The 256,860-nt window shown below is 37.1% G+C and overlaps 3 protein-coding genes across 4 annotated transcripts; 2 read left to right on the top strand and 1 right to left on the bottom strand.

The window, feature by feature from the left end:
* The first annotated feature begins 65,681 nt into the window (after nucleotides 1-65,681).
* On the top strand, nucleotides 65,682-80,524 carry MS3_00004773 (uncharacterized protein). The gene is made up of 5 exons (XM_012940055.3): nucleotides 65,682-66,558; nucleotides 73,220-73,373; nucleotides 74,420-74,507; nucleotides 74,813-76,533; nucleotides 78,154-80,524. Exons 1-5 carry the CDS (start codon nucleotides 65,959-65,961, stop codon nucleotides 78,246-78,248), a joined length of 2,658 nt encoding a protein of 885 aa, XP_012795509.3. The 5' UTR covers nucleotides 65,682-65,958; the 3' UTR covers nucleotides 78,249-80,524.
* Nucleotides 80,525-107,042: 26,518 nt separating this feature from the next.
* Nucleotides 107,043-122,205, bottom strand: PTGES3_1 (Prostaglandin E synthase 3 (Cytosolic)). Of its 2 annotated transcripts, XM_051212743.1 has the most exons (7): nucleotides 122,110-122,205; nucleotides 121,961-122,074; nucleotides 121,851-121,923; nucleotides 121,558-121,816; nucleotides 120,624-120,842; nucleotides 113,637-115,261; nucleotides 107,043-107,826 (listed from the first exon to the last, which is right to left on the bottom strand). In XM_051212743.1, exons 1-5 carry the CDS (start codon nucleotides 122,130-122,132, stop codon nucleotides 120,730-120,732), a joined length of 582 nt encoding a protein of 193 aa, XP_051068653.1. In that variant the 5' UTR covers nucleotides 122,133-122,205; the 3' UTR covers nucleotides 107,043-107,826; nucleotides 113,637-115,261; nucleotides 120,624-120,729. The 2 variants fall into 2 exon arrangements, with proteins under 2 accessions (XP_051068653.1, XP_051068654.1); XM_051212744.1 differs by lacking the exons at nucleotides 107,043-107,826; nucleotides 113,637-115,261 and having other exon boundaries at nucleotides 120,486-120,842; nucleotides 121,558-121,923; nucleotides 122,110-122,169.
* A 13,654-nt stretch (nucleotides 122,206-135,859) lies between these two features.
* On the top strand, nucleotides 135,860-247,554 carry NBEAL1 (Neurobeachin-like protein 1; the record flags this gene model as incomplete). The annotated part of the gene is made up of 42 exons (XM_051218922.1): nucleotides 135,860-135,873; nucleotides 140,522-140,809; nucleotides 140,875-140,947; nucleotides 140,994-141,091; nucleotides 143,087-143,181; nucleotides 145,980-146,062; nucleotides 151,513-151,785; nucleotides 158,129-158,204; nucleotides 159,922-160,298; nucleotides 161,204-161,611; nucleotides 162,506-162,667; nucleotides 163,739-163,875; nucleotides 165,573-165,843; nucleotides 169,000-169,158; nucleotides 175,209-175,587; nucleotides 178,022-178,443; nucleotides 181,337-181,739; nucleotides 183,981-184,114; nucleotides 186,362-186,690; nucleotides 188,890-189,127; nucleotides 190,283-190,447; nucleotides 192,219-192,393; nucleotides 197,444-197,639; nucleotides 200,048-200,150; nucleotides 205,327-205,866; nucleotides 207,663-207,795; nucleotides 209,071-209,201; nucleotides 212,422-212,634; nucleotides 215,497-215,913; nucleotides 218,422-218,861; nucleotides 221,025-221,495; nucleotides 224,059-224,498; nucleotides 226,677-226,819; nucleotides 227,500-227,607; nucleotides 229,777-229,872; nucleotides 231,309-231,433; nucleotides 232,991-233,131; nucleotides 234,851-234,981; nucleotides 236,686-236,848; nucleotides 237,388-237,550; nucleotides 241,636-242,546; nucleotides 245,832-247,554. 42 exons carry the CDS (start codon nucleotides 135,860-135,862, stop codon nucleotides 247,552-247,554), a joined length of 11,547 nt encoding a protein of 3,848 aa, XP_051068652.1.
* Nucleotides 247,555-256,860: the final 9,306 nt, after the last annotated feature.

Below are 256,860 nucleotides of genomic sequence, written 5' to 3'. Positions count from 1 at the left end.
ACAATTTTGTTTAAAATTGCACAAATTCTAATAAACAAGGCATCAACATCTACAGATATTATTCGTTTCTCGTTTTGAATCATCTGACTAAATTTCAAAAACCCAACGACATTTTAGTATGAATATGAAAACGGTAACTACTGATGAATTGACTCAAGAAAAAAATGGAAACAGGAAGATAATTACTCCAACTATTCATGATTCACTTCAACCCTATGAGATCAGACACATCACGACTCTATGGCTTACTCAAAACCCACACGTCAGGACTTCCTCTTTGTGAATTTTTAGGTATGCATAACTCTCCATACCACAGAACTGCAAAGTGGCCAGTTAGAACCCTAGATCCCCCATGTGAAGTAGTCGTTGACAAAAGCGTCATAGATGTCCTCAACTTCATCTGCGAGGTGTAACATAAGATTTTTAATGAAAAGTAGATGATATTTCTAGGTGATGCTTCCTTGTCTACCAATATACCGTTAACTGAGATAATTGACTACTTGGAAACCAGATCTTCAATAAAAAATGACAGACAAATTGATGGCTTCACCTCTGGGTCCTATTCTAACTAACTTGTCCTTACAAATGTAGAGAACAAACCTCTATTTGTTACATGAGAAATCTAGGTAGATGCCTTTCAAGTAGAACTAGAAAGATATGCTCAAATGATACTATGAATAAGTATCATTTGTTGATTTTAATGGGTTACTCACAAGGTTTTCTGAAGAAATACTGGTATATAGTGAACAGGAAAGTAATTACATAGAGGTGTTGTAAGAAACCTCTCATCGTGAAGCTAAAATTCAACGTAGATAAAGCTATTGACTTACTACGAAATAGACTAAGTGGGTGAAGAGGACATTTAATGGACTTAACCCCTTTCTAGCTGACCTGTGGAGGTCCTTCTACTTAATGCTACGTTTTCCAGTTCTGCCACATCCATGTAGATCTACAAATTCACCTGCCTTTACATTGAAAGCGAAATAGGATGTACAATCAGACAACTGACCCAATGAGTTAGTGGACAGTTCCTTTAATATTTAGGAAAGGGTATGGTCAAAATAAAACGCAGTTCCATTCTATCACAATTGACTGATAATGGCCATATAGTAAGTAGTAATAAACTGTCTAGTATAATTTATTGTATACTTACTGTATTTCCTTGTGGGTAAGATTTCATCTCTTACATATATCAGAAACTATAACGATTCGAGATAACAACTAATATCTTTGCAAGCAAAGATGGATGGTGGCTGGCAATTAGATTCAGGACCCGCGTCTCGTCCTATTTGGGACTTGTCAGCTGGACGTACCTGCATCCTAGAGTTGATGTTCACTGTGGGACTTGAACCCAATGTCGTTCAGCTTCAAACACCATCGTGTTATCCACTTAACTACTGAGTTCAGATATTCACTTGCTTGTGTAATGGGGTGAAGCTTAAATTCACTTACTGTCGTCTTACTTTTATCTTCCCATTGTTATTTATAACTGCAATTGATCAGTCTCATGTTGGCATATGTGCATCCTGTATGTATTGACTCGAAATTGCCTTAATTCACAAGCTTTTTAAACAAAGATGGATAGTGGATAGCAGTGGAATCCAGGACGTGCATCACATAGTCCTATTTACAACTCATTAGCTACATATACCTACACCTCATAGTTAATGTTCACTCTAGTTTATGTATTTATTTTAACACATAGTTATTGGTAAAAGGAGGCACCAAATACATATGCGCCACACAAATCTCATTTGATTTGTGTGAGGGCTGTAATATTGCCCAGATGCCCAAACCGAGTTAGGTGGTTTTCTTAGGAGGCCACACACGGAGCCTTCAACCTAAAGGTCTGATCCACAAGGCAGTGGAGCATCGTAAGGAGATGCAGTCCCATGATAGCTGGTGACCAATAATTGATTTATACGCCATTTGTTCCCTCAGGATACTGGAGCCAGCCCATGTGCACCATTGGTTTGGAATCAGGATTTTCCAACTCCCCTAGGTGGACTCTCCATGTCCACTAACCCGGTTAAAGCGCCAGAGATTGGCTTTTCGTCCTCTCAATTGCGTAAACAACACTCCTGGTGTGAGAAGGCAGTGAGTAAAACTTCCCTGTCGGAGGCTATATACGCGTGTCCATGTGAGAGCATTTGGAGCGAGAGAGAGTTGACTCTCCCCAATCTCGGCCATACCAGGGCATTTGGGGGCTCGAACCCAATACTGTTCTCTTCAAACACTATCACATTATCACAATTGATTGATCACTGGGTGGTGATCAATGTCATGCTTGTCTAGTCCTTATTAGTGCAGATCGAAGGAGCACCAGTTCCCTCAAGATTACAGGTACACCTTGCTGACGAGTGCCAAGTAGCACGAAACCCGGGTCCAAGGTTTCCTGTTGACTACCTCCAACCACCATCTAACTATCACATTATCCATTTAGCTACTAAGTTCTGATAACCACTTGCTTACTATTACTAATCACTATCTATCTTCGCTTATAATACTTGTTTGTTTGTCTGTTTTGTTTTTTCTTAATCATAAGTATTTCCATTTGATTATTGATTGACGATATACATATCTCTCTTCTTAATAAATCAATACAATTTTCATTGGTGTCATTCTTTAAAGAAGAAGAACAACAATAAGAAAATCAATCATTTCTTACATTATACATTCATATTCAACAAAGAATACAATAGCACACATGATATATATACATAATGATTACCACACCTAATCTTTTAGGTTAATTGTCCTGAAAACATTCTATACTTTCTATACTGATATACATATAGCGACTCATTTATTGAATATAGAACAATATTATGATATTGAAGTAATAGATTTTCTAATGGAAATCATTCAGTAACTAATTCTTAATCCATAATTAGTTAACATCAATGTGAGGACAATCTATATATGAACTTGAGTAAGCTCTAATAAGTTCAGAAAGCGTTGAAGATATTCCATCCAGTTATCGTTTAGAAGAATATCCCAAAATCTCTACTTGTAGTTTCCCTATCGGATAAATGTTAAAACTTCCTGTATGCGGATTGACTGACTATATAATGATAATTTCGTTTTTACTGGATGGTTGTTTCATCCTATTATAGGATTCTTCAGCTCACTAGTGACTAGTTTCGTGAAGGAATTCTCGGAGTTCTATGCTGATAATTATTATGTGCTCACTAAGGACTAGCTTCGTGAGGAAATTCTAAGAGTTCTAGTGAGAATCTGTGACTAGTGGAGCTAATCCGTGTCGGGTAGAGACAGGTATCTACCTCAGTACAATGGAAGATAGTCGCGCAATTACGTGGATTGGTTGAAACTAGACATTAACACCGTTGCATGCCGGCAAACTCAGTGGTCTAGAGGTTAAGCGTTCGCACGCGATATTGAAGGCTCTGTGTTCGAATCCTGTGAGCAGGATGATGGATGCGCATTTCTGAGGAGTCCCACAATATGATGAAATGGTCATCTATTGCTTTCAGGTTTTCAATGGTGTTCTAACACTAATCGGTTCATGATTTCAGTCAAAAAAAATTATATAGAGGTCATATCGTGGTATGTGATACTGATGTCGACAGTTGGAAGTAGTATATATCACCAATCGAAAGTGGAATGACTGAAGGCAGAAAGTTCAGAAGATTAAAGAGAAGAGAACAGGAACAGAATATGGTCGCTGTGAAAATGAAGGAACAGTAAAATCTGAGACAATTGATTGACCTTTTTCAAATGAAGTATTCACTGTATATTTCTCAGATTTTACTAAGAGACTGTAATTTTGTATTCGAATACATTCAGTTGCCCCCATTGATGTTCTCATTCACTCAAATATGTCACATATTACAGGATAGGGTTACTGACGGTCCAAAGTTCAGATAAAGGAGAAGAGTTGGACATGGCGTCAACAACCTTATACTGTAGAAAACAACCTTTCAAAAAACACTAACCAGAATAAACAATTTAAACCATTCAAACTTTGACCTCCGAGTTGGAGGACCATCATTCAGAAGAATTATAACACCTCATGGTGAAAACCGATATTCTACAGAGATCACCAGACCAATGCCCCTTCTAACAACAAGAGCAACAATTTTCATAGGTACATGGAGTGTTTGAACAATGTGGGAGTCTAGAAAAACCAACCGAATAGCTGAGGAAATGAGAAGACACAACTTGACGGTGCAGGGAATAAGTGAATCTGATTGGAACCAACCTGGACAGAAAATATTAGATTCGAGATAGATGCTGCTGTACTCCGGTCACGAAGAAGAAAGTGCTACACATACTCAGGGAGTCTCTCTCATGCTGCCCAAAGAAGCACGTGAAGCACTTACAGAATGAAAATCTCATGGATCCAGGATCATCCAAGCATCCTTCAAAACAAAGAAGGAGGGGATCACAATGAATGTTATCTAGTGTTATGCACCCACCAACGATAATAACGACGACGATAAATATCAGTTTTACGAGAGGCTGCAATCGATCATAGCGAAGTGCTCAGGAAAGGACCTGACCATCCTGATGGCAGATCTAAACACCAAAGTCTGAATGGACAATACCGGATATGAAGATATCATGGGACGACATGAACTGACTGAGAGAAAGGAAAGAAAATGGTGAGAGATTAGCAAATTTATGTGTATTTAACAAATTGGTTATAGGTGGCACAATATTCCTCCACAAGTGTACACACAAAGCTACATGGGTCTCACCGGATCATACTACAGGGAATTAGATTGATCATATCTGCATCCGCAAAAAAAGTTTGGGTCAATGGAAGATGTGAAAACCAGGAGTGGAGCTGACATAGCTTCAGATCACCATCTGATTGTGGTTGTCAAGATGAAACTGAAGCTAAAGAAGCATTGGACAACTGGAGAAATTGCATTACAAAGGTCCAATGAAGCCTCCCTTCGAAATACTAACAAACTTAACGAACTCAAGATAGCTCTCAACAACTGGATCTCCATGGAAACCCTGAACAGGATACAAAAAAGGAAGAACAAGAAAACAGTAACTAACAACAGTCGAACAAGAACAGAGAAATCCAAGGTATAAACTGAAGCAAACAAGCATATGAAGAAGAGCATTAGAGCTGACAAGTAGAAATATGTGGGAGATCTACCAACGACAGAGGAAATAGCTGCAAGCGAAGGAAATATGAGACAACAATATAACACGACGAAGAAACTAACAGGGAAGTATAGTAAACCAGAGAGACCGATCAAGGACCAAGAATGCAAGCCAATCACTGAGATTCAGGAACAGCAGAATGAGTAGGCAGAACACTTGAATAGACCATCCACACTGGACCCGTTGGACATCGAAGCAGTACACACAGACCTTCCTATAACTGTCACTCCACGAAGGGTCGAAAAAACCTGGATTACCATCAGAAAAATCAAATGTGAGAGATCAGTAGGACCTGACAATACACTATCTAAAGCACTGAAGTCAGACACAGAAGCGACTGCAAACATGCTTCATCTTCTATTCAAAAAGATTTGGGAGGAGGAACAAGTGCCGACATAGAGATTGGAAACAAGGATATCTCATCAACATTACTAAAGAAAGGATATCTGGGCAAATGTGAGAACTCAGCTACAGAGGCATCACACAACTGTCAGTGTCAAGAAAAGTTTTCAACAGAGTGTTATTGAATCACATGAAAAATTCAGTAGATTTCCATCGTCGAGATCAACAGACCGGATTCCGTAAGGTTAGTTTGCGCACATACAAAATGCGACACTACAGATCATTGTTCAACAATCAGTTGAATGGAACCCGTCACAATACATCAAATTCATTGACTACAAGAAGACGTTTGACAGCGTGGACAGAATGACCTAATGGAACCTTCTTTGACACTAAGATGTTCATGAGCAGATTGTCAACATCATATGGAATTCATACGATGGACTACATGAAGCTGACGAAACAGTTGATAGGCGCATCCCAAATGAGGACCGCAGTCAGACAAGGCTGTTTACTCTCCCACTTTCTCTTTTGTCTGGTGGCTGACTGGATTATGAAGACCTTGACATCTGAGGGGAATTACGGAATACAATGGACAGGTTGGATGCAACTAGACGATTTGGACTTTGCATATGAACCAGCTCTTTTATTCTATATACACCAACAAACGCAGATGAAGACAGTCAGTGTAGCGGCAGCCTCTAAGGCAGTAAACTTCAATGTACGCAAGACAAAATCGTGATCCTTAAATACAATATGGCGAACACCAACAAAATCACACTTGGTGGAAAAACTATCGAACAGATGGAAAAACTTAAGTACATGAGTAGCATAATTGACAAACAAGGAGGATCCGATGCAGATGTTAGGACATCGATTGGTAAATCAAGGACAGCATTTCTACAATCGAAGAGCATATGGAACTCAATTCAACTCTCAGTCAACATCAAAGTCAGAATATTCAGTACGAATATCAACACAGTTAGTTCTATTGTACGGTGCTGAAATGTGGAGAACTACCACAAACATCATTAAGAATGTTCAGGTATTTCTAAACACTCGTCTACACAAGATGCTCCACATCCACTGTTGAAAGGCCATGAGGAATAATCGACTGTGGTAGAAAACGAATCAGATATTTGTTGAGGAGGAAGTTATGAAAAGATTTTGGAGGTGGACAGAACATACATTGAGGAACTAATCAGACCACATCACAAGGACAGCACTAATTTGTAACATCCAAGTCAAAAGTGGTAGGGGCAGACCAAGGATACACCTGGATGACAAGTGCCAAATAACAAGAAACCTAGGTCTAGGGCTTTCTATAGGCTACCTTCAACCGTCACCTTATATCTCAACGTAGTGTATGCTATATCAAGTTGCTTAGACAAGTAGCCAAATTACAACTTGATCGATAGAATTCGATCTACACTAAAAAATGACCTGACATATAACATAATATTAGTCAATAACCAATCATCGATCAACTGTTAATACATTATACAGTTGTTTGAAAATTCCTGGCTGCCGACGCATGCCCCAAGAAGCTTAGCAGACTTAACTGAATTGACTGGCTGACTTCGATCTGACAACTCATTCCTCTGACTTATGTTGATGAAGGGGCGTCCATAAAGTGTTTATTTTTGGCTAATGGTTTACCACATACTATAGAGATTTAGGAAAGCACCCAACTGCGTCACAAACCAAGCCCTCACATGGAATCCTGAATGCCAGAGGAAAAGAGGAAGACCAAAGAACATAATACGTCGAGAAATGGAGACAGACATGAGAAAAATGAACAAGAATTGGATGGAACTAGAAATGAAAGCCCAAGACAGAGTGGGTTGGAGAATGCTGGTCGGCGGCCTATTCTCCATTGGGAGTAACAGGCGTAAGTAAGTAAGTAATAAAGATTTAGCTCTAGGAGAAATCAGTTAGTAGGTCAGACTGTCTAAATTATATTCAGTTATATCATAGAATTCAGGATATTTATGTTATTCTTCTATGAAACTTCTCCATGAATTGGAATCTGGTGGTCTAAATTTTCAACATTATTTGGAGTTAAAGTGACATGGAATATATTCGTCGAATATCCGAATATTACTTATTAAATTAGCAGTAGTTCAACCATATTTTGAGAATTAACTAATTATGATTACTATCAGAAAAGGGTTTTGTGGAGATTGTAGTAATTTAATAGATGAGTTCATGAGTCAATTAAAGCTAGACCACCATAGAAAACCCGGAAGCACTGGATGGCCATTTAGTCTTAGTATGAGACTCGTGGATTAGTTGAAGTCAGACATTAACACCGTTGGATAGCGGTAGGTTCAGTTGTCTAGAGGTTAAGCGTTCGCGCGCGAAATCGATAGGTCCTGGGTTTGAATCCCGTAGGCGGGATTGTGAATATGTACTGCTTAGGAGTCCCATACAAGGACGAAACGGCCGTTCAAATGCTTCCAAGTTTTCCATCATCATCAATTCAACTAATAATGATTGTTCAATTAAGTCAATCAACATAAGTGTCACAATGCACAGTTATTTAAAATGTTGTTCTTTATCCACTTGATCAGAACTAGTTAGATCTTTTAGTTACAAATAGAAAGTATGCAACTTCAGATTATCTCAAATAACCAACTTCAGAATCTGATGATCAAAGCTCATTATACATAATACATACAATCAGTCATTGTTACTATTCTGAAGTCATTTTACCATGGAAAACATTTATGACATAAGAATGACTGTTAGTTGAAGGCATTTTAATTTAGTCCATGAATGGTAAGTTACTCTCTAGTAAGACCTGAACATCTTTAATTAGAATATCAAAATATGAAATAAATATGTTCTATGATTAACGACTGTTCCTTAGTTTACTCTGTGGTAGAGGATAAACCAGCATCCAGTTGAAGAGGAAATAAGAAAAGATACTGGAAGTAGATAAGACATACATCCCAGAAAATATCAGACTGCATCACGAAGCAAGCCCTAACACGGAATCCTGAAAGGAAGTGGAAAAGAGGAGCGCCAAAGAACACATTACTTCAGGAAATAGAAGCACATATGAAAAGGATGAATAACAACTGGAAACAGTTGGAAAGGATTACCAAGTACACGGTTGGATGGAGAGTACTGGTGAGTGGCATGTGCTCCTACATAAGGAGTAACAGGAGTAAGTAGGCCCATAGTTTATTCTATGGTCCGTTGTTGCTACATTGACGTGGTGGTCGGGCTCACCTATCGTGATTGGAACAACCGTTCCTCAAGGTCCTACCACGTCAGACAGGTCGGTTGAAGAGCGGTAAGACTAAAAGCAACAAACCCAAGGTCCGAAGGCGAAGTCGTACTGCTGACTGTACAGAGGTGTGACGCAGTAAGCTGTTTCCTCCAGACAACCAGCATGACAGCGATGCTGCCTTCCCACAAGAAGGAGTGGAGTTAGAAAAGGTCGACCCTAAAAATGCACACCTCGCCTTATCCCACATATGACTGTTTTAATAATCATATAGTTTGAAACAGAGGAATCAGCTGAGTACCTGGATAGATTCGTTTTATTTTGGATTTTATTCTGAATTCCATCTTTCCAGATGCTCCGATAGCTTACTCTATGACACATGACCACTGAACAGATAAATAAGAAGACAATTCTCAGTGAATACCAATGCTACTTATCGACTAGTAAAAATTCAACAATCAATCACGATTTCATTTTCAAATTACTTTGCTTAAATTGTCACATAATAGATTAGTATCAGAAAGGGTTTTGTGGAGATTGTAGTAATTTCAAGAGTTGAGATCATGAATCTAGTTGGTCAAGCGCCTGGCGCGAGACTGACAAGTCCTAAGTTCGAATCCCGCGAGGCGGGGTTGTGGATGCGCACTGCTGAGGAGTCCCACAATAGGATGGAACGGCCGTCCAGTGCTTCCAGGTTCTCCATGGTGGTCTAGCTTCAATTGACTCATGATCTCAACTGTTGAAACGTAATAGATTTTCGATTGTGAAAATAGTGTAATTCTGAGTTTCTGTTGTGGAACATTGAAAGTTTTTGTCTTCTTCACCTTCCTTTAGCTTATACCTATTTATTTACTTACTTACGCTTGTTACCCTTAATGGAAGATCATGAGGTCGCTCACATACATTCACCATCCAACTATGTACTGGACAAATCCTGACATTTACTTCCAGTTGATATTCATCCTTTTCAGGTCTACTTCCAATTCCCGACGAACAGTGTTTTTTTCAGTCTTCCACTTTTACATTTCACTTCACGATTCCAAGTTAGCACTCGTTTCATGATGCAGTTTCATCATTTCATCAGTCTACATCACATCCACTTACATCATCTTTCCCTAATTTCCTCTACAACTTCAAACTGGTTTAATCTCACACAGCTTATTCACATGCATTATGCATAACTTGAAACATTCCGAATAACATTTCAGTCTACAAACACTACTTCTGTTTCCAAACACTCATCCAATTATCATGTGTTGATGACTGTCTCGAGTTCTTCATTTCGTAATGAAAACACTTCGTTCGAATGCTACACATCAAACAGATCGCTAAATCATTGGGTGAATGAAACTGAGTATAATTTCCATCCACAATGTTTCCTAACTGAAAATTACATACTGAATTACACACACACACACCTTGTATTTGTCTATAGAGAATAATCTACTAACTATTATTAAGTAGTTTATATGAATATGGAGCATGGAGGAAATTCTCATCATCTGTTCAATCGTATATAGCATTATTACTTGGTGGAGAAGATTTATAGCTCAGGTGGATGATTTTGATGGAGTTTTGTTCTCTGAGCTGGATGGTTTGGTCGTGGAGCTTTCATCGTTCTTCTGAACGACATCATCAGCACAAACTTCAGATAGAAGTGAAGTGTTCGAATTTCTCCATATGTGTTTCACAGCTTGTTCTGTGCACCTTGATGTTGCTTGGTGCTTATTGACCTTAAATTTGTCATTGTTTACTTCTTTGTTTTGGTTGTGTCTCCCATTGGTTTGATTTTTGTTCCCATATTTATGCATGGTTTTCCTGATTGGTTGATAAATTGGATTGATTTCAATATGTTTGTTGATTGCTGATTGACCTGAGTGCCAGGCTTCTAGAAATTCTCTGGTGTTTTTGGAGTTTCCTCTGTCTAAGATTTCTACATTTTCCCAATCGAATGAGTGTCCGTAGTTATCCACGTGTATTGAAATAAGTGAAGAAATATCATGGCGTTTGACTGCTAATTGATGTTCATGTAGGCGTAGGTGGAGGGGACGTCCGCTTTGTCCGATGTAGTGTTTGTCGCAGTTGGTACAGTTTATTTTGTAGATAATGTTTGATTTGTTCTCCTTTGTTATTTCATCTTTTGGTTTGCATAAGATTGATTGTAGTGATTTTGTTGGTTTGTGTGCCACACCTATCCCGAAGGTTTTCAGCAGTCTCGTTGCAGTTTCTGATATTCCTTGTATGTACGGTAGGGTGATCCTTTTACTGATTTTTGTGCCTGACTTGGGTTGTGATGCTGTGTGCCGTTGGTGCTTTTTGATAAAGTTGATTGGGTAGCCGTTCTTTTGAAATATGTCCTTCAGGTATTTCTCTTCATTTCTTCGTGCTGCCAGTGTGCTGCAGTGTGTCCTCGCCCTCTTGAACAATGTGTGTACGCAGTTGATTTTGTGAGCCCTTGGGTTGTTGCTGTTGTAGTTGAGAATTTGATCTGTATGGGTTGGTTTCCTATATACTTGAGTTTCCAGTTTTCCTGTATCAGTTCTAGTGATCAATATATCCAAAAATGCTAGTTGGTTGTTTGACTCCTGTTCCATTGTGAACTTGATGTCATTGAAAACGTTGTTGATCAGTTTGTATGTGTTTTCCAGTTCATCCTTTTTGACGATGACGAAGGTGTCGTCTACGTAGCGAATCCAAATTTTTGGCTTGATCACTGGTAATATCGTGGCTTCTAGTCTTTGCATCACTGCTTCTGCGATCAGTCCTGATATTGGTGATCCCATTGGTGTCCCTTTTGTTTGTTTGTAGATTTTGTTGTTGAATTGAAAATATGTTGTTAGGCATAAATCGATGAGCTCCAGTAGACTTTGAATTTGAAGCGTCGTGTATTTGGTGAGATTTGTGTCGTTGTTGAGTAGTAGGGATATAGTTTCTTTTGCTAACTGTGGTTCAATTGAGGTGAACAGTGCAGTTACGTCGAAGGATATCATGAGTTCGTCGTTGTTGATTTGAATGTCCCTAATTTGGTCCAAGAATTGTGTTGGGGATTTGATGGAGTGTTTGGCTGAATCTACTAGATGTCTCAGTATTCGTGAAATTTCTTTTGACAAATTGTACGTTGGCGTTCCGGGGAGTGCTACTATTGGACGTAGTGGAATGTTCGGTTTGTGTATTTTGGGCCTGCCGTAGAATCGAGGGAGTACTGGTCCACTGGATTTCATTCTCCATTGGTCTTGTTTTGTTATTTCTCCTGCTTTGACTAGCTTGTTTAAAGTCTTTGAGATTTGGTTGTCTAATTTTTTGACGGGATTTGTGTCCATCAGTTTGTATGTGCTCTTATCTTCGAGTAGTTCTTCGGCTTTGTTGACGTATTCTTCTTTGTCCATGATTACTGTGGTGCGTCCTTTGTCCGCTGGTATTATGACAATATCCTTTCTATTTCTGAGTTCTTTCAAGGCCTTTTGTTCTTGTGGAGTTAGTTGGTTGTTTTCTTTCACCTGTTGAGTTATCGGTACTATAGTTTGCCTTATTTCCTGTTGTGTTTCTTCACTGATTCCGGAAGTTTTGAGTGATGACTCTAGTGCTGCGAAGAACTCCAGCTTTGAGGCGTCGCTTGTATTGTAGTTTAATCCTTTTTGGAGCAGGTGTTCTTCCGTATTTGTTAGTGGTTGTTTTGACAGATTGATCACGCAGTTGTTTGTGTTTTCTTCCATGGGTGGTTTGGAGATCTTGATTAGTTTTTTCTTTAAGGTGTTTCTTCTTTGTTCTCTATGTCGTTTGCATGATATCTCGATGGCTGTTGTCACGATGTCTAAATGTTCTGACGTGAGCATCCTTTGTAGCTTTATCTTTTGGTCCTCTATGACGTGCTGGTATTTGCGGATCCTGTAGTGTGCATCCGTTATCATTAGGTGTACCATTTTTCTTCCACTTTGCTCAGCTATTCTCCATCCTAATGGGCAGTTGATTGGAGGTCTATATCTTACACTTGTTGGTAGAACATGCTGGCGAAGACACTCATGGAGAAAATATAGTTGTTCTCGAGTGGAAGCCTGCCTCTTGGCGAAATTCTCCCATTTTCGAACAACGAGAAGCGTATTACGCTCATATGATTTTGAGATGGTGGAGAAGATTTGTAGCTCAGGTGGATGATTTTGATGGAGTTTTGTTCTCTGAGCTGGATGGTTTGGTCGTGGAGTAAAAGGATCACCCTACCGTACATACAAGGAATATCAGAAACTGCAACGAGACTGCTGAAAACCTTCGGGATAGGTGTGGCACACAAACCAACAAAATCACTACAATCAATCTTATGCAAACCAAAAGATGAAATAACAAAGGAGAACAAATCAAACATTATCTACAAAATAAACTGTACCAACTGCGACAAACACTACATCGGACAAAGCGGACGTCCCCTCCACCTACGCCTACATGAACATCAATTAGCAGTCAAACGCCATGATATTTCTTCACTTATTTCAATACACGTGGATAACTACGGACACTCATTCGATTGGGAAAATGTAGAAATCTTAGACAGAGGAAACTCCAAAAACACCAGAGAATTTCTAGAAGCCTGGCACTCAGGTCAATCAGCAATCAACAAACATATTGAAATCAATCCAATTTATCAACCAATCAGGAAAACCATGCATAAATATGGGAACAAAAATCAAACCAATGGGAGACACAACCAAAACAAAGAAGTAAACAATGATAAATTTAAGGTCAACAAGAACCAATCAACATCGAGGTGCACAGAACAAGCTGTGAAACACATATGGAGAAATTCGAACACTTCACTTCTATCTGAAGTTTGTGCTGATGATGTCGTTCAGAAGAACGATGAAAGCTCCACGACCAAACCATCCAGCTCAGAGAACAAAACTCCATCAAAAGCATTATTACTTAAACCAAATCACTTATAACAACAAGTTGCCTTTACTGACTAGTGGATCCGCGGTATTCCTCATTCCAATTAGGAATCGATTTGCATAGATGATCCCATCATCAAATGATACACAACAACTCAATGAAGAGTAGAATATTGTCAGTTGAACAACAATATTCAAAAGCTTGAGAGATACTCTTTCAACCACATACACAATCGAGAATTTCCTAATTATATCTCTAATGATCCATTGTGTTCAATGAATATTGAGTTAATGTCAGTAGGCAACAAATACTATCTGCAAGTTGAATCCATTTCTGAAAGTCAACCGATTCTACAATAATCCACAGATAATTCAGTAGAACCTCCTTCTACATATGGTTTCATGTTCATCTCTATCGTGTTGATAGCCGAATAGTTTAAAAATCCAAACAGTGTGTAAATATCACGTCGAACAGTCCATATTCTCTTAGAGACTGTTTCAGTTCAACTCTGAATACCAACATTAATGACATACAAGCTATTGTAGAGATTCTTCAGTTTCATAAATTACATCACCAACTGACCTTACACCAATATGGGAAAATAGATACCACCATACAGCTGTATGTTTATCCTATAATATTCCTCAACAATCCATACATAACATCAACAAGCATCAAAACCAGGAAATTCATAGCTCTCCAAAACCACATAACCTTCGAATCAATCAGTTCACCATATTAGACAATCTACAATACACAGTGAATACCATACGATGGTGTAAATGGGTAACCGCCTCGTTCCTAACATACTTACACTTCACTGATCACTTAATCTCCTGCAATTACATAGTGAGCAATAATGGAAAGGATGTATGATGATTAAGCAATCAGCCTTTAATCAACCCCTCTCGAGGTCGGAAATGTACTCTATTACACTAAGACTAAAATACGTGTAACTAGTGTTTACTGGTTTTCACAATTTGTATAATGATCATCTTAATTGAACATATTTATGCCCAATATCATTCAACAAACGACATGATATAGCATAATGTTTCAATGAATCACTATTGAGAACAATTCTCAATATGAACATTAGCAACATAAACAAGTATATCCAACTATCGAATCCCACATACAACAAAACCAATCATCTGTCGTTCGACAATTTCCAATTGAGAGTTTTCTTGGCTTAATAGTTTCACACGAACAACTCAATGTTTCTCTTTCAGTCATTTCAATCAAACTCAAATAGATCACTCGATTTCATTCTATTCTATTCGTCATTGATCTTCACATGTAAACAAGTTGTGCAGAATTATTCACACACACACACAAACAAACAGTTGTCATGTTACACATACAAAATGATATATATGTTGTGTGTGTGTTGAATAGTTTCACATTAAATTACTCTCTTCTTCATCATCATCATCATCATCATCATTCACAAATGGTGTATCACTTCATCGATTCTCATGAAACATCAATATCACAATCAATCACAACAACAACAACAACAACACTGAGTCAATCAAAATACTTCTGCTTTGATTACATGTTAACCAATTTCACACTACATGTAATTCAAGTGTATAATTACACTTGAATGTTGATAATAATTATGATTATAGATTTAGGTGTATTACACTTATCATTCATTATCGATAGATAGATAGATCAGATATGTAACTGACCTCAAGTTAATTACCTTCTAGATTGCTACCGCATTATGTGAATCTTACATGTCATAGATTGAATAGATTAATAATGATGATGAAAACATGTTTATAAACATGAATTAGTTTATATCATGAATTTGACACCAAATTGGAATTGAATATTAGAAGATAAGAAATTAAAAAAGTATCCATTCAAAAGATAAGAATCTTATATAAGTAATTGTGTAAATCATCTAAATTATGAAGAGAAATAAAGAAAGAATCCATTTGTCAACTGTTTTTCATGTACGACTTTATAGTGTAGTCTATTGTATGAATTCTCGTTGATGTTGATGATCTTTTCAGGTACATCATACTGTTGAAAAACGTTCCATAAAGTTCTCCTATGCACACTATCAATCACTTTCTCATAGTCAAATACACCGGATTCAGTAAGGATCGGTAGTGTACAAACAAACTGCGAAACTACGAATCATCGTTGAATAATCAATCGAATGGTACTCGTCACTATATATCATAATCTATACAATCATGATTGTTTATGCTTTATATTAGCCAATGAATAAACATACAAGTGTATATAGTGGCTTTACGTTATAAGATTTGTAGTCCAATTACTTTGTCTAAAAACATATTATTTCTGCTAAAAAGACTTATTCACTTGAGATTAGTTCAACCTTTGTATTTGACTCTTTATCCGGTGACAAACATTTGTAAGATCAATTTCTGATGTCTTTAGTAACACTTGTGTAAAAACTCCGAAAGATTAACTAAGTAATCCTTTGATATCACACTCTAGGAGACATAACAATCAACATTTTGGTAACTTCAAGTACCTATGTGACACAAACATACTTATTCACTTACGCCTGTTACTCTTAATGGAGCATAAGCCGCCGACCAGCATTCTCCAACACACTCCGGCTCCGTTTCTCGGCGTAATGTATTCTTTGGTCTACCTATTCTCCTTTGGCATTGAGAATTCCAAGTGATGAGTGATTACCTTGTGATGCAGCTCGGTGATTTTCCTTAATGTGTATCCTATCCACTACCAGAACTTCTTCCTGATTTATTCCTCCACTGGTTTATTCTGGTTTGTTCTCTCACACAGTAAGTTGTTACTGACAGTGAAGTTTCTGGTCTCAACGGATCCGACGTATTTTGCGTAGACAACTGTGAATAAACACCTGTATGTTGTGAATGATGGTTTTCGTAGTTCTTCAAGTTTCCACTCCATACAGTAGAACTGTGTTGACATTTGTATTGAAGATTGTGAGTTTGGTGTTGGTTAACAGACATTTGTTTTGAGTTGTAGATATTGTTCACTTGTAGATATGCTTCTCTTGCTTCACCGATTTGCGCCTTCACATGTGTATCAGATCCACCGTGTTCATCAATGATGGTGTCCAGATATGTAAATGTTTTTACATCTTTGAAAGCTTCTCCTTCCAATGTGATTGGATTGGTGAATGCTGCGTTGTATAGGAGAATCTTACTTTTCCCTTTCTGTATGCTGAGACCTACTACTGAATAGGCTGCTGCTACACTAGTCGTCTTCTCCTGTATTTGTTGTTGCGTTTGCGATAGAAGAGCCAGATCATCTGCGAAGTCTAGATCGTCTAGCTTCATCCTAGCTATCCACTGTATCCCATGCTTCCCTCCTGATGTTGACGTTCTCGTGATCCAATCAATCACAAGGAGAAATAGAAAGGGTTGGATGTGTCACTCAATCTTCTGGTTCAGTTGAATTTACACATTAACACCATTGGATGGCTACCAGATCAGTGGTCTAGAGGTTAAGGGTTCGCTCGCGAGATTGATATGTCCTGGATCCAAGTCCCTTGTGCAGGACCGTGGATACGCACTACTGAAAAGTTCTACAACAGGACGAAACAGTCATCCAGTGCATCCAAGTTTTTGATGATGGTCTAACTTTAATTGACTCATGAATTCAACTATTGAAATGACTATAATATCCACAAAAATCTCTTTCTGATAATGATTGATTAATCGAATTTATATATAACTTAAATTATGTAAATGAACTACTTACTTTCTATAATCCAATTGACAGTTTACTTGTTACTGTATATTATTATCTAAACAATATCATCTTAACTGTATACTACAAATCATTATGACATAATTGATTCATAATTGATAAAATACAACCCCCTGTCTTAACAACAACAACAACAACGAAAAATGAGCGTATTTCAGGTATAAAATCTTGAAATGTTGACTTAGCTGAGGGGGGGGATGGAGAAGGTGGTTTCTTTCTTCTTTGTAATTTAGAAAAAAAACAAACAAACAAACAATATGATCTTGAGAAAAATGAGTAGTATCTAATGTCGTAACTAAATAATACCAGAATCATTTACATAAATCAAATATAGTCATAGAGATTAAGTAATTACAGTATGTGTGTGTGTGTGTGTGAAATTTGATTTTGATTTTTCATAATGATAAAATTAACAATTAATGATAATAGTGAAGTTCATGAGTTAATGTAAGTTAGATCACCATTGAAAATCTGAAAGGATTGAGTGGACGTCACATCCTAATATGGGATTCTTTAGCAGCGTTTATTAACAGCTTTCTACGTAAAAATACTCTGGATTCGTTGGCTAAATACTACACTATCAGAAACAACCTACTATGGGAGAGAATAAACCAGAACAAACCAGTTGAGGAATAAATCAGGAAGAAGCTCTGGTAGTGGATAGGATACACACACATTGAGGAAATCACCCAACTACATCACAAGGCAATCCCTCATCACTTGGAATCCTCAATGCCAAAGGAGAGGAGGAAGACCAAAGAACACATTTCGCCGACAAATGAAAACAGACAAGAGAAGAATGAACAACGAGTTGATAGAACAAGAAGGGAAGGCCCAAGACAGATTGGGTTGGAGAATGCTGGTCGGCGGCCTATGCTCCACTGGGAGTAACAGGAGTAAGTAACTAACTAACTAAGTAAGTAACAGTGCGCACCCACGATCTCTCATCAAACGAATTAGAAACCAGAACCTTCGTTCTCGAGCGCGAATGCCTAACCTCTAGTCCACTTAGCCGGCATGCGACGGAGTTAATCTCTAATTTCAATTAATCCATTATCTTAAGCAACCGTTCATACTGATAATAATCATGTGCTCACTAGTGACTAGTTTCAAAATGGATTTCTTAGAATTCTATTGAGAAGCCGTCACCAGTGGAGTCAAATCCGTGTCGTATGTGAGAATGTTATCTACCTCAGACAATAGATGACAGGTTGAGCAAGATCATGGATCGACGGAAGTTAGACATTAACACTGATGTATACCGGTTGACTCAATAGTCTAGAGATTAAGAATTCGCGCGTGAGAACGAAGGTCCTGGTTTCGAGTCTATTTGGTGCGAGATTATGGATGTGCGCCACTGACAAGTACGATACTGGGACGAAACAACAGTTCAATGTTACCAGGCCCCAATGATGGTCTAGTTTAGACTGATTCGTGAACTCAATTGTTAAAATACTACAATCTCCACAAATCCCCATAATTAAGAATAAGTAAATAAATAAGTAAGAAGATAATTGGTTAACAGTTGACCACCCTAGAGTAGTAGTTGAAGGAAAGAGTCAATTACTCATAGGCTAAAGTGGTGTACATCTTGAATTTCAACGAGTTTTATTGAAGCTTTGGTAAACACTTTCATATACAGAGTTCAATTCATAGTTCTTTTTCTCCATAACCTGGAATCGTTTAGGAAACAAATTGTACTGGACAGTTCATAATCTTCAAAACTACAAACACACGATTCCATAGAGAAGCCATTCTATGATATTCATTTCTTAGAGTGATAGCGACACATTTATATCACTTATACACAATACAGTGATCTAAATTTTCAGGTTCATGATATGGTGACACGATTGTCCGATTATACTCATATCACACAGGTTCTAGATATATGGCGTGAATTCTACAACCATGCAGAAATCGGGTTAATAAAAACAATACGTCTGGATCTTTTGGTTTTGTTAATTAAATAACTGGCGCCAATGTATTTAGAAAGAGGATGACATCACTAATTGTTACTTCTCCCTTTAGAACTGTCTCTCTCATCGAGACTATGTACTACATATATGAAAATTTCACAGAATGAAATCATGAGTCAATTGAAGCTAGACCACCATAGAAAACCTGGGAGCCACTGGACGGCCGTTCCGCCCTAGTATGAGACTCCTCCACGATCCCGCACCCCACGAGACTCGAACCCACGACCTATCACTCTCGTACCAGTCGCTTAACCAACTAGACCACTGAGCCGGCATCCGACGGTGTTCATGTCTAACTTCAACCAATCCACGAAGTTGTGCCACCGTACACCATTGTCTTCAGTGAGCTGATATCTCACAACAGACCTGATTGAACTCCACTGGTAACGGCTTCTCACTAGAACTGCAGGAGTATCTGATGAAGTCAGCCACTAGTGAGCAGATGATTATTATCAGAAGGGGTTTGTGGAGATTTTTAGAAATTTCACTGATTGAAATCATGAGTCCATTGAAGCTAGACCACCATGGAAAACCTGGAAGCACTGGACGGCCGTTTCGTCCTAGTATGGGACTCCTCAGCAGTGCCCACCCACGATCCCGCACCCCGCGAGATTCGAACCCAGGACCTATCAGTCCCATACTAGGACGAAATGGCCGTCCAGTGCTTCCAGGTTTTTCATGGTGACCTAGCTTCAATGGACTCATGATTTCAATCTGTGAAATTTCTAAAATCTCCACAAACCGCTTCTGATATATGAAAATGTCAAAAATAAAAACTACAATATTGATTTTTGAGTAGTCCCATACTAGAATGAAATAGTTGTACAGTGCTTAGAGGTTTCCACTGATAGTCTAGTTAAGGTGAAGTCACATTCTTTCCTTATAATCTATCTATCTATCAACTATCTTGAATCATTGTTTCCTGTGAGATTTGAACCAACGATCAAAGATTTATATGAGGACCTCTAATCATTTCACATTAAACCAAATGAACTGCAAATGTTGAATCCTTTAGACTATAATGACCATAATACAATTCGATCGATAGAATTTAGTTAATAAGACCTAAAGAGTAAGTAGTATGATACACATTACATTTAAGTATTATAACTAGGTCATAAACTAAGACAAATCTATGGTATATGAAGTGAATGATTTATATCATATTACAGTATGTTAATCTGTCTGAATTGATAAACAAATGATATATTACATCATATACATTGAAAAAATACATTAGTCGTAACTTTACTTATATATAGATATAGACAAATTGTGACTTCGAAATATGACAAACACGGTTAACTAATTTCTTAATAGTTGAATTCATGAGTCGATGTAAGCTAGATTACTATTGTAAACCTGAAAGTATTACGTGGTCGTTTCGTCTTACTATGAAATTCCTCAGCAAAGCGCAACCACAGTCCCGGGATTCGAATCCAGGACCTTCGGTCTTGCACGCGAACGCTTTAACTCTAATCCACTGAGCTGGCATCCAACGATGTTAATGTTTAATTTCAATCGATCCATGAATGACTGTGCAGCCATTCATTACTTTTCTGAGATGACTAGCTTCAAGATAGATTTTCTGAATTTCTAATGAGAAATCATGACCATCGGAGTCAAGTCCGTGTTGGGTGTGAGACAGTTATCTATCTCAGACAATGGATGAAGGGTTGAGCAAGGTCATGGATCGATGGAAGTCGGTTGGCACAGTGGTCTACTAGTGGCCCTGAATCTGAATCCAGTTTGATTGTTTCTCATTACTTGTTATTGGATAATATACATATCACCAATTCTTGTATACAATTATCGACTTAACTGGCGTTGGTCAATAACAGAATTGAGTAAGTCAAATACGAGGATGGATTTCGAATTCGTGTGTTTCATATAATCATTGATCCAGACAAACGATCAAAGAAATTAAGTGAATGAAGCGAAGAGAAGAGAACGAAGCGAAATGGCGCGCGGTGGAAAAGGCATGTGAGCCAACGCCATTTAATTCACAGTTAATCGATATTTATAGTCCCATAAAAATAAGCTACAGATATGTTATGAGTAGGACAAGATGTACACACACCTACGTGCTCATATAAAAACAGTCAGGATTGATAAGTGAATAATTAACAAGATCAAAATGTGAATCAAGAAGAGTGGATAAATTGGCCTGTCCCGAAGTTAGAATAAATTATATGGGCTTAACATAGTAATCAACACCATAGTCTAGAAATTAAGAGTTCGCACGAGATCGATACTGGGAATAAACGGTCTTGCAATACTTCCAGGTTTTTACTGGTGGTTTAACTTACATAGACTCATGAATCCAACTATTAAAATTAGTATAATATCCACAAAACCCTTCTCTGATTACAATCATCATATGCACATTAGCGACTGGCTTCAATAGGTATTTCCTGGAGTTCTAGTGAGAAGCAGTGACCAATGGAGTTCATCCGGGTCCATTGTGTGACAGTAAGTCACTGGAGACAATGGTGGATGTGTCACTCAATTTCGCGGATTAGTTGGAGTTATACATTAACAACGTTGAATACTGGCAGGTTCAATGATCTAGAGGTTTAAGCTCTCGCTCTTGAGACTAATAGATCCTGGATTCGAATCTCGCGAGACGGAATCGTGAATGCGCACTACTAAGGAATCCCACAATAGGACGAAACAGTCGTCCAATGCTTCCAACTATTAAAATTACTACAATCTTCACAAAACTTCATTCTGATTAGAATAATTCATTCATATGGTGAATGAAATGAAATGAACTGTCATGTTCATCAATGAGGTTACACATGTTAATCTGTAGCTCAAGTATACAAACATGATACAGAACGATTGGCCGATATTGATTATTATTGCCTTATTAACCAATCAAAATCTATAGTAAGGTCATGATTGATCTCTTTTACATTGACCTTAAAAACTTATTTGGATAGATATCCGTTATTAGATCTATAATAATCATATTGTACCAGAATAATGTTTGATTAATGTAAATGAACTCAACTTATAAAGTATAATTTGTGCAATTATTGATTAGATTGATTGATTAATAAATAGGGTCAAAGCATCACAATTGATTGATCACTGGGTGGTGATCAATGTCATGTGTGTCAAGTCCTTATTTAGTGCAGATCGAATGCTATCGACCATGTTGCAATGTGGCCACCAGTCTAGGTGACTCGACACTGCATGCACTATATATTGAGATTAGATGGTGGTTGGAGGTAGTCGATAGGAAACCCTAGACCCGGTTTTCGTGCTACTTGGCACTCGTCAGCAAGGTGTACCTGTAATCTTGAGGGAACTGGTGCTCTCTGGAAGATTCGATCCCGTGTCACTCAGTTTCACTGTCAGAGACGTTACCACTGAGCTATCCGAGCCACGTCAAAGCATCCTAAAAATTGTGTTGTAACTTATGGAGCACCTCTGGGGCTACTGCCGGTCCCAAACTCGGATGAAGGAGGAGGGTTGGGCATGGGGTTAACGACCCTATCCCGTAGAAAACTAACTCACTAAAAAAACACTAACCAGAAGAAAAAAAATAATTCATTTAGTATTGAGATTCATCTCACCTATACTGATTTTGGGCTATTAAACATTAGTCCTAGTTTATAAAAGGTAATACCCTACTTGTAGTCTATTCGAAAATTGAGAAAGTGAACTATATAAGGTTTTGGTAATAAAATTCTGATATATTAATGAGTTCATTCAATTTTGTCGTTGAATTATTTCATTAAGATCCACACTACTGATTCAATGATCCTGAGTGCTGTTAGAGATAGATACCGACTGTTTGGTTACTGTCCGGGTGACTATTGTAACCGATGGTTGGAGACTCTGTATGACATGGCTCGGAATCGATCACAATGTCTAGGTGTATACACTCTCTGTCTTCCCTTAAACTATGAGATTAAAATTACTTCATATCTTTCTACGAACTAATTCTTTCTTCCTATACTCTATCCTTATATGCAATCTTTCTTTTATACATTATTACCATTGAAGCGACTACTTCTATGAATCCAGTGTTCATCTTGTTGTGCTAATAAGGTATGGCAACTTGTCATCTTACTTCATTAAACCAAGTTTCATACTAAATCGGTCTACGTCTATAAACACTGTTACTCGGAATGATATTCAGTGGCACCGTGTTTCCTTACGAACTACAGTGAGGTCAGTTGTTAAGTGACTTTACAACGGATTGTATTTATAAACATGTGGGCAGTTCATCCAGTGTACGGCATCCATCGACTACAAATTACTTAGTCACTATGTCATATGGATATCCTTTAGTATATGTTTGAAGTAGCTGCCAAACTGTGCTCATTTCTGACTCATAAAATATGCCTCTTGAATTGTACTATTAATCGATCACTGAAAGAGTCATGTTATTTTATCACAGTCAAAATCTACAAAAATACTATTTATTATTTGAACAGATAAACATTAGTACAATGTGGCACCGAATACATATGCACCACACAAGTCACTTGATTTATGTATGGGCTGTGTTACCGCCCGGGTGCCCAGACCGAAGCGGGTGCGTTTCCTAGAGGGCCACTCCCCGAACCTATGACCTAAAGGTCTAATCCATAAGGCAGTGGAGCAACGTCAGGAGATGAAGTTCGATGGTAGCCGGTGACCAACAATAGGTTTATACCCCATTTGTTTCCTTAGGATCCTGGAGCCCATATGCATCATTGATTTGGATTCAGGGTTTTCTAACTCTAGATAGATGCCCCGTATCCGCCAAGCCGGTTAATGCTCCGGGCATTGGCCTTTCGTCCTCTAAATTTGGTAAACGACACCCTCACCACAAGAAGGCAGTGAGTAGTACTTCCCTGGCAGTGGTTGTATGCACATGACCGTTTGACAGCATTTCGAGAGGGTAAGCTGATTTTACCCACTCTTGGCCGTACCAGGTCATACGGGGCACCAGAATACTACATCAAACTATCAAAACTGAAGTAGATATTATGAGGTTGATGTGATTTATTCAATAGATGAATAATGAAAGAATCTAACTCTATCTTACATTACAAGATTAATTACCATGTCCTTCGTTGTTAAGGACTACAAAATGGCTAGTGACTAGCAGTGGCAAGCAGGTAGATATCAGGACTTAGTAGCTAAGTGGATAACCTGATGGCGTTTGAACCGAGTGACACTGAGTTCGAGTCCCTAAATAAACACCAACTCTGGGATGCAGGTACATCCAGTTGATGAGTCCCAAATAGGACGAGACGTGAGTTATGGGTTTTACTGCTAGCCACTATCTATCTTTACTTAATTATCGTGTATTCGTAAAGAAAATTTCCAGATTTGAGATCCTTTATTAAGTATGATTCCCATTACTGTTAGACTAGTTTATCAATCTAAAAGAATTAATTCAGTAATAAGAAATCTTCAAAATGAATAAAATGGTCAGTATGGGGTCATGAAGATTGTTGAGTTTTGATTGAGATCATGAATCAATCAATATTAAACCATCAGTGAAAACCTGAAATCACTGAATGACCGTTTTGTCCTCGTATAGGACTCTTTAACAGTGCGCACCCACTATCCCTTATCAAAATGACTGAAAACCTGAACTTCCAGTCTCACGGGCTAATGCTTAATCTCTAAACCACTAAGCTTGAATAATTCAATCAGTTCACGAAACTATCCAACCATCTTGTAGTGATTTTGAATACTGTTTTAAATAATTATTAATTCAATAATTAAGATCATGAGTTGATTGAAGCCAGACCACCATGGAAAACCTAGAAGCAATGGACGGACGTTTCGTCCTATTACGGGACTCCACGGTAGTACGCACTCATGATGCCGCCTCGCAGTATCATCCACCATTTAAAAATATCTTATCAGATATTTTTCAACCAACATTAAGTTCAGAAATTTCAATACAAATGTCAGAACAGTTATACTCTATAGAACAGAAACTTGGAGAACTACAAATACCATCATCCACAACATACAAGTGTTTATGAACAGTTGTCTACGCAAAATACGTCGGATTCGTTGACCAGACACTACATTGTTAGCAACAACCTACTGTGTGAGAGAATAAACCACAACAAACCAGTGGAGGAATAAATCAGGAAGAAGTGTTGGAAGTGGATAGGACACATAATGAGGAAAGCACCCAACTACGTCACAAGGCAATCCCTCATCACTAGGAATCCTCAATGCCAAAGGGGAAGAGGCAGATCAAAGAACACATTTTGCCGAGAAATAAAGACAGACAAGAGAAGAATGAACAACGAGTGGATAGAACAGGAAAGGAATGCCCAAGACAGATTGGGTTGGAGAATACTGATCGGTGGCCTATGCTCCATTAGGAATAACAGGCGTAAGTAAGTAAGTATCAAATATTGTATATCTATGATACTTGTGTTTATCATTTACTTTCCACAACAGAATTAACTGAGTAATTTATACAAAGTTACAAAAATCTACATTTAAGGTTGAAAACTGTCAAAATGATCGTAGTGATTGTCTGTTACGACAATTTTGTCTAGACTTTATAAATAATTCATTTTGATCAATAAACTTTACTTTGTTTTCTACCCTACCTTCCCCCCTCCCTACCTCGTCTCTCTCTTTCTTTGTTGTGAACGAACAAACAAACAAACAAAAGTACATATAAAGAAATAAAATAGAAAAAAAAGAAAGAAAGTTCTAACCCATAAAGAAGAACATTTTTTGATCGATATGACCTTGTTAACACTCCAAATAACACATATTTATGATACCCTTCATTATGTATGATCTATGGTTATAACGTTACTTTATGCTGAACACTTAATATATGTGAATAGACTTATGAATAAACTTAAATGTTTAGTCATTTGTTTACCTTGACAATATTAAGTTTGAATTGAATTATTTAAATATCAGAAGGGGTTTTGTGGAGATTTTTTTAGAAATTTCACTGATTGAAATCATGAGTCAATTGAAGTTAGATCACCATAGAAAACCTGAGAGCCACTGGACAGCCGTTTCATCCTAGTAGAGGACTCCTCGGTAGTGAGCCTCCCGCGACATTCGAACCCAGGACCTGTCAGTCTCGCACCAGTCGCTTAACCAAATAGACTATTGAGCCGGTATCAGACGGTGTTAATGTCTAACTTCAACCAATCCACGAAGTTGTGCCACCGTACACCATTGTCTTCAGTGAGTTGATATCTCACAATAGACCTGGTTATTTAAATATAATGGGTTACTATATATAATATCAGTATGGGGTTGTGGAAATTGTTGAATGTGATAGATGAACACTGATGAGGTGTCCGACACTAGGACGAAACATAGAACTCGTGTTTTTAGATCTTCAGTGGTCTGTCAGTCGCTTAGTCAGTCAGACAGTCAGCAACAATGTAGAACTTCGTACGTACATACATCAGTTCAAGTTGCCACACCACATTAGCACAGAGATACAATTGTCGATTCTAATCCCATAGTGGTAAAGGTAGTAAAAGTATAAGCAGTAATCGGAAAGATTCAGGTTTGAAGATGTTATTTAGGAAGTATAATTCAATGGAATAAATTTGGAAAGAGAAAAAATAAAGGGATATGAAGAATTCAGAAGATTAGAATGTGGAAGAACACAAAGAGTGAATGTATCTGCGTCACTGTAAACGATTTTGAGCCATGTCATCCAATGTCTCTAACCATCGGTTGCTATCGTTTGACGAATCCGGACCAAGTAGTCTTTACCTACCAACATGACTCAGTTCACTTGTCAATGACTTCATGTATTTGTGCCATGTTTTGGTCTGGCCGTCCCTAGATTTCTTCCAACTTACTCATACACCATAAAACATCGCTCGTCAGGGCAGTCGGTGGTTTGGTATACGTAACACATGTGCTGTTCATCTTAACTGACGAAGATTCACTTCATGGTGTTCTAACTTTTATCGTTATATGTAGCATATATGCAATATTTATGTAGATTAAGAAGATTTGTCTGGAGCACAGAGTCCACCCTAGAATAAATCTTATTTAATATATCTAAAACCATCATTTCATTGGCTAACTAAATGAGCTTTAATTTACTACTTATGTAATGGTCAACTCACATTAGCTTTTCTGTAGTTATATATCAGATAACAGTATTCAATTGAACGATGTCGAGAGTGAAGACTGATAGAATATAAATGACAATGATTGATGACGAAATGGATAGATGTTAAATTTCAGTTCATCAGTTGGATGATACCATTCTTACTGTGAATTATGATTGCTTTGATTTTGAGCCATTGTGTTGTAAAATTTACACTTCAATAAGTAGTCACTAACTGAGATGAAATAACTGTTTATTGTTCTTTGATCTTCTATAGTTCTTCAGATAATCTTAATCCATAATGGGAAATAATTTTGAATAGAGCAAGAACAACGAGCATAAAAGAGTAAGGTGGAATCATTTATTTCTCAGTTTTTCATCAGCTGCTTACAATGAAACAAATGAGTTCATGTTAATTCTGCTAAACATGATTTTCTTGCTTTATTCAAGCAGTGATCAGTGAAGTTCAACCGAGTAACTCACTGATGACAATAGTGGATGTGGTTGTGGATAAGTTGAAGTTAGACTCTGCACCACTGAATGTCGGCTCAGTGGTCTATAAGTTAAGAATTCATGTGCGAGACTGATTCGTCCTGGATTCGAATCTCGCGAAGTGGAATCATGAATGCTCACTACTAAGGAGTTCCACAAAAGGAAGAAACGGCTACCCAATGCTTCAAGGTTTTCCATGGTCGTCATTTATTACGAAAACCTAATCACCGTCTAAATAGACGTCTAATGATGAATAGTGTAAAAGCCTCAACCTAGATGTTTAGTTTTAAAATAATCGTATACTTGCTAATGTACAAATTCATATGTTTTACTCGAATAACATTATTTCTACAACAATGTTATTTCTCTTGATAAATAAAATGACTATGTTGTTGTGCTACTCCTCATAGAACACATCTTATGTTACGGTCAGTTCCAAGATCCAGAAAAGTAGAAAGGCTTCAAGTAGAGTTGAGAACACAACCTCAAAGAAACACCTCAATAGAAAACACTAATGAGAGCAAACTGTTTAAACAATTTTGAATTCTGAACTGGAAGTCAAAGAGTCTTCTAACAAAAGTCATGGCCATTCATGAGATTCATTAGACCATACTTAGGAAAGTCAGATAACAATTTCAGAAGATGTGAGATCAAAGAGAGGAGCTTATATAACTTCGGATCATTAAATAGTAGTGGCCAAACTAAAGCAAGTGAAAACAGTCAGTGTAGCGGTAACATCTGCATCAGTAGACTTCAGTATATACAAGGAAAAGACGAGATCCTGAAATACAACGTGGAGAACACTAACAAAATCACACTTGATGAAGAAACTATGGAACAGATAGTCAGCATTATTGATAAACAAGGATGATCTGATGCATATATGAGGACACTGGTTAGCAAATCAAGGACACTATTCCTACAATTAAACAACACATGGAATTCAAATCAACTGTCAGTCAACATCAAAGTCAGAATATTCAGTACGAATATCAACACAGTTAGTTCTATTGTACGGTGCTGAAATGTGGAGAACTACCACAAACATCATTAAGAATGTTCAGGCATTTCTAAACACTCGTCTACACAAGATGCTCCATATCCGCTGTTGAAAGGCCATGAGGAATAATCGACTGTGGTAGGAAACGAATCAAATATCTGTTGAGGAGAAAGTTATGGAAAAATTTTGGAGGTGGATAGAACACACACTGAGAAACTAATCAGACCACATCACAATGACAGCTCTAATTTGTAATGTTCAAATTAAAAGGGGTAGAAGCAGGCTAAGAGATTTCCCCACACCGCATATTGGAAGGAGATATTAAAGAAATTAGTTTTACTTGCCAACTGCTAGAAAAGTTAGCTTAGTACATATTTGTTTGGAGATTCCCGGTAGTAGGTCAATCCGTCATGAGGAATAAAAGGCTTATGTATGTAAGTTCAGTCAAATAGAAATAGACGAAATGAGATTCAAACCTCAAACTACTTAGTTAAAGTACTAGTAGTTTAACCAGTAAAGCGCCGTTACAGTGACTTCTGACTTATTATCTCAGATAAATCGTGCTCTGATGGACATTGTGACATTCTAGACTCGATAATCATTTGAATTAATGAGCGGGTACTGCTGACGAATTATAAACCCAAATACAAATGATGGGTTTGATGTTAATCCATTTTTTTTTGGATTACTCCAGCTGACTTCTATCGATCATGAAAATAAATGTCCACCCAATGATCAATCAATTGTGAATACATCTCAGTCCTACAGGATGTCAGTCACGGCCCGGATAGCTCATTGGTAATGTCTCTGACAGTGAAGTTTGTTCCCATGGGATCGAGTCCGTCAGAGAGCACTAGTTCCCCCAAGATTACAGGTACACCTTGCTGACGAGTAACAAATAGCTCGGAACCCGGGTCCTATTGACTATCTCCAACCATCATCTTATCACACTGTAGATCACTAACGTAGATGATCTATGTCGAAATGATTGGAGGCCTACTCGAGTTAGACGTGAATGGTGTGACGAACCAACTAACGTCGAAGTCACACCTCGTGGTCAGCACCTTACGTGGACTACCTCCATTGACGTATCAAGGTACTATAGATGCTTTGAAGACTGTACAACACAAAGGACGTTATTACAGAAATATATTAGTTAAAGTAGATACAAGCGAAAGTAAGACCACTGACGCATGGGCCAGTCCATGGCATACGATTAACTGATGCGCGTTGGTTGTACATGACCTTGGCAGGGAGCGATGATCTGTTCGACATTCAGTGATCCAACTGCCGGATGATTTGGCTAGGGCTCAGTGAAATTTCACTGGCCCTACAACACCATTTAATACTGATACTAATGTGATGAATTAATTTTATCCTCTCAAGAAGTTAGTTATCTAGTCGATAGCCGTTACTTACTTACTTACTTACTTACTTACTTACACCTGTTACTCCTCGTGAAGGAGCATAGGTCGCTCACCAGCATTCTCCATCCAACCCTGTCCTGAGCAATCCTTTCCAGCTCCTTCCAGTTGTAATTCATCCTTTTCATATCTGCTTCTATTATCCGACGTAATGTGTTCTTTGGCCTTCCTCTTTTCCGCTTCCCTTCAGGATTCTAAGTTAGAGCTTGCCTCGTGATGCAGTTTGACGATTTGCGTAATGTATGTCCTATCCATTTCCATCGTCTTTTCCTAATTTCCTCTTCAGCTGGAAGTTGGTTTGTTCTCTCCCACACAAGGCTATTGCTGATGGTATCCGGCCAATGGATGTTGAGTATCTTGCGTAGACAGCTATTTATAAATACTTGTACTTTCTTGATTGTGGTTGTTGTAGTTCTCCAAGTTTCAGCTCCATACAGTAGAATTGCCTTGACGTTCGTATTGAAGATTCTCACTTTGATATTGGTTGAAAGTTGTTTTGAGTTCCATATGTTCTTCAATTGTAGGAATGCGGCCCTTGCTTTGCCAATCCTCGCCTTTACGTCTGCATCTGAACCTCCATGTCTATCGACGATGCTTCCCAGATATGTGAAGGATTCTACATCTTCCAGAGTTTCGCCATCAAGGGTGATTGGATTGCTGTTCTCCGCTTTGAATTTGAGGACCTTGGTTTTCCCTTTGTGTATGCTGAGGCCTACTGATGCAGAGACTGCTGCTACATTGGCTGTCTTTATCTGAATCTGTTCACGTGTACGTGATAGGAGGGCTAGGTCATCTGCGAAGTCCAGATCGTCTAATTGGTTCTGAGCTGTCCATTGTATTCCGTGTTTTCCTTCAGATGTCGAGGTCTTCATAATCCAGTCGACCACCAGAAGAAAGAGGAAGGGAGAGAGTAAGCGTTTTTTTAGCGAGTTAGTTTTCTACGGGATGGGGACGCTAACCCCATGCCCAACCCTCCTCCTTTACCCGGGCTTGGGACCGGCAGTAACTCTAGAAGAGCTACAGGCGGAGTTAGTCGATAGCCGTAAACATCATTAATTTCTTAATTGATTGTATCTATTTTATTTTTGCGTCTCAACGATCAACATTTAATTAGATTGTTAAGGGTATATATGATTGGTTTATGAATTAAATAATCGATAATTTTACACATAGAAACTGCAATTTCTCCCTCCCCCTCTCTCTCTCTGTCTACATATACATATATTGTATTTCATGAACTGTATTGCTTGAATCTTCTATCATTGGTTGGTCTTATTTATAGTGTAGTGTGTGCTAATTATATCGACAGATGTAATTAGTATGTATCATCAATCGAAAGTGAAATACCTGGCGGCATAAGGTTCAAAAGATCAAAGAAAAGAGAATGAGAACTAAGAATGATGAAGTCTGAGACGATTGATTGACATTTTGTAAATGAAATATTTACTTCATGGATCTTAGATATTCGATTGTCTTCACTTGTATTCTCATTCATTACAATAGTAGTGTATGTATGGTTTCAGAGTTATTTTTTAATCGAATACAGACAATTAATTCAGAGAAGTGTGAATCAAACAAACACAATTCATATCCACTACATACAGTTTTTGACTAGAAAACTCTATAGAATCTGACTTAATACTACTTAGCCATAATCATATATAGATGTCTTCACTGAAACAAAACTGATAATAGTCATTGAACCAGTTATCGTATAGTTTTTCTGTTTCAGTTAAATGATTATTATTGATAAGCAACGATAGATAGTAGTTAGCAGTAGAATCCAGGACGTCGAACACTTCGTCCTATTTTGGGACTCGTCAACTGAATGAACCTGCATTTCAGAATTGATGGTTATTCTGAGAGTCGAACTCCAAGACTCCAACTCAATACCGTTCGCTTCAAATACCATCACGTTATACACTTAGCTACTGAGTCCTGATAGCCGCCTGCTTATGCAATGGGCTGAAGTTTTAAATTCATTTGATGTTGTTTACTTGCATCTTCCGGTTGTTGTTTAGGACTGCAATTGATTAGTCTCTTATTGGCATATATGTATCCTGTGCAGACTGCCTCGATATTGTCTTAATTCACAAGCTTTATAAGCAAAGATGGATAATGGTTAGCAGTGGACGAATATCGCAATCTCGTCTCTATGATTACAGACTTACTTCAGTACGTTTCTGAAATTATTCAATAAATACTTCTATAATAAAGTAGAGTAGGAGGTTCTATCTCATTAACTTTGAGGCAAGTTTTTGAATTACCTTTGAATCAAACATCTTGGTGTTATTGAATTTGTATCATTAGTAACCCTTTCAATATTCATTTTCATGTGATTTTCTGATAACTAATTCAATGAAAATGTGTGATGTCATGATGTATGTTATGGTTAGCGCTTTATTTAGAAAGGTTGTTTTCTGCGAGTGGGGGATGCTGACTCAATGCCGAACCATCCTCCTTTACCCGGTCTTCGGACCTTCAGTAGCCGTAGAAGAGCTATAGGTGGAGTTTAATGTTATGACAAGCACGTTATTTTTAGTAAGGGTTAAGTATTCAGAGTTATAGTTTTCATCGCGAACTAGTAACGGCTATAAAGTAAAAACGATTTATAGTCATATAGATAAGTGAATGTCATACTAAAACCAATGAGTTGTTAGAGAATTAGGTTATCATCAAGATTTTTAGGGCCAATAAAATAACACCGAACCCTAGACAAATTATCCGGTAGTTGGGTCACTGAATATCAAACAGATCATCGATCCTCGTCGCGGTCAAGGATAACTAACGCGCATCAGTCTATCGTATGCCATGAACTGGCCCATACCGTGGTGATCCCACTATCTTCTCTGTACTGATTCTTACTAATATATTTCCATCCTTTGTGTGTGACGGTCTTCACAGCATCCATAGTACCTTAATACAACAAAGGAATATTCCATGTTAGGTGCTAACCGTGAGGTGTGACTTCGAAGTGAACTGGTTCGTTACAGTATTCTCGTTACGCTTGATATTTGAATTTCACACGTATATCAAAAACATCACGTCCTCAACTCTGATTGGCGACTATACTTTTACCCGGTTTATAATGAAAACTTGTAAACAATACTAATACAATATGTTCTATATTGACCTTAAATTCATTCATTTTCATATATACTACTGTTCATACTTATTTTAAACCCAAATCACATTATAAAAATGTATCATTTTTAATAAACAATACATGAATATAAGTAATTGATTGAACATTCGGTCAAAACCTTTGCATAGTTTAATATAATAAACCATGTGTTGTACTGGTTAGTAGTTATGGTATTCAGTCAGTATGTGTATTTCGATTCTGTTACAAAGCCAATAGTTTGTTACTGACGTTTTCGATACAAATTTAAACAACCATTTATGATTAGAACCCCAAGATATTTGGTACATTTATTTATTAGGTGTATGTGTGTGTGTGTGTGTGTGAATTTCACTAAATACAAGGTTCTGTTATTATTGTACCATGTACACAGATATAAGAAAAGTACCAACTGGAATCAATCGAAGATGGTCAACCAATCTGAAATATCGTACGACCATTTTGATGGAGTTTTGTTCTTTGAGTTGGATGGTTTGATAGTGGAGATTTCATCATTCTTCTGAACGACGTCATCAGAACAAACTTCGAACACTTCACTTCTACCTGAAGTTTGTGCTGATGATGTCGTTCAGAAGAACGATGAAAGCTCCACTATCAAACCATCCAGCTCAAAGAACAGAACTCAATTAAAATGATCGTACGATATTTCAGATTGGTTAAAGTGATCTAGAGGTTTAGAATTCAAGCATGAAGCCGAATATCTTGGGTTCACTCCGCAACCACGCGAATTATGTACATATGTTACTGAATAGTCTCAAACTAGGATGAAACAGATACTTACTTTTTAAAGATGTTCAGTGGTTATCTGAATTTTATTAGTTCGTGATCTCGATAAAATCTAACAATCTCTACCACCTTCATACTCATAGAAGGAACTAGATGAGTTCTGAAGTTATTTTTCTTACTAAAGGCCGTGATTTACCATAAACCTAATCAAAATAAGTGAGAACTGGCCAACCATTTTGTTATTTTTCAAGATAACTCATCAATACATACTGAACACCTCGTCAAAGTTCAAAGCTGAGTGATTCAATTCTCACGGGTAGCATACAACCACTTGTATATGAATACAAGTAGATAATATTCAGATTAACGAGTGATATGTATAAGGAGGATCAGATTATATAATTGAATGCCTTAACTAACAAATCACTGTTCCATATTGAATTTATCTAGAAGAGGAAATCCACACCTATTTTTTATTGATTACAATTTAAACTATAGTAAATTGAACAGATTGCATAGAATTGAGTAATGACTTATGGGCGATAAATAGTTGTATATTCATTAGGCTGATTGACACCGAAAATCAGATAGGTCTAAAGGAGTCTTTTCAAGTTATCTATCGGTTTCAATGCGATATGGCCTATAGTTAACTAGTCCAAAAGACATGTGTACAACCCTTCTTCCTAGCTTGGTCACTGATTGTTATAACTCAGATTAATATAGACTTATTATACCATTCATTTTCCGGATCTATTTTAACTTTCCTATTCTTCAAACACACCCACTTAATCATAAGTATTGCTTGACTTCCTACTAAAAATGTTTTGGATAGAGCAATGAGAAGATGGAGTTGCTCTGAAAAAAAATGTGATGTACTTACGCCATACATTTCGAACAATCTGCTCACATATCCGTCTGGAACCCCTGTGGAGCTATTGCCGGTCCCAAGCAACAATAAAGGAGGACGGTTGAGCATGGAGTTAGCGACCACATCCCATAGAAAATTAACTCGATTAAAAAATCGCTAACCATAAAAAATAATTCAAACCATTTGAACTCTGTCAGACACTATCATCATCAACCTACTATAGGAGAGAACAAACCAGGTCCCAGTGGACGAAGAAATCAGGAAGAAGCGTTAGAAGTGGATAAGACACACATTGAGGAAAGCACCCAACTACGTCACAAGGCAAGTCCTCAGTTGGGATCCTCAATGCCAAAGGAGAAGAAGCAGACCAAAGAACACATTACGTCGAGAAATGAAGAGAGATATGAGAGAAATGAACAAAGACTGGACAGAAATGGAAGGGAAGACCCATGACAGAGTGGGTTGGAGAATGCTAGTCGGCGTTCTATGTTCCATTGGGAGTAACAGGAGTAAGTAAGTAAGTAAGCTCATATATCTAGTCATATAAAATGCCCTGACAAGTATATGTATGAGTAGATTGTTCGAAATATATGGCGTAAATACATCACATTTTATCAGATCAACTTCGTCTTCTCATTTTTCTATCGTAATTTATTTTTTTTAAATGCGTTCCCACTTCTCTAATTAGACATGATGTAGTCTGTTAACCCTATTGACTGTATATTTCAATTAACTCAGTTTGTTCTTCTGGTGATATCAATTACTCATTTCATCATTCAACTTAATTCACGTAATCTCTCATGACATATTATTATTGTTATCGTATAGCATAAAGATTAGCTTAGAACTATGATATAAAACTAACTGGATACTGTTTTCTATATCGAGAATCATAGCCCAATATTGTTAGAATGTCCTAAACTAAAATAACACTACTTTCTAGTAACCTTAGGATTATTGATTATAGTGGCTAGCAGTGGAATCTAGGACACTTGTCACTTCATCCTATTTTAGGGCTCGTCAACTGGATGAACCTCCACTTTAGAGTTGATGTTCATTCTGGGAGTTGAACTCAGTACTGTTCACTTCAAACACTAGCATGTTATTCACTTAGCTACTGAGTCCTGATAGTCACTTGCTTGTGAAATGAGGTGAAGTTTTTTTAATTCATTTGATGTTGTTTGCTTGTATCTTCCCATTGTTGTTTAGGACTATAATTGATCAACAACAATGGGAAGATACAAGCAAACAACATCAAATGAATGTTATAAATTTCCCTAAGCTCTAATATAATTCATTTTAATCAATATGTAAAACTATCAACCGAATCACTTATTTGGCTAACAATGCTAACTAGTAATAACTATTGATAGAAAATCAATATGACTTGACCTTTAGCTGATGACCTTTCAAAGTATTGATTATTTATTTGGATATTTGTAAACTTCCTTTGCTATTGTGAAATGATAGAAAAACAGATTGAACGAGTAATCCATTCATTTGGTATTGTTTACTTAAATCTTCCCATTGATGTTTAGGATTGCAATTGATCAGTCTGTTACTGGTATATGTGCATACTGTGTGTATTGCCTCGACATAGCCTTAATTCATAATTATTATATACAAAGATGGATAGTGGCTAGCACTGGAATCTAGGGCACGCGTCACTTCATCCTCTTTGAGACTCGTCAGCTGGATGTACCTGAGTCTCAGAGTTGATATTCACCCCGGGACTCGAACTCAGTACCATTCGCTTCAAACGCTATCGCGTTATCCACTTAGTGAGTGTTTATGATCTACAAATTCATTGTAATAGATTGTAGGATAAGAAAATAACAATTAAAGATTTAATTATGTTGATATTTGTAAAAGTGGGGTTTAAAGAGACGTACAACCGCTTGAATAAAATTTATCTAAATCATACCATTTGTATGATCGTTTACAGTGGATTTTTATCATAAAACAGTTTGAACATGAAGAATGTTACTATTCACTGAGAAAAGAAAGGTTTGTTCATCATCAATAACTAGCAAATGCTTAATAATCAGAGTGAGCTTACTAGTTTGAACTCTACTGATCACGGCTTCTCACTAAAACTCCAGGAAACACCTCTTGGATGCAATCACTTGTGAGTATATGATGATTATCATCAGAAAGGGGTTTTGTGGTTATTTATAATAATTTGATAGTTGAATGCATGAGTCAATTGAAGTTAGATAATCATGGCAACCCTGGAAGCACTAGACGGCTGTTTCGCCACATTGTAAGACTCCTCAGCAATGCGTATCTCGCAGGGGGCGAGGTCGTGGATGCGCACTGCTGAGGAGTCCCACAATATGGCGAAACGGCCGTCCAGTGCTTCCAGGTTTTCCATGGTGGTCTAACTTCAACTGACTCATGATCTTAATTATTGAAATTACTAAAATTTATCTTCAATTCTGATAAATATTAGCCATTTGAATTCACTTGGTATAGTTTACTTGAATCTTCCCATTGATCTTTACGACTACAATTGATCAGTTATTAGTTATTTGTATACTAAGGTTTATTGAAGCATTAGCAATACGAAAATTCAAACCCCCTTTGTGTATTCACCCATAAACATACTCTGGTGATATTTGCTGATTATCCAGAGTGATGAGGTTTCAAATTGTTTTCACATTACTATTTTCTTTATTATCCTTGTCTCCTCTTACCTTATATTTCTAGTCTAGTTGACCTTTTAACATGTATATGCGTGATCAAATTGTATTGCACTAATATATCATCACATAGTACTGATAATCTTTGTCTTCTTATTACATTATCGAAATTAGTCATTCAATTGTGATATGGTAAGGTAATACTAATATTCTAGTATGTTTGATGATTGGTAGCAATCTACAAAAAAGAGTTTATCACAATTTCTTAACGGAACAAATACTTCACTTAGGGTTTAGATATCTGTCCTAGTCTAAGTTACTAGTATAGGGGTTGTGGAGATTATTAAGTTTTTCTTGATTGAAATCATGAACCGACTGATGTTAGACCACCTTTGGAAACCTAGAAGCACTGGACCAGTAGGTTAAGCGTTCGCGCACGAGACCGAAGGCCCTGGGTTTGAACTCCGCGAGCGGGATCGTGGATGCGCACTGCTGAGGAGCTCCACAATAGGACGAAACGGTCGTCCAGTGCTTCCGGGTTTCCAAAGATAGTCTAAGTTATTCGGCCTCAAATAGAATCTCTTTAAGATTGAAACATTTATACAACTCAGTCATTGGTTAATGGTCAATGTCGAGGCAGTTTAATATTTCGATCACTTCCCATCTATTAAGTTATAATTTGGTCTTTAAGTTAAATCTTGAGATTGTCATGTACTCTGTTTTACTCAAAGTTCAAGGTATCCTATCGACTATTTTCAATGATATTTGTTTATTAATATGTTTATAGGTATTATTGTTAAGTCTGGACATGATAGTTTCAAATAAATTGAGTATCGGATAGAAAGTTAATAATCAATATATCCCATTGTTATATCCAATTAATATCCATGATTTGACAACAACACAATGATTACAATTCAGTGTTCATTTAGTGAATAAATGAATCAATATTATACGCAACATTGAATATAATTGTCATTAAATTGATGAACCGACATAAGTTTGATTACGACGTATGGAGTCATGTGTGCTCACTGTTGAAGAGTTCTATACTAGGAACAGATGGCTGTCAAGTGCTTTCACGTTTCCCATGGTGGTCCAACCTAGACTGGTTCATGATTTAAATGAAATTCAACAGTCTCGTCTTCACAACCCCATAATGATAATTATAATTGTAGTTAAACATACTGGAAAACCGAACAACCAATGTTGAAATCACAGAAAAATAATTACTTACGCTTGTTAACCTTCATGGAGGAGTATAAGTCGTCAAACAACACTCTCCATCCAACACTGTCCTAAAAATTCCTTTCCAGTTCTTTCCACTTGTTATTCATCATTTTCATTTCTCCTTCCATTTCCAAACGTTATATGTTTTTCAGCCTTCCTATTTTTCTTGCTTCCTTGCATTCAGGATTCCAAGTTAGCGCTTGCCTCATGATGCAGTTTGATGATTTCCGTAATCTATGTACTATCGAACTCTAATGTCTTTCCCTAATCTCCTCCTCAGATGGAAACTGATTTGTTCTCTCCCACATTAAGCTGTTGCTGATGGTATCTGACCAACGGATCTGAAGTATTTCGCGTAGATAACTCTTTATAAATACTTGTACCTCCTTGATGTTGATTGTGGTAATTCTCGACGTTTCAGCTCCGTACAGTAGGACTGTTTTGATATTCGTATAGAAGATTTCGACATTGATATTGATTGAAAAAAGTCGCTTTTAGTTCCATATATTCTTCAACTGTAAGAATGTTGTCCTTGCTTTGCTAATCCTCGCCTTCACATCTGCGTCTGATCCACTGTTATATGATGTAATTATGTTTTCTTACTTATTACTAGTCCAACATAACTTACATTCTGGTCAATATTAAAATGTTATCAGAGATGGTTTGTGGAGATTTTAGAAATTTCACAGATTGCAATTGCTTAGAATGCTTGTGACTTAAGACAATATCGAGATAATCTGTACAGTATGCATATATGTCAATAAGAAACTGATTAATTACAGTCTTAAACATCAATGGGAATATTCAAGTAAACAATATCAATATCTTCCAGGTTTTCCATGGTGGTCTACCTTCAACTGACTCATGATTTCAACCAGTGAAATTTCTAAAATTTTCACAAAACCCCTCTCTGATTATAATCATCATCTGCTCATTAGTGACGGTCTCCAAGACGTATTTCCTGGAATTCTAGTGAGAAGCAGTGACCAGTGGAGTTCAACTAGGTCTGTTGTGAGATATTAGCTCACTGAAGACAATGGTGTACGGTGTAGCAACTTTGTGGGTTGGTTGAAGTTAGACATTAACACCGTTGGATGCCGGCTCAATGGTCTAGTTGGTTAACCGCCTGGCGCGGTACTGATAGATCCCGAGTTCGAGTCTGGCGGGGTGCGGGATCATGGATGCGCACTGCCGAGGAGTCTCATACTAGGATGAAACGGCCGTCCAGTGCTCCCATGTTTTCGATGGTGGTCTAATTTGTATTGACTAATGATTTCATTCTGTGAAAATAGTAAAATGATATATCAGTTAATCAATTCTAAACTGTAATGATATGTAAATTATAATGTTCATATTCAACAATCTCAACAACAACAACAACAACAAAAACACACACATAATCATCATAAATATTAGTGAAGGCACATGTTTGTACTATTAACTGTTAAATCGAGTTGCTAACTTGATTATCTTCATCAAACTTGTTTATCAATCTTATTGATTAGTTTAGCTTTGACTAAATCACAAAACTTTATTTTTGTGTAATAATTATGGATCTTATTATTTCCTTTAATAGTTGAGATCATGAGTCAATTGTAGTTAGATCACCATGGAAAACCTGGAAGAACTAGACGATCGTTTTGCCCTATTGTGGGACATGTTAGCAATGCGCATCTACGATCCCATCTCACGAGATTCGAACTAAGGACTAGAGGTTAAGCGATCGCGCGTGAAACTGAAGAATCTAGTGATAGGACGAAACGACCATTTAGTGCTTCCAGGATTTCCATAGTTGTCTAGTTTCAATTGACTCATGATCTCAACTATTGAAATTGATATAATATCCACAGAAACCTTTTCTGATAGTTAAGTTAATATTGAATCTGTTAAACAATAAGCAATCAATCAGATCTCGAGATTTTAACACTTACGCCATACATTTCGAACAATCTGCTCACATATCCGTCTGGAACCCCTGTGGAGCTATTGCCGGTCCCAAGCAACAATAAAGGAGGACGGTTGAGCATGGAGTTAGCGACCACATCCCATAGAAAATTAACTCGATTAAAAAATCGCTAACCATAAAAAATAATTCAAACCATTTGAACTCTGTCAGACACTATCATCATCAACCTACTATAGGAGAGAACAAACCAGGTCCCAGTGGACGAAGAAATCAGGAAGAAGCGTTAGAAGTGGATAAGACACACATTGAGGAAAGCACCCAACTACGTCACAAGGCAAGTCCTCAGTTGGGATCCTCAATGCCAAAGGAGAAGAAGAAGACCAAAGAACACATTACGTCGAGAAATGAAGAGAGATATGAGAGAAATGAACAAAGACTGGACAGAAATCGAAGGGAAGACTCTAGACAGAGTGGGTTGGTTGCAGAATGCTGGTCAGCTGCCTATGCTCCATTGGGAGTAACAGGCGTAAGTATGTCAGTGAGAAAGATTGAATTTGTTAAACAATAAACACTCAATCAGATCTCGAAACTTTAACACGTTCCCTTACTGATTATTTATCTAAGCATAAAGTTCCACGTTTATTCTGTGTCGTTATTTAGCTGTTCGTCTGAATTGTCCGTGTTTGTACATACATCAGTATATGTTTGTGTTTGCATAGAAGTGGTTATATGATCGAATGAGGAAACGGTTTGTTCAGACAAACAAACAATCAGAAAACAGCTTAATTTGAAATATTATCGATCCCATGGGTGTGTTCAATAAAATCCGTTTCATTACATTAATATACCCTATTGTTGATCTACTGTTCTGTTAAATAATTTTATTATCACTATTAACATAAAGGAAAAAGCAAGATCCTCAAACATAACACGGACAACATCAACCCAGTCGCATTTGATGCAAAAACTCTGGAAGATGTAGAATCTTTCATATACCTAGGAAGCATCATCAATGATGAACAAGGACGATCGGATGCAGATGTGAAGGCGAGGATTAGCAAAGCAAGGACAACATTCTTACAGTTGAAGAATATATGGAACTAAAAGCGACTTTTTTCAATCAATATCAATGTCGAAATCTTCTATACGAATATCAAAACAGTCCTACTGTACGGAGCTGAAACGTCGAGAATTACCACAATCAACATCAAGGAGGTACAAGTATTTATAAAGAGTTATCTACGCGAAATACTTCAGATCCGTTGGTCAGATACCATCAGCAACAGCTTAATGTGGGAGAGAACAAATCAGTTTCCATCTGAGGAGGAGATTAGGGAAAGACATTAGAGTTCGATAGTACATAGATTACGGAAATCATCAAACTGCATCATGAGGCAAGCGCTAACTTGGAATCCTGAATGCAAGGAAGCAAGAAAAATAGGAAGGCTGAAAAACATATAACGTTTGGAAATGGAAGGAGAAATGAAAATGATGAATAACAAGTGGAAAGAACTGGAAAGGAATTTTTAGGACAGTGTTGGATGGAGAGTGTTGTTTGACGACTTATACTGCTCCACGAGGGTTAACAGGTGCAATTAAGAAAGAAAGTATATCAGTTTCTATGTAGGAATGACAGTTTATATATGCTCGATTACTTACTCAATTCTTTCCTTCCTTCCTTCCTTCCTTACTTCTTGCTTGCTTGCTTGCTTGCTTGCCTTGCCTTGCTTGCTTGCCTTGCCTTGCTTGCCTTGCCCTTGCCTTGCTTGCTTGCTTGCTTGCTTGCTTGCTTGCTTGCTTGCTTGCGCTTGCCCTTGCCTTGCCTTGCTTGCCTTGCCTTGCGCGCGCTTGCGCGCGCTTGCTGCTTGCCTTGCTTGCTTGCTTGCCTTGCCTTGCTTGCTTGCTTGCTGCTTGCTTGCGCGCGCGCGCGCGCGCGCGCGCGCGCGCGCGCGCGCGCGCGCGCGCGCGCGCGCGCTTGCGCTTGCTTGCTTGCCTTGCCTTGCGCCCGCCTTGCCGCTTGCTTGCGCTTGCTTGCTTGCTTGCGCTTGCCCTTGCGCGCGCTTGCCTTGCGCGCCTTGCGCGCTTGCGCTTGCGCGCGCGCGCGCTTGCGCGCGCTTGCTTGCTTGCGCGCGCGCTTGCTTGCTTGCGCGCCGCTTGCTTGCTTGCCTTGCTTGCTTGCTTGCTTGCTTGCTTGCTTGCCGCGCGCGCTTGCGCTTGCTTGCTTGCTTGCGCTTGCTTGCGCGCGCGCGCGCGCTTGCTTGCTTGCCTTGCTTGCCTTGCCTTGCGCTTGCTTGCTTGCCGCGCGCTTGCTTGCCGCTTGCTACTTGCACTTGCTTCTTACTTACTCACTCAGCTACGCCTCGTACCCCTCATGAAGGAATATAGACCATTCACCAGTAATCTCTATCCAACTCTATCCTACGCAAGCAAATCAATATATCAATAAATAATAGATCATTTGTTGTAATTAAATAATCGATTGATATTGATTATTTGAATATTTGATTTATATTATTTATAGATGATTTACTAAAAATAATTAATGATCATATTAATCAAGGAAAGATTTTTTTGTTTTTGTTTACATACCAAACCATTCAATATTATTAATTATATTTAATTATGTAGTAAAAAACCTAGTTGTGTTTCCATGAATAGAAAATTAAAAGTGACGGTTAAATGAATTATGATTAGAATAAACGAATTAGTTCCATAAGAATTTTGTCATAAACAGAGGGCTTTTGATAGCGCCTGGCGCGAGACTGATAGATCTTGGGTTCGAACCTCGCCGGGGGGCGGGATCGTGGATGCACACTGCTGAGGAGTCCCATGCTAGGACGAAACGGCTGTCCAATTCTTCCAGGTTTTCTATGGTGGTCTAGTTTCAACTGACTCATGATTTCAACCAGTGAGATGTCTAATGCTCATATATAATCTTTAGAAATATGCCTCACATAGGATCAAATTAATGGATGATAAAGAGTATGATATCAACGATATCACTGAGATGAGAATCAGTGGTTGCACTATATTGTGAATTGACTGAATAATAGAATAAAAAAACTTTAGATAACTTTTATTAGAGTTCAGATGAACAGGTTTTGGTGAGATTATTTTAATACTATAGACAATGTTCATCACAAATCCGTCTTGTTTAATGTTTACCAGTCATTATTGATGGCATTGGGAATCGAGAATTGATCAAAGCTAAAATCATGTACCAGCGAGAGGATCCAAAGTTCAAGGGCTCTCTGCAATTCCTGGAGGTCCTATGTCCTGTCTCTGTAAACGTCATAGGTACATGCTGCCGAAGTATCCTTTACAGGGCCGAAACTATCCATGGGTCTTTGGGTTTCAGAGTTCAACCATTGATGAATCACACCTTTCAAATCTTTAGTTGCTAATCTTATAGAATGGTGAAATACTGTTTGTTCTTAATTGCTTCATGTTTTATCTGATATCTGACGTTACCAATGGGCTATCTTGGCAGCGACCGACGTCCTGTAGGATTGAGATGTATTCACAATTGATCGATCACTGGGTGGTGATTAATATCATGGATTTCATGTCCTTCTTAGTGTAAATTGAATCCTATTGATGAAATTGTAGTGAACATGTTTTTGATGAAGTTTTGTTCTCTGGGTTGAATTATTTGGTCGTGGAGCTTTCAACGTTCTTTTGAACGACTGGGAAGCTGAGTGACACCGGATCGAATCCGTTAGGGAGCACCTTGCTAACCAGTGCCTAATAGCACGAAACCCGGGTTCAGGGTTTCCTATCGACTACCTCCAACCACCATCTTAAAAAAAAACATATTTAGCACAAATGAATCTGAGTGGTTATTTTGTATATGTAGTGGGGGGGGAAGGAATTTGAATATGAATTAAAAGTAAAACTTGGATACCGGCTTGATACAACTTCTTAGATCAATTTCAAAAGAATATAGGATCAATGAATTGGATCTTTATTGATCAGTTGATTATCCCCTACCCAGTTTAATGATAAATTAGCTGAAAAGATTGTAAATGTATAATATATTGATGGTCTTGAATTAACCATTAAGATATAAGATAACTTCGTATATATTCTATGCTAAATTTAAAGTGTACTGTTAGATACCTATTATGTTATTGCTATTTAGATGAAGATTAAAAATAATTGATTATTAAAATGTTTAAAATCAATAAAAAAATATCTATTATGTAACCAAGATGTGAATTGAAGACAGCACTTAAGCGAAATCACAAAGCATGCTTGTTGCTAAGGCAAACTATACGAGTCAATGTTTAGTACAGCTAGATAATATTCTCATTTCTTTAACTCGTACTTAACAATTTAACCTTAAGTTTATTGAATCATCTTTATCTTACGAGTACCACAATTGGACGAAACGTCCGTACAATGCTACCAGATTTTCCATGGTGGTCTAGCTTCAATGGACTCATGATCTCAACTATTGAAATTACTACAATCTCTACAAAACCCCTTCTGATAATTATTTTATCACTTTGTACTGTTAAATGTTTTTCTTTGTAACCATGGAATGTTTCCTCATTGGTTGATATGTCACTCAAGGTTGTTACTGTATCGTACTTTTATCCGAAGAAAATCTTATTAGATGGTATCTCTTGAACTGCTATTTCTGCATAGTACACATTTGATAGAGTAACATATTAGTATGAATACAAGATTATGAAATGAATTTTGTAATGATAGTTAATTTAGTGACTTTTCCAACTGGTAGGAATATATGGTTACCCTAGTTGATACACATTATGTTGAACCTTAGAATTGGACAATAGCACAAAACCCCGTGACCTTGAAATATCATTCTTTGAATAGATCTATTACATATTGAATAGAAATTCTTGTACTTCATTATTCATAAAGATTACTTACTTACTTCCATGCACCTCCAGGTTGTATCTTTTAATTTCTGCAGCGATTTGGATGACTCTCCCGGTCTCCCACATTGTACGAGCATTCCATGCACATAAATTAATGATTACTCTGGTTGTCACAAGGAGCATCAGCTTCGTGACTTCCGAAGGAACTCGACTTTCACCATGAGGCGTCATAGTTCTTCTAAATGAAGACCTTCTGACTCCTAGGGCAGAGATTAAATGGTTTGAATTATCTTTTCTGGTTAACGTTTCTTAGCGAGTCAGTTTTCTACAGGATGGGGTCGCTAACCCCATGCCAAACCCAACTCCTTTATCCGGGCTTAGGACCGGCAGTAGCCTCAGAGATGCTCTAGGCGGAGTTTCTTCATAAAGATACAGCCGATCAAATTAAATACAGGTTGAAGTAAAGACCGGTGTCAGACAAGGTTGCTTACTCTCACGCTTCCTCTTTCTCCTGGTGATCGACTGGATCTGAAGGGAAGCATGGGATACAGTGGATAGCTAGGATGAAGCTGGACGATCTAGACTTCGCAGATGATCTGGCTCTTCTATCGCAAACTCAACAACAAATACAGGAGAAGACGACTAGTGTAGCAACAGCCTATTCAGTAGTAGGTCTCAAAATACACAAAGGGAAAAGTAAGATTCTCCTATACAACGCAGCATTCACCAATCCAATCACATTGGAAGGAGAAGCTTTCAAAGATGTAATAACATTTACATATCTGGACACCATCATTGATGAACACGGTGGATCTGATACAAATGTGAAAGCGCAAATCGGCAAAGCAAGAGAAGCATCTCTACAAGTGAACAACATCTGCAACTCAAAACAACTGTCTGTCAACCAACACCAAACTCACAATCTTCAATACAAATGTCAACACAGTTCTACTGTATGGAGTGGAAACTTGAAGAACTACGAAAACCATCAATCAGAAGATACAAGTGTTTATTAACAGTTGTCTATGCAAAATACTTCGAATCCGTTGGCAAGACACTATTAGCAACAACCAACTGTGTGAGAGAACAAACCAGATCCCACCAGAGGAATAAATCAGGAAGAATTGTTGGAAGTGGACAGGACACACATTGAGGAAAGCACCCAACTACGACACAAGACAAGCCCCCACATGGAATCCTCAAGGTCAAAGGAAAAGAGGAAGACCAAAGAGCAAATTACGCCGGGAAATGGAGATAGACATGAGAGGAATGAACAAGAATTGGATAGAACTAGAAAAGAAGGCTCAGGATAGAGTGGGTTTGAGAATGCTGGTCGGCAGCCTATTCCGGAGATAAATAATGAGTCAATCTTTAATGAGAACGCCTTCGAATATCTGAGATCATCAGTTCCTTTTTCCCCTTAACTGGATAACCCTTAAATGATAGGATTAAGAGGTACTTCTCGGTTCTGTGATGTATAATAATAAATCCTCATACCATTCAATAACCAAATGGTTGATGGGAATTCCGTGACAATTTAGATACTAGATCAACAAGCATAGTATTTCTGATCTATATGATTTCGTGGATTCAATAACCGAAGTATGTGTATTAGGAATGAAACCGAAATCATTAAAAGTTGTATCTCTCCTTACAAGTTTCCCGTTCACCAAAATAATTTGTTGCATATGTGGTTATGTTGACAATAATAAAGTCGACAACACTACCTAAAGGAACTACTCTAATGTCCAATTAAAATGTAATGGTGATTCTTATAAACAAATGGACGGAGTTTCAGTGGGATCTCAACTGGATCCTGTACTAAGAGTTTATTTTATGACCAGCTTGAAGAATACTGTCCTACAAACGCCGATCGACAGATTCCAATTCTGTTATGTAATAAGTAAAGGGAAACAAAGATTGTAATAACGTATTGTGAGAGTTCAGTAATTCTCACCTATCGATTACATTCTTAATAGAATCACGATTGAAATCGAATCCTCATTTAATACATATACTGCTGAAACTAAAACCGAATGAATCTCTAAAACGATCAATTTACAATAAGGCAATGTGAAACAGGTAGTATACGGACTTCTAGAGTTGAGAGTCACTGAATAGGAGGAGAAACTTAATCCGTTATCTATTCTTAAGAGACAGAAAAATACACATAGACAATACGATTGTCAGTGAATCAAATAAAATCCAACGAATACTTATGCAGTATGGTTTCCTTCTCAGTTCCAGTGATGATATCCATAAACCATACTAAACTTTAAGTTGAAAATATTCCTACAGTTACAAAGGAAGTCCGACTCATAAACACTGAATTTCAAAGGCATATGGTAATGAAAATAGTAAGGGGAAGACTATCAAGATTTATGAGAAAGAACCTTCATTCAGCAAAGCTCTAAATTGTCTTCTATAATAAGTACTTTATTCAGAGAAGTGTCTAGGATAAACTGCAGCTTTGGGCCGCTTTAATGTGCATTGATCAGTTAACTTGTTCTTAAGGGGTAGATAATATATTTTCTTTACAATTAGTGCATTTAACAAATGAATATCAGAACACTACTTTGTATAGCTATACAAAGATGAATGTAATTCAATCAGTTGCTCAATCTTTGAACGTAAGTTCAATTCTGATTACCTGTTACCTTTAGAATAATCATTCACTGTTATCTATAAAGTCGGCAGAAGTAGTTCAAATTAGATTGGGTAAAAGAATTATGTAAAAAAAAGTCATGTTAAATCCCTTATTCTTTCATGGATTTAGCATCCTATCTAGTTTTAAAAGTTGAGAATACTATATGTCATCTTACTCTTTATCTTCATTATCTTTTTTCGTAGAGTAAACACTTATTGTTTCACATTTCTTCTCTAATTTCTTATTTCTTATTAACCTTACGATTGTTACTTAACTTAACCACGAGTCGACCTAAACTAGACCACCTTTGAAAACCTAGAAGTACTGGAAGGTCGTCTCGTCCTATTATGGGACTCCTTAGCAGTGCGTATCCATGATCTCGCACTAAACAGACTCGAAACAAGAACCTTCGGCCTCGTGTGTGGACGCTTCACCTTTAAACCAAATGAGCCGGCCGGTAACCAACGATGTTAATATCTAACTTCAAACAATCCACAATATTTCGCAAACATCCTCCATTGTATTTGGTGGGTAATTGACTCATATCCAACGTTGTTCAACTCCACTGGTGACTGATACTGAAAGTCGTTAGTGAACATCAGTAGAAGTTGCTTGAATTGATCTTTCATTTAATAGGGCATTTCAATATGCTGACATTTGATTTGTCTAGTTTCCTTTGATGGGATTGAAGTAAATAGTTATAAAATATTAAATAAATCCATCAATTTGTCAAAAGAATCTGAGTAAATTGAAAGATGTCTTTCATACTATGAACAGTTGACTTCAACCAAGTAGCCTCTAATTGATTCTCTAACCATCTTACGAGTGTATGAGATGGGAATATCAAACTTGTGTATTTTTGGTAGTATATATCATTAAGGTAATCTAAAACCCCAAATATTCAGTTCAGTCCAACTTTGTTTTTCTTCATCAGTTGTTTTCAGTCCTTATAACCGCTGATACAAGTTCTCAAACTGTGTTTCTATATCTATTCTTTTAGTGTGTATTCTTGGAATATGAAATTCAGACCGGAATGAAAGTGTCTAATTTCCAATCATATTCAGTTGTTTACCTAACAAGTTACAAATAAATTTTCTAGGATTTTCCGAACTAACTTCAAACAGTTGTTGTTCTTCTAAGATATTTGTTTTTTCTTTATAAACAACTGTCCCAGTAAACCTAAGTAGTATATCACTAGTTGATATAAGTTCAAATGGAAATCAGATAGAAAAATTCTATAAAATCATAATACCGTTGAATGCCGCCAGGTTCAGTGGTTTAGAGGTTAAGCGCTTGCGCCGCGATACCGATATGTCCTGGGTTCGAATCTCACGAGGTAGGATCGTAGATGCGCACTACTGAGGAGTCCTACAATAGGACGAAACGATCGTCCAGTGCTTCCAGGTTTTCCATGGTGGTTTAGCTTCAATTAACTCTTGATCTCAACTATTGAAAATCATTATAATTGAGCCTATTTTCTCGCTAAAATCTGAACCATATTTTCACGATTAACCATAAAACAATCAAGAAATACTGGGACAGTACTGAACTCATCGGAACTTCATCATTTGGACATTAGAAATTATTTCGAATTCAATCATGATTTCAATAAAGAAAGGAGTGTTTTTATTCTAATCAAAAGCCACTAATCAAAATAGATTTTAACTGTGAATAGAAAACAAATGAGACGTATGAGGTCAAAGGTCAAATGAGATAAGAACCATAAGAAACTTGTTGATAAAAGAATAAAACTCATAAAATCGATTACATACCCAGAAAAATATTGATTTTGTTAGCGATAACACAAATTCACACTTGTGAAATAATAAATCACTAAAATATTAGTTCAAGTATTCCAACTTAATGCTGCACTGAAAACTTAACTAATTGGAAACTTACAGGATTCTCTAACTTCACTTTGTACGTTAAGGACTGGAATTGATCTATCTTTTATTGGCTTATATGTGCATACTGGATGCATTACCTCGATATTACCTTAAGTTACAAGCATTATAAGCATAGATGAATAGTGGCTAGCAGTGATTTCCATGAAGGCCGTCCTGGATTTTCTATTTAAAGGATGAATATATGTTTCAATACAATTTACTTACTTTTTTTTCGGTTACTTACGCTTGTTAAACCTTGTGGAGGAGCATAGGCTACAGTATCTATAATAATGGTTGCTCTGGTTGTTAGACGGGGCATCAGCTAAGTATCTCGGCATTCATGATGAGGCGTCATAATTCTTGATTCAACTCGGAGGTTAGAGTTTAAATGGTTTAATTTGTTTAATGTGGTTAGCGATTTAAAAAAAAAGGTTTGTATCTACAGGATGGGGCTGCATACCCCATACCCTCCCCTCCTTATTTACACGGGCTTGGAATCAGCAGTAACACTAGAAGAACTACAGGCGGAGTTTTCAATACAATATTCAATAAATATTTTGTAATATGCTTTATCGAAAAACTATGTTAGAGTTTGGAAAAGCATAGAATCGACTAAAAAATTATCATATTGAGTTTCAAAGTTGATCGGAGTCAATTAGTGATTTGTTAACTCTAAAATACATTTTTATTTCATGAACTTTGAATCTACATTTGAGAATTTTGGCTGAGATATAACAACATATCATAACTAAGTTTCGGTTATATAATAAACTCAATTCATAAAAGTGAATATATCATGGAAAACCTGGATACACTGGACGGTCATTTCGTCCTAGTGTGGGACTCCTGAGCAGCGCACATCCATGATCCGGCCTCGCGAGATTCATACCCAGGACCTATCAGTCTCATGAGTGCGCTTAACCTGTAGTTCAGTGAACCTGCCGGCATCCAACGGTGTTAATGTATAACTTCAACTAATCCACGAAATTGAGTGACACATCCACCATTGTCATCAGTAAGTTATTAACTCACAACAGACGCGGATGAACGCCACTGGTCACTGCTTCCAGGAAATACCTCTTGAAGCCAGTCACTAGTGAGCACATGTTGATTCATATCAGAAGGGGTTTTTGTGGATATTATAGTAATTTCACAATAGTTGAGATCATGAATCAATTGAAGCTAGACCACCTATATATGACAGAAAATAAATCTTTATTGTCAAACAGTATGAATCTTTGAAACAAACTACAAATTACTATATAATTGAAAGAATTCAATGAAAATAAAGGACTAGACGATGTAATATCTGTTACTATTGAGTGTATGACTAACTCCAAATTACTGACAAAAAACGGTTGAATTACTTACTATCTTTGTATATGTACAGAAATTTACACACTCATATAGCAGAGACTTAGATCGAAACACCCTAATAGGGTTATGGAGACTGTTGAGTTATATAGGTCAAATCGTGAACTGACTTCGGTTAAACAATCAGAATAAATAAGGAAGCACTAGATTGCTGTTTTGTCTCAGCGTTAGAATCCTCATCAATGTGCGTTCTCGATCCCTCCGGAGATCGAACAACATAATGACTAGTTGCAATTTGCAGAAAAAAATGTAACGAAATATTTTCCATTTTTAGAAACATTGAAAAAATTATGAGCGGAAATTGATAGCTGGTCACAGTGGAATCTACAATACGCGTTTCGTCCTACCCGGGGCTCGTCAGTTAGATGTACCTACATCCCAGAATTGATATCCACCCTGGGACTCAGACCCTATACCGTTCACCTCAAACGCCACCTAATTATCCACTTAGCTACTGAGTCCTGATAGTTACTAGTAATATTATTAATAACGATTAAGGTAGAATAATATAAATTTAATTGCTTTTGTAGTTTCTCATCACCTGCTTAAAACCAACGATTTGCATTATGTGTAACAACGTTGAGGTATGATATAATGTGAATTAGTTGATACAAATGATGGAGAGAATTGGAATAACAAGGGTTGTCATAAATAACTGGATAGATATATCTGTACAAGAACAATTGTGAGGTCACTTATAGATAGAATTGAGAAAACGTAATGAGGAACGTGAGACAGTAATGAAAAGAATTTTGAAAACGGATAAGATACTACTAATTACTTATTTACTACTAAGTAAGTAGTTTAAGTTTTTAATGTTTTTACTGCTTCGGTAAGCCAAAGAGACTATGTTTTTTGTTTATTGATTATTTTGAAGGATTGAGTAAATGTTAATGATATCCAAAGATAAATTAAATATCGAGCTTTTGTAGTGTTTAAAACCATTGAGCCTCTGAGTCTCAAATTCTTTTGAATGTGCTCGGAAATCTGAACATGTACTCCTCGCTCCATTTTTCCAATATATGTACTTTGGAACAGGCATGTATAGTTATAGCAACTGAGAGGAGAGGACCTGTCAATTTTTGTTTGAGTAAGTGAGCAGTTCTGTTTGCATAATGTCGTCAGTCCTGTGGTTAATTATTCCAGTAACTTCGTCTTCTTTGAAGCACAGATACAAGAAGCAGGTTTTCTTTTCCGCTGTACCGTACTTAACATATACGTTGGGTTTGGATTCCTTCTCGATAAATTTCAATGGGTATGCATTTTCACGTAAACAGATTGTAATAGAAGCAAATTTCTCCTTCAGGTTCTCCTGCAAATAATGTTTATGAGAGCTCTAGACAAACGTGCATAGGATTAGTTGTGCCCCGAATACATCAGGTCTTAAAGCTGTAAGGTGACGCTATTTAAAACCCACCAAAGAGCATCATTAACCACATGATTGTACGTATGTCTGAATGACGAGTGATAACTAGATTGAAACTACTATCTAGAGTTTACTGTCGACTTTCTGCAACTAACTAGCATCTGAATATGTAATAAGTTAAAGCTGTCATATTTGCATAGTAAATGTTCGGACAACTATGAGTTATTTGTCAGTTGACAGATGAATAATCAAGATTAGAAATAACAATCACACAATAAGTAATGTTCTGTCCTCATAATAGCTTAAAACAATCCATGATCTCCTATTCCTTTAATAATATGATCAATATTTAGTTATTTCAATTGTGAAAAAAACTAAAGATAATGTTTTACTTCATGAGGTAACAAACACCTAACTATTCAGATCACGTGCACATGTTCTCTATTAAGTTACCATAGAAAAAACACCGTGTCCTTATTTAAATCCGTGTTTACTGTAATAAAGGAATTTAAACTTGAATTCTCTGAATTTTTAACAATAGGCTATTTATATCAGAAGGGGTTTTGTGTGGATATTATAGTAATTTCAATAGTTGAGATTATGAGTTAATTGAAGCTAGACCACCGTGGAAAATCTGGAAGCACTGGACGGCCATTTCGTTCTATTGTGATACTCATAAGCTAAAGATAAACCAAGAATGTATTTGAGAATATTAACAATAACTTACTTACTTACTTACTTACGCCTGTTACTCCTAATGGAGCATAGGCCGCAGACCAGCATTCTCCAACCCACTCTGTTCTGGGCCTTATTTTCTAGTTCCATCAAATTCTTGTTCATTCTTCTCATGTCTATCTCCATTTCCCGGCGTAATGTGTTCTTTTGTCTTCCTCTTTTCCTTTGGCATTAAGGATTCCATGTGAGGGCTTGTCTTGTGACGCAGTCAGGTGCTTCTCTCAATGTATATCCTATCCACTTCCAGCACTTCTTCCTGATTTCTTTCTCTGCCAGAATCTGGTTTGCTCTCTCCCACAGTAGATTGTTTCTGATAGTGTCTTGCCAACGGATCCGAAGTATTTTGCATAGACAACTGTTAATAAACACCTGTATGTTCTGGATGATGGCTTTCGTAGTTCTCCAGGTTTCCGCCCCATACAGTAGAACTGTGTTGACATTTGTATTGAAAATTGTGACTTTGGTGTTGGTTGACAGACAGTTGTTTTGAGTTCCAGATGTCCTTCAGTTGTAAATATACTGCTCTCGCTCTACCGACCCGCGCTTTCACATCTGCATCCGACTCAACCTACAGTCCCTCCGGGGGCTACTGCCGGTCCCAAGCCCGGATAAAGGAGAAGGGTTGGGCATGAGGTTAGTGACCCCATCCCATAGAAAACTAACTCCCTAAAGAACTAACCAGAAAAATTATTAACAATAAACTTGTAATGAAATCAGCTTGATAGGGACTAATGTAATTGGAAAGCTGTATAAGGTAATCTTGGTAATTAAATCGGACTGATGAATAATTCTATACGAAAACAAAATACCCTCCTAGATCTTCTTGATTTCAATTAATTCTATAACTGAGATCAATCAATAACAAATATCTATTAGTAATCAATAATTACACAGAATACATAGAATAAGAATGATTTATGAATGATGTCTTAAGTGATTTCCTGCTGTTTTCCTATGTAATATATTAGATTTATAGCCACATAATCTATTATTGACATGTTAACATTAAAATACCTAATCTGTTTGACATTTCTAATAACAGATTGGGTTTTGTTTCTTTTTTTACAAATTTAGTATATTGTGTATAATTGAATAGGTAAGCCTTAACTATCGTAATAAACCTGTTTGTACTTTTCATCCTTTGCTGATCTTCATTGTTAGAGAGGTGAGTTTATATGATAAAAATTTCTGTAATGGACAAATGGATCAAACTTATAAATTTAATCATTGAATCTAACCTGAACAACTCCAAATGAATAAGTTTTCAAAGACAAAACTATCGATCAACTGATTGAAAATGAGGATATATATAGCAAGAAATTACAAATTTGTTATGAATGAAATGAACGGATGAACCAAACAAAGAAACAAATGTTTACTTATTTCAAACGGTCAAAATTAGTAGTAGTAGTAGTAGTAGTAGTAGTAGTAGTAGTAGTAGTAGTAGTAGTAGTAGTAGTAGTAGTAGTAGTAGTAGTAGTAGTAGTAGTAGTAGTAGTAGTAGTAGTAGTAGTAGTAGTAGTAGTAGTAGTAGTAGTAGTAGTAGTAGTAGTAGTAGTAGTAGTAGTAGTAGTAGTAGTAGTAGTAGTAGTAGTAGTAGTAGTAGTAGTAGTAGTAGTAGTAGTAGTAGTAGTAGTAGTAGTAGTAGTAGTAGTAGTAGTAGTAGTAGTAGTAGTAGTAGTAGTAGTAGTAGTAGTAGTAGTAGTAGTAGTAGTAGTAGTAGTAGTAGTAGTAGTAGTAGTAGTAGTAGTAGTAGTAGTAGTAGTAGTAGTAGTAGTAGTAGTAGTAGTAGTAGTAGTAGTAGTAGTAGTAGTAGTAGTAGTAGTAGTAGTAGTAGTAGTAGTAGTAGTAGTAGTAGTAGTAGTAGTAGTAGTAGTAGTAGTAGTAGTAGTAGTAGTAGTAGTAGTAGTAGTAGTAGTAGTAGTAGTAGTAGTAGTAGTAGTAGTAGTAGTAGTAGTAGTAGTAGTAGTAGTAGTAGTAGTAGTAGTAGTAGTAGTAGTAGTAGTAGTAGTAGTAGTAGTAGTAGTAGTAGTAGTAGTAGTAGTAGTAGTAGTAGTAGTAGTAGTAGTAGTAGTAGTAGTAGTAGTAGTAGTAGTAGTAGTAGTAGTAGTAGTAGTAGTAGTAGTAGTAGTAGTAGTAGTAGTAGTAGTAGTAGTAGTAGTAGTAGTAGTAGTAGTAGTAGTAGTAGTAGTAGTAGTAGTAGTAGTAGTAGTAGTAGTAGTAGTAGTAGTAGTAGTAGTAGTAGTAGTAGTAGTAGTAGTAGTAGTAGTAGTAGTAGTAGTAGTAGTAGTAGTAGTAGTAGTAGTAGTAGTAGTAGTAGTAGTAGTAGTAGTAGTAGTAGTAGTAGTAGTAGTAGTAGTAGTAGTAGTAGTAGTAGTAGTAGTAGTAGTAGTAGTAGTAGTAGTAGTAGTAGTAGTAGTAGTAGTAGTAGTAGTAGTAGTAGTAGTAGTAGTAGTAGTAGTAGTAGTAGTAGTAGTAGTAGTAGTAGTAGTAGTAGTAGTAGTAGTAGTAGTAGTAGTAGTAGTAGTAGTAGTAGTAGTAGTAGTAGTAGTAGTAGTAGTAGTAGTAGTAGTAGTAGTAGTAGTAGTAGTAGTAGTAGTAGTAGTAGTAGTAGTAGTAGTAGTAGTAGTAGTAGTAGTAGTAGTAGTAGTAGTAGTAGTAGTAGTAGTAGTAGTAGTAGTAGTAGTAGTAGTAGTAGTAGTAGTAGTAGTAGTAGTAGTAGTAGTAGTAGTAGTAGTAGTAGTAGTAGTAGTAGTAGTAGTAGTAGTAGAGTAGTAGTAGTAGTAGTAGTAGTAGTAGTAGTAGTAGTAGTAGTAGTAGTAGTAGTAGTAGTAGTAGTAGTAGTAGTAGTAGTAGTAGTAGTAGTAGTAGTAGTAGTAGTAGTAGTAGTAGTAGTAGTAGTAGTAGTAGTAGTAGTAGTAGTAGTAATATATACAGATATACCTTTAAGGATGACCATTAATATTCGATGTCACTATATCTTTTAAAATTAATTTTCATGTTCTATTATTTCAAAGATTTTGAATGAATGAATGTTTGTTGTTATGGTTATTATGGACCGATAAATTTTATTCCATACTTGATGACCAGTATTTTCGATAAATTAATATTGTAACTACGGTTACTGGTAAACTTCGTGTTTTTGTTACAGCTATCTAAATGAATTGCTTCATTCATACTCTACAATTGAACAATTATCTTTTTTTACATCTATTTTACCCCAATTTCTTTTTCCTTTAACCTCAAAATGATTGAGCAACTGTGTTGTGACACTTGATATCTCCAAACATCACTGAATGGTTTTAATTAGACAACTGGTAATAACCAGGTTGTTGTAGAAAGCTGTTTCGTCCTAGTACGAGATTCTTTAGCAATCTGCACTTACTAACTCATTTATAGTGTAGCTAACTTTCTATTTTTCAGAAGATTACTCTATATGTTAAACCAACGCTAGATACAATTGTACGGTTACAGCAAATGATGAAAAGAAAGAAATTTTTCCTCTATATTATTTGTTCTTTAATGACCCAATTAGTTTATTTATTGATCTTATTTGGGTATTATTTTTCTCAGTTTAATTCCCCTATAGCTTTTGAAAAATTTAAAAGAAGACTGATAACCACTGTATAAATATAATGATGGAATATACTAGGTGAAATCCGATACAGGAGAAATCAAAGTGCAAAGTGAGTGAAGTCATCATTTCCAAACCACAAAGTGAGAATTCGAAGGACAAGTTAGTTGAGTGACCTAACAGTATGGTTTCGAAACATGCATTGACACAGAAGTAGCTAAATTGTAAATTAACGTTGATATTGTAAACCTGAATAACTTATCATCTAAATGAATTATTATTACCGGTCAGCTAGCCGATGTCAAACTATGGTTAGCTTCTTGAAATAACCGCTCACACCTCTCAGTGGTCGTTCATGTAATACACGAAGAGTCTCTGTATTTCATTTCCTACTTCATTTCCCCATAGGCGTCTTGAATACAAACTGTTTGTCAGTCAACTGATAATGAATAGATACTGATATCATTTGTGTAACATGTTAAAACCACCTGAAATCTGACGAAGCGGGATTTGTCGCTATCGATTTTATAATATCATAGATAGACAATCAAATTAGTCATCTCCTAAATGGTGAAGTGCTCTTTAAACACTGGATCATACAGAAATGAATATTTTTTATTCATTCAAACTCCAATACCATCCTTCCTTTAACTGTTTGACTATAAACAGACTATTATCTTCCCAGTAGATGCATAGTGATATTTGTTTGGGGAATCTTTCTAGAATCGGCCACATTATTTATACTATTGATAATTATTAATTAATATAGTTCCAAACTAGTTATTCTTATAAACCCCGCCCTTTGTCAAATATGTTACTTCAATGATCAATTGTTTAATTGTTTTTAATATCACAATGAGTTTCTATGGATATTATAGTAATTTCAATAGTTGAGATCATGAGTCAATTGAAACTAAACCATCATGGAAAATCTAGAAGTACTGGACAGCTGTTTCGTCTTATTGTGGAACTCCTCAGCAGTACGCATCCACGATCCCGCCCCCAGCGAGATTCGAACTCAGAACCTATCAGTCTCGCGCTCAAGCATTTAACCACTAAACCATTTTGTTTTTAATTTAGAAATCATGGATAATATACTTGACTGAAGTCTACTTAGTATAGTTCAAAAATTTCCATGAAACTATAATTTATGAACTACCTTAAAAAAGACTCTAAAATCACTTTGAGAAGATTCATCTACTAACTAGAACCAATATGAGGATATAGAATGATAATTTATAATTGATGGTTAAGATGATGAATTAGATTTGGAGGGAGGGGATGTTTCATCACGAATTGACATCAGCTTTCATGCCAAAATGCTATTTAGCCAAATGAATGAATGAATATCGCGCCAAAATCTAAAATCTATTATCTTAAATCTGATTGGTTCATTTATCATTTATCATTTTATTGATAAATTGTTACAAAATTTAATTGATATTTTTTTTCCTTTTTTTCCTTTATATTTTTCTTTTTTTTTCTTGCTTAATTATTTCTTTTAAGCGCCATTTTTTGAAATTTAAAATTGATCTAAGATCATTAGTTTTACTGAATAAATGAATTTTATTGATTTTTTTTCTTAGATCATTTATAATCACTATAGAAATAGATTTAACTCCGCCTGTTAGTCTCGCGCGCAAGCGCTTAACCATTAGACTACTGAACTTGCTAACATCCAACGGTTTTAATGTTTAACTTTAACTAATTCACGAAATTGCACCACCGTACACCATTGTCTTCAGTGAGTTGATATCTCACAACAGACCTAGTGTTGAACTCCACTGATCACAGCTTCTCACTAGAACTCCAGGAAATACCTGTTGGAGACCGTCAGTAATGAGCATATGATGATTATAATCAGAAAGGGGTTTTGTGAAAATTTTAGAAATTTCACTAGTTGAAATCATGAGTCAATTTATGATTGCTTACCAATAGGGAAATGGGTAACATTAGTTTCCTTGAATTAGTTTATAGGTCAAATGAAATAACAAGGGAACAGGGAATATGAGTAATAGAAATAATTATAATGATTAATAATCGAATCGAGTGTTTGATTAAGCACTTAGTAATGAATGAACTTCTTTTTAGACTAGTAGACTATATAAATGAAGTGGTGATTAGATATGTGAAGATTATGTAAACAATTCACTATAACTTTATGATTGGCAAACAGACATGATTAACATAAAGCCTGGTATAGATATGAGTGAGTCGAAGATGGGAACTTTGACTAACATATAGATATAACAAGATGAAATAGTAAAAGCTTTGGAAACAGTATAGTATCAATGATAACGAGTACTACTGAACATAGAGAATATAGTTCTAAAAGATAGAGTTGAAACGTGTGTATGAAGGAATACTAGGATCCAATATCGCTGGAAGAGTGAATGCTCATTTCGTATTGTACACGATTCCGAGACACTCTATTTAAAGCCGCCTGGAGCCCTTCTGGGGCTACTGCCAGTCCCAAGCCAGGATAAAGGAGTAGGGTTTGGCATGGGGTTAACAACCCCATCCTGTAGAAAACTAACTCACTAAAAAAACCCGCTAACCAGAAAAAATCATTAAAACCACATAAACTCTGCCCTAGGAGTTAGAACGTCTTCATTTAGAAGAACTATGACACCTCATGGTGAAAGTCGAGTTCCTTCAGAAGCTACGAGGCTGATGCTCCTTGTGATAACCAGAGCAACCATTAATTTATGTACATGGAATTCTTATACAATGTGGGAGACCGGGAGAGTCATCCAAATTGCTGCAGAAAATAGAAATAGATTTGGAATAATCAAGATGTAATACATTTTCTTTTTCTTTATTCATAATTGACTGTTTACTATATTTTATGAAAAAGATGACAATCAACTAATATGATTTGATTGAAAGATATTTGTAAAAAGATTGATTTGATGAAACTGTGATAAGATGGTGGTTGGACGTAGCCAATAGGAAACCTTATTCAACCTAGCTTTCGTGCTGTTTAGCACTTGTCATCAAGGTGTAGCTATAATCTTGAGCTAACTGATGCTCTCTAATCGATTCGATCTCGTATCACTCAGCTTCACAGTCAGAGACGTTAGTATTGCGCTATCCAGGCCGCGACTGACCTCCTATACTTTTGAGATGTATTCATGATTGATTGATCACTGGATGGTGATCACTGTCATGTGTGTCAGGTCCTTCTTTCATGAAGATCGAATCCTATTGATGAAACTGAAATGAACATGTTTTTGATAGAGTTTTGTTCTCTGGGTTGGATTTTTTGATCGTGGAGCTTTCACCATTCTTCTGGACGAAATCATCAGTACAAACTTCAGGTAGAAGTGAATATGTTTATCACTCTGAAGAACTAATCTTGGTTAAATATACAATATACCGATATTTTAGTTTATGGTATTACAGAATAAAAGAAGTTTGAAAACACTGTGAATGGTCTCTAATCAATAGGACAGTGATGAGACGTTTTCTAGGTTCTGTTTTGTGAGTCATCGTTTGAATAGATCCTAGATCTTATATGATGTGGATTTTTTCTCTTGATTTGGATTTTATGAAAAGTATATCTCTAATGAATTTGACGATTAAACTGAATGAATTGCCAAGAATAATGACAGAATGAGTACGATTGTTGGCATTAGTTTTGTAGGGCCAGTGAAGTGTCACTAAGCCCTAACCAAATCATCTGACATTTGGGTCATTGAATAGCGAACAGATCATCGATCCCTGTCAAGGTCAAGAACAACCAACGCGCATCAGTAAATCGTATGCCATGGACTGACCCATGCAGCGGTTGTCTTACTTTCGCTTGTATCTACTTTAACTAATATATTTCTGTAATGACGTCCTTTGTGTTGTACAGTCTTCAAAGTATCTACAGTACCTTGATACATTAATGGGGTAGTCCACATAAGGTGCTGACCATGCTGTGTGAATTCGACGTTATCTGGTTCGTCACACCATTCACGTCTATCTCAAATAGGCCTACAATCATTCGACATAGATCATCTACTTTGGTGATCTACAGTTTGATATATAGACCATTGACTGAAACTGAAGTTCACGTCAATAGCTGAGAAAAAGGAGATCTGTATATCATTAAAATCTCTTTTAAACAATCTGAGCTCGTTAATTTAATTTTTAAGATGAATCGTACTGATGCAGTTACTGAAAATTGAGATTAATGACTTTTTTATTATTACAGATTGATACATTATGTTATAAACACGTTTCTGTCATAGAAGATTCGACCCTAAAATTATAGAAAATCTTTTACACTTAAGTGTGTCTACGATTAATTCTGTCGAGACCTTTAATTGACTTATTTAACAGACAGTGTTATTCGGACAGTAATAATTTGCATGTCTCAGTATTACCATACTATATGAACATGTATGCTTGATCACAAGTGACCACTTACGAATATATCCCTCATTCTAGCTTAAATGTTAGTTGCCTAAATGATGAATTATTCAATTTCTTTATATATATGTGCTTGAAATCATTGATTCACTCGATTATCCATTAGATTGTTTGAACGACTTTAACTCACCTCTGTATTCGCTCACTCGGCATCAGCATTTTTCACTTGAATTCGTTTGGTATGCTTATGGTTTAGTGAACTATGCTATTCAATAATAAACTGTAGTCGGCACTTTTTGTTGTCTTCTAAATTTATAATCCGTTAGTATTTATTTAATAATGGTTATCAGAGCCGGTTTTAGGAATATTCATCTCTCTCTCTCTCTCGGAATGGCCACGCGTATACAAACAATGTCAGGGAAGTCCTACTCACTGACTTTTCGTGTTAGGGCTGTTGTTTGAGAAATTGAGAGAAGGAAAAACGAATGTCTGGCGCTTTAGCCGGGTTGATGGATATGTAAGAGTTAAAAAACCCTGATTCAAATCAATGATGCACACGGGCTCCACGATCCTAAAGGAACAAATGGCGTATCAACCAATGGTTAGTCACCGGCTACCATGGGACTGCATCTCCTGACGTTGCTCCACTGCCTTGTGGATCAGACCTTTAGGTCGAAGGCTCCAAGTATGACCTCCTTAGAAAACCACCTTCTTCGGTGTGGGCACTGGGGTGGTATCGCAGCCCACACACAAATCACTTGATTTGTGTGGCTCATATATATTCGGTGCCCCTTTGTATCAATATTTATGTGTTCACTGTTGAATCAATGTCATTCTTAGACTTTTCATCTATTATGCTTTTCACAAGTTCAACTTAAGAATATTTCAGAGATTAGTTACTTTGTTTGATTGTAAGTATTTTTACTAAATCAATGATGATGACATGTCCTTCTGAACTGATCGATATATGGGATGAAAATCAAAAGTACACAAAGGTATGATAACAAAATGAGATCTTGTCTTAATAAACTTTAGGATTGTACACATTACAATACAATAAAATGTATTTCAATGGGAAGTACCAATAAGTAACCAAGTGCATACATGACCTTTGTCTAACATAAAAATCAGTAATTTTGTCAATTCAAATAGCGTATTCAGTATTTTCAGTTTAGGGAACTTTTCTATCATGTATTTAATGTCAAAGATAATTTGTAAGTTTTTAATACAACAAATAGAACAAACATTCATTGTTATACTTGTTAGGACAGCAGAATGATGTAGATGACCGAACAGATAATTCGATTACGGTGTAGATCACCAACGTAGATGATCTATGTCAAATGATTGGAGGCCTATTCGAATTAGACGGGAATGATGTAACGAACCAAATAACTTTGAAATCACATCTCGCAGTCAGCATCTAATATGAATTACCCCTTCGATGTATCAAAGTACTATGGTTGCTTTGAAGATCGTATAACACAAAGGATGTTATTATGGAAGTATATTAGTAAGAATGAGTAAAGAGAAGAATTCGAGACCACCACCGCATAGCATACGACTAACTGACGAGCTTTGTTTGTCCTTGACTTACGTAGAAACCGATGATCTGTTCGCTATTCAGTGACTCAACTACCGGATGATTTGGTTAGGGATCAGTGACATTTCAGTGGCCCTACAACGGTAGCAGAAGTAATGTTGAAATTCATGTATAAAATCAATGATAAAGTACATTCGAATTGTATAACTGGTCAACCTAGATATACTTATGTAGAAATTTCACAATTCGATTGACTTATAACTTGGTCACTCCTAACATGATAGAAAGAAACAAGAAACTGATTGACTGGAATGTGACCAAGTTGATCCAAACACCCGTTTGAAGTTCAGTTGTAGATTCTATGAGCGCTAATTATTGTTGAACTTTAGAGATCAAGACAAATTATTCAATGTTTGATAATCAATGTTTATGAATATGATTATATATTGATTGTCATGATGATATAACTATGAATCAATGGTATTTTATTGACCCTATACTTTCAGTTGATTAACTTCTGACCAACGATAGTCACAGAGATCGCATAGTGATGTTTTGTTTCAATCCATGATGATGTGGAATCCAGAATAATAGAAAGTTTCTAAATGGCTACGATAGCGCTACTCAGCAACTAATCGAATTCACTGTATTTACTTAAACTACATATTAACATGTTCACATTCTACACAAATAGATCAACTAATGGAATCCACAGTAAAGATGGAAGAATACATTAGTGCATCCCACTAGATCAACGGAAACTATGGCAATTTTATTGATATCCATCTTAAGAATGTAATAAACAAATGTGATTTTGCTAATATTATTGCCTAGCGGAAATCTAGACTTCTAGAAGATCAAATGTTATGTGAATTACTTAGTCTGATTTCCAATTTTTGAGAATAATTATAACATGGAAGCAAATGAATGACTTTTTGAATTACATTCGGACCTTATAACGTGTGAAAATATCTACATAGATAGTCAGTCAGCTACAGTGTAGGACCAGGTACATATATACATCGGTCCAAGTTGCCATACCTCATTAGCACAACAAAATGAACACCACATTCATAGAAGTAGTTAATTCAGAGGTGGTAATATATAAAAGAAGGATTGTGTATAAGGACATAGTAGAGGGAGAAAGAATTAGTTCGTAGAAAGGAAGATATGATACGATTTTAATCTCTTAGTTTAAAGGAAGAGAGAGAGTGTATACACCTACACCATTGTGATCGATTCTGAGTCATGTCACCTAGAGTCTCCAACCATTGGTTACGATAGTTACGTGGACCCAAAACAAGTAGTCTGCATCTACCAACATGGCTCAGACTAGAAGTTAGTGACTTCATTGATTGATGCCACGTTTTGGTTTGGCCATCCCTAACTTTCTTCCAACCATCCGCAACACTACTCAGCACTGCGGGTCGTACATAGATAATAAACCAACAGTAACTATAATCTGTCTGGTAATATCATCGTATGATAATAAAGTCGAAAAAAAATCCAGTTTAGTGAGTAAATTACACGAACCCCAACTTCTAATTTCAACTAAAGATAACGTTTCGGCTAATAATGTTTATGTTATGAATTAAGTTGGGTATATAGGCCTTATCATCTAGTTGATGAACTAAAATTAAGAACCAATGTTATTTCAACAGCCGAGATCATGAGTCACTTAAGGCTAGACCACCATGGAAAATCTGGAAGCACTAGACGACCGTTTCGTCCTATTGTGGGACTCTTAAGCAATGCGCATCCACGAACCCGCACCCCGCGGGATTCGCACCCCGGACCTATCAGTCTCGCGCGCGTGCGCATAACCTCTAGACCACTGAACATGGCGTCATCCAACGGTATTAATCTTTAACTTCAACTAATCCATGAATTTAGCGACACATCTACCATTATCTTCAGTGAGTTACTATCTCACAACAGATCCAGTTGAACTCCACTGGTCACTGCTTCTTACTAGAACTCCAGGAAATACCTATTGAAGCCAGTCACTAGTGTGTATATGTTGATTAGTATCAGAAGGGTTTTTTGGGGATTTGTAGTAATTCCAATAGTTGAGATCATGAGTCAATTGAAACTAGATCATCATGAAAAACCTGGAAATACTGGACAGCCGTTTCGATCTATTGTGGAACTTCCACTGGTCTAATGCTCTATCAACCCTCTTAAGAGCTACAACAAATGTCATACGCTATATACACTATACCAATCAGACATAGAAACATAGATGATTATTATAGGGCTGACAATTTGAATGAGACATCATCATCATTTTGTAAAGGTAATTTGTTAAGATGAATCATAGTTACAATTTTGTTTGTGACAATTCATCACCACCACCACCACCACCCTTCCTATAATAATAGCTTTGTTATTAGAATTAATTTATGCACAGCCTTGTCGAAATAACCAATCAGAAGAGAGTATTGATTAATTTCAAGGTTGTTGATTGGACGATATGTCTGTTTACTATTCATATATACAATTCATTTTAATTATGAGGATAGACAGACTGATCACAACTATACAGAAGACCTGCGTTGGTTACACTTTTTGTAATTTAACACACAGAGAACTTAGTCAACTTAGGCTTTCTCAAAAGATCAATAAACAGTGGATCTTTTTTTTTCTTTTTTTTTTCAAGAGACAAACTATCAGCAATGCATCTGTGATATGGATTTTATGCCTGCTAGAATTCTAACTATTCACAATTACGCATTTATCTTGTCTATACTTGTTTCAATTTATTGATTTCAATGATCAATTTAATTGGGATTTTGTTTCTATGATTGAAAGTATGCGACATCGTGGTCCTACTGACGAACTTTCACCTAGTGTCTATTTAGATAAACATTGTTCTGATGCTACAATGTTATCAAATGATTCAACAAAATCTGATCAACAACAAGGAATATATTGTACACCTGTAACTTCAAAGTCAACTGGATTATCTCCTGTCTTAACACGTATACATCCATCGAATGTATCTAGTTGTTTTTCTCAATCGAATCGTGTTCAACGTCATGATTTTAAATCGAAATATTCCGGTCAATTAAATAATCTTAATTCATCTCAGGAGATAAATAAAACTGGAAGATACATTAATCATCGAAAAATTCGTAAAAAATCTAAACGAGAAACAAGATTTCAAATGAATGGAAATATGGATCCAAATTTTCATTCTCTTAAAGTGACTATTAGAAGGACATATAAATCTAATAAATTAGAAAATGGTATTTGTTCAATTGTAAATACACCAAATGATGAAAGTATGAATCATGATGTTTCACATCAATCACTCAATCATATTAGTGATAATAATTCAATAAAACAATGTGAGACTCAGTTATATGATGAAAAATTAGACCAGGATATGTATAAACCAGTAAGTTATGTTAAACATACAATTCTGTTACTGGCTTGGTAACCAAGTATATTTATTGATTGCTTATGTGAACGTTTGATCCTTGGATCTTATTAATGGAAATCATGGTGAGACTATAATTTATGGACAGACCAATAACGTATAAGTTAACGGGTTTTTGGTTTTGGCGCGAAATTCACTCATCCCTTTGGCGAAATAGAATCTTGACATTATAACTGATTTCAGTTCATGATGAAAACCCTATATCTGATTCCTAATACTAACCATCGACTGTAAATATTAATCCTAATTCTTCACGTTGGTTTATAATATTCATTTAGCCATAGTTAGTATGTAGGTGAACATTCTCAAAGTCTGTTTAGCGTCGCTCAAAGGTTTTCCATAAATTATAGTCTCACCGAAATTGTTATAAACAAATTACAATATTGTGGTCGCTTAGTGGTAATGTTTCCGATTACTGCTTATACTCTTACCGCCTCTACCACTACGGGATTTGAATCGACAACTGCATCTCTGTGCTAATGTGGTGTGGCAATTCGAACTGATGTACGTACGTACGAAGTTCTACGTTGTTACTGACTGACTGGTCGCGTAATCTCGTGTAGAAAATAGCCAAACAACTAGGACAGTTTTTAATTAAATCTCTCAAATAACAAAAATTACGGAATAACTGGATTGTTGTTTAAAAAATATCTAGGCATAAGTGATACGTCTGACGCATTTTCTTTACATTGGAAACAATAAGGTGGCCTTCATGTTATACAGGGTACCCACCACCTTACTGCTGTTACATAACAATATGAAGTTGCAATTTACATTTTATATAAATACATGTAATATTGTTTAATTTGTGGTGTTTGTTTTATACAACAAAGAAAGTTCAGTACGTACCACATGATTGAACTCCTAAAGCACTAAATTACTGTATACAACTAACAATTTAATGTCAGTCAGTCAGCTACAACGTAGGACCAGGCACATATATGCATCGGTCCAGGTTGCCATACCTCATCAGCACAGCTAGATGAACACCGGATTCATAGGAGTGGTTAAGTCAAAGGTGATAATATATAGGAGAAAGTTGCATATAAGGATACAGGAAGAAAGAATTAGTTAGTAGAAAGAAAGATATGAAGTGAAATAGATGTATGTAGAAATCAATAATTTGTGCATTACCGCATCTTTAAAATTCGGTCATAAACAAAGTAAGGGGTGTAAGTTCGCATCCACTGCATTATAAGTGTTGCAATCTAGAGAAAAAATGATTGATTACATGAAGAGAGATCAACATTAATTATGAAGATAATGTATACAGGTAACATTATTATTAAGTAAATTCATGAGTACACCTACACTATGGGGACTGGTTTTTAAGCCATGATATTTAATAGTTGTGAAATACAAATTTCCGTCTTGTGGATCCGTACTAAATCATACATTATTTGCACCTTACATCAATAACTTCACAAAATAATAGTCCTACTTTGTTTGGGTGACATGGCTCAAAATCGTTGGCAATCGTGCAGGTACATCCACTCTTTGTGTTCCTTCAAACTCTAATCTAACAAACTTGGTCTCGTGTGCTGTTACGGATACGAAGGCTGATGGAAGAAAGCTAAGGGTGGCCAGACAAAAACATGGCACTAATCTATGAAGTCACTGATAAGTGGACTGAGCCTTGTTGGTAGGTGTAGACTACGTGGTTGGGATCTGCGAGACGATAACAACCGATGGTTAGAGACCTAGAATGACACAGGTGCATCCAATCTGTGTTCTCTCACATTTTAGTCTTCTGAATTCTTCATGTCCCTTTTATATTTTCTCTTTCCAAATTTGTTTCACTGGATTATATTCCTTGAATGACATCTTCAAACCTGAGTCTTTCCGATTACTGGTTATACTTTTACTATCTCTACCAGTATGGGATTTGAATCGACAATTGTATCTGTGTTCTAATGTGGTATGGCAACTCGAACTGATGTATGTATGTTCGATGTTCCACGTTGTTACTGGATGGCGTCACCCCCTTTTCGTTTAGCAATATCCCAACCAGGATGAATGCTCAATAATGTTGCTCACTTTCAATTTTTTCGAATGTCATAGATATTATCTTAGACATAACTTTCACGTCTGATTTTTCAGGGATTGAAAAGAAATTTATCGATTTGAGGTTCTCAAATAACAGTCTTATTTAGTCAAGGGAAAACATTTGAGGCGTTACTCTTGTTCTCATTATAAGATATTTCAAAACTGGCGCACATCATTGCCTAGTTCCGTAACTTAGTCGAGCACACTGACCTCTTCGCATATCTTGTATGTTTCATTGGATGTCGTGATCGTTGTTTTTAGCTAGTCTATAGTTTGGACAAGAGATATTGCTTAATGAGTCAAGTATTTAAATGGTTACCGTTTAGTTTCAGGTCGTAATCATGGCTATATTCACTAACTGAGCATACAAAGTTTTCAATTGTCTCTGGTTATCGGTGAAATCAAAATACTTTTAATTCCTAAAAATAAGTTATTCAGGAAAAGTTTGACCACCCTGCTTTTACAATTTTGAACATCAAAGTGCTTATACAGTGCCGATTCTTAGGTTATATACCATATCCATGTAACGTTACGAGAAATTTACTGCATACCATGTCCCTAATAGTTTACATAGATTTGGGTACCAAGACTAAAACTGGGTTTATTTTACAATTTGATTTTCACAATATTATTGTAACAATTTAAGTTACTTTCTGTACGTATTTCGTTTTGGTCAGCCGAGTAGAATCGTTAACCATTACACTTCAAGTGTTGCTCATACTCAAGTACTCGGATAATTTTTTGATATGTGCGTAGTAAGGCTTATGTTATTCCTTTCCTAGTATGCTTCTGTGAGTGTCTAGTTTCTTGAATGTGTCAATAAAAGGTGCGAACACCACTGCTTCGGGCAACAGGTTCCTAGAACTGATGACTCGATGTAAAAACCTGTATGTCACGGGTATTTTGTTCGTCCCTTCTTTATTTATTTATTTAGACATAAACATAGGTACAAGAAGGCACCAAAAAGGATTGCACGGGTAGCTGCCCTCTTTACTTTTTCCAGGATATCCGAGTCACCTTTTAAACAAGGGTTTGTAGCCTGAAATCAGTTTTCAAGCTTAGTCCTCACTAAGGTTGTGTATGCTGTGGTGAACATAGCAGTATCTAACTTGGAGAATGTCCGTCTTAGAGCCCGTAAGGTTCTAAACCCCTTAACTGCTACCTCCCGGCAGTGGGCTGTGGTCTTAAGATCATGACTCACTGTTGCCCCAAGATCCGTGTAAAACCGGACCACGGGTACAGGCACTTCCCCTATATTGTACCTATTTACCTTAGTATCCCCAAAGTGTATGTAGACACATTTTACCGCGTTGATAGGCATCAGCCACTCTTTAGACCAGCTAATCACAATCACAATATGTAAGTCTGCCTGGAGTGTGCATGCATCTGCTTCTTCCATTATTTTTTGCCAGATATTTACATCATCAGCGTATGATTACATTGGGGACTCAACTATACATTTACACAGAGTATGAAAAGTAAAGGACCTTGAGCAGAACCTTGCGGCACTCCACTATGTACTGATCTCCAGGTGGAGCACTTCGAATTTACTCTTACTTTCTGTATGCGACTTACTAGGAAATCCTTAAGCCATTTTAGGAAAGGTCCGGTAATGCCAAGATTCTCTAGCTTCAGTAGCAGTCTATTTTTTGCCACCTTGTCAAATGCTTTGCTGAAGTCTGTTTAGACATCCACTGATTTTCCATTATTTACAGCCTTTATCCATTGCTCCCTTTCTATAAGGAGGTTTGTTGTACAACATAAATCTTTTCTGAAACTATGTTCTCTTTTTAACAAGTTGTTGTTTTCCATGAATGTCATTATGGTCTTTTTGACTATTCTTTCCAGTATTTTAACTATGACACTGGTGAGGCTGACATGTCCATAGTTTGATGGAAGTTGTCTTGGGCCTGTTTTATGTATTGGAGTGACGATTGCATCCTTCCAGTCCGTAGGTAACACACGTTGATCGAGTGACGTATTAAATATCACAGTTAGCGGGGCTACAGTATATTGTGCAATTTGTCTCAGGATTTTGGGGTGTAGTCCATTCGGTCCTGTTGACTTTTTCATGTCTGAAGTGCTAAAAGCCTTAAGTACATCGTCTTGATCAAAGCCCACGGTGGCCATACGATTTGTTGACTTTGTATTTGGGTCTAGTTCTTTGCCTAGGAGAGGCTCCTGAGTGAAAAATACCCCGAAATAGTTTGCCATAGCCTCTGCTTTTTCCTGACCATCCTCTATAATTTCAGATTCACTCCCTTAATTAGGTTGGGAATCCAATTCTGCATCCTTGTTCTGTAATTTATGTACGAGTTTCTAAATTTTTACTATCTGTTCAGGGACTAGTATATCACGAGGCTGCCCGAGTTGAAAATGTGTGACTACGGTTAGCTTCTTACATCGCCATTGGTAACCTGGACTTTATAATATTAACTTGTTATTTGTAACGAGCTCTATGTGTGTTTTGAGTTTGTGTATACGGAACCAGTAGAGATAGATTTATGCTTATTCTGTAATCTAGATTTTTATCAGCTTTCATCAAGAACAAGTACAGTTTATGTTATAATAATTTCCAAATGTAGGCTATTTAAATTTATTAAACCTCCGGTCGGCCATTAAATAAAGGACATTTTAGTCGGCAAAACTATAGACCATTGATAAGTAGCCATGTTGTGTGTCACTCATGATGTCTCTAGATCTCTGATAGTATCAAGTGTGCGTAGTCAGTGAATATTGATGTTATGTGAGTAAAGTGGAACTCCTAAGTGGTGTTTTCAAACTACCAAAAATAATCGGTCCTAGACTTGGTGACGTAGTTTGAAATTAATCCGAATAAAGCGAATGTATTCCCATTTTATCCGTCTTTAAATTTCAAACATCGCTCGTTTCTTATCCCTTTATCACTACATCTTTATTTAGTTAGTCATAATTTTACTCTTGATTTGCTGTGTTGGTACATTATGGCTATTTGAACGTATCTCTGTTACACTATAGTAACCAGTCATTTAGTTGCATTTAGTTGATAAGTACGCATCATTATTCAGTCTGTAGAGTGAATCAAGTGTTTATAGGAGTACCAGTTGTCTAGGGGTCTCCGAGTTATAGTCGTCGACATATGTGATCAAATGAACAGTATTTAAGGAAAATGTAGGGAGAAAATTTTGTATCCTGTTTATATGGCGAACTAATTTTCATAAGAAGTTTGTTTCAGGCATTCGTTTTATCCTATCGAAATAGACGAAAACAAACTAACATGGGTTACCAAACATAAGTTTTGATCATATTTGTAAAAGCTCGTGACTGATTATAGTGAAATAATTAGATTTATTACTTCTATCTGAGAACACTACTAAACTACTTTCATTACATTTCTTTTTCATTTCTTATTAATCTTCAGTATTATTCCTCTTAATTTCTGTTTACTTCTGTATACTGTCAAGACAAGTTAACCTGAAGAGAAGCAGCATTGGTGTTTGATACCTGTATCAAGTGGGCATGAATGGTACCCGTGCAGTATCACAGCCCTCACACGAAGCAATGATTACTACTGGCTCCATTATTATTGTGTTTCATATGTATTTAGTGCTCCTTTTTACTATGTTTGTGTGTTCAAATAAATAAATAAAACCAAATATGAGGATTAGTGATACTACCCGATTGCCCAAACAGAAATGAAGGGGGTTTCAAACCAGCAAATTAGTGGCTGAAAGTCGATTGTTTTAACCATTGGGTCGCCGCTTCGCTTGAGTCTTTTAGACAGAAACTTATCATTTAGTGTCATAAAGGTAACCAGAGTAAATACTATAGTCTCAAATGATATGGTTGAAAATCAATCTCATTAGCCTATGTTTAGTCTTCTTGCATCATCATCTAGCTCTTAAAATACCCATTTCTTGATTTCATTTATTCTCTCCGGTTTTTCAGCGTTCCTCTACTGTCAGTACTATTTTCACTACCCTACTTTTCTTTCTGGTTTCTTCATTGTGTTTAGTGTGGCCTGTGATGAGAAACTGTGTTTTCTGGTCTCAATAGATTTCTATCTGTCTATCAATTCATACTTGAATTTTGTTCCGTCGGTATGGTTTGATGTCTGTTGTTGGTCATTAACAAAGATATAGAACAAAAATATAACTTATTCTGATAAATATGGGTTTATTTGCTGAGTTAAATGTAGAGTCTATTGTGTTGTTAATCGACTATTCAGACTGAAGTAAGTAAGGTGTGTTTGGTCCTTTCATTTGTTCCACCTAATCAAGTGTCATAATCAGTTAACAATCTAACAGTTGTTACTGTATTTATTCAGACTTCGGTTCTTGTTCGGTGTTAGAGAGATTCATTATTATAGCTATCGAGTTGTTGACCCGATTCCAGTTATGGCATCATACATTTTTCTTCATAGAATTGATATTTTGCATGATATGAACTTTTTACAGTTACAGAATTGGAATTATCATGTTGTTCATATATGACGCTCCCTAAAATGTCATTTTCATTAGATACTTAATCTCCCACTTCATATTTGATCTATCAACGATGATACATCTGTTTATTGTACTATTTCATATTTTAGGAGCTTTTATCAGTATTCGAAAAGCCTTGTCATTTTGTTGATTCCTCAACTTCTACAGTTGATAGTGCTACCTTAACTGAACCAGACCTCCTTGGACCTTGTGAACCAGGCACAAAAGTTGTTGTAGAAGGTGTGGTATGGTTAGAAGCTACAGGTGGGTGTTCAGTGTTAGTTTTTGTGTTTCCAGTCTTGATACTTAGACGCGAATTAGTATTGCAAAATTCATTTATTCGTTGTGTTTTATTGTCCTGTTAAGAACATGGATAAACAATAAATAATGAATAAAGATTATGAAATTCTATCAACTTTAAACTTCACTGAGGAAGTAGTTAAAAGACAAGAACAGTTTTAGTCTCTTTAGTTCCCTGATAAAAATTTGTCATTGTGTCGGATTATTTAGCTTTTGGCATCGTTTCGTTATCTTAGATGAAATATCTGATTGTTACGTGAACATAACAGTTAGCGAAGATTCACGGATACATAGAGTTAATGAAACCTACGAAACTGATTGATCTCAACCACGATCAACAAAACGTATTGATTTGATATTTGTGCAGTTTTTTTAGTAGCTCACTTCTATTTCACACTGCTCAAGATGACAATGAAAGTCCCATTATTAAACTATGAAAATCATAGAACCGCATTCATCTAATCTGTAAATTGTGTTCATTATACAATAAACTTGATTTCAACATAGTTTACTATTTATTAAATTGAGTTAGTTATTCTAATTTTCGTAGTGTTTCACTTAACTGAATTATGACATGATGAAATTATATAAATGTAATATAGTACACCAGTTTCATATCAGGACCCAGTAGCTAAGTAGATAACGCGATGGCGTTTGAAGCGAATGGTACTGAGTTCGAGTCCCTAAATGAACATCAACTCTGGGACGCAGGTGCATCCAGCTGACGAGTCCCAAACAGGACGAAACGCGCTTCTTGGGTTCCACTGCTAGTCACTATCCATCTTTGCTTACAAGTTTCATATGGTTTAGTATCTGTGAGTTGCATCTATTTACAACAATCTATTCCATATAACAATCAGAATTATCACCTATCAAATTATTACGTAATGTTTGGTCAATTGAATAACAGATATAATTAATAAATGAGGGGAGCTGTATTATGTAATTTGTAATGTTTTATTTCATGTTTATTTATTTTGGAAGTGAAATATTCTACCTTCTATTAATAGGGATGCTTGTTCTTAGTCTTCACTGGCGTGGACGAAACTATATGGGCACTTTGTTAGATTCATCAAAACAAACATTTGCACCTACTTGGTAAGTTTTAAATTATTTATCAGTTTAATTCCTGTCTTCAAATTTATGGTATAGGCACAACTTTTCTCTATTGTTATTAATTAATACTACTGAAGCTTCCTACTGTAGCTACTAGCTTGTTGTCATGATTGAACTTGTCTATTGTGGTGACTTATCCGAGAAATGTTGGACCGAACATTCGTTTCCTTACGCCAGTAGCACTGAAAATTACATTGATCAAGTTGATAATTATTTATCGTGTAATAATGTGTCGACTTTGATAGCTGAATTAATGTTCATAAATGTTATTTTGTCTTTCTTCGCAGCATGGATAAAGGTGTCGCTAGTGCACTGAATCTCTTACGTGGTCGAAAATCTTGGTGTGATCCACACAGAGGTTATCAAGCTCGTGGCCTTCATCATTTTCACCATCTGCGTCATCATCGTCGTGGCGGCGGCAGTACCACTGGCATATCAATGACTACTCGATCAGCTTCGGCAGCAGCAGCCGCTGCATCACAAGACTCAAGAGAGGGGAGTGTAGATTCGAAAGACCAGTCTGTTGTTAATGATCCTTATTCAACTGAGTGTATTGACCAACCGTATGTACCTGTAGAGACAAGTTATAGCAAGAAGTCTGGTAATGTTGCATCACATGATATTCCCCAACGTGGAGCTAAAGGACGTAGACGTCGTGGCACTGGTCGAAGACCAGTTCGTCCTATTGGTGTAGTCTCTCCATCTCTTGAATGTTCTATGAACACATCTTTGCCCGAAACTAAACAAACCCTCAACGATTATGCAGATAACCAAGTAAACGTTTTGTCAGATGTTTCATCTTCAAAATCCGATTGTAAATTACCACTCAGTTGTCCATTCAATGGCTGTGAAAAGCGTTTTGCCGATATTCTTAGTATGCGTTTTCATTTCACAATGGGACATCATAATATTCAAACCGTAGAAATGAAAAATAGGAGAGAATCTCTTGCTGAGCCTGTTATTGATCAGGTTAGATGGATAAAAAGTGAAGATTTTGATAATAATCTTGAAATATCTGTTTGTGATATCTCTGCTAATTCATCTCCTCCACCGAAACTAGCAAGAGCACATTGTACCAAAGATAGAAGTAGTGACAGTAACGAAACAAGTTTAGTTTTAACAAATGGTGATGATATTGATGATAATATTGATCCACCGAAACTACATCGTGTTGTATCAATATCTGATTCTTTTTCTAATGCAAATCCACTTATTGATCCAGGTGACTCAAACTCATCGAAGTTTGATAATAATCACCATACAACAGATGTTCTTGACGAACCTCCTACTGCTAGTCCTGCATATTCTGATATCTCTGATGACGGTACTGTATCATCTACAACTAATAATTTCCCAGTTTTAAACTTGGGAATGGCAGCAATTGATGTTCAGAATTCCAGAGAAGGAATATTGAATTCTTCATCAATTTTATCAAATCTTTCTAATCAACCACCCTTACCTCAAGGATACATTGATGTTTCCAGACGCCTAAATCTATCTCCACTTATATTGTCTTCATGTTCTACTGTTACTGGATCTAGTGAACCGACTAAATTATATTTTCCTGCTAATTTGTTTTCTCCAACTCTAAAAGGTGTAAGCAATATCTTCTATCAAACTGCATCTCCAACTATTAAATTCATGGACAAACAGAGTGCAGAAAGTGGATTAAAACCGATTAGAAATAATAATTCCCCTACAACTTATCCTTTTCAGAAAGAATCGCCTTCCAGATCCCTGATAACCAACAATAACAATCATAATACTAGTTGTAGCAGTAATCCATCAGTATTACATGATTTATCAAGTTCTCAGTCGTCCCCTTCTAATAGTGCTCCGCTAATTCCACCATCAAATCATGATAATTCCCGACAGCTGACTTTTCTCTCCGTTTCTCCCGGATTAGTTATGACTGAGCAAAATTCACGTCCATCGTCCACAGGATCATTTGTATCAAATCCTCTTACTTTTTGTGTTTCACGAAATTCTCCAGTTCCACCACGACCCGGTAAGTTAAACTCATTTGGTCAGGTTACTCATTTTAATTAATTTAAACATTGTAGGACTACAATTTCAACTGACTAACTAATCAATCAAAAATGTTCAGTTATTTATGGGATTTATTCCTACTGGTTTTGCGATGTTGAAAGCTTTTATTTGGATGTAGTTGTTTGATCCTTAAACATACTTATTATCCGATCATAGACAACATAGGGTCTGACATGAATGTAATCTGATCCAAACCAGGTCATCTCACAATAGCAGAGTGAGAAATAAACTCAAATATAAAGAGAGTAACAACTGTACTTTCATTGGAGAGCTAAACATAGAAACACATAAAGGGCTCAAAATAACATCAAAATTCATGGTAAAATATATTGATACTAATTAGATTCATGGTACTTGATATGGAATCATCAATTGTAATTGTCGTATAAGAGACCAACCTACTTCTGTACTGACACATATTGTTTATTAGAGTAGGCGTCGGTTGACTACTCCTAATTTGTGTCCTAATCATCTCGATCAATGAAAGTTTAAAGCTGTGTCAATTTATTTACCACACAACACTATGCCCAACTCCATCAATACTCTTAATGGTTTGACAAAAAGTAGGGGATCATTCGTATGGTTGGTTTCACTAGTTGCCGACTTTCCAAGGTCATGTTTCATGGCCATTAAGTAAGACAGGATTGTTTACTATTTCTATGGAGAAGATGATAATGCATGATAACTACATTTTGCCATCATAACTTGGTACAGCTGGTAATACTGCATCACCCTCCAACCTTTAATCTGATCGTTTTTGTTTTAGTTCTTTGTATCTAACCTGTTCGATGTGGTATCATAAGATCACTTGAAACAAGTATTCCCACCAATATTGCCCGATCACGTTGTCTTAATGAAAGGTCCAGTTCAACCATCCCATCAAAGGTACGGTTGGGATCATTGTTTATTTTTATCAGGCGAGGTGGTGTTTTAGTATCTGCAAAAAATTGGGTTATAGGTTTTTGATTCGTATGAAGTGTTTTTCGGTTTGTTCACTTTCCCCCTTATGACCTGGTTGGTACGGCCGAGAGTGGGTAGAGTTCCATTCTTTCTCTCAAAGTGCTCTCATATGGCCACACCTATATAGCCACTGCCAGTGAATTCCTGCTCACTGCCTTCACGCGTTGGGGTATTGTTAAGAGGACGGAAAACAAACGTCTGGCATTTAATCCGGGTCGGAGTGTATTGAGGATCCACCTAGAGAAGTTGGAAAACCCTGATTCCAAACCAATGGTGCACATGGGCTACATGATCCTAACGGAATAAATGGCGTATGAAGCAGTCGTTGGTCACCGGCTACCATGGGACTGCATCTCCTGACGTTGCTCCACTGCCTTGTGAATCAAACCTTAAGGTCAAAGGTTCGAGGAATGACCCCCCAAGAAAAAAATCTGCTTCGGTTTGGTCACTTGGACAGTATTCTAGCTCATATATAAATTAAATGATGAGTGTAGTGCATATATATTTTGGTGCCCTTTCGTACTAATGTTTATGTGTTTCAATAAATAAATAACATTGTATCCATTTATGGTCATTATCATCAATCTGAATTTAATTCTATTCTTTTCACACAATATAGGTTTATCCGATCAAGGATTACTATCATCGCATAATAATCACCATCCATTTTATCAGCATCATCAACCTTCTGCACTGTCTAAATCTTATGAATAAACAATTAGACACATATATATGTCTATTATTCAATACATAAATGTATATTTCAACATTGTACAAATGAATGAGCCATATACACAACTTACTACTGGCGTTTACAGTACTTGTGTACGAGGCGATAGCTTGATCTTATCCGATGGAGAATCATTAGAGTTGTTATTTCTCTATGTGTATCTAATTTATATTTTATTATTCACCCTATTTCTCATCACATATTTTTTACTATCCTGACAAGAAACAACCAAATCCCATCATTAATCAATTGATGATAGCAATATTCTCGTTCTTCCATTGTCCATATTTCTCTTTAATCTTCATCCGTACTTTGTTTTTCTCTGTCTCTCTATGCATTGAGAAGAAAGAATGATATTCAATCTCAAGAAATCATGTGGTTGTTATTGTTATCATCTCATTGTCATGTTCCTTCTCTCTTTCCTTTCTCTTCTGGAATCTTTGTTTTTCCATTGTAATTTTGTTCTGTTTCTCTTCTCTGTATTCCTGTTCCAATTGACTACTACTTATCAATGCTCGCTCACCAAGGGTCTTTCACACAAAATCCAAATTACCATTATCCTTATTTGCTACTATTTAGTCAATTTTGTAATTTCTCCTTACATATATACAAGATAAAAAACTATGCATTATTATTACTATTACTATTATTATGATTATGATATTTGACCTCCGCCTTGCTGACAATATATCTCCAGTTGAATAACTGTGAAACTCAAGAATAAATGGATACTATCTTGTGTTTTTGTTGTCTTCATCAAAAGTCAAACAACACTCTTGATAGTAACACTCCTTAAAGTTTCCAGTTTAGGATATGGTTTATATGATTATTCATTGTAGAAGTACCTTGTTATTTTTAGTATTGTTGTAAAAGTGCTTTCTCGTTTTTATGGATGAATGAATGACTTTTTTTTAAAAATTGTATTCCAATCTTATCTTTCCCCTTTGTCCAGGGTTATTTGGATACTGAAACAATATTGAACCCCAAAGTGATGGTCACTGTGTTCTCATTTTTTGTACTATGTTCCATTTTTTCTTTCGCTTAATTTTCTCATATTATACCACAAGAATCATTCAACAACAATCTTCTTTTACATGGCTCCGAGTTTTCTTTTATTTAAAGTTTTCTTATTGACACCACCATCCTGTGTGTACCCATGTTTATATGTGGGAAGGAAAAAAGAGAGTTTCACTTAAACCACATACACGGTACATGTTACTATCATCAAATTATCAAGATAGACCATTTAAATATTTACATTAGTAGTAGTGATTAATTATGTCTACCTATTTTGATTATTATTATTATTATTGTTATTACTGGAATTGTTGTACTTTTGGTTTTTATGTCATGTGTGTATGTGAAGCACACTAGTTCGGTTTGTACAGGAAGAAATAAAAACGTCCGTTACTGTTTGTGACGATGGTCTCCATTGGTTTGTGTAGTAATACTAATACAAAACATTGTCGTGTTGAAATTCATACGATAAACCCTATCGGGTGTGAGGCACTTATTCGCCGAAGACAGTGGAAGATTGGCAATACCGTGGATTAATTGAAGTTAGTCATTAACAGCGTTGCATCCCAGATTAAGTGTCCGCGCGCGAGACCGGAGGTGCTGGGTTCGATTGGTGGGGCTCGCGGATAGGCACGTCTGAGCAGTCTTGTACCATTAGGAAGCCCGCCCAGTGTTTCCAGATTTTTATTGATGTTCGAAAACATTATCTCGATGACATTGGATAGTACGGATGCGCTAGACAAATACCTTGTTAGCCAATTTGAAATTCTTTCAATATTCAACTATTTTTATAATATCTGGTTTCTCAGTCGTTAGGCGGTAGTAAGTTTAAATCCCACTACACCACCTACTTCAATTTAGATGAATAGGTAGTAGTATTAGGTCTCACTCAAACATTATAACGCAAAGCATAGTACATTGAAATGTGTATCTGACCTTAGGCAACATGACACATGTGCATTTTAACAAGTTACCCTACCATAGCGAAATGGAATTATCAAGAAAAATATCAAAATGGTAAGAGTCCTGATGGTAGTAGAAAGCATTAGATATAAACAGAACGATTCAAGATGAAGTGTAAGGTAATTTAAGGCTAGACAAAGGGTGAATATATCTGCACCCTTTCGACGGTGTGTGGGCCCTGTTACCTAAAGTCTTCAAACAATGGTCACGATAAATCCACGGACCCACCCAGGTACTCTGAACCTTCCAAAATCCCTCAATCAGACAGTCAATTATTCCATGCATTGATACTACGTTTTAGTTTAATTCCCCCTATTTCTCTTCCAACCTACTCTTACACGAGTTATGATCGCTTGTTGAAGTAACAGTTGTTCGTAGGTATCTAATGCATGTCCAGGCTAAGTTATTCGATAGCGTTCAAGATCCGTACTTGGTAAATGAGCTGCATTCACAGCAACCTTAACTATCACTTCTAAGTGTACTCATCAGATGATGAATTCAACTCATGAAGAATTATTTTTATAGATTTGAGTTCAGTAAATTAAATTCTGGCAAATAAAGAAGACATTTGGTTTTCTTAAAAAATTAGATAATTGGAAACTCCCGGTTTATATTTTAAGTTCTGTGGGTGTACTGTCTGTTACTAAAAGTAAATCAAGTACCTGCATTTAAAAGTTGTTTGATTGTTCACTTGTGATTTAATAAACTTTATAGTTTAACACATTGTGTTGAGTATAATTCTCGTACGGGCGGGCCGTTTTCTGTTGTAGCGGTAAATAAATCCCCAAAATAAATATCTCTGTAAGTTTTCGACATTGGATGCTGACCAGATTAGTTTTAGTGGACTGACCTAGCTAAAGGCGCTCGGTCATGCATCCGCACCAGACCATGTGTGGGAACGCCGTGCTCAACATCTACTGCAATCGCTAGCCAGACTAGATCAGACAATTCCGATATATTGGCAATCGTCAAATACAACTTCTGATCTCCTGGATTCTGTCTTTTGATTTCTCTTGATGGGTACGAGTTATATTAGATGTTACCGGTAAAAGCGTTGTCAAATACTGAATACCTGTGCCATTTTCACTGTTATCCCATGGCCCATCAAATATCACGTGACAAAATTGCTAATATTTTATTTATTTGAACACAAATGTTGGTACAAAGGGGCACTGAATACATATGCGCCACATAAACCGCTTGATTCGTGTGTGGGCTGTGATACTGCCTCGGTGCCCAGACCAAAGAAGGTGTTTTCCTAAGGGTGCCACTCCCCAAACCTTCCACCTAAAGGTCTGATCCACAAGTCAGTGGAGCAACGTAAGGAGATGCAGTTTAATAGTAGCCGGAGACTAACATTTGGTTCATACGCCATTTTTTCCTGCAGCCATATGCATTATTGATTTGGAATGAGGGTTTTCCAACTTCCCCAGGTATATTCTCCGTGCCCACCAACCCGGTTGAAGTGTCGGACATTCGCTTTTCATCCTCTCAATTTCCTCAAAAACACCCCTGGTGTGAGAAGGCAGTCAGTAGGACTTCCCTGTCAGTAGTTGTATATGCGTGGCCATATGAGTGCATTTGTAGATGGAGGTCTGAATCTCCTCACCCTCAGCTGTACCAGGGCTTTTGGGGGCAATCGCTGATCAGAATACCAACTTATACTATCTTGACCTTGTACCAAACCAACGGTGCATCATTCAGTACTAGCAGCATTGAGTTAACTCTGAACCCTTATTGGTCCTCGATGTGGCTAAAAGCTTCTCGCCCAGCGCAGGCCGTCCAGGCTAGAACACAAATATCAGCACCCATTCTATGAGTCATATATTTTAGACATACGTAGTTTATATACAAGCAGGCCAGACCACATCACTCCACGAAAAGAAATATAATCATTATACAAGATCAAGCCAAAAGTAGTTGTGAGTATAGGAGACTGTAACTAACAAATTAGGAATAAATCAAGAATGGTATATTGTATAACAGCAGTTACTTGATAATTATACGGTACGAATATGTATATATAAACATTCTATAAATAACTCCTAGCAGTTGCCATTAATTTATTCTTCAGATATAACGTTTTCTATATGAAAGGATCTACATTTATGAATCCTTTTTGTTTTACATTTCTTGACTAAACCGTATGAAACCTGAGTTTGTCAGATCTTTTCAAACCATAAGGTATATCGTGTCAACGCAACTACATTCATGTATCAGTCTGTTTTCAGAAATACCTTATATGATGTTTGTCAGTTGCTTCAATTCTGTATAAATACCTAAGTTAACGCCACTATATTCTCACAATGTTTTTTGATGATAGTTGAGAGCTATACTTTTCTAGTCGATTCAAATCCCATAGTGGTAGATGTAGTAAAAGTATAAGCAGTAATCGGACACATTAGGGTTTAAGGATATTATTCAAGGAGTATAATCCAGTGAAATAAATTTGGAAAGAGAAAAAAACCACTTGTTTCGGTATGGGCACCCGGGCAATATCACAGCCCACACACGAATCAAGTGATTTGTGTGGTGCATATGTATTCAGTACCCCTCTGCACCAATATTTGTGTGTTCAAATAAATAAAATAATAGCATATTCTAAGTAGAAGTGAGCTTATTCCAGTAGAATTTTAACATCATTTATGAAATAATTTATATCTAATGAGAGGAGCATTCAATTAGAAGACGTAGTAGTTACCACCTGTCCATCTATTGATATTAGGAGTATAGTCAGACAACTAAAAGGTGTGATTGGTAAAATTTCAAAATCCTTTTTATTTCAATCCAGATCATCTCAGAATCTTTAGTAACAGTCAATTTTGATCAATCTACGGTCAATAACCATATCTACATACATTCAATTTATCAGATCATAGAAACTCAGTCAGTCAATCAATCAGTCATATGGTCATGGGTCATTAGAACAAATTATTAATCAATAAGAATGAAAAAAAAACATGAATTCACTGAAATCTGTTTCATTTAACCATTGATTATATTGTGCAGAATGATACTGAAAACTTCTCAAACAAACTGTCTAGGTTAGAGAATGTTACATCATAAAACATGTAACATATCGTTGACCTTTTTCGTCATGATAGTAGTGGTAGCTTTGGGAATATGTATTTCTTTTAAGAAAGATTGATTACATAGTCCATTCGATGTTATGGTTCTAATGAATTTCTATAAATAACAAAATTATATTCTAATAGTTGAGATCATGAGTCAATTGAAGTTAGACCACCATGGAAAACCTGAAAGCACTTGACGACTGTTTCGTCCTATTGTAGGACTCCTCACTAGTGTGCATTCATGATCCCGCCTCGTGAGATTCAAACCCATGATCTATCAGTCTCGCAGGCGAACGTTCGAGGCAGAATCGTGGATGTGCACTGCTGAGGAGTCTTACAATAGGACGAAACGGCTGTATGGTGCTTCCAGGTTTTCCATGATGACCTAGCTTCAATTGACTCATGATCTCAACTATTGAAATATTACATTGATTGAATGAACATGAATTATGCAGTTGGTCTTTTGAAAAAAGTGAGTAGTATCTCTAAGTGATGAATTATGAATCCCCCCAAATGGATATAATAAAGCAAAACAAATGGTAGTGTATACTAAGTTATTTAATATACTTATTTATTTTTATTTAAACACATAAATATTGGTACATGGAGGCACCGAATAGATATGCGCCACATAAATCATACGATTTATGTGAGAGCTGGGATACTGACCAGGTGCTCAGACCGAAACAGGTGGTTTTCTTATGGGACCACATCCGGTGACTTCGATATAAAGGACTGGTCCACAAGACGGTGGAACAACGTCAAGAGATACAGTCCCATGATAGCCGGTGGCCAATAATTGATTTATACGCCATTTTTTCCATCAGGATCCTGGAGCCCATGTGCACCATTGGTTTGGAATCAGGGTTTTCCAACTCCCCTAGGTGGACTGTCCGTGTCCACCAACCCTGTTAAACTGTCGGACATTCGCTTTTCTTCCTCACAATTTTGTAAACAGCACTCGTGGTGTGAGAAGGCAGTGAATAGGACTTCCCTGACAGTTGTATACGCGTGGCCATATGAGGGGATTTATAGAGGGAGAGTTAACTCTCCCCACTCTCAGCCGTACTAAAGCATTCAGAATTCTTAGACCATTCACTAATTCGTAGGACTGAAGGCTTGACTTGTAAACTCTTCTTTATTGTTTGTGACCATATTTGTTTGATGAAGCAACATACAACACTATATGTGTTATATCCGAAGAAGATAAAGTATGGGTAACTTCTGAGAACTATTTAGGGACTAATATTATACAATATTGTATTCAATACAGTTACTATTGAGTAACTAGGTTATATATATTTATATTTCCTTTATAATAAGCTTTTATTTGACCTATTGCCTACTATTATACGATTTACTATCCACCCTTTCTCTTTCTTTTGGTGATCGACTGGATCAAGAAAATGTCAACATTTGGGGGAAGCACAGGATACAGTGGACAGCTAGGATGCAGCTAGACGATCTAGACTTAGCAGATGATCTGGCTCTTCTATCGCACACGCAACGACAAATACAGGAGAAGGCGACTAGTGTAGCAGCAGCCTCTTCAGTAGTAGGTCTCAACATACACAAAGGGAAAAATAAGATTCTCCGATACAACACAACATACATCAATCGAATCACATTGGAAGGAGAAGCTTTCAAAGATGAAAAATCCTTTACGTATCTGGGCAGCATCATTGATGAACACGGTGGATCTGATACAAATGTGAAAGCGCAAATCGGCAAAGCAAGAGAAGCATCTCTACAAGTGAACAACATCTGCAACTCAAAACAAATGTCTGTCAACCAACACCAAACTCACAATCTTCAATACAAATGTCAACACAGTTCTACTGTATGGAGTGGAAACTTGAAGAACTACGAATACCATCATCCACAACATACAGGTGTTTATTCACAGTTGTCTACATAAAATACTTAGGATCCGTTGACCAAACATTACACTATCAGCATTAACCTACTATGTGAGAGAACAAACAAGAACAAACCAGTGGAGGAATAAATCAGGAAGAAGTGTTGGAAGTGGATAGGATACACATTGAGGAAATCACCGAACTGTGTCACAAGGCGATCCCTCATCACTTGAAATCCTCAATGCGAAAGGAGAAGAGTATGGTCAAAGAAGAACACATTTCGCCGATAAATGGAGATAGACAGACAGACAGACAGCCAAACAGACATGATAGGAATGAACAAGAATTGGATAGAAGTGGAAAGGAAGATCCAGTACAGATTGAGTGGTTTTGAGAATTCTGGTTGGTGGCCTATGCTCCATTGGGAATGATAGGCGTAGGTAAGTAATTCTTAAGTTATTCCCAATTTATTAATTACAGTTTCTTATAATCACAGTCACTTTTTGACTTGATCCTGTGTAATTATTATTTTTTATTTCATGATATGATTTAATCTGATTTACTTATATGCAAACCACCTAATATGATCTACATAGTGGAAGTAGATATTGGTATTTTGGACTGAACAGGCAGAGCTAAACGAGAAGGACCGATAAGAATTCTAGGCTGTTCGTACCTGTCAAACATCATTGGTTTGGCACAATACTAAGATTTTATAAGTCGTGTTCTGTTTGATGATCATAGCAAATGATCCAATTAACGGGCCACAAGTCATAACAATATGAATTATGAATTATTATTGACATAAATATAGAATGATTGAGACTGATATTTATATGGTTATATATTGTTATTCAAGATGATCAATTTTATGCACTTAAACACTTGTATAGATATTAATTTAATAATCTGATCAAAATTATCGTGATTATTATCAGTTAACAGACAAAGTATCATCTTCGTACTCAGTGAGTTGCATTGGCGATTCTTGACCGCATCCCACCTACTTCTATTCGGACAGCGTGTGAGTAATTCATAAATTCTCAGTTTAGAGTTGGAAGTTGTCTGTTTGCTGAGCTGTTCTCTGTTCTGGCTATTAGATGGGCAAACATAGGAAATTACACTATGAACCAATGGTCATTGAGTCTTATTCTCACCTAGCATCCTACATTTCGTGTACTTTTGTTTAGCAAAAGTTCATTGGTACTATATAGCTAGTCTATGCGAGCTAATCAATATTCGAACTAGGTCAATCCAACTGCTCTCCTGTCTTACGGTCTAATCTCATGGATCCAAATAACCGAACAAGAAAATCTGTTTATTTTCACCGACACATCACGAACAGACCTTAGGTAAATAACCACTGAAAACCGGGGAGTACAGTGTATCTTTTGGACTTTATTATGATACTTCTCGTCTGTGAGCATTCATCACTTCACTGCGGGTCAAACTCGGGAGATTAAGGGCTTATGGAGAGAGTCCAACTTTCTGACTACTGAGCCAGAACTTAATTATTTACAGGTTCAACTTTACTCAATTCACGATATTACGCGACCATCTTCCATTGTCTTTGATCGGTAACTATTTAACACTAGACACTGTTGAAATTTATTAGTCTGGAGTTCTAGTGAGAAGCCGTGGAAAGTGGATTTCAACGATGCCAGCACCGAGGCAGTTACCCGCTAGTTAAATTGTATGATTCTCATGGAATATCATGAACTGTCTGAAGTCAGACATATAAACCACTGAATGATGACTCAATGGCCTAAAGATCGAACATTCTCAAAGAGACTAAAATGTCTTTAGTTCGATTCCTGAGAAGTTTAAGGACGTACACAGTTGAAAAGCTTCATAATAAAATGAAACAGTTGCCCTGTGCTCCCTATCTTTCAATGGTTATCCAATAAAGGCAAACTCGTAATGTAAACTGTAACTGACTGTTTGTTCTATCCATTCTTAATTGACTCTTTGAATAGAGGTAAATTTATTGTTCATATGTATACCAATCATCTTCAACACAATTCCAGATGATGTGATCGGTTGTATCTAATATATTTAGTTGCCAGTCAGCCTAGAGTCCTTATTGATCATTTGTTCGCCTATCCCATCATCTAGTCGAGTCCAGAACACTAATAACAGCATACTTGATTTATATACCAGCTAAATACACTACATCACATCATAAAATAGGAAATAACATTTACACAAGATCAAGCCAAAGTGACAGTGAATGTGGGAGACTGTTATCAATAAACTGGGTATCCTTAAGAATAGTAAATCGTACCATAATAGTTTATGGATCAAAATGAAGCTTATAATAAGAGGAATATATATATATAATATTGGTACATGAATAGGTCACAGAGGTTACCCATAACTTAATCTTCACTAGGATATAACAGTTTTTGGTGGGGTTTTGTTCTCTGAGCTGGACGGTTTGGTCGTGGAGCTTTCATCGTTCTTCTGAACGACATCATCAGCTCAAACTTCAGATAGACGTGATGTTCGAAGTTTTTCTTTGTTCTCTGTGTCGTTTGCATGGTACCTTGATGGCTGTTGTCAAGATTTCCAAATGTTCTGACGTGAGCATCCTTTGTAGCTTGCTCTTTTGGTCCTCTATGATATGTTGGTATTTGTAGTGTGCATCAGTTATCATTAGGTGTACCATTTTTCTTTCACTTTGCTCAGCTATTCTCCATCCCATTGGGCAGTTGATTGGAGGTCCATATCTTACACTTGTTGGTAGAATATGCTGGCGAAGACACTCATGGAGAAAATATAGTTGTTCTCTAGTGGAAGCCTGCCTTTTGGCGAAATTCTCCCATCTTCGAACAACGAGAAGCGTATTACGCTCATATGATTTTGAGATGGTGGAGAAGATTTGTAGCTCAGGTGGATAACAGTTTCTATAAGAAAACTTTAAAAAAACTAATTTATTTTCACTACTGAAATACATCTAAGTGGTATGACTTATTTAAATCCGTATAATTATTTTTTTGGATCGACATTAACCTAGTTGCTTCATTATAACTTGATTAGTGGAAATCAATTAGACTAAATGAATAAATACATAAGTATTTCCACTATCACTTGAATTATATAGTTTATGCCTTAATTATTAATGTATCTGTCTAAATAGCTTAGGTTTGTGTTATTTGTATGGTGACTATGTTGTGTTGGGATCCGTGAGACGATAGCAACCGATGGTTAGAGACTTTGAATGTGACATGGCTCAAAATAGTTTGCAATAGTGTGCACAGGTGCATCCAATCTTTGTGTTCTCCCACATTCTAATCCTCTGAATTCTTCATATCCCTTTTGTTTTTTCTCTTTCCAAATTTATTTCACTGGATTATACTCCTTGAATAACATCTTCAAACCCTAATGTATCCGATTACTGGTTATACTTTTACTACCACTACCCTTACGGAATTTGAATCGACAACTGTATCTGTGTGCTAATGTGGTATGGCAGATAGAACTGATGTACGTACGTACGAGGTTCTACGTTGTTGCTGACTGACTGACTGTGTTTAAAAATATTCTAGGACTTATGACGGATAATTCCCATGTGCACCATTGGTTTTGAATTAGGGTTTTCCAACTCCCCTAGATGGACTGTCCGTGTCCACCAACCCGGTTAAAGCACAGGACATTCACTTTTCGTCCTCTTTTTAGTTTAGATACAAAAAATTCTATTATTAAAGTGTCAACTTTTTTCAGAAGATCGAGTACTTTCTATTCATAAATTACACTGGTAGAAATACTCGACTAAAATTGTATGCATATTGATTTATATTCCTTTATATTAATTGAATATCTCAGTATTCCGTTTAAAGAAAATTCAATCCAACAATGTTCATAATGAAAAGATATGGGATCAAGTTACATATAGGTTCTTTCAATGAATATGAGAAAGGTATGCAACTTGTATCTGACTGGATATTTTTATCGTTTTCATATACCATTTTGACAGAGAGTAGTTCTGTTAGTATTAAATTAATCCAAATCTTGTTGTTTCTCTCGATATCCTGCAACGAATTGTCACCAACTGGTTGAGTGACTTGAAAATGTGGACAGGGAGACATCTCCCTAATCCAAATCTGTTTGTATATTTATGCAAAAGTCTAGATTTCACTTATTTTATATTTACTTACTCACGTCTATGATTCCCAATGGAGCATAGGCCACCAACCAGAATTCTCAAAACCACTCAATCTGTACTGGATCTTCCTTTCCACTTCTATCCAATTCTTGTTCATTCCTATCATGTCTGTTTGGCTGTCTGTCTGTCTGTCTATCTCCATTTATCGGCGAAATGTGTTCTTCTTTGACCATACTCTTCTCCTTTCGCATTGAGGATTTCAAGTGATGAGGGATTGCTTTGTGACACAGTTCGGTGATTTCCTCAATGTGTATCCTATCCACTTCCAACACTTCTTCCTGATTTATTCCTCCACTGGTTTGTTCTTGTTTGTTCTCTCACATAGTAGGTTAATGCTGATAGTGTAATGTTTGGTCAACGGATCCTAAGTATTTTATGTAGACAACTGTGAATAAACACTTGTATGTTGTGGATGATGGTATTCGTAGTTCTTCAAGTTTCCACTCCATACAGTAGAACTGTGTTGACATTTGTATTGAAGATTGTGAGTTTGGTGTTGGTTGACAGACATTTGTTTTGAGTTGCAGATGTTGTTCACTTGTAGAGATGCTTCTCTTGCTTTGCCGATTTGCGCTTTCACATTTGTATCAGATCCACCGTGTTCATCAATGATGCTGCCCAGATACGTAAAGGATTTTTCATCTTTGAAAGCTTCTCCTTCCAGTATGATTGGATTGATGTATGTTGTGTCGCATCGGAGAATCTATATTTACTGATATACATAAATATCGAATGAAAGGTAAAACCTTCAATGAAACATGAAACAAATTTTTTGTTCTCTCTGTCACTTGATGGACACGACATAATCGACTGACTTGAATAAAGTTTTTAAGGTTATTCGTTATATTTTATGAAGTTTACTACATGATTTACCAGTTCATCTGTTACATATTACTAAAGCTATCAATGGATTTCAAAAGATGTTTATACAACCATTCTTGCTACCTTGCGATGAACTTTGATTAAACTCTTACTTACTTACTTACTCACTCCACTTTTGTATTTTTATGATTACGTAATTGCTATGATATTGATTTTTCATCATTATTTTGTAAGCTCTTTGTATATATTATACCATGTGGCAACTGTTCGGTGTTCTTAATCATATAATTCATTTTATCAATATCGGGTTATGGAGATTGAGATCATCAATCAGTTGACGTTAGGCTACCATAGAAAACCTGAAAATACAGGACGGCCGTTTCGTCCTAGTATCGGACTCCTTACCAAACAAACTTGAAACCAAGACTGTCGGTCTTGCATGCAAACACTTAACCTCTAGACCACTAATCTAACAGGCGTCCAACGGTTTAACTTTAACCAATTCATGAAATTGTGCGATCATTTTCCATTGTTTAAGATAAATACTTATCTCTACCTAACACAGATTTGACTTCATTGATCATGGCTTCTCATTAGAACTCTGATAATTCCTTCACAAGTCTAGTCACTAATGTACACATACTAATTATGAATATAGAGTTATAATGATCACTAACTTTTTGATTACGGTCATCAATTCAATGATACAATATATTACGTAACACAACTACTCATTATTGTAAACCATGCATATAGATATATCTGAAGGGGTTTTGCGGAGATTTTAGTAATTTCAATAGTTGAAATCATGAGTCTAATGATTAAACGTTCGCGTGTGAGACTGATAGGTCCTGGGTTCGAATTACGCGGTGGGGGCGAGATCATGGATGCGCACTGCTGATTAGTCCCATACTAGGATGAAATGACCGTCCAGTACGTCCAAGTTTTCCATGGTGGTCTAGCTTCAATTGAATCATCATTTCAAATATAGATATATATTCATTGATATACGTAAAATAATTGATTTAAATGATTTGTACAGGTAGTTTTACACATAGTTTTTTCACAGATTGAAATCATGAGTCCATTGAAGCGAGACCACTGTGGAAAACCTGGAAGTACTGGACGGCCGTTTCATCCTAGTATGGGACTCGTTGGAAGTGCGCATCCACGATCCCGCCTCCCGCGACATTCGAACCCAGGACCTATCAGTCTCGCGCCAAGTGTTTAGCCAACTAGTTTTTTTCTTTTTTTTTCAAAGAAAAAGGAAATTTACAAATTTTTTCAAATTGTATTACAGGGAAATCGATCGCTTTCTTCTTCTTCTTCTTCTTTTCTTAGTTCTCTTAGTTGAACATTGAACTGTTTAAAAGTACACTAATCACTTTTCTTTTTTCTTTTCTCTTTCTTTTCTTTTTTTCTTTTTTATTACAAACTTTAAAGGTATAAATTTTATTCTTATGGTAACAATTTTAATTTGTAGTTAAGCATTTAATCAATAATTTTTTTTCTATTTATTTATTTATTTATTATTAACCAATCATCAAATCGAAATAATTCGATATCAATTGAGGAAATAATTGTACTAATGTAATAATTGATAAACATTATAAATATAGTAACTGGTGTTACTAAATTGGTATATACTTATATATAGAAACAGACATATAGAGATAGACAGACATATACAGATAGACAGACAAACAGGCATAGATAGACAGACAGACACGATAGATAGATAGATAGATAGATAGATAGATAGATAGATAGATAGATAGATAGATAGATAGATAGATAGATAGATAGATAGATAGATAGATAGATAGATAGATAGATAGATAGATAGATAGATAGATAGATAGATAGATAGATAGATAGATAGATAGATAGATAGATAGATAGATAGATAGATAGATAGATAGATAGATAGATAGATAGATAGATAGATAGATAGATAGATAGATAGATAGATAGATAGATAGATAGATAGATAGATAGATAGATAGATAGATAGATAGATAGATAGATAGATAGATAGATAGATAGATAGATAGATAGATAGATAGATAGATAGATAGATAGATAGATAGATAGATAGATAGATAGATAGATAGATAGATAGATAGATAGATAGATAGATAGATAGATAGATAGATAGATAGATAGATAGATAGATAGATAGATAGATAGATAGATAGAAACTGAAAAGTCGTATTTCAAGTTTCTGATTGAATGATTACTATATTTAGTAGTATTCTTAAATTTTCGGGAAACCTAAGGCTATCTTTAAATATTATAAAAACTCTAAATTATCTATATATAAACGAACTTTTTGAGTAAAGCATTTTCTTACATATTTCGATCCTTTTCTCTTGTTTTGAAGTCACTGTGTAGATCTAGTCTGAGGTGGGGGGGGTTACTAGAATAGCTTAGGAACCGAATTTAGCGTTCAATTAGAAGACTTATCAGGGTGTTTATTTAACTGTTGAAAGATTAAGATTCTGATTACATTTGAGAAAAATTACTTCTCATATTGTAGATCACTTAAAAAAAACACTAATCAATGTTAACTTAATGATTTGCTTAGTTTAAATAGATTTTAGATAGAACTATGTTGACAGTATTGAATTTATAGATTCCTGTATCAAAAGATCTTTCCCATAAATAAACTTTCCCTTTTCAATAATTAATATATACTTATATTTAATATCGAGCTTAACTCCATCTGGAGCCCCTCCCCCTGTGGCTACTGCCAGTCTCAAGCCCGGACAAAAGAGGAGGGTTGAGCATGAGATTAGCGACCCCATTCCATAGATCTGAAAAAGTTCAAATGAAACGTATAAAGGAATATAAAATATTTTTAAAGTGAGAACATTTGTCTTACAGAAATGTGATAATGTTTAAGTTATGATGAAGAGAGATAGAGAAAAAGAGAGACTTAACAAACGATATTTGTTAAACTGTGGATAACTAACTCCGCTTGGGGCCGTTCTAGGGTTACTGTCGGTCTCAAGCTTATATAAAGAAGGAGGAGGAGGAGGAGTGGGTATAGAGTTATCAACCTCATCCAGTAGAATGGAACTTTAAGCGTTTATGAGAGAGATTGAATGTTATGTGTTTGAGTTCGTTCAGTGTAGAATCGTGAATGAACACTGTTGTCGATTCCTATACTAGAGCGAAACAATCTTCCAGTGCTATTAGGTTTTCAATAGTGGTCTAACATTATCCATTCATGATGTCGATTTAAACTCAACAATCTCTACAACTCTATACTGATAGTTAATTTATTGTTAGAGCAGAGTGGTACGACTTCTTTTTATAGTAATGTGAGGATATCAGTGAAATTATTGTACGTCTTTATTTACAAATGCACATTTTCATCTTATTGGTCAATTCCTAATGGACGATTACATCAAACCATAATCTCCTATTCATTAGTGGTTTTTTGTTAGATGGATGGTCTAAAATGGGCTTTTTTTTCTAAATTTATTTTAAAGTTACGACGTGTGAGATTACGCAATATGTGAGCGAAAATTTATATTTATTTACTTACGCCTGATACTTCCAATCGAGCATAGGTCACCGATCAGCATTCTCAAAACCATTCAATCTGTACTGGATCTTCCTTTCCACTTCTATCCAATTCTTGTTCATTCCTATCATGTCTGTTTGGCTGTCTGTCTGTCTGTCTATCTCCATTTATCGGCGAAATGTGTTCTTCTTTGACCATACTCTTCTCCTTTCGCATTGAGGATTTCAAGTGATGAGGGATTGCTTTGTGACACAGTTCGGTGATTTCCTCAATGTGTATCCTATCCACTTCCAACACTTCTTCCTGATTTATTCCTCCACTGGTTTGTTCTTGTTTGTTCTCTGACGCAGTAGGTTGTTACTGACAGTGTAGTGTGTGGTCTCAACGGATCCTAAGTATTTTATGTAGACAACTGTTCGTAAACACATATCTTTTGGTTATATTTACTAATGACACTAATTTATGATGGTGATGAAATACAAACTGAATTACGTTGATAAGTGATACTCTTTAGAGTTTTATCTGATGTTAACTTTTAACTAAACATATAATTTCTTCAGTTTGATCTCCTTCAATGTTGGAGGTGTGTATTATTGTGGAGTTATAAGTATAATTAATAATTTTAGAACGAGTTTTGTGGAAATTGTAGTAATTTCAATAGTTGAGATCGTGATTCAATTGAAGCTAGATCACTATGGAGAACCTGGAGGCACTAGACGGCCGTTTCGTCCTATTGTGGGACTCCCCAATGGTGCTCATCCACGACCCACCTCACGGGATTCGAACCCAGGACCTACCGGTCAAGTGATATACAAATGATAACTACTTAACATTACCTTGGGATGAGTATCCTCTAATTTAACAATCATGAATATATTTCACTTACAGGATGGATCGATTGATCAATGTAATACATAATCATATCGAGCCAATTAAACTGTTAATTATATTGGGACTTAAACCATATGATTCGATGTACATCAAGGAGTGTATAATATGATGTTGGTTAGCAGTCAATGTCCATTGGTCGGATAAAATATCAGTTTTATAGGACATCGGTATTGGCTTGAATGATTCAGTAGTATTAGTATCCACCTAAAGATCAATAACAATTTATTATCGATAAATAACATTGTAAATCACTAGCGTAGATAATCTATGTCGAATGATTGGCTGCCTACTAGAGTTAGACGGGAATAGTATGACGAACCAGATAACGTCGAAGTCACACCTCGTGGTCACCACCTTACCCCATCGAATTATCAAAGTACTATAGGTGCTTTGAAGACTATAAAACACAGAGGACGTTATTACAGAAATATATTAGTTAAAGTAGATGCAAGCGAAATTAAGACAACCGCTGCATGGGTCAGTCCATGACGAATGATTAACTGATGCTCGTTAGTTGTCCTTGACCTTGAGGAGGATCGATATTGAGTGACTCAACTGCCGAATGATTTGACTAGGATTCAGTAACATTTCACTGACCCTACAATATCCAGCCTAAATCATTAAACAACTTGAATGTTCATGAGTCGGAATCAAATTGTGGTTCTATTGGTTCGATGGTTTTCGATGATTCTCTCATTATCTATTTATTCACATAAACATTAGTACAAGAGGCACCAAATAGATATGAGCCACACAAATCTCATTAGATTTGTGTGAGGGCTTGGATACTGATCGGGTGCACAGACCGTAGCGGGTTTTTGTCTTAGAGGACCACATCCGGAGACTTCAACCTGAAGGTATGATCCACAAGACAGTGGAGAAAAGTCAGGAAATTCAGTCCCATGATGGCCAGTCACCAATTATTGGTTCATACTCCATTTGTTCCCTCAGGATACAGGATCCCATGTACACCATTGGTTTTGAATTAGGGTTTTCCAACTCCCCTAGGTGGACTGTCCGTGTCCACCAACCCGGTTAAAGCGCCGGACACTCACTTTTCGTCCTCTCAATTTCGTAAACAACAATAATGCCGCGAGGAGTTATTGAGTCGAACTTCTCTGACAGTGGTTGTATGCACGTGGTCATATGAGAGCATTTGGAGAGGGAGAGTTCACTCTCCCCACTCTTGGCCGTTCCAGGCCATTCGGGGGGCATTAATGTTAGTCTATAATGTCGAATCATACTGATTTGATGAGTTACACCAAGAATACAGATATATCTTGAAGACCACTGTCAAAGAGCACAAAATCTAAGTCCAGAGTATCCTACCAGCTCCTTATAATGATCTCATAATACTGTAAATCATATTCAAATTCAACAAACTAGCAAGAAATCTAGCTTGCTAAGCAATTCATATCATCAATATGGATAAACAAATGGTCTTAATGAAACTATTCAATATAGGTATTCACAATTAGGAATAAATTCTAGATTGGAATTCTAAGTTCAATCACTTAGATGTCCATAAAATCAATCACATCACTTTATTACTTACGCCTTTTACCCCTAATAGAGCATAGGCCACTGACCAGCATTCACCAACCCAATCTATCCTCGATCACATTGAAAATCTATAATCTTACCAAAATCATATCTTTATAAATTGATAAATTTGGCTTTGTCCATTGTGATTGTCATTACTTGAAAAGAAAAAAAAATTGGAAATGAATAAATTGGCATAAGTATCCTTCATCATTTTTGTATATGCACACACACACACACACACACACTCCCTCTCTCACACACACACACACTCACACACATTTAAACCATGTTTTTATGTTTTCACATGGTGTTTTGTTTATCAAATCATCATCATCATAATCTATAATAAAGTTCACATTTCGAATTCGGTAATTCATGTGTTTCTCTAAAATTTTAATCTGTTAAGATTATCTTGGTATTTAGCAACAAAAAAATATTTTATTTTCTAGCCAACAAAGAATATGGTCTTTTGTTACTTTGATTAGATAATACTAAATTCATTTGATATTCCACTGATTGAAATCATGAGTCAATTGAAGTTAGACCACCATGGGAAACTTGGAAGTACTGGACGGCCGTTTCATCCTAGTATGGGACTCCTCAGTAGTGCGCACCCATGATCCCGCCTCTCGAGATTTGAACTCAGGTCTTATCGGTCTCGCACCAGGTGCTTAACAAACTAGACCACTGAGCCGGCATCAGATGGTGTTAATGTCTAACTTCAACTAATCCACGAAATTGCACCACCGTACACCATTGTCTTCAGTGAGTTGATATCTCACAACAGACCTGGTTGAACTCCACTGATCACTGCTTCTCACTAGAACTTCAGGAAGTACCTCTTGGATACCGCCACTAGTGAGCAGATGGTTATTACGAGAAGGGGTTTTTTGTGAAGATTTTAGAGATTTCACTGATTGAAATCATGAATCAACTGAAGCTAGACCATCATGGAAAACCTGGAAGATATTGATTACTTGAATATTCTCATTGATGTTTAGGACTGTATTTGATCAGTTTCTTAATGGCATATATGCATACTGTACAGATTATCTCGATATTGTCTTAAGTCAAAAGCATTCTAAACAAAGATGGATAATGGCTAACAGTGGGTTTCAGAACGCGCGTCATTCCGTCCTATTTAGGACTGATCAGATGGATGTACCAGAGTTCATGTTCATTTAGGGACTCGAACCTAGTACTGTTCACTTCAAACTTCATCGTGTTGTCCACTTAGCTACTGTGTTCTGATATCCACTTGCTTGTGCAATGGGGTAAATTTAAAATTCACTGCTAGCCATTATCTATCTTTGTTTATCGAGATAATCTGTATAGTATGCATATATGCCAATAATATACTGATCAATTACAGTCATAAACATCTATGGGAAGATTGAAACAAACAATACCAAGTGAATTTAAACTTCACCCGCATTGCACAATCAAGTGGCTATCAGGACTTAGTAGCTAAGTGGATAACGCGATGACGTTTGAAACAAACGGTAGTGGGTTGGAGTCCCAGAGTGAACATCAACTATGAGATGGAAGTGCACACAGATGACGAGTCCCAAATAAGATGAAACTCACATCCTGGATTCCACTGCTAGACACTGTCCATCTTTGCTTACATAATACTAAGTAGAAAATACTGTCTGTAATATTCTATCATAAACTAATTTTATGATTATAACGTTACAGAATATATACTACTATCTAATCGGTGGAAGGCGTTTGACAACGTAAATAGGAGAACATTATGGAAACTTCCTTGACTACGGAGTTCCTGAGAAGATTGTCAACATTATCCGGAACTCATACGACGGACTACAGTGCAAGGTCGTGCATGGAAGGCAGCTGACAGATTCATTCTAAGTAAGGATCGGAGTCAGACAAAGCTACTTACTCTCTCTCGTTTTTTTCTGGTGGTCGACTGGATTATGAAGACCTCGACATCTGAGGGAAAACACGGAATACAATGGACAGCTCAGAATCAATTAGAAGATTTGGACTTCGCAGATGACCTAGCCCTCCTATCTCATACACACAAACAAATGCAGATAAAGACAGCCAGTGTAGCAGCACTTTCTGCATCAGTAGGTCTCAACATACACGAGGGGAAAACCAAGGTCCTCAAGTACAACACGGAGAACAGCAATCCAATCACTCTTGATGGCGAAACTGTGGAAGATGTAGAATCCTTCACATACATGGGAAGCATCATCAATGAACAAGGAGGATCGGATGCAGATGTAAAGGGGAGGACTGAAAAAGCGATAACAGCATTCCTACAGTTGAAGGACATATGGAACTGAAAACAACTTTCAACCAATATCAAAGTCACAATCTTCAATATAAACGTCAAGACAGTTCTACTGTATGGAGCTGAAACTTGGAGAACTACTACAACCATCATGAAGAATGTACAAGTACTTATGAATAGTTGTCTACGCAAGATACCCAACATCCATTGGCCGGATACCATCAGCAATAGCCTTCTGTGGGAGAGAACAAACCAGATTCTAACTGAAGAGGAAATTAGGAAAAGACGATGGGAATGGATAGGACATACATTACGCAAATAGTCAAACTGCATCACGAGGCAAGCTCTAACTTAGAATCCTGAAGGGAAGCGGTAAAGTGGGAGCCCAAAGAATACATTACGTCGGGAAATAGAAGCAGATATGAAAAGGATGAATTACAACTGGAAGGAGCTGGAAAGTATTGCCCAGGACAGGGTTGGATGGAGAATGCTGGTGAGCGGCCTATGCTCCTTCACGAGGAGTAACAGGCGTAAGTAAGTAATCGGTGGAATAGTTCCATTCAATACAACTTTGTCTCTGTTAGGATTCAGCAGGTTATTATAAACAAACTACTCAAATTTATTTCTTCATCAATAATAATTGATCATCTCTCTCATTAGTTAAAAGTCAATTAGTGTTTATGGATGATATCCGTTAATAATAATGATGTTCATTAGATGGAAATATGTTGAATACGGATCTTTGTCTATTATGATTCAGATTCTTGAACTTTAAATCACCCTTGCCAATCTGTCAAGAAGTAAACAAAGATATAATTTAGTGATGAACTATATTTCTTTCATAGTGTAATGAACAAGAACAGAAAATGAGGACAACTAGATGTAATTGAATACAAAATTACTGAATCTTTTAGTAAATATCTGAGAATCATACACTAAATTCTTCATTAAAAAAATGTCAATCAATCGTCTCAGACCTCGTTGTTCTTTCGTTTCTATTCTTTGTTCTCATTCTCTTTTCTTTGATCTTCTTAACGTTGTGACGCCAGGTATTTCACTTTCGATTGATGATACACACTATTTATATATGCGGAGGTCAGTAGCACACACTACAATGTCAGTTAGTTTATATACTTGATAAGTTATATACACACATCAGATGATCAGCTTATGACTAGTTTGATTTATTCAAACTTATCAGTTGGCCATTTATTTAATAATGATATATTATCCCTTCCAGCCAGACAAGTTGGTGAAGCCTAGTAGGCCCTTATGGAAAGAAACAGGCCACATCAAAGTACAGCACAATTACTGGGGTTAGAATAGCTGTTTTTGCAACCAGTTGGATTTTGCCCCGTAAGGAGATACCCAGTACATTACATGCGCCATTTTCTTGTCGTTTATCCATCGAAAAGTAATCATGCTGTTTACTTTTTGTGGAGTTCGTAATCGGTTTGAGGGTATCGGTCGGGTGGGTGATTAGCTCGATCTCTACCATTCAGGTTACCACTCACGTTAGTTCATGAGTCATTCGTCCCACTATTCAGGAGGCACGACGCGGACGTGTGAGTTGGATTTTACCTCACTAATATGATATGTAAGTTATTATTATTATTATGGGAATAATTTAATTAGTTATTATTAAATAAATCAATTTCCTTCAACAGTTTTTTCTTCCTTTTAACGGTATATCAATCTCGTTCTGTTGTAATAAGTAACCAGTAACAGTTATCCTTCATTCATATTTAAAAGTTGTACCACTATCAATTATCATCATTTTGTCAGAACATTAACTTATCAGTCTAATTTCAAGTCATTACACCTCCTATCATACAAAAATATGTATGGTGTGGTGTCCTAGTGATAAATTGGTATGGCTACTTGTTATTATCTATGGATATGAGTAATTACTTCCCCCATGTATATGGCTAGACGTAAGAAGGAGGAGGAGGAGAAAATTGTAGATGAAGGTTTTCATTTTATACACAAAATATACATTCATTACAGCTTCAACCATTGATTTGAAAAAAAAAATGATTAGTGGTGTTTGTTATAAATCAATCAATATCTGAGTTTCATATTTGCTCCTTCTCGATATTCAATGAATGACATTTTTAGACCTAATCGATTTGTGACACAGAATAACTTCTTCTTAGTGTTTGATAGGTAATTAGAAGTTGAATTAACATTCAACTATTTAGCCTCATGTTTGAAGCTTACTACAACTAATTCGGTATCGGTAGCCGTTATATTAAGGTATGACTTAATGTTAAAGTATTTAACTTGCGTATCAGTAAACGAAATCAATGATTATTACTGATTTGTATCTTTATGAGTTATTTATGCGATTAAGAGCTTGGTTAAATGCCTTGGTACGGCCGAGAGTGGGGAGAGTAAGCTCTCGCTCTCTCTCTCTCGAAATCCGAATGTCCTGTGCTTTAACTGTGTTGGTAGATATGGGGGGGGTCCACCAAAGGGAGTTGGAAAACCCTAATTCAAAACCAACGGTGTACATGGGCTCCAGTATCCTGAGGGAACAAATGGAGTATGAACCAATAATTGGTAACTGGCCATCATGGGACTGAATCTCCTGACTTTGCTCCACTGTCTTGTGGATCATACCTTCAGGTTGAAGTCTCCGGATGTGGTCCTCTAAGACAAAAACCCGCTACGGTCTGTGCACCCGATCAGTATCCAAGCCCTCACACAAATCTCATTAGATTTGTGTGGCGCATATGTATCTCGTGCCCTGTACCAATACCTATGTGTTCAAAAATAAAGACAGGGGAGTTCTTGTTTATTTGTAGTATAGACTAAGAAAAACTGATCATTCTTTGATGCAGTTTCGATGAAATTTGAAATCATCTATAAGTATATAAACTAAGATTAATGAAGCACATACTTTGAGTTATGTACACATAACATTATTTGCTGGGAAATATCGATAGGATAACAGACTAACCTCATTTAGACAATCATTGAAAACCAAGAAACACTTGATCATGATTTTGTCCAAGGAGTGGGACTCCTCAACAGTGACCATCCACGATTACACAGTAGATTTTAACACAAAACTATAATTTATGGATGAATTAATCAGATTTAGGATAACATGTCTTGGATTTTAACTCGAAATTCACTCACCTATTTGACCAATGTAACATTTTGTCATTTTTAGCTGATGTTAGTTCCTGTTGAAAAACCTTAAATCTAATTCTTAACCCCAACCATCAACTGTAAATCATAACCCTTATTCTTCAAACTCCTTTATAATCCTCCTTTAGCTCTAATAAGTAGGTAGACACTTTTAAGGTCACTTTGGCGTCCTTAAATTATAATCTCACCGGGATCGAAGGCGTCAGGGAGCACCAGTTTCCTCAAGATTACAAATACACCTTGCTGACAAGTGCTAAATAACACGAAACCTAGGTCGGGAAGGGTTTCCTATTGACTATCTCTAACCACCATCTTATCTCAACATAATGCATGCAATATCGAATCACTTTGACTACTGGCTACATTGTAATTTCGTCGATATGATTTGATCTGCACTAAGAAGGACTTGACACACATGACATTGATCACCACCCACTGATCTATCAATTGTTAATACATCTCAGTCCTACAGGAGGTCAATCGTGACCCGGATAAACCAATAGTAGAGTCTCTGACTGTGAAGCTGGGTGACATGGGATCGAATCCATCAGGGAGTACCAGTTCGCTCAAAATTACAGGTAAACCTTGCTGACCAGTGCCAAATAGCACGAAATCTAGGTCGGGCAAGGTTTCCTGTTGACTACCTTCAACCATCATTTTATTTCATTAGCAATAATCTACTATTCAACAGAAACGTATAGGCTACAGTTATTCCATACTGTAAAATGTAAGGTGTCAGAAAAGAATATGCTTTATTTATCTCTACTAATTCAATAGTAAATGAATTTGTTTTTGGACAAATGAAGTAAAATCATGTTAAACATTATTTCCCTCTCCCCCCCCCAAAAAAACAGTCTCCATCGCTAAGCTCCTTAGAATGTAAACTGTACATTTCAATAATCATCATAAAGTGAAGAATATAGGTCAAATCAATAATGTTCGTTTATTTCATAAATGAAGATTATATTTTTGGAATTGTTTAAATTAACTATTCAATGTCGGCTAATTGGAAGTTCGGTAATTGAACGTAACCATTTGAATGTTTTAACTGACTAGTTTCATTTTTATAGGTATTCGTCTGATAGATTTACATATATGAATGATATATAGTAGTATAAGCAATTATAGGTTAGTGTATTCAACTTCAAGACTAGTGTAGCAGCAGCCTCTTCAGTAGTAGGTCTCAAAATACACAAAGGGAAAAATAAGATTCTCCGATACAACACAACATACATCAATCGAATCACATTGGAAGGAGAAGCTTTCAAAGATGAAAAATCCTTTACGTATCTGGGCAGCATCATTGATGAACACGGTGGATCTGATACAAATGTGAAGGCGCAAATCAGCAAAGCAAGAGAAGCATCTCTACAAGTGAACAACATCTGCAACTCAAAACAAATGTCTGTCAACCAACACCAAACTCACAATCTTCAATACAAATGTCAACACAGTTCTACTGTATGGAGTGGAAACTTGAAGAACTACGAATACCATCATCCACAACATACAAGTGTTTATTCACAGTTGTCTACATAAAATACTTAGGATCCGTTGACCAAACATTACACTATCAGCATTAACCTACTATGTGAGAGAACAAACAAGAACAAACCAGTGGAGGAATAAATCAGGAAGAAGTGTTGGAAGTGGATAGGATACACATTGAGGAAATCACCGAACTGTGTCACAAGGCGATCCCTCATCATTTGAAATCCTCAATGCGAAAGGAGAAGAGTATGGTCAAAGAAGAACATATTACGCCGATAAATGGAGATAGATAAACAGACAGACAGACAGACAGACAGACAGACAGACAGACAGACAGACAGACAGACAGACAGACAGACAGACAGACAGACATGATAGGAATGAACAAGAATTGTATAGAAGTGGAAAGGAAGTTCCAGGACAGATTAAGTGATTTTGAGAATGCTGGTCGGTGGCTTATGCTGGATTGGGAGTAACTGGCGTCAGTAAGTAATATTGAGCTTCCAAATGGACTTTTAATGTAAGGGCTAGTAATACTACAAAACCGCCCATACTATATATATATGGAGAGAGAGATAAAGAGAAACAGGTAGATAACGGCTGTGAAGTGCTGAATCCTGTCCATCAATGCCTTATTTCAAACTTTGTATAAATTATGTTGGAATGTTCTTCCACAATCAGTGTTCCTTCATTTTTACAGCAATCATTCAATGTTCTCCTTCTCTTTTCTTTGATCTTCCTAACCTTCTGATGCCAGGTGTTTCACTTTTGATTGATGATACATACTACTTATATCTGTTGAGATCATTAGCACACACCATAAGATGATTACATAATATAAAAATTTTGTTTGTTTACTGAAAATCCATGAATAAAACTAAGTACCATTTGATCATCAAGAGGACAATATTACTAACTTACTTAGTTCATAGTTTATAAAGTTTCCTTGTGGTTAATTTATATGGATAAATCCATAGGTGTTGAGTTCATCTAGATCACGATAAGCTATGGATCTACACTAGAAAGTAAGAAAGAGTTTGACTTTTAACTGTATTTCAATAACTTAGGAACAGGTCAGACAATCAGACTCCACTTGTATTGACCAGTAATTGATATAACATCAAACATATATATTGATTTTAATAGCTGAATTCATGATTCAATTGAAACTAGACCATCATGGAAAACCTGGAAACACTGAATGACCATTTCATCCTAGTATGGGACTCTTTAGCAGTGAGCATCCACGATCCCATCTCGCGAGATTTGTACCCAGGACCTATCAGTTTCGTAAGCGGACGCTCAACCTCTAGACCTCTGAAGTTGCCGGAATTCAACGGTGTTAATGTTCAACTTCGACTAATCCACGAAATCGCGCCATCGTCCACCTGCGTCCGAATCTCGCGAGGCGGGATCGTGGATGCGCACTATTGAGGAGTACCAGAATAGGACGAATCGGCCGTCCAGTGCTTCCAGGTTTTCCATGATGGTCTAGCTTCAATTGACTCGTGAATTCAACTATTAAAATTACTACAATATCCACAAAACCCCTCTCTGATCATAATACAGTTATCTTTCTTTTTTTGTGACCATCCTACTGATGTTTGACATTACAATTTATCAGTCTTTTTTGGTACATGTGCATCCTGTGAGAATCACTTCGATATTGCTATTAAATCATAAGTATTCTACGTCTCAGTAGCTAAATGAATAAAGTGACGGTGATTGCAGTAAACCGTAGTGGGTTCGAATCCCGCAGATGCATTCAGCTGACGAATCTCAAATAGGACAAAGCGCGCGTCTTGGATTCTGTTGTTAGCCATTATCCATCTGTCCTTAAAATGAATTTCTAAAGTGCTTTCAATTCACTGATTTTGTATTTCAAGATAGCAACATTAACCGAATCATCACTTTCACCAAATCATACATTTTCCAATTTCAGCATTACTTACGATGTGTTGCTATTGAATGTAAGAAATCCTCAGAAAGTGAGGATGATCGGGTATAGCGAGTAGCTTAGCTTCCCCAACCAAGAAAGATTGAACTTCACTAACTTGAAGCAGATTTTCTCCCATCGACTGACTGAATATCTAGTCTGTTACAGTCAAACTAATGTCTCTAGCATGTCAACGACAGTAGACATTGGTATAAGCTGCCCTTTATATCACGCACTGTTCGTAGATTGATTCCATTTGCCACAATAAATTTGTTAATCACTGAAAAAGAAAACGCCTTTGAAGCATACTACACTATGATCAGAATCTACTTAGGTTACCCATGAGATAGGTAGTCAATGATATTTTTATCAATCTGAGTGCAGAGTTGAGTTTTAGAGAGGGCCCCAAGTATCCCTATTCAAAAATAGCTGTACGGCAAACAAATATAAGCCATAAAGTGATTATGACTTACTCAATGTTAGAGAAAATTGATAGGGTTATCAAGCATTTTATCAGTCAAACGACTTTATGAGGAGCTTGTTCCATACGTTCAAGTCACTTGGCACCATTAAATGGTCAGTTAAACATTAGATGTTGAGATCCGTTTAAACAAAAGTTAGAATACTGAATATACACTATTTTCCATACAAGTTACTTTTTACTCTGACTAGTATAGCGACCCATACACAACCATTGAGATGGATACGGTGAATCAGTATTGTATCTAGTCTGCAATTGTTTTCTGAAACTTCATCCATAGAGGCCAAATGACACCTAATAGGACCATCGAATCAATGTAATGTTTATATAAATTCGTAAAACTGATCTAATTTTAAAATACCGTATAAATTTAAGGCATTATTGAACATGTGACCTTGAACCATATCATATTGAATGTGTAGTGCCACCGAAATGTCACTGAGCCCTAACCAAATCATCCGGTAGTTGAGTCACTGAATAACGAACAGATCATCGATTTCTACGTAAGTCAAGGACAAACAAAGCTCGTCAGTTAGCCGTATGCTATGCGGTGGTGGTCTCGATATCTTCTCTTTACTCATTCTTACTAATATACTTCCATGATAACATCCTTTGTGTTATACGATCTTCAAAGCAACCATAGTACTTTGATACATCGAAGGGGTAATTCATATTAGATGCTGACTGCGAGATGTGATTTCAAAGTTATTTGGTTCGTTACATCATTCCCGTCTAATTCGAATAGGCCTCCAATCATTTGACATAGATCATCTACATTGGTGATCTACACCGTAATCGAATTATCTGTTCGGTCATCTACATCATTCTGCTGTCCTAACAAGTATAACAATGAATGTTTGTTCTATTTGTTGTATTAAAAACTTACAAATTATCTTTGACATTAAATACATGATAGAAAAGTTCCCTAAACTGAAAATACTGAATACATTATTTGAATTATCAGAATGAGTTTTGTGGAGATTTTTAGGAAATTTCACAGGTTGAAATCATGAGTCATTAACACCGTTGGATGCCGGCTCAGTGGTCTAATGGTTAAGTGCTCGCGCGCGAGACTGATAGGTCCGGGGTGCGAATCCCGCGGGGTGCGGGTTCGTGGATGCGCATTGCTCAAGAGTCCCACAATAGGACGAAACGGTCGTCTAGTGCTTCCAGATTTTCCATGGTGGTCTAGCCTTAAGTGACTCATGATCTCGGCTGTTGAAATAACATTGGTTCTTAATTTTAGTTCATCAACTAGATGATAAGGCCTATATACCCAACTTAATTCATAACATAAACATTATTAGCCGAAACGTTATCTTTAGTTGAAATTAGAAGTTGGGGTTCGTGTAATTTACTCACTAAACTGGATTTTTTTTTGACTTTATTATCATACGATGATATTACCAGACAGATTATAATTACTGTTGGTTTATTATCTATGTACGACCCACAGTGCTGAGTAGTGTTGCGGATGGTTGGAAGAAAGTTAGGGATGGCCAAACCAAAACGTGGCATCAATCAATGAAGTCACTAACTTCTAGTCTGAGCCATGTTGGTAGATGCAGACTACTTGGTTGAGGTCCGCATGACTATCGTAACCAATGGTTGGAGACTCTAGGTGACATGACTCAGAATCGATCACAATGGTGTAGGTGTATACACTCTCTCTCTTCCTTTAAACTAAGAGATTAAAATCGTATCATATCTTCCTTTCTACGAACTAATTCTTTCTCCCTCTACTATGTCCTTATACACAATCCTTCTTTTATATATTACCACCTCTGAATTAACTACTTCTATGAATGTGGTGTTCATTTTGTTGTGCTAATGAGGTATGGCAACTTGGACCGATGTATATATGTACCTGGTCCTACACTGTAGCTGACTGACTATCTATGTAGATATTTTCACACGTTATAAGGTCCGAATGTAATTCAAAAAGTCATTCATTTGCTTCCATGTTATAATTATTCTCAAAAATTGGAAATCAGACTAAGTAATTCACATAACATTTGATCTTCTAGAAGTCTAGATTTCCGCTAGGCAATAATATTAGCAAAATCACATTTGTTTATTACATTCTTAAGATGGATATCAATAAAATTGCCATAGTTTCCGTTGATCTAGTGGGATGCACTAATGTATTCTTCCATCTTTACTGTGGATTCCATTAGTTGATCTATTTGTGTAGAATGTGAACATGTTAATATGTAGTTTAAGTAAATACAATGAATTCGATTAGTTGCTGAGTAGCGCTATCGTAGCCATTTAGAAACTTTCTATTATTCTGGATTCCACATCATCATGGATTGAAACAAAACATCACTATGCGATCTCTGTGACTATCGTTGGTCAGAAGTTAATCAACTGAAAGTATAGGGTCAATAAAATACCATTGATTCATAGTTATATCATCATGACAATCAATATATAATCATATTCATAAACATTGATTATCAAACATTGAATAATTTGTCTTGATCTCTAAAGTTCAACAATAATTAGCGCTCATAGAATCTACAACTGAACTTCAAACGGGTGTTTGGATCAACTTGGTCACATTCCAGTCAATCAGTTTCTTGTTTCTTTCTATCATGTTAGGAGTGACCAAGTTATAAGTCAATCGAATTGTGAAATTTCTACATAAGTATATCTAGGTTGACCAGTTATACAATTCGAATGTACTTTATCATTGATTTTATACATGAATTTCAACATTACTTCTGCTACCGTTGTAGGGCCACTGAAATGTCACTGATCCCTAACCAAATCATCCGGTAGTTGAGTCACTGAATAACGAACAGATCATCGATTTCTACGTAAGTCAAGGACAAACAAAGCTCGTCAGTTAGTCGTATGCTATGCGGTGGTGGTCTCGAATTCTTCTCTGTACTGATTTTTACTAATATACTTCCATGATAACATCCTTTGTGTTATACGATCTTCAAAGCAACCATAGTACTTTGATACATCGAAGGGGTAATTCATATTAGATGCTGACTGCGAGATGTGATTTCAAAGTTATTTGGTTCGTTACATCATTCCCGTCTAATTCGAATAGGCCTCCAATCATTTGACATAGATCATCTACATTGGTGATCTACACATGTAGCCAATAAATATCTGTGAAAAGTAGTTAGTATTATAAATTCAATACTATTTGTAGTAATACAGAATAGAAAGTGATAACCTCATTTGAAATTCACTAATAGATAAAGCTGTAATCATGAAATGTAAATCATAAACAGACACATATAATCAATATAATCACTCATTTATACACAGATACATATACCCATGTACCAATGAATATGATGTTCTTTAGGCTTTAGTGTGAATTGAATTATATCGATCATTTTGTAATGTAAACTATGATCTAAGCAGCTCAGTATTGAAGAGTTCAGTAAGTCATATTATTCAGTATAAATTATAGTAATTTTAATAGTTGAATTCATGAGTCAATTGAAGCTAGACCATCATGGAAGAACTGGAAACACTGAATGACTGTTTCATCCTAGTATGGGACTCTTTAGCAGTGAGTATCTACGATCCCATCTCGCGAGATTTGTACCTAGAACCTATCAGTCTCGCGCACATGACTAGATGCTAGCTCTATGGTCTAGAGTTTAAGCGTTCGCACGTGAGATCAGAGGTACTGGGTTCGAATCCCGTGAGCAGGATCATGGGTGGGCATTTCTGAGGAAACATCAAATTAGGATGAAACGGCCATCCAATCTTTCCAGGTATTGATTCATGAATTCAACTATTAAGAACTAACTGTATTTTATGTATAGTGAGAATGAATATGAGAATTAATATGATTTATGAAGTTGAATTATGAATCCAACAAAATCCAAAAACTAAGTTTATTCATATTAGATTATATGTAATCAGTATTAAATACTGTGACATTTACAAATCGTAAATTATTGATTTCAGCTAGTTAAGTAAGTACAGATCACAAAGACAACAAATGAATAAACATCTTAATTAGAACACGTTTTATGAACTAAAGAAAATGGAACGATCTTATATAGATATCGGTCAAACACATACATACATAAATAATAACCATGATACTATAATATATATTCTCTTGACTTAGTTTGAGTAATCGATTAGAGATAAAACGGACTATTCAGATCATTAAGACGTTGTGACTAACCAATAGGTTAGACTATATCTAAACTTCTATGTGAAGATTATTATGTATGATACTAAAAAATGACGAAAAATAATCAGTAGGAAAGTTTTCAGGACCAATATATCAAGTTAAATATCATTTTCAAAAGGGGTTTGTGGAGATTTTAGAAATTTTCACAGATTGAAATCATGAGTCAGTTGAAGCTAGACCACCATTGAGAACCTGGAAGCATTGAACTCCTCAGCAGTACACATCCACAACCCCGTACCCCGCGGGACTCGAACCCAGGACTTACTGGCCTCGCGCGTGAGCACTTAACCATTAGACCACTGAGCCGGCATCTAACGGTGTTAATGTCTAACTTCAACCATGATTTTAATCTGTGAAAATATCATTTTATTCAAGTGGTTTGTAAGGATTTTCCTCTTCTTACTAATCGTCATCAGTGGTTGGCATCAGATAAGAAACGATGTGAAAATGATGTAGGATTAAATCATCGTTTCTTCCTGTTATGCCCGGATAAACAAATTGAATGGTAATCATTTGGGATCCATTTATGAATCAATACTATACGTATATTTTTATCATATAGTTGTTATGTAACTAAACTATTCATATTCATATTCCTCTTATCACAAGCTTTATTTTGACCTATGAACTATTATTATACGATTTACCATTCTTGAGTTATACCCTGTCTATTAATTAATGCCTCCTACATTCACATTTGGCTAAGTCCTGTACAAATGTTGTTTCCTATTTTATGGTACGATGTGGTCTGTTTGGTTGGTGTATATAAAATCTAGTGTGTTTGAAATAAACGATTCATATCGCAGAGGTTGAGATTGGTGTTCTGGACTTAACTGGCTGGGCTAGGCAGAAAGCAGGACCAATAAGAACTCTAGACTGTTTTTACGTGTCATTGGTTCGATCGGTAATTCACTGTAATCTAATTGGCGGTATCATTACGTATACATTAACAGGGAATTCAGGCCACAAGTTATAACACTTCCCCACTTAAGCCTTTTACGCAGAAAAAAGCTATTACTTAATTCATGATAAAATTTACTTCACTGATTATGAATCCAAAGATCATTGTTGACTTCTGTTAGATGTTGGTATTGGAATTTCAACAGAATGATATGACTTATAGAATTGGTCCAGTTGTGAATGAACTGTATGCATACCAGTTATGCTAAGTTACTCTCATATTGTATCGCGAATTCACTACGAGACCGATAGGTCCATGGTTCAAATCCCACGAGGAGAGATGCGCACTGCTGATGAGTCCCATACTAGGAAGAAACGGCCATCCAGTGCTTCAAGGTTTTCCATGGTGGTCTAACTTCAAATGACTCATAATTTCAATCAGTGAAATTTCTAAAATCTCCACAAAACCCCTTCTGATAATAAAATATTTGTCACTAATGAAATTAAAGATCTTCACACTATATAAAAAGTTGATTGAAGTTGGAATTTCATGATTGGATGCTCTAAAAGTTAGAAATTCATGACAAAACCTGAAGGTGCTCGGTTCGACGGTCTACTTGGTCATGTTTATCACCGCCACGATGAACTACCATAATGCAAGGAAACATCTGTCCATTCCTCTATGGTTTGCATTAGCACCCTAATTATGATCAATCTGTGACGAATAGAGTCTATAAATCAAATCAATCTCCACAAAAGCCTTTCAATTAAAACTAAGATGTAAGATAGATTTATTTAGCCCAACATACTTTATATTACTGTTTACAGTATAATCAATGTTTTGTAAAGCACATCATGATTTTCAGGTATTTTTCGTGTCCTACTGTATATTTGATACTTTGTGATCAGTAATAGTTGGATGTTATATAATTAGTGTAATTGATTCACGATTGATTGATCACTGGGTGGTGATCAATGTCATGTGTGTCAAGTCCTTCTTAATACAGATCAAATCATACCGACTAAATTACAATGTAGCCAGTAGTCAAAGTGATTCGATATTGCATGCATTATATTGAGATAAGATGGTGGTTAGAGATAGTCAATAGGAAACCCTGCCGGACCTAGGTTTCGTGCTATTTAGCACTTGTCAGCAAGGTGTATTTGTAATCTTGAGGGAACTGGTATTCACTGATGCATTCGATCTCGTGTCACCAAGTTTCACAGCTAGGGACGTTATCACTGAACTATCCGGGCTGTGACTGACCTCCTGTAAGATTGAGATGTATTTACAATTGATTGATTACTGGATAGTGATCATTGTCATGTATGTCAGGTTCTCTCTAATGCAGCGTAGTGTAATTTATCTAGTTTATTCAATTTAGCCCACTCTATCTGATTTTATATGATTATGATTCTATACTTTAATTCTTAAAGGAATATGACACAATCTCAATGAGATTTACGTTACTTATTTATGTACAATGATGTTTTAAAGTCAAATTATCTGGTTAATTATATAATACAAAATGTAACGGATATTACTATATCTGGTAATGACCTTGCAAGTTATCCATCATTGATTTCTTTGGTTGTTGAATGATACCATTAGTGATAGAAAACATTAAAGCATATTGTTGACAAGCTTATCTTATCAGATTACTTGCATATATCATTGTTTTGTTCTTTTTATAGGAAAATTTCTTCTATTGATTATTGGTTAAAGATAATCAATAATTTACACCATTACAAATTGATTGAAATCGATATATATAGATAATATGATTCTGTCTTTTTCTTTATTGATCAAGAAGATAACAGATTCAATTTGAGACCTGAATTTGTTAACTTCATTCTCATATGATGAATAGTGAAGATTAAAGGAAAGTGTTTTGAAGTAGGATGAAATATATATTTATTAGTCTTTGGTTTTCATTGGTTCTTTAGAGAATGTCATTCGCTAGTGAAATTTAAGTACAAATAACAAGGTGATCAATAGTTGGTTCATACGCCATTTGTTCCTTCAGGATACTGGAGCCCATGTGCACCATTGGTTTGGAATCAGTGTTTTCCAACTCCCCTAGATGGACCTCCCCATATCTACCAATACATTTAAAGCGCCGGTCATTAGCTTTTCGTCCTCTCGACTTCGTAATCAACATCCCTGCCATGAGGAGGCAGTGATTAAGACTTTCCTGTCAGTGATTGCATACGCGTGTCCATGTGAGAGCATTTGGAGAGCGGACTCTTCCCACTCTCGGCCGTACTAGGGCATTTGGGGACATGTGTTTATGAACTTTCAGGTAAATATCAAAATTTCAGTATTTAGTCGACAATAACACTGTTCGTGAAGGACACTAAACATTTCCTTATTTTCAAAGTTAAACAGTATAAGACTGTATAGTTTAAGTCAAAAGGGGATTTCTGATATTGACCATACTGTGGTGAATTATGTTTCGTTTATCAAACTAGAAGAGATTTATAACTAGTTTCCGTTCTATGGTCCAGCTGCGGAGTGATACTACCAATTTTTTATAGTAGGGTAGTCAGATAATTTTACTGTTACATGCATATAAATTGTGGGTCAAACCCAATAACATAAACCTGTATTGTACTTAGTAAATGAATGGTGATTCACTTTCATGCATTCTAAACACTCTACTCATAAGTAGTGAAAATGCACAATGATAATTTATTTGAGGAAAATAACAAGTCTGGAATTTATACGGAAAAGTATTTTTTTAAGGTTGAGCTAGTAAATCCCAACCTTAGCTGTAACTATTACGTGATTGAGTGAATAGTTATGAAAGAAGAGTTTCAGTTGTTGAAAGATTTAGTCTCAGTATTGAAAGTGAAGTGATAAAACTTGATTGACTACGCCTGTTAATTGAAGAGAGAGGGAGTTTCACTGTAGATAACTACAGTTTATCATTATTACCTGAGTTGCCCGTTATATCGTGTATCAAATAGAACCAAGTAATAATAATGGGGTAAAATTCATCCTTAGTATAGTTAGTACTTGCAGACCTTGAAATGTACACTAAAATTTAAGAGCATTCAGTTAGAATAAAAAGTTCACATTTCCCTGACATAACGTACCTACCAGTAAATGCTATCGATGATATATCTCACTTCAGGTATGATTGAACTCCAGTGGAGGTTTGATCTTTGAGCTGAATGGTTTGGTCGTGGAGCTTTCATCATTCTTCTGAACATCATAATCTTCGCCTGTATAAACATCAATTAACGGTAAAACGTCATGACATATCCTCGCCTATATCAATGCTTGTGGACAAACGTTCGACTGGGAAAATCTTGAGATTTTGGAGAGAGAGAGAGAATTCTAGACGTATCAGAGAATTTCTAGAAGTTTGGCACTCAGGTCAGTCACCGATCAATAAACATATTGAAATCGATCCAATTTATCAACTAACCAGAAAAGTTATGGACAAATATAGGATCATGAATCAAATCATTGGGAGATACAATCATAATAAAGAAGTGAACAATGACTGGTTAAAGGTTAAAAAAATAATCGATCAAGTCCGAGGTCTACAGGACAAGTTGTGAGTCATATGTAGAGAAGTTCAAACACTTCACCTCTACTTGAAGTTGGTGCTGATGATGTCGTACAGAAGAACGAAAGTTCTACGACTAAACCATCCAGCTTAGAGTACAAAACTCCACCAAAATCATCCATCTGAACTACAAATCTTCTCTGCCACCTCATAGTTAAATTTCACTAGTTACTTATCAGGAGACCTTAAAGAATCTCTTTAATTTGAAACTGATCGAAGACATGATCGCTGCTTAGTTGGTTGATTTACACAGGATACTTCAACTCAAGAATATTCTCATCACAGATTGACATCAACTAGAGAACTTAGTGACTAAGTTTTTAGTTTGAATTATAAATTAAGAAACTTAATGCTGTAGTGTGGTATTGTTGTGGACGCTATTTACTAGAGGTGTGTAGCGGAACGTGATGTTGAAGTTTTTACAGTTGTCAGATGGAGTGAAGAGTTTCAGTGCATCGAAAGCATGGTGTTGTCAGAACATCTAGAGATCAGACGAGTAGACAATTCAGATAGCAGAACTGATCGAAAGATGCAAATGAACAATTGAAAGATGTGTATAATGTATCATATAAATACTTTATAACTTTGCGCAATCAACACCTTCCTCCTGCCCGTTGTCGTGTTTTACAGTATATTTACTGTTAAGTGTTTAACGGTATGTAGTGACCTACTTTTATGAAGAGAACCCGATTGGCATAATGGAAATTATAATTATTGTAACCAACTGTACTCGTGATTGTCTTACTGTACCTGTTTTTTTAAGTGTACCAAAAAGACACACTCTTCCGTTGTTTATGACCTTACACGAACTCTCTTACGCTCAGTAGTCTCGCTTGTGGATTTTAGCACGATCTTGGTATTATAACGTTACCCCTAGATCGCCAACAAATACATCTCGACTGAAACCATCAACTGCCTTCTGATATTTAGCCTGCGGGGGGATCTAACCTGGTAACTGGCACGTAGTCTTCCTGTAGTGGTGATCATAGTCAACCGCGACTTGATGCCTACTACAGGTAATTGACAGAACGCTTTGAACCACAATGCTTTGCCTATTCATCACAGTCACTACCAAAAGATTATTCATGCTTTTGAAGTATTATCAACCTTTTCTCGCAACATATAAGCAATAGACTGATCCTAGTTACTGCTGCTGAAATAGGTACAAATATAAATAGATATATCATTAAATAAATTTATTGATTAAGGTTATCTTGACCTATGTTGTCTATTTGCATAGATCAAAATGAATTATTCATCTATCTAATTATTGGAAACATTTCAACTTTAGGTCAGGGGTCAAATTAACCTCAAAACCAAAAAAAAATAAGAAAATAATCAACCTATTCATTATTATTTTATCAACTGAATGATACAGACAATGAAATCAAATAACTATTGAATAACAATCCCGTTTCTGTTTACATATATATGAAATGGACTAGAATATTTTGTAAACAAATAAACTAGTGTGATAGTAACAAATATTATGCTATATTTACTATATTTTTCAACTACTTAATTGATTGGTAAAAATAAGTGGGATCGTGGATACGTACTGCTGAGGAGTCCCAAAATAGGACGAAACGGCCGTCCAGTGTTTCCAGGTTCTCAATGGTGGTTTAACATCAACCGGTTCATGATCTTAATTAAAAGAACTTATATACTAGTGAATAAAGTGAGGAAGTTATTATTTTTTTATTATTTATTTAAACACATAAGCATTGGTACAAGGAGGCACCGAATAGATATGCGCCATATAAATCATTCGATTTGTGTGAGGGCTGGGATACTGCCCTGGTGCCCAGACCGAACCAGGTGGTTTTCTTAGGGGGCCACACCCCGAGCTTTGGACCTAAAGGTCTGACCTACAAGGAAGTATTTGAAAGAAACCAGTAAAGTGCAACGATTTTGGATGAGGGATGAAATTAACATCTATAAACATAACTAATAAATATCCATTTCAAGTGTTATAATAAAGTTTATCTGGAAAGTTGTGAAGTTATTTCCACTAACAGTTATCAAGCTTATTAAACACAAATGTTTAGAAACTTTGAAAGTAGTCAGATACTGTTACTCAAGTTTGGACTGATTGAATGGAGACTGAATTACATGCTGTTTGTCCAGTTGTTTGAATTTCTTTTTTGACTATTAGAAATAAAGTAGAATCATCACTTTGATAGTTGAAACTCAATTTTATGAATTATTCAACAGAATTCTTACAAAAAGAAATTTATTGTTGTCTGAAATAAATCCAGATAGTACTGGACAGATTTTAGTATTTTCGCGTTTTGCGATGGATGAATAAAATCAACACTAGCAGAGGTGTATCTCAGTCTTATGCTGAATTTAACTGAGAACTTAGCTCTTGAATTATCGTTTTCTCATCAAACAAATTAGATTGAGAGTAAAAAAAGTTTAGAATATTTAAATGGTGTTACCAACTCAAAACACTGGCTTCAACATCTGTTACAAATGTTGAAGTTGGCATGGGCGACTAACCGGTTGATGAATTCTCATCGAACGAGATTGGGGCATATGTTACGTGTCTAACCATTGCCTTTATGAGTGCTGTTAGAGGTATGAGGGCGGTTATCACTTCCCGGTTGCCCACACCGAGGAAGGGTTCTTCTGGAGGTACCTGAAAAGGAAATTGGATTAGAGGTGGTCTCAGTGACCTGAGAGCGTGACCGCAGTGCCCAAGGGACAACTGCTTGAGGCCGGTCACGCACGGCCTTTTCGTGGGAGGTTTTTGACGTGTTAGCTCCGTTCTTCAAAGGGCCTTACCGCCGGAGACGGAAATCCGTGAGGCAAGGTGTGCATTATTAGGGTCGACCTTTTCTAACCCCACCCCTCCTTGTGGGAAGGCAGCATCGCTGTCATGCTGGTTGTCTGAAGGAAACACCTTACTGCTGTCACACCTCTGTACAGTCAGCAGTACGACTTCGCTTTCGGACCTTGGGTTTGTTGCTTTTAGTCTTACCGCTCTTCAACCGACCTGTCTGACATGGTAGGACCTTGAGGAACGGTTGTTCCAGCCAGTATAGCTCGGTTGCTTCATCACGATAGGCAAGCCCGACCACCACGTCCGGGTAGCAACAACGGTCGGGACCATTGCCTTTAGTTTAGTAGGATCCAAACCAGAAAATGGTGTCAGTTCACGAAGCCAGTGACTGTTGATATGATCTATGTAGGCAGGTTCAGACTATCTGATCGGAGTGTGTGTGATGATCCCAACTAATGGTCGAAGACTTTGACAAACAACGTGCATCAGTTAATTGCACGCCACGGAATGACCCTTGTGGCAGTGTTTGCACTCTGTTCGTTGTATCTACTTTTATTAACACATTTCTGCAATAACGTCGTTTGCGTTGTACGGTCACTAAAGCAAACATAGTACCCGGTTACGACGATACCGTGATCAGCGTTAAGTATTAACCATAAGGTGTGACTTCGACGTTAGCTGATTGGTCACACCATTCCTGTCCCGGCCTCCAATTACTCGACATAGATCGTCTGCGCTAATGGTCTATACACCTTTTATAAAATAAGTCTACATCTCTGTAACGTTCCTGATTTATCCTAATGTCAACACATTGCGAAAATATAATCACTTTTCCACAAGCATGAGAACATGATACTTAGAGCTGGTCGGAATTCACGGACCCTACCCATCTCTTTTATTATTTAAATTAATGTTCATTTGAAAAGGTTATTATTATGAGAGAGTATCTGAGATGAATTTATGAAACACAATAGATCTATTCTGTTCACTGACATTTTACAAATATGTATATAACTTCTACCATAGACTGATGTCAGCCGGAAATCGACTAACATTTTAGAAGTATTGAACAACTACTTCGTTGTAGATTAGGATTGATCATTGGTGAGAACACATAGCCTTACACTAAATAAGTCAGGACCTCTAGGTTTCATGTTGAGGAAGAATTATTTATAGAAGATAGAGTTCGAATATAGCAGATTTTATGACAAAAATCCTTTTTAAATCAAACTAATCTTACTATTACAAACATGACCATTTCCATTATTAAAAATGTTTTGAGTGTCCATAATAGTAAAATGAAGTAAAACTATCTAATCCCCTAAACTTGTAACCATACTGCCGGATTATCAACAGAATTGTTGTTTGTTTGAATGTAATCTATTATGTTCTTTACAGATTGTTAACATTTCATTATTAAATAGTTTAATGCTTCAATCTTGGTGGTATATAATGAACCTAGATTATTTTTCCTGAACTGATAAATCCTCACATCTGAGGTTTATTTCATTACCATTTTTGGCACTCATGCTTTGATTTTTCTGGACAGTTCCAAATATTTGATGACATTCATACAATACCTAAACTACAATAGTTCTGTTTCCTTTGACAGGCCATTGGGGGTTGGTATAGTTCATAGATGTATTTGTCTAAGGGAGACGGGGGAATTGTCATATTACCAGATTGTTGCAGTGGTATTCGAATGAAACTACTCAAAGCTCAAAAACAAATCTTAGCTGTTTTTCGAATAGAAAAACTTCGCAGAGTATTGCAGAATAGAAACAGAAATTAAAGAGGAATTTATCAGACCCATTGCGAACCCCATATTATGTTTGATATGTATAATTATCTTAGAATGCCACAGGCTAATATGATTCAGATTTGAATTGAGTAAAAGGTGTATCCCAAGTTCATTTACGAAACAATCCCACAGTGAAAATACCAGTTATCAAAGAATGGCAGACAACTGCTTAGAAAGATTCAGATCTATGTAATTATTCAGAAAATACTTCACGAAAATGTGCTAACGAAGCTAGTGTCAACCATGTACTGGCAAAAGTAACTTGTCTCAACGACTTGGTAGTATTAAATGTGGCTAGGCAGAGTGTGGAAGAGCAGAAAAAAAGCTTTACAACAACCAAAGCTTACTATCGGACTTCGACTGATGATTGGGATACCCCGGATCATTTTATCATAAAACCATCGCATTTCACGAGCCAACCCATTGAACTGCTCGGAAACAAGTATCGCAAAAACTTTCTGAACCACTCCCAAGGTTTTAGCAAAGGACTTATGGCTAGAAGTTACTTCCGGTGGATCAATTCCGATCCAGTTTTAGGGACTACCTACTTGTTTGGTTATAGAAACGTAAAACAAGTTAGGGATAGAATAAGGCACTTATTACATGAATAAGTCATAGGCTATTCCCATATGAGGTCCGAAATCCTTTACGCAGCCTCACTGACACCGTGGCTATGCAGTCTGATCAAATTCCCTAAGTGAAACTCAGTAGATTAAACTGGAGATTCTCCCCAGTTAGGTCAGTCCATTATGAAATTTCCCAGAGTGATCGCCACAAACAATGACCTTATAAAAGTTTAGTAAATCATGCGTTAGATGCTGTACATACAAGTACTTGGTACACAAACCGACCACGCGAAATGCCAGATTAGAGGAGCAAATGAATTGCCACACTACTGTGATTTGCGAGATACACCGCATATTCACAGACCTCAACAATTCCAGTGAGACGCGCCCTTTGGCTTGCTAGGCTTGGGGGGCGATGACAGCAATGATGATGACGCAACTTTCTAACTTCGGGAGAATACCCCTGAGGAGCAACGCAAGGTCGAGATTAGGATGCTGACAACTACCCCACTGAATATCCTTTAGTTAGCGTCCAGCCCCTAACCCGTGTCCTAGCTCAGAAGCAATTCGTTAACACAATAACAAGCGTGCCCACACAGCCTTAAAGAAACAACCCACTGATTAGCAGACACCCACAGTTACGCCAACCCAACTGCATTTTTTAAACCAAGTAATAAACGCCTCAGTGATGAAAGGTCGTCCGGCTACCTACTTACTATGGGTGACAGCCCGTTGCCAGCAAGAAATAGTCCTATGGCTTTGCTCTCACCAACGAGCAAATCTAGAGCCACTGAAGCAGAGACAAACGCACTACACACTGGCGACGTCCAGCCAACCACAAATTAGAACTCGGACTTCCGAAACATTAATGCAATTGCGGAGTACGGTACCATTAAAGACATCTCTCGAACCAACTTGCAGAATGGTTCACCACCAACACCATCTTGACAGTACAAGTAGTGACCTACAGTTTCTAATTCGACTCAAAAGTGATCTGTATTGTTACTAACTACCACTAGAAGTCCACTCATTACGGGACACTGAACCAAGTGACTTGTTACATTACTCAATTACTTTAACGAGTAACTTGACTAGGGGAATGCTGTTTGTTGTTACAACACTACTGCGTCCACAACCCAAGTTATTTCAAAGCTCTATGCTATGACGAGTAGTTAGTTCCACATATCGCTGTCAAGAATGGAATTTACAGAGAACTTTAAGATTTAAACTCATTAGAATTGTATGCGCAGCCACTAACATCGAAAAGTTATGGACATTTGAGTCAAAAACTGACCCCAAGTAAACAATGAACATAGCTGAATTAAGATGAAATTAAAGCTGTAACAAACAACAAGATTACTTCGTAAAAGGCTGTAATAAGAACATAGTCAATGGTGAAAGTGTAAAATGCGCATATACAGGCGGTTCATAGACAAACAACCACCGGGTGAATGATGGATCACTTCTCAATTAACTGGCAAAGCTTCCTCTTCAGGTGTCTTTTTCTCCGTTTCTTCTTCGGTTCCATTTTCTTCAGACTTCTTAGCATCTGCATTTGGCATTTCCAAATCAGGGAGGTCTACAAAACAAAGAAATGAATTTATCAGAGGTTTGAACCATGTAATTTATTGTGTCACTATAAGATGCTGATTAGTACTTTACGACAAGGATATGTCACGAAGCAAATAAGGAGGAAAAGTTGCAGTTAATGAATGTTAACTATCGAGGGATAAACAGTATGCATACACAAGTTTGAGCACTAACTGGATTCTGAAAGCAGAAATATGCCACTAGTGACGTGTCAAGCATGTGCATCAAACGAGACTGTCAGAGTATCAAAAACGCAAGTGGTAAAAGTACCAACGGCAATAAGAAGGACTGTGCACATACAATACGTAGTGATTTAGAAAACACGACAAAGTACATAAAATACCTAATAAGGAAATGCTAGGACTAAACAACTTAAAGGATGAAAGAAATACAACACGTGCACATAATACGAAGAAAAATTTCGACTATTGCTTTTACAACTACTTATTCACATTTCTACGACCGACTTGTACTAGTTATGAAAAAACCACACGTATTGAGACCTGATTTCTCCATAGACAACCCCTCTTAACGCCAGTTTATAAGCGGATCTTTACATATATGAGATAAAGGACTAGACAGTGTATTTATACACCTATTATATGAAGTGTGGGCGTGACTAACATAGTACGCTACACTAGTTTGACAGCCCAACTACTTTTTTGGCTTAGACCAGGAGTCAGCATAACTAGGGAGTAACCTACCTTCATCGTCAGAATCGAGATCACCGTCTATACCATCATCGCCTCCATAGTCACCAAAATTGGACATCTGAGACAACATATTAGAAAAGTTATTTCCATCCATATCAGGTTCTGAGTCATCCTCGTCCTTCCAGCGATTAAAGTCTGTTTTCAACCATGGGCATTTTGTTTTCTGTGAAAGTAGACGTGGCCATGAACCATTTTCTTTCTTTTTTATGCAAATAAAAACTTCTCGACCGGAAGTAGTAATTTTTGGTTCCTTGAAATGGGTGGTTTTTAGCACAACAACATACCTCTGTACAAACATTTCCATAAAAGTCAAGTTTAACTTCATATTCAATAGGTTTATCCTTGCCTGCTTCCGCTCTAAAAAAAGGATTTGAAGTGGAATACAACAAATTACCTAAACTCTAGGGAATTATCTTTAACATTAACAGTCTTATTTACTACATCACTAACAACGACAGTGATGTAGAGGCAATCATTCCTTTGGGCCCAGAGTACTGGTAGGTGAACACTAGAAAAAGACTATGCATTACTAAACACACATACGCTGCTTGACGATCACCAGACATGTTCGCAACCTAATAGCACGCAAGATTATTCTAGAGTAACTATATAGACAAACACGTGATTCAACGCTCAATATCCACCAAGGTGGATTATTTTTGTCACCTGTCGATTTATGAGAATAACTTATTGAATATGCCAGTGGATGTGATAGCATCTTTATTTTAGGGACCAAACCGTATTAACTAGAAGATTTCAGTTTTCAGTCCTCAGTAGTAAGTTATAGGTCAATCGACATCTATTAATCCATGAAATATGTAGTGCTGTCGAGATCCCATCTCGCTTTGAATGTATCAACAGAATGTTCTAATAGTTCAGTAATTCCCTACTTGGTGCGAGAGATAAAAAACCGGAAGAAAACCATTTGTTCTCAATTTTCGAACTTTCTTAGAATGTTCTCTTTGATTAACAGTCCCAGATAGAAAGAAAAGATAAGACATACCGGCGTGCGGTAACTCAGTGTTAGATCACTCTTTGCCATGTGGTAAAAGAACGGAAATAGGTTGCGGCGTTCCAGTTTGTCTTCACAAGACAGGCCGGAAAGCCCTTTAACCATTTCGATCCTCTGTCGTTGAGCATGTCCCAGCATATCACCTGCATACTCAAAGCAAGGACTCAGTGCTTGATTTCAGCATTATGAATGCGGCCTCGCAAGTTCGAGTATAATACCTTAAACATTTCCTCGTCTAAGTAGTGAAATGATATGTGAATAACTCGCAACAACCTGGAGCCATTGGCAGCGATAGCCCTGCAGTTGCTCGTAGTTCTGAGGTTGATGCTTATTATGACTCCTAGATATCTATGACACATTGCTTCGGGTAACACAACTCCACCTATTTTGCAGTGATGTGAACCGTTGCAGTCATTTATTTGCGTCATCACACTAGTATTGGAGTCAACTTCTAATGACTATCTACCCATCCGTTCAACCAGTGAATCCAGATCGTCTTACAACATTACCTTGTTTGACATACTTTGTGTGGGTCTCCAAATCTTTATGTCATTAGCAAATAATAAAATCAATGAGTTTTCTACAGTTGGTAAGTCATTTACATAAAGTAAAAAGAGAAGGGTACCTAGAATTGTGTCTGGATGAACTCCACTTTTTACAGTTTTGTACGTTGATAGAGTCCCATTAACTGTACCCATTGATTCCTATGATTAATAAAGTCACTTATTCAGTTTATGATTTTATTATGGATCCCCAAACTTTCCAGTTTTAATTTAGGACCCGAATGAGAGACTTTGTCAAAGACTTTTCATAGATCTATGTAAATTACATCTACAGGAATATTTCTATATTTAACTGCAGCCAAAATTACTCTTAACGAGCAGATTGACAGTACGATAGGCCTTCCCTAAAACCATGTTGTTCCCTGGATAAAAGACCATACCCTCCCATATAGTTTAGAATAGCTATCCGAATAATATTTTCCATTAGTTTGACAACTACATTGGTCAGACCAGCGGGTCGACAGATACCAACTAAGTCCATGCTCTCCGCTTTATTGGGTCTTTCCAGTTTCTTGGCAGTTTAGACTGCCGCAAAGACATACCAAACAGTTCTGCCTAAGGTTCGGAAATTACACCTTCCACTGCTTTCATAATCTTGGGGAAAAACATTGCCAGAACTACTAGACTCGTGTGGTTCGAGATGTCGGGGCGACCGTAAGACAGTTCCTATCTCAACAACCACAAGATCTGTCGACAAGCTGCCGCTGTCACGAGTAATTGTTGGTCTTGCTCAGTCGTCAGCAGGAAACACTTTACTAAAATATTCTGATAAGCCTTCAGCTTTTGGAACATCATTTATTCCCAATACAAAAGGATGTTCCTGCACCAAAAGTGGTGGGATTCCATCGCCCCTCTGAGTTCCTCTATTTGCATACGAAAACAAACTTTTCAAACTATTTTCATAATTCCTAACCAATTGTTTTTCTAATGAATGTCTAGTATTAATTATCAACGCTTTGCAAGTGTACCTAGTCTTACAATTAATGGATCTGTTCTGTTCAGATCATGTAGAAATAAACATACTCAAATACCTTTTCCAACGTCTAAGAAGTCCCTTGATCTGTTTATTTTTCTATGGTAGACATCTATTTGGTTTATATGATACTAAGTACAGCATAGAAGGGGACGTAATTAAGTTAGGTGCACCTTTAAATATGGACCGTGCTTCTCCAGTTGACGAAATATTATTTACTGAGCAATCTGTTATTGCAGGGCACTACTGAATGTGTGATAGATTTGATCTCCATATATTTCGGCAGGGTTTAACTCGATCGCATATTATGTCATTAACTCCAGACGTGGATAAAAATACAGTTAAAACTTTGTTGGATAAGAATGTCAGACTGATGGATCCAAGAAACCTGTGTCTGAATTATGAGAGGTGATACGTAGTTAAAGAAAGCTATAAATCCATGTACCGATCTTTGGTGAAACTGATATACTAGTGTTGGGACAGCTTCCGAGAATTATGACGGACCCTTCAGAGGCCCTAAAGGAGCCGAAGAGTTTCCATCCAATCAGAATGTGATGGAACCTTCTAGAATGTTAACATGTCTCCTTGCAGATTGGCTGAATTATTATGCTGATATAACAAAACTCTAATATCTATAGAGACCCATGATGTTCTGTAGATTTTGATCCTTACCCAACAAGCACTTCATTATTATTCTTTCTTCTTATTTGTGACTATGTTCTATAAGCTCGAGTTTCGTAGTTGTACACCGTATTCTGCGTTAATCAATTAGCGAACTTAACAAGTGGATTTTATTTTATAAGAACTCCTTAAGAAATGCCTTCAGCGAAAGTGACGTCCAAGGCATGTGTTCCAAATTGAATGACAAACAGGCTTTTTAAGGAGTTCGCTGTAGCTGAAATCAAGATGTGATCTGGAATACGATGGGACAACCTACATAACGGTATATCGTTATAGGTCTCGGTTAGAGTCAAGTCATGGGTTTCACTGCCTAGATTGGTAAACCGATATAATAATCACGATAAAGCATAATTGCGTAGACTACTATGTTTAACATCTTGGGATTTCAGTATTACCAGAGAGGGTAATTCAGATATGTTTTCGTTTCTAAGTACCCTTGTAGTGGCATTAGACCATAACCACACAATCCTGAAAGCTGAACACGAGAAAATTGGGAAAATAGATATTCGGTATTGAACGCGGAGAAAAACCCAACGATGAAGAAGGCGGAAACAAGGAATTGAATTAATTCGAGTTGATCGAATGGCATTGCTCGGCCCTGCAGGTGTGGTCATCGTTTAATGTTGTTATATACTTTTAATTCATATTAAATATATTGTTCTGTCTCTAGCCTAAGCTTGTTCTCCATCATGTATCGGCGATTGTTACGATGCAATGAGTTGGTGTAGACGATGATATGACTTCCACGTAATATCTTATAGATTAGGCAGTTTTATCATGACAAAACTACAATTTTATGATTAGGTCTATTATTAGAGCAGTACTAATGTCAAAGATGACAACAGTTTTACACTCTCAGCTTTTTGAAATAGTAACTGGTGTTGTCTAGAAACTATGAAGTGTTGGGCAGAAACATAGACTTTCTGGAGTTCTTATGTTTCCCCACTGAAGATAATGATAATATGTATATCTACAAACATCGTATTTATTCTCTTGATTGCTCTTGTTATCTGTGTTAGTTTTATATTGATACCATCGATAACCTTTTAAGTTTGAGAAATTTAATTTCTTCCTTTGAGGAGCCATAATTCTGTTGTGTCTTATCGTGGCCGCTACCTGATGATGGTGAACCGGAATAGTTGATAAGCGTCAATTCAGTAGAACTTCTACAGGACATTTTATGTGTTTCCGTCTACTGTCCTTACAGTATCGGAAGGCTTTTGTACAGGTGACTCACCTTACTAAAGTAAGACTCTAGTATGTGTGAGTTTACAGATATGGACCTGTGAACTTCACTTGAATACTACGAAAAGTCAGCGTGATCTTGTCGCTCAAACAACTTTTGAAATAGTAACTGGTGTTGTCTAGAAACTATGAAGTGTTGGGCAGAAACATAGACTTTCTGGAGTTCTTATGTTTCCCCACTGAAGATAATGATAATATGTATATCTACAAACATCGTATTTATTCTCTTGATTGCTCTTGTTATCTGTTGATGATGTCACAGGTATTCAGTGTTTGACAACGCTTCTACCAGTAACACCTTCTAATATATTTCGTTCCCACCAAGAGAAATCAAAAGACAGAGTCGAGGAGATTGGAAGAGTATATTTGGCGATGACCAATATACCGGAATTCTCTGATCTAATCTGGCTAGCGATTGCGGTTGATGTTGAGCACGGCGTTACCACACGTGATCTGGTGCGGATGCCTGACCGAGCGCCTTCAGCTAGGTGAGTCCACTAAAACATATGGTCAGCATCCAATGTCGAAAACTTAGTGCTATTTATTTTGGGGATTTATTTACCGCTACAGATCACTCCCCCCTAGTGGGGCAGTGACGACCCTAAGACGTGGCCAGCCAGAAGTTTAAACCCAAGGAGTTTGTCGTTGGTAAACACTCTTCTAATAGCTTACTAAATTTAGCAGCGTCTGGTCGTCTTTCCTTACTATATGGGACGGAGGTACAACATAGTAAGAAAAGAAAATGTACAATGAAAATTTCGGATCCTCATAAACGTCATCGTTCTTTTCCAGCCGTCCTGGAAAAGAAAAAAGAAAATGTAAGTGCATGTCGAAATACACTCGTATGTGCGTAAAAACACAATGTCGGCGGAAAAAAAAATGGAAAATAAACTCATGAACACGTAATAGCGTTAAAAAAAATTGTTTTTTTTGTTTTGTTTTTTTTTAAATAGAAATAAAAATATATAAGCATATTAAAATTGTTTTTTTTTAAAAAATAATATAAAATGTCGAGAAGTGCCTTACGTGCAATAGTCGTTTAAATGTTCTGGAAATCTCACCCTTCTTCCAGAACGCATCGTTTTAAGTTTATTTTCGGATACTGTCGAAGTATCATCGTGTGTGTTGGTTGTCGGATGAGGTATTGTAAGTGTCGGAGTCGTGTCGTTCGATTGTGCCGAAGGAAAATCCACGTAGATAGGATTTCCTTCTAAATACGCTGCTTTTAAGCGATCGATGCTGATGCTATCGTTGGTTCCGTTCTTATCGACTATATAGTACTTAGATTCACGTTGAAGAACTTTGAAGGGTCCTTCGTATGCTGATTCGAATGGTCGTCGATGTGAGTCTCGACGAACGAAAACGTGTGTACCATATCGTAAGTCAGGTTGAACGAAAACATCAGTTGATTGAGGTCGAGTGAAAGCAGGTTTAACTGAACGCATTGCGTTTGTAAGCCTGTTCGTGTAGGAGGTTAGATCCATGCTCATTGAAGAGGATGAAGGATCCACGAATTCTCCTGGAAGTCGAAGTGTCGTTCCATAAACGAGTTGAGCCGCAGTGTATCCAATGTCAGCTTTCACTGCATTGCGGATACCTAGTAAGACGAGTGGAAGAGCGTCGGTCCACTGTGAAACGTTTGCTGCTGATAGCGAAGCTTTCAGTTGTCGGTGAAAACGTTCTACCAACCCGTTTGCTTGTGGATGGTAGGCGGTCGTTCGGAAGCGAGTGATTCCTAAAAGTGTGGTCAGACGACGGAAAAGATCGGATTCAAACTGACGTCCGCGGTCTGTAGTGATGGTTGAAGGGCAGCCAAAGTTTGCTACCCATCGTTCGACGAAGGTGCGAGCCACTGTTTCAGCAGTGATGTCCTTGATAGGTACTGCTTCTGGCCATCGAGTGAAACGGTCTACGCAGGTTAAGAGATAAGAGTATCCATTTGAATCTGGTAAAGGTCCTACCAAATCCAGATGGACATGGTCGAAACGGGCATCGGGAGTTTTAAATGAGCCTAATGGACATTTATTGTGTCTGATAACCTTAGATTTTTGGCAGCTTACACAGGAGCGTGCCCACTCCCTCACGTCTTTATTCATTCCAGGCCAGCAAAACCTTTCTGCTATAAGCTTGATGGTTGCACGAACACCTGGATGCGAAAGTTTGTGCAATGTGTTGAAGACATTGCGTCGATAATGTTTCGGCACGATTGGGCGATCCCTACCTGTAGATGTGTCACAAAGTAAGGTTTCTTTACCTGTTCTCATCTGTTTGATGCGTAGTTTAAGTGTTGTGGACGATAACTCGTGCTGAAGATCACTGTCTTCTTTTTGAAGCTCGGCGAGTTTAAGAAGGTCGATTCCTTGGAAACTGTTCAAGGAAGTTATGCGAGATAAGGCGTCTGCAACTACATTGTTTGCTCCAGAGATGTGTTGAATATCTGAAGTAAACTGCGAAATGTAGTCCAGTTGTCGAGACTCACGGGGAGAGTATTTGTCAGAAGGAGAGCTTAACGAGAAAGTGAGCGGTTTATGGTCCGTGAAAAGAGTGAATTCACGACCTTCGATGTAGTGTTGGAAATGCCGTACAGCACAATACATAGCTAGGAGTTCCCTACCGAATGTGCTGTACCTCGATTCGGTGTCTAGCAACCTTCTAGAGAAAAATGCCAAGGGTTGCCAGGAGTTGTTAACCCATTGTTGTAAGACTCCTCCGATTGCTGAGTCGGATGCGTCTACTGCGATGCTAATGGGTGCTCGGGTGTCCTGATGTGCGAGCATTGTTGCTTTAGCAATCAGTTCCTTAACTGTGGAGAATGCTTTTCGTGCGGTGTCGTCCAAATTAATGGATTTCGCATTTCCACGAAGTTGGTCGGTCAGAGGTTTCATAAGTGATGAGCATTTGGGTATGAAACGTCTATAGAAACTTACGAGGCCGTTGAACGTGCGTAATTGCTTGACGGTGGTCGGTTCTGGGTAATCCAGAATGGCCGCCACTTTGGTCCTAAGAGGTCGAATGCCTTGAGCATCGATAGTGTGTCCCAGAAAGTCTAACGAGTCGGTTCCGAATTGGCATTTCTGAACGTTTACAGTAATGCCATGTTTTTGAAGTCGTTCGAAAACAAGATCCAGATGCTTGAGATGTGTTTCTCTGTCCGGACTTGCAATTAGACAGTCATCAACATACGCGTGTACGAAGTTGAGACCTCGAAAAACGTCGTCTATGAATCTTTGGAATGTTTGGGCAGCGTTCCTTAGACCGAAAGGCATTCGCAAGAATTCATAGAGTCCGAAGGGAGTTATGATAGCTGTTTTCGGTATGTCGTCAGTAGTCATAGGGATTTGGTTATACGCTTTAACCAAGTCGATTTTCGAAAAGACAGTTGTACCTTTCAAGGTAGCTGTCAAATCGTGAATGTGAGGCAACGGGTAACGATCGGGAATGGTTTTCGCGTTCAATCGCCGATAGTCACCAGTTGGACGCCAATCGTTGCTGTCCTTTTTAGGGACCATGTGCAACGGAGATGCATATGGGCTACTTGACGGTCGTATGATTCCTAAGTCCATCATGTGATCGAATTCGTTTTTCGCTAACCTTAGCTTTTCAGGAGCTAGTCGTCGTGCTTTAGAGAATACAGATGGTCCTGTAGTCGTGATGTGATGTGTAACATTGCTGGTTACACACGGTAATCTCGGTTGCGTTTGTTGTATCCCAGGGTACTTATCGAGTAGTGGTTGATAGAGTGGGTCTATCATATGTTTAACTGTGACTGGGGATACTCTACAACCAGTAAAAGAAGTTACGCAAACGGACAAATTAGTGTTCCCGTCTACTAGCCTCCGTTTGCGCGTATCGATGATCAGATTGTGGTGTTGTAGAAGGTCCATACCAATGATTGGTATAGAAACATCTGCAACAACGAAAATCCAGTGTATGGGTTTGCGTAAACCCACGTTAAGGTAAACGTACCTTTTGCCATACGTAGCGATCGGTTTTCCGTTTGCCGCCTGTAAGTTTAGGGTCGATTCGTGAAGCCGGTCGTTAGGATTTGCTGGGAGAACGCTAACTTCTGCGCCAGTGTCGACGAGGTAGCGAACTCTCGTTGTCACATCTGTGACGAATAACAGACGGCTTTGTTCGCCGGCTACGGTTGCCGTTAACGCGTGCCGGCTTGGAAGTTTCCCGAATTGTTTTTCGAATCAGTCGGTTTCGTGTTGGGAAAATTGCAGGGTTTTCTGCAATTTCTGGAAGACTTTTCATACTGGTTATGATACCAACACCAGTCGGGGTTATCTGTCTCTCGTGGTCTAGAGACAGATCGCTTACGAGAAATGCTTCTACGTGGTGTGCGCGATCTCTTACGGTCGGTACGAAGACTAAGATAACGCGTGAGTGTGTGACATAAGTCGGTTATATCATTCTGAGTCGTGTGAGGCTTTTCTTTGACTGAAAATACCTCGGTAGTAGATTTCGTAATTTCTAGAATGCGGTCGGCAGATGCAGCTAGCTCGTCTAAGCCGTTGTTCTGGAACGAGACCAGAACTGCTTGCACCTGTTGGGGAAGTTTTGACAAGAAGAGTTGTTTGAATAGACCTTCGTCGAAAGTTCTTAGGCCTATAACCTCTCTCATCCGTTGCAACATGTCTGTCGCAGAACCGTGTTGCAGGTCGATGTTATTGAAAAGTTGATCTAACCTTTGTCGATCGGTTAGATCTCCTCGTTTAAGAATCGAGCGTTTTAAGATTTCGTAAGGATCGGAAACATCACTAGTAAACATACTAGGTGTTACGTACCTGTTGAATTCGCGCGGTAGTGCCTTGACTACTGCGAGGAATTGTGCACGTGTGTCGATCACGCCGTGCTCGGAGAAGTCGGCTTCTGCGTAGCAAAACCAGGCTTCGATGTTGTCGGGCCAGAAAGGCATCAGTTGAAACGAAGGTGGGGACAAGGTCTTAAGCTTGAGTACTTTAGGTTTCTGTTCAGTCATGATGAAATATGAAGTACGATAATGAACGAGGGGAAAATATATATATATCCAAGAAAAACACGAAAAAAAATCACAATGCTTAAAAAAAAAAGAAAAAAAAGGCAATGATATATAAAAATCCCAAAAAGGAACAGACTCACAGTTGCAATTAGGTGTACCAGATCACGTCGGGCTCACCAATGATGATGTCACAGGTATTCAGTGTTTGACAACGCTTCTACCAGTAACACCTTCTAATATATTTCGTTCCCACCAAGAGAAATCAAAAGACAGAGTCGAGGAGATCGGAAGAGTATATTTGGCGATGACCAATATACCGGAATTCTCTGATCTAATCTGGCTAGCGATTGCGGTTGATGTTGAGCACGGCGTTACCACACGTGATCTGGTGCGGATGCCTGACCGAGCGCCTTCAGCTAGGTGAGTCCACTAAAACATATGGTCAGCATCCAATGTCGAAAACTTAGTGCTATTTATTTTGGGGATTTATTTACCGCTACACTGTGTTAGTTTTATATTGATACCATCGATAACCTTTTAAGTTTGAGAAATTGAATTTCTTCCTTTGAGGAGCCATAATTCTGTTGTCTCTTATCGTGGTGGTCACCTGCGCCATCATTAGTGCTCCAGCTGTTCCATAATGATATAAGGTTGAGGTTTCTAGGAGCTCTAAACTGTACGTAGATTTATTCTCGACCAACTGTTGTACGTCACAAGGCAACATCCATAAAGCGCATCAATTGTCATATTTACAATATGAGTCTTTGTAACGGAAAGAGAACGATGAAAATCTCTCTTCAGCTTTTTTGTTGAACAATACTGTCATTTATCTGTTTCTTTTCCCTGTCGTGTATTTTAACCTTTGTTCAGATCTCGTTTAACCACACCTTTTGTTCTTTAGTCTTCCTCGTCTGGGCCTTTATTATGTGATTTTGATTACAGACCTATCTTTTGCCAGCTAATTTTCTATTGCATGTTGCCGGACTTTTGACAGTGAGGTCGTGGTTGACTAAGCTCAAGGTCACGGCGTGGTTCGGTGTGTGACTGTCAACCATTTGACTGTGCTTGGGAGGATTGCTGAAATTCCTGCAGATAGATATTTGATTCCATCTTGTTCGGAATATTTTTATTGATTTTCAGGTATCGAACCCTTTGGTAGTAACTATTTCTTTTATTGTTTAGCGCGCTACATTGCGTTAGAGAAACCTTTGGCTGTACAGCTCAGGCTGTACCGTTTGAGGTATTTTGTATGTTTGATATAATTTGTTCTGTTTCCTAGGTTAGAACTGTTTGAATTGAGCACACAATTTGTGTTTTCATATGATTTGATTCGAGTATCTCAAAAACGCTTGGTACGCTATACAGAAGAACGTAGTCTGGCCTATTCGAATAAATTTTAGTTCGTCAGTTCTGCCTTCAAACCGAATACTAGCAGCTCGTTGGTTACAGTTTTACTAACATTATTTACATTCCTATATGAGAAGAGTTATTCCCCGTAATTCTATGGCCAATGTAGCTTATTAAATATCAACCTCACTGGGTGACCTGATACAGTGTATCCTATAAAACAGTTTGATCTTGAGTGTAAAATGGAATGCTTCATGTAAAAGATTGTTATTTGAGAAAAAATTATTATTCCTACTGTCATAAGATTATCGGTGATCAATATATGTAGATCAGTCGTGTTGTACTCAGCGAGATTACGGAAGATACAAGGCTCCATGAAAAACCGAGCAGAGAAACACACAGGAACAAGTAAAATCGTCACCAAAGCATAAGGGAACTTGTGGCTTCCTAACCTCATCTTACGATGAAACTGTACGACAGGCTGTTGAAATAAAACATTTGTGGTGCTCACAATGTGTCCTGATCCTTCTGAGACCTTCAGTACATTGTCATGAAGTCCTTATTATGGGGAAAAATGGAGATTGGTTTTGACAATCCGTTCTAAATACATTGGAAGGCAAAACGTCCTGTAACCATGGCCAGGAAACTGTGTTCAAACTGGCAGACGCTGAAGTTCAGGTTTTCTCGAGAAACCACAGAATGCTCACTTATGTTTGCTGTTGAACTCCCAGGATTTTTTAGCTTACCAATGATGAACTTAGCCATTTATTATAATGTGGCTTCAGGTAAGCTTTAAAGTAATCATATGACAATTGAGAGGTGAAGTGGGAAAAGTGGTTTGAAATCCAATATTCTCAAATGCCGTACTATCCGAATCTACATCCTGAAATATGAAATGCAACTTGTGTCCTCTGGGTCGTGGTGGAGAGTAACTTTGCTCTTTGCTAACGGAAAAGTGAAAGATCAATGTCAGTGACTTGCGAGATGAAAGTGAATTCTGCATCGTTTTAACCTGTTTACGGGTGAGTGGGCGCCTCATTCTCAATCTACTTTTAATGTTATTGCAACGTACACTGGGTAGCATGCTAAAAACCACACTGTTGTGAGAAGAAATGAGTAGTTCTTGAGCAATGCAGAACCTCGTGACGAACGGAGTGACGAGATTATTCCCGTTTTATACTATAGATTGCCTCTAGCCTTCGAATTCAATGTCTAAGTACAAAGAAATTATTTGGTTTATGTTATGTAATCACTAAGTTATCAAATTAATCCGTAAGAATAGAATAAAAATGAGTGAAATGAAATTTATTCGTACGTTTTATACTTTTCATGCTTTAATATCAAACAAGCAACTCAGAATTTTGATATTTGTTTTTCTGTTTAACTGTTTATTATAAGTTCACTATATCAAGGTCATAGTTGCTTTTGAGATACTTCAAATGACTGTGTTCGGCACATGATAATGGGAGAGCTAGATGCTACTTCAAGCTGGGAAGAATTCACGAAAACAGTATGAATATGAAGTAAAATGACTTGTTTTTAGGGAAGATATGAATCTTTGAATCAATTCAGTCAAATTTTGTGTAAGAAATTTAATGTTTCTTATGACTCCAAAACACCTGAGTAAGTCTTTTTCATTCAGTAAATGACTTGAAATTTGTTTATCCACGTAATCATGTCTATAAAAAGTACTTTCAGATTTCGTTGTTACTTTTGGTGGCTTACTCTTCTACGTAGGTCTTTGAACCAATTGCCCGTTTAGCACACTGACATTTGTACAAATCATAAGTAATAACCATTTTTCATCGGTATGATATTACTTGTAATGTAGTTATCTGTAACGGATGAGTGTCAGTGATAAGTGACGACTATAGCCTGTTTATTTCTTTATTCCTTAAATTTTAGTTTCTACGTCCATAGTTTTCTCTTTTGAGTTTCCTTTGTACTATTTGTTGCTGTATGGTTAAAACAGACATCATTCAACAAAATATTGAGGGGAAGAACAAAACAGTTGCTGAAAGACAGTTGGGTCTCGGTCAAACAATTCGAATATTTTGTAAGATGAACCTTACCAATTTGAGTGTGGTTACAACAACTGAGCTATCGTCATGGTTGTTGTTCTTGAATATTTAGATACTCATCATTTGTCATACGCAGTATTTGCGTAGTTTTAAATTATTCCTTGTGCTGCTTATCATACAGGATCTTTCGTCACAATAATATATGATTCGTCGAAACGTCATATGGAACATTTTTATCTACGAACTTCCCTTTGATTTTATCTTAAGAACTACAACGTTGGTCATGATATATGTAGGAAAACTGAAAATCTAAAATACTCAAGAATTTGAATAAGTGTTCAGCAATATGCAAAAATGTTATTGAAACCACACTTTTGGCGGTTCTTTACTGTCCATATTTAACTTTTTCTTAGTTTGTACATTATATTGGTTTCTATCAAAAGACTGGTTACTCGATACTTTGTAAACAGTAAAACAAAATATTCCATTGTTTCAATTGAAAGTATACTGTTCTTCGAAATCTTACGTAAGGTTTTTAAGGCTAATAAATATTTCTCCGGTGAAACATTTGGAACTTTTCACGTAGCAGTTACAAGTTTACTATCTAACAGTCATTGTTTCTAAAATTCAGTATTCGTCAGAAAACCAGAGATTTGCATATATAAAAATCTACCTTAATAGTTTGATTTATTTTACTTCTTCGGGTTATTTGTGAATCATTTGCATCATTTGACTTAGATGAATAAACAGCATTACGCGCAATTCAGTGAAGTATTAGTCACTGAAAAATGGTGTCTGGTTTCTTATAAAACAAAAACCTTGTCTCCCTAATTTTTCTTATAAGTAGGTTTGCTTATTCTCAATATATCATGAACAACTTGACACTTCCTCAATAAGTAATAAACTAACAAACTGAACAAAACCAAGATTAAGTTCTGAATGGAAATATAACACAATTTTGTGAAATAATAAATATTTGAGCATATGTAAGCTAAATAGCAAGCCAAAACGTCTTCGAGGTAAGGGATGCTTTGTGAACATAAAAGTGAGGAGATATCTGCCAAGAGTTTTGTCTAGAACGAGAGATAAACATGCATTTTCATAATGGTATATCAATACCAAATAAATGATGAAAGTTTTCTAACAGACAGAACAACAGACTTGCATTTAAATTATTTTTACTCAGTAAGATGAAAGACATCTAAAATATGCGACCACATAAACATGACAATAATCTACCCGTGGTGGGTCTTATTGAGGTGTAATGATGTCCAAAAATCACTGACATTTGATGAATTTGATATTTTAAATACCAGTCTGACACGTTTAAAACAATCATGAGTTCCATTAAGGTATTTTAAGGAGGTAACACTACAATGTATAAGTTTACTCAACTAGCGTTTAATAGTTTTATTAAAGAAAATCAGCATATGTAATAATTTGACAAACAGTTATCTCTCGACACACATGCCAACTCACAGGTTTTTCACAAAATTGATTTCCATCACGTATTTCGACAGACAAAAACAGACAACACTGATAGGATACAGTGAATCTGCCATATTTCGTTGGGTTTTTACTGGCAACGCATTACTTAATAATTCATATCACTTCCAAATGTGAACATACTTGAAAACGACGAAATCCTATGTCTGTCAGAAAAAAATCATATTGCCTAAAACGTCGGGTTATGTTGTAGTTTTATTTAATTTTTTGGAGAGTTTGCCTAGTTAATTTTAGTAACAGATCTTGGATATTGGCGGGGGGAGGGTCATAATTTTATTGCTCAATTTACTAAGTCCAGGTCATTTTAAAAGTATGGAAAATTTTAATCTGAGTTGAAAAGAAACATTATTTGCATTATTCATATACAAAGGTGGGCATTCGTTTACTACTTACTTCTTTGCTTTATATACTGGGATTTCAATAGTTCCATAGGGGTTAATAACAGTCCGTTCTCGTTTCTAAGTACCCCATCGAGTGTTGTCTGTAGCCTTTCATAGGCAGCAATATATATTGTTTTGTAAAGAGGGATATTGCATCCACTGAATTCTTGGACTTTAATGTATGACCAGTGACATCCAGTACTAAGACATCCCTAGTCAAATTCTGCCCTCGATGAAGTTGATAAGGTGTCTATTTTGGCATAACCTGCGATTCATAGCAACGTTTGGTCAATTCAGTAAAACTTCTACAGGACATTTTATGTGTTTCCGTCTACTGTCCTTACAGTATCGGAAGGCTTTTGTACAGGTGACTCACCTTACTAAAGTAAGACTCTAGTATGTGTGAGTTTACAGATATGGACCTGTGAACTTCACTTGAATACTACGAAAAGTCAGCGTGATCTTGTCGCTCAAACAACTTTTTGAAATAGTAACTGGTGTTGTCTAGAAACTATGAAGTGTTGGGCAGAAACATAGACTTTCTGGAGTTCTTATGTTTCCCCACTGAAGATAATGATAATATGTATATCTACAAACATCGTATTTATTCTCTTGATTGCTCTTGTTATCTGTGTTAGTTTTATATTGATACCATCGATAACCTTTTAAGTTTGAGAAATTTAATTTCTTCCTTTGAGGAGCCATAATTCTGTTGTGTCTTATCGTGGCCGCTACCTGATGATGGTGAACCGGAATAGTTGATAAGCGTCAAAGACTTACCTCATATATATATATATATATATATATATATATATATATATATATAGAGGGAGAGAGAGAGACATTTCAGACTTTTGGTTACTTGGTGATTATACTTCATTCCCGTGAAACATTTTGCTGTTCTATCAGATATTTGAACCAACACAGCTTTTCTTGTGATTTTCGTCCGTTTTATCGTTATTCAAGGCTAGGCAACTTTCAGTATTTTCAGAACTTTGTCAACAGCTGGACAATCAGTTTTGAGTAGTTGGTGATTCGAAAATTGCGTATAATATCGAGACTTAAGAAACCCAATGTGAGTAGTGGTTCGGACATACATATTTCAAACATGCTTGTAATGGAAAGAAAATGTTGATAATTCCTCCACAGCATTTCGTTGGGAAGTATTGTCATTTATTTGTTTCTTCTCTCCGTCTTATATTTTAACCTTTATTTAGGTCTCCTTTTAACCAAACTTTATGTTTTCCAGTATTCCTTTTCGGGGTTTTTGTTATCTTAATTACTTACGCCTATTACTCCCAATGGAACATAAACGGCCGACCAGCATTCTGGTCTTGGTTAAAGATCCACTTTTTATTACTAAATTTACTGTTACATGCTGCCGGACCATTGACAATATATTCATGCGTGACTAAACTCAGGGTCACGGCGTGGTTCAGTGTATGACTGTTAATCTTTGATTGTCCGCTTATAAAAGTTGATGGAACCCTTGCAGATAGATATTTGTTATCATGTTTTTGGGTATATTTTTGTTGGTTCTCGGGTATCCAATTCTTTTTTGTTAACTATTCCTTTTGTTGTTTATTACGTTAGTCTATGTTAGGACTGCACCGCTTGAGATATTTTGTGCTTTCAATATAATATATTCTTTTAAGTTAGAACCGTTTAAATTGAACATAGGGTGTTTGGTTTGATATAATTTAATACAAGTCATTCAAAAACGCTTCACAAGCTATACAGAAGAATGTAGTCTGGTCTGATTGAGTAAATTTTGATACGTCAGTTCTGTGTTCAAGCTGAATATTGTCATTTCGGTTGTTACGCACTTCTTCAGAGTAAATAAATAATCGAATCCAGTTAACAAAAATTTAACTAGTACAAAGGAAACAATGCAGAATATGTTGGTACAATGAAAATCATAATAGATCTGAATGGGTCAATGTTAGGTTATTCTTTGTCAAGATGAATTTTTATGACTTGCCCCTGTATTAATTTGTGTATGAGCAGTTGTAAAATTAAGTAGTGGGGTTTAATTTAGGTGTGTGTGTGTGTGTAGATTGTGTGGGAAATGATTGAGGTTGTTTATATAAATAGTCCAGGTTGAATGAACTTCCAGGCCTTCTTTCCTATTGAAGGCATATTGATTTAGCATGATGTGAGACGCTTCGGTTACTCTCATCACTTTATAGTTGGAAAAGTCTTCCTGAATTATTCTGATATTTTTAATATCAAATAAAATGGCCTGTAAATTTTTTAATTCTACAGGATTATTAGGAGGTCTTTCTGTGTAATTTAGGTGTTCCTTAGCTCGAGTTCATTATCTTTTAATGCATACCAGACTTAATCTGTTAACTGAATAGGAAATTAGAATCATTCTGTTATCTAGTTGTAATATAGATTCACTATCAATTATGATTGATTTCATTAAGGTCTATGGATAAGCCATAATAGAATATCTTACAGCATTAGAACCTGTGTACTTTTTTTTTTTTACAGAGAAACGATGATTGAATTTAAAGTATAAAATAGCCTATAACCTTATTTTAAATGATTTCATGCAAAAGTCTGAATCACACAGTAAATAATTCATTTACAAAATGTCAATCAATTGTCTCAGACTTGACAGTTCCTTTGTTTCCACATCAATTATTCACTATTGTCGTTCTCTTTTCTTCGACTTTCTTAACCTTCTATCGCCAGACATTTCACTTTTGATTGATGATCTATACTACTCATATCTGTCGATATCAGTAGTATACATCACAAATTAAGTAAGCGTGTATATGTGAGTTTTCGACTAAACTGGATGAATGAACTTTGATTTCTTAAGTGTAACTGAGTATGTTATTGTATACATTCAAGGGAATTCAATGATTGTTACCTGTTCAAATGTAATGATATCGTCAACTTTATTCATCTTTAAATTAATTGTGAATGACAAGAAATATAAAGGTGAGACTATAATTTATGGCCGACCTTTGAGTGACGCTAAACTGTCCTTGAGAATGTCCGCCTAATAACTAGGACCAAGTGAGGAATTCGAATTATGATTTACAGTTGATGATTAAGGTTAGAAATTAGATTTAGTGTTTTCATCACGAACTGACATCAGCTATAGTGCCAAAACTCTATTTAGCCAAATGGATGATTGAATTTCGCGACAAAATCCGAGATCTGTTATCTTACACCTGATTGCATTCGTCCATAAATTATAATCTTGCCATTGATTCTGTCTTGAAGAAAGAAAATCATTTTCTGAAAAATAATTTTTTTGTTTTCTACAATTTTACTTATCTTGGAAGTCTGGTCAACCCTAATGGGTTGCTGTCTGACGAAATCTCTAGGCGAATTTAGAAAGCTCGTTTGGCTTTTGTCAACTTACGTCACCTGTGGAGAAGGTGAGATATCCATCTATCAATTAAGGGATGAGTATACTGTGCAGCAGTTCGTTATGTTCTATTTTATGGATGTAAAATGATACTCGTAAGCTACTAGTATTTGAGCATAGACGTCTTAGAAATGTTGCTTGCATCTGCTGGGATCACTAGGTAAGTAATAGTGAGTTTAGATGTCAGGGTATTAGGGAATGATGGTAAGTCAGTTGATGAGGTTGTAAATCTTCATCGGCTGAGATGGTTTGGCCACGTGTTGCATATGCCTGGACACCGTTCGCCACGACACGCAATGCTGAGTAGTGTTGCGGATGGTTGGAAGAAAGTTAGGGACAGCCAAACCAAAACGTGACATCAGTGCTTGAAGTCACTAACGTCTTGTCTGAGCCATGTTGGTAGATGTAGACTACTTGGTTGGGGTCCGCGTGACTATCCTAACCAATGGTTGGAGACTCTTGGTCACATGACTCAGAATCGATCACAATGGCGTCGGGGTATACACTCTCTGTCTTCCTTTAAACTATGAGATTAAAATTGCTTCATATCTTTCTTTCTACGAACTAATTCTTTCTTCCTGTACTATATCCTTATTGCAATCTTTCTTTTATATATTATCACCTCTGAATTAACTACTTTTATGAATCCGGTGTCCATCTTGTAGTGCTAATGCGGTATGGCAAGTTGGACCGATGCATATATATGTGCCTGGTCCTACATTATAGCTGACTAACTGACTGACTTTACATGTTTTCTTATTAAAAGGATCATCTATTCTATGAACTGATTCTATCTTAAACAAAATCATTTTCTAAAAATAATTCCTTTTCCCGTTTTTTTTCCATTTTAAACAGTCAACTAAGAAATTTTCTTACATTCAATGATTTACCAAATGGATGTATTGAATATCTACTTAACAAATTATACATACAATCTAATTCACTTCTTATTCAATTGAATCTAATCCGAATTAATAATGATCAAATGAATATAGATTCAGCATATACTACTGAAATCACTTCTAAACATCATCATCATCAGAATGATGATGTTGATGATGATGACGATGACGATGACGATAGATCGTTAATGACATTTGATAAGTTACATTGTCTCCTTAAATTATTATGTTTATTTGGAAGGTAAGTTATATTGAATTGTTCTTTTGAATATAGATGTATATTATTATCATCATTATCATCAATAGAAATGATCCTATTCAACAATTCATTATTGAAGATCATTCTATTCATCAAATTATATTAAATCTATTGAAATTGGTAATTAAATTCTTACTTGATCTTTCTGATCTCTTCACTTTGATAGATTTATCATTCAAAAGTTTTTGATCTATTGAATCTTATAGTTTACTTCATAGAAACATTCTATGATCCTTATGGAATGTGGAATAAATGGAAATCTATGTAAGTTATGGTGATATTCATTATTTGTCAATTGAATGACTTGTAATACTGTGATGTGTGCTACTGATGTTGATAGATATAAGTAGTATGTATCATCAATTGAAAGTGAAGTGTTTGGCAGTAGAGAAGGTTAAAAAGATTGATGAAAAGAGAATGAAATGAAAGAGTGATTGGTGTGAAAACGAAGGAATAGTTAAATCGGAGACAATGAAGTTCTCAAATTTTACTAAGAGATTCTGCAATTTTGTATTCAAATACACTTGGTTGTAATTTTATTAGTTGAAATGGTGAGTCAATTGAAGCTAGACCACCATGGATAACCTGGAAGTAGTGAACGGCCGTTTCGTCCCATTGTAGGACTCCTCAGTAATTCGCATTCACGATCACGCCTCACGAGATTCGAACCGAAGACCTATCAGACTTGCACGTGAGAGCTTAATCACTAGAACTCGAAACCTGCCGGCATCGAACGGTGTTAATGACTAACTTTAACTAATCCGCGAAATCGAGCGACATATTTACGTTTGGTTGTTCACATTTGGGTTCTTGTTCACTACACACACACAACATATATTTATATACCAGTAGGATACTCAAATTCTGCGTAAGTATAAAACGCAAAGTTAGTAAGTAGTATGCATAGTTTGAGATTCAGAATGTTTTCGGTTTTTGTGATCTCTTAATTATGTTAATTCATTTTGGGAGCTCACTTAAGAAAAGAACTCCAATCAGAACAGTCAATCACAGAATTTCTCAGTAAAATCTGAGAACCATAGAGTAAATACTTCATTTGCGAAATGTCGATCAAATGTCCCATACTTCATTGTTTGCGTTCGCACTCGAGACCGATAGATCCTGGGTTAGAATTTCGCCAGGCGGGATCGTGGACGCACACTACTGAAGAGTCCTACAATAGGACGGAACGGCCGTCCAGTGTTACCAAGTTTTCTATGGTGGTTTAACTTCAAATGACTCATCATCTCAACTAATAAAATTACAACCAAATGTATTTGAATACAAAATTACAGAATCTCAGTAAAATCTGAAAACCATACAGTAAATACTTCATTTACAAAATGTCAATCAGTCGCTTCAGATTTCATTGTTCTTTCGTTTTCACACCAATCACTCTCTGTTCCCGTTCTTTCCTTCTCGATCTTCTTGACCTTCTGCTGCCAGATATTCTATTCCTAACTAGCGTTATATACTACTTATATCGATATAAGTAATACACATCACAATACTGGTATCATAGTGAATTTTTATTCCTGCTAAGATGTATCATATGCATGCGACCAATATTTCTGTCGATAATAATAATGATACAATAATAAGTTGGTTAATCCAATACTAATTGTGAATAGCATAATATATCAGTAAGTATACTTTCAGTACGTAATAGATTGATTGGTAATGAATTTATTAATTAGGTGATTTATTGACGGTTAAAATTTATCTACTATTTTGACAGAAGAAACAATCATTTCTGGTAAAAAACTAATGACCAGTAGAGTTCAACCGGATCTGCTATGAGATAGTATCTCACTGATGACAATGGTGGACGGTGGTGCAACTTCGTGGATTGGTCGAAATTAGACATTAACACTTTTGGATCCCGGCAGGTTCAGTGGTCTAGAGGTTAAGCACTCGCGCACGAGAGGGATACATCTTGGGTTCCGGATTCCGCAAGGCGGGCTGGTGCATACGTATTGCTGAGTAGTCACACAGTAGGACGAAACGGCCATCTAGTGATTCCAGGTTTTTCATGGTGGTCTAACTTCAATTGATTCATAAATTCAACTATTGTGAAATTACTATAATATCCACACCCCCCCTTCTTTGATTAAAATCATTAATTGTTACTTAAAAGTGTTTACGTGTCTTCGTATCTAAGTGTGTATGTGTGTATGTGTGTTCTAGTTGATTCCCATTTGTTATAATGTTTTCCTATGATTTAAAATCTAAAATCTTTGTTTCTATGTGTAAACTATTTAGTTACTATGATCAAAAATATGAAAATTTAAGATTTTTCACTTCTATATCTACATTATCAAAAGAATCACTTGATAATGTTCATTTAAGTATATTCGGTAAGTAACCTGTTTACTCATTCAAATATATACTTTTATAATTTGTTTTAAATAAACGTGAGAATTTTGTAGATTAGATACATATTTAAGTAAACAATACAAAACAAAATCTTAAATCAATAATCTTAGTGACAACTGAATGTTGTGTTTCTTGTACTCACTTAGTAACTAGGTTATAGGACATCACTTGGGTGCCTGTAAGTTTTAGAAGTAACTTCTTTGATTATGATACTTGGTGAGATGGATTTGAATTCTATAGTTTTTGTTTCTTCGAATTGTAGTTACACACTCTTTATTGATGCCAATTGGTATGGTGGAGAAGATTTGTAGCTCAGGTGGATGATTTTGGTGGAGTTTTGTTCTATGAGCTGGATGGTTTGGTCGTGGACTGCGTCAACTGCGTACACACTTTGTTCAAGAGGGCGAGGACACACTGCAGCACACGGGCAGCACGAAAAAATGAAGAGAAATACCTGAAGGACGTATTTCAAAAGAACGGCTACCCAATCAACTTCATCAAAAAGCACCAACCGCACGCAGCATCCGAACCCAAGTCGAGCAGAGAAATCAACAAAAGGATCAACCTACCATACATACAAGGAATATCAGAAACCGCAACGAGACTGCTGAAAACCTTCGGGATAGGTGTGACACACAAACCGACAAAATCGCTACAATCAATCCTTTGCAAACCAAAGGATGAAATAACAAAGGAGAACAAATCAAACATCATCTACAAAATAAATTGTGCCAACTGCGAGAAACACTACATCGGACAAGGCGGACGCTCCCTTCACCTTCGCCTACACGAACATCAGTTAGCAGTCCAACGCCATGATATCTCCTCACTTATATCAATACACGTGGACAACTGCGGACACTCATTCGATTGGAAAAATGTGGAAATCTTAGACAGAGGAAACTCCAAAAACATCAGAGAATTTTTAGAAGCCTGGCACTCAGATCAATCAGCAATCAACAAGCATATTGAAATCAATCCAATTTACCAACCAATCAGGAAAATCATGCACAAATCTAGGAACAAAAATCAAACCAATGGGAGACACAACCAAAACAAAGAAGTAAACAATGACAAATTTAAGGTCAATAAGCACCAAGCAACATCAAGGTGCACAGAACAAGCTGTGAAACACATATGGAGAAATTCGAACACTTCACTTCTATCTGAAGTCTGTGCTGATGATGTCGTTCAGAAGAACGATGAAAGCTCCACGACCAAACCATCCAGCTCAGAGAACAAAACTCCACCAAAGCCAGTTGGTATAGAACCTATTTCGAATGGTGTTTGTACGTTGTCTTTAATCATATACACAATATTTTATATACGGTAAGTGTAGAGTTAAATGTTAGGATGATAGAGTTATAGACTAATAATTAAGTAGTTGGAGATAATTTACTACTTACTTATACCTGTTAACCGTCGTGGTAGAGCATAGGCCTCCCACTAGCATTCTTTATCCAACTCTGTCATGGGAAATCCTTTCCAGTTCTTTTCAGTTGCTACTCATCCTTTTCATGTCAGCTTCCAATTTCCGACGCAATGTGTTTCTTAGTCTTCCTCTTTTCTATTTTCTTCAGGATTCCAAGTTAGCGCTTGCCTCATGATTCAGCTTGGTAATTTCTTGAATGTACATGTTATCCACTTCCACTGTATTTTCCTAATTTCCTCTTTAACTGGAAACTGGTTTGTTTTCCTCCACAGTAGGCTGTTGCCGATGGTATCCAGCCGACGGACATTACGTATCTTATGTAGACAAGTGTTCATAAATACATGTATTTTTTGATGATCCTTGTGGTAGTTCTCGAAGTTTTAGGTCCGTAAAGTAGAACTATGTTGACGTTCGTATTGAAGGTTCTAACTTTGATGTTGACTGACAGTTGTTTTGGGCTCCATATGTTCAATTGTAGGAGTGCCACTTTTGCTTTGCTAATCCTTATCTTTACGTCTGCATCACGTCCTCCTCGTTCATCGATGATGCTGCCTATGTACGTAAAGCCTTTCAACCCTTCCATAGTTTCGTCATCAAGTGTGATCGGGTTGGTGTTCTCTATGTTGCATTTGAGGATCTTGGTTTTTCCCTTATCTATGCTGAGGCTTATTGATGCAGAGGCCGCTACTACACAAGTTGTCTTCATCTGCATTTGTTAATGGGATAGAAGAGCTAGATCATCTACGAAGTTCAAATCGTCTAGTTTCATTTAAATTGTCCATTGTATTCTGTACTTTCTCTGATATAATCCAGTTGACTACCATAAGAAAAAGGAAGGATGAGAGTATGCAACGTTATCTGACACCATTCCTTACTTGGAATGAATCTGTCATTTGTCCTTCATGTGCGACTTTGCAGTGTACTCCGTTGTATGAATTCTGTATGATGTTGACAATCAGCTCATGTACAGTCTCTCACATTCACAGTCACTTCTGGCTAGATCTTGTATAAATGTTATTTTCTATTTTATGGGTGTGATGTGGTCTGTTTAACTAGTATATAAACCAGTTATGTTTGAAATACATGATTCATACTGTGTAGGCTGAGATCGGTGTTCTGGACTCAACAGCCAGGTCTAGGCAGGAAGAAGGACTGATAAGGACTCTAGACTACTCGAATAGGTTTATACATCATTAGTCCAGTCGATTATTCACTATTGTCTAATTGGCGGTATCATTACGCCATATATTTACAAGGCTACAAGTTATAACATATTTATAAGCACAACTTTGATGCATCTTGAATGATTGAATACAAGTATTTGATCATTTCATAATTTTTTTATAGATTTAATTAAACAAAACAATGACAATGCAACAATACGAACTTTACTGATCACCGCTTATTGTTATATATCCGTTGGATGTTATGTAAGTTCAAAGAATGTGAAATCTATTCCAGAAGTTATGTTATATTCAAATAATATCAAGTACTTAGTTTGTAATGTTAATGTAGTTGATCAAATCTGTTAGAATAAATTCCTTAATAAATGCTCATAGACACTGATATCGTTCGCTTCAAACACCATCATGTTATCCACTTAACTGATGAGTTTAGGAAAGGTTCGAATCCCACAGTGAACATCAACTCTGAGATTCAGGCACATTCAACTGATGAGTCCCGATTGGGACGAAACGCGCGTCCACTGCTATCCACTATCCATCTTTGTTTACAATGTTTGTGACTTAAGGCAATATCGAGGCAATCTTCACAGGATGCATAAATATCTATAAGATATTTTGTGGATATTATGGTAAGTTAATAGTTGAGTTTATAAGTCATTTGAAGCTATACCACCATGGAAATCCCAAAAGCATTGAACGGCTGTTTTGTCCTAGTGGTCTAGAGGTTAAGCGTTCTCACACGAGACCAACAGGTTCTGGGTTCGAATCCCGTGAGGCGGGATGGTGGATGCGCACTATTGAGGAGTCCCACACAAGCTTTTCATGATGATCTAGCTTTAATTGAATCATGAAGTCAACTATTAAATCTATAAGAGAGATTGATCGATTGCAGTCCTAAACATCATTGGGTTGATTCTAGAAATTTCTCATCGAATTTCTCAACAATTGCTTATAGAAGTTGATACTTCTGATAAAAAGTAGGAAATAATTCAAGAACGAATAGTTATATTGAGATTGTGAACTGATTGATGTTAGACCACCATTGAAAACTTGGAAGCATGGAATGGCCGTCTCATCCTATTGCGAGACTCCTCAGCAGTACGCATCCACGATCCAGCCCGCTGGATTCGAACTCAGGGCCTTCAGTCTCGTGCTGGTACACTTAATCTCTACATAACTGAGCCAACACCTAGCGGTGTTTGTACTGATTAGATTCTGTTTTAAGAGATCAAATGACTAGATATTCTTGTATATCTTATTTTCTCTTGGATTATTTGTTTTAACACATAGATAGTGGTACAAGGAGGCACCAAATACATATGCGCCACACAGATCTCATTTGATATGTGTGAGGGCTGTGATACTGCCCAGGTGCCCAAACCGAAGAAGGTGGTTTTCTTAGAGGGCCACACCCGGAGCAATCGAAATGAAGATTTGATCTACAAGGCAGTGGAGATGTATTCCCATGGTAGCCGGTGACTAACAGTAGGTTCATACGCCATTTGTTCCTTCAGGATACTGGATCTCATGTGCACCATTGGTTTGGAATCAGGGTTTTCCAACTTCCCTAGGTGGACTCTCCGTGTACACCAACCCAGTTAAAGCGCCGGACATTCGCTTTTTGTCCTCTCAATTTCGTAAACAACACCCCCGCCACGAGAAGGCAATGAGTAGGACTTCTCTGTCAGAGGCTATGTAGGCGTGGTCATGTGAGAGCATTTCGAGAAGGAGAACGAACTCTCCCCACTCTTGGCCGTACCAGGGCATTTGGGGGTCAAATATTCTTGTATATCTTATTTTCTCTTAGATAGTTACATTAAAACATGAAGAAATGATGTTAAGAGAGAATCAATTCCATCAATATCCAGTATTTCTCACTGATTGGTTCCAGCCTCTCATCTTCATTCATGTTTTTTTTCATTTCTCTTTTACTTTTTCTACTCTTTTCTCAAGTGAAGTTTGACATCATTGAAGTCACTTTATTGATTATCAAAGAATTTATGGAATATGAATATGTTGTCTGATATTGTTCCATGGTGTATTCATTATAGTATGAACCGTAATTATCTTACAAACTGACTTTGAATGTTAAATGTCAAGCAAAAAGTGGAACACAATCTGACAAACGTTATCCTTAAATCATTTAAATCTCTTTACAAAACACCATTATCAATTATTGGGTAGCTTCAAAAGGCTTTCATAAACATACTAATAGGTAATTGTAACATTTAATGTAAACAATATCTATAGTTTTAGATGAAGATTGTATTAAATTACAAGTTGATGAGTTCAAAATGTAGATCATTTTGGAGCTGAGTTGATTAAATTCGAGATCCTTTGAGGCAGTCAGGACTGCAGTTGATCAGTCTATTGTTGGCATATGTGCATACTATGCGGATTGCCTCGATATTGTCTAGAGTCACAAGGATTATAAGCAAATATGGATAGTGGCTAGCAGTGGAATCCAGGACGTGCGTTTCGTCTTATTTGGGACTCATCAGCTGGATGTATCCGCATCCCAGAGTTGATGTTCACTTTAAGACTCGAACCCAGTACCGTTTGCTTCAAACGTTTATAAAGTTTGTGACTCAAGGCGATATCTAGGTAGTCCGAATAGGATGTACATATGCCAAGAAGAGACTGATCAATTGCAATCGTACACAACAATGAGAAAATACAAGTAAATAATACTAAGTGAATTTAGACTTCATCACATTGCACAAGCAGGTGGCTCTCAGGACTCAGTAGCTAAGTAAATAACATGATGGCATTTAAAGCAAACGGTACTGGATTGGAGTGCCACAGTGAATATCAACTCTGAGATGCAGGTACATCCATCAGACGAATCTCAAATACTTTTGTAAGAACCGACTACAGATTTTCAGTTGATAAAATATTAGCTTCTAGATTTGATTATTTATTTATTTATTTATTTATTTGAACACATAAATATTGGTACAAGAGAGCGCCAATATATATGCGCCACACAAAACAATGAAAATTCGAAGAGAAATAGAAAGAAAAAAAAAACTAAGGAACGCAAAAGAAAAGGAGAACAATGACGAAGAGATTGGAGTAAGGTAGTGTGGTAGTAACGACGGAACGAAAAGGTACAATCAGAAGAAATCTTTCAGGTAAAGGAGACACAACCACTTTTTAGAAAGAAAGTAAAAGAAGGTTACAGCAGGATCGCCACTGGCTTCTATTCTGAGCCATATCTGATAACGTCTCTAGCCACTGTGTAGCACCATCTCTCGGACCCCAACCAGGGAGTCGTGAAGGACCAACACAAGCCAGTCCTTTGCAGCTTTCTTTCATACCACGACACCATGTCATGCACTGACCACCTCTCCGCCTCTTCCAACCAGTCCCAGAGTCGGCAAATAATGCACGACGTGGAATTCTCTGGGACGACATTCGGAGAACATGTCCAAGCCACCGAAGTCGGTGTTTCAAGATGGTGACACCAATTGAGTTATCATCTCTGTGCCCGAACACACGATGCCGAACCTCTGCATTACTAACATGGTGTTGCCACTGAATGTCAGCAATCCTTCGGAGACAGCGATGATCGAACACAGAGAGTCGTCTAACGTCCTCAACTCGGAGAGGCCAGGTTTCACAAGCATAGAGCAAAACTGCTCTCACCGACGCGTTGTAGATCCGACCTTTTACAGCCAGACTAACATCACGAAGGCGCCAAAGGTGGCCCAGATTGGCATAAGCCGCTCTGGCTTTCACTATTCGTGCATTGATCTCATCACTCACACCCCCACCAGCACTTATGCAGCTACCCAGATACACGAACTTCTCAACTACGTCTATCTGCTCACCGTCCAGGGTGAGTACAGGATTAGAATCCTGCCAGTCTTGTAGAAGTACTTTGCACTTCGAAGGTGCAAAGCACATACCATACCTACGGACACTGATTGCCAACTGATTAAGTGCGGATTGCATGCCTTGGGCATTATCGCACAGTAAGACAATATCGTCCGCATACTCAAGGTCGAGAAGTCTTTCTCCAGGCAACAGATCCACACCACCATCACTTACATTCATCAGAGCTGTTTCCAGAATGTCATCGATGGCAAAGTTGAAGAGGAATGGTGAGATTGGGCAACCCTGCCTAACCCCACTGCTCGAATGGAACAATGGAGAGAGGTGGTTGTATGCCCTCACTCTGCCTGAGGTGTTTTTATACAGGGCTTTCAGGATGTTAATAAACTTCTCAGGCACACCCTTCTTCAATAGACAATCCCAGAGAACAGTCCTATCCAACGAATCGAAGGCAGCCCTGATGTCAAGAAACACTACGATTGTTGGCCTTTGAAAAGTATGGCGGTGTTCTAACATTTGGCGGAGGGTGAAGATATGATCGATACATCCTCGACCAGAACGAAACCCAGCCTGCTCCTCGCGAGTCAATCTTTCTCGGGTTTTGAACAACCTACGAAGAATGATGGAAGCCAATAGCTTAGACGCAATCGGAAGTAGACTTATCCCCGATAGTTGTTACAAGAACGACGTGAACCCTTTTTAAAGATAGGGACAACTATCGACTCATTCCATGACGTTGGTACACACTCTAGTTCCCAAACCTTTGTAAACAACGTCGTCAATTCCTTAGTCAAAAAGTCACCACCATCTTTAAAAAGAGCCGGAGGTAAGTCATCTGGGCCAGGTGATTTGTAACGCTTTAAGAGTTGGAGTTCCTTGCGGACTTCCTCCTCATTAGGTGGATCAGTCGTCACCGGCCATGTAGGGCAGGACAGTCTGACCGATGTTGCCGGAGCAGCAGGCCAGTTGAACTGCCCTTCAAAAAATTCTGCCCATCGTCCAAGACGTCGATGGATGTTAGTGATTGGCATCCCATCATCCTCGCAGATTGTTTCACTCACACCAGACTTCTTGCTGCCAGTGGCTCGGATGAGCTGGAAGAGCTTCCGGTAGTTACCAGATGCAGCTGCTGCTTCCAGCTCATTAGCACGCATCGACCACCAGGCTTCTCGGTCCTTACGCAAGCTTTGCCCAATCTCCTTACGTAACATCCTTCGTTTATGGTCAAACTCAAACATGCCGTAAAATATTCAGTAACATTCAAATTTTATTTGTTAAATTTATTTATTGATTTGAACATATAAATATTGGTATAAAGGGGCACCATATACATATGCGCCACACAAATCTTATTTGATTTGTGTGAGGGCTGTGATACTGCCCAGGTGCCCAAACCGAAGCAGATGGTTTCCTTAGGGGTCCACACTCAGAGCCTTTGACCTAAATATCTGATCCACAAGGCTGTGGAGCAACGTCAGGAGATATAGTCCTATGGTACCTGGCTGCCAACGATTGGTTCACACTCCATTTGTTCCTTTAGGATACTGGAGCCCATGTTCATCACTGATTTGGAATCAGGGTTTTTCAACTCCTCTAGATGAACTCTCCATGTCCACCAACTCGGTTAATGCGCCAGACATTCGCTTTTCGTCCTCTTAATTTCGTAAACAACTTCGCCGTCTCGAGAAGTCAGTGAGTAGGACTTCCATAACAGTGGCTGTATACGCGTGGTCATGTGAGAGAATTTGGAGAGGGAGAGTTGGCTCTCCCCACCCTCGGCCATACCAGATCATTCGGGTGCTATTAGTTAAATATTAAATCCTAATGAAATCTTTTCTTTTTCTTTTTTCGTTTACAAGGGTTTTTTAAAATACAATCATGTACACGATTTGTTTTGTTTAATCAATCAATCAAATCGACCACTTACGGAATTATCATCAGCATCATCATCGTCATCAGAACCTCAGGGAATTTATTATAATGTAAATGAACAGTATTCTTTTGGAAATGATTTCTCACAGAATACCAAGACGAATATTGACCAATCAACTCAATCTCAACAATATAATGAAGAGTTTGTTGTTATATCAAGTTTTTTAATTTATGGATTAAGTCTTCAAGAACCAAACATGGTGAGTTAATCTTTTAAATTATGTCATTTATTGTAATTATTGAAGGCCCATAAATGCCCTGGTACGGCCAAGAGTGGGGAGAGTTCGTTCTCCTTCTCGAAATGCTCTCACATGACCACGCCCACATAGCCTCTGACAGAGAAGTCCTACTCATTGCCTTCTCGTGGCGGGGGTGTTGTTTACGAAATTGAGAGGACAAAAAGCGAATGTCCGGCGCTTTAACTGGGTTGGTGTACACGGAGAGTCCACCTAGGGAAGTTGGAAAACCCTGATTCCAAACCAATGGTGCACATGAGATCCAGTATCCTGAAGGAACAAATGGCGTATGAACCTACTGTTGGTCACCGGCTACCATGAGATTGCATCTTCTTACGATGCTTCACAACCTTGTGGATCAGACTTTAGGTCGAAGGCTCCGGGTGGATTAACTCAATAATAATGTCTTATACTGTTGTAGTGACCTCCAAATGACCTAGTACGGCTGAGAGTAGGGAGAGTCAGTTATCCCTATAGAAATATTTTCAAATGGCCACTTAATTATATCCACTGCTAGAGAAGTCCTACTCACGGCCTTCTCGTAGCATTATTGTTATTTACGAAATTGAATGAACGAAAAGCGAATCTTATTAGATATATGTAATAATCAAAGATAGAAAACGAATTATTAGTTAGTCAGTCAGTGGTCTTGCGTGCTGTCTGAGGTATAAGGGTGGTTTTCACTTCCCGGTTGCCCATACCGTGGAAGGGTTATACTAGGGGTATCTGAAAAGGAAATCGGGTTAGGGGTAGTCTCAGTGACCTGAGAGTGTGACCGCAGTGCCCAAAGTACAACCACTTGAGGTCGGTCACACACGACCTTTCTGTGAGTAATTTTCGTGTCAGCTCAGTACTTGTTGAAATCTTATCGCCGGAAACGGAACTCCGTGGGACAAGGTGAGGTGTGCATTTTTAGGACCGATCTATTCTAACCCAACCCTTCCTTGTGGGAATGCATCATCGCTGTTATGTTGGTTGTCTGAAGGAAACATCTTAATGCTGTCACACCTCTTTACAGTCAGCAGTACAACTTCGCATTCGGACCTCGGATTTGCTGCTTTATTCTTACCGCTCTTCAACCGACCTGTTTAGCACTGCAGGATCTTTAAGAATGATTGTTCTAGCCAGAATAACTTGATTGGTCCATAACGATAGTCAAGCTGGACTACCACACCAAGGTAGCAGCTACAGTTGATGGAAGCATCAGTGGAAAAGTGTAGATAAATTTTTCTTGGAAATCTAAGTCTTACATATTTATAACTGTGTAATTAGTTACATAGACATCTTGGAAAATAAACATAATTAAAATATACACAACTGGGCTTCTTGATGTTAAGACTAATTAAAGGTCTACTAACCTTGATAGATTCCTTTAATCAAGAAGTTATTTTACGGTAACAAAATGTTTACTCTATGTTAGTACACGTGGTTGAACTAATTGAATACTAAATATTTCTATGACATGATAAAACACAAATGTAAACTATCTTAAGTGGAACATCTAGTCACTATGTTAGTTATCCAACTATTATCACCACTGTCACAAATGAGCAAAGTAGAATTTAAAATTCATCTCACTGCTGAAGAGTCCCACAATAGGACGAAACGGCCGTCCAATGCTTCTAGGTTTTCCATGGTGGTCTAACTTCAATTGACTCATGATCTCAACTATTAAAAGTAGATTTATCCGTACATTGAGTAGACATCAAAAGTTTTACTTCAGCGATCATTGTTATGCATTTTTATTATTGTTTGCTCATATGGAAATCATATGGAAGTCCTATAGTTTAATAAAATCAGCGCCCTAAACTAACAGGTTGAAGATATAACAAAAATACATGGTAGCAAATACTAGGAAGATGTGACCATCAATCATCCCTGAGAGAGTGCTTGTGCTTATGTGTATGTCATGAGGTGTATGGGTGAAAGTTTATCTACCAGTGGTGTGCATGTAATGCATAAGAGATAGTCAGTTGTAACAAATACGTTTGAAGGGAGTAATGATCATCTACTCTCCCAATTAAATGAATATACCTATACATATCCCATATAATGCATGAGTGGAAACGTATGTGCTACCGGTGTGCGTGTAACTTATAATTGCCACTGATGTGATGTCCGCGTGTCAAGACAAGGGGTTGCCGATTTCCTTACGAACTCATATGCACGCGTTGAGTTTATGAACCTTGAATACTCGGAAACTAATTCCAGAAAACTCACACCGATTTCACTAAACAACGTCACTATCGCCATCACCAATGGAAACCAACATGCCGATTATTAGAAATATTCATATCTTTTACTGAACCATCAACATGTATCACGTGTTTTACGTTGGTCACTTTAACAAACTACATTGAATTATGAATAAAATGGCAATTTAACTAATTAAGTGGGCAGAAACATAGTGACTATGGTTTATATAGTCAAGAACAATCTTATTTATCATAATGAATACACTTTATTTAAATGAATGTATTGAACATTTCTTTTATTATCAGTTTAGGGTTGTGGAGATTGTTGAATTTTAGTTGAGATAATGAATGGATCAATGTTAGACCACCATTGAAAACCTTAAAGCACTGGAAGGCCGTTTTGTCCTTGTATGGGACTCAACAGCAATATGCGTCTACGGCCCCACACCAAACGGATTCAAACCCAGTACCTTTGGTCTCGCTCCGGTACGCTTAACTTCTAAACCATTGAGCTGGCATCCTGGAGTTCTACTAAGAAGCCTTGACTAATGTAGTCCGATCCCTGTCGGATGTGAGACAGTTATCCACCTCAGACAATGGATGTAGGGTTGAGCAAGATCATGGATCGAATTGAAGTTAGATATTAACACCATTGGATGTCAGATCAGTGGTCTGGAGGTTAAGCGAGACCGTGGGTTCTGGATTTGGGTCCCGTGTACGTTATCGTAGATGCAGACTACTGAGGCGTTCCATACTGTAACGGAACGGCCATCCAATCCTTTCAGGTTTTCAGTGGGGGTCTAGCTTAGATCAATTCGTGGATTATTATACACTTTTTATTATGACCTTTATGTTTGTGATTTTTCTTCATATCTGTCAACTGGACAATTATGCGACCAGTAAATTATTTTCATTCTTCTATTCTTCTCTAATCCCCTTGATTATTACGCAACCTTATTTGATAATTAGAATTTCGTACTACTTTATAATGCAATCTTTTCTATCCTTCTATGGAGATATATTTTCCATATAACTATTAGTTTTAGATCATATTATAACTGTAAGCATCTTTATAACAAGGATCTAGATTTATCTAATTATTTGTTGCTTTGTCATATATCTTTCTATTTCAATAATATTCAATTCATGATATGATAAATCCACTTGGTATAGTTTGTTTGGATCTTCCCATTGATGCTTAGGACTGTAATTGATCAGTCTCTTATTGGTATATGTGAATACTGTATTTATTGCCTTGATATTGCCTTGATTCACAAGCATTCTAAACAAAGATGGATAGTGGCTAGCAGTGGAATCCAGCATGCGGGTTTTGTCTTATTTGGGACTCGTCGGCCGGATGTATCTGCATCCCCGAGTTGATGTTCACTCTGGGACTCGAACCCAGTACCATTCGCTTCAAACGTTTATAAAGTTTGTCACTTAAGGCGATATCTAGGTAGTCCGCATAGAATGCACATATGCCAAGAAGAGACTGATCAATTGCAATCGTACACAACAATGGGAAAATACAAGTAAATAATACCAAGTGAATTTAGACTTCATCCGATTGCACAAGCAGGTGGCTCTCAGGCCACAGTAGCTAAGTAGATAACGCGATGGCGTTTGAAGCAAACGGTACTGGGTTGGAGTGTCACAGTGATTATCAACTCTGAGATGCAGGTACATCCATCTGACGAATCCCAAACAGGACAAAACACGTGTCCTGGATTCCACTACTAACCGCTAACCATCTTTGTTCATGACAAGACAAGTTTCATAAAACGATTACCCCCCCCTACCGTGAAACATTAATCTAACAACAATAATAATGTACTTTAAAGTGTTTATTTCTATTCTATTTCTTTAACAAATTATTAAGAATAAATAAATAAACATGTAAATAAAATCTGGTTTATTTAAACTGAATTATTACAAGTACAAATATTCATTTGTTTATTACAAAACAGTTGTCTTTCACACACACACACACACACGCACACACCTACACGCACGCACATCCACAAACATGCACACACACACACACACACTGAACCATTTTTTTCCAGAGATGCTTGTTGATCTGTTTTCTTTGTGAGAAGAGAACTTGTTTCTAAGTATGAATTATAGCACTAATTCCTGTGTACTGTACTATAGTTTATCACAATAAACATTGATCAGAATACATCTATCTAATTAAGGTCATCTTCAGTTTAATAGAGAATATGTGCTTAATACAGTATATTAATTAGTATGAGTAAACTATGATCATTTTTATGATCAAAGATAGATCGTGGTTAGCAGTGGAATTCAGGATGAATGTTTTGTCCCATATAGGATTCATTAGATGAATGTGTTTGCATCCAAGAGTTGATGTTCACTTCAGGACTCGAACACAGTATTGTTCTCTTGAAACTTCATGGATTTATTGACTTAGTTATTGAGTATATCCAACTGACGAGTCTTAAATAGGACAAAACATACGTCCTGGATTCGATTGCTAACCACTATCTATCTTTGCTTATAATACTTGTAAATTAAGGCAATATCGAGGCAATACACACAAGATACTTACTTTGCAATTTCGTAGATTGGTTGAAGTTAGACATTAACACCGTTGGATACCGGCAGGTTCAGTAGTCTACAGGTTAGGCGTTCGAGCGTGAAACTGATAGGTCCTGAATTGGAATCTTGCGAGGCGGGATCGTACATGTGCACTTCTGATGAGTCCCATACTAGAACGAAACGGCATCCAGTGATTCTAGGTTTCTAGTGGTGGTCTACCTTCAATTTACTCATGATCTCAACTATTGGAATTACTATCATAGCCACAAAAATCTCTTCTGATACTTAAAAATGTCCGAAAAGTTTATCACTCCAATAGATGATCTGTCATTTCAAAGCTAATGGTATAAACTTAATCGAAAATCAATTGCTTGAATATTACAGTTTTTGTCTGATAAAACTACCAATAGAGCAGTTGATCCAATGGTTTAAGCAGTTTATCTTTTTCAGGTGAGGTCAATAGTTGAGATAATGAGGCGTATTGTACAGGTGTTAACTGTTAGTTTTCTAAGAATTTCACATTTGAAGGTGTCTCATACATTCTAGTTTTGAATAGGATATCATTTTGTTTTTTTACACTACTAATAAGTAATATGAGATAACTTGATCACTTTCATGACTTTTTTTATTTATTTGAACACATAAATATTAGTTCAAAGGGGTACCGAATACATATGCGCCACACAAGTCACTTGATTTGTGTGTGGGCTGTGAAACTGTCTCGGTGCCTAGACCGAAGCAGGTGGTTTTCTTAGGGAGCCACACCCGGAGTTTTCGACCTAATGGTCTCTGATACATAAGGGAGTGGAGCAACGTCAGGAGATATGGTCCCATGGTAGCCAGTGATCAATGATTGGTTCATACGTCATTTGTTCCTTCAGCATCCTGCAGTCAAGTGCACCATTAGTTTGGAATCAGTGTTTTTCAACTTCGCTGGATGTATCCTCCGTATCCACTAACCCAGTTAAAGCGCCGGACATTTGCCTTTCGTCCTCTCAGTTTCATAAACAACACCAGTGGTATGAGAAGGCAGTGAGTAGGACTTCCATGTCACAGGCTATATACGCGTGGTCATGTGAGAGCATTTAGAGAAGGAGAGCGGATGTTAGCTATAAGTGGAATTTAGGACTCAAGTTTCGTTCTATTTGGAACTCATCAGCTGAATTTATTTGCATACTTGTAACTTAAGGCAATAACGAAGTAATTCGAACAAGATGAACATATGTCAATAAGTTTCAAATAACCGAATAAGAAATGAATTAAACTTCACTTCCTTGATTAAACTAGTGATTATTTGAACTAAATAGCTAAGTAGATAACGTTATGGGGTTTGAAATGAATGGTACTGAATCTGAGTCTTGGAGTGAACATCAACTCTAGGATGCAGGTAAATTCATCTGACGAGTTGCAAATAGGATGAAGTGTCGCGTGTCTTAGGTCCCATTGCTAACCACTATCGATCTTCGTTTGAAATTTACATAGTAAGTTCTTATAAACATACATCAGTATAGTGATAATAACTTTTCTATTTATTGTTTCTATCCATTTAGATTACATTAAAATTAGCGGTAGATCAATTTCGTTCTGATATTGGTAATAAAAGAACTCTTTCCACTATTGATTATTGTAAGTTTATAAATGGAATATATATTGAATAAGTGATTTCAGTCTTTCTGATTACTATCATTCTTCTCTGTTGGGGACGTTAGATCCCCCCACCAGAACTCACTTGGGAAAGGACCTAATTTTGTAATTTTATTAAGAAAATCTGAGCTTTTTCGTTTTCGCGCCAAAGGCGCTCTTATCACATTCATGTCGTATTTCCCACTGGGAAATATCTTAAATGCTATTGGTCCGTTGTGCCTTTTAGTATGCTATTTTGTAGCTCTCCACAAGGACTGTTTTGCACTGCATATATATGTTTTGGATTGTGTTTGTTGTTATCGCTCGTTTCTGGCTGATTTACAGAATATACTTCCCATTCCAAGCTTGGACTTCTCCCTCTAGTTAGCGGGGCTGGGACACACCAATAGCTAGCTTACTGGTCTTTGGTCACCGAGTCTTGTTCCTGTTCGCCAGTCAAGTGAACTCGTGATAGCCTTAAACCTAGCAAGCCTATCGAGTCTCTGAATCCTTGATTCTTCATTCCGTTCCGAGTAGGACGAATCAGTAGTAGAATTCAAGTTAACGAACATAACATTCTCATTTAAGTGACCAGTTTTATTTGCGTATAGAAAGCTTGTATACCAGTATTAGAATTGAATACTTCTTATTACAACCGTCTTATATAGTTATATCTTCAATTATACGAGGGAAATGAGCTTTAACAATGTTAACTTCACTAGTGGAATTAAAATCTGTTTTGTAGCAACAGTAGCAACGTCAAAGAACCTAATTCAAGGTATGATCAAAAGTTTGTGTAGTTTACTATACAAACGTTTAATTCCTGATATGATAAGCCTAAGATTTTAGCCTTGTTGATATCATTATATTCAAGTAAAACAGAGGAAGAAAACTAGTGTAGCAACAGCCTTTGCATCAGTAGGCCTAGGCATACACAAAGGAAAAAGCAAGATCCTCAAATACAACACGGAAAACACCAACCCAATCACACTTGATGGCGAAACTCTGGAAGATGTAGAATCCTTCACATACCTGGGAAGCATTATGGATGAACACGGAGGATCAGATGCAGACGTAATGGCGAGAATTGGCAAAGCAAGTGTCGCATTCCTACAATTGAAGAACATATGGAACTCAAAACAACTGTCAACCAATTTCAAAGTCAAAATCTTCAATAGGAACGTTAAGACAGTTCTACTGTATGGAGCTGAAACTTGGAGAGCTATAACAACCATCATCAAACATGTACAAGTATTTATAAATAGTTGTCTACTAAAGATACTCAACATCCATTGGTCGGATACGATCAGCAACACCATTTTATGGAAGAGGAAAAACTAGCTTTTATCTGAAGACAAAATTAGAAAAAGACATTGAAAGTGGATAGGTCCTACATTGAGGAAATCATCAAACTACATTACGAGGCAAGCCTTGTCTTGAACTCCTGAAGGGAAGCAAAAAACAGAAAGGTTAAAGAACACATTACGTCGGGAAATAGAATCAGATATGAAAAGGATGAATAACAACTGATAAAAAGTGGGAAGAATTTCCCAGTACAGAGTTGAATGGACTGTGCTGTTGGGCGGCCTATGCTCCTTCACAAGGAGTAACAGGCGTAAGTAAGTAAGTAAGTAAAGCATACATCTTGTATCATAGTTATAAAATTAGTGTACAAAGACTATCATTACTTTATATTGTTTTCTTATTATATCACTTATAGATTATCAAATTCTACTTATACAATTATCCAGTCGTATAAGACTATGTTATCAAAATCAACCAGAGATGCTTCTATCAAATATACAACCAGTAACATTCAACGACTCGTCGTCATCGACTTCTTCTTCTTCCTTTAAGAGATATTATCAATACTTTTTAACATTTCTAGCCTCAATTGATATGAATCAATCATATTCTAATATATTTATTACATCACAATTAAAAAGTGATACAACATTGATACCTTCTCCTTTATCTATAAAAAGATTACCGAATTCTTTTTATGATCAATTAACAGAATATCTATGTCATTTATATGATCCCAAATCAGAAATGAATCATATTCTCAATGTGATTGGTAAAAGTCTTTTATGTTGGGTAAGTAAAATCATGAAATAAGTTACTTCTTTTATAATAACATTGAAGTTAATGAGCAATTTCATCTTGAAAGGAATCAAGTTCCAGTTAGTCAATCAGTTACAATGTAGGACCGGATACATATATGCATCGGTCCAAGATGCCGTATCTCATTAGCAAAACAAGATGAACACCAGATTCATGGAAGTAATGAATTCAATGGTGGTGAACAGAACACGAGTGGGAACAATTGAATTTATGTAACACAACATTACAGGACTTGTGAATAAAATCTAACAATCATAAAGCAAAATGCTTAATTTACAAAATGTCCACCAATTGTCTGCTGCCAGACCTTCTGTTGACGACTAACATCATATACTACTTATATCAATATAAGTAACACACACCACAGTAATATGGAAAACAAAGATTGCATATAAGGATATAGTACAGGAACAAAGAAGTAGTTCATAGAAATAAAGGTATAAAGCAATTTCAATGTTCACTGCAAAGAGGTGTGACAGCATTAGGGTGTTTCCTTCAGACAACTAACATAACAGGGATGCTGCATTCCCACACGGAAAGGTGGGGTTAGAAAAGGTCGACCATAAAATGCACATCTCGCCTTATCTCAAGGATTTCCGTTTCCGACGATTAGGTCTCAACAAGTATGAAGCTAGCACAAAGATCTCTCACAGAAAGATCGTGTGTGACCGACCTCAATTAGTTGTCCTTTGGACACTGAGGTCACGCTCTCAGATCACTAAAACCACCTTTAATCCAATTTCATTTTCACATACATCTAGAAGAACCCTTCCATGGTGTGGGCAACCGGGAATTGATAACTGCCTTCTTACCTCTAACAGCACTCAAGACCACTGATTGACTGTCATTTGTTTTTCTATGTGATCCTCTTTCTTTAGGCTTTTGGAATACTACCAATGTGTATTGATCCACAATTAAATCATTTGATAGACAATCCTTGTAATGAAAATAATTCAAAATCGTATACCCATGTTATTATTCATGGTGATATTTTGATTGTTTTATTAAATTGGATCGTTTATTTATGGAATGTAATGAATTCATCACAATGTTCATCATACAACAAATCAATAAATGTAACCATTTTTCATATCATTCATCAAATATTGAAAATAATTATTGATTGTTTATTGGATCGGGATACAATTGGACAATTGAGTAAAGCATATTGTTGTCAAGTTGGATTAATTCGATATGCAATAATTCCAAATATTGTTAAATTATGTGAATTATTAAAACATAAACTTGGCATATTGAGTACTGAACAAGAAAAAGTTGATTATAAGGTTAGTTCAAATAATTTTCTTCTTTTTGTTTTAAACTACTTGTGAGTAGTTAAAAATGTCATGCAAAATATAGTGCGATTACAATTTCGGTAGTGGTTAGTCAATGTAAAGAAATAACATATGTATATGACCTTGATAAGTGAATAGAAAGATTTCCATGCTCATTAAGTGTATCTATGGTCTACTACCATACAACTATTCTTGTTATCGTTACATTTAATATTCAAATTATGGCACCTACTGATAGTTATATGTTACTGAGTTCCTTCAGGTGTCCGCGATTTGATTTTTGTCCTAATATGATTATACTCGGTAGAAACAATCGGATTCCTTTGAAATGATGTTTGTCAGCTATTCGCTAAATCATAGCTATTGGACTTCATTCCAATTATTAGATGGCTAATGATTTTCAATGCAAATATTTCAAAGTTGTATCAGACGTACTAAATTAAGATCTCATATCACTCATGATGAAAGAGGCTATAAATTCTAGCGCTACATATAGACAATAATATGCAATGGAAGGGCCACCATTGAAAATCTGGAAGTACTAGGGAGTCGTTTCTTCCTAGTATAGGACTCGTCCGTAGGGCGTATCCACGATCCCACACCAAAAGAAATCGAGGCTGTTCATCCATTGTATGAAGTCGACAGCTGTCTCTATCCGATGCGGATTGGAGTTGACTAGTCATGGCTTCTCACTAGAAATCCAGGATGCTGGCTCAATGCTCTAGAGGTTAAACGTTTGCACACGAGACCGAACGTCATGGGTTCGAATCCTGTGTGCATGATCGTAGATGCGCACTTCTGAGGAGTTCCATACTAGAACGAAATAATCATTGAATAAAGCTTTTTCAAGTTTATAATACTATAATTTTCTAATTTCGTTTGTAGGTAGTGAAATATCAATATTTCCAAACACTTAAAATCTTCAATATGTTTTTAACCATACTTCAATGTTTAGGAGAATTTTCAATGTCTGCTCCAGATCTTGCAAATTTCCTAAGAATGTTTCGTTCAGAATCTGTTAGATTATTTTGTAATAGAATACTACAAGTAAGCTCATATTATCAAAATAGATTTTATTTTATTGCAAATAATAAAAATTATAATTTAAGTAACCGATGATTAATGTGTGCTACTTATATTAACATAAGTAGTATACAACTCTAATTAGGAATAGCATATGTGGCGGCAGAAGATCGAGAAGGAAAGAACAGGGATAGAAAGTAATTGATGTGGAAATGCAGGAGCAGTCAATTTTGAGATGATTAATTGACAGTTTACAAGTGATTCTCAGATTTTAACAAGATGCATCAATATTGCCTTAATTCACAAGGATTCTAAGCAGAGATTGATAGTGGCTAGCAGTGGAATCCAGGACGAGCGTTTCGTCCCGTTTGGGACTTGTCAACTTGATGTACCTGCGTCTGAGTTGATGTTCACTTTGGGACTCGAACCCAGTACTGTTCCCTTCAAACGCTACCGCGTTATCCACTCGTTTGTGCAATAGGGGTTAAGTTTAAATTCATTTTGTATAGCTTGTTTGAATCTTTCTATTATTGTTTAGGATTGCATTTGATTAACCTCTTATTGGCATATGTGTATCTTGTGCGGATAACCACGATATTCACTTGAGTCACAAGTATTATAAACAATGATGGATGATGGCGTGTCCTGGATTCCACTGCTAACCACCATCCATCTTTGCTTATAACTATTTACCATATCTAACAATTTATTAATATCAGAAGGGATTTTGTGGAGATTGTAGTAATTTCGACAGTTGAGATCATGAGTCAGTTGAAGCTAGACCGGGTCAGTTGTGAGATAGTAACTCGTTGATGACAATGGTGGATGTGTCGCTCAAGTTCGTGAATTAGTTGAAGTTAGACATTAACACCGTTGGATGCCGGCAAGTTCAGTGGTCTAGTTGGTTAAGCTGCCTGTCGCGAGACTGATAGGTCTTGAGTCCGGGTCCCGTGAGCGGGGTCGTGGATGCTCACTGCTGAGGAGTCCCACAATGGTGGTTTAGTTTCTAATGACTCATGATCTCGACTGTTGAAATTTAATTATACTATACAACTCCTATAGACGTTTTTTTCTTCAAAATTTCCTACTATCTAGATACTTGTAAAAATTACACAAAAAACTCAGCTGAATTTAACTGCATTACCAAGTTCTGGCTATTGGTTTCAATTTAGTCAACCACAAGACAGTCTTCTTGTTTTACCAGTTGGACCGGAATTAGGAGATTTAAAATAGTAAGTGGAATGTTTTCGAAACATATATATTAGAGAAAATGAATGTTTGATACTAATCCTTTTTTTACCGCCTGTAGCCCTTTTAGAGCTACTGCCAATCCCAAGCCTGGGTAAAGGAGGAGGGTTCAGAATTAAAGGGTTTGCGACCCCATCCCATAGAAAACTAACTCGCTAAAACAACATTAACCAGAAAAAATAATTCAAACCTTTTTTCCCGCGTCCACCAATACAATATTTCCAAGCAATTGTTCATATCTTCGATTTAATATCACTTCGCTTAGTATTTGTTCACGAAATTGCGCGACCATCTTCCATTATATTGAGGTAGATACCTGTCTCTACCCGACACGGATTGAATCCCGTTGGTCATGGCTTCTCACTAGAACTCCGAGAATTCCCTCAGGAAGCTAGTCACTAGTGAGCACATAGTAATTATCAGTATAGGGTTGTGGAGATTATTAAGTTATCGATTGAGATCTTGAACCGATCGATGTTAAACCACCATTGAAAACCTGGAAGCACTGGACGCCCGTTTCGTCCGACTGTGTGACTCCTCAGCATCGCTACTCGGTGTAGGTTAGAGAAAGGTATCTACCTCAGTACAATGAAAGATGGTCGCGCAGGTTTTGTGGATTGGTTGAGGTTAGACATTAACACCGTTAGATGCCGGCTCAGTGGTCTAGTACGTTAGGCGTTCGAAGGGCGTAGTCTCGAATCCCTTTGGCGCGGGATAATGGATAGGCATTGCTGAAGAGTCCCACAATATTACGGAATGGCCGTCCAGTACTTCCAGTTGACCAATGGTGGTGGTTCAAGATCTCAATGGATAACTCAATAATCTCCTTAACCCTATACTAGTATTTGTTCAGTTTGATCATTTCAACTACTTAACAGCCTTAAAGAAGGATAAGCATGTAAATTGTTTGTTGTTTGTAGAAATCATATGATATATTGAATGTAGTAATGTAGAATTCAACACCTCTCAGCAGTGCATGTTCACGATCCCACACTAAAGGGACGCAAACATATGAATTTTAGTCCCACGAGTGAACGCCTAACCTCTAGACCATTGAGCTGGCATCCAACGATGTTAATGTCTAACTTCAATCGATCCGTGACATTACGTAACATTCCATCTATTGTCTGATGTGGATAACTGTCACACATCCAACACGGATTGAATTCCATTGGTCACGGCTTCTCACTAGAGCTCCAGGATTACTATCAGAATGGGGATTTGTGGACATCGTAATAATTTTAATAGTTGAATTCATACTAGGATGAAACGACCGTCCAGTGCTTCCAGTTTTTCAATGATGGTCAAGCTTAAACAAACTCATGAATTCAAATATTAAAATAACTACAATCTTCACAAATCTCCCATTTTGATAAAAACATTTTAATCATCTTACTTCATTCACATTATAATCTATTACTAGCTTATTAATTTTACAAGTCACTTTCTATTTACACACACATACATACACAAACCATCATGGAAAACCAGGACGCATTGTATAGCATTTTCGTCCTAGTGTGGTACTCCTCAGCAATGCACATCCACAACCCCACACCTTGAGATTATAACCTAGCACATATCAGTCTCGTGCGTCAACGTTTAATCTCTGTTCTATTCTATTCTATATCAATTATTAACCTTGAACCAATATTATTTTCTTGTATATTATATCCCCTAGTGATCAAGATATCACTATTACTTTTGAAAACTCATTTACATCAATCAATCCATTATCAACTGATATGAGTTTACATTTTTGGTTATCGATTAATAATCAATCAACTGATAATGATAATTCACTTAGTGATCAATTTCAAACAATCGATTCAAAACGATACTGCCTTTTCAGATTATTATGTACAAATGGAAATGGTTTAGAGATATTTTTGACAAAATATGGTTATTTAGTTGTTGCTGTATCAACACAAGAAGGTTTCAATTATGTTGTTGTAAGTTATCTCAAATGATGTATTGATTTAATGTCATTATCCTTGATTCGAATCCTGATTCTAATTTGGTTGATTAGCTTTATATATCTAACTTGACCGATTATACGCTTACTCAGCTGTATTGATACTGAGCTGATATCTAAGTCCATATTAGGCAGCTGTACTCTAAATCTTCTTTATGCTAAGCTTTTGAGTCCAGAAGTAGTAATCAGCATCTATAATATTTATATTTCAAACAGATGTGGCTTATATACAGACGAACTAAACCAGATCACACTATTAAATGAAGATTAGTGGTTATACATGAACAAGTCAAATGTGTTTATGAGTAGGAGAGACTGTAACTTATTGACTGACAATAAAATAGTAACAGTAAGACGTATAATTTCCTGGTTAGTTTTCTACGGAATGGGGTCGCTAACCGCATGCCTAAACTTCCTCTTTTATCCGGGCTTGGGACCGGCAGTAACTCTAGAAGAGCTACGAGCGGAGGTGGAATCCTGAAGGGAAGAGGAAAAGAGGAAGGGCAAATAACACATTACGTCGGGAAATAGAGGCAGAAAGAACTGGAAGGGATTGCCAAGAACAGGGTTGGATGGAGAGTGCCGGTGGGCAACCTATGCTCCTCCGCAAGGAGTATCAAGCGTAGGTAAGTAAGTAAGTAAGACGTATTTATCGTAGTTAGTGCATTAATGGAAAGCTCATGATAAAAGGAATACATACACAAAGTATTCTAACCACTCAGTAACTATACAACAAATTAAAATGAACAATAATTTGGAAACTAGTTCCAACTTCTACAATATTCATTCCGCTATAAAATGAATAATTTCGTAATCACCTATTGTCTATATTTTGTCATTATGAAGAGCATCTAATTGGTAAGAGTTCAGGGGTGATTTGAATAATTTCTGGATGACTTACTTGGATCACCTTTGATCAAATATATTATCAAATAGCTTATCTTGTCTCATCCTTTCAGTGTATTCAATTGTTCAGTTGTTTGCTAACTTTTATTTATTATTGAAACCATTAACTGATCAATTTTAGAACCCGATTGAAAACCTGGGAGTACTGGATGTCTATGTCATCCCAGTATGGGACTCCTGACCAAGGCGAATCTATACTCCTCTAACAAAGGTAATCGAATTCAGGACTTTCAATCTCACATACGAATGCTTAAGCAGCATCCAAAAGTATTGATGCCTAACTTCAATCAATCTATTTAGTCCTATACTAGGACAAAACAACTGTTCAGTGCTTCCAGGTTTTCAATGGTGATCTAACATTGATCGGTTCATGATTTCAAGGAAATTCATCAATCTTCAAAACCCTAAATTGATTTTTGTAATTTTGTAGTAGTCTTACATTCATTTCTTTGGATAACAACAATACATAATGTAATATAGTCTCATTAACACTCTGTTGAGCTTTTTAAATCGACTATTGAATTGACAGACTTTAAATAGTCAACTGTTTCTCCGTTATGTCTCTTTAAAGACGAATATGAATTACAGTTGTAATTTGTATGTAAAGTTATTTTTTGTACCCTGTTATAACAAGAGCTTATACTCTTGATATGACACGTATAACTTTAGCACTTGAACGCTAGAATCCTTCCAAGTCTCAAATGAGAAGACAGTCAGTCAGTCAGCTACAACATAGGATCAGACACATATATGCATCGGTCCAAGTTGCCATACCTCATTAACACAACAAGATGAACACCGAATTCATAAAAGTAGTTAATTCAGTAGTGGTAATATATAAAAGAAAGATTGCAGACAGAAGACAAGTGAAAGAAACGTTATTCTAAACAGTGTCAAATTATAGTACAAAAACTGTCAGGTATTTATAGTTTTTAGTAAAAACGAAATCATCATTATAGCTATCCAATTTGCACACAGAGGGTTATTAGCAATGTCTTATCAGGAAGCTACATGTAGATATTCTTGAGTATTTTTCCAAAAGATGATTTGATGAAATATCTTTGGCTCTTTCTGAGCTTCTTACAGCTTTCTCGAGTTCACTCGTGGACCGCCCTCACATACCCAATGGTCAAGAGTACTGTCTTATGATATATCTACAATTCAGTATGATGGATAATATCATTGGGGTAGGGTGGATTCTCACGATCCAATAAGATCCATTCTTAATATCGTATTAATCATTTTGATTTATCAATTTGATATTTCTTTGCATATCACTGAGGTTCTTATCCAGTGAACTAATTTCATGTTGTCTTACGTAGATGTATTTCATATCGTTAATTTCTATCATTCACGTATTAGTATGTCGGTAATTAGACATACTAAACTATTTATTGAATCATATACAGACAAATGAATATTGTTTATAGTCAATCATATTATTTGAATCGGGGTATTGTATCATCAAGGCAAATATAAAAGGTTTAGACTAGCTTAGACCAACCACGGTGGTTATGAATACAGTGATCTTTAGTGCTGTTAGAGGTAACAGGGCAGTTATCACTTCCCGGTTTCCCACATCATGGAAGGGTTCTTCTGGAGGTACCTGAAAAGGAAATTGGGTTAGGGGTAGTCTTAGTGACTTGAGAGCTTGACCGCACTGCCCAAAGTACAACTACTTGAGATCAGTCACACACGACCTTTCTGTGGATAATTTTCGTGTTAGCTCCATACTTATTGGAAGCTTACCCCCGGAGACGGAAATCCGTGGGATAAGATGAGGTGTGCATTTTTAGGATCGACCTTGTTTAACCTCACCCTTCCGTGTGGGAATGCAGCATCGCTGTTATGCTGGTTGTCTGAAGGAAACACCTTACTGCTGTCACACCTCTCTACAGTCAGCAGTACAACTCCGCCTTCAGACATCGAATTTGCTGCTTTTAGTCTAACTGTTGTTCAACCGACCTGTGTGGCATGGTAGGACTTTTAGGAACAATTGTTCCAGCCAGTATATCTTGACTGGACCATCGTGATAGTCAAACCAGACCACAACGTCCAAGTAGCAGCAACGGTCGAGAACGACGACGATATCTTGGACATATCACGGACGTAAACTCATTAAATCCAACCAACCCTTATATTACTGAATTAACATCTTATATCAGACACATGATTTTTTTCCAATACTACTTTTCAATTTCATATATTTTAACTATCCCAATTGTAGACATGTGGGCCAGATAAATTAACACCGTGTGAATGGCATTCTGTTGCAGTTGTCTTTTGTCATACCCGTCGTCTTTTAGTTACCAAAGCTATACTCAAAGTCTTTATAGATGGTAATATTTGTTATTCTGGGGATTTTCCTCATCCACAAATAAACGGAGTAAGTGTTGCTTTCAATTTATTTCATTTTGAAAGTTCTGTTGATCAAGTAGGAGAGATTTTTAAAGTGTTCGTAACCCAAGTTTTATGCTTTTTAGAATTCATTTGTTTATCTCGCATGCAATTTTGAGAACACACTTTTATGAAGTTCCTCTTCACAGCTCCGCCTGGACCCCCTTTCGGGCAACTGCCGGTCTCGAGTCCGGATAAAGGAGGAGGGTCGGGCATGTGGTTAACGAACTTATTCCGTAGAAATCTAACCAAAAAAGTTATTCTTCGTCACAGCTACACTGATATAGTGACCGGACTCGGATATCGTAATAATCAAATCGAACTATATCATTCGAAATATCTGTTCCCTTGGGACCTACCACACCAGATAAGCTTTTTTTGGGATCAGTAAGACTAAAAGAATCAAGTTTTTAGTTTGAGGGCAAGTCACATTGCAGACTGTTTGATGGCAATTAAATGTTTCCTTTGGACAATCAGGAAAGGTCAGGATACACTGTTTACAACTGTCCCATTGTTTATTTACTTTATTCTCAAATCCAAATACTAGAATTGTTTTCGGCATTCATATTTAGCTACTGAGTCCTAAAAATCGATGGGAAAACTTCATCCCATTGCACAAATAAATGGCTGTCAGGACTCAGTAGCTAAGTGAATAACATGATAACGTTTGAAGTGAACGATACTGACTTCGAATCCCAGAGTGAACATCAACTCTGGAATATAGGTACATCTAGCTGATGAATCCCGAAAGGACGAAACGCGCACCCTATATTCTACTGCTAACCACTATTCATCTTTGTTCATAATCTTTTCATTATTCATATTATAAAAACTGAAACTGATATTTTTGAAAACTGAAACATAATCGAGAATATTACTGAATTTCGTAAAAGTAGCTTAAATTTTGTCATTTTAAATATTATAGAATCAATATCAGATGGGTTTTGTGGATACTATGGTAACTCCAACAGTTAAGATCATGAGTCAGTTGAAGCTAGGCCACCATGGAAAGCCTGGAATTACTGGGGATCAGCTTCGTCCCATCGTGGGACCCCCCAGCAATGCTCATCCGTGATCCCGCCTCACAGGACTCGAACCCAGGGCCTAATGGTTTCGCTCACGAGCACTCAACCACTAGACCACTGAGCTGGTATTCAACAGTGTTGATGTCTAACTTCAACTAATCCACGAAACTGAGCGACACATCCACCAATGTCTTCACTGAGTTACTATCTCATAACAGACCTGGTTGAACTCCACTGGTCACTACTTCTCACAAGAACTCCAGAATATACCTCTTGAGGCCAGTCACTAGTGGAGCATATGTTGATTAATATCAAATGAGTTTTGTGCCAGCTCAGTGGTCTAGTGGTTAAGTGCTCACGCGTGGAACCAGTAGGTCCTCGGTTCGAATCTCGCAGGGAGTGGGGTCGTGGATGTGCACTGCTGAGGGGTCCCACATTAGGACGAAACGGCATATTATAGAATTATTTTAACGATTATGATTACAAATTAGTCTTTTGGGTTAATTATGAACTAGTTGAATATATTCATTTCAATGCCTATAGATTCTATTGATTCTATGTTATTTTATAATGTTTTGGGTAAGACTATAATTTATGAATGACCTTTGAGTGACGCCAGATTGACCTTGAGAGTGTCCACCTAATAACCAGTATCAAACGAAGCTTTTAAACCTGTGTGAGAAAGGAATTAGATTTCGAGTTTACATCACGAACTGATATCACTTATAATACTAAAACTCTATTTAGTCAAATAGATAAGTGAATATCGTGCCAAAATCCGAGATCTGTTATCTTATACGTGATTGATTTGTTGATAAATTATAGTCACGCCATATTTTGTTCTTTAAAAAAATAAATTTTGATATGTAAGAAATAGTTCCACAGTAGTCAAACTTTGATGGCCTTCATGAATATCTAGGCTATCTGTTTCTGTCATCCAGATATTTCAACAAGTTATCTGTTGTTTTTGTTTGTTTGAACACATCATTATGTTTATTAACCATATAACCTATTCAAGTGAGTTTATAAGAAAAGTTTACGATCTTTCTTTGTACAACTTACAATAAAGTACAATCATCATCATCAGAGACATCGTGGTGTCTGACAGACAATATCGTATGGAAAACAATGTACATTATTCAAATGTTGATTCCTGAACTGCTAACATGTAACTGACGATCGCTTAATATTCATCGTCAGGATCGATCAAGAAATAAGAAACGGACTATTATTATATATATTCGTACTGTATGATTATTATATAACTTTTAATGGCACAGGATCTGACTCCAGTTTGACCGTTTCTGATTGCTATTGAAATGTACATATCGTCATTCCTCGTATCTAGTTATCGAATTAGATAGCGTTAGTGAATACATATATTTTGTACAATCGTTGATCGGAACAGACATTCAGAGAGATGTAGCGAAGGAATAGAAGAAGAGAGCTAGACGACACGCAGTGGAGAAGGCATGTGAGCCAACTCCCTTTAACTAACAAACTTACTTACTTACACCTGTTACTCCCAATGGAGCATAGGCCGCCGACCAGCATTCTCCAACCCACTCACTCTGTCCTCAATCTCCCTTTCTACTTATATCCAACTGTTATTCATTCTTCTCATATATGTCTCCATTTCTCGGTGCAATGTGTTCTTATTTAGTCTTCCTCTTTCCCTTTGGACTTGAGGATTTCATGTGAGGGATCGCCTTGTGACACAGTTGGGTGCTTTCCTCAATATGTGTCCTATCCACTTCCAATGCTTCTTCCTGATTTCTTCCTCCGCTTGAACCTGATTTGTTCTCTCCCACAGTAGGTTGTTGCTGATATTGTCTGGTCAATGTATCCTAATTATTTTGCTTAGATAGCTGTTCTTAAACACTTCTATATTCTGATTGATGGCTTTGTAGTTCTCCAGGTTTTCGGTCTCTTTAACTAAGGGTTAATCAATATTTATAGTCACACAGAAAAAATGGTCTGGTCTGCTTGTATATAAACTTCGTATGTCTAAAATATATGCTTCATACAGTAGAGATTGATATTTGTATTCTACGCTGAACGGGCAGGGTTAAGTGACAAACTGCTTGCTATATCGAGTACCAATAAGAATTCAGAGTTGACTCAAGGCTTCTAATGCTGGTTGATGCATCGTTGGTTTACCACTGGGATAATGTCATAGAAGTTGATATTCTGACTGGCGATTTTATTACATGATATTTGACAGGCCATGCGACATATGAGAGTTATTTAATCAAGTTGATCTGATTACAAATGCTTCATGTTACTCTAAAAAGCATCATTGACACCTGGTTCAAACATAAAAATAGGTCTCTTACAACTATTCCAATGATATCGTGCTGTTCGGTTCTTAATGCTTATTAGATTCAATTTAAGGTGGCTGTCAACTGGTTATCATGATATACAAGTAACACTATCTCAATTGTGATGAGTGATAATTCGTATGGAACCTTGTTTCAGAGGTTGTTTTCCTGGATGGCCGTTTCGTCCTATTATGGGACTTGTCAGCAGTGCGCATTCACGATCCCGTCTCGCGAGATTCGAATCCGGGACCTATCCGTCTCTCACGCGAACGCTTAACCTGTATATCACTGAAATTGCCGGAATCCAACGGTGTTAATGTTTAACTCCAATTAATCCACAAAATTGAGCGACACATGCACCCTTGTCTTCAGTGGGTGACTATTTCACAACAAGCTTGGTTGAACTCCACTGGTCACTGATTATCACTGAAACTTCTGGAAATACCTCTTGAAGCCAGTCACTAGTTGGATCTAGTTTCAACTTTGTGCTTTAATTCGATTGATTATTCATTATTCTCGGTATTTCTATATTTTTTAAATTCAGATTATTCAATAATCTTTCTGTATCTCAGTGATAAACGTCTAAGGAGAAGCATCAATTCCGTAGGGTCTGCAAGTACATCATTCAGAGGAAAATAAAAGGGGGGGGGGTAATTTAGCTTCAGATTTTTCATTCTGTTTGAGGATTATCATTCAATGTTGTTTCTTTTCATCCTCTTTTTGTGTATGTTTTACAATACTACTCGTTATAATTGAACACCTTGTGTTGCTATTAGTACGTGAGGTTGTAGAGACTGTTAAATTTTATTAAAACCAGTGAGAACCTTAAAACTCTAGATCGCCATTTTTTCCTAGTACGGGACACTTCATCAGTGTATCAGCAACTCGATAGGTAATCGAACCCAAGACCTTCAGTTTTGTGCGCGAGTGCTTATCTCTGCATCACTGAAGCGACATACAATGATGCATAAGCCTAACTTCAATCAGTTCACAATAGTACAAGGGTAACTGCCTCACTAGCTTCTTAAATTCATTCCATTGAGTTTTGGCTCATTAGTTTAGAGGTTAAGTGGTCGTTCACGAAATCTAAGACCCTAGGTCGAATTTCTTGTGGAATCTTGAGTGCGTACTGGTGAGGAGGAATTCCAAGGTAGAACAGGATAACTGTACAGTGCTTCTAGGTTTCCAGTATTTGTCTAACATAGGTCATTTCATGATACAAATAACAATCAATAATTCTGACAAACCTCTCTGCTATATTTCTTATTATGTCATTAGCAAATGTATCGTTTAGTAGACAACAGATAAATCGTTTAATTACCGACCGAATCACAACACAACGGATAATTGTGGAACAATCGATTGAATGGAATTCATCACTCTACATCAACTTCATTGATTACGAGGAAGCATTTGATATAGTGGACAGGACAACACTGCGGAGGCTTCTTCGACACCACGGCGTGCTTGAGAAGATAGTCAATATCATACGGAATTTTTATGATGGATTAATCTACAAAATCGTGAATGAAGGACAGCTCATAGACTCGTTTGAATTAAGGTCCGGTGTCAGACAAGGTTGCCTACTCTCACCCTTTCTCTTTCACCTGTTAATCGACTGATTCATGAAGACGTCAACATCTGATGGGAAGCATGGGATACAGTGGACAGATAGGATGCAGCTGGACAATCTAGACCTCGTAGATGACATGTCACTTTTATCGCACACGCAACAACAAATGCAGAAGACGACTAGTGTAGCAGCAGCCTCAGCAGCAGTAGGTCTCAATATACACAAAGGGAAAGGCTAGGTTCTCCGACACAACACAGCATGAACCAATACAATCACAATTGACGGAGAAGATTTGGAAGAGGTAAAAGCCTTTACATATCTGGGCAGCATCATTGATGAACAGGGTGGATCTGATGCAGATGTGAAGGCACGGATCGGCAAAGCAAGAGCAGCATATTTACAACTGGGGAACATCTGGAACTCAAAGCAACTGTCAACCAACACCAAGGTCAGGATTTTCAATACAAATGTCAAGACAGTTCTACTGTATGGGGCAGGGTCCTGGAGAACTACGAAAGCCATCATCCAGAAAATACAGGTGTTTATTAACAGTTGTCTACACAAAATACTTTAGATCCGTTGGCCGGACACTATTAGCAACAACGTACTGTGGGAGAGAACAAACCAGATCCCAGTGGAGGAAGAAATCAGGAAGAATCGTTCGAAGTGGATAGGACACACATTGAGGAAAGCACCCAACTGCGTCACAAGGCCAGCCCTCGATTGGAATCCTCAAGGCTAAAGGAGAACACATTACACCGATAAATGGAGACAGACAGATAGACATGAGAAGAATGAACAACAATTGAATAGAACTAGGAAGGTAGTCCCAGGACAGAGTGAGTGGTTTGGAGAATGCTGATTGGCGGCCTCTGCTCCATTGTGGCTAACAGGCATAAGTGAGTAATTAAGTAAGGAAATCATTCAATTAGAATCACCTAATAGATTCAATACAGATAAGTTTCTGTTCAATTTTGATCCTTTATTTTGCCAATCGATTGTTCATTTGTATAATGTGCTAGTTACCGGTTGTTTTTTTAGTTGAATTTTTCAAAACTACTGATTAATGTTTCAGTAGTTTCCTTTTTCATCTCACTGTCTCCGTATTTTTCCCAAATAGAATATATTCATTCTACATATTGGTGGTTGTCCAAATTGGGTTGATCAAATTGCTTACACTAAATTATTATGTAATATCAATTCTAGAACTGGTCGACGTAATGCTGTTATATCTAAACAACAAACGATGAATAAACGTTCATATATCAATCGTGAAACTTTATCTGTTTCATCAATTTCATCAATATATCAAGAAAATTTAAAGAATTCCTTTAATCTTTTCTCTCAACAACTTGAAATTGGTAAAATACATAAAGTGGATCTAGGTAATGAACGTTTATTATGGGGAAAATTATGTTCATTTCAAGGGAAATTAATTTCATGTTCTATGTTTAATGAAGCATTATCGGATATTATATGGCAAGAAGTTTATTCACATGGTAATTAAATTGATTCATTTTAATTAGTTTCTATGCTATTTTGTATCAATTATCTTAATATGTTTTGTAAGCAATGATGAATATTGGCTAGCGGTTCGTCCTATTTGAGACTCGTCAGCTGGATGTACCTGCACCTCAGAGTTGATGTTCACTCTGGGACTCCAACCCAGTACCATTGGCTTCAAGCACCATCACGTTATCCACTCAGATACAAGCCAAACAACACAAAGTGTATCTTAATATAGTTATTATATAATCTGTTTATTTGGATTAGATAGTATATGGTGGTTATAAACTGGAGTCTAGAAAGAATATGCATTAAGTCTTATTTGTGATTCGTCAGTTGGATGGGTCTGTATCTTAGATCTGATTCAATCAATCAATCAATCAATCAATCAATCAATCAATCAATCAATCAATCAATCAATCAATCAATCAATCAATCAATCAGTCAAACTATTACTAAATCCATAAAAGTATGCGATGTATGGGGAAAAAGTATGCAAATACTCTGATAATTACATGAACTCATACAGTAGGGGGGGGTGATTTGTGGAGATTGTAGTATTTCGATAGCTTCTCGGTAGAACTCTAGGAATGCCATCTTCAAGCTTGTCATTAGTGGGTGGTCTAGAGGTTAAGTGTTCGTGTTATGAAATTCGTATTTCGTTTATTATTATTATTATTATTATTATTGGATAATCGTTTAGAAAGAGGAAACTCAAAGGAAGGTTCTTCATTTTTCTTGACTACTTAGTTATATTCAGTCTTGAAGCTTAATGGAGAGTCAATCAGGGTCATTCATTTTTTTTTCAAAAATGATATTGTTTTTCATTTATTAAATTGGAGTCATTACATTTTACTCTGTGAAGCTATTGTCTTCAAAGTCACAAGGGTAAACCTCAATAATCATACTGTCCCTTTTTGTTAAAATCTCATTTAATTCACAATGATACACGATGATTATAGTGTACCATTGGTAATCCCGACCGCTGTTGCTACCCTGACGTGGTGGTCGGACTTGCCTATCGTGGTGAAGCAACCGAGCTATACTGGCTGGAACAACCGTTCCTCAAGGTCCTACCATGTCAGACAGGTCGGTTGAAGAGCGGTAAGACTAAAAGCAACGAACCTAAGGTCCGAAGGCGAAGTCGTACTGCTGACTGTACAGAGGTGTGACGGCAGTAAGGTGTTTCCTTCAGACAACCAGCATCTGCAGCGATGCTGCTTTCACAAAAGGAGGGGTGGGGTTAGAAAAGGTCGACCCTAAAAATGCACACCTCGCCTTATTCCACGGATATCCGTCTCCGCAGATAAGGTCTCAACAAGTACGGAGCTAACTCAAAAATTACTCATATAAAGGTCGTATGTGACCGACCTCAAGCAGTTGTCCCTTGGGCACTGCGGTCACGCTCTCAGGTCACTAAGACTACCGCTAACCCAATTTCCTTTTCAGCTACCTCTTGAAGAATCCTTCCATGGTGTGGGCAACCGGGAAGTGATAACTGCTCTCATACCTCTAAAAGCACTCAAGACCGCTATAAGACCATTGGTAATATCCATCTGAATTTTAGGAATTACAACTTGAAACCAGTCACTTAAGATGGTAGTTGAAGGTCGTCAACAGGAAACCTTAGATCTAAGTTTGGTACTACAAAGCATTCGTCAGTAAAGTGTACCTGTAATCTTTAGGGACCCGATGCTTTCTAAGAAGGACTTGTTGGCTACCTCAAACCACCATCTTATCTTAACATAGTGCACACAATATTGAAGTCACCTAAACTAGTGGCCACATTACAACTTGTTCGATACGATTCGATCTTTACGAAAGAAGGATCTGACATACATGATATTGATCACCACTTAGTGATCAATCAATCGTAACTACATCTCAGTTCTACAGGAGGTCAGTTGCAGCTAGGATATCTCAGTGTTAACCTCTCTGACTGTGAAACTGGGTGGTATGAGATAGAATCCGTCAGGGAGCATCAGTTCCCTCAAATTAAAGGTACACCTTGCTACCGAGTACCACGTAGTATGAAACCTAGGTTCAGGGTTTTCTGTCAACTGCATTCAACAACCATCTTATCTCAACATAGTGCATTGAATGTCGAGTCACCTAGACTAGTGGCCACATTACAAATTGGTCTAAAGGATTCGATTTTCACGAAAGAAGGACCTGACATACATAACATTGATCACTATCCAGTGATCAATCAATTGTAAACTTGTTACTTTTTAGTATATGATAGTTTCTAACAAAGTATGTTCACTATCTACCATATTCAAGTTGTTCAATTTGTACTAGTTGTAAGTTCGAATCCAGGACATTGTTTCTTTAATGAATATCAACTTACAATAATCATAATAACTAAATTCATAAAGATATTCATACCGCTTTTATTCCCCTATCTAACTGTTTTCTTTCTACTAGGACCTTGTAATTTAACATATCTATTGGACAATGGATGTTATAATATAAACAATACTACTACCAATACTACTACTACTACTGCTACTAATACTACTTATACCAATATCAGTAGTATTAATACTGATGATTCTACTGGGAATATAAATCATTTCACAAAAATTATATTTCATTATCATGCTAAAGCAGTAAATTTATATAATTCTATATGTTTAGAATTAAATAGTGAAAATCTTGGTTTAATTAGTGCATTTGAATGTATCCATTTGTTACCATGTCAACAAGAAAATCAATATTTATTAATTAATGAAAATTTTTATCATAAATATTTATGGTTTAAACATATTTATTATAAATGTAAAAATTATGGTGGTTTACCAGCAACCATATTAGGACCTAAACGATTTGAAACATTCCGAATAACTGTAAGTTCGTTTTGTTTTTGTTTTGAACCGGGCGCCTTTCCCCCCTCAAGGTCATTCTACCCTGTTACAATATTCAATTTTTTTTTAGAATTTTTCTGAAAATTCCTTGTCATAAAAGTTATCAGTGAAGTATAATGGATTAGGAAATTAAATCATTAACATGTGGGTGGATGACACGGGATTAATACCTTCAAGGAGCACCAGTTCCTTGAAGCCTACCATTTACACCTTACTGACGAGTGCCAAATAGTATGAAGCCCACAAATGCCCTGGTACGGCCGAGAGTGGGGAGAGTCCGCTCTCTCTCGAAATTCTCTCACATGGCTACGCGTATATAGCCTCTGCCAAGGAAATCCTACTCACTGCCTTCTCGTGGTGTGAGTGTTGTTTACGAAATCGAGGGGACGAAAAGCGAATGTCCGGCGCTCTAACCGGTTTGGTGGACATGAAGAGTCCACCTAGGGGAGTTGGAAAACCTTGATTCCAAACCAGTGGTGCACATGGACTCCAGTATCCCGAAGGAACAAATGGCGTATGAACCAATAGTTGATCACCGGCTACCATGGGAATGCATCTCCTGACGTTGCTCCACTGTCTTGTGGATCAGACCTTCAGGTCGAAGGCTCCAGGTGTGGCCCTCTAAGAAAACCACCTGCTTTGGTTCGGGCACCCGGGAAGTATCACAGCCCTCACACATATCAAATGAGATCTGTGTGGCACATATGTATTTGGTGCCTCTTTGTACCAATATCTATGTGTTAAAATAATTAAAAAAAACACCTTACTGACGAGTGCCAAATAGTATGAAACCCCGGTCTAGAGTTTCCTGTTGATTATCTTTAACTACTATCTTATCTCAACATAGTGGTTGCAATGTCAAGTTATCTAGACGAGTGGCCATCTACAACTTGGTTGATAGGATCCGATCTTCACGAAAGAATTACCTCACATACATGATATTGATCACTACCCAGTGATCAATCAACATCCAAAGTTTAGTAATCTTAGCTATAGGCACTATAAAGTTCTTTTAACAAGATTTTTAAATATCATGTGACTAAATCATCAATTAGAACACCGACTTATATGACCTTTTCTATGTGTTGAACTAATGACGCGTTAACCGGGATGATCAGTCTTGAGTTAACTTTGAATCCTTAGTGGTACTCGATATAGCAAGCAGCTTGTCAATTAGACTTGAATGTTCATTCCAGAATACGAATATCAGCCCCCAATATATGAATCATATATTTTAGACATACTTAGTTTATATATAAGCAGACTAGATCTCATTACACAATAAAATGAAATATAATCATTATACAAGATCAAGCCAAAAGTGGTTGTGTGTATAGGAGACTGTAGCTAACAGAATAAGAACAAAATTAAGAATATTAAATCGTATAACAGTAGTTGGTGGGTCAAATGGGAGCTTATAATGAAAGGAATATAATAATAGTCTATAAATAGTTCCCAGACTTACTTAATTACGCCTGTAACCCTCAATAGTGCATAGGCCGCCGACCAGCGTTCTACAACCCACTCACTCTGTCTTGGACCTTCCTTTCTAGTTCTATCCAACTGTTGTTCATTCTTCTCATGTCTGTCTGTCTCCATTTCTCGGCGTAACCTGTTATTTCGTCTCCCTGTTATTATTCACTCTTGATAATTCCAAGTGAAGGTTTGTCTTGTAACGCAGTTGAATGCTTTCCTTAATTTGTGTCCTATCCAATTCCAGCACTTCTTCCTGATTTCTTCCTCCGCTTGAATCTGATATATTCTCTCCTGCAGTAGGTTATTGCTGATAGTGTCTGGTCAACGGGCCCGAAGTATTTTGTGTAGACAACTGTTAATAAATACTTGTATTTTCTGGATGATGGCTTTCATAATTCTCCAAGTTTCCGCCCTATACAGTACATAAAAAAGTTACCCATAACTTGAACTTTTCCGGATACAACAAGAAGGTGTAATTCGCATGAACCTATACATACATTAATGAATATTGTCATGAACCACTTATCTAGGAAATGGTTCACCATTTTATTCTTGTGTATGATTTATTACAGTATCATGACTGTAGCTAAATTGTTCAGATATTCATAGATAAATATATATTTGTTTCTCTAGTAATATTCACTATACTGTAGTGTCAGTTGCTATGTCAAGTCCACATAACTTATTCTAAGCTTTCTGACAGATTGATTTATTCATTTTTCTTGTGTCACTTTTGACCTTTTTAATTATTCATCTTACCTCACTTCGCCTCGATTCAATTCTACTATGAATATTGAGTAATGCTTGATTAAAGTGAGTTGGCTTACTTGGCTTCTCCATCGCGAGTTCTTTTGTTTTGCTTCGTTTACCGATCATCCATTCTACGAAATAGACGTATTCAAGAATTCATTCTTGTATTTGAGTTACTGATTCACCGTTATTCACTAATGCGATTCAAGTCGATAAAATATACGAAGATTAATCACATGTATATATCGATAACAATCATAATATGATTTAAATGGAGTCAGATATCTGGTTACTAAACTACTTGTCAACTAGTATCAAAGAGGGGTTTTGTAGATATTATAGTAATTTGAATAATTGAGATCATGAGTCCATTGAAGCTAGACCACTATAGAAAACCTGGAAGCATGCGAGACTGATAAGTCCTGGGTTCGAATCTCGTGAGGTGGAATCATGGATGCGTACTGTTGAAGAGTGCCACAATAGGACGAAACGCCCGTCCAATACTTATCAACTGTTAAAATCTTTCATTTCGAATAGTAAACTTCTAAACATTTCAAATGGTTCTCTATCTTGTTTTGACCTATATCACAGTAAACTAATCATTTATATGATTTCTCTCATCTTTTTGTGTTGTATATGGGCATTGAAGGATTCAATCAATCAAATTGGAGGTATGGGTGTACTGTTACCAATTCTTAAATTACTTCGATATTTTCCAACAAATGACTATGATAATTCATTGAAGAAATTGTATCCTATAGATGCTACATATTTATCAACAGATGATATAGGTTTAACTGATCTATTCATCTTTGCATATCAACGTTATATTCATGATATGAATATTGTGTTCAATGATGAGATGACAAAAACTGATAATCTACCTCATGATATGGTCTCCATGAAGACATCTTATAATGTTTCATTGAATGAGTCAAGTGAATTACGTCCACGTTCTACATCTCTTTCGTTAATTGGCACTGATGGTACTAGTAATAGTACACCAAATTCAAAAGATGAACGAAGTAGTTCTTTTTGTTCAATTATATCTAGTGAGTTTGAAGTTTTAGGAATGATATTTTTAGAGACTGTTTACATACTACTAAACCTTTTGATCAGTACACTTGGTATTGTTTTGCTTGTATCTTCCCATTGAGGTTTAAGACTGCAATTGACTAAGTGAATTTCAATTCACCTCATTGCACAAGCAAGTGGCTAACAAGACTCAGTAGCTGAGTGGATAACGAGGTGGCGTTTGAAGCGAATGGTACTGGGTTTGAGTCCCAGAGTGAACATCAACTCTGAGATGCAGGTACATCCAGCTAACGGGTCCGAAATAGGACAAAGTGTCTCGCGTCCTGGATTTCACTGGTAGCTACTATCCATCTTTGCTTATAAAAGCTTTGGATCATTAGTTAGATATTTTCATGAAAATATAATTTTACGTATAACTTTTAATTAATGTTTGAATGTAGATGCATCTCGGTGATTAGTTACCTAATTTAATAGTTGAATACATGAGTCAATTGAAGTTAGACCACCATAGAAACACCTGAAACTACTGGATGACTGTTTCGTCCTAGTATGGGACTGACTCCTCAGAAGTTATCTTTTAAATTTCGCCTTTTTATGCTAATAGGATAACTTGTATCAAGATGTAGGTGTCATTACCAAGGTTTGATTTGATAATTTCGAATAAATTGAGCATTGGGTTGATTGTTATAAATAAAAATAATATATTTTTAATATCCCAATGAGTAGAAAATTGGATTTTTCTGACGTTTCGTGGCTTAGTGTAAGTCACTTCTTCAGAGAATAAATAACCAAATTAAATTAATCCAAGTTTAAATAGTACAACGGAACAATGCATTGTTCCGTTATTTTTATTTGTATCAAGATGATTAGAACTGATCAATTCGAATAAACGTTTGACATCCACTCAGTTAGTACGACAGTTAGAATTCAGCTAATGAATAATCTTGGAACATTATCCTGATGAAATCTAAAGGTTGAATGTCTTATTATGATAACGTTATGGACCATTCCAAGTGATTAAATGAAAAATAAATTGTGGTAGTTATATAACGCATTTATTTATTATTTAAACATATGAACATTGGTACAAGGAGGCACCAAATACATATGCACCGCACAATAACAATGAAGCTAGTGGTAGTTATCATTTCTTCATGTAAGGGCCAGAATGCCGCCCGGGCTCCAAAACCAAAACAGGTGGATTTCTTAAAGGGTCACTCTCCGAGCATCTGACCGAGAAATAAAATCCACGAGGCAATGGAGAAACGTTAGGAGATACAGTTCTATGGTAGCCGGTGACTATCCATAGGTTCATAATTCATTTGTTACCTCAGGAACTTGTAGCCCACGCTCACCATTGATTTGGAATCAGGGTTTTCGAACTTCATTAAGTTGATTCTCCATATCAACCAACCCAGTAAAAGCTCCAAAAATTCGCTTTTTATCCTCTCAAATTCGCAAATATCACCGCTGCCTCGGGAAAGCGATGAGCTGAACTTTCTTGCCAGTGGGTGTATACACGTGGCCACGTGAGAGCATTTGGAGAGGAAGAGCTAACTCTCCCTACTCTCGACTTTACCAGGGCAATTGGGGGCAAAATATTGTTGAGAAAAGGATGAAAAATATCATTTTCGGGTTCTTAATAACATTTAAATTAATTAAACACTAGACATTTTTAATGGATACATAACTAAAAGCCTACGAATCAGTCATTGCAAATTAACACTTATATGTACAACAACCTAAAATAATTACTATAATATCCACACAACCCTTCTGATATGAATCAACATATGCTCACTAGTGACTGTTTTAAAGAGGTATTTCCTGGAGCTCTAGTGATAATCAGTGGAGTTCAACCGGGTCAGTTGTGAGATAGTAACTCACTGAAGACAATGATGGATGGTGGCTCAATTTCATGAATTAGTTGAAGTCAGACATTAATACCATTGGATGCCGAGAATTTCAGTGGTCTAGTGGTTAAGCGCTCACATGTGAGACCGATAGGTCTTGGGTTCGAATCTCGCGAGACGAGATCGTGGATGCTCACTGCTGAGGAGTCTCACAATTGGACGAAACGGCCGTTCAGTGCTTCCAGGTTTTCAATGGTAGTCTAACATCATTCGGTTCAAGATCTCAATGAATAACTTAATAATCTCCACAACCTTATACAAACATTTGACTCAATTATAAACATGAATCGGATACATATCCATCTATATATACAATGCATTGTATTTTCTCTTTTTTTCTTATAGATAGTACATTGAGTAATAGTAGTGTGGCTAATCTACTCTTAATTCTTCGTAATTTAATATTGTCAAAACCGGAAAATCGTGTACAAGTTTTATCTCCTGATTTTATATTACCCCTTTTATACCTTTTAAAAAAGGTGGGCAAATTACCTTACTGGTTTGTATCAAATGAGGATGTTTTGTTATACTTAAGTGTTGTTTATTATTTTCTTTATTAATATTTATAAAGTATAGGAATAGTTCCTTGATGTAATCTGGTTGAAGGATCAATAAAGAACTGATTATGAATACAATTATCTTAAGCGATTTTAGAGGTAAGAGGTTAGTTATCACTTATTGGTCGTCCATACCATGGAAGGGTTCTTCAAGAGGTAGCTGAAAAGGAAATTGGGTTAGGGGTAGTCTTAGTGACTAGAGAGCTTGACCGCAATGCCCAACGAACAACTACTTGAGGTCAGTCACACACGACCTTTCTGTGAATAATTTTCGTGTTAGCTCCATACTTATTGGAACCTTACCTCCGGAGAGGGGAATCTGTGGGATAAGGTGAGGTGTGTGTTTTTGGGGTCGAACTCATCTAACCTCACCCTTCCTTGTGGGAATGCAGCATCGCTGTTATGCTGGTTGTCTGAAGGAAACACCTTATTTCTGTCACACCTCTTAACAGTGGGCAGTACGACTTCACCTTACACCTTGCAGTCTCATGTTAGCCGGTGACCAACAATAGGTCCATACTCCATCTCTTCCCCCAAGACCCTGGAGCCCATGTGCATCACTGCATGCTATCACTGTTATCGGTCCGTGCAGACAACTGTGAACATAAATTCCATTAAAGGAACAACAAGGTTTCGGATTGGGAAAATAGCGAAAATGCCGTAGAATTTCTTGAAGCGTGACATTCGAATCAATTGTCACTCAACAGCCACTTGGACATAGACTTCATCAATGAACCCATATGGAAGAGGTCGATCAATCACAAGACCAGAGATCAACTGGCAAGGAGAGTCAAAGGCGAGACTATAATTTATGGACGACCATTGAACAAATCTTAAGTGACCCTGATAAATATTAACCAATCATAAGACAGTATAGAGTAAAAATATACTATACTAAACCAAAGAATTAAAGTGGATACACTTCTTTTACATGGTTCAAAAACTTGTCAAAGTCAGGAAAAGGCTCTACAGTCCTGAAATCGTAATGCCTACGGTAGAAGGACTCATCCATATGGTTCCATAATAGTCGGCTTCTAGATCCATGATAAGGTCACAAAAACTCTTTCAGTCTCGATCACATAGCTTAGATATTGTTTGTGTGGGCTCCGGTTGTTGGGTCCGCAAAACGCCTTATGTGAACCAATACACGATGCACACAATCAAGTCTATGTAGGAGTCTGTACGTTCTTCAATCATCCGAATATTGTAGTACCCGGATGCAGCCAGTGATAGTGGTGCTTTTATTATCCAGTTCGCAATCTACCTTAGTCTCAATCTGGATCGAGTGAAAAAACCCTATTCTTGCGGACTTCTTCCTGTAACACATATTACATCGAAAGACAACATCACAAATCATGTGATTATCACAATCACAAATAAAGGAATTTCTTAGTAATCCCATTTATTGTAGTCGCTCAGTTACCTCGTTTACTCTACAATTCTCTGTGAACCGATCATACGTAAACGTCAGGTACTGAAATCGGCTCTGTGACTTTGAAATCCCTCAAACGCTTATGATTGGCCTATTCGTAGATTATAATCTTGCCATTTGTAAAATAACCGGAAAGTTCACTTCTACATGATGTAGGCACTAAAAATATTGTTCGAAATAACAATGACAATACTACAAGTATGCCATCTAACTTAGAGGACACCACAGTCAATGCTAACAACCGAAGTTGCAAATCTTCTCCATTACAATATTTATTTATTTAATTATTTGAATACATTAATATTGGTACAAAGGGACACCGAATACATATGCACCACACACAAGTCACTTGATTTGTGTATGGGCTGTGATACTGCCTGGATGCCCAAACCAAAGCAGGGCACATTATACATATAATCTATCTTAAAGTAAGTACTGATTTTATTAATTTACTGAAGTTATTTTTTTTTATTGAGATCATGGATCGATTGATGTTAAACCACCACTGAAAACCTAGAAGCACTGGACGGTCGTTTCGTCCTATTGTTGAGCTCCTCAGCAATGCACATCCACGATCTCGCCCCACGAGTTTCGAACCCAAGACCGATGAGTCTCGCGTGCAAACGCTTAATGGTGGTCTAACATCAATCAATTCATGATCTTATTCAAAAACCTAATAATCTTCACAACCGTATACTGATAATGTTTTTTTTGTCTTTTTTCTTTCTATTTAACAGCTTCATCCATTACGTTTCGATTCATTTGTAGTATCTACAATTCATGATCTCTTCCGTGTTCTTATCTATTTACCTAGTAAAAGACAATCTTTATTCAATATGAATACAATACAAAATTGGTTTGATAATCAAACTAATCAAATATTATCTGGAAATGTTTTATATCTTGCTTGTCAATTATTATTAGACTGGGATTTATGGTCAAAACCTAATTCCATAGCAATTATGTTACATTTACAGAAATTAAATCAATTGGTTATTGATTATAATAGTTTATTAAAGGAACTATCAGTTGATTCATTATTAGGATCACTTGTACAGTATCATAAGTAAATCATATTTTTAATGATAATAAGTTTGTATATATTGGATGTTAAGAGATTCCTTAGTAACTAAACGATTCTTTAGTTTGTCAATATCGGGTTGTGGAGATTGGTACGTTTTCGATCGAGATCATGAATCGATTGATGTTAGATCACCATTGAAAACCTAGACGACCGTTTCACCCTGTTGTGAGACTCACCAACAATGCGCATCCACAATCCCGCTCGTAGGATCAGCGATCAGGGAAGCTAACCCATGTCGGGTAGAGACAGGTATCTACCTCAGTACAATGGAAGATGGTCGCGCAATTGAGGTTATACATTAAAAACGTTGGATACCGACTGAGTGGTCTAGTAGGTCAAGTGTTCGCGCAAGGCTGAAGGCCCTGAGTTCGAATTCTGCGAGCGTGATCGTGGATATGCACTCTTGAGGAGTCCCACAATAGGACAAAACGTCCGTCCGATGCTTCGAGATTTCCAATGGTGGTCTAACATCAGTCGGTTCATGATCTCTTTGGTTTGTTTTGGACTACTGTCATAGTCGACTTTATGATGTATGGGACAGTGCAACTAGCGTAATAATCTTAATCGATATGTGGTGATATACAATTTAATCTTATTATGTAGTTTTTAATTGTACCTAAATTAATGGTTGCTCTGATTGTCAAAAGGGGCATCAGATTCGTGACTTCCAAAGGAACTCAGCTTTCACCATAAGGTGTCACAACTCTTCTAACTCCAATTGCAGAGTTTCAATGGTTTGAATTATTTTTTCTGGTTAGTGTTGCTTTAGCGACTTAGATTTCTACGGGATGTGGTCGCTAACTCTATGCCTAACTCTCCTCCTTTATCCGGAACTGGTATCGGCAGTAGCTACAGAGGGGGTCCTGGAGCAGTTCCTTATAGGACGATGATATTTATTTCAAATCTGCCTCATGTCCGTCTGTCTTCATAAGTTGTAATGTGATCCAATTTCTATTGTTATGAATGCATATTAAAGATGAGTTCTTAGCTGAAAATCAAAAGCTATTGAGTGTTCTCTATTTTACAATAATTTCCCAATTGACCTCTATTTATTATAAAATCTGAGTTATTATAGGACTGAGTGTATTACAAACGAAAATCTGTAGTGATAGTAGCAGTATATATATATATATATATATATATATATATATATATATATATATATATATATATGATACGATTTTAATTTCATAGTTTAAAGGAAGAGATAGTGTATACACCGAGGCCATTTTGATCGATTCTCAGCCATATCACCCAGAGTCTCCAACCATTGGTTACGACAGTCACACAGATCCCAACCAAGCAGTCTTCATCTACCAACATGGCTAAGACTAAGAGTTAGTAACCTTAATGACTGATGCCACGTTTTGACTTGACCGTCCCTAACTTTCATCCAACCGTCTCCAACACTACTCAGCAATGAGCGCCGTGGTAATCGGTGTTCAGGCATACACAACACGTGATAAAGATTCACAACCTCACCAACTGACTAACCATCGTCCCCTAATACCTTAGCATCTAACCACACTATTACTTACCTGATGATCACAGCAGATGAGAGCGATATATCTAAGATATCTATGATTAAATACTAGTAACTTACGAATATCTTCTACTCTTAATAGCCGCATTTCACATCCATAAAATAGAACAGAACGAACTTGATAAGTGTTGCTAATTTGAACAATTTATTCGGTTCCTAAGCTATTCTGGTAACCCGCAAGCTAGAACTACACAGTGACCTGAACTCGAGATAAAAGGCGCAAAATGAGCGAAAAACACTTTACTCCAAAAGTTCATTTTTGTACAGAAAACAAGGGTATTAATAGATGGTAACATTTGTTAAATCAACATCATATTTTGGCCAATCCGCTAAAAGACATATTATGCTACTGATCAATAGTATCACGCCACGTTGACATTCTAGAAAGCTCCATCATGCTCTGATTGGCTAGGATTCTTCGACTCCTTTAGGGCCTCTGGAGGCTCCGTTGCAGTTCTTGGAAAGCCGACTCAACAGAACTGCTGCACAGTATACTCATCTCTTAACTGATAGACAGATATCTCGCCTTCATAGGTGGTAACATAAGTTGACAAGATCCAAACGAGATTTCTTTCGTCTTTTTTATTCTTTTTCTTCATTATTAATCTATTATTATTATTATTTTCGTTCTTTTCTAGTCATTTAGATTCATGGTTAAATGATCTGCCCACAACATATACTACTGATATCTTATTCAAACTACCTATATTAACTACTAATATAAGAAATAATAATGATAAATATGAATTATTAATATCAAATCAAATAAGAATAGAAATGTGTAAATTAATTGAAGTGAAACTGTTGCCAAGGACACAAAGTAAAGATTTAATGAAATTAATTAATTTTATTATCACTTGTCCAATTATGATATTGGTAAGTTGGATTAATCAGTAATAATAGTAATAATAATAATATTAATATGGTTGAGATCATGAGTCATCTGAAGCTAGATCACCATGAAAAACCTGTAAGTACTGGATGACTGTTTCGTCCTGTTGTTGGACTCCTCAGATGTGTGCATCCATGAGCCCGCCTTGCGAGATTCGAACCCAAGACCTATCAGTCTAGCGGGTGAACGCTCGTGGGATTCGAACCCAGGGTCTTCAGTCTCGCGCGTGGATTGGTTGAGATTAGAAATTATTATTATTATTATCCATTCGTACGTTTTATTTTGATTAATAAACATCTACTTCAAATTGATATCTTTATGAAACATTTTTCATCTATTAAATCTTGATGAAGCCTTATTTGGTGAAGCCATTTTAGCTTTTCTGTGATTAGATTTCGTGTTTTTAAGTCTCAAAAACTCCACTCGTGAAGTTGATTGAGTAGGGGAATCTTTACCCTTAGGTTTTAGCAAGAGGACATCACACAAGAGGGAAATTATAGTCTTCATGCATACCAATGACACATAAGTTTTAACCCAGCTCCCCTTGGCTTACACATAGATATACTCACCCGAGGTAAGTATAGTCTACATGCACATCAGTAACATACACGTTTTTCACGCATGCATTCCATAGCATACTTATAGGTATATTCACCCACCTGGGAGGGTAGATGATCACCACACTCTTTGAACGTATTCGCTACAACTGATTGTCTCTTAAATATTATATACATACCACCGGTACTGGTACTTTAATCTATGCACTTCATAACATATACATTAGCGTAAATGATCTCAAGAAAGATTGATGGTCACCTCATCCCCTAGTATTTGCTACTGTATCTTCAACATTTGATCTAGGTCCTGTTGCGAGCCTGCACTCGTACTCTTTCCATATACCTATATACACCAACTATACAAAGCGACACTCACACAATTCATATATAAAAATATACACATCGAGTAGCTCGCAAGATTTATTGAACCCTGAGTTGTCATGAGGAAGTTTAGTGACTGATTTTGTTACCATCTATATCTGTATCAAGTTGTTCCTTTTTTACTCGGGCGAGGGGGGTCTTTACAGATGGATTAGGATTTTTTGGGGGATCAAACCTTTAATATTTATTTCTTAATTTTAGGTAAAGGATGTAATAACTATGTTACATAATTGTTTTGATCGAACTCATACCAATGATCCATTTACATTATTCATTTATGAATCAGATTTAATTGTAAAATTGTATAGTTTATTACTTAGATCAAATTATCAAGTGGATATTGAAACTAAGAAATTAGTATTAAAGGTAAGTGATATACATAGAAAGTTATTGTGATTTTGATATTCCTTATGAAGCTATGAGAAGTATTCATTAGTAATTAGTTGTTATTCTATCATTAAGTGATTAAGAGTTGTGAAAGTATCAGTCTGATGTTATGATGGTTGAGTGACACTATCGTGATGCCCTGGTACGGTCAAGAGCGAGACAAGTCAGTTCTCTCTCTCTTCCGCGCGCGCAAAACACTCTCATATGACCATGGGTCTATAGCTACTGTCATGGAAGTCCTACTCACTGACTTCTCGCGGCGGGAGTGTTGTTTACAAAACTGAGAGGATGGAAAGCGAATGCTCCTCACTTTAACTGGGTTGGTGGACACGGAGGATCCTTTTGGGGAAGTTGGAAAACCATGATTCCGAATAAATGGTGCTAATTGGCTCCAGGATCCTAAGGGAACAAACGGAGTATGAATCTGATGTGTGGGCGAAGATGATAATGATTGGTTGTTTGCTTAGTTAGACTTGTATATAGTCTGACAGGCGTTAGATGAGTTATATATTTTCTTATCTTTATTATTATTGATTGTTGTTGAATTGTTGTCGGTTTTTGGTGTGTAAATGTATTTATGCTCTAGTCAGGCTAATCACATGTTCTTGATCTGACTTGTGTTAAAATCCTGTAGAATAGACACTGGGATTGGATCTAGTGTAGATATTCGTCTAAGGTAAATTAACGTCCATTATTGAGCATTATATCAAGATTTAATGTTAGTCGCCGACTACCATAGGACTGCATATCCTAACATTACTCCACTTCCTTGTAGATTAGACTACTTGGTTAAAGGCTCGAAGAGTAGCCCTCTAAGAAAAAAATCTGCTTCGGTTTGGGGGGGCTCTCGAGCAGTATTCCAGCACATTGCACTGAAAGTATCAATCAGAAAATAATAGTTAGAATAGCTGTTTCGTTTAAAACTCAAGTTTATTTATCAGGTATGTGAAAAGAGCATGTTCGTCTTAGAACTTGGGAGATATATATATACACTAATGAAGGGATTGAACTAACGTGACGATTGAGAATCTGGTTCAAAAAGACAAAGCTCAGTCAGTCAGCTACAGCATAGGACTAGGCACATATATGCATCAGTCCAAATGACCATACCTCATTATCACAACAAGATGAACACCAAATTCATAGAAGTGGTCACTTCAATGGTATTAATGCATAAAAAAAAGATTACATATAAAGACAGAGTATAGGAAGAAATAATCAGTTTGTAGGAAGAAAGATATAAAGCAATTTCAATCTCATAGTTTAAGAGAGGACAGAGAGTGTATACACCGACGCTATTGTAATCGATTCTGATCCATGTCACTCAGAGATCAAGGAGCACGTACCAACTGAATATATATTCATTCCATTATGAATATTCCGAAATTATATCACCAACATTGACTAAATAGAAGACAATAGTGTACGGTGACGCAGCTTCGTGGCTTGGTTGAAGTTAGACATCAACACCGTCGGATGACGGCCGGCTCAGTGGTCTAGTTGGTTAAGCGCCTGGCGCGGGACTGATAGGTCCTGGGTTCGAACCCCGTGTGATAAGGGATCGTGGATGCGCACTGCTGAGGAGTCCCATGTCAGGACGAAACTGCCGTCCAGTGCTTCCATGTTTTCTATGGTGGTCTAGTTTTAATCGACTCATTATTTCAACCAGTGAAATTTCTAGAATCTCCACAAAACAGTTCTAATCACTATATAACTTCTATTATCTTTATTTATTCATCTTCATTTCTAGTTTATTCATAAATTAGCTTTATCTGATCGAGTCACGGATAAATACAAGTCACAATTATTTCTTAAAGATTGGAATGGTTTCAGTTCATTATTGAATGATAATAATAATTCAAATATATTAATATTATTACAAGATTATGATATTGTTAAAATATTCTTGGATCTAATGAAACGTGGTATGTATCTTCTTTATTCATTGTTTTGTTAACCTTGCTAGAGATCGAACCAAACTAGTGAAGTACTGATCAAAGTACCTAAGATTTACGGATCAGGTTTCAAACTCATAACTGAATAAGCAAAGATAGATGGTGGCTAGCAGCAGTGAAATCCAGGACGTGAGTTTCTTCCCATTTTTCGGGACTCGTCAACTGGATGTACCTGCATTTCAGGGTTGATGTTTACTTTGGTACTCGAATCTGGTACCGTTCACATTAAACGTCATCGTGTTATTCACTTGGGTACTGAGTCCTGATACTCATCTGGTGGTGCAATGAAGTGAAATTTAAATTCACTTGGTGTTGTTTTACTTGTATCTTCCCATTTTTGTGTATGACTGTAATTGATCAGTCTGTTGTTAGCATATGTACATCTTGTACGGACTGCTTCAATATTGCCTCAGGTCACGAGCTTTATAAGTAAAGATGGATGGTGTTTGAAGTGAACAGGGTATTGAGTTCGAGTCCCAGAGTGGACATGAACTCTGAGATGCAGGTACATCTAGTTGACGACTTCCAAAACAGAATGAAACGCACGTCCTTGATTCCACTTCTAGCCACCATCCATTATTGTTTATTCAGTTATAAGTTTGAAACCCGTTTTGTGAATCTTAATTTTGGTTTCATGATGTTTACGCAATAAATAAGAATTATATTGGGATAAAAACAACTACTTGATTTTATTTAATTAATACACGAATGTTTCTGGTGATTTATAAAACCGTCGTGTTATTAAGTCTTGAATATTAAAAAAATTGCGAGACTGAAGTTCCTCGGTTCCATTCCCGTATACGTGATAGTGAATGCGCCCTGTTGAGAGGTCTCATACTAGGACGAAACAGTCTTACAGTGATCTAAAGTTTTCAATGATGATCTGACTTGTATCTATTCATGATTTCAAAGGAATAAAAGCTGTTGATGTAGCTTAAATTCCTTGTTCTTTAACATAATCTATGAAATCAGCTCATTTGAGCCATTGGTTTGTGTGGTTTTTCCGAACAACTCAGATTGTATTGACTAAAAAGATTGTTTGATAATCTCTTATCCAGGTTGGTTGGATTGTCATATACTATGCTTAAGGGAGATTTTGTTCTGTTGTTAGTACAGACTTGTATGGATAGAAATAACAATTGTGGTTGAATCATTTAATTTGAATTATTTTAAGTATATACTTCAGCATCCTACGACCTAGAACTTACATAAGCATGTTAATCCTCATGAAAGAAGATATCCCGCCCACCAGCATTCTTCATCCAACTCTGTCATAGGAAATCCTTTCCAGTTGTCTCTAGTTGCTATTCATCCTTTTCATCTCTACTTTGAACCCTCAACATATTGTGTTCCTCTATCTTCCTCCTTTTCGTATCCCTTCAAGATTCCAAGTTAGCGCTTTCCTCGTGATGCAGTTTGGTAATTTCCGTAATGTATGTTCTTTCTATTTTCATCATCTTTTCCTAATTTCCTCTTCATCTGGAAGCTGGTTTGTTCTCTCACACAGTAGGCCGTTGCTGATGGTATCCAGTCAACGGACATTCAGTTTCATGTGTAGACAATTGTTTATAAATACTTGTACCTTTTTGATGGTGGTTGTGGTAGTCATATACTTTTCAGCTCCGTACAGTAGAATTATGTTTTCGTTTGTATTGAAAATTGCGACTTTGATATTGGTTGACAGTTGTTTTGAGTTCCAGATGTTTTTAAACCATAGGAATACTGTCCTTACTTCGCCAATCCTCACATTTACGTCTGCATCAAATCCTCCTTGTTAATTTTTGGTGGAGTTTTGTTCTCTGAGCTGGATGGTTTGGTCGTGGGGATTTCATCATTCTTCATTTCTATCTGAAGTTTGTGCTGATGATGTCGTTCGGAAGAACGATGAAAGCTCCACGACCAAACCATCCAGCTCAGAGAAGAAAACTCCACCAAAATCATCCACCTGAGCTACAAATCTTCTCCACCATCCCTCCTTGTTCATCGATGATGTTGTAGGGACATGTTGAACTTTCCATCTCTTCTAGAGTTTCTCTATCAAGTGTGATTGGGCTAATGTTCTCTGTGTTGTATTTGAGGATCTTGTACTTTTTCTTGTGTGTTTTGGGGCCTACTGTTGCAGAGGCTGCTGCTACACTGACTTTCTTCATCTGAATTTGTTGGTACAACCAAGAAAGAGCAGTATATTAATTATGTAAGGAAAGTTGTTCGTCCTTTGTATCATACCAACAGGAAGGTCGTTATCTATGCATGTTAAGTACTTACAACTACGAAAACAAGAACCATTAGAGTGATAAAACTTGAAATACGACGTTGAAATGAAGAGAATGAGTTTATAGTTTTGTTCACAAATAAGATGTTATGGAACCGGTTGCATTAAGTAAAGTTGAACTCATAGATAAATATGTTTAGTGTGTATTTGGATAAGAAGTAATTCAAGATGTGTTCAGGAGAAATGGAAGCTTTTATGCCAGGGTAATCTGAGTCTCTCTGGGGGCTACTGTCGGTCCCAAGACCGGGTAAAGAAGGAGCGTTGGGCATGGGGTTAGCGACCCTGTCCCGTAGAGAACTAACTCGCTAAAGAAAAATGCTAAACCGCCAATCTGAGATAATTTCCAATTCATTGTAAAAGGATTAGTAACGTTCATTATGAAAAATACAGAATATCAGTGACTAGAAAATAATGTAGTGAAACAGTCAGACAATCGCCAAACGATAAGTCTATGTGATTGGTTAAGGTGTGACTTCATTTTCTTAAGAATGAGAGATATCCTGTTGATGGAAAATCATGGCTTAAATTTCTTAGTGTACAGTTATTACTCGATTCGTCTCAGCTGTTTAGAGTGTGGGGAAGGTACCCATCCAAGACAGTATTAAATAGTCGCATAATATCATGGGTTGGTTGAAGTTAAACATATACACCACTGGATCTCGAGTCAGTAGTGTGTAATAGAAGGTTCTGAGTTTGATTTGCAATAGCAGAGTCGTGAGTGTACAGTACTGGAACAAACCATTCGTTCAGTACTCTTAAGTTTCCAATGATTGTCCAACCACAATTATTTTATGATAAAAATCTATCTTCTCACTATCAGTCTTTTCATTCAAATAGCTGGTTAAGTTTGGAGCATAGGAAGTTTCTTTATCATTATCAGAATGGGATACCTTCCAAAAAACAACAGGAAAGTACTTCCGAAGTAATAAATTTATGTAAATTCGTCCCAACTGAATCAGGAATTGGGTTTACATAGTATCAAATGCATAATTTTCCAATTCAGCTTCAAGTACATATTAACGAAGCATACAATAGGAATCAAGCTTGAATATAACATTCTTCAAATATCCTCTGCTTTTTCTATGCTTATTCATGTGATGTTAGTTTATAATATCACTTTTCAACCAGTTAATGATAAATCATTATCTTTTTATCTAAATAGGACTGTTTCAACTTTTATAGGCTATTCATTAGTGATTCTAAATCCTCTTCTGTAATCTTCTAAAAATTGAAGATCCATTATCATTGTACACACCACTCGTCGCTACTACTAATTGAATGGTCTACTGAAGTCGTTGGATTAGTGTCGTTGTAGTGGCCTTGTCGCTCGACTGATTCTGAGATGACCTAATTTGATTAGTTAGAGGTAGTAAAAGTCGTAACAAGGTTTCTGTAGGTGAACCTGTGGAAGGATCATTTTCATAACGCAAAAATATACATTGAAGCATGCACCTAGCTTCGTACTGGACTGCATGTACCCTGGCTTAGTGGTATTTATCCTAGGCTTCAGCATTGAAGCATCCATTGTACTCTGGAAATTGTGAAACTTCTGTGTAATGTCATTTGATGAAATTAAGAGCTAATGTAGATCATATTCCTCTAAAACATGTCTTAAAAAAATATACACACTTTAAAAACAAACAAACAGAATTCTTAAGTGAATTGTACAGACTGCAATGGAGTCTCATACTAGACCAAAACTGTCGTTCAGTACTTCTTGAATTTCAATGATTCTCTAACATTGATTAATTCATAATCTTCATCAAAATAGTTATCAAATTCACTTGGTATTGTTTACTTGAATCTTCCTATTGATATTTAAGACTGCAATTGATCAGTCTCTTAATGGTATATGTGCATCCTGTGCGTATCACCTTAATTTTCAAGCTTTATAAACAAAGATGGATAGTGACTAGCAGTGATTTCTAGGATACGAAACTTCATCATTTGAGATGGCTGGGACACGTGTTACGTATACCTAACCACCGACTGCCTCGACATGCGATGCTCAATGGTATAGGAGTAGGTTGGAAGAAAGTTAGGGGCGGCCATATAAAAACATGGCACAAGTCCTTGACGTCACTGACAAATGGACTGAGTCATGTTGGTAGGTGTAAACTACCTGGTTGGGATCCGCGAGATGATAGCAACCGATGGTTAGAGACTTTGAATGACATGGCTCAAAATTGTTTGCAATAGCATAGGTTCCCTAACCTTTTGTGTCCTTCCAAATTCTAATCTTCTGAATTCCTCATATTCCTTTCTTTTTCTCTTTCCAAATTTATTTCACTGGATTATACTCTTTAAATAACATCTTTAAACCCTAATGTTTTTGATTACTGTTTATATTCTTACCGCCTCTATCAGTACGGGATTTATATCTCTGTGCTAATGTGATGTGGCAACTCGAACTGATGTACCTACGTACGTATGAATTTCTACGTTGTTACTGACTGATTGACTTATTTGGAACTCATCAGTTGGATGTACATGGATCTCAGAGTTGATGTTCACAAGTGAGTGACTATCAGGACTCAGTAGCTAAGTGGATAACATTATAGCGTGTTCGAAGCAAACGGTACTGAGTTCGAGTCTCAGAGTGAACATCAACAAGTCTAAGATACAGGTACATCAAGCTTGAGGATGAGTCCGAAATAGGACGAAGTGACGCACATCCTAGATTTCACTACTCACTCAAAATAATTAATTCTTAATCATTTACTAAGTTTTATTTCTAAATACTTTTAGGTCCTTCATATGATATTTTGGGATTGTTACGTTTAATGGATCTATTATATCAAAGTCCATTGAAATTTCGTATTTTAGCAGTAAATACCTTTATGGATATATTTAATAAATCATCAAGATATGTTATTGAAATTTTAAATCAATTCCCAGTATTCTTGGATTCATTTTTCCGTTTATTGATTAAATGTCCTAAAGAGTAAGTGTTTATAGCATGTGTAATGTCTTTATGACTTGTTTAATTATCAAGTGTTATGTTCACCAATTCTGAACATTGACTTATTGAGCAGGCCAATGAAGTATAAACAAAATACGAGCAGCCTAGAGTCAACTCTGAGTTCTTATCGAATCTCCGAGATAGTAGCTTCTCGTCTAACCCAATTGATTCAGACTAGAACAGTGATATTTATTTATTCGAACACATAAACATTGGTACAAGGAAGTATCATATACATATGCGCCACACAATAACAATGGGGACAGTAGAAGTTATCATTGATTTGTGTGAGGGCTATGATACTGCCCGCGTGCCCAGACCGAAGCAGGTGGTTTTCTTAGGAGTCCACACCCGGAGCCTTCGACTTAGAGGCCTTTTCCACAAGTCAGTGGAGTAACGTCAAAGGATGCAGTCCCATGATAAACCGGCGAACAACAATTGATTCATACGCCATTTATTTTCCTCAGGCTCCTGGAGCCCATGTTCACCATTGGTTTGGAATGAGGGTTTTCCAACTCCCCTAGATGGATCCTTCGTATTTACTAACCCGGAAATTCGCTTTTTCCCCCTCAATTTCGTGAACAATACCACCGGAACGAGAAGATAGTGAGTAGGACTTTCCTGTCAGTGGTTGTATGCACGTGTTCACGTGAGAGCATTTGAAGAAGAAGAGCTGACTCTCCACCAGGGCATTTGGGGACAACAAGAATACATATAATAATAATAATCCATAAATAGATCCTAGCGGTTATCATTCACTTATTCTTCGTCCGAATATAACAATATGTTATCTATAAGTCAACGATATAAAAAAACAGTATCTTGTGCCTACACTGCATTTTAATAGAATTATATGATGAGATGTTGGAGAAGATTTATAGCTGAGGTGGATGATTTTGGTGGAGTTTTGTTCGAACACATCACTTCTACTTGAAGTTTGTGCTGATGATGTCGTTCAGAAGAATGACAAAAGCTCCACAACCAAACCGTCCAGCTTATATTATTATATTATATTATATAGAGTGCTATGTTCATTCTGTTTAGATGTGTAGTTGATGTATGGTGTTTATATATTTTTCGTAAATCAAGGAAAATATCAAGGAATTTTACCATATTTGCTTCTAACAATGATTCCTTGACTATAAGCAAAGATGAATAGTGGCTAGCAGTGGAATCCAGGACGCGCGTCACTTCGTCCAATTTTGGACTCATCAGCTGGATGTACCTGCATCTAAAATTTGGTGCTCACTTTGGGACTCGAACCCAGTACCGTTCGGTTCAAAAGCTATCGCGTTATTCACTTAGTTACTGAGTCCTGATAGTCACCTGGTTGTGCAATCGGGTGAAGTTTAAATTCACTTGGTATTGTTTACCTGAATCTTCTAATTGATGTGAATTTAAAGCAATATTGAGGCGATGCGCACAGTATGCACATATACCAATAAGAGGCTGATCAGTTGCAGTTCTGTACATCAGTGGGAAGATTCAAGTAAGCAAATACTTAATGAACTCGTAGGCTAGTTTAAAAATCTTGGGAGCACAGAATCGAAAGTACTGGGTTCGAATCCCACAAGCGGGACCGTGGATACACACTGCTGAGAACTTCCATACTAAAACGAAACAGCCGTTCAGTACTTTCAAGTTTTTCAAGACGGTCTAGTTTTAATTGACTTATGAATTCAACTATTAAATTACCATAATCTCCACAAAACCCCTTTCTGATAATACTTCCAAAAAGTTGATTTTTGAAATATTGTCTATGATATACTTGAGCTCTAACATGTTTAAACCACAAACATATTGGTGTATTATCAATCAGTAAGGGGAATTTATAAAGATTGTTATGCTTTAATTATTGAATTCATGAATTGATCTGAGCTAGACTACCACTGAATACCTGGAAGAGATGGACGGTCGTTTCGTCCTAGTATGGGACTCCTCAGCAGTGCGCATCCACGATCCCGCACCTCGCGAGATTCGAATCCAGGGCCTATCGGTCTCGCGCCAGGCGCCTAAGATACTCCTGAAATTTCTAGTGAGAAGCCGTTACCAGTGGAGTTCAACCAGGCCTGTTGTGAGATATCAGCTCACTCAAGACAATGGTGAACGGTGGCGCATTTTCGTGGATTGGTTGAAGTTAGACCTTAACACCATTGGATGCCAGCTCAGTGGTGTAGTTGGTTAAGCGCCTGGTGCGAGACTGGTAGGTCCTGGGTTCGGATTTCTCGGGGGGTGGGATCGTGGATGCGCAATGCTGAGGAGTCCCATGTCAGGACGAAACGGCTGTCCAGTGCTTCCAGGTTTTCCACGGTGGTTTAGCTTCAAATGACTCATGATTTCAATCTGTGTACATATTATATTTATATATCATTTTTGTATTTATTACAAAGGAATACTCATCAACTTGACCGAATATCAATATCTCGATTTGGATTAAGTGGGATTCGCTTACCACAAAAACATTTAAGTGACGTTCATTCAAAACGTCTAGGAGTAAGTTCTCTAATTGTTTTTAATTACTTTTCACAAGAAATACAATTATCAACAGTTCTGTTGTAGTAAACGAGAACACAAATGGGGACAATTGGATACATGAATACAACATTACAGAATCATCGTATTAAAGATGATTGACTCATTCTGGCTCTATGACTATACCTTTGTTTATTCATGTTGGAAATTGTTGTTAAGCATGAAAGTGGATATCTTTCTAGAAGCTGACAGAAATCTGGATACAAGATTTAATGTGTCCATCGATCACCATCAAACTGTAGAGATCATGTTATGAAAGCAGTAACATGTGTACAAGTAGTGACAGGTTAATCAACGGTTGTGGAGAACACAGTGTGAACAATCGAATGTATTTAAACACCATAGTATAGAATCTCTCAATAAAATCTGAGAACCATTCAATAAATACTTCATTTACAAAATGTCAACCAATCGTCTCAGACTTCATTGTTCCTGGACTTCCACAATAATCATTCTTTGCTCTTGATCTAGAAGGCATTTCCAGTTTGATTGATGATACATACTACTTATATCTATCGAAATTAGTAGTTAGTTGAATGACAAATTGAAAGTTGAAATCAGTCATTATTTCAATCTTTGGCGGTCTGCTTGAATATCTGGTCTATCTGTTCCTGTCATTTATATATTTCAACAAGTTATCTATCCTTTTTGTTTGTTTAAACATATTATTATGTCTATTAATTGGATGACATACTCATGCGCGTTTATGAGAAACGTTTACAACCTTGTTCTGTACAACCATCAAAGATTAAAACCATCATCAAAGACATCGTAGTTGCTGAGAGACAATATGTATTGGAAAAGATAAAAATTATTCAGATGTCGATTCTTAAATTGCTTACATCTTATCAGGGATCATTCAATATCTGTCGTCAGGATCGATCAAGAAACAAGAAAAGGAAACTTATTGAAATATTACTTAGCATAGGCTACCTACCAGCACTCTCCATCTAACCCTATCCTAAGCAATCCTTTTCAGCTCTTTCGAGTTGTTATTCATCTTTTTCATATCTGCTTCTATTTCCCGACGTAATATGTTCTTTGGTCTTCCATTTTTCCGAACCCCTTCAGGATTCCAAGTTATGGCTTGCCTCGTGATGCATTTCGATGATTTCCATAATGTGTGTCCGATCCATTTTCATAGTCTTTTCCTAATTTCTTTTTCATCTGGAAGTTGGTTTGTTTTTTCCCACATTAGGGTGTTATAGGCTGCTGTCGTTGAAATATTATGTGCTGAGAATTCTATATTGTACCAAAAATATAATATTGAATAAAGACATTAATAATAATAATAATTGTCAATATAGGGTTGTGAAGATTGATAAGTTTTGATTGAGATCATGAATCGATCAATGTTAGACCACCATTGAAAACCTAAAAACACTGGACTACCGTTTCACCCCAGTATGAAACTCCTCAGCAGTGCGCGTCAACAATATCACACCAGAAGAACTTGAATTCAAAACCTTCAGTCTTGCTCGTGAACACTCCATCTCTAGACCACTGAGATGGCATTCAACGGTGTTATTTCCTAAGTTCAACTAATCCACGATATTGCGCAACGAATAATCATAATGATAATAAGTTGCATTACTTTGAAAACAACATATAAAAGAGGGTTGTGGGAACTTTTAAATTTTAATAAGATCACAAACCGGTCTAAGTGAGATAACCTTTGAGAGCATAGAAGCTATGGACATCTGTTTCGTCCTAGTACGGGACTCTTCAGAGGTGCTCATTCATATCTCCACCATTGTAAATCGAATACTTACTTACTTACTTTCGCCTGTTACTCCCAATGGAGCATAGGCCACCGACCAGCATTCTCCAACCCACTCTGTCCTGGGCCTTCTTTTCTAGTTCCATCCAATTCTTGTTCATTCTTCTCATGTCTATCTCCATTTTCCGGCGTAATGTGTTCTTTGGTCTTCCTCTTTTCCTTTGACCTTCAGGATTCCATGTGAGGGCTTGTCTTGTGACGCAGTTGGGTGCTTTCCTCAATGTGTGTCCTATCCACTTCCAGCGCTTCTTCCTGATTTCTTCCTCCACTGGGATCTGGTTTGTTCTCTCCCACAGTACGTTGTTGCTAATAGTGTCCGGCCAATGGATCTGAAGTATTTTGCGTAGACAGTTGTTAATAAACACCTGTATTTTCTGGATGATGGCTTTCGTAGTTCTCCAGGACCCTGCCCCATACAGTAGAACTGTCTTGACATTTGTATTAAAATCCTGACCTTGGTGTTGGTTGACAGTTGTTTTGAGTTCCAGATGTTCCCCAGTTGTAAATATGCTGCTCTTGCTTTACCGATCCGCGCCTTCACATCTGCATCAGATCCACCCTGTTCATCAATGATGCTGCCCAAATACGTAAAGTTTTTTACATCTTCCAAATCTTCTCCGTCAATTTTGATTGTATTGGTTCATGCTGTGTTGTATCGGAGAATCTTGCTTTTCCGTTTGTGTATATTGAGACCTATTGCTGCTGAGGCTGCTGCCACACTGTTCGTCTTCTCCTGCATCTGTTGTTGCGTTTGGGATAGAAGGGCCAGATCGTCTGCGAAGTCTAGATCATCCAACTGCATCTTAGATGTCCATTGTATCCCGCGCTTCCCTTCAGGCGTTGACGTCTTCATGATCCAGTCGATCACCAGGTGAAAGAGAAAAGGTGAGAGTAAGCAACCTTGCCTGACACCGGTCTTTACTTCGAACGAGTCTGTGACCTGTCCTCCATGCAGGATTTGGCAGTTCAATCCATCATAGGAATTCTGTATGATATTGACAATCTTCTGAGGCACGCCGTATTATCTAAGAAGCTTCCATACTGTTGTCCTATTCACGCTATCAAATGCTTTATCGTAGTCAATGAAGTTGATGTAGAGTGGTGGATTCCATTCAATTAATTGTTTCACAATGATCCTTAGTGTTGCAATTTGGTTTGTACACGATCTATCCTTACGGAATCCTGCCTGTTGGTCACGAAGTTGGGCGTCTACGCAGTCCTTCATCCTGTTTAACAATACCCTGTTGAAGACTTTTCCCGGTATTGAGAGAAGAGTGATGCCCCTGTAGTTATCACACTTGCTGAGATCGCCTTTCTTCGGTATTTTGATCAGAAGTCCTTCTTTCCAGTCTTTTGGTACTTGTTCCTCATCCCAAATCTTATTGAAGAGAATGTGGAGTATCCTTGCAGTTGCCGCTACGTCTGCTTTTAGTGCCTCTGCTGGAATGTTGTCCGGTCCTGCTGCTTTGCCACTCTTGATTTGTCTGATGGCCATGCTTATCTCTTCAATTGTTGGTGAGCCAGAATTGATTGGGAGGTCCGTGGGTGCTGCTTCGATATTGGGTGGGTTCAGTGGGGCTGGTCGATTCAAGAGTTCTTTGAAGTGTTCTGCTCACCTGTTTTGTTGCTCTTCAATGTTGGTGATTACCTCGCCTTTCTTGCTTTTCACTGGTCGTTCTGGTTTGCGGCGATTTCCAGAGAGTTTCTTTGTTATGTCATACAGTTCTCTCATGTTTCCTTCTCTTGCAGCCTTTTCCGGGGTCGTTGCTAAATCTTCCACATATTTACGTTTGTCGGTTCTGATGCTCCTCTTCACTTGTTTGTTTATTTCCGTGCATTCAGCTTGTGCCTTGGCTTTTTCTGCTCTTGTTCGACTGGTATTGATTGCTGCCTTCTTGTTCCTCCTTTCTTGAATATTATCCAGTGTATCAACAGTGGTCCATTCCTTGTGATGGTGCTTCTTGTGACCCAGGACCTGATGACATGTTGAAATGATTGCCTCTTTGATCCCCTTCCAGTTGCTCTCCACAGTAGTTCCTTCTCCATTGAGTAGATCATGAAAGGCCTGGAACTTGTTGCTGAGGACTATCTTGAATTTGTTGAGTTTGTTAGTATCCTGAAGAAAGGCCGTATTGAACTTTTGTGATATTGTCCGCCCCGTTGTCCAGTGCTTCTTGAGTTTCAATTTCATCTTGGCGACCAGTAAGTGATGATCTGATGCTATATCAGCTCCTCTCTTGGTTCTCACGTCCTCTATAGTCCTCCTGAACGTTTTGTTGATGCAAATATGGTCGATTTGGTTTTGTGTAGAGTGATCCGGTGAAGTCCATGTGATTTTGTGTATGCGTTTATGTGGGAATATGGTGCCGCCTATGACCAGCTTATTGAAGGCACATAGATTTGCAAATCTCTCACCATTTTCGTTTCTTTCTCCCAGTCCGTGTCGTCCCATGATGTCTTCATATCCAGTGTTGTCCGTTCCAACCTTGGCGTTGAAATCTCCCATCAGAGTGGTCAGGTCCTTTGTTGGGCACTTCTCGACGATTAACTGCAGCCTATTGTAGAATTTATCTTTAGCGTCTTCATTGTAGTCGTTGGTAGGCGCATAGCATTGGATGATGTTAATTGAAATACCCTCTTTCTTTGTTTTGAACGAGACTTTGATGATCCTTGGTCCATGAGATTCCCATCCTATAAGCGCATTTTGTGCTTGTTTGGACAGCATCAATGCAACTCCTTGTGTATGTGGTGCATTTTCTTCTTCATGGCCGGAGTATAACAGAAGCTCTCCTGAAGTTAGTCGTTGTTGTCCAACTTGTGTCCAATGTGTTTCACTGATCCCAAGCACCTCTAGGTTGTATCTTCTCATTTCTGCAGCAATTTGGAAGGCTCTTCCGGTGTCCCACCTTGTACGAACATTCTATGTACCTAAATAAATGGTCGCTCTGGTTGCCAGAAGGGGCATCGGCCTCGTAACTTCCGAAGGAATTCGTCTTTCATCATGAGGCGTCATAATTCTTCTAAATGAAGACCTTCTGACTCCCGGGGCAGAGTTTAAAAGATTTGAATAATTTTTTCTGGTTAGCGTTTTTTTAGCGAGTTAGTTTTCTACGGGATGGAGACGCTAACCCCATGCCCAACCCTCCTCCTTTATCCGGGCTTGGGACCGGCAGTAGCCCCCGGAGGGACTCCAGGCGGAGTTGTAAATCGAATACTAGATCTTTAAACCACTAAACTACGATAAAATGATGTGCTTGCAGGTCATCTTTTGACACACACATACACACAGCTACAAAGTTACCAAGGAGCATTGATTCACATTTACACTCCTATCATCATGTTTTTCTTTTTTTTAAGTCAACGAATGATTCTGGTCATGGTAGTTCAATTAATTCACAAACTGATGACTTATACTCACCAACTCTATCTATTCCACAGAATAAAACATCAATAACATCATCTTTATCAAATAATGAAGTAGAATCTGTCTTCAATAGTCCAACCAATACACATATCCCTGATACAATGGATGATATGAAAGATATCAACCTATTGAATTCATTCCCCATTTCAAGTATGAAACAAGAACCTATTACTATTTCAGATCATATTAGAACAAATCAACGTTCAGTTTCAATATCCAATAATTATAATCTAAAAAAAACTTTACCTATTCAATCTCCAGTTTCATCTTCTAACACTTCTCAACATTATACTACTTATAACAATATACATAGTAGTATAAGTAATTCATATAAATTATCATTAAAAAATGATAACATTTTAGATAATTTAACTCAATTAATTATTAAATGTTTACATGAAATTCTATGGATGTCTAGTCAGTTAGAACGTTGGCATTTGAGTACAACCATTACAAATGATGATCCATGGGTGGTAAGTATTCAAAACGTTTTTTTCTTTCTATGCAGCAATTTGGAAGACACTCCCGGTGTCCCACATTGTACGAGCATTCCAGGTACCTAAATAAATGGTTGCTCTGGTTGTCAGAAGGAGCATCGGCTTCGTGACTTCCGAAGGAACTCGACTTTCATCATGAGGGGTCATAAATCCTCTAAATGAAGAACTTCTGACTCCCAGGGCAGAGTTTAAGTGGTTTGAATGATTTTTTTCTGGTAAGCGTTTTTTTACCGAGTTAGTTTTCTATGGGATGGGGTCGCTAACCCCATGCTCAACCCTCCTCCTTTATCCAGTCTTGCGACCGGTAGTAGCCCCATAGGGACTCTAGGCGGAGTTATAATAATCACATTTTCATAGGGCCAGGAAATCATTTTTTTCTTTGAAAAAAATTAAACTTGTTTGCCAAATTTTCCATTTTTCTAATTTACTACTCATTAAGTTAATCATCATCATTACCACCAGGGTGCTTGTTACCTGTGTGGTTACACCACAGGATTGAGCTGTACTAATCAGATTGTAGTGTTAAGACCTATATGGTGTCTGGTTCTCCTGTGAAGCGCGATTGACCTGTACTGCTCGGGTTATAAAGTTTAAGCCTGGGTAGTGTCTGACTTTCATGTTGAACGGGATTGAGCTGTACTATTTGGGTTGTCACGTGAAAGTCTGGATGGTGTCTGATTCTCCTGAAAATCAATGGAAAACTATCCTGGCCCACAAGGGTATTTTATATAACTGTGAAGTTAATCATACTAAGAAGTAATGTTTCAGTTAGATTGAGCAGTGAACAACTATTTAATTGGGTTAGTCAGTTTAGAATTACCAGTTAACGAGAATAGTAACTCGCTTGATACATCAGTAGATACATTCTGTTGTATTATGAATTAGCTAATATTCCTCCATAATACTATTGGTTCGTATATGTTCGAGAAAAGGGTATATTATATTACTCAGGATATTAAAGACTGTTTATGGTGAGACTATAATTTATGGACGACCATTGAGTGATTCTATAAAGACCTTGAGAATATTCACCTATATACTACGGCTAAATGAGGGTTCTAAACCAACATCGAGACGCTATTTAGTCAAATAGATGAATGAATTTCGCGCCGAATGCCAGGAACTGTTATCGTAAAGCTGATTTATTCGTCCATAAATTATAGTCTCTCCATGTTTGTTGATATTAGGGTACATTTTGTTTATTCTATGAAGCACGTTTGCCCCCATATGCCCTGGTACGGCCGACAGTAGGGAGAGTTAGCTCCCCCTCTCTAAATGCTCTCAAGTGGCCACGCATATACAGCCACTGCCAGGGAAATCTTACTCACTGACTTCTCGCGGCACTATTGTTGTTTACGAAATTAAGAGGATGAGAACCGAATGTCCGGCTCTTTAACCGGGTTGGTGGACACGAAGAGTCCTCCTTGGGAAGTTGGAAAATCGTCATTACAAACCAATGGTGCACATGGGCTCCAGTAACCTGAGGAGTTGGATGATGTATGAACGTATTGTTGGTCACCGACTACCATGGGACTTCATCTCCTGACATTACTTCACTGCCTTGTGGATTAGACCTTTAGATCGAAGACTCTGGGAATGCGCTTTTAAGAAAACCATCTACTTCGTTCTGGGCACCCGGACAGTATCACACAGAACATACAAATCAAGTGACTTGTGTTCAAAAGGTTCTATGATGAACTTAAACTTGTTATTAATCTAATACACATCGTTAACATCCTTGTTAATAAGTTCTATTTGGTTATTATATATAGGGATATTATAGAGCTATGGTATCATTTATGGAAATCAGTAGTCAGTATGTTCTTATAAAACCTGCATTTTGGATTATTCAACGACTATTTGAATGCATTATTTATTCATTAGAACAATCATTACCAAATTATAGTAAGTGACTTTTGTAAATTCATTCATTTATTCATTTCATTCCGTCTATAGACTGAGATAAACTTGCAATTTTGTTGTGTTTAATAAGCAATTGCATTTAGTTGTTATGTAAAATAAATGGGATATCGAATTCAAGATGCTCGTTTCATTCCATTTAGTACATGGTCGGCCCCCAAATGGCCTGGTATGGCCGAGAGTGGGGTGAGCCCTTCTCCCCTCTCGAAATGCTCTCACACGGCCACGCGTATACAGCCTCTGTCAGGGAAGTCCTACTCACTGCCTTTTCGTGGCAAGGGTGTTGTTTACGAAAATGAGAGGACGAAAAGCAAATGTCCGTCAGGCGCTTTAACCGGATCCCAAAACATTAGTGCACATGGGCTCCAGTATCCTGAAGGAACAAATAGCGTATGAACCAATCGTTGGTCACTGGTTACCATGGGACTGCATCTCCTCACGATGCTCCACTATCTTGTGGATCAGACCTTTAGGTCAAAGGCTCTGGATGTGGCCCCTTAAGAAAACCACCTGGTTCGGTTTGGGTACCCGGGCAGTATCACAGCCCACACACACAAATATGGTGTGGCGCATATATATTTGATGCCCTCTTGTATCAATATTTGTGTGTTCGAATAAATAAATAAGTACATGGTCAACTGGATCTAAGTGTTGATGTTCACATTCAGACTCGAACTCTACACAATTTTATTTTTAAATTCTTATTATGTTATCTATTGAAGTACTGAATTCAGATAATCACGAACTTATTCAATGAGTATACTGTTGATACCATAATTAATAAAAGTTTAGGTCTCTAAATGCCCTGTGGAGAGTCAGCTCACCCTCTCCAGATACTCCCACATAGACACGTGTATACAACCACTGATAGAGAAGTTCTACTGACTGCCTTTTTGAATCACGGGTGTTGTTTACGAAATTGAGAGTGAAAAGTGGATTTCCGGTGCTCTAACCGGTTAGGTGGATATGAAGGATCCACCTAGGGGAGTTGGAAACCCTCAATTTTTGGTAACATACATACTTCTTGTGTAAATTACTTTGTTACTAGCAGTTTAAAATGGATAGGTATGACTAACAATGGATGTTTATATCTATCTGACATATTAAGCTATGTGTAAATATGATCTAACTGACGAGTCACAGGTATAGATAATTGTATTATAATGATAACTTATTCATTGTTTGCCCAATTCCTGCAGTACATATCTCTATTAAAAATATATGTACTTGACTTATTCTATACTTTGGCTTCTTTTGCAGATCAGAATTTGTTGTTTCCAGGTGCAGTTGATGGAGATAAAGTTCGTAGAGTTGTTCATTTATTTATGATGTTTCTAGTTGATACTACTTGTAATCATAAAAACTGGATCGATTATGAATATCGGGTAGAAGTAAGTCGGCATTCTTATTTATATGTTTGTATATGCATATTAATAGCTAAGTGAATAACGAGATGGTGTGTTTGGAACGAACGGCACTGGGTTCGAGTCCCCGAGTGAACATTAACTCTGGGATGCAGGTGTAGTGAACAGAACACGGGTGGGGACAATCGAATGTATTTGACAGAAAATTGCAGGACTTGTTGATTAAATCTAACAATCAAATAGTAAATACGTAATTTACAAAATGTTCATCAATTGTCTCATAATGACTCAGACTTCATTGTTCTTGCATTTTCATACAAATTGCATTCTGTTTCCATTCTTTACTGTTCAATTCTCTTAGCTCTCTGTTACCAGACATTCTGTTCACGACTAACATAATCTACTACTTATGTCAATATAAGTAGGACCCCTCACTCGTCGCCTTTTAAAGCAGTCGTTCTTGCGGTGGTTCATGCTCGCCGTGCCACATTCTTCGTCTCTGCAGTCTGTGCTACGCTTTCCGTCAAAATGTCGAGTGCGAGACGCGCTGACCTCTACAGCTCTGTCGACCTGCTGGGGCAGCAACATCCGACATCCACCCGGCACCTGGGACGCTTAACACCCGTGCTCCACCGGCTTGCTGAGCCATCTGCACCTGATGTCCGCCCAGCAGCCGCACGTCCCTCCTCTCCGCTCCTCTCCGCTGACAGCAGCCGTTGCATCCGCCGCCGCTCCGCCAGAAAACTTCACTTGACACCACCTCTCCGCACCAGATTCTCCCAACTAGCACCTCAGCTCCAGGCCTCTCTCCTGATTGGCAGCGACACCAAATGTAGTGAACAGAACACGGGTTGAGACAATCGAATGTATTTGACACAGAATTACAGGACTTGTTAATAAAATCTAACAATCAAATAGTAAATACGTAATTTACAAAATGTTCATCAATTGTCTCATAATGACTCAGACTTCATTGTTCTTGCATTTTCATACAAATTGCATTCTGTTTCCATTCTTTACTGTTCGATTCTCTTGTCTCTTTGCTCCCAGACCTTCTGTTTATGACTAACATAATCTACTACTTATGTCAATATAAGCAACATACACCCCACAGGTACTCCCAGCTGATGATTCCCAAATAGAACGAAACGAGCATCCTGTGTTTCCACTGCTAACCACTATTCATCTTTGTTTAAAAACGCTTGTGACTTAAGGCTATATTGAGACAATCCGCACAGCATGAAATATCAATCAGGTGTCTCTTCCTACCATGGGACTCCTCAACACTGCATCCAAGATTCTGTGGGAAATTGGACTTAAGACTTTCAGGTCATATAACCAGAACTTATGCTTTTGGCCACTATGTCCTCATTTGATAGTTTACATATTTACTTACACCTTTTAAAACTCTTGGAGGAGCGTAAGCCGCCCAATAGTATTTTTCATTCAACCCTGTCCTGGGTAATCCTATTCAGTTCTTTACAGTTGCTTTTCATCCTTATGACATTTGCTTTTAATTCTCGTCATAGCGTGTTTCGTGATCTTTCTCTTTTCCGTTTCCCTTCAGGATTCGTGATACAGACTGATGATTTCTGTAATGTATGTCCTATCCACTTTCATCGTCTTTTTGTAATTTCCTCCTCAGCTGGAAGTTGGTTTTGTCCTATTCTATAGTAGGCTGATAGTTTACATGTCTAATTTCAAACAATTCATGATATTGCACAACTACCTACCAATGATATTTGAAGATGGTTGAGTAACAACATCGCAAATTGATTGATGTTAAACATGTAAATAACTGATTGTCAACTGAATGATCTGAAGGTTTAATTGAGTTAGTGAATGGCGGAATTAAAATAAGTTTAATACAACAGTAAAGTTTCGAATATATATATTTCGGACAGTCATTGATCTGAACAGACAATCAAGGAAACGAAGCGAAGAACAAAGAAAGAGAAGCGAACCGAACCGAAATGACTCACAGTGGAGAAAGCGAGTGATCCAACTCGATGTAATCAAGCATGAATCGATTTTATAGTCAGACAAAAATAAGTTACAGACATAGGATGAATAAGATAAGAAATACACATACATACTTTTACATAGAAACAATTAAGGTAGACAAGCGAATAATTGGCAAGGTTAAAATGTAACTAAAGAAGAATGAATAAACTGCGCTGTCCGAAAGCTAGAATAAGTTATGTGGGTTGCCATAGCAACCAACACTACAAGTTACATAATATTAACTACAGTGTATCATATAGGTAGTTGGTTACGTTTATAAAAATGCAACAAAACAACAGAACCACGGTGCATTTTTTTATTATACCTGGATACATGTTTGAATTATTTTTTCTGGTTAGCGTTTTGTTTTTAGCGAGTTAGTTTCCTACGAGATGGGATCGCTAATCCCATGTCCAACCCTCCTCCTTTATCCGGGTTTGAGACCGGCAGTAACTCTGGAAGAGCTGCAGGCGGAGGAAACTAGGAAATGACTAGGACATACAATACAGAAACCACCAAACTGCATCACAAGGCAAGCTTTAACCTGAAATTCTGAAGGGAAGTGGAAAAGAGGAAGGCTAAAGAACACATTACGTCAGGAAATAGAAACAGATATGAAAAGGATGAATAATAACTTGAAAGAGCTGGAAAGGATTGCTTAGGACAGCGTTGAATGGAAAATACTGGTAGGGGTTGTTGAGGACGTTAGATCCCCAGAACTCACTTGGAAAAGGACCTAATTTTGTAATTTCATTTGGAAAATTTGGATTTCTTTGTTTTCGCACCAAAAGCGCTCTTTTCACCTTCACGTCGTATTTCTCACTTGGGAGAATCTTAGATGCTATTGGTCCGTTGTGTTTTTTAGTATGCTATTTGGTAACTCTCCCCAAGGACGGTTTTGTGCTGTATATATACGTTTTGATTTGTGTCTGTTGTTATCACTCGTGTTTCCTGGCTTTCTGTGGAATATACTTCCCTGTTCGGATTTCGAGTTCTCTCGCTAGTTAGCGGGGTGAGACGCAATATAAAAGCTAGTTTATTGGCCATTGGTCACAAATCTTTGCTCCGTTCGCAGTCTAGGTGAACTCGTAACTGCTCCAAACCGAGCAGTAGCTTATGCTCCTCAACGAGGAGTAACAGGCGTAAGTAAGTAAGTAAGTAGAGGTCGTTGTTACAGTATAATCTTTACCATTTTCCTATTCTTCATGTTGATAAATACTTTACTTCTCTTTCTGTTTATTAGTTAATGGAATCCTTACTACATTTATTGCAAGAATCACTTCTTATATGGGAATTAAATTCATTACAATGGAAAGAAGTTCAAGCATTAACTATACATTTAATTCTATGGTGGATTATTAATAATAGTTATTTACAATCTCGTCTATTTATTTATTCATTAACTCAATTACATTATATCATTTGTCAATTGGAATCAAGATCATGTTTTGAAGAAGTAAGTTCATTGTTGTATTAACCTTCTACCGCCAAGCATTTCAATTTCGATTGATGATACATACTACTTATATCTGTTGACATCAGTAACACACACCACACTCATTTCCACTTTAAAGCAGTCGTTGTTGCGGTGCTTCTGCTCGCCGTGCCACTTTCTTCCTCTTCTCTGTAATCCGTACCACGCCCTCCGTCAAAATATGGAGTTTGCAACGCGCTGACCTCCATAGCTTCGTAGACCTACTGGGCCGTCAAAATCCGATGTCTACTCGGCGGCCATACGTCCCACTGTTCCTCTTTGTCAACAGCACCCGCTAAAGCCAAAGCTGCCCCGCCAGAACACTCCATCCGACGCCACCCCCCTGCAACGGACCGCTCCGACTAGTACCTCAGCTTCAGGTCCGCAACGATGTTCGCAGGACAGAGCCCTTCCCCTTCTGGCTGATAGCGACACCCAATGTAGTGAACGAGGTCACGCTCGCGGAATTCGAACTCAGGGCCTTCAGTCTCGCGCGAATGCTTAACCTCTAGACCACTGAGTCAGCCGGTATCCAGCGGTGTTAATGTCTAACCTCAACCAATCCACGAAATTGCGCGACCATCTTCCATTGTACTGAGAAGATACCTTCCTCTACCCGACACGGATTAGCTCCATTGGTCACAGATTCTCACTAGAACTCTGAGAATTTCCTCACGAAACTAGTCACTAGTGAGCACATAATAATTATCAGCATAGAATTGTTGAGATTATTAAGTTTTTGCTCGAGACCATGAACCGATTGGTGTTAGACCACCATTGAAAACCTGGAATCACTGAACGGCTGTTTCGTCTTATTGTGGGACTCCTCATCAGTGCGCATCCACGATCCCGCTCGCGGGATATTCTTCACTATTCAATAGAAATGTTTAGCTTATATTCATTTCTTTACAGTGTTTACTCCCTCAGTTTTTTTTTGTTAATTTCTATAACATAACATACTGCTTTTGATGTAACAAGTAGATTGAACAATATCTTCCATTGTTTTTCATGGTATGACTTCTACCATTCAAAGTTTATGGCAGTGAAATTGTCCATTTGTTCTACTTTCAATCAATTCACGATATTGTGCGACTATCTTCTACTTTGTTTGGTGGGTACATTCTTCAAGCCTAACAGGATTAAACTTTAATGTTCATGACTTCTTATTAGACCTCTTCATTTCAAACTTCAGTTGTATTGCCTTTTATAATGTAGGTGGTTTAACTTAGAGCCTTTCAATGTCAGTTTGGCAATATCATAAACGCTTGCTTTAAGATTTGAGCTTCTAGAAATTAATACACAAGGGCTAAATGATATTGACTTCAATTGTAACCAAATGCTTTTTGTAGGTTTGTTATCTTCATGAATTTTCTTGTTGTCATTGACTCTATTATTAGATTCCCGACCTTTGTTGCTACCTTGACGTGGTGGTCGGGCTTGCCTATCGTGATGAAGCAACCGAGCTATACTGGCTGAAACAACCGTTCTTCAAGGTCCTACCATGCCAGACAGTCTGTTGAAGAGCAGTAAGACTAAAAGCAACAAACCCAAGGTCCGAAGGCGAAGTCGTACTGCTGACTGTACAGAGGTTTGACAGCAGTAAGGTGTTTTCTTCCGACAACCGGTATGACAGCGATGCTGCCTTCCCACAAGGAGGGGTGGGGTTAGAAAAGATCGACCCTAAAAATGCACACCTCGCCTTATCCCACGGATATCCGTCTCCGGCGGTAAGGTCTCAACAAGTACAGAGCTAACACAAAAATTACTCATAAAAAGGTCGTATGTGACCGACCTCAAGCAGTTGTCCCTTGGGCACTGCGGTCACGCTTTCAGGTCACAAAGACCACCTCTAATCCAATTTCCTTTTCAGGTACCTCCAGAAGAACCCTTCCATGGTATGGGCAATCGGGAAGTGATAATCGCCCTCATACCTCTAACTGCACTCAAGACCTTGTGTATTCATAGCTATCATTAGATTAAAAGAGACACTAAAGGAACACTTTTTTTATCCAGAAGGACAATAACGGCTTCACAATTCAAGTTAAATGACCAAGTTATAAATCATCTTCAATACTGTTTCTTCAGAATTTGGGGGGGGGGTATTTGAGGTTGATTCCACTGTAACATTCAGCCTTAAGAAGATTAGAGTTTAACCTGAAAGTACCTTATGAGCTGGGTTAGCATAGGGAGTTGTAAACGAGATGATCTGGAAGAGAAAATGACGAAAGAAAAATGAACCGGCAACTCAGTTAAGCATATAGAATGCACTTACTTTAATAATGAAAGCAGTTGACAACGATCACAAATAGCACAAGCATAAGATTGAGACAATTCGATGATCAAAACAAGAAGTTAATAGTGTACCACATGTCAGTTATTCGAAGTTCTTGAATTCATACTTTTACTCTTTATTCATTTAAATGATAATGGATCATCAGTTAAGGAAAATGCAGCAATTTGGATGACTCTTCCGGTCTCCTACATTGTACGACCATTCCATGTACCTAAATTAATGGTTGCTCTGGTAGTCAGAAGGTGCATCAGCCTCGTGACTTACGAATGAACTCGGCTTTCATCATAACGTATCATAACTCTTTTAAATGAAGGCCTTCTACCTCCCAAGGCAGAGTTTAAATGGTCTGGATAATTTCTTCTGGTTGGCGTTTTTTTACCGAGTTAGTTTTCTACGGAATGAGGTCGCTAACCCTAAGTCAAACTTTGCTCCTTTATTCGGGTTTGGGACCGGCAGTAGCCCCAGAAGGGTTCCAGGAAGGGTTAGTTAAGGAGAATACTCCATTTTTATCATTTGTTAACGAAGCCTATTTTTTATCTCCTATTATCTAGATTGCATTTCTTGTTTATCGTTTGGACAAAGTAATTGAAATATGGTCAAGATATGAAGAATCCATGATAAATGTAGATGATATACATAAACTGGAAAAACTCAGTGGAATTCCCAGTGATCATTCCGTGAATATTCCTCTTAATCACGATGTAAGAAATGTAAATAAAAGTATTCCTTCTGAGACTAATCCTATCAGTGACCATTTATCATCACATATGAATACCAATTCACAATCACATAATCTACTTTTATATTTAACTCCAATAATCTTTAAATTATTTAAAGATTATAGTGTACTATTAGAAATGGAAAAGTGGACACCTAATTTACCAAAGATGACATCTGATTTTCTCGAAAAATTTAAAGTTTATCGTACTATACCACATGGTGAATGGCAATGCTTTCTTGAATATCGTGTATGTTGATAGATTTTATTTTGAATTGTATTTTAAACTATTTAAATGATTTAAGTAACTAAACTTTTTCTGTAAAATATTTATGTTTTCTTACGCTAAAAATCTGTACAACGTATATGTTTACATCCTTGTTTCAACTCCAACAATTGCTAATTCATTTTTAGGACTCCATTATCTTCATATTATTGATTTAACTTTTGCAAAAGTCACAAATATTAGAGAGTTTTTAATGGTGGTCGACCCATGAGTTCAACTATTAAAATTACTTTATTCTCCATAAAACTCCATTCTGCTAATAATCATCATGTGCTCGCTAATGATTTGCTTCGAGATGGATTTTATGGAGTTCTAGTGAGAAGTTGCGACCTTTGGAATCCAATCTTTGTCCGGTAGAGACAGATTAATCATATCTTTTTCAATTATTTAATTGTATGATGTTATATCATTCCTACCTTCTGTGATCCCATGTTTAATAATGATAAATAATATCTCAAAAACCTTTCGACTATATATTGTATATAGAAGGCAGCCTTTGTGAACAATTCATCCAGTCTAGGTATGGAAGATGACCATATTTCGATCAATCGACTAACTTCATTCTTTTGGGATGTTTCAAACAAATTACTTAGATTTGTATTGTAAATAGGATATGGGAAGATGTTCTCAAACTGATCAACTTTATATATCCACCTTTTTTGATGTCAGGAGATATCTCTGGTTAGATCAGGCAATTTACGTACTAAACGTATTTGTATTTTTGAAGAATATTTATTTTTAACAGTTGGGATCATGAGTCAGTTGAAGTTAGACCACCATGGAAAACTTTGAAACACTGGACGGCCGTTTCGTCCTAGTGTGGGACTCCTCAGCAGTGCGCACCCATGATCCCGCCTCTCGAGATTTGAACTCAGGTCTTATCGGTCTCGCACCAGGTGCTTAACCAACCAGACCACTGAGCCGGCATCAGATGGTGTTAATGTCTAACTTCAACTAATCCACGAAATTGAGTGACAAATCCATCATTGTCATCAGTGAGTTACTACCTCACAACTGACCTGGTTGAACTCCACTGATCACTGCTTCTCACTAGAACTCCAGGATATATATCTTGAAGCCAGTTACTAGTGTACATATGTTGATTAGTATCAGAAGTGTGTTTTGTGAATATTATAATAATTTAATAGTTGAGATCATGAGTCAATTGAAGCTAGACCACCATGGAAAACCTGGAACATATAAACATAGGTACAAGAAGGCACCAAATAGATATGCAACACATAAATCATTTGATTTGTTTGAGGGCTAGGATACTGCTCGAGTTCCCACACCGAAGTAGATGGTTTCTTTAGAGGGCCACATCCCGAGTCTTTGACATAAATGTCTGATCCACAGGGGAGTGGAGCAACATAAGGAGATATAGTCTCATGGTAGCCATTGATCAACAATATTTTCATACGCCACTTGTTCCTTTAAGATCCTGGAGTCCATATACACCACTGGTTTGGAATCAGGATATTCCAACTTCCCTAGATGGATCCTCCATATCCACCAACTTGATTAAAACTCTTGAAATCCACTTTTCATCCTTTCAATTTCATAAACAACACCCGTGGTGCGAGAAGGCATTGAGTAGGACTTCCCTCACAGTGGTTATATACGCGTGTCCATGTGAGGGCATTTGGAGAGGGACAGTTTACTGTTCACACTGTCGGCTGTACCAGGGCATTTGGGGGCATTTAAAAAATAGTGTATTGTGTTTAAATTCAAATAAGATAGAAATATTCATTTCATTGTCAAAGAATGTGTTCAGTCAATATCAGTCAGAACTATTCATCTAGTTTAAGAAGAGTGCTGTAATGATTAGAAGGTTTTATGTGATAATGAAATGTCCACTGAGCCAACACCCAACGGTGTTGATCTCTAACTTCAATTAATCCATGATCTTGAGCAATCCTTCATACTAATAATAATTATGTACCAACTAGTGAGTAGGTACAAAATGGAACTCCTGAAGTTGTAATGAAAAACTGTGATCAGTTGAGTCCAATCCGTATCGACTATGAGACAGTTATCAACCTCAAACAATACATGAAAGGTTGATCAAGATCAAGGATCAACTAGAGTTAGACATTCACACTGTGAGATACCGGTAAGTTTAGTGGTTTAGAGATGAAGTGTTCACGCGCGAAGTCGTAGGTCTTGGGTTAGGGACAAAACAGCTATCCAGTACTTCTAGACTTTCAATGGTTCTCTAACTTAGATAAACTTATGAATTCAATTGTTAAAATTAATTTCAAAAAATTTCTATAGTTGAGATCATGAGTCAATTGAAGCTAGATCACCATGGATGACCGTTTCATCATATTGTAGGACTCCTCAGCAGTGCGCATCCACTACCCCGTTTCATGGGATTCGAACCCAGAACCTATCAGTTCTACAAATCCCTATTCTATTATGTAATATGAGATTCTCATTATCAGTGAATGATACCTTTCTTGTTTGTTTTAGCTTCAACCAGTAGCAGAATTCTATACAATTCAATATATCATCAGTACAGCAACAAATCAAAGTATATATCGTGCTAAAGCTAATGACGATATTGAACAATCACGTTATAAACATAAACATTATTTAGATAATATATCATTTAATTTACATTCTTATCTAATACATAACATATCTGAAATATCCAATGAATCATTGATCATTCCATGTGTTGTTGATCCATCAACTTCTGAAAAGTCAACCAATCATTCTGTAACCATGACAACAAAACATATCACATCAATCGATAATAATCAATATGATATACCTCAATCCTTATCAATTATTAACAAACAAAATTATTATCCAACAGAAATAGAAAAATATAATCAACAAATGAATTATTGGCATGCTTTATCATATCGATTAATGTATACATCATTGAATGCTCCATGGTTTATAAGGTGAATTTATATTGATTATTGATTTTATTTATTTTGATTCCTTCCCTTCCTCTCCCCCACTTCTTAATCAAGTTATAACGGATTAAATTCACTTAGTATTGTTGTTTACTTGAATCTTCTCATTGATGTGTTAAGACTGTAATTGATCAATCTCTAACATTGGTATATATATGTGCATCCTGTTTGGATTACCACGATATTGAGTTAAGTCACAAGCATTATAAGCAAAGATGGATAATGACAATCAGTGGAATCCAAGAAACACGTTTCACCCTACTAGGGACTCGTCAGCTGGATGTACCTGCATCCCAGAGTTAATGTTCACTGTGGGACTGGAACCCAGTACCGTTCGTCTCAAACACACCATCAAGTTATCCACTTAACTACTGAGTTCTGATAGCCACTTGTTTGTGTAATGGGGTATTGTTTACATGAATCTTCCCATTGTTGTTTAGGACAGCAATTGATCAGTCTCTTATTGACATATGAGCATACTATGCATATTGCCTCGATATTGCCTTAATTCACAAGCATTATAGACATAGATGGATAGTGGGTAGAATTGGAATTCAGGATACGCGTCACTTCGTCCTATTTGGGATTCGTCAGTAGCTCGTCAACAGCTAAGTAGATAACGCGATAACATGCGTCCTGAATTTCACTGCTAGCCACTATCCATCTTTGCTTATAACGGATTAGATTTAAAACACTACAGGTTTTTAATCTCATTAATAAAATTTGCTTAAAATTTATATTTTACGGTTAGCATGTTTTGTTGCTGTTGTTGAGCGAGTTGGTTTTCTGTGGGATAGAGTCCTTAACCCCCCGCCCTATAACCAATCCACCTCCTTCATTCTGGGCTTGAGACTGACAGTAGCCCCAGACGGGGATAGCATTTAAACAATTCATTTTGAGATGGTGGAGAAGATTTATGGCTCAGATAGACACAAGTGGAGACAGTCTAATGTATTTGAATACAACATTACAGAATCTCTTAGTAGAATCTGAGATCCATACAGTGAATGCGTCATTTGCAATATGTCAATAAATCATCTCAGACTTCATTGTTCTTTCGTTTCCTCACCAATCATTCTCTTTTCTTCGATCTTCTTAACCTTCTGCCTCCAGGTATTTCAGTTTCGATTGATGATACATACTACTTATATCTGTCAATGTCGGTAGCCTACATCATAGTAGGAGTTTAAGTGTTTAAAGGATCAATGATTACCTGTACTAGCAGTTACGTTATTCAGTAATGAAAGATCTTTTTATCATTTGCCTATAACTGTTTAGCTGTTTCATAGCCTAATATCATCCATTGAAAACTCGTTTAGCAGGTTTCAGTCAATCATAATGTTTAAATAGAAACAAATATCCATAATCTATTAGTTTATTGAAGACATCTTGTGAAGACTTTATCAATTCGAAGTTAGTCTTCATTACACAGTGACATAATCTATAGAAACAAACAGCTATTTTTAGTAACGGGGGGGGGGTGGCACTTAATTCTTTGAATCGAGAAGCTTCCAGTTCTTCACAATGGTTCGAATTCATCGATTTTAATCAGTTTGCAATATTTTAAGACTATCATTTAGTACTATTTATGATGAATTGCTGCAGTTGTGCTTGTCATAAGATATTAAGTCATTTCATTTAGGTTCATAGATATTTACTACTTAGAATGATAATGGCTATCACCGGAATCTAGGATGTGCGTTTCGTGGAGTAGATTTGTAGCTTCGGTGGATGATTTTGGTGGAGTTTTGTTGTCTGAATGCGTGTTTCATCCTCTATGGGACTCGTCAGTTGGATATATTTGCATCCCAGAGTTGATGTTCACTCCGGGACTCGAACTCAGTACTGTTCGCTTCAACACATCATGCCGTTATTCACTTAGCTACTGACTCCTGATAGTCACTATCCATCTTTGCTTAAAGAAGCTTGTGACTTAAGGTTATATCGAGGCAATACACTCCGTATAAAACATATGCCAACATGAGACTGATCAATTACAGTCCTAAATAACAATGGAAAGATACAAGTAAAACAACACCAAGTGAATTCACTATATAGAGGTTTTCAATTATAATGTAATCTCTTCTAATCATCATATTTCTCGTCATTATTTTATTCATCTCATTGTTTTTTTCTTTGAAATGTTAGTTATGCAAAAGTTGAACATTGGCGTTTATCTGCATTGGAAACAATCAGTCGTATACGACCAAAATTAGAACCAAATGTAACATTCAATTCACATATAAATGCTAGTGCTAAACGAGATGGTTTATCTTTAATTAAATTTATACAATCACGTATACGACCACATTCAGTAGATAATGATCATACATTATCTACAACATCTATTTGTCATTCATTATCCACATTGAAAGCTTCCTCTAGTGAAGCTAGTTTAGACATTTCACAGAATGATGAAATAGAATGTAATACTGATGTTATTATGAGACAAATTATGAAACATCCTCAACTTTTGAATCAAACATCCATTGAAGGAAATGATGATCGTCATGGATCGACTTCAAATAATGATGATATAATCCATATAGAAAATGAAGTGTTTGATTTATCGGATGATCGACGTGGTACATTAATTCCAGATGAATCTATAAAAACTCCGTAAGTTTCTAGTTTTTGTGATTTAGTATTGTTATCAGAATGGGTTTTGTGGAGATTTTTAGAAATTTCATTGGTTGAAATAATAATCACCTGCTCACTAGTGACTGACTTCAGAAGACACTCCTGGAGTTCTAGTGAGAAGTCGTTACCAGTGGAGTTCAACCAGGCCTGTTGTGAGATATCAACTCACCGAAGACAATGGTGTACGGTGGCGCAACTTCGTGGACTGGTTGAAATTAGACATTAACACCGTTGGATGCCGGCTCAGTGGTCTACTGCCTAAGTGCTCTCGCGCGAAACCAGTAGGTCCTGGGTTCGAATCTCGCGGTGTGCGGGATGTCAGGACGAAATGGCCGTCCAGTGCTTCCAGGTATTCCATGGTGGTCTAGCTTCATTTAGTATTGTGTTTATTGAATTTTATTGATAATGAATAGTAATATTGAAGGTTTGTTGCTTTTATGACCTCCAAATGCTCTGGTACTGTCGAAGGTGGGGGAAAGTCAGCTCTATCCCTCGAAATGCTCACACATGGCCACGTGCATATTACCACTACCAGGAAAGTTCTACTCACTGCGTTCTTGCGACACTATTGTTGTTTACTAAAATGAGAAGGCGAAAAGCAAATATCCGGCGCTTTAATCCGGTTGGTGGATATGGAGGATTCATCTAGGGGAGTTGATAAACTCTGATTTTAAATCACCGGTGCACATGGGCATCAAGATCTTGTGGAAACAAATGGCGTATGAGCCAACTATTGGTCACTGACTACCATGGGACTGCATCTCTTGACGTTGCTCCACTGCCTTGTGGATCAGACCTTCAGATCGAAGGCTCCGACTATGGCCCCCTATGAAAATCACCTGCTTCGGTCTGGGCACCCGGGCAGTATCTTAGCCCACATACGAATCAAGTGATCTGTGTGGCGCATGTATATTCGGTACCCCTTTGTACCAATGTTTATATGTTCAAATAATAAATAAATAAAATGCCTATATGAATATTTCTTATACACAGATATTCAGCATCTGTGGTTCATTTCTCCTATCAAGAAGCTAAATTAGTGAATAGCGTTGTGTTTTTTTAGTTTGGAACGTCCGGTCTTCTTTCTTACACAAATGGGAAATTCATATACCCTAGATACCCTCCCATTTGTCTATTCTACAGGACTTAAACACAACTCAGATCAAGAACACTTGACTGACCTGACTAGAATGTTCAGCATATTTCCACTTCAATAACCGAAAAAAGTCACAATAATCATAAGGGTAGGGAAATATATAACTCATTTAATAACTGTCAGACAATCTACTGTGATATGTGCTACTGATATCGACAGATATAAGTAGTATGTATCATCAATCAAAAAGGAAATACCCTAAGGATCCTTCATGTATGGAATCACGTATAATACTATTCAGTAGTTACCTTACTGATGTTCATTTGAACACATTTCTCTATTTCACTCAATTCATACAAAGCTATTTACCATTTTGTTCTCTATAAAAGCTCTTCAATATAATGAACATTAAAAGGTTATAACTATCAGTTAGTGAGGTCATCAAATTATAAGTTCCTGGCATGTAGAAGTAGTTAATTCAATGGTAGTAATATATAAAAGAAAGATTGTAGTACAGGAAGAAAGAATTAGCTTGTAGAAAGAAAGATATGGAACGATTTTAATCTCATAGTTTAAGGGAAGACAAAGAATGTATACACCTACACCATTGTGACCGATTCTGAGCCATGTCATGCAAAGTCTCCAACCATTGGTTATGATAGTCACGCGGACCCCAACCAAGTAGTCTGCATCTCCCAACATGGCTCAGACTAGAAGTTAGTGACTTGACACACTGATGTTACGTTTTGGTTTGGCCGACCCTAACTTCCTTCTAACCATCCTTAACGCCAGTTAGCATAGCACGTCGTGGTAATCGGTGTTCAGGCATACGTAATACGTGGCCCAACCATCTCAGTCGATGAAGATCCACAACCTCATCAAGTGATTTTCTATTATTCCTTAATACACTGCGTCTAACCTCACTATTACTTACCCGGTGATTTTAGCACATATGAGCTATATTCCTAAGACATCTAATTTTGTCCAACAAAGATAACTAGTTTGAAATTTCTTGAATGTCAGTTACACATCGGTGGAGCAACAAAAGCATATGAATCAATAGTTCATTTGAAGATTCTAACATCACTATACATCCTTTCATTTGAATACCTCATCATCGAATACATTAGCTCTAATTCACTTGGTATTGTTTTACTTAAATCTTCCCATTGATATGTTCGGACTTCAATTGATCAGTCTCTTATTGGTATATGTGCATATTGTACGTATTACCTTCATATTGCCTTAACTTAAAAGCATCAGGATTCAGTAGCTAAGTGGATAACGCGATAGAGTGTTTGAAGTGAATGTTACTGAGTATGAGTTCTAGAGTGAAAATAAACTCTGTGATGCAGATACATCCAGTGAATGAGTCCCAAATAGAATGAAATGACGTGCATCAAAATAGATTTCACTTCTAATCCCTATCTATCTTTACTTTTTCAGAATCATCTTATCCAATTCTTCGAACACTTCCATTAAAGATTCAGTCAATGATGATAACCAATTAAATCAACTTAAACTAAGAAACAATTCTAATAATGAATCCTTTATCTCATCTATATCATCTCATCAATCAACTCCATTGAATTCATTGAATTCATCAATGATTCACTATATACCTCAAATACAAAAAGGTAAAGGTATTCTATTCAGTGTGAATACACAATTAATTCTAGCAATTAAAGTCATTCAAGGTATATTAACATTAACACAAAATCGTCTAATATTTGATACATCTATTCATAATGTCATTCATGATAATAATAGTAATCTATCTACTGATGATAACAATACTACTTATGATACTACTGAATTATCAATACCATTTGGATATAAAATTATCAATGAAAAATTAGATGTAAACAATACAAAATTGAATCATTGTAAGTTAATGAATCCTTTTAATTAGTTTATGGTGTTGATTTTGATCATAAGCTTATGAAGTATTCAGTTGTTGTTGTTGTTGTTTTTGTGTGTGAGTGGCCTCATATCTGACATTTGAGATCATGAGTCAATTGAAGCTAGACTACTATAGAAAACCTGAAAGCACTGGACGACCGTTTTGTCCTATTGTGGGACTCCTCAGCAGTTCAATGAACTCATGATCTCAACTGTTTAAAATTACTACAATCTCCACAAAACCCATTCTGATACTAATCAACTTATCCTCACTAGTGACTGGCTTCAAGAGATATATCCTGGAGTTCTAGTGAGAAGCAGTGACCAGTGGAGTTTAACCGGGTCTGTTGTGAGGTAGTAACTCACTGATGACAATGATGGATTTGTCACTCAATTTCGTGGATTAGTTGAAGTTAGACATTAACACCGTTGGATGCCGTCCGCCTCACTGGTCTAGTTGAGTAAGCGCCTGGCGCGAGACCGATAGGTCCTGGGTTCGAATCCTGCGAGGCGGGGTCGTGGATGCGCACTGCTGAGGAGTCTCATACTAGGAAGAAATGGTCGTCCAGTGCTTCCAGGTTTCCCATGATGGTCTAGCTTCAATTGACTCATGATCTCAACTGTTGAAATTACTACAATCTCCACAAAACCCCTTCTGATTCTAATTTGATCATTTCTAATTGATTGTTATTGATAATATACATGTCGGCGATTCTCAACACTGCTCATCAACAATTCCATAATGAAAGGACTGGAACACTTGATCTCTAGTCCATTGAACTTGCTGGCATCCAACGGTGTTTATGTCTAATTTCAATCGATCCTTGATCTTGAACAACCTTTCATGTATTTTTTGAGGTTGATAACTGTCTCATACCGAACACGGGTTTGACTCCATTGATTGCGGCTTCTCACTAGAAATTCAGAAGATCTGTGTTTAATCTAGTTACTGGTGAGCATATGATTATTATTAGTAGTATGAAGGGTTACTCAAGATCATAGATCGATTAAAGTTTGAGAATAACATCTCTTGGTGCTGGCTCAGTGGTCTGAATGCTAAGCGCTCGAAATTGAGACCAAACGTTCTGGGTTTGATACTTTTTGATGTGGGAACATTGATGCACACTGCTGCGGAGTCCCATACTGAGAAGAATTGATCATGCATTGATTCTATGTTTTCAATGGTAGTCTAGATTGGACGGACTCATGAATTCAACTATTAAATGCCAGATAATTTGATGCAAGAATAAATGATCCAGTTAAACTCATCAATCTAAATATATATGAATGATACCAACAATTCGTCATACTTGTATTTCGTTTTAAAGAATGTTTTTGATTATCTACTTGACAAAGCGATCAACATATCTATATAAATCAAAGCAAAGCAAGGATCGCATTCATACAGTTGAAGAATATATGGAACTCAAAACAATTCTCAGCCAATATCGAAGTCAGTATCTTCAATATGAACGTCAATACAGTCCTAATGTATGGAGGTGAAACGTGGAGAACTACTACAACCGTCATCAAAATGGTATAAGTTTTTATGAATAGTTTTTCACTCAAGATACTCAATATTGGTTGGCCAGATATCATTAGCAACAGCCTACTGTGGGAGAGAACAAACCAGCTTCGAAGTGAAGAGGAAATTAGGAAAATACATTGGAGTTGGATAGGACACACGTTGAGAAAATCATAGAACTGCATCACTAGGCAAGTTCCAACTTGTAATCCTGAAGGGAAGCGGAATAGAGGAAGGCCAAAGAACACATTACGTCTGGAAATAGAATCAGATATGAAAAGGATGAATAACAATTGGAAAGTGCTAGGAAGGTTTGCTTGGGACAGGGTTGGATGGAGAAGTTTAACATGCGTAAGTAAGTAGGTAAATATAAATCAAACTTCACTTCATTTCATAAGCCAGTGTCTATCTGGACTTAGTAGATAAGTGAATTGCTCAATGGCATTTAAAACAAACGCTACTGGTTTGAAGTCATGGAGGTAGATATCAACTATGGGATACAGGCATATCCAGCTGATAATTCTTACATCAGACGAGACACACATCTAAGATTCCACTGGAAGCCAATATTCATCTGTACTTTAACTATCTACTAGATAATTTACTCTTTATATTTTTCATTTATTTCACTTTTCAGCTAGACAAATATTCTATATTCGATATAATTGGTCATTAGCTAAATTACGTGAATTACATTTACGTCGTTACAATCTACGTCGTTCAGCTATTGAGATATTTTTTGAAAACAATTCTAATTATTTTTTTAACTTTGAAACTAAAGTAAGTTGAAGTTGAGGTTAGTTTCTATCATATTTACCTATCAAACTTATAGAGCACTTTATTTATTCCCACTCATTATCATGGCGTTTAATACTGTTGAAGTTGTGATATCTGACATAGAAACCCAGAGAGAGGGGGCATTTACGCAACTAAAAATTGAAACAAACTGAACATGGAAACGTACCACTGGAGCTTTAGGTCTTTAATTATGTGTTTGGATTATCTCACAGATCTAGGAGGAAACATCTTTTCGAAATAACTCAAATCAACAGTCTATGTTTCTATGTATTGTATTGAGAGATCATGATTGTTTAACTTCTCAAATAAGAACTGCCAAATAAAACATAAAATTATCGCGAGTCATTCGAATGTACCAATTTTTATGTTTGCGATAAGTTCATTAATTTTATTTAAACTGTTTAACTACTTATAAGTAGGCAAACGGGCTGTGTAAAATAAACCTGATCAGTACGAACTTTAGTTAGAAGTGAGATGTTCGACATTTGTACTGCTGATGATGTCGTCTAGAAGAATGATGAAAGCTTCACAATCAAACCATCCAGCTTAGAGAATAAAACTTCATCAAAATCATTCACCTTAACTATATATATATATATATATATTCTGCATTATCTGATTTTCAATTACTGACATTTACTTTCATGTTTGAATAAATCTAGATTCGTAATAAATTCTATTCGATCATTATGAGTTTACGATTACCAAGATTAGTTTATAGTCAAAGTCGTAATCCTAGAGAAACACTTAAATTATCTGGACTTACAGAAGTAAGTTATGATGTAATTCATTATGTTTATCTTATTTATTCTATTTCATTGAATTTCATTAAGATATATATTAACTGTGTATCATTGAATGCTGAGATTAACATACTTATCATGTGATCTGTTGATTTGGGATTCGATTTTATTCTCGTTCTCTTTTCTTTGATCTTCTTAATCTTCTGCCGCCAGACGTTTCACTTTCGATCGATGATACATACTACTAATAACTATCGACATCAATAGTGCACAGTACAAGGTCATTTCTTGACAAAGGTTGATTTTAAAATGAAACATAATTGCGTAACCCTACATTCATTGTCTTAGGTGGATAAATGTCTCACAATTGACACCCATTAAACTCCACTGGCGGTTTCATCCTATTGTGGGACACGAAACGGCCGTCCAATACTTTCAGGTTTTCATGGTAGTCTAGCTTCAACTGACTCATGATCTCAACCAGTATTATATAAGTAGTAAATTCTTTGGGTATTTCAGTAGTAAATGAGCAGGAGATTAAAAGTCTTATTGATTTTAATCTCTATTAACTAACCTTTTGGTTAACATTTTCTCGAATAAGTTAAATTTCTATTAGGATGGAGTTGGTAACCTCATGCCCAACCCTCCTCTTTTATCCAAACTTGAGACCGGTAGTAGCCACAGAGGGGAAAATTAATCATTTTGTTATTTCCATTTTATTTCTTGTTGTTATTCGTGTAAAGGATCACACCTCTTTTTGTTTATTCTCAGAGATGATTAAAAAATGGATTATAACAAGAAATAGAGAGAAGTCTAAAGATTGAAGAGAGATGAAGCTGTAGTGAAATTAAAGAAACAGAGAAAGAGAAAAAAAAGATAAACACACACACACCCACAAAGAAAAGAAAAACTAGTGGACAATATTATAAGCAAAGATGGATAATTAGATGGTGGTTGGAGGTAGTTAACAGCAAACCCTGGACCCAGGTTTTATGATACTTGGCACTTGGCAGCAAGGTCTACCTGTAATCTTGATGGAACTGGTGCTCCCTGACGGATGGCCGATAACATTCGATCTGCAGTAAGAAGGAATTGACACACATGACATTGATCACCCAGTGATCAACCAGTTGTGATTACATCTCAGTCCTACAGGAAGTCAGTCGCGGCCCGGATAGCCCTGTGGTAACATCTTTGACCGTGAAGCTGGGTGACACGAGATCGTATCAGTTAGGGAGCACTAGTTCCTTCAAGATTACAGGTACACCTTGCTGACGAGTGCCAAATAGCACGAAACCTAGATGGGGCAGGGTTTCCTGTTGACTACCTCCAACCACCATCTGATCTCAACATAGTGTACGCAATGTCGAGTCATCTAGACTTGTGGCCACATTGAAACTTAGACGATAGCAATCGATCTGCACTAAGAAGGATTTGATATAGATAAAATTTATAACCACCCAGTGATCAACCAATTGTGAAAGATGGATAATGGATAGCAGTGAAATCCAGTTTAACGCGCGTTTCGTCCTATTCGGGACTCGTCAACTGGATTTACCTGCATCCCATAGTTGATGTTCACTCCAAGACTCTAACCCAATACCATTTGCTTCAACCTCCATCGCATTACCCTTTTAACTTCTAAGTCCCGATAGCCACTTGCTTGTGCGATGGGGTGAAGTTTAAATTCACTTGGTGTTGTTTTACTTGTATCTTCCCATTGTTGTATAGGACTGTAATTGGCCAGTCTCTTGATAGCATATGTTCATCCTGTGCACACTGCCTCGATATTGTCTGAAGTCACAAGCTTTATAGGCAAAGATTGATAGTGGCTAACAGTTGAGTCCATTGCATCCCACTGAATAAGCTATTAGTTATCAAAACTTAGTAGTTCTGTGGATAACCCGATGGCGTTTGAAGCGAACGTTACTGGATTCGAGTCGTGGAGTGAATATTAACTCAAAGATGCAGGTACATCCATCTGACAAGTCCTAAATAGGACGAAGTGACGCGCATCCTGGATTTCACTATCTATCTTCGCTTATTAAGGATAGATTTCGTTAAATTAGGAATTCATGAAATCAGAAGAAAATCTAGTCGAAGAAAAAGCATTAAAACTGATACCTTCCATAAGTGTAGTGCTTGTTACTTAAAATATACATAAAAGTAATGATTGTTCTTTTTCTATATTTTCAGCGTTGGGTAAATAGAGAAATATCAAATTTTGAATATCTAATGCGTTTGAATACAATAGCTGGTCGAACATTTAATGATTTAGGTCAATATCCTGTGGTAAGTAGAGATCCTCTTTGAAGATGATTGTTTGAATTTAGTTTGCTTAACATACTGATATCAAATAAGTAAACTATTAAGAACCTGGAAACACAAGATTCTTGTTTCGTCTTAGTTTAAGAAACCTGGAAATTGTATCCCTTAAACTCGTACATGGGATAGAGTATTGTCAAGTAACCCACTGGTTTCTCGTGATTCTTTGTGGTGTGAATCAGTCTTAACTTATAGTCTGTAAGAATATAAGTCATGTAGGACTATACTTTATGCATTGAAATAAGTTATAGGAGATGATATTAGGTAGTTAACTTGATGTGTAAAGCTAATTATTGGTTCCCTACTTTAAGACATAATTATGACATGGTTACAACCTACGTCTGAATAGATTTTGTGTAAAAGGTTTTTGGTAGTTATTAAGTGTTAGAGTTTACATCAATAACTGGTCTTAGTTAAACAACCATTGAAAATCAAGAAATATTGGACAGTTTTTTTCGTCTTAATATGAGGCTTCTTTGTACTGCGCACCTACGACCTCCCTGGAGGTTGGAAAGAGGAACAACAGGTTTATTGATAAGATTTTAGCATCCTCATCACTGTATCAGCATACAATGTGATACAACTTCATTCAGTTCACAATATAAAATAATCATCTTCCAATACCATTGGTGAGTTACTGTATTTCAGCTAATATGATTAAATCCCATTGACTACGGCTTCTCACCATGACTCCCAGCATTGATTTTCGGTTCTTATCTCACTAACGTTAGCATATGATGTGAACTATGAAATGCAACAATCTCAGAAAATCCTGTAGTCTAGCAATAGTTGTATGCTTGTTAGTTTCTAATATTGAGGGACGATTTCCAGAGTTCTAATGAAAAGCCAATGACTAATTGAATTCAACCACGTCGAGTGTAAGGCAGTTACTTACCAACAGTACTACCAAATAGTTTTGCAATATCATGAACTAAATGCAGTTATCAGAAGGGGGTTTTGTGGAGATTTTAGTAATTTTGTAGTTGATTTCATGAATCAATTCAAGCTTGACTAGTGAAGCAGTGACCGGTAGAGTTCAACCGGGTCTTTTGTGAGATAGTAACTCATTGAAGACAGTGGTGGATGTTTCGCTCAATTTCGTGGATTAGTTGAAGTTAGACATTAACACCATTGAATGCCTCCTCAGTGATCTACGGATTTAGCTTTCGCGCACGAGACTGATAGGTTCTAGGTTCTAATCTCGCTGGGCGGGATCATGGATTCGAACTTCTGAGGAGTTCCACAATGGGACGAAACGGCCGTCCAGTGCCTCCAGGTTTTCCATAGTGGTCCAACTTTAATTGATCCATGGAATCGGCTATACATGCAGTTAGTTTAAAAGTATAAAAGTGGATATTATCGTTTTGTTTTTCTTTTTCTTCTTCTGAAATTTCTTGGTACAGTTTCCTTGGATTTTAGCTGATTATACTTCTTCAGAATTAGATTTAAATTCACAACATACATTTCGTGATCTTTCACGACCTATTGGATTAGCTAATCCGAAATTCATTGAAGAAGTCAGAGAGAAGTGAGATTTTAATCTATTTGAATCATGTTTTATTATTGATTATATAAAGATAAGACATATATATTTGATCTTACTTTTGTGGAGAATACTGGTTGACAGCCTATGCTCCATCAGGAGTAACAGCCGTAAGTAAGTAACTTTTGTGGAATATCAGTAACACATAAATCATTCGATTTGTGTGAGGGATTGGATACTGCCCTGGGTGCAAAAACCGCAACAGGTGGTTTTATTAGGAGGCTACACCCGGAGCCTTCGATCTGAAGGTCTGACCCACAAGCCATTGGAGTAACGTAAGGAGATGCAGTCCCATGGTAGCCGGTGACCAACAATAGGTCCATATACCATTTTTTCCTTCAGGATACCGGAGCCCATTTAAACCATTGGTATGGAATGAGGGTTTTCCAACTTCCCTAGGTGGATTCACTATGTTCATCAACCCGGTTAAAGTGTCGGACATTCGCTATTCTTCCTCTTAATTTCGTAAATAACACCTGCTTGAGAAGGCAGTGAGTAGGAGTTCCCTGGTAGTGGTAGTGTGTACGTGGCCGTATGAGAGTAATTGGAGAGGGAGAGCTGACTCTCCCCACTCTCAGCCGTATCAGGGCATAGTGACAAGTACTATTCATTTCTTTTTGAGAACTGATTCCAGCGGATTAATTTCCATACTATTATCTTGTAAATATTTAATGTGGAATAAAGAATAGATCATTTGGAGAGCTGAGTAGTACCACTAAACAATGACATATTGATCTGATACTTTCCAATCGATTCATTACATTTAACATTCAACATTAAATTTAAGTTATTTGAGTGTCGCTTGTTGAACTTTTTACCTGAGTAATGTAGAAAACAAACATTGAACAAAATTCTTCTATAAAATCATGCTTGTAAGTATCGGTATTATCTTTTTGATTGAAATCATGAATCGATCGATGTTAGACAACCACTGGGAACTTGTAAGCGTTGGACATCCGTTTCGTTCTAATATGAGGCTCCTCAGAAGTTCGCGTTCAAGATTCTGGGTACGAACCCCGCGTGTGAGATCGTGAATGCACACTTCTGGGGAGTCTGGTACTAGGACGAAACGGCCGTCCAGTGTTTCCAGGTTTCCACTGGTGGTAGTCTAATATCGATCGATTCATAATCTCAATCAGAAACTTAACAATCTCCACAACCCAATATTGATAATCAGTATTATCATTAATTACATTTACAATATATTGAATTCATTTACCAGAAGGGGTTTTGTGGAGATTTTTAGAAATTTCACTGACTGAAATTATGAGTCATTTGAAGCTAGACCACCATGGAAAACCTGGAAGCACTGGACAGCGCGAGACTGATAGGTCCTGGGTTCGAATCTCGCGGGGTGCAGGATCGTGGATGCGCACTACTGAGGAGTCCCATACTAGGACGAGACGGCCGTCCAGTGTTCCCAGGTTTTCCATGGTGGTCTAGCTTCAATTGACTCATGATTTCAATCAGTAGAATTCATTTACATTTAAATGCTTTAATTGAGATTTTGTTTTTTTTCTCTATGTTATATTACCTACTAAGATATAATTCATTTGAAGATCCAAGTGGTGTTATGCAAAAATTTCATCATGGAACTCATTATTCAAGCGCTGCTGGTGTCTTGCATTATCTTGTCCGTTTGGAACCGTTTACAACGTATCATGTAAATTTACATGGAAATAAGTTAGTATAATTCAGTTAGTGTTTATAATATTTCTTATAAGATACTGTTGTTAAACCCATGTCCAACTTTCCTCTTTTACAAAATACTAGGACTGATAGTAATCCTAGAAAGGCTTCAGGAGGAGTTACTTACTTAGTGAGGCCTGTTACTCTTAGTTGAGAGGCATAGACCATCGACCAGGATTCTTCAACCAACTCTGTTCGGGCTTTCCCTTTCCCCTTGTTTTTACATGCTGTTCATTCCTTTGATATTTACCTACAATTTCTGGCTCAATATTTTCATTGACTCTCCTCTCTTCGTTTGAATTTCAAGATTTCAAGATAACACTTGCCTCGAGGTTCAGTTTGATGAAAACCACAATGTATGTCCTATCCACTTTCAACATCTTTTACTAATTTCCTCTTCATTTTGGAGCTGGTTTATTCTCTCCTACAATAGGTGGTGGTATCCGGTCTACGGACGTTGAACATTTTACGTAGACAATTGTTCATAAGTACTTGTACATTTTTGATGATTGTTGTAGTAGTCATCCACGTTTCAGCTTCATACAGTAGAACTATGTTGACATTCGTATTGAAGAATTTGACTTTGATGTTGGTTGACAGCTGTTTCGAGTTTCAATCGTTCTTTAATTGTAGGAATGCTGTCCTTGCTTTTCCAATCTTTTCCTCTACGTCTACATCAGATCCTCGTTGTTCATTGATGATGCTACCCAGATAAGTGAAACTTTCCACCTCTTTCAGAGTTTCTCCATTAAGTGTGATTGGGTTGCACTCTGTGCTGAATTTGAGTATCTTGCTTTGTCGCTTGTGTATGTTGAGGATTACTGCTGCAGAGGCTACTGCTACACTGGTTGTTTTCATCTGTATTTGTTCGTGCATATGGGATAGAATAGCCAGGTCATCTGCAGAGTTCAAATCGTCTAGTTGCATACAAGCTGTCCATTGTATTCTGTGCTTTTCCTCAAATATCAAGGTCTTTTTAATCCAATCAACCACTAGAAGAAAGAGAATGCCCGAGAGTAATCAATAGTCACTTTATCCTACAGTAAGGCTCTTTCACACAAATTCTATTTATTTCTATGTTCAGAATAATTAATTACATCAATATCAACTCTGAGATGCTGATACATTCAGCTGGATAAGTTTTACGTATTCTTCAACAGAAATCATGAAATCCTATTAGAGTGTAATGGTATTGGAAGTTTTATCGATTTTTCAAAACTTCTTAATAGTTCATTTTGTTTATTGGTTGTTTGAATAATCCCATTGATGTTTAAGACTACAATTGAATAGTCTCTGTTGTTGGCTTATGTGTATGCTGGATATTGGTTAGTAGTGGAATCAAGGACACGAGCCTTTTTGTCTTATTTGAGACTAATCATCTGAATATACCTGAATTATAGAGTTGATTTTCTGCTAGGTTTGAAGCTATCAAGAGTTCACTTGATCTGCGAACGAGAACAAAGACTCAGTGACCAATGACCAGTAGGCTAGCTATTTGATTCGTCCTAGCCCCGCTAACTAGACGGAGAAGACCAAGCTTCAAACCTGGCATTTTCACTCCATAACTCGAACCCAGTACCGTTTACTTCAGACACCATTGAGTTATCCATTTACTTAACTACTAAGTTTTGATAGGTTGCATAGATGTTCCTATTGATGTTAAGGACTGAAATTGATCAATCTGTTTTGTTTTTTCTTTCTTTTAAATGATAGATTTGATGTTGCAGATCGTCAATTCTATTCTATTCCAAAAGCATGGCGTTTTATATTAGATAATCCAAATGATAACAAAGAGTTAATTCCGGAATTTTTCTTTTTACCTGAATTTCTACGAAACAGTAATAGTAAGTTATATCACACTTTTAAACCTAAATAAATATTGATTGTAAGGAAAGATAACTAGTGATTAGTAGTGGAATTCAGGACGTACACAACTTCGTCCTATTTGGGTCTCTCATCAGCTAGATGTACCTACATCTCAGACTTGTTGGTGTTCACTCTGGGACTCGTACCGTAGTATCGTTCGATCTGAACTCCAGATCGTTACTCTCTTAGCTACTGATTCCTGATAGGCACTAGCTTGTGCAATGGGGTGAAGGTTAAATGTACTTAGTATTGTTTAATTGAATCTTCTCATTGATGTTTAAGACTGCGATTGATCAATCTGTTATTGGCATATGTGCACATTGCGCGTAACTCCTCGATTGATAATCATCACAACTTCTTACTAGAATTCCAAGTAATCACTTCAGAAATCATTTTATGATAATTGTTTCTGGTTTATATATCAAGGTGTAAGTTGATATTCACCAATTAAATCACACTTGACAGAGAAGATTTGGAAGATGTAAAAATCTTTACATATTTGAGCAGCATCATTGATAAACACTGTAGATCTGATGCAGATGTGAAGGTGAGGATCTTCAAAGTAAGATCAGCATATCTAGAGTTGAATAACATCTGGAACTCAAAACAACTGTCTGTCAACCAACACCAAGGTTAGAATTTTCAATACAAATGTCAAGACAGTTCTATTGTATGGAGAGGAAAATTGGGGAACTACGAAAGCAATCATCCAGAAGATACAGATGTTTATTCAGAGTTGTCTTCGCAAAATACCTCGGACACTATCAGCAACAACCTAAATTGAGAGAGAACAAACCAGATTCCAGCAGAGGAAGAAATCAAGAAGAAGTGTTAGAAGTGGATAGGACACACATTGAGGAAAGCACCAACCTGTGTCACAAGGCAAGACCTCATCACTTGGAATCCTCAAGACCAAATGATGATAAGGAGGCCAAAGAAGAACACATTACATCAAGAAATGGAGACAGAAATGAGAAGAATGAACAACAATTGAATAGAACTAGGAAGGAAGGTCCAGGACAGAGTGAGTTGGTTGGAGAATGCCGGTTGGTGGCCTATGCTCCACTGGGAGTAACAGGCGTAAGTAAGTACTTAAGTTGATATTCAATACATAGATTCAATAATCATGAAGAACTAGTTTAAGTTCATCTTCTGGTCACGTTCAAAATGTTTCAATGGTTAAGATCATGGGTCAATTGAAGCTAGACCACCATGGATAGTAACTCACTGAAGACAATGGTGGATGTTTCGCTCAATTTCGTGGATTAGTTGAAGTTAGACATTAATACCGTTGGATGCCGGCTCAGTGATCTACATGTTTAGCTTTCGCGCACGAGACTGATAGGTTCTAGGTTCTAATCTCGCTAGGCGGGATCATGGATGCTTACTTCTGAGAAGTCCCACAATAGGACGAAACGGCCGTCTAATGCTTCCAGGTTTTCCATGGTGGTCTAGCTTCAATTGACTCCTGATCTTAACCATTGAAATTACTATAATATCCACAAGGCCCATCTGACATTTGAAATAACCTGAGATTTATAGATGACCAACATGAACACATCATGTACTTATCCAGCTTAAGTCTTATATGGTCATGTTTTCATTAGTTTATTTATCATTCCCATTGGAATATTAACTTATACTTACATTACTATACTCTTTCTTTATTCACAAACAAACAGATTTTGATTTAGGCTTTCGTCAATATAATCAAAATCGTATTCATGATGTAGAACTACCGAATTGGGCTTCAACACCAGAAGAATTTATACGTAAACATCGTGGTGCATTGGAATCTGATTATGTTTCATCACATTTACATTTGTGGATTGATTTAATTTTTGGGTAAATTTTAATTAATTACTCATATTATTATTATTAAATACGTCGTCACAGTCGAACTGATAATGTGTTCCTATCAGAGGGGTTGAGATCATGAGTCGATTGAAGATAGACCAATATGAAAAACCTGGACGCATTGGACGGTTATTTCGTCCCATTGTGGGACTCCTCAGCAATGCTCATCCACGATCTCGCCCCGCGAGATTCTAGTGAGTTCTAATGAGATGCAGTGAGATAGTAACTCCCTGAAGACAATGGTGGACGTGTCGCTCAATTTCGTGGATCGGTTGAAGTTAGACATTAACGCCGTTGGTTACCAGCTCAGTGGTCTAGTGATTAAGCGCTTGCGTGCGAGATTAATAGGTCCTGGGTTCTAATCTTGCCAGGAGGGATTGTAGATGCGCACCGCTGACGAATCCTATACTAGGACGAAACAGGCGTCCAGTACTTCCATGTTTTTCATGGTGTTCTATCTTTAAATGACTCATGAAGTCAACTATTAATACAAATGAATTAATATTTATTTATTTCATTATTTACAGTTATAAACAACGTGGTCCAGATGCAGTGAATGCATTGAATGTATTCAATTTTGTAACATATGAAGGTGCTGTAGATTTAGATAAAATTAGTAATTCATGTGAACGTGAAGCTTTAGAAAGTATGATACAGAATTTTGGACAAACTCCAAGTCAATTACTTAAAGTAAGTAAATAATTTCTATGACATATCATCTATATATAAAAGATTGTATGTGTTCTTTTAAAAATTCACTGTTCAGAGACACTACTTACGTATATGATAAGTCTTCTTCAAGTCCCCAAATACCCTGATACGGCCAAGGTTAGGGAGAGTTAGCTCTCCCACTCCATATGCTTTCATATGGCCACGCGTACATAGCCACTGTCAGGGACGTCCTACTTATTGCGTTCTCACACAACGTGTGTTGTTTATGGAATTGAGAGGACGAAAGGCGAATGTCCAACACTTTAACCGTGTTTGTGGATTTGGAGGATCCATCTACAGGAGTTGGTAAACCCTCATTCCAAACCAATGGTTTAAATGGGCTCCAGTATCCTGAAGGAAAAAAATGTTTCATGAACCTATTGTTGGTCACTGGCTACCATGGGACTGCATCTCCTTACGTTACTCCAATGGCTTGTGGGTCAGACCTTCAGATCGAAGGCTCCGGGTATGGCGCCCTTAGAAAACGACCTTCCTCGGTCTGGGCACCAGGGCAGTATCACAGCGCACACACAAATCAACTGACTTATATGGCACATATGTATTCGTTGCCACTTTTGTACCAATATTATTGTGTTCGTTTTACACCACAAGTCTCTTAAACACTAAAGCCAATACCTACTTTAAACATCGTAAATGTTGATTGGATGACCTTTTTAGTACGCAGTGAACCAGAGAACCATGTAGTTTGTTTATATATTCACAATTGATTGGTCACTGGGTGGTAACCAATGTCATGTGTGTCAATTCCTTCTTAGTGCAGATTGATTACTATCGACCAAGTTGTAATGTGGCCACTAATCTAGGTGACTCGACATTGCGTGCACTATGTAGAGACTAGATGGTGGTTGGAGGTAGTCAACAGGAAACCCTGCCCGATCTAGGTTTCGTGCTATTTGGCACTGGTCAACAAGGTGTACCTGTAATCTTGAAGGACCTGGTGCTGGGTGACACGGGATCGAATTCGTAAAGAAGCGCCAGTTCCGTCAAGATTACAGGTACACTTTGCTGACGAGTTCCAAGTAGCACGAAACCTCCAACCACCATCTTGTTTATATATATTCGATAATTTTAATGTTTGAATATACTTTCTTGAAAAAAGCCAAATGAAACGTTGGATTTACTTGAAATTCATCCTTCCTCTTTAATGTCTCATATCAATAAGGTGCCCAAATATTATGAAACTATTCGATGAAATTTAGACAAAAGTTCTTATATATGAAACCCTTGATTGTTTGTTTTTTATGATTTTTCATTAATAACATTCAATTTAATCCTATCGAAATCATTTAAACAAATGATTTTGATCAACTAGGTCATAGTATTGTAAAGAAATTCAGCGAGACGATAGCAACCGATGGTTAGAGACCTTGAAAGTGACGGCTCGAAATCGTTTTCAATGGTGTGCACAGGTGCATCCACTCTTTGTGTTCTCCCAAATTCTAATCTTCTGAATCCTTCATGTCCCTTTTTTCCTCTTCCCAAATTTATTTCACTGGATTATACTCTTTAAATAACATCTTCAAACTCTAATGTTTCCGATTACTGCTTATACATTTACTACGTCTACCACTATGGGATTTGAATTGACAATTGTATCTCTGTGCTAATGTGGTAAGGAAACTCGAACTGATGTACGTACGTACGAAGTTCTACGTTGTTGATTGACTGTCTGATTGTAAAGAAATTACTTCTTTTTGATGTAATTTTGTTCTCTGAGCTGGATGGTTTAGTCGTGGAGCCTTCATCATTCTTCTGAACGATGTCATCAGCTCGAACTTCAGGTAGAAGTGAATTCGTTGAATTTCTTCACATATGGTTCACAGCTTGTCTTTTAGACCTGGATGTTTGATTGGTTTTTGTTGACATTAAATCTGTCATTGTTTAGTTCTTTGTCTTGGTTGTATCTCCCACCATCTTGAAATTACTAGAATTGATTTGGATCACTTCTTGTGGTTATAGATGACTTGATTAGATGTATGGTTACAGGTAATATCAAACAATACTTCTGTTTTACAATCTCCAAATGATTTAGATCAAAGTCAGACGAATTGAAATCTCGATAGCTGCTTGTAGTCAACTACTGAAGTCTGTCAGTCAGCTGGTTGGGAAACCTGTCAAACGTAAGCTAATTTGATATTATTTGGAGGACTTGACACACATGACATTGATCACCACCCAGTGATCAATCAATTGTTATTACATCTCAGTCCTACAGGAGGTCAGTCGCGGCCCGGATATCCAAGTGGTAACGTCTCTGACTGTGAAGCTGGGTGACACGAGATCGAATCCGCCAGGGAACACCAGTTCCCTCAAGATTACAGGTACACCTCACTGACAAGTGCCAAATAGCACGAAACCCGGGTCCAGGGTTTCCTATCGACTACCTCCAACCACCATCTAATCTCAATATATAGTGCCTGCAGTGTTGAGTCATTTAAACTTGTGACCACATTGCAGCTTGGTTGATAGAATTCGATCTACACTAAATAAGGCCTTGATATACATGAAATTGATCGCCACCCAGTGATCAATCAGTTGTGGAGGAAGTATTACATCTGACATTCAAATGATCTTCAATGACTAGATTAGAATATTGAACTAACAGATTCATATGTGTAAAGTATGCAAACTGACTAATCTAGTAAAATATTGTGTTACATTCTAACTTTTTCACCATACACCAATCAGACTACATTTAATTCATGTTCAGTACGAGTTATTCAAATTAAATGATTTTAATTATCTGATCAGTTTAGTGTTTGTCATAATCATTTAATTATCTCTGTTTCTTTTTAGTAGTTGAATTCATGAGTAGATCTAAGCTACAGCACCATTAAAAACCTGAAAACAGTAGACGGCCGTTCGGTCCCATTATGCGACTCCTTAAAATTGTGCATCTACGATCCTGCTCGCGAGACTCAAACCCCAAGACCTTCGGTCTCTCGAACGAACACTTAACCTCTAGTCCATATGGCTGAGATATTGTCCGGGTGCTCAAACCAAAGCAGGTGGTTTTATTAGGGGACCACTCTCCAAACCTTTGACCCAAAGGTTTATTCCACAATTCAGTGGAGCAACGTAAGGAGATGCACCCCCATAGTAACCGGTGACAAATGATTGATCCATACTCCATTCTTTCATTCAGGACCCTGGAGCGCATGTGCACCCTTTGTTTGGATTCAGGATCCTCGGTGTCCATCAACCCGGTTGAAGTGTCGAACATTCACCTTCTATCCTATCAATTTAGTAGACAGCAGTAATGCCACGAGAATACAGTGAGTAGGACTTCCCTGTCAGCGGTTGTATGCACATGGTCATATGAGAGCTTTACGAGTGAGAGAGCGGACTTTCCCACACTCAGCCCTATCATGGCATTTGAGGGCTTCTCAGAATATTTCATACCATGACCAAAAACCATTATGATAAGAAGAATAATTTTTACAAACTTCTAATCAATAATAATTTTAATTCACTTGGTATTGTTTTACTTGAATCTTTCCATTGATGTTTAGGACTGCGATTGATCAGCCTCTTATTGGCATATGTGTATTACTTCGATATTGCCTTAATTTACAAGCATCATAAGCAAAAATGGATAAAGGCTTGCACTGGGATCCAGGACGTGCATTTCGTCCTATTTGGGACTCTTCAGCTTATAATACTTGTAAATTAAGGCAATATTGAGGCAATACACATAGTATGCATATATGCCAATAAGAGACTGGTCAATTGCAGTCTTAAAACTCAATGAGAAGATTCAAGTAAAACAATATCAAATGAATTTAAACTTCACCCCATTGCACAAGCTAGTTTCTATTAGGATTCAGTAGCTAAAAGTGGATAACGTGATGACGTTTGAAACAAACGGTGTTGAGTTCGAGTCCCCATATGAACATCAACAAGTCTGAGATGTTGGTATATCCAGCTGACAAGATTCAAATAGGACAAAGTGTCGCTTGTCCTAGATTCCACTACTAACCACTATTCATCTTTGCTAATAATGATTTTATTATTATTATTTTTCTTTCAATCTATAATTACAGGTACCACATCCAAAACGTTTAACCTATTCTGAATGGTTATCTATATTAATTCATCAATGTAGATTACCTGTTATTAGTTTATTAACTTATACTAATCTTAAACATGACAATTCAATACACAAACATAACTCCTTAATACAATCAACATCTACTACTACTACTGCTACTACTACTAATACTACTAATAGTAGTAGTAGTAGTAGTAGTAGTAGTAGTAGTAGTACTAGTACTAGTACTACACCTAACAGTACAAAGCCTACAACATTCTTTCAACGTCTTTTATCTGATAATAATCCAAATGATTATTTTCATTCAATATTCAATACTCATACATTATTTGATAAGATTGAATTCATCAATCATAAATGGTGTACTATAAAACATTCAAATATCAATGATATTGGTATTAGTATAGAAACATTAAAATTAAAAGAGAATACAATAACTCAATTGAATTCAATCTATTTAATTGTTATACCAGCATTTTGTTGTCCATCTAAACAAGAATCAACTATAGTGAATACAATCAATAAAGATTTATCTTATACAGATATTTATCGTTCAACAAATATATTAAAAACTCGTTTATTCTCTACTGGGAATTCATCGATGTTATCAGCAGTAGCAGCAGCTGCTGCTGCTGGATTAGTGACAACAACAATGGCAGCAACAACTACAACACCGCCACCACCACTACCACTAACAACAACAACAATATCTGAAAATCAATTACCAAAATCTAATTGGGAACGTTTAGCATCAGCTGTTTTTACTATTAATAGTAGAGGTATTATTGATCGATATTTCTGGATACCAACTGATCAACAATCTATAGAATATAAGAACAATAATATTGAACCTTTAGAACAATATGGTTTATTCTATGATTCATATCGTTCATCACAATATGGGTAAGTTGATTGGTAGGAATTATCTTAAATTAATCAATAAAATGTTTTTTTTTTAACTGAAATATCAGGACTTAGTAGCTAAGTGAAGAACGCGATGGCGTTTGAAGGGAACAATACTGGGTTCAAGTCTTGGAGTGATTCCCATCAACTCTGGGATGAAGGTATACCCGGCTGACGATTCCCAAATAAGACGAAGTGTCGATTGTCCTGGATTCCACCGCTAGCCACTATCCATTTTTGCTTAAAAAAGAACCCAGCATGTGATTTAAAGCAATCTACACAGGATGTACATATGCCAACGTGAAACTGATCAATTGCAGTCCTAAGTAACAATTGGAAGATATAAGTAAAACAATGCCAAGTGAATAACTGGTAATTGAGATTTTCCAATACAACACACCATGCACCAATCCGGTCACAATTGACGGAGAAAATTTGGAAGATGTAAAAACCTTTACATATTTGGGCAGCATCATTGATGAACATGGTGGATCTGATGCAAATGTGAAGGCGCGGATCGTCAAAGCAAGAGCAGCATATTTACAATTGAAGGATATCTAGAACTCAAAACGACTGTCTGTCAACCAACACCAAGGTCAGAATTTTCAACGCAAATGTCAACACAGTTCTACTGTATGGGGTGGAAACCTGGAGAACTACGAAAGCCATCATCCAGAAGATACAAGTGTTTATTAACAGTTGTCTACACAACATACTTTGGATCCGTTGGCCAGACACAACTAGCAACAACGTACTGTGGGAGAGAACAAACCAGATTCAAGCTGAGGAAGAAATGAGGAAGAAGCTGTGGAAGTGGATAGGACACACATTGAGGAAAGCACCCAACTGCGTCACAAGACAAGCCCTCACATGGAATTGTCAGGGCCAAAGGGGAAACGGAAGACCAAAGAACACATTACGTCAAGAAATGGAGACAGACATAAGAAAATTGAACAAGAATTGGATGGAACTAGAGAGGAAGGCCCATGACAAAGTGGGTTGGAGATTGCTGGTCGGTGACCTATGCTCCATTTTGAGTAACAGGCGTAAGTAAGTGACTGGTAATTGAGTTTTTCCAAAAAATTCAATAGTTTGAATCTAATGTTAAGTATTAGTTTCTATCAGATTTCAGTTGTATGTTATTGTTGACTATTGTATCTAGATCATCCTCATTGAGTTTTATATAAATTAGTCATTATTGAACAAGAAGGATTTGATGTAGATGTAAAGGTAGGGATTTGGAAAGTAAGGGGCAGCATTCCTATGGTTGAAGAACATATAGAACTCAAAACAACTATCAACTAATATCAAAGTCCAAATCTTCAATATGAACACAGTGATACTGTACAGTGCTGAAAACTGAAGAACTACTACAACCATCATCAAAAATGTACAAGTATTTTTAAATAGTTGTCTACGCAGGATACTCAACATCAATTGGCCGGGTAATATCAGCAACAGCCTTCTGTGGGAGAGAACAAACCAGCTCCCATTTAAAGAGGAAATTAAGAAAAGACATTGGATAGGAAAAACATTGTGGAAATCATCAAACTGTATTACTAGGGAAGTGTTATATTAGAATCCTGAAATCAAAACGAAAAGAGGAAAGCCATGGAATATATTGTGTCGGATATTGCAGGCGGGTTTCAAAAGAATAAACTGAATGTAGGAATAAATGGAAAGAGGAGGTCAGAACGGAGTTGGTTAAAGAATCCTGTCTGATGGTCCACGCTCTTCCATGAAAGGTAACACGAGTAATTAAGTAAATAAGTAAGTAAGTGAGGATTAACTACACCATAAAATAACTAGCTAATCAAACACTACGCTTCATTAAATCTCTATTCAATATGTAAGAGGTATTATACAACACGACATAATTTTTTTCTATAACAGCTGATAATATTATCTGGTCATTTAAAGTGGATGCGCTTTGATGAAGTGTCTCACAATAGGATGAAACCGTTGTCCAGTGCTTCCAGGTTTTCCATGGTGGTCTAGCTTCAATTGACTCATGATCTCAACAACTGAAATACATGAATTGCTTGAAAGTTGGAATATCATATTTGTGAGGAAAAATTTCAACTGTGAAAATACTACGATCCTCACAAATCCCCATACTTATAACGATCATATGCCCGCTAGTGACTAGCCTCAGAATGGGTCTCCTGGTGTTTCAGTGAGAAACCTTGCCCAGTGGAGTTCACTCCATGTCAGGTGTTAGACAGTTATACACTTTAAGGTAATGTATGAAGGGTTACGCAGGATCGTGGATCGATTGAAATTAGAGATTAACACCTTCGAATGCCAGCTCAGCGGTCTAGAGGTTAGGCGTTTGCACGAAGCAATAGGTCCTTGGTTCGAGTTCATTTGGTGCGAGATCGTGGATATTCACTGTTGAAGAATCCCACATTAAGACGAAATGGCCATTCAGTGCTTGAGAATTTTCAATAGCGATGTAGCTTAGATCGATTCATGAATTCAACTATAAAAATTAGTACAGTCTCCACAAACCAAATGGATGAATTGATTTTGCGCCAAAAATCCAAGACCTATTATCTTATACCTGATTGGTCCGTTCATAAATTATAATTTCACCAATATTTCTTTTATAAATTTTACTAAATATGTAAATACTACTTAAATCTTGATGCATATTTGATTTGTTTGATTCTTCCCATTGAAGTTTAGAACTGCACTTATTTGATCAATCTCTTTTCGATGTATGTTTACATCTTGTGAAGATTGTCATGATATGTCTATTAAGTCATAAACGTTTTAATCAGAGTTACATCATATCTAGAAGTGAATATCAGAACTCAATAGATAAGTGAATGATGTGTTAGGTGTATGAACAAAACAAAAGGTACTATGTGTTGATTCTGGATGTAAATGTCAACAGGGGTGTGTAAGCACATCCCATCCAGTTCGCAATTGTTTAATTAGAGAGCTCTTTCTTGAATTCCATTGTTAATTACCAATCATTTCTGTTTAACATGAATTAAATTTCAAACAAGTACTATTGGATGCCGACAATTTCAGTAGTCTAACGGTTAAGATTGCTAGGTTCTAGGTTCGAATCTCGCGATACGAGATCATGGATGCATACTGCTGATGAGTTCCACACTAGAATGAAACAGCCATCAAGTACTTCCAAGTTTTCCATAATGGTCTAACTTCAATTGACTCATGAATTCAACTATTTGAGAAAAAAATTACTAAAATCTCCACAAAACCTTCCTTTTCTGATAATTTTGTTTTTGTTCTTATTTCATATTTTCACAATAGCTCTGTTGGACCATTTGATTCATCATGGATTCATTTCATTGAAAATATAAATAATTTTAAACTTGATGAAATATTTTCTTTAAATTTATCTAATACAAAACAATCTTCATCTTTAAATACTATTGGTTCACAATTATTTGCATTAACGTATGATGATAAATGGTTATTTATTGGTGGAAGATGGGATGGACGTTTAACTATATATAATATGTATCAATCAAAAATTCATGCTTTATTAACAAGTCCACATATAGATACAATTAGTTGTGTTGCTATGGATTCAGCATATAATTTAATTGATCGACAATCATTTACATATCATGGTGATTTTAATAAAATCAATAAATTCTTAATAGATCAATATAAGAATTCAATTAGAACACATTATTATATTATTACTGGTAGTCGTGATGGTACATGTGCTATATGGGATTTTGATATTTTAAATGAAGAAGATAATGATGATCGTGATCGTGATCATGATTATGATCATAATGATGATCGTGATGAAGAAGAAGATCTCATAGAGTTTCGATATGATCATTCACCTTTTATTAATGATTCATTATTATCATCATTTAATCAAAGAAAATTATTAAATAGTAATAAGTTTTTTGGTAGTCAAGATGATCTATCAATGAATTTTGATCCAAAGACTATACATGATGAACATGATCAAAAGGAACATCCTTCATGTTATCGATCTTTTGATGAAACTGGATCATCACCATCATCATCATCAAGATTATTATTCAATACAATCTATTTACCTAAAATGAATTATCATTTACAATATAAAAATGCTGGTATACCATTTTATCCATTTCATTCATATAAATCTAAAAAATCAAAACGTTTAGCAAAAATAATAAAAATTTTCTATGGAAATTTATATGGTAACCCAGTAACATGTGTTGCATTAAATATTGCCTTAGATACAGGTGTCATGGCAACAAATGCTAATCATGATCTATATTTATTTAGTGTAAAATTATCAAATTGGTCACGTGTACTTAAATTGAATACAATCGAATCAAATATTATAAATGAAATACATTATCCATTTGAGATATATCCAAATACAGAAAAGATATTTTTACATAGAAATAGATATACTACTGTCAATCATCTACTTATATCACCTAGATTAGGTTTAATTTATATACAATGGAATGTTATTATAAAAATCAATCAATCTAATATAAATAAAGAAGAAATTGGACCTAAATTAAGTTTATTTAATTCAATCGGTGAAAAATTATTAGAAATTTCACCATTTATTTATACTACTGATTATAATCATATAAGTAGTAATGAATTAAATCAAATAATTGTTACACAAATTTTATTAACATCAACACCAATTCAATCGAAATGTACTTTTCATAATGAAGATGATGATGATGATGATGATCATCATCATCATCATAATACTGCAGAATACTTAGATGATCATTTCAATCATTCCATATCTCAACATATTCTAATGTCATTTAATACAGGACATTTGATGATTTTCATGGCAGAAACATTAGTACCTATTTATTGTATTAAATTAAATGAAGGAATTAATAATCTATCATTATTATGTAATCTTTCATCGAATCAATATCTTATTGAAGGTATTCATCTTATGTTATCATTAATGAATAATCAATTAGTAATATTTCAAACAATACGAAAGAAAATAGAAAGAAAGCAGTTAGCAACAAGACAAGTATAAGTATGAAATTGTTTTACTTGTGTAGAATCAATAATGAAATAGAATAAATGATTTATATGATGCCAAAGATTCTTATGATTAACATATTTCAATAAACAAAAAGCACCACAAAAAAACAGATTTCGTAACAATAATTTATGAATGAACCAATCAGATTGAAGATAACCGATTTTGGATTTTGGCGCGAAATTCCTATTGGTGAGACTAGAATTGATGAATGAACCAATCAGATTGAAGATAACCGATCTTGGGTTTTAGTGTGAAATTGCTATTGGTGAGACTATTATTTATGAATGAACCAATCAGATTGAAGATAACAAATTTTGGATTTATTTTTTGACGTGAAATTCACTCATTCATTTGGTTAAAGAGCATTTTGGTATTATAACTAATGTTTATTCCTTATATTAGTGTATAAAGCTCATTTGGTCCTAGTGATTAAATGGATTGTTTCGAGATCACTGTAGCGCGTTAATCAAAGGTTGTTCATAAATTCCTAGATCTCACCTTCATATTCTCTCTTCTTATTTTTTTTTGTTTAATTTTAAACCATATAGTATTTTTGTGTAAATTTTTGAAATATATCTATCTATCTTCAGAAGTACGATGGGTATCTACGTCAGACGATAATCTTCTTTAAATGATTATGATTTCTTTGTGCAATTTTTCTATTGTCTCCTTTAATAGTAAATGAACTAAATGGATTTCTATGTTATTCTATTAAAATTTATAGAAGTGAATTCATGTAATAAGAATATGTTGTTGGCAAGATTCTCTAAGAAGAATTCATCATTTCAAAAGTTTCATTGTTTGTTTTGTTTTTGTTTATTTGTTTATTGTACACAATACAAACAAAAATAATCGATTCAAGTTATTTTTGTATTTTTTTTCTTTTCCTTTTTTTTCTCCCCCCCCTCTCTCTGTCTCGATAATAGAGTTTTTGTTTGTTTGATTTTGCCTTAACGGTTTGTGTTTTCTCATGGTTTTATTTTTTTAAAATGTTTATTTGATGATTAATAGATAGACGTTTTGTTGTTGTTGTTTGCTTGTTTATTTTTACACTTTTGTCTTCCTCTATTTTATACATTTTTATTTGTAGATGTGTGTGTGGATGTTTGGATAGATGTTTTTTTTAGCTAAAATATACGTATTCCTATGGAAGTTATTTATTTAAATGCATAACCATTGGTACAAACAGGTATCAAATAGATATGCGACATATAAATCATTCAATTTGTGTGAGGGTTGGGATACCGTCAGGATTCTCAAAACGAAGCAGGTGAATATCTTAGGGGAGACCGCACGGAGACTTTAACCTAGAGATTTAATCCAAAAAGTAGTAAATCAACGTCAAGAGATGCAGTCCCATGGCAGCCGTTGACCAATAATTGCTTCATATGCCGTTAGTTTCATCAAGATACTGAAGTCAATGTGCACCATCGGTCTGTAATGAAGATTATCTAACGGCGCTGTGAACATTTAATGTTCCATAAACATAGTGTTCAGCATTTTAACCAAAACCAACAGTTCAATCGATAGAACCAACCAAACAAATACGATTATGATCGGCTATCGCAGTATGTTAACAAACATCATATGTACATAACAATATAGCACATATTACATAGAACACATATGTAGGATAGTAAACGAAATAGATCAGCATGAAGCGTTAGAGCCCAGTCAGTCAGTCAGTCAGTCAGTAACAACGTAGAACTTCGTACGTACGTACATCAGTTCGAGTTGCCACACCACATTAGCACAGAGATGCAGTGGTCGATTCAAATCCCGTAGTGGTAGAGGTAATAAGAGTATAAGCAGTAATCGGGAAGATCAGGGTTTGGAGATGTTATTTAAAGAGTATAATCCAGTGAAACAAATTTGGAAAGAGGAAAAAAGGGACATGAAGAATTCAGAAGATTAGAATTTGAGAGAACACAGAGAGTGGATGCACCTGCGCCATTGCAAACGATTTTGAGCCATGTCATTCAGGATCTCTAACCATCGGTTGCTATCATCTCGTGGTCCCCAACCAGGTAGTCTACACCTAACAACATGACTCAGTCCACTTGTCAGTGACTTCATGGACTTGTGCCATGTTTTGGTTTGGCCGCCCCTAACTTTCTTCCAACCTACTCCTATACCACTGAACATAGCACGTCGAGGTAGTCGGTCGTTGGGCATACGTAACACGTGTCCTAGCCATCTCAACTGATGAAGTTTCACTACTTCATCAATTGATTTGCCAACCTTACCTAGTACCCGTTTCCTAACAACTGTGTTACTTACTCGATGGTCCCATGATATACGAGCAATGTTTCGAAGACACCTATGATCGAATACTAGTAACCTACGAATGTCCTCTACTGTTACCGACCATGTTTCACTGCCATGAAGTAGGACGGAACGAACTGCTGCGCAGTAAACACGTCCTTCAGTTGATAGACGGATATCTCGCCTACGCCATAAATGACGCAAGTTGGCAAAAGCTAGTCGAGCCTTCTGTATCCGTGCTGAGATTTCGTCACACACCAGACCACAAGGGCTGATGAGACTTACAAGATAAGTGAAGCGGTCGACACACTCAACTACTTCACTCCCTATCACTAGTTCGGGTGTCGATGTAACCCAATCCTGAAGCAACATTTTGTATTTCGAGGGAAGAATCGCATGCCGAACATGCTTGCATTGCTGCTTAGAGTGGTCAGAAGACTCTGCATTTTGTCAGCGTCTTCACCAAATAGAACTGTGTCATCGGCATATTCCAATCAACAAGTGAATCTCCTGGTAGAAGTTCAACTACTGGAAATTTAAATGAGGAAAGTGTTATCTCTAAAAGTACGTCAATGACAAAGCTAAACAAGAATGGAAAGAGTGGGTAGCCCTGACGAACACCACTTGAGGTAATCAATTCTGATGACAGTTCGCTCACTCTACAAGTTGTGTTCGAGTAGAGATCCTTTATAAGGTTAATGTACTTCTTTGGTACTCCTTTCAGTGACAAACACTGCCATAGAACTTCACGATCAACAGAGTCGAATGCTGCCTTAAGGTCGAGAAATACTACCATTGTGGGGCGTCTGAACGAGTGTCTGTGTTCTAGAACCTGACGTAGTGTGAATATCTGATCTATACAACCACGTCCAGGTCGAAAACCAGCCTGATTTTCTCTAGTCTGCTCTTCACGAGCTTTGGTTAAGCGTCGAAGTATTATTGAAGCTAATATTTTAGACACTATATTAGTCAAACTGATTCCTCTGTGATTGTCACAAGAGGACTTTTGTCCTTTCTTATAGACTGGCACAATCAGTGATTGAGACCAGTCAGATAGGATTACGTCCAGTTCCCAAATTCTACCTAAGACCTCGGTTAATCTCATTGCTAATACTGGACCACCATCCTTAAAAATCTCAGGAGTAAACCTGTCAGGGCCTGCTGCTCTCCCTCGTTTCAGATTTCTTATGGCTTTTTCAACTTCGTAAAGGGACGGAGGACCTAAATTAACTTGCCATTCAGGTTGACTAGAGATCGTGGGAAACCGAAGTGTGGCTGAAGGCCAGTTGAACTGATCCCTAAAGTGTTCTGCACATCGATCCAATCTCCTGGATTGAGAATGAATAATATGTCCATCTTTCTCTGAGATTGTTTCGCTAACAGTCGGTTTCCTAATGCCGGTTTCCTTAACAAGTCTGAACAATTGTCTGCTATTACCTATTGCCGCTGCCTTTTCCATCTCTCTTGCTTTCGCTACCCACCACTGTTCGCGATCATTGCGTAGACTTCTTGTCAGCTTGCGCTTAAGCTGACTCCGCTCTTCATTATGTTCAGAGCCAGGTGGAATGAGTTTCCGAGCATCCATCAGTGCGATAGATGCTGCTGAGATCCAGTGTTGCTCCCTAACCTTCTGGTTTACCTTACTAGCAGATATCACTGCTGTTTCCACAGCTTTTCGGATATCATTCCATGCTGCATCGGGGTGGGCATCACATACATGGCTGCGTAACTGTTTTCCTAGTTGTTCCTGAAATATACTCTTAGCTTGACTATCATTAAGTAGGCCCCTAAGAGGTTTCCTTGCACCGTCTTTCCTACGTCCAGTAAGACGCAAGCAAATACGCGCTCGCACTAGAGCATGATCTGAATCTAAGCATGTGCTCCAGAATGAGCAACAGTCTTCTGTGGAGCCCCTCCATCGGTGGCTGACAGCGGTGTGATCTATTTGGGTCCAACGTTGGAACGAATTAGGGGGTCGCCATGTTAGAAGATGTTTTTCCTTATGCTTAAAGTTAGTATTTGCAAGGAACAGGCGGTTATCTGAGCATAGCTGCAACAGACGGTCGCCATTATCTGTTCTTTGAGCCACGACACCATAAGATCCACCTAGGTGTCTTTCCTCATCGCTTAGTTTACCTACTTGAGCATTAAAGTCACCGGCCACTATTACTACATCCGAGCGCTTAGCTTTTCGGAGAAGGTCGGAAAGCTTTCTGTAAAACTCATCTTTAACATCATCTGAGCTGCAGTCAGTGGGAGAATAGGCAGAGACGACGAAGAGGCAACGACGAGTATCCCTATCTTTCCGGATTCTTACTTTTCCGTTCAGTCGGACAGCGCACAAACGGCTGTCTACTGGGATCCACTCTAAGAGAGCTAGTTCTGCCCTAGGACTCAATGCTATGCTTACGCCGGCGAGGCCGCGGGAAGCAGAATCAGGGCTTCCAGATACACGAAGCATAAATCGAGTCGGTTCTTTATTTTGGTATGGTGAGGTCAAATGAATGACGCTACTTGGATCCTGTATGCGCGTTTCGGAGACGCAGCACACATCGATGGCGCGAGATTCTAAAGTTTTAGCTAAGGAAGCCTGCTGTCCTATTTGGCAAAGTGTTCGCACGTTAAAAGCTCCTACGTGTAGTTTAGAGCGTGGTTTCAGGAGACCAGGAATGGCGTTCCACGTACTCGAATCGTTTGCCCTAGCGGTGCGAGGTGATAAAGAGACGTGGGGAGGGTTAGTCGAGGAGATAAGAGAGGTATTAGAAGGTGTAGGAAAGATTTGAATGTGACCACCTTGGTCTCTTGTGCTGTCACGGGTATGAGGGCTGATATCACTTCCCGGCTGCCCACACCGTGGAAGGGTATTTCTTGAGGAACCTGAAAAGGAAATTGGATTAGTGTTGGTCTTGACGACCTGGGAGCGTGACCGCAGAGCCCAAGGGACAACTGCTTGAGGCCGGTCGCGCACGGCCTTTTTGTGGAAGGTTTTTGACGTGTTAGCCTCGTTCTTCAAAGGGCCTTACCGCCGGAGACGGAAATCCGTGAGGTAAGGTGAGGTGTGACATTTTTAGGGTCGACCTTTTCTAACCCCATCCCTCCTTGTGGGAAGGCAGAATCGCTGCAGATGCTGGTTGTCCGAGGGAAACACCTTGCTGCAGTCACACCTCTCTACAGTCAGCAGTACGACTTCGCCCTCAGACCTTGAGTTGCTGCTTTTAGTCTCACCGTTCACCAATCGACCTGCCTGGCATGTTAGAACCTACAGGAACATATGCTCCAGCCAATATAGATCGGTTGGGTCATCACGATATGCAAGCCCGACCACCGCGCCAAGGTAGCAGCTTCGGTCGGGATTAGGGCTCAAATCACGCTTGAAACCAATTGACTGGTGTTGGGATACTGTTACTAGATCACCAAGATCATTCTTGTCGCATTTGCGAGATTTTCATTGGGAGAACAATGAGTTAGGATTAGTATCCCTACATAACATGACGAGTAAGAGCAGGTGTAAATCGTCAATCACAACCCTTAATATACATGTATATACTATACATCACTAAGTAGTACTCAATTAGGTAGATAACACAAAGTAAATCCCATTGAAAAACATTAATCCGTTCAACAGTTATGAAGGATAATGTGACCGGAAACATTCCTATAGAATGTCTTTGAGAACATTAAAAATGCTCCACCATCATGAAAGAAATATTTTATATATATTTTTATGATGTTGTTAAATGAGCCTGATAACTATCACACAATCAACATGCGACTTGTATGCGTGTAGGTATATACGCTGATCATTTCATTTCTTCTATATGTCAACCTTTAACTTTATATTTTCGGACTTAAGTGTCCCTTATTTTAACTCACGTATAAATTCTTTAACCAGTTCGAAGTCCTGTGGCATGAGGTAAGTAATTGATATACATATCCTTAAATCGTTACGTCAAGTAATGATAGGATCCAATGCCTCTCATTGTGATAGCTACTCGAGCACTAAAATCTTCACGACATAACATTAAGTCATCTACAAACAATTTACTATCCTCACGCTCATACCACAATTAGATATCGTGTCGACCTCCGTGTCCCAATATCCGGAGCACGGTTTATGGTCATCGCTCTCGCATAACATCTGACCTAATTGGTCTAGCCGAAAACATTGTGCAGTCCAGATTCCAAGTCAATACGTAAGCTTGCTCAGCTTCGTGTCGGATACAAAATGTACCGTTGCAAAGTTGGATGGGATTCACACATCAGATGGTAACTTCGCACCATTGGTTTTTCGACCAGGCACATATAATAATTATCTGAACCTGCGGTTCCTCTCGTACTAAACTGGATTACCATAGCAACGGCCAGATTGAACTCTACTAATGTACTCATTAGTATGGTAAAACTAACCTGTCTCACGGTGGTCTAAACTTAACTCACTTTCCCCATTAGTGGGTGAACAATCCAACGCTTGATGAATTCCGCTTCACAATGATAGAAAGAGCCAACATCAAAGGATTAAAAAGCGACGTCGCTATGAACGCTTGGCCAAACTAGTTGGTGAAGCCTGGTAGGCCCTTCTGGAGAAGAGGCTACATTGAAACACTGCACAACTACCGGGGCTCAGTAGTTGTTTTTGCAGGTTTTTTGTCTTTGATTTTACTTCCTGTCAGGTGTTTGCTAACCACCTATGTACTACATAGCAGTGATTGATTATGCCTTTCGCAGTTGTTGGGCCTTTATTACAGCCAGGATACGGAAATTTATTTACATTATTTATGGAGTTATTTTATTTATTGGGGTTTTAGTTTCAGTTTTAGGTAAATTGCCGGAAGCTCTTTCAACTCATCCGAGCCACTGGCAACGAGAAGGTCGGTGTGAACGAAACAATCTGTGGGGATGACGGAATGCCGATCAATAACATCAAACCACGTCCTGGACGATGGGCCGGGTTTTTTGAGGAGCGGTTCAACTGGTCTGCTGCTCCGACAACATCGATCAGACGGTTCTGCCCTCCATGGCCGGTGACGACTGATTCACCAAATGAGGTGGAATTTCGCATGAAACTCCAACTCTTGAAGCGCTACAAATCACCAGGCTCATATGACCTACTTCCGGCCCTTTTTAAAGATGGTAGTGACTTTCTGACTAAGGAACTGTTCGAGTTGTTCACAAGGGTTCAGCAGTCAGAGAGTGTCCCAACGTCATGGAGTGAGTCGATAGTTGTCCCTATCTTTAAAAAAGGTTCACGTCGTTCCCGTGACAACTATCGGGGGATAAGTCTACTTCCGATTGCGTCCAAGCTATTGGCTTCCGTCATACTTCGTAGGTTGTTCAAAACCCGAGAATGATTGACTCGCGAGGGGCAGGCTGATTTTCGTTCTGTTCGAAGATGTATTGGTCATATCTCTACCCTCTGCCAAATGTTAGAAAACCGTTATACTTATCACAGGCCAACAATCGTAGTGTTTCCTGACATCAGGGCTGCCTTCGATTCGTTGGACAGGACTGTTCTCTGTGATTGTCTATTGAAGAAGGGTGTGTCTGAGAAGTTTATTAACATATTGAAAGCCCCATATACAAACACCTCAGGCACGGTGAGGGCATACAACCACCTCTCTCCATTGTTCAATTCGAGCAGTGGGGTTAGGCAGGGTTGCCCAATCTCACCATTTCTCTTCAAGTTTGCTATCGACAACGTTCTGGATACAGTTCTGATGGATGTAAGTAATGGCGGTGTGAATCGGTTGCCTGGAGAAAGACCTCTTGACCTTGAGTATGAGGATGATATTGTCTTACTGTGCGATAATGCCCAAGACATGCAATCCGCACTTAATCAGTTGGCAATCAATGACCGTAGGTACGGTATGTGCTTTGCACCTTCTAAGTGCGAAGTACTTTTACAAGACTGGCAATACCCTGATCCTCCACTCACCATCAGCAGTGAGAATATAAAAGTTCATGTATCTGGGTAGCTGCATAAGTGCTGTTGGTTTTTTCATAATGATCTAACTTCAATTGACTCATGAATTCAACGATTCAAATCTATAATATTATTGAGAGTTGATTAAATCTAAACCTGGAATATCAATACTGGGATAAAGATAATATTCACTTGATAAATAGAACTAAAAGTACATTTTGAATTGTACTGTCAATCACTATGCAAAATAAAGAAGATATACCAATTAGTGCATAAGTTAAACATAAATGTGTTATGTTACATCTATCCATCCATCCATCCCACCCATCCATCCATTCATTCATTCATTCTCTAACTCCTTCATTCCAAGTTGTGTTATTTTGCATTTATGCTTCATACTACTTTTTTCTTCTACTTAATTATAAGTGAAAATAGTTATGTCTGCCTATTTCTATTATACTGATTGATATATCCAATATGTTATTATGATTATACTACCGTTATAGTTTGAATGTTAAAGATTTAGGCGCCAATCATAATTTGTAAAGAAACCTAATATTGTGTGTGTGTGTGTGTGTACATATATAGGGTGTGGAATGAAGGGTAGAGAAAAGAATTAAAGTAACCAAAATTTTTTTTTATTCATTAGTTGAGATCATGAGTTAGATTGGAGTTAGATCATTATGGAAAACTTGAAAGCACTGAACGGTTGTTTCGTCTTGTTGTAAGACTCTTCAACAATGCGCTTACATAAATAGAAGACTAGAAGTCAAGATAAGTATCGGTTGTATTAATTCTTTTGGCTTTACAAGATATGGAGATTTTTGCTAACAATATAAACTATTGAATTATATCCTTCGTTTTTGTTTCATAGGTGATTTTCATCAATTTTATAAGAAGGAGAAGGTAATGGGTAGTTGTTTTGTCATCCTATAAGACTCCACATCAGTGTCCATTTACAACTCAGTCGATGTTTCTATTTATTTATTTATTTGAAAACACAAATATTGGTACAAAGGGGCACCGAATACATATGCACCATACAAGTCACTTGATTTGTGTGTGAGCTGAGATACTGCCCTGGTGCCCAAATCGAAGCAGATGGTTTTCTT

The sequence above is a fragment of the Schistosoma haematobium genome, chromosome 3 (assembly GCF_000699445.3).
Source record: "Schistosoma haematobium chromosome 3, whole genome shotgun sequence".
In the NCBI taxonomy this organism is placed as follows: Eukaryota; Metazoa; Platyhelminthes; class Trematoda; order Strigeidida; family Schistosomatidae; genus Schistosoma; species Schistosoma haematobium.
The sequence above is the reverse complement of the archived record's forward strand: the minus strand, read 5'-3'. Positions and strand labels throughout refer to the sequence as shown.

Bases quoted from the DNA above. Each gene is read 5' to 3' on its own strand.
- MS3_00004773 (XM_012940055.3), top strand. From the start codon at position 65,959: ATGATTGAAAGTATGCGACATCGTGGTCCTACTGACGAACTTTCACCT. The intron at 74,508-74,812 runs GTAAGTTTTAAA...CTTTCTTCGCAG, and splicing joins CAAACATTTGCACCTACTTG to CATGGATAAAGGTGTCGCTA. The intron at 76,534-78,153 runs GTAAGTTAAACT...CACACAATATAG, and splicing joins TCCAGTTCCACCACGACCCG to GTTTATCCGATCAAGGATTA.
- PTGES3_1 (XM_051212743.1), bottom strand. From the start codon at position 122,132: ATGTCTGGTGATCGTCAAGCAGC. The intron at 121,817-121,850 runs GTATGTTGTTGT...ACCCATTTCAAG, and splicing joins ATGGAAATGTTTGTACAGAG to GAACCAAAAATTACTACTTC. The intron at 120,843-121,557 runs GTAGGTTACTCC...TTTGTTTTGTAG, and splicing joins TCTCGATTCTGACGATGAAG to ACCTCCCTGATTTGGAAATG.